The 288,358-nt window shown below is 45.6% G+C and overlaps 3 protein-coding genes and 1 long non-coding RNA gene across 10 annotated transcripts; all 4 read left to right on the forward strand.

Moving 5' to 3' along the window:
- The first annotated feature begins 372 nt into the window (after window positions 1-372).
- Window positions 373-50,755, forward strand: LOC115833310. The gene is made up of 9 exons (XR_004028762.1): window positions 373-653; window positions 2,052-2,094; window positions 3,123-3,227; window positions 7,130-7,283; window positions 10,050-10,094; window positions 10,729-10,797; window positions 13,945-14,024; window positions 14,667-14,735; window positions 50,025-50,755. It is a non-coding gene; the product is annotated as an uncharacterized LOC115833310 (long non-coding RNA).
- A 33,125-nt stretch (window positions 50,756-83,880) lies between these two features.
- CD99 (CD99 molecule (Xg blood group)) lies at window positions 83,881-137,420 on the forward strand. Of its 2 annotated transcripts, none has more exons than XM_030806714.1 (10): window positions 83,881-84,143; window positions 108,452-108,484; window positions 111,971-112,018; window positions 114,013-114,057; window positions 114,708-114,776; window positions 116,988-117,035; window positions 118,586-118,636; window positions 122,111-122,224; window positions 134,334-134,390; window positions 136,891-137,420. In XM_030806714.1, the coding sequence occupies exons 1-10, from the start codon at window positions 84,077-84,079 to the stop codon at window positions 136,914-136,916; spliced, it is 558 nt and encodes a 185-aa protein (XP_030662574.1). In that variant the 5' UTR covers window positions 83,881-84,076; the 3' UTR covers window positions 136,917-137,420. The 2 variants fall into 2 exon arrangements, with proteins under 2 accessions (XP_030662574.1, XP_030662575.1); XM_030806715.1 differs by having other exon boundaries at window positions 134,337-134,390.
- A 10,679-nt stretch (window positions 137,421-148,099) lies between these two features.
- Window positions 148,100-214,397, forward strand: XG (Xg glycoprotein (Xg blood group)). 2 transcript variants are annotated; one of them, XM_030806764.1, is made up of 11 exons: window positions 148,100-148,383; window positions 167,274-167,315; window positions 171,037-171,060; window positions 174,992-175,054; window positions 182,369-182,431; window positions 192,968-193,036; window positions 195,731-195,781; window positions 204,655-204,699; window positions 206,127-206,162; window positions 209,236-209,352; window positions 212,268-214,397. In XM_030806764.1, exons 1-11 carry the CDS (start codon window positions 148,323-148,325, stop codon window positions 212,282-212,284), a joined length of 588 nt encoding a protein of 195 aa, XP_030662624.1. In that variant the 5' UTR covers window positions 148,100-148,322; the 3' UTR covers window positions 212,285-214,397. The 2 variants fall into 2 exon arrangements, with proteins under 2 accessions (XP_030662624.1, XP_030662625.1); XM_030806765.1 differs by lacking the exon at window positions 204,655-204,699.
- Window positions 214,398-226,202: 11,805 nt separating this feature from the next.
- GYG2 (glycogenin 2) lies at window positions 226,203-279,391 on the forward strand. Of its 5 annotated transcripts, XM_030806476.1 has the most exons (12): window positions 226,518-226,573; window positions 227,658-227,792; window positions 240,719-240,860; window positions 250,631-250,805; window positions 251,641-251,803; window positions 253,424-253,550; window positions 256,729-256,951; window positions 258,378-258,411; window positions 258,478-258,578; window positions 272,326-272,430; window positions 273,717-273,821; window positions 277,569-279,391. In XM_030806476.1, exons 2-12 carry the CDS (start codon window positions 227,786-227,788, stop codon window positions 277,728-277,730), a joined length of 1,344 nt encoding a protein of 447 aa, XP_030662336.1. In that variant the 5' UTR covers window positions 226,518-226,573; window positions 227,658-227,785; the 3' UTR covers window positions 277,731-279,391. The 5 variants fall into 5 exon arrangements, with proteins under 5 accessions (XP_030662334.1, XP_030662336.1, XP_030662333.1 ...); XM_030806474.1 differs by lacking the exon at window positions 226,518-226,573 and adding an exon at window positions 226,203-226,280 and having other exon boundaries at window positions 258,378-258,578; XM_030806473.1 differs by having other exon boundaries at window positions 258,378-258,578.
- The last annotated feature ends 8,967 nt before the right edge of the window (window positions 279,392-288,358 follow it).

Raw genomic sequence — 288,358 nt, forward strand, 5'->3', positions numbered from 1 at the left:
CATTCCCTCCCCGTTGGGGCTGCCTGGGGGGGTGCCTGTTAGGAACAGAGAAGGGACAGCATGGGCGAGCGCGGAGAGGCCCACCTCTCCAAGAAGGGCAGCGGTTTCTCTTGGCTTCAGGTAGGGGCCGCCCTGGGGCGTGCATTTAAGGGGCTGTAGAGAGGAAAGGACCCGCACTTTCCCGAGAATGTTGGGGGTTGCACTTTGCTCTAGCTGGCCGCGTCCTGGCGACCAGCTTGTGGGCGGGGGGCACTCACAGTTTCCTGAGAAGGGAAGGGGGGCGTCCCGTGGTGCCCTCGGCGCCGCCCGAACCACCTCCGTCCGCCCCCTCCTCTGTGTCCTCCCCGGGCCCCTCCTCTGTCCCCTCCCCGGGCCCGGCGTTCCCTCCCCTTCCGTGCGCAAGTGGAGGCCGGGGTGGGGCGGGGCAGGCGCAGCGTGGGCCGAGTTTGCGGGGCTGCTCCCCTCACCCAACCCCTTCGAGTCCTCCGCGGGCTCCGCCTCACCCGGCCCGTGGGGGAGGTTCCGTCCCGCCGCCTTCGCCCGCGCGCTGCACTCGCGGACGGTCTCTGCTCGCCTTGGGCGCGCCATGGCGCGCGGGGCTGCGCTGGCGCTGCTGCTCCTCGGCCTGCTCCGCCCTCTGGTGGCCGCCCCGGGTGAGCGAGCGGCGGGATCCGAGTCGGGGGACGCGGCGGGTGGCGCGGGCTGGGCCCGGGGATCCAACTGGGGATGTAGGGTGCGGGGGCGGGGCACCCCGCGGGGATACCCGGCCCCTCTTCCGTACCCGGCGGGACGCGCTGTGCCCATGGGGGCCCAGGTCCGGGGGAGGCGCCCACTTTCTCCCCAACGCTCTTCCTGGGGCCAGGTGGGAGCCGTTTCAGAGGAAAAAGTCAGCGTTTCTTTTGTAAACCAAAAAGTATCTGGGGCAAGTCTCAATCCGTTTGAGTTGATTTGGCAAAGGTCAGCAAGGAGCCTGGGAGACGGGTCTATGCTTTTCTCCAAAGATGTGATTGAGAGCTTCGCTATTTAAAGGGGAGAAAGCACGCTGGAGGGGAAAGAAGGAGGAAGGCGCCTTTGACCGAATTCACCTGTTGCAAAAGAAAAGGCGCAGGTAGAATAGTCAATTATGTATTTGTCTTGGGCTCACTAAATTGGCACTTTACTAAGATAAGGTCAACAGAGAGTTGTTGCACTCTTCTCTGCATCTATCTGCTTGGGAACAGAAGGAAAGACAGCTTCTTGCCTGACTCAGCTTCCAGCTTTATTATTATTATTATTAATTATTTTGGCAGAGTGAACTGGGGTTCCAAGTTTTAATTTTCCTTCTATAGTTTTCAGAATCGCAAACTCTTAAATTTAGGGGAACCTGGGGAAGAGGTGGCATCCGATTCCCCCCAACCCTGGTGACATTCTTATGGATCTTATGGATACTGCATTCTCTCTTCTCTTTCTCTCTCTCCTCTCTTCTTTCCTTTCTCTCCTCCTCTTCTCTCTCTCTCTCCCCCACTTCTCTGTCTCCCCTCTCCTCTCTCCTTTCTGTCTTTTCTCTCTCTCCTCACTCTCCTCTCTCCCTCTCATCTGTTTCCTCTCTCTCTCGCCTATTTCTCCCCCCTCTTCTCTCTCTCCCCCCTTCTCTCTCTCCTTTTCTCTCTCGTCTCTCTCTCCTCTCCTCTCTTCTCTTCTCTTTCTCCCATCTCTCTCCTCTCTCCTTCTCCCTCCTGTCTCTCTCGCCTATCTCTCTCCTCTATCTCCTCACTCTCTCCTTCTCTCTCCTCTCTCTCTCCCCTCTCTCTTTCCTCTCTCTCCTCTTTCCTCTATCTCCTCTCCCCCTTTTCTCTCTTTCCTCTCTCTTCCTCTCTCTTACTCCCTCTTTTTCTGTCTCATGCTCATCTTTTACTGTTTTCACCTGAGGAGAGAGTGATGAGAAGATAGGAATTCACTTTTTCTGAAGTATTTAGAAACGTGGGGCCGTGGTGTTTTCTCCACCTGTTTTGGGTCATTCCTTCCTCATTTCTCAGAATGTTGGTATTAACAGCTCATTTCCCTCCTTTAAGGGCTGACTTTGACTTAGCGATGCCTTTCGTGATGGAGGAAACAGTGAGTAACTTTTTAAAGTCTCCTCTGTTGCTGACTTTGCTGATTGTCATTGAATTATTGTCATTTTCGAGACATCTCTTTTGCATGATAAATGGATTGAGTTTGGACCGTGGGAACATAGGAAGTATATGTGTTGTTTATTTTTGTTGTTGGATTTTTGATTTTTTTTTTTTTTTTTTTAAAGTGTAGGTTCACAGTCTCACTCTGTGGCCCAGGCTGGAGTGCAGTGGCGCGATCTCGGCTCACTGCAACCTCCGCCTCCTGGGCTTCAGCGATTCTCGTGCCTCAGCCTCCTGAGTATCTGGGATTACAGGCTCCCACTACCACGCCCGGCTAATTTTTGTCTTTTTAGTAGGGGCTGGGTTTTGCCATGTGGAGCAGGCTGGTCTCAAACTCCTAAACTCAAACTATGCACTCACCTTGGCCTCCTAAAGTGCTGGGATTATAGGTGCGAGCCATCACGCTCAGCCAGTATGCCCGCTTTTATTTTAAAACGGTTAGTCTTTGGAACGACGTAAGGCAAATGTGACTCCCTTGGCCAGGTCAGGCCTCATGGGCGTAGACCTGCGCAGTCACACAGGGACCTGTGCTCACAAGGGTGCCATGTTGCTTTATTGCTGTGTTGCTGCCATCTTCAAATTCTTCATACAGTCGGAACAATGGGTTGCGCATTTTCATTTTGCACAGGACCTCCCAAATTCTGGAGTTGGTCTGGACACCTGGTTTAGTTTTCTTTGAAAATACTTGAAGTTAAATCCTGTACCTGGAAGACGACAGAAGGGAATTGGCAGGAGGCTACATGTATGGGTATCCCCACCATGACAAAAACAAGGGCCAGTTTTTACCTGTTTAGTGAACAGTCTCTGTGCAAATTGATATTTCATTTTCTTTTCTCATCGCCATGGAAATTGATTTTTCATTTTCTGGTCGCTGTGGAAATTGATTTTTCATTTTCTGGTCGCTATCGAAATTGATTTTTCATTTTCTGGTCGCTACGGAAATTGAGTTTTCATTTTCTTGACTACTAGGTACTGATGATTGCAATGCTCATGTTTTACACAAAGGTGACCCAGCACCACCTAATCCCCCCAAACCGAAGCCAGATCCAAACCCCAACCGACCTGGTTTCACTGGTAAGACCCTCTAACCCTACGGGTGGTCTCTGTTGTTTATTGTAACTTTATTTTATACTTATTAATAAGAATATTCACATTTTCTCATGTTTTCTCATTTCTATCATATGACATTTACTGACAATTAAATATTATTCTATCTAAATATATAATAAAATAGATTAATTTATTTAATCCCTAATGTTGAAAACGTTGTGTCTTCTGACATTTTAGAATTATGAATTACAAAGCCAATTTGAGTCAACTTTGTCTATTCTTTTTCATTCCTTTGAAGAGATTTCTGGCATTCAGATTGTCTAGATTAATGCTCATGAGTACTTTTATGGCTTTTAACCTGGTTGTTTGTTTGCCCCAGAATTGCACCAATTTGATTTGATACCGGGGTGTCTGCAAATGTCCCTGTCTTCCAACCTTTTCCAGTAACAATTATCACCTACAAAACCTTTGTCAAATAGTGTAATTATTATATCAAACTGGTCTTAGTTTCACATCTCTTGTTCTGAAATGTAAAAAGGATAATGCATCCCAATGGGCCATGGAGACTTCTTCTTTTGTGCATTGGATGCTTTGGCCTTGATCCTTCAATTAATTCATGGTGCCCGCCACCAGGCCTGGCTCATTTTTGTATTGTTAATAGAGATGGGGTTTCACCATGTTGGCCAGGCTGGTCTCAAACTCCTGACCTCAGATGTTCCGCCTGCCTCGGCCTCCCTACCTACTGATGTATGAGCCTTCTTCAGTGATTTATCGATACTAAAGATTACCAGCCACTTATTATGAAAATGGTTTTGCACTTTATTTTTGCCTTTGAATATTTTTAACAGGAATGTTTTACAAGTGGTATGTTTATTTTTTTTATGGTGTCTTATGTTTGGGTGGATATCCTGCTTTTTGTAACTTTTTTTCCTTTTAAATTGAGAATCATTTTGCTATTGTCCCTTCTCTTCGGAGAAGTAAAACCTTCTTTTTAATTTCATTTGAATTGTTTATCACCGTAGGTTGATTCAAGGAATGGTAACGTGTTTTCAATGTTGAGTTTTTTCTTTTCTTTTCTTTTTGAGTCAGAGTCTCTCTCTGTTGCCCAGGCTGGAGTGCAGTGGCGTGATCTTGGCTCAGTGCAACCTCTACTTCCTGGGTTCAAGTGATTCTCGTGCCTCAGCCTCCCAATTAGCTAGGATTACAAACATGCACCACCATGCCGGGCAAATTCTTGTATTTTCAGTAGAGACGGGGTTTCGCCATGTTAGCCAGGCTAATCTTGAACCCCTGACCTCAGGTGATCCGCCCACCTCAGCCTCTCAAAGTGCTGGGATTACAGGTGTGAGCCACCATGCCGGCCTGAGCTTTTTCTTTGAGATTCGATTTGTCTCTTTCTCTTGTGGTTTCTAAAGTGGTTTTTTTTTTTTGTTTTGTTTTTTTTTGTTTTTTTTTTTGAGACGGAGTCTCGCTCTGTCGCCCAGGCTGGAGTGCAGTGGTGCGATCTCCGCTCACTGCTAGCTCCGCCTCCCGGGGTTCACGCCATTCTCCTGCCTCAGCCTCCTGAGTAGCTGGGACTACAGGCGCCCGCCACCACGCCCGGCTAATTTTTTGTATTTTTAGTAGAGACGGGGTTTCACTGTGTTAGCCAGGATGGTCTCGATCTCCTGACCTCGTGATCCACCCGTCTTCGCCTCCCAAAGTGCTGGGATTACAAGTATGAGCCACCGCGCCCGGCCTCTAAAGTGTTTTTTTCCTTGTTTTTGTTACTCTGAATCCATTTTCGTGTCCACTATTTTTCTGTTTATTTCTGTCATATAGAAGAGATTGTATATATATTTTTTTACTGTCCATGAAATGATGACCCTTTGTTAAATTTCAATTTTTTTCTCTTCATTTCTGACCTTTTCTAAGAAGTCGGTCATGTTATTTGGTAATGGATTTTTTAAATTTTCCCTGTTCCTAGATTTATATGTTCTCTTTACAGTTTATTTGTAATTTAGTTCTATGGCCTTTGCTAGAAAACTCAGGACAACTTTTAATATGTAGAGTTGTAAATACGGTAGACAGCCTTTTTCCAGACATTAGGACAAAAACCCAAAGAGATTCACCTTTAAATAAAATAAATCATTTCAATAAGTGTCTTTCTCTTCTAGTATACTTTTTTTCTGAACACAGGTTCTCATACCATGAGATTTCTTATTTCTTTCTATACAATATATGTGAAAAATCTGTGCTTTTTATTCATTACTTGTGTATTTTAATATGGTTTTGAAAAAAGATTCATTTTGATGTAGCCCCTTATGTTTCTTTCATTTGAGCCTCCTTGATCACTCCCAATATAAAATGTGCCTCGACCTTAATTGGGATTTGAAAAGCTTGGAACTAGAAGGCTGGGCCAGGTAAGGTGGCTCACACCTGTAATCCTAGCACCTTAGGAGGCCGAGGCGGCTGGATCACTTGAGGTCAGGAGTTCAAGACCAGCCTGACCAACATGGAGAAACCCTGCCTCTGCTAAAAATACAAAAATTATCCGGGCATGGTGGCGCATGCCTGTAATCCCAGCTACTCGGGAGGCTGAGGCAGGAGAATGGCTTGAACCTGGGAGGCGGAGGTTGCAGTGAGCCGAGATCACACCACTGCACTCCAGCCAGGCAAAAGGACAAAACTCCATATGAAAAAAAAAAAAAAAAAAGAACTAGAAGGCTGGCTTTGAAACTAGCATGAATGTCACATTAGTTTGTGGAGCCCAGCTGGGTGGGTAGAGCCACTTGTCAGACACAGATCAGAATCTGTCAGTCACAGATCAGATCACAGTCACCTTCCCTACCTCTTATGGTCTGCCTTGCTGAAGGTGTTGGGGACCTGGGAAGAGATAATGGGGAATCAATGGGACAGAGTTGTGTGCAGGCAGATTCGGAGTCCCAGTTGGGTCCAGGCAGCACAGTTGATTTACAAATGACATTATTTCTGTCTCCCTCTTTGTCTTGCTGTCATCTCTTACTCTTTTCACCTGGGGGAAGAATGATGTGAAAATGGTCAGGAATTTACTTTTTCAAATGAGATCCTGGTCAGTGTGATATTCAGAAAAGTCTTTAGTCATGTGGGTCTCTGGTGATTTCTCCATCTGTTTCCAAGGTCATTCCTTCCTCATTTCTTAGAGCTTTACTATTAACAGACTGTTTCCTTCCTTTAGGGGCTGACTTTGACTTAGCAGATGCCTTTGGTGATGGAGGAAACAGTAACTCGTTAAAGTCTCCTCTGTTGCTGATTTGTTATTGTCACCAAATTACTGTCATTTCCAAGAGACTTACCTCTTTTGCATAATCCATGGATTGGGTTTATACAGTGGAAATATTGGAAGTGTATGCCTTGTTGTGCTTTATTTTTGTTGTTGTTGGATTTTTGTTTTTCTTTCCCACCAATATGCTGGCTTTTATTTTAAAATTGTTACAGTCTTTGGAATGATATAAGGCAAATGTCACTTCCCTGGCCAGATCAGACTTCATGGGCATGTGAGCTGTGCCGTCACACAGGGACCTGTGCATACAAGGGCACCATATTGGTGTATTACTCTGTAGCTGCCATCTTGAAATTCTTCATAAAATTGGAAGAGAATCTTGCGTTTTCATTTTGTGCTGGACCTCTCAAATTCTGGAGGTGGTCTGGACACCTGGCTTAGTTTTCTTTGAAAATACTTGAAATTAAATCCTGTAGCTGGAAGATGATGGAAGGGAGTTGGCAGGAGGCTATGTGTATGGGCATCCGCAGCATGACAAAAACAAGGGTCATTTTTTTACCTGTTTAGTGGACGGTCTCCATGCAAATTGATTTTTCATTTGCTTTTCTGGTGGCTATGGAAATTGAGTTTTCATTTTCTTGACTGAAAGGCACTGATGATCGCAACTCTCATGTTTTACAAACAGGTGACCCAGCACCACCTAATCCCCCCAAACCAAAGCCAGATCCAAATCCCAACTGACCTGGTTTCACTGATAAGAGCCTCTAACCCTACGGGGTGGTCTCCGTGTTGTTTACCTGGCAGTGATGTCCGTGTCATCTGAGGAGAGGAGATTTCAGGTGAGCCTGTTCCTACTGTTGAATTACAAGGTAATTCCAGTGTTCAAGTAGTGGAAAACCTAGATTATGAAAATATGTTTTTGGTTTGGATTTTATTTTCCTTTTCTTGATTTTACTTCAAAGGTAAATGGAACTTCCAAATAATTGAATAAGAGCTTTTAGATGTAGACTTGATATGAGGAAAAGAATCTGTGTGTTTCCCATGGAGAAGCCAACTTTTTTTAAATAATTAGATTTTTACTGAGTGTTTTTCTTTACATGTTTGTTTAATTTTTAACACAGAAAACTATCAAGATGGTCTAAATCCTGTTGACATTTTTATGGTTTTTTGCTGGTAATGTTATTGGCATAAGAATGTTCCTTGAACATTTTCTCATGTCATTTAATCATTTGTATCATATGACTTTACATTATTATACTACATACTTAATTACATACTTTGGTTTCTTTAATCCCTAATTCTGAAGTTATGTTTCTTCTGATGTTTTGGAATTATAAATTACAAAGCAAATTTGACTGCCCTTCATGCACTTTCCTTTATGTTTGAAGGTATATTTCTAGAGTGCGAGTTGTTTAGATCGATGTGTGTGAGTACTTTTGTAGCTTCTGACATGGTTTTGAAATTGTCCCAGAATTGCGCCAATTTATTTTGATGGCGGCGGGGTGCGCAGATGACCCTTTCTTCACGCCGTCTCCGATATTGGTGTTCACCAAAACATCTTTGTCCCGTAGTGCAAAATGTCATGCTAACCTTGTCTTAGTTTCACGTCTTTAATTCTGAAACTTGAAACAAAAACAATGCATCAGTGGGCCGTGGAGACTTCTTCATCTGTGTATGGGATACTGTGTCTTTTATTCCTCTATCCTGGTATGTCCTCCCTGATTTCTAGTCATTTTTGAATTATTTATAGACAATAAACATTGCCCAGTATATTATGAAAATGTGTTTCCACTTTATTGTTGCCTCTGAAAACATTTTGAACAGAACCATTTACAAGCAAGGCTTGAATTTTTCTTTTTTATGTTGTCTTAGGTTTGTGTGAGTTTCCACCTTTGTGTAACAGGTTTTTCCTTTTAACTTCAGAACCATTTTATCGCTGTCTCTCTTCTCTCTTGGGAAAAAGAAAACCATCTTTTTCTTTTCATTTGAATTACTTACAGCTATGAATTGATTTATAGAGCGCTAAAATATGTGTAAAATCGAGCATTTTCGTTGGGACTCAGATTCTTCTGTGTGCCTTTTTCTCCCGGTGATTTATTTAAACGGATTTCTAAGGTGTTTTCCCGTCAGTATTGATTTGTTTTGGTGAGTACATTTTTATGTGCGCTATTTGTCTTTCTGTTTCTGAACTATAGCAACATTTTTGTGCATTCTCTCTTACTCTCCACTGAATGATGAACCCTTATGAACTTCCAATTGTTTTCTCTTCATTTCTTATGTTTCTAAGACCGACATATTATTTGTAAGTGATTTTTAAAATTTGTCTCCTTTTCTATGTTTTTTTGTTGTCTTCAGAGTGCATTTGTATTTTTGTTGAATTGGCTTTGCTAGAGAACACATGATGGCTTTAAGTATGAGTGAAGTGAGTAGACATTTTTTATTCCTGATTTCAAGGTAAAACCTAAAGAGGTTCACCTGTAAATAAAATAAATTGTCTTTACAAAACCAGATATTCATTCCAAGAAGATCTCTCTATTCTAGTATACTTTTTTTTCTAAACATACAATAGTATAGGTTCTCATACTGTGAGACTTCTTATTTCTTTATACACAATATATTTTAAAAATCATTGGTTTTTTAGGGATTACTAACATACTGTTACATGGTTTTGAAAAGTGTTGGATTCAAAGTTTCCTTCATTTAAACCTCTTTTTTCTCCCTTCCCCATATAAAAAGTTCATGATGGCCAGGAATAGAGGTTCACACATATAATCCCAGCACTTTGGGAGGCTGAGATGGGAGCATCTTTTGAGCCCAGGAGTTCAAGACCAGCCTGGGCAACATAGCAAGACCCCCTCTCTACGATGAAATGAAAAATTAGCCAGGCATGGTGGCACATACCTGCTGTCCCACCTGCTTGGAAGGCCGAGGCAGGAGGATTGCTTGAGGCCAGGAGGCGGAGCCTGCAGTGCGCTGTGGTCACACCACTGCACTCCAGCCTGGGTGACAGAGGAAGACCCTGTCTCAAAACAAAACAAAAATGGTTCCTCGACCTTAGTTAGGATTTGAAAATCTTAGAACTGGAAGGCAGACTCTGAAATGATCAAGAATGTCACAGCAGTTTGTGGAACACACCTGGGTGGGTAGACCCACTTTTTAGACACTCTCTAGCCCAAATCTGATCACAGTCATTCTTCCTCACCTCTTAGGGTCTCCCTCACAGAAGATGTTGGGGGCCTCGGATGAGATGTTGATGGGATGGGAATAAATAGGAGCAAATAGTATGCAGGCAAAGTTGGGGTTCCTGCTCAGTCCGGGAGCAGAATTGATTTATGAATTACTTTTTTTCTCTCTTTATATCTATCTCTTTTTTCTCTCTCTCTTTCTCTCTCCCCCCAGCCACCTTCTGGTCTCTAATCTGTTCATGTGAGAGAAGAGTGATGTGAAAATGGTCAGGAATTTGCTTTTTCTGATGAGATCCTGGTGAGAGTCATGTTCAATAAAGTATTTAGTCACGTGGGGCTCCGGTGATTTCTGTGTTTACGAGCTCATTCCTTCCTCATTTCTCAGAACTTTGGTGTTAACAGCCTGTTTCGTTGTTGTAGGGGCTGACTTTGACTTAGCAGATGCCTTTCGTGGTGGAGGAAACAGTGAGTAGCTCTTTAAAGTCTCGTCTGTTGCTGACTTGCTTATTATCACCCAGTTATTATCATTTGCAAGAGACTTACCTCTTGAGAGTGATCAATGGAACTTGTTTGCACAGTGGAAAGCTAGGGAGTAAGTGTGGTGTTGTCTGTTTTTGATGTTGTTGGACTTTTGTTTTTTTTAACCAGTCCACTTGCTTTTGTTTAGAAACTCCTACAGTCTTTGGAATGATGTAATGCAAATGTGACTCCCCTGGCCAGGTCAGGCTTCACGGGCATGCAGCTTGCAAAGTCACCCAAGGACCTGTGCTTAGAAAGGCACCAGATTGGCTTACTGCTCTGTAGTTACCATGTTGCTCTTCTTCATGCAGTTGAGACGAGGGGTCCCACATTTTTGTTTTGCATGGGACCTCGCCAACTCTGTCACTGGTCTAGACACCTGCTTTAGTTTAATTTGATATTAAGCAAGTAGCCAGAAGATGATGGAAGAAAGTTGGCAGGAGGCTGTGTGTACGGTTAGCCCTGCCATGACAAGCAACAAGCTCCAACTTTTACCTGATCCGTCAGCCATCTCTGTGCAAATTGATGTTTCATTTTCTTTACTCCAAGACACTCACGATTGCAACTCTCATTGTCACAGATGACCCAGCACCTCCTAATTCACCCAAGCCAAAGCCAAACGCGAACCCTGAGCAGCCTGGATTCATTGGTAAGTGCTTGTCACTCTATAGGTTGTCTGTGTATTGTCCACAGTAGAGTGCTATCCACATCAGCTGGACGAGAGGCTTTCAGATGACCATGTGCTTGCTATTGACTCTCTGTACAGTTACTCCAGTGGGCAGGGAGTGAAATGCACAGTTTTCTGAAATAGATATTTGACCTGCGTTTTATTTTTGGTTTGCTGATTTTACTTCCAAGACTTTATGGAACTTCTAAAACACCGAGCACAAGATTCTCATATGAACTTGGTATACAGAAAATGGCCTGTGCATTCCCTGTAGAGAAACTTGGATGTTTTCAATGTTTTTGCCCTTGAATATTTGTATCAGCTATTTTGACATGTGACAGCATTCTCGGGTAATCTGACCAGCAACTGTTTTTTGAACTGAATTGTTGTGAAACATTCAGGTTTTTAGTTCTTTGTTATTTTTGTTTTTTAATTTTTAACACAGAAACATAATGTTCATATCCTCTTGGCATTTTGATGGTTATTTGCGCTTATATTTTATATATCAGTTTAAATGAAGCAAACGTTAAGTAATAAAGCCAGTCTTTTGTTCATACTGCATTGTAACATTATTATTATTTTTATTATTATTATTATTTGAGATGGAATCTCGCTGTGTCACCCAGGCTGGAGTGCAGTAGCGCGATCTCGGCTCACAGCAACCTCTGCCTCCTGGGTTCAAGCAATTCTGCTGCCTCAGCTCCTGAGTAGCTGGGATTACAGGCATGCAACACCATGCCCGGCTAATTTTTTTGTGTGTATTTTTAGTAGAGACAGGGTTTCACTATGCTGGCCAAGCTGGTCTCGAACTCCTGACCTTAGGTGATCTGCCCACCTCGGCCTCCCAAAGTGCTGGGATTACAGGCATGAGCCACTGTGCCTGGCCTATTTTATACTTGTTAATGGTCACTGAACATTTGCTCATGTCATTTTATCATTTATATCATATGACATTTACTGTCAATTATATACTATTCTATATAAATATATAATACATTAATTTATTTAACTAATCCCTAATATCTAAAATATTGTGTCTTCTGACTTTTTAGAATTATGAATTACAAAGCAAATTTGAGTCAACTTCATCTACTTTTTTTTTTATTATTCCTCTGAAGAGATTTCTGGCATTCAAATTGTCTAGATGAACGTATATGAATCCTCTTATAGTTTTTGACCTGGTTCATCATTTGCCGCAGAATCATCCCAGTTTATTTTGATGATGGTGTGTGCAGATGTCTCTGTCTTCACACCATCTCTATACTAGTTATCACCTGCAAAACCTTTGTAGATAGTGTAAGGATTATATAAAACTTGTCTTAGTTTTGCATCTCTAATTCTGAAATTTAAAAAAAAAAATAGTGCATTCCAGTTGGCCACGGATACTTCTTTTGTGTATTAGATGTTAGGCCCTTTATTCTTAAATTCTCGTATGTACCTACTGATTTATAAGTCGTCTTCAGTTATTTATGGATATTAAAGATTATCAGCCACTTACTATGAAAATGTTTTTGGTATTTATTTTTGCCTTTTAATATTTTTAACAGGAATGTTTCACAAGCAAGACCTATCTTTTTATGGTGTCTTACGTTTGTGTTGGTTTTCTGGTTTTGTGACTTTTTTTTTAATGGAGAATAATTTTGCCATTGTGTCTCCCGCTTGGGAAAAGTAAAACTGTCTTTTAAATTTCATTTGAATTGTCTTCAAACATAAGTTGATCAAAGAAGTTGTGAAGCATTTTCAAAGTTGAGTTTTTTCCTTGAGATTTGATGCATCTGTTTCTCCTGATGATTTCTGTCAATGGATTTCTCAGTTGTTTTTTATTTTTTGTTTTTTGTTTCTCTGAATCTATTTCTATGTCCACTATTTTTCTGTTTATACTACAATATACAAAGGATTTTGTATATTTTTCTTTATGATCCACAAATTGTTGGCAAATTTTTTTTTAATTTCCCCTTTTTTATATTTGTACATTTTGTTTACAGTTTATTTGTAATTTGGTTGTACTGTCTTTGCTAGATAAACCCAGGACAGCTTTTCATATGTAGAATTGTAAATACAGTAAACAGCTTTTATTTCAGACTTTAGGGCAAAAACCCAAAGAGATTCACCTTTAAATAAAATAAATCACTTCAAAAAGCCTCTTTCTACTCCACTTTTTTTTCTTAAACATATAATAGTATAGTTTCTCATACCATGAAATTTCTTATTTATATACAATATATTTGACTAATTATTTTATTTTTATTGATTGCTCATGTACTCTTACATGGTTTTGTAAAAATGTTGGATTTGATGTAGCCCCTCATGTTTCTTTTATTTAAGTCTCCTTGTTATCCCCTTTCAGTATAAAAATTTCCCCAACCTGACTGGGCACAGTGGCTCACACCTGTAATCCCAGCACTTTGGGAGGCTGAGGTGGGTGGATCACAAGGTCAGGAGTTTGAGATCAGCTTGGCCAATATGGTGAAACCCCATTTCTACTAAAAATACAAAAATTAGCTGGGTGTGGTGGCGGACACCTGTAGTCCCAGCTACTCAGGAGGCTGAGGCAGGAGAATTGCTTGAACCTGGGAGGAGGAGGTTGTTGTAGTGAGCCGAGATTGCGCCACTGCCCTCCAGCCTGGGGAACAGAGCAAGACTCCGTCTCAAAAAAAAAAAAATTTCCCCAACTTTAGTTGGGATTTGAAAAGCTTAAAACTAGAAGGCAAACTCTCAAACCATGGTGAGTTTTCACGTCAGTTTGTCCAGCACAAATGGGTTGGTAGAGTCACTTTTTAGACACCCTCTAGCCCCTCTTAGGGCCTCCCTGGTGGAAGGTGTTGGTTACCTGGGGGGAGTTGATATTTGGACAGGAAATCAACAGGAGAGAACCATGTGCAGGTTAGAGTTGGAATTCCATCTCTGTCCAGGCAGCACAACTGATTTATAAATTATTTTATTTCTCTCTCTCTGGCTCTCATCTTTTGTTCTTTTCATCAGAAGGGAGAGTGATGTGAAAATGATCAGGAATTCACTTTTTCTATTGAGATTCTGGTTAGAGGGATATCCAGAAAAGTATTTAGGAACGTGGGGTTATGGTGTTTTCTGCATCTGTTTACGAGATCATTTCTTCCTCATTTCTCTCAGAACTTTGGTGTTAACAGCCCGTTTCTGTCCTCCAGGGGATGACTTTGACTTAGCAGATGCCTTACATGACAAAGGAAACTGTTGAGTAACTCCTTAAAGTCTCCTCTGTGGCTGACTTATTATCGCCAAATTATTATCGTTTCCAAAAAACGTATCTCTTGTGAATGATCAATGAAACCTGTTTGCACAGTGGAAAGTTAGGGAGTAGGTGTGTTGTTGTTTGTTTTGGATGTTGTTGGACTTTGTTTTTGTATTTACCAGTATGCATAGTTTTATTTTTAAACTCTTACAGTCTTTGGAATGATGTAAGGCAAATGTGACTCCCCTGGCCAAGTTAGGCTTCATGAGTGTGTGACTTGTTCGATCACCCAGGGACCCATGCTTACAAGGGTGCCATATTGGTTTATGAGTCTGTAGTTGTCATCTTGAAATTCTTAATACAGTTAGGCAAGGGTTTCTGCATTTTCATTTTACACAGTACCTTGCCAATTCTGTAGCTGATCTGAAAAGCTGCCGGATAGGTTTTATTGAAAATGCTTTATAAGTACTGTAGCTGGAAGATGTTGGAAGGATATTGGCAGGAGGCTGTGTGTATGGGTATCCCCACCATGACAAAGAGCAGGGTCCAATTTTTATCTGTTTAGTGAACGTCTGTATGCAAATTGTTTCATTTTCTTCACTGCAAGGCACTCACAATCGCAACTCTCATCTTTTACAAACAGATGAGCCAGCACCACCGAACCCACCCAAACCGAAGCCAAATCCAAACCCCAAGCAGCCTGATTCCACTGGTAAGAGCCTCTAACCCTATGGGTCATCTGTATGTTGTTTACAGGACAGTGATGTCCATGTCAGCTGGGAGGAGATTTCACACGAAACCTGTGCTCACTCTTCACTCCTTGTACAAGGAAATTACAAAACCTAGTTTTCAACTATATAATTTTGATTTGGATTATATTTTTAGTGTCCCGATTTTACTTCTAAGATTTTAAGATTGAAGTCGTAAATCTTAAATAGAATCTTAAATTCTGAGATTTTTTGGATTCCACCTCTAAAAAGTTGAATATGAGATTTTAAATGCAGACATGAAATGAAGGAAGGGATATTTGCATTCCCAGTGGAGAAGTGAGTGCTTTTCAAATAGTTAGATCGTTAGTGAATTTTTTGTTTACATGCTTGTTTAACTTGTAACACAGAAAAATATAAACAGTGTCCAAATCCTGTTGACATTTTGATAGTTCTGTGCTAGTAAAACGTTATTTTTGGCATATTCATATTTCTTGATGATTTTCTCATGTCATTTAAGTCTTTCTAACATGACTTTTACTGTCAAGTTTATATCCTTATTTATTTCACACATAATTATATACTTCAGTATTTAATTTTGAAAATGTTCTGTTTCTTCTAACATTTTAGAATTATGGATTTCAAAGCCAATTTGAATCAACTTTATGCACTTGTTTTTATTCCTTCGAATCAATTTCTAGAATGCAAATTGTTTAGATCAATGTGTATGAGTACTTCTATAGCTTTTGACCTGGTTCTGAAATTGGCCTAGAATTACATGAATTTATTTTGATGCCAGGGATATGTACAAATGTCCCTTTCTTCCCACCATCGTTACTGCTGATGATCACCTAGAAAACCTTTGTCATGTACTATCACATGTAACATTAATCTTTGCCTAGTTTCAGTTCTTTAGTTCTGCAATTTAAAAAAAATAGTAAATAGTACATCAATTTCCACATATACTTCTTTTTTTTTTTTTCTTTGAGATAGTGTCTCGCTGTGTCGCCAGGCTGGAGTGCAGGAGCACCATCTCAGCTCACTGCAACCTCTGCCTCCTGGGTTCAAGCAATTCTGCTGCCTCAGCTCCCAAGTAGCTGGGACTGCAGGTGCACACCACCATGCCCGGCTAATTTTTTTTTTTTTGTATTTTAGTAGAGATGGGGTTTCACCATGTTGCACAGGCTGGTCTCCAACTCCTGAGCTCAGGCAGTCCACTCGCCTCGGCCTCCCAAAGTGCTAGGATTACAGGCATGAGCCACTGTGCCCAGCCTACTTCTTCTATATGTATTGATTTCTTTGCCTTTATTCTTATCTTCCGATATGTCCGTATTGTTTTATAAGCGTTCCTCATTTTTTTATAGACATTAAATATTGCCAACCATTTACTATGAAAATGCTTTTTCATCTTATTTTTGCCATTGGATAGTTTAACAGTATTTTTTGACAGGCAAGTCTTCAAATTTTTATTCGTGGTGTCTTATTATTTGTCTGAGCTTTCTGATTTTGGTGACTTTTTTTTGTTTGAGACAGAGTCTTGCTCTGTCGCCCAGGCTGGACTGCAGTGGCACGATCTCGACTCACTGCAACCTCTCCCTCCTGGGTTCAAGAGATTCTCCTGCCTCAGCCTCCCCAGCAGCTGGGACTACAGGCACCCACCACCATGCCCAGCTAATTTTTGTATTTTTAGTAGACACGGGATTTCACCACATTGGCCAGGCTGGTCTTGAACTCCTGACCTCATGATCTACCTGCCTCAGCCTCCCAAAGTGCTGGGATTACAGGCGTGAGCCACCATGCCCAGCTGACATTTTTTTCCTTTGAACTTCAGAACCAACATGCCTGCAAAATTGAGATTTTTCTTGATATTCGATATACCTCTTTCCCTGATGATTTCTTTTAATGCATTTCTAATTTTTTCTTTTTTTTCATTTTTCTGGATATATTTTTATGCCCACTATCTTTCTGTTTATTTTTGTTACATAGAAAGAATTTAATATATTTTTCCTTACTATATCCTGAACTATGATCCCTTATTAAATTTCTATTTTTTTCTCATTTCTTACCTTTCTAAGAAGACAATCATATTATTTGCACATGATTTTTAAATATTTTTCAATTTTCTATCTTTATATGTTCTCTTTACATTTTATTTGTATTTTTGTTGTATTACCTTTGATAGTAAACCCAGGACAGGTTTAAATATGAGTGAAGAGAGCAGATATTTTAAATTCCTGACTTTAAAGCAAAAACGCAAAGATATTCACTTTTAAATAAAATAAATTGCCTTTTAAAAAATGTAGTCATTTCAGGAAGGGTCATTCTATTCTGGTATACTTTTTTCCCCAAATATATAATATTATTGGTTTTCATACCATGAGGTTTCTTAATTCTTTATATATATCTATATGTATATATTTGGATAATCATCTGGTTTTTATTGATTACTCATTAAAACCATGTAAGTTATTGATCACTCATTGAAACCATGTTCTTACATGGTTTTGGAAAAATATCGGATTTGCTGTAGCCCCTCATGTTTCTTTTATTTAAGCGTCCTTATTATCGCCTTTCAGTATAAAAATTTCTCCAGCCTTAGTCGGGATTTGAAAAGCTTAAAACTAGAAGGCAACCTCTGAAACCATGGTGAATTTTCACGTCAGTTTGTCCAGTACGTCTGGGTTGATAGAGCCGCTTTTTAGACACCCTCTAGCCCAAATCTGATCATAATCATGTGTCCCCACCTCTTAGGGCCTCTGTGGCGGAAGGTGTTGGTAACCGGAAGGGAGATGGTGATGGGATGGGAAATCAACAGGAGGGAATCGTGTCAGAGTTAGAGTTCCAACTTCGTCCAGCCAGCACAGTTCATTTATAAATTACTTTGTTTCTCTCTCTCTCTCTCCCCCTCTTTCCACCCCTGACTCTTGCTCTCATCTTTTGTTCTTTACATCTGAGAGAAGAGTGATGTGAAAATGATCAGGAATTCACTTTTTCTTATGAGGTCCTGGTCACAGTGATACTTAGAAAACACTTAGAAACTTAGGCCTGTGACGTTTTCTCCATCTGCTTCCAGGTCATTTGTTCCTCATTTCTCTCAGAACTTTGGTGTTAACAGCCTGTTTCCCTTCTTTAGGGGATGACTTTGATTTCACAGATGTTTCTTCATGGTGAATGAAACAGTGAGTAACTCTTTAAAGTCTCCTCTGTTGCCAAATTGCATATAGTTTGTTTGTGGTTTTGGAGTGCTGTAGGAAGAGCAGTGATGAAGGTTTGAGGCTTCTAGATGCTTCCATATTAGTTGCCTGGGGCTCAGGCAGGGGCACACATGTGGACCCCTGGAGGGACATGACAGTTGAGATGACAGCTGAGGAGTGAGGATGACTTATATCCCAAGGAGTGGGTCAAAGGGAGTTTTGTGTAGCAAGTGTGGCATGTGCAAAGGGCCTGTGGTCAATGGAACTGAGGGTGCCTGTGGGGCTCAGTGAGGGGGAAAAGAGGAAGTCAGGCATGGCATGGGATGGAGGGGAACAGAGTGAGGCTACAGTCAGTGCCCAGTCTTGAAAATGTCCCTTTGAGTGTCCCTAGGGGCCATCCTTGTTTTCAGTGCTTATTACCCCTGCTCCCCTCTGCTTGCTCCCAGAGCTCTCTCCTGCCTCCCAGCTCTGCGTCTCTCAGATCCTGGCTCTGATCCCACGCTGCTGTTGCTTACACTCATGTACCCATTGCTAATGTCATCATTCCCTTCAGCAGCTAAGTGCAAAGTTAATTTCCCATTAGAAAAGCAGTCTGTACTAATAACAATCAACTGGGAGACCCAAAAGAGTGCAGTTAAAGAAAAAAAAATTCAAACTTTCTCTCGAAAAGAAACCAGTGATACCATTTGGGTCCACCTCCCTGAGGTTTGAAAGCCTCTCCGTTAGTGTTAGTTGCTTTTAGGCCTGTTCTTGCTGCATTAGCAAGGTGTATCTTTCTCTTTATATGCAGACAGTGCCCTCTTCTGGTGGGAGGCTCTCAGTGTCTGTCTACAAATCCATGACCCAAGAGGTAGAGGGGTCCCCAACAGTCCCATTTAGTTCTGCCAAAGTGGTGCCCTTGGGAATCACCAACTTCCTGTGCCCACCTGTTCTAGCTACTTGGTTCACTTTGAGCCAGCTCTTCAGGGGTGACCCCCTCCCTCATCAGGCTCCCAGATCCCATCAGATGTTGAAACTCCATGTGATAGGTGAAATGTCCCCAGGGATTCCCACATCCTAACCCCTTGATCATGTAAGTGTGTGACCTTATGCAACACATGGACTTTGCAAATGGGATTACATTAAGGATCTTCACATGGGAAGATTATTTAGGATGAGCTGTGTAATTACGATGGAATCATAGGTTCGTTAGAGAGGCGTGCGTCAGAGGATGAAGGAGGTTTCACATGTGGAAAGAGACAGAAATAAAAGTGGAGAGGACCATTGAAAAAAAAGTCATTGAAAGACTTTGGCACCCAGGTTGCCATGGCTGCCCCCAGCCCTTCAAATTCTCCTAAAGCCCCAAATGATCTTTCCCTGGAAGATGCACCAGCCCACTGGATAGCTTAGATGCAGCTGTTGGAGGGTGGATCTAACCTGTGAGGACCCAGTAACCTGGATCCAATACATGACAACAAGGATTGAATGAGTGGTCGTTTACTGCTGAGTAATTGCTGGTTTTCCTGGCTACCTGGGCCCTGGGTCACAGGGATGAAAGGGCTGGAAAAAATGATTATCAGCACAGAGTCCCAGAATCTCTGTGACTTCTGGTCACAGAGATTTTGAGTGTATGTATAGAAAAAAGCAGTTGTTCCTACACATTCATTGTCAGAAGTGAAGGATGAGAGGGGTGTGCGTGTCAAAGGAAAAAACAGCTTTCCCCCCCTGTACGTCAGGTCACAGCAAATTTGCAAGATAAAGTGCATGGTGAGAGAAGCAGGCAGCCGCTGACATCCAGGGGCTTGCCTGGCTCCCACTACCTGGCTTGGGGTTTCCTGTTGGACCTAAGAAATGTCAGAGACAGGACATTTTTAAAGCCAATAAGAAACGTCAGACAAGAGCACTGTGACAAAGTCAAGAGACCATGGGTTGTGCTTTGGCTGGTTCTTGATTTATTTCTGCTCAAGGCAATCAGTATGCCAAGGTGTCATATTTCAGGGTGTCACATAATGATCTACATTCCTGTTCAGAGTGGGGTGTCCTGTACCCATCAACTGGAAGGTTGTAGCGCTTCCTGCTTTCTAGACATGGTAAATGAACTCCCTGGGTCACTGGGAAAGTTGTAGCACTTCCTGCTTCCTGGAGATGGTAAATAAACTTCCTGTGTCACACGGGAGGTTGTAGCACTTCCTGCTGCCCAGAGATGGTCAATGAACTTCCTGAGTCACTGGGAAGGTTGTAGTACTTCCTGCTTCCTGGAGATGGTAAATAAATGTCCTGGATCACTGAGGAGGTTGTAGCACTTCCTGCTTCCTAGATATGGTCAATGAACTTCCTAGGTCACTAGGAAAATTGTAGCACTTCCTGCTTCCTGGAGATGTTAAATAAACTTCCTGGGTCACTAGGGAAGTTTGTAGCACTTCCTGTTACCTGGGGATGGTAAGAGAACTTCCTGGGTCACTGGGGAGGTTGTAGCACTTTCTGCTTCCTAGACATGGTAAATGAACTTCCTGGGTCATTGGAAGGTTGCAGCACTTTCTAGTTTATAGGGACATTGTAACACTTCCTGGTTTATCTGGAGATTGTAATGCTTTCTGATTCATAGGGACATTGTAAAACTTTCTGGCTCACATTGTTACATTTCCTGGTTCAAATGGATAATAGTAGTACTTCCTGGTTCACAGGGACATTGTGACACTTCCTGGTTCTTATGGGTAATTGTAGCACTTCCTGGTTCACAGGGACATTGCAACACTTTTTGGTTCATACACATAATTGTTAGCACTTTCTGATTCCCAGGAACATTGCAACACTTCCTGGTTTGTAGGGATAATTGTAGCACTTCCTGTTTCATAGGGGCATTGTAATACTTTCTGGTTCATATGGATAACTGTAGTCCTGGTTCATATAGATAATAGTAGCAATTCCTGGTTCACACGGACATTGCAACACTTCCTGTTTCACAGGGACATTGCAACACTTCCTGGTTCATTCTGATAATTGTATAACTTCCTGGTTTGCAGGGACATTGTAACACTTTCTGGTTCATATGGATAATTGTAGCACTTCCTGGTTCATAGGGACATAGTAACATTTCCAGGTTCATACATACGGATAATTGTAGCACTTCCTGGTTCATATGGATAATTGTAGCACTTCCTGGTTTGCAGGGACGTTGCAATACTTCCTGGTTCATATGGATAATTGTAGCACTTCTTAGTTTTTAGGGTCATTGTGACACTTCCTGGTTCATAGTGACACTGCAACACTTTCTGGTTCATATGGATAATTGTAGAACTTCCACGTTCATAAAGACATTTGGAACCATCTGGTTCATAGGGATAATTGTAGCACTTCCTGGTTCTTAGGGACATTGCCACACTTCCTGGTTCATCCAGATAACTGTAGCACTTCCTGGTTCATAGGGAAATCGTGACACTTTCTGCTTCATAGTGACATTGCCACACTTCCTGGTCCGTGTGGATAATAGTAGCACTTCCTGGTTCATAAGGACATTGCCACACTTCCTGGTTCATCCAGATAATTGTAGCACTTCCTGGTTCATAGGGATATTGTAACACTTTCTGGTTCATATGGATAATTGTAGCACTTCCTGGTTCATATGGATAATAGCACTTCCTGGTTCACAGGGACATTACAACACTTCCTGGTTCATTCAGATAATTGTAGAACTTCCTAGTTTGCAGGGACATTGTAACACTTTCTGGTTCATGTGGATAATTGTAGCCCTTCCTGGTTCATAGGGAAATCGTGACACTTTCTGGTTATAGTGACATTGCCACACTTCCTGGTCCGTGTGGATAATAGTAGCACTTCCTGGTTCATAGGGACATTGCCACACTTCCTGGTTCATCCAGATAATTGTAGCACTTCCTGGTTCATAGGGATATTGTAACACTTTCTGGTTCATGTGGATAATTGTAGCACTTCCTGGTTCATATGGATAATAGCACTTCCTGGTTCACAGGGACATTACAACACTTCCTGGTTCATTCGGATAATTGTAGAACTTCCTAGTTTGCAGGGACATTGTAACACTTTCTGGTTCATGTGGATAATTGTAGCACTTCCTGGTTCGTAGGGAAATCGTGACACTTTCTGGTTCATAGTGACATTGCCACACTTCCTGGTCCGTGTGGATAATAGTAGCACTTCCTGGTTCATAGGGACATTGCCACACTTCCTGGTTCATACAGATAATTGTAGCACTTCCTGGTTCATAAGGATATTGTAACACTTTCTGGTTCATATGGATAATTGTAGCACTTCCTGGTTCATATGGATAATAGTAGCACTTCCTGGTTCACAGGGACATTACAACACTTCCTGGTTCATTCGGATAATTGTAGAACTTCCTAGTTTGCAGGGACATTTTAACACTTTCTGGTTCATAGGGACATTGCCACACTTCCTGGTTCATCCAGATAATTGTAGCACTTCCTGGTTCATAGGGATATTGCAACACTTTCTGGTTCATATGGATAATTGTAGCACTTCTGGTTCATAGGGAAATTGGGACACTTTCTGGTTCATAGTGACATTGCCACACTTCCTGGTCCGTGTGGATAATAGTAGCACTTCCTGGTTCATAGGGACATTGCCACACTTCCTGGTTCATCCAGATAATTGTAGCACTTCCTGGTTCATAGGGATATTGCAACACTTTCTGGTTCATATGGATAATTGTAGTACTTGCTGGTTCATAGGGAAATTATAACATTTCCAGGTTCATATGGATAATTGTAGCACTTCCTGGTTCATAGGGACATTGTAACACTTCCTGGTTCATATGGATAATTGTAGCACTTCAGGTTTATAGGGCCATTGCAATACTTCCTGGTTCATAGGGAAAATTGTAGCACTTCTTAGTTTTTAGGGATATTGTGGAAGTGCTACTATTATCCATATGAACCCGGAAGTGCTACAATTATCCATACGAACCAGAAAGTGTTGCAATATCCTTATGAACCAGGAAGTGCTACAGTTATCCCGATGAACCAAGAAGTGTGGCAATGTCCCTGTGAACCAGGAAGTGATACAATTATCCATATGAACCAGGAAGTGTGGCAATGTCACTATGAACCACAAAGTGTCACAATTTTCCTATGAACCAGGAAGTGCTGGTTCGTAGGGACATCGCCACACTTCCTGATCCATCTGGATAATTGTAGCACTTCCCGGTTTATAGGGAAATTGTGACACTTTCTGGTTAATAGTGACATTGCCACACTTCCCGATTCATATGGATAATAGTAGCACTTCCTGGTTCGTAGGGACATTGCCACACTTGCTGGTTCATCCAGATAATTGTAGCACTTCCTGGTTCATATGGATAATAGTTGCACTTCCTGGTTCACAGGGACATTGCAGCACTTCTGGTTCATTCGGATAATTGTAGAACTTTCTAGTTTCCAGGGACATTGTAATACTTTCTGGTTCATATGGATAATTGTAGCACTTGCTGGTTCATAAAGACATTTGGAACCTTCTGGTTCATAGGGATAATTGTAGCACTTCCTGGTTCGTAGGGACATTGCCATACTTCCTGGTTCATCTGGATAATTGTAGCACTTCCTGGTTCATAAGGATAGTTGCAACAGTCCCTGGGTCATCACCCCCATCCTGCCATCTGCTCCAGCCCTATGCAGCCACTCACCAATCTACTTCCTATCCCATGGATTTGCCTATCAGGGGCATTTCAAACAAATGGCCTCCCACGTGGTTTTGTGCCTGGCTTCTTTCACTCAGCATAATATTTTTGAGGTCCATCGATTTTGTACCATGCATCAGAATTTCATTCCTTTTGATGGCCGAATGACATTGTATGGGTAGACATTTTGTTTATCCACACACTTGTTGATGGGCATTGGGTTCTTTCCACTGTGTGACTACCATGAATAATGCTTAGCACTTAGCATACAGTTAGGACTTCTATGTACATACTCGTCTGAGTAACTGTTTTCAATTTTTTGCAAATACCCAGGAGGGGAATGGCTGGGTCATATGACAACTCTATGTTTAACCATTGAAGGATCCGCCAGGCTGCTTTTCAAAGCAACCGCACCATTGCACCATCCTACAAACAATATAAGAGTGCTCCAGTTTCTGTACATCTGAGCCAACACTTGTCACTGTCCATATTTGTCATTAGAGCCATCCTAGTGTGTATGATGGGCTATCTCATTGTGGTTTTGATTTGCATTTCCCTGATGACCAGATAGGTTGGCTTTCAAGTTTTCATGTGCTTTCTTCTTCTCTGTCAAGTAGATGAGTAATACTTAAATAAATATTTCTTATTCAGTGTTTTGATGTATTTATTCATAGCCTTATTAATGCTTGACCTTATTTGCTTATGTCTCAGATATGGGTCTCTAAATGTCAGTTTCAAGAAGGAACTGTGTTTTGTTCAACTCCAAAATCCCCAGATCTATCTAGGACACTGCCTGAAACACAGAAGGGGTTAAAAAAATATGGATGAAATAGAATAGCAAATGCATGTTCTATTTTAAAATATCAACAGTTATTCCATTTGCAGAACAATAAATTCAATGTGAAGACTAGGACACTGTTGATTATTTATGTGTGTATGCTGGTATGTGTATATATACATACATATATATGTGTGTATACCTCTACATGCATGTATAGGTATACACATATATATGTATATATACACAGATATATGTATAGGTATATACACATACAAGCATATATATATATACACACATATACAAGCATACCCACATTATGTACATATATGTAATATATATATATATATATACACACACACATATATTTACACATATCTTTATAAAACACAGATCTAGGATATTTTCCCTAGAATCAGGTCCAAGGCAGATAGTTGAACAATGTCTGATTTCCAATTTGTGGTTAAAATAAAACTAAGAACATTTCATTATTTTCATCGTGGTTTATTTTGCTGACTTGTTGTACATATGCAGGCTTGTTACCTGGGTGGACTGTGTGATGCTGAGGTTTGGGGTAGGACCGATCCCATCACCCAGGTAGTGAGCATGGCACCCAATAGGTAGTTCTTCAGTTCTTACCCTCTCCCTCCCTCCACCCTCTGGAAGCCCCCAGTGTCTGTTCCTATCTTTGTGTCCGTGAGTACCCAGTATGTAGATCCACTTATACATGAGAATGTGCAATATTTGGTTTTCTGTTTCTGGATTAGTTTGATTACAATAAGAACCTCCAGCTCCATCCATGTTACTGCAAAGGACGTGGTTTTGTTCTTTTCTGTGGCTGTGTAGTATCCCACAGCGTCTATGGACCACATGTTCTTTATCCAATCCACCGTTGATGGGCATTTAGGTTGATTCCATGTCTTTGGTATGGGGAATAGTGCTGTGATCAACATGCTTATGCAGGAGTCTTTTTGGTAGGATAACTTATTTTCCTTCATGTATGTATCCAGGAATGGGATTGCTGAACTAAATGATAGTTCTCTTTTTAGTTCTTTGAGAAATCTGGGAGATATGTTTTGGAATGAACTTCATATAGCTTTTTACTGCCTCCCTTTTAAAATGCTTCCAGAAGGCTGTCCCTTCTTTGGTGCACAGAAACTGGCTAAAAAATAAATGTGACCAGCTGGGAGTGGTGGCTCATGCCTGTAATCTCAGCACTTTGGGAGGCTGAGGCAGGTGGATCACCTTAGGTCAGGAGATCAAGACCATCCTGGCCAACATGGTGAAACCCTGTCTCTAGTAAAAATACAAAAAATTAACTGGGCGTGGTGGCAGGCGGCTATAATCCCAGCCACTCAGGAGGCCGAGGCAGGAGAATTGCTTGAGCTTGGGAGCCAGAGGTTGCAGTGAGCTGAGATGGCTCCACTGCACTCCAGCCTGGGCAACAGAACGAGACTCCGTCTCAAAAACAAACAAACAAAAATTAGCCAGGCATGGTGGCACACGCCTATAGTCCCAGCTACTCAGGAGGCTGAGGCAGGGGAATCACTTGAACCCGGGAGGTGGAGGTTGCAGTGAGCTGAGATCGCACCATTGCACTCCAGCCTGGGCGACAGAGCAAGACTCTGTCTCAAAAAAATAAATAAATAAAAATCAATATAAATACAATTAAAATAAAATAAATAATAAAAATAATAAAAAAAGTGACCTGCAGCCACCTCTCCAAGGGGCCTGGATACCAATGGAAGGAAGTGAAAAGGAGGAGATGAAAAATTTACACCTTGAAAGCTGGAAGTGTTGTAATATTACCAATGCTGTGTAGTCAGACACGTCGAAAGTGACTCTAATACCTCCTGACATCCTTATGCTGTGAATATGTAGACAGTAGCAAATTATTCTCCGCTTTTTTCCAGCTCATTGAAACATTTTAGGGAGGAACGTTTCTGCATTGACAACAGCTTTAAATATTTAATTAGTGCTTTGAAGAAACACAAGAATCTGTGACGCAGAAGGGAAATGAAAAGGAAAGCTTAGTCTCCATTTAGTTATGTTCCTCAGAAATATTTCCCAGGGGCAAAGATGTTCTCTTTCATATTAAAAATACAAATAAACACTTGACTTCTCATTAGCCCAAGAAAATATTGTAGAGATTTTCGTTATCCAAAGAAGGCACACTTTCAAGACACACAGAACAGAGATGGTGCATTGCCTTAGCTTGTTTCTGGCTAGCATGTCTGGCTATTGACCGGATTTTATTTTTAAATGACTAAAATAATATATTAACTAAATGGTAAAATACATATTCAGCATTGGCTTGAGGGCATCGGAGGGTTTTGGCTGGCCCAGTCATCTCTACCAGTGAAGAAAGCAAGGAAATAGATCATTTCACTCAGGGACAGCTTGAAAACAGAGATTTCATGGAGCTTCCTCATTCCGTCAGCCTAGAGTGGGATTTTGGCTGTCAGCCTTCAAGGATGAAAAGGTGCAGAGGACATTGGGCTACAGACAGGGCGCTCGTTTAAATGATTTAAAAGTTTTGGTCAGGCATGATGGCTCATGCCTGTAATCCCAGCACTTTGGGGGGCCGAGGCGGGCGGATCACCTGAGGCCGGGAGTTCGAGACCAGCCTGACCAACATGGAGAATCCCCATCTCTACTAAAAATACAAAATTAGTCGGGTGTGGTGGCACATGCCTGTAATCCCAACTACTCTGGAGGCTGAGGCAGGAGAATTGCTTGAGCCTGGGAGGTGGAGGTTGTGGTGAGCCGAGATCGTGCTATTGCACTCCAGCCTGGGCCACAAGAGCAAAACTCCATCTCAAAAAAAAAAAAAAAAAAAGTTTCCATCTGTTTCCATCTGGCTGGACACAGTGGCTCACGCCTGCAGTCCCAGCACTTTGGGAGGCTGAGGCAGGTCAATCACTTGAGGTCAGGAGTTCAAGACCAGCCTGGCCAACATGGAGAAACCCTCATCTCTACTAAAAATACAAAAATTAGCCAGGCGTGGTGGCAGGTACCTGTAATCCCAGCTACTCTGTAGGCTGAGGCAGGAAAATCACTTGCACCCTGGAGGCAGAGGTTGCAGTGAGCTGAGATTGCACCACTGCACTCCAGCCTGGGCAACAGAGCAAGACTCCATCTCAAAAAAAAAAAAAAAAAAGTTTCCATCTAAGCGAGCTCTGTTGGTTCTCCCACCTCTGACCTTACGAGCTTTCTTCTTTAACCTGCACCTTGTTCTCTGAGTCACTTTGCACTTTAAGGCACAGCTACAGCTTCCCCATCAGACTTGTTGGTCTTTTATCAAAGGATGAAAAAGTTCTTCCTCCTTTGGGTCTTTAACCCTGTTTCCTGGTGTAAGACAGCTTCTATCTTTGCTACCTGCTGGAATCAACTTGAAATTTTCTCCCAGGAAATTTGTGAATTTATCTTGTTCAAGTTACTTGTGGTCAATAAGTTAATAAAGATAGGTAGACAGACAAATACATTGATACAGATAGATAGATTCATGATAGATGATTGATAGATAGATATTACATAGATACATAGATAGATACATAGATTAGACCTGATATATACAGGGTGGGTGGATAGATAAATGAATAAATGTGCCGGGCGCGGTGGCTCACGCTTGTAATCCCAGCACTTTGGGAGGCCGAGGCGGGCGGATCATGAGGTCAGGAGATCGAGACCACGGTGAAACCCCGTCTCTACTAAAAATACAAAAAAATTAGCCGGGCGCGGTGGCGGGTGCCTGTAGTCCCAACTACTTGGAGAGGCTGAGGCAGGAGAATGGCGTGAACCCGGGAGGCGGAGCTTGCAGTGAGCCGAGATCGCGCCACTGCACTCCAGCCTGGGTGACAGAGCAAGACTCCGTCTCAAAAAAAATAATAATAAATAAATAAAAATAAAAAATAAATGAATAAATGTATGGATACATGATTGATTGATTGGTAGGTAAATGAATAAATGGCTAGATACATGATTGATTGATAGATGATAGAGATTAGATACATAGATACATAGACTAGACCTGATAGATATATAGCTATATATACAGAGTGGGTGGATAGATAAATGAATAAATGGCTGGATACATGATATAGATAGAGCCAATACATACATAGATACATAGACAGGGTAGGTGGATAGACAGATGAATACATGGATAGATGAATATACACAGAGATAGACAAATGATAGAAATGGATATATAGATATATGAATGATAGAAGATATTTTGAGAGAGAGATGATTAATAGCCAATTGATTGACATATTAGATGACAGATAAAAAGTGGGTAAAATGCAAGTAAACTGTAAGCCAAAAGTCCATGTGGAATAGCGTGGGAAGCATTGAGAAGACACTTTTTGGCGGTACCTGTTTAAAAATTGAAAAACTGAGCTAATACCCTCCACAGTAAGATAGAGGGGAGGGCACTGGGAATTTATACCTCCCAAGAAAAATAAATCATGGTAAACAGGCAAAGATCTTTCCAGATTCCGGTTCTTGGGGGTAAAAGGTCCCCGAGATGCCCGGTTTGTGACAACCTGTTCTGAACTATTCAGCTCAAGCTTTCCGTTTTTTCTCCCGGGGGAGTTGCCTCGACTCTGATGTGTTTGCTTCGGTGCTCTGTGTATTGTGTTCATCCCACTCTTCAATTCATAAACTCTGGAGATCGTTCAATTTGCTGGGCAAACCATATGCCTAAGTCTGTCCTCTGATGGAGGTTCGTACGTGCCAAATCCAGTAGCAACCTGGGAAGATTTCAATCAGGACCCAAGAGGAGGCTGGCGTCAGGCTTTCGGTCACCCATCTTCACGTTCAGGTTTCCTGATGCACTTTGCAACTCTTTGGGCAACCTCCGGACTCCTTGTTCCCAGGGTCCACATTTAGTTGTATCCTTACTGCATTGCTTTTATGAAAAAGAATAAAATTGGATGAAACAGATACAGCTACAGGGTATTGGTGTCAACAAAGAGATGGTTTGGATCTGGTTCCCCACCACATCTTAGGTTGAGTTGGAATCCCCCGGTTTGGAGGTGGGGCCTGGTGGGAGGTGACTGCATTATGGGGGTGGTTTCCATTGCATGGTTTACCACTGTTCCCCATGGTGCTGTTGTGGCCGAAGTGAGTTATCATCCGATCTGGTTGTTTAAAGGGTGCAACAACTTCCCGACCCCTGTCCTGCTCCTGCTGTGGCCATGTAAGACGGGCCTGTTTCCCCTTTGCCTTCCGCCACGACTGTAAATTTCCTGAGGCCTCCCCAGCCATGCTTCCTGTACTGCCTGTGGAACCGTGAGCCAATTAAACCTCTTTTTCTTTATAAATTACCCCGTCTCAGGTATTTCTTTATAGCAGTGTAAGGGCTGACTAATACACTCTGTAATAGAAAAGATGTTTATTTGGGAGTGTAGTAGTGCCATGAGAATAGATGTGCCATATTAAAGTATGTGCATATTCAGGGAGGTAAAGGGGAAAAAAGGATTTGAAAGGAAATAATGAACAGGATTCCATAATTCTTTTGAAATGATTGTCCTTGGCTAAAAAGATCAGTAACATGGTGACACCAGTCTGAGTTTGGACAGCCAGGTTTTGGGCAGATGTTTTTTTTTTTGCGAGGGTGAGATTTTTGCAGTCTGTTACGATACTTTTTGTTATCAGGCATGTAAGCATAAAAACCATTAATATACACTAGAGATGCATTGAAGAGCTTATAAATTTGTTAAATTTTTCTTCTAGTTTTTCTTCTTTGGTCAGTGTCTAAAATATGAGTCAGATATTTCCTTGGTTATTTTTGAGATTTATATGGTCCCAGGTTTCTCCTGGGTGGGTAGAAATTCCTGCAGCATGTACAAAACTGTCCTTCATGCCATACTTCTTCCTACCATTATACGATGAAAACTAACAAAAGAGAGTTTTATAAAATATTCTTCGTCTTTCTCTCTGGTACCAATAGGAAGCACAATTGTTTTCCCATGGTTATTCACAAAGGTTCTATTGCACTAAGTTTTAAACCCTTGTGTGTACACAATCACATTCACATATACCACACATACACGTGCATACACAGTTACACACATCCGTACAAATACATACATGCACATGTATACACAGATATACACACACACACATGCACAAATGTAGACACACATACACAGATACACATTCACATGCACATGTATGCAGACATACACACACAGATATACACATATACCTATGCACATAAACCACACACAGATATACACATACGTAACATACATACACAGGTATGCATACAAACGTAGACACAGCTATGTGCATACACATATACACACATAACACATGCACACATATCCACAAGCCTGCAGATATACACATGTACACACAGATCTGCATATTCATACATACCAAACATAACATTCATACTTAGACCTATACACACACATACACAAACACAGAGATATACACATGCACACAAATACATACATACACAGATACACCTGTACATACATACCAAACATACATGCATACTTACACCTACACATGTACACAAACACATATACACAAACACATACACAGGGATATGCACATGCACACAAATACCCCCATACACACGTACGTACTCGCATATAGTTATACACACACACATGCACACGCAATTTTGGCATAATGGAAATTTGATGATTGGTCGTTGGAGTCAACCATACAACCCCTGTCAGAAACAAAGGACCAAAATCGAAGGGGACATGGATGTCACAAACATCTCAACATCTACGGAACCATGCAACTTGGAGAAACATGCAACCAACTAAGGACAGAAGATTCGAGTGACTGCAACCCTTTTTTTTTTTGAGATGGAGTTTCGCTCTTGTCGCCCAGGCTGGAGTGCAATGGCGTGATCTCGGCTCACTGCAATCCCCACCTCCTGGGTTCAAGCGATTCTCCTGCTTCAGCCTTCTGAATAGCTGGGATTACAGGCATGCGCCACTACGCCTGGCTAATTTCGTATTTTTACTAGAGATGGGGTTTCTCCGTGTTGGTCAGGCTGGTCTCGAACTCCCAACCTCAGGTGATCCGCCTGCCTCGGCCTCCCAAAGTGCGGGGATTACATGCGTGAGCCACGGTGCCCATCCTAACTGCAGCTCTTACTTTGGAATGCAGGCAGCTACGGAGCCAGAATTCCTGGAGCCCACAGGCGTGTGGCTAATACATTTCCCTTCCTTTCCATAGAATTGGGTTGGTTTTGTTGCACTGGGTGTCTGGTAGCTCCAGAGAGAACAAATATAAATGTGAAAATGCATGCCTTGGTCATTAGTGTTTCTCAACAATTCTCCATCCCACCCCACTTAACAAAGCCTCTGCCAGAACTCTGGGGTCAGTTCCAAGAGAAAAAAACATCCCTGCCTAAAGGAAGCAAATGGAAGAATGCATTCTATGCTGTCATGTGTGTTCTTCTCAGGCATTATCTAAGTTTCTCACCAGGAGATGTTGAAAAATATTGCTTGATGTACAGAGGGTAACGTACTGCAGTTGTTTATTGAGAAATGCCGGCCGTCATCTCATGCTCATTAGCTGCTCTGAATGCTCTTAGAAGGCACCATTCATGCTGCTGTATTCGGGACTGCTGAATTGTGCCGCGTTCCTTGGTGTTACGCACGTGTCTTGTTGATGAAGTTCTAACCACAGTGCCATTGTGAGGCTGGAAACGTCCTTGGGTGAAAAAGCGGCCCTGGGTCACATGCCCCATGATTCAGGTGCATGTGAACCCCTCTAGTGCTTTACTGCCAGGGTCCAGGAGAGAGGGAAAGAATGTCACTGTCCCAGCATCCTCTAATTTACTTGACAACACAATTGTTCTAGTGTCAGAGTTTTGTTTTGTTTTGTTTTTGAGATAGAGTCTCGCTCTGTCCCTCAGGCTGGAGTGCAGTGGCACGATCTCAGCTCACTGCAAACTCTGCCGTCCGGGTTCAAGTGATTCTCCTGCCTCAGCCTCCTGAATAGCTGAGATTACAGGCACCTGCCATCATGCCTAATTTTTATATTTTTGTGGAGACGGGGCTTTACCACGTCGGCCAGGCTGCTCTTGAACCACTGACCTCAGGTGATCCGCCTGCCTCAGCCTCCGAAAGTGCTGGGATTACAGGCGTGAGCCACCATGCCCAGCCAGGTTTTTTTTTTTTTTTCCTCAGCTCAAGAAGGAACTTTTTCTTAGTATCCTGTGGCTAAAATGATGCTTCTCCAGTTTTATTTATTAAAAACCCCTAATGCTGGCCGGGCGCAGTAGCTCATGCCTGTAATCTTAGCACTTTGGGAGGCCGAGGCGGGTGGATCACAAAGTCAGGAGATCAAGACCATCCTGGCCAACATGGCAAAATTCCATCTCTACTAAAAAAATACAAAAAATTAGCCAGGTGTGGTGGCGGGTGCCTGTAGTCCCAGCTACTCAGGCGGCTGAGGTAGAAGAAGCGCTTGAACCTAGGGGGTGGAGGTTGCAGTGAGCGGAGATCGCACCACTGTACTCCAGCCTGGCAACAGAGCGAGACTGTTTCAGAAAAACAAACAAAACCAACTAATACTAATGATCACATTTTTGGGCTCAAACATCTTAATTATGGAAAGAGGAGATGCCGCAATGGATACCACACTAAAGAGATGCTCTGGAGAATTTTGCAAGGGAAGAAATTGTCATCTTAGGGAGGGCAAGCTAGGGAAGCTTTTCACACACTGGTCATTCACGGGTATGATTACAAGAAATGCCACACAGACCTCAGGATACCTTGACCCAGATGGGGTCACTCTGATGTCTTCTGAAGTGAGAATTGATCACATTACCACAGCTAGTCACCACTCACTGGGTGACTTCAGGAAAGGAAATTGACGTTGGAAATTGACAAAGGAAATTGACGTCACGGTTCCAAAGACCAGAAGTCTGAGATCTAGGCGTGAGCAGGGCTGCGCTACCCCGGAGGCTCTAGGGGAGGACCCTTCCTGCTTCTCCCAGCTCCTGGGGGTTCCAGGTGTCCCTGGGCTTGTGGCCACATCACTCCAGTCCCTGCCTCCATCTCCACGTGGCCGCCTCCTCTGTGTCTCCAAATCTCTATCTCCTTTTAAGGACACTAGTAATTGGATTTAGGGCCCACCCTAAATCTGGGATGATCTCATCTCAAGATCCTTCACTTAAGTATGTCTGCCGGGCGCTGTGGCCGGGCGCGGTGGCTCACGCTTGTAATCCCAGCACTTTGGGAGGCCGAGGCGGGCGGATCGCGAGGTCAGGAGATCGAGACCACGGTGAAACCCCGTCTCTACTAAAAATACAAAAAATTAGCCGGGCGTGGTGGTGGGCGCCTGTAGTCCCAGCTACTCGGAGAGGCTGAGGCAGGAGAATGGCGTGAACCCGGGAGGCGGAGCTTGCAGTGAGCCGAGATTGCGCCACTGCACTCCAGCCTGGGTGACAGAGCGAGACTCCGTCTCAAAAAAAAAAAAAAAAAAAAAGTATGTCTGCAAGGAACCTATTTCTAAATAAGATCCTATTTCTACATTTTGAGGGTGAGGACATGCACATCTTTTTTTTTTTTTTAGACAGACTCTCACTCTGTCGCCCAGGCTGGAGTGCAATGGCACGATTTCAGCTCACTGCAACCTCCACCTCCTGGGTTCAAGCTATTCTCTTGCCTCAGCCTCCTGAGTAGTTGGGATTACAGGCATCCACCACCACACCTGGCTAATTTTTGTATTTTTAGTAGAGACAGGGTTTTGCCATGTTGCTCAGGCTGGTCTCGAACTTCTGACCTCGTGATCTGCCCACCTCAGCCTCGCAAAGTGGTGGGATTACAGACGTGAGCCACTGTGCCCAGCTGCACGTATCTTTTTATGACTCACAATAATATGCAACTCTGGCATGCAATCATGCTAGTGGTTTACTTAGGCAGACCCTCCAGACCTGCGTGGCAAGGGAGTGGGGGTTCACACCACAGCAAAGGGGAGGAAGGAAAACCCCTGTGCTTCTCCAGCTTTTTCAGATCACAGGAAAGAGCAAACCCAGCAATTCAAGGGCAGCAGTCAAAGACTGCAGGTATAGAGCATGAGAAGCAGTGAGCACAGGGCTGGAGGGGGGCACAGAAGTGGTAACGGAGGTCGGGGCTATGAGGGGATAGCCTGAGGTGGGGCCGACCTTCATGGGAGGGATGGCAGAAGGCGACGGTGATTGAAAGGGAGGATGGGGCACCAGTAACATCAGCTCCAGGAGCTCAGGAAAGTGTAGAAGGGAGCTCCTTCTCCATCCAAGACTGACCCCATGTCTCTCACGCTTTGGTGCAAGGATGCATGGATGCTGAGACTCATAGGAAGGGTGTGTGAGGCATGAAGCGTGTGGGAGGTGGAAAAAGGGAAAAAGGAGGAGAAGGGCTGTGGGGAAATAAGTGAGTAGAATTGCAGAAACAGACCATTGACTTAATTCTCGAAAGGATTCAAAGGCCAGGTGCAGTGGCTGATGTCAGCAACCCCAGCTACTCAAGAGGCTGAGAGAGGAGGATCACCTGAGACCAGGAGTTTGAGATCAGCCTGGGCAACATGGTGAAACTCCGTCTTTACTAAAAATACAAAAATTGGCTGGGCAGGCTGGTGGGCACTTGTAATCCTAGCTACTTGGGAGGCTGAAGCAGGAAAATTGCTTGAACCAGGAGGCATCAGTTGCAGTGAGCTGAGATCGTGCCATTGCACTCCAGCCTGGGCGACAGAATGAGACTCTGTCTCAAAAACAAAAAAACAAACCCAAAAAGATATAGGTTGAGCACAGTTGCTCATCCCTGTAATCCTAGCACTTTGGGAGGTTAAGGCAGGAGGATTGCTTGAGACCAGGAATTCAAGTCCAGCCTGGGCAACATAGTGAGACCCCATCTCTAAAAAAACAAAAAGAAAAACACAAAAATCCACATCATGACACCTGTATTCACACTCCTCATACACTGCAGACAAAGGCCATTTTGAAGACAGGGAGCTTTATTCCTGAGTGGGTGGAGGAAGAAGGATGAATTGAGGAAGTGTGTGCATTACTTGTTGCTGTGGTAACGGGCTGCCAACACTGAAAACAACACGTTTATTTTCTTACATTTCTGTAGGTAAGGAGTCTGAAATGGATTTCACTATTTTAAAATCAAGGTGTTGGGAGGCTTGCAGTCTCTCCAGAATCTCTAGGAGAGAATTCATTGCTTGCTTTTTCTAGTTTTTACAAGCCACCTGCCATCCTTGGCTCATTAGCCGTTACCCCATCTTCAAAGCACATCACTCCAACATCTGCTTCCATCCTCACATCCCTTTTTTCTGCGGTTAAATATCTCCCTTCCTCTCTCTTATAAAAGCCCTGGAACCCCACTGTGATTACATAGCTCATTCAAAAAATGTCCCCATCTTAAGAACTTTACCTGAATCCTATCTGCAAATTCCTCTTTGTCCTAAAAGGTCACAAGTTCTAAGAATTAGGATGTGGGCATCTCTGGGGACCAGGATTGTACCTGCCACATAGGGTTTGAACACCTGATGGGATCTGGGAGCCTGATGAGGGAGGGTGTCACCCCTGAGGGGCTGGGTCAAAGTGAACAAAGTAGCTAGAGCAGGTGGGCACAGAAAGTTGGTGATTCCCAAGGGCACCAGCTTGAGAGAAGTAAGGGGGGCAGCCGGGGACCTCTCCACCTCTAGGGTCATGGATTTGGAGCCAGGCACTGAGAGCCTCCTACCAGGAGAGGGCACCGTCTACATATAAAGAGAAAGGCCAGGCACAGTGGCTCCTGCCTGTAATCCCAGCACTTTGGGAGGCTGAGGTGGGTGGATCACCTGAGGTCAGGAGTTCGAGACCAGCCTGGCCAACATGGTGAAACTCCGTCTCTACCAAAAATACAAAAATTAGCCAGGCGTGCTGGCGGGTGCCTGTAATCCCAGTTACTCGGGAGGCTGAGGCAGGAGAATTGCTTGAACCCAGAAGGCGGAGGTTGCAGTGAGCCAAGATCACGCCACTGCACTCCAGCCCGGGCAGTAAAGCGAGACTCAGGTCTTAAAACAACAACTAGCCGGGTGTGGTGGCACACACCTGTAATCCCAGCTACTTGGGAGGCTGAGGCACGAGAATCGCTTAAACTCGGGAGGCAGAAGTTGCAGTGAGCCGAGATCACACCACTGCACTCCAGCCTGGCTGACAGAGTGAAACTCCATCTCAAAAAAGAAAAAAAAAAGAGAGAAAGACACACATTGTATATGCAGCAGGACCAGGCCTAAAAGCAACCAACACTAACAGAGAAGTTTTCAAACTTCAGGAAGGTGGACCCAAGCCATATCACTGGCTTCTTTTCAAGGGAAAATTTGATTTTTTTTTTCCTTTAACTGAACTCTTTTGGGCGACCCTGTTGACTGTAATGAGCACAGAGTGCGTTTATAGTGGGAAATGAACTTTGCAATGAATTACTCCAAGAAATGATGCCATTAGCAATGGGTACATGAGTGGAAGCAACAGCAGCGTGGGATCAGAGCCAGAATCTGAGAGACACAGAGCTGGGAGGCAGGAGAAAGCTGTCTGGGAGCAAGCAGAGGGTGCCAGGCACAATGAACATGGCAAGCAAGGGTAGCCCCTGAGGACGGTCAAAGGGCCATTTTCAAGGTTGAGGACTGACTGTGGCCTCATTGTGTTCCCCTCCATGCCACGCCATACCTGAGCTCCTCTTTCCCTCCTCACTGAGCCCCACGGGATCCTCAGTTCCATTGACCACAGGCCCTTTGCACATACCACACTTGCTACACAAAACTCCTTTCTGCCTGTACCTTGTGCTGTCTTCATACTTCCATTGTCAGCTCCACTGTCAGCTCCATTGTCACTTCTCCTTAAAAGTTCACATCTGTGGCTGGGTGCGGTGGCTCACTCCTGTCATCCCATCACTTTGGGAGGCCGAGGTGGGTGGATCACGAGGTCAGGAGATCGAGACCATCCTGGCTAGCATGGTGAAACCCCGTCTCCGCTACAAATGCAAAAAAATTAGCCGAGTGTGGTGGTATGTGCCTGTGGTCCCAGCTACTCAGGAGGCTGAGGCAGGAGAATCACTTGAACCCGGGAGGCGGAGGTTGCAGTGAGCGGAGATCGCACTGCTGCACTCCAGCCTAGGCGACAGAGTGAGACTCTGTCTCAAAAACATAAAAAAAATAAAAAAATAGGCCGGGCGCAGTGGCTCACGCCTGTAATCCCAGCACTTTGGGAGGCCGAGGCGGGTGGATCACGAGGTCAGGAGATCGAGACCACAGTGAAACCCCGTCTCTACTAAAAAAATACAAAAAATTAGCCGGGCGCGGTGGCGGGCGCCTGTGGTCCCAGCTACTCCGGAGGCTGAGGCAGGAGAATGGCGTGAACTCGGGAGGCGGAGCTTGCAGTGAGCCGAGATCGCACCACTGCACTCCAGCCTGGGTGACAGAGCGAGACTCCATCTCAAAAAAAAAATAAAAAAAAAAATAAAAAAAAAAAATAAAAAAGTTCACATCTGCGTCCCTGTCTGACCCAAGTTGACCACATTATAAGCATCTAGAAGCCTCACCTCCTTACTGCTGCCCTGACCACAGCACTACTTTTATGTCCTGTGGGCAATTTTGTTTAAATGTCTGCTTTCCTCGTTAGACGCTAAGCAACATGAGAGTGAGTGTCTGGCCACGGTTTGCTCATCTGTGCATCTCCAGGACTGGCTGGGTTCCTGGGTGTGAAGAAGCAGAGGTCCACACACATGGGTGAACCTGTGCTGCTTCTCACCACCACACTGCTTGGCTTCCTTATTTCCTTCCTCTCACCTGGAATGCCTACCCTGTACTTCTCTTCAGCGCCAACACCATCATTTACCACCTCGTTCAGCTCCCAGGCATCCTAGAAGTCTTTCCTGACCCCAGGGATGCATCGTGGTGCACAATTCCTGCAGCTGCCACTATGGTGCAAGATGAGTCTAGAAGAACAGTTTTGCTGTGCGGTCACCCTTATGCGCTGTTGTGATTTTGCCTTTAAGATATTGAAAAAGACACAGAAAACACACACCATCCGATCATTTAGTTGCAGGCATATCGCCCGATGCTAAGAATATGCTGTGTTTTAGATTGACGTCTGTTGGCTCTTCAGCTTCTGCTCCGGGCTTCTTATGTCCCCCCTCAGTCCTGAATCCCATTCCCCCAATCTCGGTAACTTTGGTGGCTTTTGCACCAGCCAAAATCAGATCCTAGGTCTTGAGCAAAACCAAGAGCAAGGAACAAAATTCCCCATGGGAATCTGAGACATCACTCTAATGACTTCACTTGCTGTTGACTTGATTTCCTTCAACTGCTGCCGGGGGTTAGATAAGTTTTCTCTTGCTTCTAGGACAAAGGCTCACAGACTTTGCAGCTTAAAACAATAGACATTTCTTTGCTTACAGTTCTGGAGGTAAGAAGTCTGAAATGGGTTTCCTGGGGCTCCCATCAGGGTGTCAGCAGGGCTGGCTTCCTTCTGGAGGCTCTAGGAGAGAAAGGGTTTGCTTCACATTTCCAGCTTCTAGAAGCTGCCTACACACCTTGTTATGTGGCTGCTCCCTCCATCTTCAAAGCCAGCAGTGTAGCAACTTCCAATCTCTCTCTAACTCTGACCCTCTTGCTTCCCTCTTGCAGTGATAAAGACCCATGTGATAACATTGGTCCTACCTGGGTAATCCAGTAATGTCTTCTCATCTCAAGCTCAGCTGATCAGCAACCTTCATTCCATCTGCAACCTTCATTTCCCTTGCACAGGTTCTGGGAATCAGGACATGGATGTCTTTGGATCCTGCTATTGCTTCTGCCTACAACTGGTGTTACAAGACTTGGCCCACTTAATCTTGCAAATCCTTTCCGCCCCTCTTAATGAGATCTGTTCTCTATGAATGCTCAGGACCTCAGGAGTAGGGACTCCAAAGGCTGGGGGCAAAGTAGATGTGACGGGCGCCAAGCATAGGCTGTGTGACCAGATTTAGTCATGTGATTACATTGGGAGGTGACCCAGGCATTTTCGTTAGGAAGGAAAATGGTTGTAGGAGGAGGAAATTGAACACAACCCACACATGGGTGGTTGGAAAATCTGAGAGCTCTCATGGGCGTGCTCATCCATTTCACTCACCATGGTACAGGGGAAATTCTTAGACCTGTCAGTGCAACTATTTGAAATAAACATCCAAGAAAGTCAGCAAACTTCAGGTGGGATGAAGTCAGAGATCCACCCTGAAGCACAGTGAAAGCCACAAGACAGAAGTGACTGATCCCATCCCAGGGATCCTAAAGAAGATTATCATCAGACTTCCCATCGGAAACTTTGGAAGTCGGAAGGCAGTAGGCTGATCAATTCAAAATGCTAAAAAACAAAACCAATAAGAACATGCTAACCAAGAAAAAAAAAACTACATGGCTGAAGAAGTCATGCAGAAATCTTAGCAACATTTTAAATGATCCAACAAGGTCTGTTGTTTCTGTGCAGATATGGGCAAACATGAGCTTGTATAGCTTATTTTTATGGGTGCAAGGAGCATGCAGTTATCTCCCCTAGCATGTTTTTTGTTTGTTTGTGTGCTTTGAGATGTCGCCCAGGCTGGAGTGCAGTGGCACAATCTTGGCTCACTGCAACCTCCGTCTCCCGGGTTCAAGCAGTTCCCTGCCTCAGCCTCCCAAGTAGCTGGGATTACAGGTACCCGCCACCACGCCCAGCTAATTTTTGTATTTTTAGTAGAGATGGGGTTTCAGCATCTTGGCCAAGGCTGGTCTTGAACTCCTGACCTCGTGATCCACCCACGTCAGCCTCCCAAAGTGCTGGGATTACAGGTGTGAGCCACCGTGTCCAGCCTGTTTTTCTTTTTAACTCATGCATAAGTTCAGAATTTAGTTCCAGATACGTGAGAGCTCCTTGTAGATGTTTTTCATGGTGAGTCAGCTGGCTCACCAGACCTTGTCTGACTTCTTCCTTTATCTTCCCAACAGTTCAGCACCTTGGTGCAGTACAGGGTCCCATTAGCAGGTCTCATTTCCCACCACTGACTGAACATCAGCAGGCTCAATCCACAAGTCAGGGGCTGGGGATGGCTTGTCAAGAATTCCCTTTTTAGGGGCAGGAATGAAATTTATAACAACATCCATGCTGCTTGATGGAACCCTCTCTGCATGGCAGGTGCTTTGCAAGCACTTTCAGAAAATCTGCACCAAACTTAGAGTAAGAATGATCGCTGTCATTCTACAAGTCAGAAACTTGAAGATCAGATTGGTGACGTGTTCAGCTAATGCACTGCTAATAAACAGCAGAAGTGAAATTCAAATATCAAGACATTTGTCCTGAAAGTCTCTGCTTGCAACTAGATTATGGCCCTGATATCCTAGGGGTGAATCAGTCTCAGTTTCCCTTCCTGGACCCCCAGCAAGTAGTACATGGGAATTATTCTAGTCCGGTATAGCAGGGAGCAGTGTAAACAGATAAACAAGGTTTTCCGGGGCCCTGGTTTAGGCAAATAAATCTTACAACATTATCTGGCTCTTTCAAGTAGTCTTTCTAGACTGTTTTGCCCAATGGAAAATAGTGTTTGTATATTTAGAAAATGTAATACGTGTTTTTCCCCTCTCAATATTTTGCAGGGCAGAGATATTACTTTGATCTATTTTCACATTATAATTATTATTTGAGGTCTCAATTAAGACCAGCATCTTCATCTGTGTGGGGCTCTGAGTTAAGGGCTTTCCATAGACTCACTCCTGCCGTTTCTTCTAACTCCCTTGAGCAGAGGCCAGCAGTAGAGAAACTTGATAAATAACACAAGTGCTACAGTCCCTGAGCCCTCTAAGAAATAAGACACAAAGGAAAGATCCAGGGACATTTTCACAGATGTGCCCAATTCCGGTGGCCCCAGGTTTCCCACCCTGCTGTTGATATTCTGCCACCCATAGTCATGATCATTGGCTACAATACAGCAGGCAAGGCTGTGCAGGAATGATGTTACAGGTGGGCTCATGGCTACATGGATGTCTAGACCTGTCTAGGTGTCCATATGCAGGAACTGAGGGAAACTGAGAAGGAGGGAAGGATGGGTGAATGGATGGATAAATGGATGGAAAGGTGGACGAATGGATAGATGCATGAATGGATGGTGAATTGGTGGGTAAAATGGAGGGATAGATGGGTGTTTGGATGGCTATTTGGATGGATGGGTAGATGGGTGGATGGATGGATATAGGTGGGTGGATGGATGGATGGATTGATGAATGAATGGCTGAGTGGATGGGTAGAGAGATGGATAAGTGTTTGATGGATGAATAGACACATACATGGATGGACAGGTGTTTGGGTGGATGCGTAGGTGGAAAGGTGGATGGATAGATAGATTGATGGGTAGATGGATGAGTAGATGGATGGATGGATCAGTGAATAGATGTGTCAATGAATAGGGGGATGTATCATTGGTGGGATGGGTGAGTGGTTTGGTGGATGAGTAGATGGATGAGTGCGTGGATGGATGGATGGATGGATGGATGGTTAGGTAGGTGAGTGGATGAGTAGATGAGTGGATGGGTGGATGGATGGATGGATGGATGGATAGATGGATAGGTAGATAAGTAGATGATTGAATGGATGGATGGATGCATGAATAAACAGGTTCATGGATGGGTGGATGAGCAGATAGATGGATGGATGGATGTGGGTGGCTGGCTAGATATGTAGATAGATGCAAAGGTGAATGCAAAGAGAAGGATAGATTTGTGAGGATGAAAGTGAGAATTTTTCTCCTTAGGTCATCAGGGGAAAATTAAATCCTTACCCACGGAGACATCTTTCATTTGAGTCAGGCGGAGGCTCTCTTTTTCTCTCTCCTGGTGACCAGGACAAAGAGAAATGCAGGTGTAGAGATCTCTGATCAGGGAGCCTTGCCTGCCTCTTGTCCTGGGTGACCTTTACCAAATCCTCTCCTGTGTTGGGTCTCCCCAACCTTGATTTTCAAATGGTGGGTTCAGGCCTTTGCTTTTTCTGTGTCTGTGGTTCTCTGTCATCCACCAAATCTCCCAGGGAGCCCCTTCCTGCCTCCGCTCTGTCCCTTTGGCCCCCACTCCAGACCCCAGATTGGGTTCAGGATTCCTCTGTAGAAGTCATTGATGGGAGTCCACACCCTGAAAATGCCTTTAGTCTTCATTCCAGCCTCTCCTCTCTGCCAAGTGAGCTGCCCTTGCCAGCAGCAGTCACTTCCTCACACAGGGATGCTTGTTTCAGCACACTGAGTAGGCGCCGTCTCCTGAGTGGGAATTGGCTTGGCACAGGCGACCGTATGACATTGTTTCAAAAAGTCATTCAAATTCTTTGTCTTGTACATCCTGTCTGGAAGCACGTATATACATTCCCGCCTCCCCACTGGGCATGCTCTTACCCTCGCCCTGCCATTCTGGTGCTAGGAGCTGTCTGTGCTGTCCACTGGGTGGACAGAGACGTCTTCCCCATGAAAAGAGGAATCAGGGTCTTCATCTATCTCTTAGAAGCCAGGCATTTGGCACCGGGGCTCATGAACAGCTGATTTTTGAAGTGGTCCCAGGGGAAGCTGAGTTGGTGACTGATAAGAGGAAGGTCTGGGCTGGGTGCGGGGGCTCACGCCTGTAATCCCAGCACTTTTGGAGGCCGAGGCAGGTAGATCAGTCAGGAGATTGAGACCATCCTGGCCAACATGGTGAAACCCCGTCTCTACTAAAAATACAAAAATTAGCTGACCATGGTGGCGCACGCCTGTAATCGCAGGTACTCGGGAGGCTGAGGCAGGAGATTCACTTGAACCCAGGAGGTGGAGGTTGCAGTGAGCCGAGATCATGCCACTGCACTCCAGCCTGGGCGACAGAGTGAGACTGCATCTCCAACAACAACCAAAAAAAAAAGAAGAAGAAGATCTGAAGAATTGGGATACTGAGGCATCATCTTCCTTGCCCAGTGGATTTGCAGTTTCATACCCTGGATCTCCTGAAGCTTTGGGGTTTCTTTTTCTCATTTTTTTTTCTTTTGAGACGGAGTCTTTTTTCTTTATAAATTATCCAGTCTTAGTTGTTTCTTTATAGCAATGTGAGAACAAACTAATGATGCTGGTCTCCTCAAGGAAACTCCTGCCATACCCCCTCCCTCATCTTTCTGTCTCTCTTTTTGTTTTGAGATGGAGCCTAACTCTCTCACCCAGGCTGGAGTGCAGTGGTGCGATCTTGGCTCACTGCCACCTCCACCTCCCGGGTTCATGCCATTCTACTGCCTCAGCCTACCGAGTAGCTGGGATTACAGGCGCTTGCCACCACGCCCGGCTAATTTTTGTATTTTTAGTAGAGATGGGGTTTCACCATGTTGGCCAGGCTGGTCTTGAACTCCTGACTTCAAGCGATCTACCTGCCTCAGCCTCCCAAAGTGCTGGGGTGACAGGCATGAGCCACTGCACCTGGCTGGGGATCCTTTTTCATCTCTGGTGGATGACAAGGTGTATTTTCCTCCTGCTGGTCCAGGGGACAACAGAGGGAGAAAGAGACTCCAGTGTTTGGGGGTCCGTGTGTATGTTCTTTTCCCCCCGTAGTGCCCGCTGTGGGAGGTCACATAATGCAGATGGATAATGATGGCACAGACATATCCTGGCTGTTGGCCTCTCCTACTTTACTTCATTTGTGATGGATGCACCACGCATTGAGTTGATTATAAAAGGCTGATAAGGCTGGGTGCGGTGGCTCACATCTGTAATCCCAGCACTTTGGGAGGCCAAGGCAGGCGGATCACCTGAGGTCTGGAGTTTGAGACCAGCCTGACCAACATGGAGAAACCCCATCTCTACTAAAAATACAAAATTAGCTGGGCATGGTGGTGCATGCCTGTAATCCCAGCTACTTGGGAGGCTGAGATAGGAGAATCGCTTGAACCAGGGAGGCAGAGGTTGCGGTGAGCTGAGATCGCACCATTGCACTCCAGCCTGGGCAACAAGAGGGAAACTCCATCTCAAAAAATAAATAAATAAAATAAATGAATAAATAAATAAAAGGCTGATAATAAGCAAATTGCTAACTATGGGGTCTGTGACTATGGACCCTTTCTTGTGTTCAGAATAGCTTTTCTGCAGAGTTAACTGTGCAAACCCAGGACAGCAGATTCTGTATGTGCCCTTCAAGTGGTTTAGATTGCAGATTACCAAGATAGAAAAATATGTTTGACTACCTGTCCACAGTTCTGTATTTTCAGTTCTTAATATGGGACTACAAATAAGACAACCTGAGCCTTTGTTTCCCACACCCCTGAATGCACAGAACCAGAGTTCTGAACGATGTTTTTGTTCATTTATTTGCTTTTGAGATGGAGTTTCGCTCTTGTCGCCCAGGCTGGGTGCAATGGTGCGATCTTGGCTCATTGCAACCTCCACCTCCCAGGTTCAAGTGATTCTCCCACCACAGCCTCCTGAGTAGCTGGGATTACAGGCACGTGACACCACACTCGGGTAATTTTTTGTATTTTTAGTAGAGACAGGGTTTCACATGTTGGCCAGGGTGGTCTTGAACTCCTGACCTCAGGTGATCCACCCGTGCGGCCTCCCAAAGTTGTTGGGATTATAGGTGTGAGCCACCATGCCATGCCTGAGCATTGTTTAAATCCTCAAAGCATCACTAGAATTCTGATAATTGTTTTTACAAAGAAGAAAAGGAATCATTATTGGCAAGGATGTGGAGACATTAGAATTCTCCTACTTTGCTGGTGGGAAGTTAAAATGGTGTAGCCACTATGGAAGGCAGTTTTATGGCTCTTCAGAAAATTAAACACAGAATTACCAAGTGAGGTAGCAATCCTACTTCTACCTGATACCTAAAGATACTGAAAACAGATGTGCAAACAGAAATTTGTACACAAATGTATGTAGCAATATCCAAAATGCCAATAGGTGAAAACAATCCGATGTCCATCTAATACTAAATGGATAAACCCCATGTGTTCCATCCATACAATGGAATATTATTCAGCCATGAAAAGGAATGAAACAGTCACATGCTACAACATGAATGAACCTTGAAGACATTATGCTAAGTGCAGAAAGAGAGACGCAAAAGGTCACGTATTGTAGGAGTCACTTTATATAAAATGTCCAGAATAGTTAAAGCCATCAAGACAGAAATTGAATTCGTGGTTGCTTAGGGCTGGGGGGCGGAAATGAAGAGTGATTACTTGATAGATACGAAGTTTCCTTTTGCAGTGATGACAGATTCTGGAACTAGATAGCGGTGATGGCGGCATAACACTGTGAATGTACTAAATGCGCCTGAATTGTTCACTTAAAAATGGTAAAAACAGGCCGGGCGCGGTGCCTCACGCCTGTAATCCCAGCACTTTGGGAGGCCGAGGCAGGCGGATTATGAGGTCAGGAGTTCGAGACCAGTCTGGCCAACATGGTGAAACACCGTCTCTACTAAAAATACAAAAATTATTATTTTTTTTGTGGCACATGCCTGTATTTTTCTGGTGGCACACGCCTGTATTGCTAGCTACTCAGGAGGCTGAGGCAGAAGAATCGCTTGAACCCGGGAGGCGAAGGTTGCAGTGAGCCGAGATCGCGCCACTGCACTCCAGCCTGGGTGACAGAATGAGACTCCGTTTCGAAAAAAAAAAAAAAAAAAAAGTGAAAACAGCCTGGATGCAGTGACACCTGTAATCTCAACTCTTTGCAAGGCCAAGGTGGGAGGATTACTTGACCCTAGGAGTTCAAGACCAGAGTGGGCAACACAGTGAGATCCAGTCTCTGCCAAAAAATTTTTAAAAATAAGCTGGGCATGGTGGCATGTGCCTGTAGTCCCGTCTCCTCTGGAGGCTGAGGTGGGAGGATCACTTGAGCCCAGGAAGTCAAGACTGTAATGAGAGATGTTTCTGTCACTGCACTGCAGCCTGGGTGACAGAGGGAGACCCCCATCTCTAAAACAAATACATATAGACACAAATGAAAAGGTTAAATGATGAAGTTAATGTTATGGGTATTTTTCCACAACAACATGCTTCCCTACAGAAATCTCAGTGGAGAAGACAGGAGTGTGGCAGACCCACATGCTTCTGGAGCCCCACAAAGCTGCCCCTTTAATTGGTAGCACGCCTGGTAAAGGCTGTTTGCTTAGTGACGTTGACCTCTGACCTTGTCCTCCACCTGCTGGCCCAGCGACTCCTGCTATCTTCGTTTTGTCCAGTTCACCTCTCAGTCTCCAGAGCCGTAGAACCATCTATAGGTTCTTGCTTCTCCCTTTTCCTGTAGAAGCATCTCCTGGGAATCACCCCTGACCAAAAGCCCCAGGCACCTCTCCAAGACCCCCTCCGGAAGCCTAAACACCCCTTAACATTCATTGCCTTTGGTCCTACCCGAAGTCAACAAGTTCCAAACTCGTCAGAAACCCGGAGAGGTCTCAGCCCCGAATCAATAGCAGCCGTTGTCAGCTCCTCCCAGCTCAAAGTCCCCCAGAGATCGGTTCCCTGGTCTGAGTCAGGAATGAGAGACTGAAAAGCTCGGGGATCTGGTGCTTTTTCTTCTTAGGGATCTGGTGCTTTTTCTTCATAAGCTTACTCCCTCTCCCCGCCAAAAAACTTACCAACTGAAAGACCACTGATTGGATGGGTCAACCAACCTCAACCACCAGATGTCTTTGAGATGGGGAGCCAGCCCCCTAAAGCTGAGTCTCTGTGTGTGGCTTCCAAATACCTGGTCCCCTGGGTGCAGACAGAAGAGAGGACGCAGAGGCTGGACATCTCCCAGAAGAAGGGGAGACTGGCTGGGCACCAAATAATCTTGCTTCCATCTCTGATGTCATAAGAACATGAACAGACTTGGAGATGCTGATTGAAAGTAAATGTCACCTGAAGGAGACATTGGTTCCAGAGCCATTAGTTCCTAACCTCCTACCATACTCTCTGCATGGTGGAAGATGCCAGAACATTCTCAGAGCTTGAGAAAAAAGAGGAATTGAGAGAAGGGATGGGGGTCAAGAGATAGAGAAGGGGAGGAGGAATGTGAGAGAAGGGAGGGACAGAGGAGAAGTGAGGAAGGATAACTGAGAAGCTCAGGTCTAACTTCACCCCACTCCCCTTAGGACCCCCCCACTCTAACTGTTGTTTCTGAGAGTTCCTGGGGGCCACCGATAAACAATGAGGTTAAATGTAAATGGAAGGGCAGGACTCTGTTGAAGTCTGCAGAAGGTACCCTGTTGGCTGCATAGTCACCAGCTCTCATGACCCAAAGAGGAGAGTGAGCAGGTGACTGGATCATCAGTGAGGGTAAATCTGGAAGACAGAATTGGGGCCAGGTGCAGTGGCTCACAACTGTAACCCCAGCACCTTTGGAGGCCAAGGTAGAAGGAGCACTTGAACCTCAGGAGTTTGAGACCAGCCTGGGCAACATAGCCAGACCTGTCTCTACAAATAATTTTTAAAAATTAATTGAAGGATTTCTAAAGATGACTTGAGTGGTTCATGTCTCCTGGAGTCAGAACCCAGGGAGGATTTTTGCTGAAATACCAAAGCCACAGGGAGCATGAGTAGAGATGTTCAGACAGAAATTAAGTTTGAAGAAATAGATTTTGGCAGAGAGGCATGTGGCCACAGACAAGAACTCATCATGCATTCATTCTTTCACTCACTCAACAAAAATTAAATGGACTCCCTCTAATGGCATTTCCCTCTCTTGACAAGAGGGATACATCAGAGAGAGACAGGCTGAAGGAATGTAGTGTTGATACTGGACCTGGGAGCTTTCCAAAGGTACTGTGCTCTCCTGTGCTCTTCTTGGCATCCCAGTCTCTACGATGTTGACTGTGTTCGTGGGTGTCACATCGCTGTTGAGATACCAGAAACAATATGCATGAACCACAGTGACAAATGTCATTCATAATCCTTTTCAGCACAGAATAGCCTACAGAAATGTCTTCTGTGTACCTTCCCCTGGAATAGTTTGTGATTCTGATGCAACTGGAGACAAAACATCTCTTACCCATGGCCTCTCTTGAATCAATTTTATCTCCAATCTGCCTTTTCACGGGCACTCTAACAAGAAAGCAAACAAGGAAAGTTCAGCTGGTCTAGCAGTTCTGAGACAGCAAATTATCTCACTGTTGATGTGGACAAAGAGCCTCTTGCAGAAAGGCTATACTTAACTCTTGAGAGTCTGGGTCCCAGCTTTTTTTTTTTTTTTTTTTTTTTTTTACTCAGAGAGGTGTAAATCTGAAAGAATCTGGGTCCCAGCTGAGCTGGGAGAGGTGTAAAACCACAGAGGCATGCCTCCACTCAGAACGCATCATTATCGTGCTTTTATATGGAAGGCACAGCCGTTCACTCATTGTCTGATAGGCGTTTCCATTGAGCGTTGGATCTCTTCAAATCAAGTGCCTGCAAACATGATGGTTTTTGCACTGACGCAGAGGATGAATCCAATAGGAAAGATACAGAGAAACATCACATTGCACCCCAGAGACATATGCAATTATTACTGATTAAAAATATAATGAAAATTAGGAGGCAGTGGCAGGCGGATCATAAGGTCAGGAGTTTGAGACCAGCCTGGCCAATATGGTGAAACCCCATCTCTACTAAAAATACAAAAATTAGCCAGGTGTGGTGGCATGCACCTGTAGTCCCAGCTACTCGGGAGGCTGAGGCAGGAGAATAACTTGAACCTGGGAGGTGGAGGTTGCAGTGAGCCGAGATGGCGCCACGGCATTCCAGCCTGGGTGACAGAGCAACACTCCGTCTCAATAATAATAGTAATAATAATGAAAAATAAATAAAAGAGGAACAAGGGAAACCAAAAATAAGCATATAGAGGAGCAGTTTCACATGCAATTTCATTTTAATTATTTCTGCTTTAAGTTTGTTATTTAAATGGTATCTCACATGAACAAGGCTGGCCACTCGTTCCCTCTTCTGTTACCCTATCGTTGGAGGTTTTGTTCTTTGCCTTGGTATATGTTGAGAGAACCCAGAGGTCTGTGAGTAAAATTCCAGGGCTCCGTCAGCTCAGATGGGACAAAGTCTGCATCTCTGCGTTCACTCACTTGTAACTGCAATTCAGCATTGCCTGTAGATTTCTCACCAACCATTATCACAAATACTTTCCTGTCACTGTACACGAGTTGCAGATGAAATGTCCTTTATGCTCATGACCACTTCAGCGTTACTGTGCTCCTTGGACCTGCCTCAAAATATTTTAATCTTAGGAATATCTAATGCGTTACTGTGTTTCCATTACACTAAATAAAACAATGACTTAGCAGTTGCCCGGGTGAAGGGAACCACTTCCAGCAGGTGGGACTGATCATTCAGGGTTTTCAAAAGTTCTCTGTGTAGTTGGATTTTAAGCTCCAGAGTTAATCTGATCGAACTTGCTCATCTGGTTTTAAGAAGTGTGGTTACTGGGGATCTCTTGACTGTAGAATTCGTTTTCAAACAGCACATTTGCTTCTGACAGTGGGTAAATTTTACCTTGGGCAGAATTGTATGGTAGCTAGTGTAAATTAGTATAATTAACTTGGGCATATGTGAAAATTAGTATAGCAGAAATTAATGAAGGCATATGTGAAATTTTGCAATTGTTTTCTATATTCACCTAAAATGCAATTGCACTGGAAATACAGTATGCTGCTTTTGTGATTTCTACATATCTCTGTTTTTTTCTCATATCAGATTCTACTTTACCCCTCAGTGACAGTCATTTCACACTCCTCTCTGTCTCAATGTCTGAGGCACCCTGGGACCATCCTGGCTGGAAAGCATAGGGACATTGCTGGCCTGAGCTGAAGTGCTGATTCAAATAAATTGAAAGCTGAATTGCCTTAGGAAGAGCTACTTTACCCAGGAACAAATATGGAGAGGAACTCCTTGAAACTGTGTTCTCAAGTAGACCACTTTTGAGAAATTATACATTTATCATAACATCTCAAGTCCTGCTCTGCATAGAATGAGCCATTATTATCCAGAAAAGTTCTCCATTCCCTGCGATTCATAAGGAAATGCAGGCCTAACCAGAAAACAGGAACTGCGACAACCTTGCGTCAGACACATCCAGTCTCTCTATTCACAGTTGCATTCTCTCTCTCTCTTTTTTTTTTGTTTACAAAGCCCATCACCCATAACTCGGAAAAAAAAAACAAAAACAAAACAGATGAGCACATTGTTGAGCTCGCTTCTGAGAAAGCTTCTCATTGCGAGTGCCGGGATTCCACATTTCTCAAGCACCTTCGCTCCTCCAGAAAGCGTGTCTCTAGTTCCGTGGTGATACGAGAGAGAAATGACAATTGTCTATATTATCAGGATGGCCCATTGTTCTCTGTGGATCTCAATCAATGTGGACATCAGCCATGATCAAGCTCTTTCTTTTCTTTCTCTCTCCTTCCTTCCTTCCTCCTTCCCCTTCCACTCCCCTCCCCCTTTCCCTTGTTTCTTGCTTCATTTCTTTCTCCCTTCCCTTCCCTCCTCTCTTCTCCTCCCTTTCTCTCCTCCCCTCCCCTTCCCCTCCCTTTCCCCCTCCCCTTCCCCCTCCCTTTCCCCCTCCCTTTCCCCCTCCCCTTCCCCCTCTGTTTTCCCCCTCCCCTCCCCTCCCCCTCCTCCCCCCTCCTCCCCCTCTTCTCCCCCTCCTCCCCCCCTCCCTCCTCCTCCCCCCTCCTCTCCCCACTCCTCTCCCCCCTCCTCCCCCCTCCTCTCCTCCCCCCTCCTCTCCCCACTCCTCCCCCCTCCTCCCCCCTCCTCTCCTCCCTCCTCCCCCCCCCTCCCCCCCCTCCTCCCCCCTCCTCCCCCCTCCTCCCCCTCCTCCCCCCTCCTCCCCCCTCCCTCCTCCCCCCTCCTCTCCCCACTCCTCTCCCCCTCCTCCCCCCTCCTCTCCTCCCTCCTCCCCTCCCCCTCCCCTCCCTCTCCTTCCCCCTCCCCTTCCCTCCTATTCCTCTTCCCTTCCCCCTCCCCTCCCCCTCTCCTTCCCCTCCCCTTCCCCTTCCCCTTCCCCCTCCCCTTCCCTCCCATTCCTCTTCCCTTCCCCTCCCCTTCCCCTCCCCTTCCCCCTTCCCCCTCCTTCCCCTTCCCCCTTCCCCTCCCCCCTTCCCCCTTCCCCTCCCCTTCCCTCCCATTCCTCTTCCCTTCCCCTCCCCTTCCCCTTCCCCCTTCCCCCCTTCCCCTCCCCTGCCCCTCCCCTGCCCCTCCCCTTCCTCTCCCCTTCCTCTCCCCTTCCCTCCACTTCCCCCTCCACTCCCGTCCCCCTTCCCTTATCTTTTCTTTTCCCTTCTTTTCTTTTCTTGAGACAGGATCTCACTCTGTTGCCCAGCCTGGAGTACAGTGAAGTGATCATGGTTCACTGCAGCTTCGACCTCCTGGGCTCAAGCCATGCTCTCTCCTCAGCCTCCTGAGTAGCTGGGACTACACACACCCCCCCATGCCTGCCTAATGTTTTAAATTTTTATATTTTTTTGAGACAGGGTTTCCTGCAGGTTTTCATGCCCAAGCTGGAGTGCAGTGGTACAGTCTCTTGGCTCACTGCAACCTCTGCCTCCTGGGCTAAAGCGATATTCCTACCTTGGCCTCCTAAGTAGCTGCAGCCACAGGCACTAGCCACCACATTCGGCTATTTTTTTATTTTTTATTTTTTAAAGACACAAGGTTTCACCATGTTGTCCAGGTTGGTCTCGAACTCCTGAGCTCAAGCGATACACCCGCCTTAGCCTCCCAAAGTGCTGGGATCACAGGCATGAACCACCATGCCCAGCCTGGTTAATGTTTAAATGTTTCCTGGAGATGGGGCTTCACTATGTAGCACAGGCTGGTCTTGAACTCCTGGGCTCAAGTGATCCTCCCACCTCAGCCTCCTAAAGTGCTGGGATGACAGACATGCACCCCCACACTCAGAGATATTATTTTCTTTTCTTTCTTTTTTTTTTTTGCCTTTTTAAAATTTTTTTGAGAGGGGTCTTGCTTTTCTCCCCCAGGCTTGAGTGCAATGGCTCGATCTCAGCTCACTGCAACCTCCACCACCCGGGATCAGACAATTCTCCTGCCTCTGCCTCCCAAGTAGCTGGGATTACAGGCGTCCGCCACCACGCCCAGCTAATTTTTGTATTTTTTAGTAGAGACGGGGTTTCATTATGTTACCCAGGCTGGTCTCGAACTCCTGACCTCAGGTGATCCGCCCGCCTCGGCCTCCCAAAGTGCTGGGATTACAGGCGTGAGTCACCGCGCCTGGCTGACCATGCCTTTACACAAACGTCCCAGACCCTGGGGATGACAGCAGACCAGAGAGTGATTGAACTATGCAGAGTCCCAGCCTCCCCTCCCAAATCCCTTCTCCTCTCTCGTTTGCCCACCTATTACCCCTACCTTAAAAAAACACCCCGTAGAAATACCCACTGGGCCAGGCGCATTATGTGAGGCTCTTCGTTTTTTATTTATTTTTTTTTTTTGAGACGGAGTCTCACTCTGTTGCCCAGGCTGGAGTGCAGTGGCATGATCTTGGCTCACTGCAACCTCTGTCCCCCCGGATTCAAGCGATTCTCCTGCCTCAGTCTCCTGAGTAGGTGGGATTACAGGTGTGCACCACCATCCCTGGCTGATTTTTGTATTTCTAGTAGAGACGGGGTTTCGCCATATTGGCCAGGCTGGTCTCGAACTCCTGACCTCAGGTGATCCACCTGCCTCGGCCTCCCAAAGTGCTGGGATTAACATGTGTGAGCCACCACGCCTGGCTGACCATGTTTTCATACAAGCGTCCCAGACCCTGGATATGACAGCAGACCAGAGAGTGATTGAACTATGCAGAATTCCAGCCCCACCTCCCAAATCCCTTCTCTGTCTTTTGCCCACCTACTACCCCCACCTTAAACAAACACGCTGTATCAATACCCACTAGGGCCAGAGGCATTATTTGAGGCTCTTCATTATATTCTGAGACATCAATAGACTATATGTGTTGGCAGAATAATTGACTTTGCAATTTACATTGCTGATATAGGAGGGACAGATCCTGCTTCTCGGAAACCTTCATGATTTGCACATGTGCCTGCATCCTCCTTTGCAGGTGCGGTGTTTGGGAAGGAGCAGTGAGCCACAGGGGGATGGGAGCCCAAGGTGTGGCCCTGCAGGGAGGGTCCAATGGCCCATGAGTGTGGGTGATTCAAGAGTGTCAGAGCGGCTGGGCACGGTGGCTCACTCCTGTAATCTCAGCACTTTGGGAGGCCAAGGCGGGCAGATTACCTGAGGTCGGGAGTTGGAGACCAGCCTGGCCAAGGTGGTGAAACCCGTCTCAACTGAAAATACAAAAATTAGCTAAGTGTGGTGGCAGGTGCCTGTAATCCCAGCTACTTGGGAGGCTGAGGCAGGGAAGTGCTTGAACCTGGGAGGTGGAGGTTGCAGTGAGCCAAGATCATGCCACTGCACTCCAGCCTGGGCAACAGGGTGAGACTCCGTCTCAAAAAAAAAAAAAAAAAGAACATCTGTCATTTGCAACAATACGGGTGAATGTGAAGGATATTATGTTCAGTGAAATAAGCCAGGCACAGAAAGACAAGTACCACATGATCTCATTCCTATGTAAAAGTCTACAAACCTTGATCTCACAGAAGCAGAGAGCACAGTGGTGGTTACCAGGGGATGGGCATGGGTGGGGCATGGGAAGATGTTGGTCAGAGTATTACAGGCCACTAGACAGGCATGGGCGGGCAGGAGAGGGCTTTTCTCCCACCCACCAGCAATGCCAGGTGATGGTTCAGCGATGATCGCATTGCCTCTCTAAAAAATGATAAATTGGCGGCTGGGCACGGTGGCACACGCCTGTAATCCCAGCACTTTGGAAGGCCAAGGCAGGTGGAGCACGAGGTCAGGAGTTCAAGACCAGCCTGGCCAAGATGGTGAAACCCCATCTCTACTAAAAATACAAAATTAGCCAGGCGTGATGGTAGATGCCTGTAATCCCAGCTACTCGGGAGGCTGAGGCAGGAGAATTGCTTGAAACCGGGAGGCGGAGGTTGTTGCAGTGAGCTGAGATCGTGCCACTGCACTCCAGCCTGGGCAATAGAGTGAGACTCAGTGTCAAAAAAAAAAGATAACTTGGCAGCCCGTGGCAGGGAGAGACCATTTCCTGATGTTCCACACCTGTCACACTCAATTGTTCATTGAGTGCAAGTGCCGTGGAGACACAACTTCCTAAGCATGCACATTAGGAGAAAACATGGCGGAATATGACCTTCTGAGGTTACTCCACTGGAAACAGGAAGAGGGGCACGCTACAACTTTCTAAACCTCATGCTCACCTCCCAAGCATAAGGAGGGCCCTGTGCATGCGGGCAGCTCACCCTAGGGGAAGAATCATGGGAAAGGGATACAAGATGCTTGAAGTGGACCAGCCTATAAGGTCCTATAAAGTTAAGCACCACACTTGTTCTTCAGGGCGCCTGCTTGGGTCTCTTTCAAGTGTACTTCCATTCTTTTCTGTTCTAAAGCTTTTAAAATAAACTTCCACTCGGCTAGGCGCAGTGGCTCATGCCTGTAATCCCAGCACTTTGGGAGGCTGAGGTGGGTGGATCAGAAGGTCAGAAGTTCGAGACCAGCCTAGCCAATACGGTGAAACCCCGTCTCTACTAAAAATACAAAAATTAGCCGTGCATGGTGGTGCACACCTGTAATCCCAGCTACTTGGGAGATTGAGGCAGGAGAATCGCTTGAACCCGGGAGGTGGAGGTTGCAATGAGCCGAGATCACACTGCTGTACTCCAGCCTGGGCGGCAAGAGTGAGACTCTGTCTCAAAACAAAAACAAAAACCTTCCACACCTGCTCTGAAACTTGCCTGGGTCTCTCTCTCTGCCTTATGGCCCTCAGTCAAATTCTTTCGTCTGAGGAGGCAAGAATTCCAGTGGCTGCAGGCCTGTATGGATTCACCACTGGTAACTCAGATACCTTCCACCGCATTATAATAAAAGGACAGAACATTTCAGTTAGACCTAAGGAATAAATTCAAGAGATACATCGCACAATGTGGTGATTGTAGTTAATATCAATGTACTGCATACTTGAAAACCACTAAGTAGATTTTAACTGTTTTCGCCACGTTAAAAAAATAAGTATGGGCTGGGAATGGTGGCTCACGCCTGTAATCCCAGCACTTTGGGAGGGTGAGGGGGGTGGATCACGAGGACAGGAGATTGAGACCATCCTGGCTAACACAGTGGAACCCCATCTCTACTAAAAGTACAAAAATTTAGCCAGGCGTGGTGGCAGGCACCTATAGTCCCAGCTACTTGGGAGGCTGAGGCAGGAGAATTGCTTGAACCCAGGAGGCAGAGGTTGCAGTGAGCCGAGATTACACCACTGCACTCCAGCCTGGGTGACAGAGCCAGACTCCGTCTAAAAAAGAAAAAGTATGTATGGTAATATGTTAATTAGTTTTAGTTACCCATCCCATAATGGATACATATTTCAGTATATGAATGGAACATGGTGTTGTATATCAGAAGCATATCTAATTTTTATTTGTCAATGACGAAAATAGTCCTCATCATTGTGACTGGCTAGGCTAAACACACATACACTATTTTTATTTCTGCAGTTACTCTTCTATTTCTGTGCTATGTCTTAAAATTACCCATTGCAAATGGCATGTAGCTTTGAAAATATAAACTTGCCACCTGATCTAAAACTTTTCAGTTCTGTCATAGTTTTTTTTTTTTTTTTTTTTTTTGAGATGGAGTCTCGTTCTGTTGCCCAGGCTGGAGTGCAGTGATGCGATCTCAGCTCACTGCAACCTCTACCTCCTGGGTTGAAGCGATTCTCCTGCCTCAGCTGGGACTACAGGTGCATGCTGCCACGCCCGGCTAATTTTTTCTATTTTTGTAGAGACAGGGTTTCACCGTTGTTGCCCAGGCTGGTCTTGAACTCCGCCCACCTCAGCCTCCCAAAGTGCTAGGATTACAGGCGTGAGCCACCGCGCCCAGCCTCTGTCATAGTTTTTAAAACACCCACACCACAACAGTAATCCTTACTCAACTTCAGCTCCTCATCCTTTGTCTAAGCCAAGTTTAGCCGAAGAAAACATCTGCTGAGAAACTAAAAACAAAAACATCTGCCAAAGGCAAGAACCCAGTGGGAAGCCCCCTGAGCCCCGTGGCCTGCAGAGTCTGTTCTAGTGACAAAGCAGGCAGCTGGAAGAGAGCAGGGCTGCGAGACAGCGTGGGTGGGTTTTATCTGCTGCTTTTGTAAATTCATTGCATGATGCGTCTGTTTTTCAGAGGTCCCAAAACAAAGAAACAAAGCCCCACAGAGTTCACCCAGAGGGAAAGCCTTCATTGGATCAGGCTATAGGAGAAGGACTCTCCCCTGAGAAAGATAAATACTTACTTTGGCGCCGTGTTTAGAGAAAAAGGAAGAACGATGGCCTTCTCGTAGAAACATTTACTTATTTCATGATTTGAAAATTGACTTTTATGTTTTAGGAATTATGTGGACTGGATGTTTTCTTAGGTGATAGGAGTTGAAATTGCAGAGGGGAGCAGGTGCCATGTGCCGGCAATGGCCGGCCTTCCTTCCTTCCTTCCTTCCTTAATGGCCGGCCTTCCTTCCTTCCTTCCTTAATGGCCGGCCTTCCTTCCTCCCTCCCTCCCTCCCTCCCTCCCTTCCTTCCTTCCTTCCTTCCTTCCTTTGTTCCTCCCTTCCTCCCTCCATTCCTCCTTCACCCCCCTCTGTTTCTTCCTTCTTTCTGTGTTCATTCGTTTGTTCTTTTTCTCTTTCTTTCTTTCTTTCTCTTTCTTTCTCTCTCTTTCATTTTGTTTGTTTTAATGAGTGAGAGTAGAGAGAAAGAAAAGCACTGTTTTTATTTTTTGTCTACCTTTATTGTAAGGAGAGAGTGAGGGTACCATGCCACACATGCACGGTTCTGAGCAGAGGGCTGCACCCTGCTTAGTTCTAAAGACACCTAGATTTTATCCCGAAAGCCACTGCGAGGCCCACATTTTGAAACACTCAGCCTCTCAGAAGAGGATAGAATGGGTTGCCAGTGTAATAGGGAGAGAAATCGAACATAGCTGACTCCATCTTGCTTCTGACTCCTCAAGCTAACTGCTTTTAGGCACTTCTGCACACGGGCCAAGTTAATCATGGAAAGAACCTAGATTACAGTTTAACTGGAAAGCAAGGATGATAAGAGTTCCTTTCCAAAACTAACCTCTGAGGAGATAAGAAGGGCATGCACACAAGTAACAATGTTATGTTGAAGATTTGTAGGAGCACTGTGACCTGAGCAAGGACAAAGAAGTTTTGCAATCTCCTTGGGCCCCTGCTGATGCCCAAGTGTCTGTGGTCACCAGCCACCCCCCTCACCTCAGTCTCCTCCTTGTTCTCCTTCCCAATGTACAAAGAAGCCTGAGATTCATGCCTTTAAAGATGGTTCGTTAGGACATGGGTCCAGTATCTTCCTGACTTGCTGGCTCTCCAAATAAAGATGCTTTTCTTGCTGTAACTTTTTGTCTCTTGAATGATTGGCTGTTATGCAGTGAGCCTCAGGAACTTTGGACTCCACAGCACCAGGACAGCTCTCAGGACTCCCAGTCTCTATTGGGTGCAGGAATCACTGGGGAGTCTGGCTGAAATGCAGACTCTGATTGAGGAGGCCTGGGACATGAGGCCTGAGATTCTGCATCTCCAGTAAGCACCAAGGGGAGGTTGATGCTGCTGATCCAGGGACCACACCTTGGAGAGCGATGCTGAGAAGCTGCTGGAAGAGCCCAGGCTGATGAGGATCTGAACATGGTCCATAGCAGGGAGGTTGGGGAAAATGAGATAAAAATGTTAAAAATGGCAGTTACCTTCCTGGAGAAGAAATGGCTTTTCCATTCCTTATTAGGCCCATGTCTTTGGAACTAGCCCCCAGTGGTTGCCTTCCTGTTACATACCTGCAGTTACCATGTTCTTAAGGAAGAATTGCAAATGCAAAAAAAAAAAAAAAAAGGAAGTTGATCATGTTTGGTTGCTTTTGGTCATGTTTGGTCATCACAATAAGTAAATAAAATCTGAAATTTCCTCCTGACTTTGCAAAATGTTTTCTTCCAAGGAGAGCAATAGACATGTGTCAGGCTTATTGGATTCCTTTGGTTCCCGAACAGCTTGCCATGAGGTATGAAGGACACATGATCTTTTATGTAATTGGTGAGACCCAATGTCTTCCAGGTGTTGGGTGTCTCATCCCAGTGTGAGGATTTTTTTTAATTATTTTTTTGAGATGGAGTCTTGCTCTGTTGCCCTGGCTAGAGTGCAATGGTGCAATCTTGGCTCACTGCAACCTCAGTGGCTCACATCCACCTCTCAGGTTCAGGTGATTTTCCTGTCTCAGCCTCCTGAGTAGCTGGGATTACAGGTGCGTGCCACCACACCCAGCTAATTTTTTGTATTTTAGTAGAGACGGGATTTCACCATGTTGCCCAGGCTGGTCTTGAACTCCTGAGCTCAGGCAATCCACGCCCCTCGGCCTCCCAAAGTGCTGGGATTACAGGCGTGAGCCATCGCGCCTGGCCGAGGGTGGATATGTATTTAAAACTTAATTTCCCTTTAGAAAAGATAATTTAACCTAGATGTTGGTTCTTAATTTGTCTTGAGCAAAAGTTGTCTTTGCTAATATGAATTTTTAAAGTCATCAATTGGTTCAAACAGTTTTGTGTGATTCACCTTAAATGTTTTCAGCAGAGGGAGTAGCAAGAAAGAAAAGGTAAATTTTTTTTTTTTTTTTTGAGATGGAGTCTCACTCTGTCGCCCAGGCTGGAGTGCAGTGGTGCAACCTCGTCTCACTGCAACCTCTGCCTCCCAGGTTCAGGCGATTCCCCTGGCTCAGCCTCTCAAGTAGCTGGGACTATAGGCGCCCGCCACCACACCGGCTAATTTTTTGTATTTTTAGTAGTGATGGGGTTTCACTGTGTTAGCCAGGATGGTCTCGATCTCCTGACCTCGTGATCCACCCGCCTCAGCCTCCCAAAGTGCTGGGATTACAGGCGTGAGCCACCACGCCCAGCCCAGAAAAGGTAATTCTAAAGGCAAAGAAGCGAGATGACTTGAGTAACGGTATTCCCCATGCATGGTTATTAACCAATGTTTCCTGACTGCCTACCTGTCAAAAACATTGAACAGGTAGAATGTGTGGTCCCAGGAGGTGACAAACTTCCTATTTTAAATGAAATATTAAAAAACAGATTAGATGTCCAAGTCAAAGGGGTGATAAGGAATTTCATGGGAGTTCAATGATCTTTTAAAAAAAAAATGATTGTAAGCCTATTAGGAAGTAGCATATAAAGTTTGCTATGGTCTGAATGTTGATATCTCCCGAAAATTTCTATGTTAATATCCTCACCTCCAAGGTGATGGTGTTCGGACATGGGGCCTTTGGGAGGTGATGAGGTCGTGAAGGTGGGGCCTCATGGATGGGATCAGTGCCCTTATAAAAGGGGCCCCAGAGAGCCCCCTCGCCCCTTCCACCATGTGAGGACACAGCCAGAAGTTGCCATCTAGGAACCAGGAAGTGGGTCCCCACCAGACACTGAATCTGCCATGTCTTTGCCTTGGACCTGCAGCCTCCAGGACTGTGAGCAGTAAACTCTCCAGCGTTGTTAGAGGGCTTGCTCCTTGATCATCACGATAAACTGAATGCTTGTTTTACCCCTAAATTTCTGTGCCGCAAAGTGATGGTGCTAGGAGGTGGGGTCTTTAGAAGGTGATGTGATCATGAGGGTGGAGCCTCATGAAGGGGATCAGTGCCCTTATAAAAGAGACCCCAGGGGCTGGGCGTGGTGGATCACACCTGTAATCCCCAGCACTTTGGGAGGCCCAGGCAGGTGGTCACTAGAGATCAGGAGTTTGAGACCAGCCTGGCCAACATGGCAAAACCCATTCTCTACTAAAAATAGAAAAATTAGCCGGGCATGGTGGTGGGCACTTGTAGTCCCAGCTACTTGGGAGGCTAAGGCAGGAGAATTGCTTGAACCCGGGAGGCGGAGGTTGCAGTGAGCTGAGATCGCACCATTGCACTCCAGCCTGGGCGACAAGAGTGAGACTCCGTCTCAAAAAAAAAAAGTAAATAAATAAATAAAAAAGAATATCAACTCCGACTTGCTTTGCTGGAACGTATATTAGAATGTGTGTCATACCTCTTGTATCCATTTCCCAGGGCTGCTGTAGCAAGCCGTCATACATCAGGTGGCTTACAACTGGGATTCATTCTGTTGCAGTTTTGGAAGCAGAGGTCTGAAATCAAGGTCTGGGCAGGGTGGGTTCCTTCTGGAGGCTCTAGTGGTGGATCCGTTCCTTACTGCAGCCCCAAGCCTATTCCCATGGCCTCAGGGGCTTCCCATACAGTGCACAGGACGGCCTCGCCTCAGAGAGTGATCCAGACTCGGATGTCCACAGTGCTGAGGCTGAGAAATCCTGTCTTAGCTTCAAACGCACACATACACTCTTTCTCTGTTTCGCTCTCTCTCTCTTTCTCTCTGTCTCATATATTGATCTAGCTGTCTGTCTATTTCTCCGTAGGTATCTACCTATATCCGTCTGTCTATCTGTCATCTACTTCTTTTTCTTTTTTGTTAGAGACAAGGTCTTGCCCTTTTGCCCTGGCCAGACTGCCGTGGTGTGATCATAGCTCACTGCAGCATCAAATTCCTGGGCTCAAGCAATCCTCCTACCTCAGCCTCCCAAGTAGTTGTGACTATAGGTGTGCACCACCATTTCCTGCTACTTTTAAAATTTTTTGTAGAGATGGGTCTTGCCATGTTGTCCAGGCTAGTTTCAAATTCCTAGGCTCAAGCAATTCATTTGCCTTGGCCTGCCAATATGCTGGGATTACAGGTCTGAGCCATAGCACTTGGCCTCTCATGTATTTGTATCTCTATCTATCTATCTCTATCATCTATGTATCCATCCATCTATCCATATCTATCTATCTATCTACCCATCTCTATCTATATATCTATCTGCCTATGCATTTGTCTATCTATATCTATCATCTATATATCCATTCATCCATCTATATTATATATCCATATCTATCATCTATATACCTATATCCATATATCTAACTACCTATTCTTTCTATCGATGTATCTATCCATTCATCCATTTATCAATATCTACAATCTATGTATCTATCCATGTCTATGTATCTACCTATCTTTCCATTCATCTCTGTCTGTCTGTCTGTCTGTCTGTCTATCTATCTATCTATCTACCTACCTACCTACCTGTCTGCCTATTCATCCATGTAACTCCTCTATCCATCATTTATCCATGAATCTAATTCTTCCTATCAATATATCCATACATGTATCTATATCTATTTAGCAATCATCTATCCATGTATCTATTTGGATCTCTTTATCAATCCATGTATCAATATTTACCTATCTATGCATTCATGTATCTATATCCATTTATCCATGTATCTCTATGTATCTCTACATTTAATATACATTTGCACTTCTTATATATGCTGTCTCAAACATGTGCACGCTCACATATGCATGTGTGTCTGAATGTATGCACACACACAAACACATACACATTTTAGTGAAGGGGCAGCCTGACTTGATTTGTACATATCTCAGTGGTGACAGTCATCAGCAAGAAGCGGCCCCAGGACCTGGGCTGCTTGCACCCTTCTCAGGCCCCAGCCTGAGTCCCAAGCATCGCTGTGGAGGCTCACAGAAGAGCCCACCCAGCCACGGCCACCCCTGGGACCTCTCCTCACTGGAGGAGCCTCATGTCTTTGGCTTCCATGTCTCTTCAAACGGCATAATAAACACCCACACTCCTGGCGTGGCCTTGGGATATAAAATTAGAGCCAGATTAAGCATGCTTGCTGGCCCTGTGGTGACCACTAAAAATGAGGTGTTTTCCACTTCCCATCATTTCCATGCAGTGGTATTTAAAAAGGAAATGGTTTCCACTGCAAAACATTTTCTGTGACTTTTGGCTGCAATATTTTGCTTCTTATGCTTTTTTTCTCATATTTTCCTTCCCCTGCGTATATTTTCTTTACATTAAATTTTTCTTTACATTAAAAATATTCCTTTTTTTTTCTGAGACGCGGTCTCGCTCTGCCACCCAGGCTGGAATACAGTGGCGCAATCTCAGCTCACTGCAACCTCCGCCTCTGGGTTGAAGTGATTCTCTTGCCTCAGTCTCCCGAGCAGCTGGAATTACAGGCATGCACCACGATGCCCAGATAATTTTTGTATTTTAAGTAGAGACAGGGTTTCATCATGTTGGCCAGGCTTGTCTTGAACTCCTGACCTCAAGTGATCTGCCCGCCTCAGCCTCCCAAATTGCTGGGATTACAGGCGTGAGCCACCGTGCCCAGCCCTGCAGTGGCATCTAAAAAGGAAATGGTTTCCATCGCAAAACATTTTCTGTGACTTTTGGCTGCAATATTTTGCTTCTTATGCTCTTTTTTTTTCCCATACTTTTCCTCCCCTGACTACATTTTCTTTAAATTTTTTTCTGTACATTAAAAATATTCTTTATATGTTAAGTATAAAGAATATTTCAAACACTCTTCTGTAAATTAAACAAAAAAGAGGCTGAATTTTGCAACAGTGACATGCAGTACAACAGCATCTCCGCAGACAGACGAGAAGAAAAGTGATCTCTCCCAACAGAAAATGCTGACAGTAAGAAATTAAGCCCCATGTTTTTACGTGAAAACTCCCAGTTCAAAACCATACAGACATTGAAACGTCATGTGAAGAAAATTGTCTGCCAAATTTATTTCTATATTTTATTTACTCTTCTTGAGGATAATTTGGAATACAATCAGTCCTCTGCCAGAATAATGTTTTATTTCTGTATTTATCTATTCTTACTCCATTTATTCCAAAAAGCATATGAGAAGGCTTTCAGACAAAATGGCTTTAATTTGACTTTTAAAGCAGAACAGCAACATTCTAGGAATCAGAGCCAGAAGTCAATGCCTTTTATAGTTACCTATTTTCAAGAGTTGAATTTTCCTGGCACAGCAGTACTAGAAGATAGAACCCCAGTTGAAGAGGCTTTTCGTTCTTAGTCCTATGACTTTTTTTTTTTTTTTTTTTTTTGAGATGGAGTCTTGCTCTGTCGCCCAGGCTGGAATGCAGTGGCATGATCTCGGCTCACTGCAGCCTCCACCTCCCGGGTTCAAGCGGTTCTCATGCCTCAGCCTCCCGAGTAGCTGGGATTACAGGCCCATGCCACCACGCCTGGCTAATTTTTGTATTTTTAGTACAGACAGGGTTTCACCATATTGGCCAGGCTGGTCTCAAACTCTTGCCCTTGTGATCCACCCGCCTCGGCCTCCCAAAGTGCTGGGATTACAGGTGTAAGCCACTGCACCCAGCCCTGTCCTGTGACTTTCAAGGAGGGACGGCCCTTGACATGTAATTTTTGTGCTTAATCTATATCCCTGGACTGTAGTCCTCTTCACCCTTCGATGTCCACTTTCTCCCCTGGGAGTTGATTTTTAGAGACTATATGAGAGGGACTCAGCCCTGTGAGTTTGTAAATAGTGTTGGCCAATCTAGGGGACTGAAATTTGACAGTAAAACTTGTATCGGGGTGAACCGTGGCCCTTCCAAACTCCTGTCTCCCAGGGACTTCAGAATGAGACCTTATGTGGAAATAGGGTCTTTGCAGATGCATTTGTTAAGATGAATGAGAGTGAGCCCTAAATCCAATGACAGGCATCCTTCTAAGAGACGGAAGAAGAGACACAGACGGAGACACAGAGGAGAAGGTCATGTGGAGTTGGAGGCAGAGACTGACATAAGATGGCCACAAGGCCAGGGACTCCTGGAGCCACAAGGGGCTGGGAGAGGCAAAAAGGAGCCTCCGCTAGAGCCTCTGGAAGCAAGTGGATACAACTGCAGTGGGCTGTACAGTGGTCCTCCTAAAAGATACGTCCATGTCTTCATCCCCAGAATCTGCGAATGAGAACTTATTTGGAAAAGGGGTCTTTGCAGATGTAATTGAGTTAAGAATCTCAAGATGAAGGCCGGGCGTGGTGGCTCACGCCTGTAATCCCAGCACTTTGGGAGGCCGAGGTGGGCGGATCACCTGAGGTCAGGAGTTCGAGACCAGCCTAGCCAACATGGCAAATCCCCGTCTCTACTAAAAATACAAAAATCAGCTGGGCATGGTGGCAGGCGCCTCTAGTCCCGGCTGCTTGGAAGGCTGAGGAAGGAGAATCGCTTGAACCCGGGAGGGGGAGGTTGCTTTGAGCTGAGATCACATCACTGCTCTCCAGCCTCGGCAACAGAGCGAGACTCCATCTCAAAACAATAACAACTACAGCAACCAATCAAGATGAGATCATCATGGCATAGGGTGGACCCTCCACTCAATGACAGGTATCTTTGTAACAGACAGAAGAGGAGACACAGATGCAGACGAGAAGGCCACGTGGAGACAGAGGCAGAGACGAGTGATGCGGCCACACGCCCAGGGACGCCTGGAGCCCCCAGGAGCTAGGAGGGGCAGGAGGGATTTTCCTGGAGGGAGCTCATGTCTGTGTCCCAATATCTTCTTCTTATAAGGCCACTAATCATATCAGATTAGGACCTACCGTAATGATCTCATTTTATATTAATCACCTTTTTAAAGACCATATCTCCAAGCACAGTGACACCCTGCAGTCCTGGGAGTTAGGGCGTCAACTGATAAATTTAGAGGACAGAATTCAGCTCACAACAGTCTTTGCAGTTGAGGTCGCTAGGGTGGGCCCTGATTTAGTGACTGCTGTATTTATAACAAGAGGAGGTGAAGACAGACACAGAGGAGGCCAGTGGAGACGGAGGCAGAGACGAGTGATGCGCCCACAAGCCCAGGGACGCCTGGAGCCCCTAGGAGCTGGGAGGGGCAGGGAGGATCCTCCCCTAGGGCCTCCAGAGGAAGCACAGCCCTGCCCACCCCTTGATCTCAGACTGCTGCTCTCCAGAACTGGGAGAGAATAAATTCCTGTTGTTGTTTTGTTTTGTGTTTGAGACACAGTCTTGCTCTGTTTTTCAGGCTGCAGTACAGTGATGCTATCTCGGCTCACTGCAACCTCTGCCTCCCGGGTTCAAGTGATCCTCCTGCCTCAGCCTCCCAAGTAGCTGGGATTACAGATGCGCACTACCCACCCGGCTAATTTTTGTTTTTTTAGTAGAGACGGGTTTTGTCATGTTGGCCAGGCTGCTCTCAAACTCCTGACCTCAGGTGATCTGCCCACCTCGGTCTCCCAAAGGGCTGGGATAACAGGTGTGAGCCACCATGCCCGATCAGTTACTGTTGTTCTATACCACTGTTTGTGGTCATTTGTTATGCCACTCCCAGGAATCTCATTCATATCCTCTAGTCTCCTCGGAGCCCCTCAGGCGGCAGCACACCCCTCCCAGCAGCTGCACCACCTGATTACGAGCCCAGGCTCCGCATGTCACCCCAGCTCAGCTCTCTGTGGCCCCAAGGCCCAGCACAGAAGCTGCTGACCATGGCCTCCTCACCCCTGAATGGCCCGTCCCACCACTGCCTGCCTGGACACTGACTGATAGAATCCTGCCTTCCCTGTCATCTCGGTGATCCGTTCTCCTTCCCAGGGCTCTGTTCCTTCCTGCCTTTGCTCACACATCCCCTGGTGTGTGACAGATTTTTTTTTTTTTTTTTTATTTCGATTGTTTTGGGGGTAGAGGTGGTTTTTGGTTCCATGGATAAATTCTTTAGTGGTGATTTTTGAGATTTTAGTGCACCTGTCACCTGAACAATGTACACTGTATCCAATATGTAGTTGTTGTTTGTCTGTTTTTTGAAATGGAATCTCGCTCTGTCACCCAGGCTGGAGTGCCGTGACGTGATCTCAGCTTACTGCAACCTCCACCTCCCAGGTTCTAGCAATTCTCCTGGTTCAGCCTCCCAAGTAGCTGGGACTACAGGCGCATGCCACCACGCCCAGCTAATTTTTGTATTTTTAGTAGAGATGAGGTTGCACCGTGTTGGCCAGGATGGTCTCAAAAACTCCTGACCTCAGGTGATCTGCCTGTCTCGGCCTCCCAAAGTGCTGGGATTACAAGCATGAGCCACCACGCCCAGCCCGAATATGTAGTCTTTTATCTTCACCCACCTTCCACCCTTACCCCCAAGTCCCCAAGTTCCATAATATTATTCTTGTGCATTTGCATTCTCATAGCTTAGCTCCTCCTTACAGATGAGAACATACGATATTTGGTTTTCCATTCCTGAGTTACTTCACTTAGAATAATGGCCTACAGGGCCAAGCGCGGTGGCTCACACCTGTAATCCTTGCACTTTGGGAGGCCGAGGCGGGTGGATCACCTGAGGTCGGGAGTTTGAGACCAGCCTGACCAACATGGAGAAACCCCGTCTCTACTAGAAATACAAAAAAATTAACTGGGCGTCGTGGCGCATGCCTGTAATCCCAGCTACTCGGGAGGCTGAGGCAGGAGAATCGCTTGAACCTAGGAGGCAGAGGTTGCAGTGAGCCAAAATTGCACCATTGCACTCCAGCCTGGGCAACAAGAGCAAAACTCCATCTCAAAAAAAAAAAAAAAAAAAAGGATAATGGCCTGCAGCTTCATCCAAGTTGCTGCAAAAGACATTATTTCATTCCTTTTTATGTCTGAGTAGTATTCCATGGTGTATATATACCACATTTTGTTTATGCACGCATTGGTTGATGGGCACTTAGATTTGCTTCCCTAGCTTTGCAGTTGTGGATTGTGCTGCTATAAATGTGTGTGCAAGTGCCTTTTTCCTATAATGACTTTTTTCCCCCAGTGGGTAAATACCCAGTAGTGAGACAGCTCCCCCGAATGGTAGTTCTACTGTTAGTTCTGCAAGGAATCTCCACGCTGTTTTTCATAGTGGTTGTGCTAGTTTACATTCCTGCCAGCAGTGGAAAAGTGTTCCGTAGGATGGTTTTGATGGGGCCATTTTACATCTACCCTGGTTTGTTTCGCCCAATAAACAAACCAGAACTAATTCCTGAAAGTAACCCAAGGGAATCTAAATTCTTCTTCCTTCTCATGAATTCCTGGAACTATCACACAGCTTTTTTTTTTTTTTTTGAGATGGAGTCTTGCTCTGTCACCCAGGCTGGAGTGCAATGGTGCGATCTCGGCTCACTGCAACCTCCCAGGCACCCACCACCACATCTGGCAAATTTTTGTATTTTTAGTAGAGACAGGGTTTCACCATGTTGGCCAGTCTGGTCTCAAACTCATGACCTCAGGTGATCCACCCACCTTGGCCACCCAAAGTGCTGGGATTACAGGCGTGAGCCACCGCGCCCGGCCCCTAGCACAGCTTTTTATTACTGTGTGTGCATGGAGCAACAAGACCCTTCAGCATTGACCTGCAAGCACTCCTTCAGCCCTCAAGTTGGAAGACGTTGCAACATGACCCTATGAAACAATTGCTAGGTATTTCTCCCAGAATCCAGCACAGAGCTGACCATTCCATAAATAGTTCTGGATTGGCTGATAAATATTCCTCTGTAATGCTTTGTGTATATTGGAGTTAATGAAGATGTGTTGACTTAAAGCTATTAAACTTGTGACAACCGATCGATGTCTGTAGTCTTGTTATCAGAAGTGCACCAGTGTTGGTGACCTGGCTCTGATATTGCACCCCAATCCTAATAGAAAATGAAGCTGGGTTAAGGGCAAATGAAACTCTAGGTGGGGGTCTTGTGTACTTGCATCTTCCTTAGACTCTTTATTTACCTCAAAAGGAAATTTAAAGAAAAAATATAAAATTACAATTTATAAACATTATGCAGAAAACTAATTTGGAAAAGTGGTACATTTTACCATGTCTTGTTATATTTCAAAATCTAAATTTGCTTGGGCGTCATGAAATAAACCTGTCTGGAACCAAAAACTTTCCCATCTTTATTTTTTATTTATTTATTTTTGAGATGGAGTCTCACTCTGTCAGCTGGGCTGGAGTGCAGTGGCACGATCTCGGCTCACTGCAACCTCCGCCTCCCAGGTTCAAGCGATTCTCCTGCCTCAGCCTCCCAAGTAGCTGGGATTACAGGCATTCGCCAGCACGCCCAGCTAATTTTTGTATTTTTAGTAGAGATGGGGTTTCACCATGTTGGCCAGGCTGGTCTCGAACTCCCGACCTCAAATGACCCACCTGTCTTGTCCTCCCAAAGTGCTGGGATTATAGGTGTGAGCCACAGCCCCCAGCCCCATGTTTATCTTTGAAGTTGACTTAACATCATTCCCTGTTAAGGAGAAGTAGTTTTATTACGTTGAGTAACAAATCTATCTGCTTCTTTGAAATCAGGGTTAAGCATTAACTAGAACCCATGATGGGGTTAAAGTGATGGATGCATAAACACACACACACATACACAGACATGCATGCACACCTGCACACACATCAATTAAAATTCGGTTCGTTGATTTGCCGGTGACGAGAACCTGCCAACAGAATATGCAGGTGTCCTGATCTGACCCTGGAAGAGAGAGAAAGGTTCAAAGATGAGCTGTTTTAATTTCAAGATGTGAGTCAACTGCCTTGGATTCATTTCCTTGTTTTTTTTTTTTTGTTTTTTTTTTTAATATTATGGATGTCAATGACTCCTCATAAGATGATGAGGAGAGATAGATGGTATAAAGTGTATTATAAATGTGATGGTTCTTACTGCTCATTTAAGGTTCTCGTGCAATAGAATATTAGGGATGTCAATGACTTCCTCATAAGATGATGAGGAGAGATAGATAGCATAAAGTATATTATAAATGGTGGTTCTTACTGCCTGCTTAAGGTTCTAGTGCAATAAAATATGAGAAATACATGGCTTATAATTCAAGCAGCTATTAATGTGATCCTGTTGGATTTTTGTCTGCCCGTATATGGCCAACCAAGACCAAACAAAGGATATTCCTTAAATGTTGGAAGAATCTGCAAACCACAGACTAGCCAGTTTGGTGTTAATCGCCAGAAGATGATTAAGCATGGAAATCAAAGCCAGACAAACAGTTTATGATCATACACTGAACATGTGTGTGTGTACCTCCCCTTTCTCCAACCCCAAAAAGGATTGCAAAGCCTTTGAGGATGCTTTATCTTGTGTCGCTCAAGGTGCCTAGAAGAGCGTTGAAAACTTGGCAAATTCTCAATAATGTCTGTGTTGGAATGGGGAAGTGGGGACGATGGGAAGCTCATTAGGTACACAGCGATTAGCTTTTGCAGCATGACAAACCACCCCAAAACGCGGTGCTTTAAAACAATACCCATTTAGTTCATTCCCGGTTCTGTGGCTCAGCTATTTGGGTTTGGCTCAGTGAGGCAGCTCTGGGGTCAGCTGGATTCACTCATGAGTCAGTGCTCAGCTGCCGGGTGGCCAGAAGCAGGCTGGTTGGGACGACTCAGCTGGGGCAGCTTGGTTTAGTGCCAAGTGATCTCTCAGCCTTCGCTGAGGCAGCTCAGGCTCATGCATGTGGCAGCCAGGAAGGTCTCCAAGCCAGGGAGCTAAGGCGTGAACAGCCTCTAAAAGCTCAAGTGCAGAAATTGTTAAAAAATGCTTATTTATTTGTTTTCAGAGACAAGATCTCACTCTGTCACCAGGGCTGGAGTGCAGAGGCACAATCATATCTCACTGTAACTTTGAACTCCTGGGCTCAAGTGGTCATCCCACCTCAGCCTCCCAAGTAGCTGAGACTCTAGGTGTGCACCACTATGTCCTGCTAATTTTTTTTTTTTTTTTTTTTTTAGAGATAGGGTGTCATTGTGTTGCCCAGGTTGGTCTCAAACTTCTGGCCACAAGAGATCCTCCCCCTTAGACTCCTTAAGTGCTGGGTTTACAGGAATGAACCACTGAGAGCACAGTCATGTTGATCTGTTCTCACTGTATTCCACATGGGGATTACAATTCGAGATGAGATTTGAGTGGGAGCAGAGAGCTAAACCATATCAACTCGGTAAGGCATACAGGGTTCATCCCCACCTGATCCCAGACTACCTACCCACCCTCACCTCCCAGTTCTCTTCCTACTCATTAAGCTCCTAATTTTTTTCCCTCAATGTCTGTGTTTTTGCTTATGCGTGTGTGCTCTCTGGAATGGATGCCTGTACATTTTCTATCTGGAAGACTCCTACACGTTCTGCACAACCCAGCTTCAATGCAGTCTCCTTCGTGAAACACTTCACAACCAGCATGGCCTCCATTTTTCTCTTGTTTCCTGGCACAGCACTCTGTGTCCGTCATCTGTAGACTATATCATATTGTGTGACATACATTGTTATTTTTGGTGGTGGTGGTGGTGTGCTGTTTTGTTTTGTTTTTTGCTCTTCCTCAATGGAACAATTGGGCTATTTGATGAAAGAAAAAGGACTTACTCACCTTGGCATGCTTTGCATGTAGGAGACGATCTGTAACACTCTATTTGCTAAGTCAATGTTTATTGGATAAATAAACATAATTTTCATGTTATTACATTACAGTGCTTAAATGTGCTTGCATCAGCTCTATAGCTACAATGATGCGCATATTGTTGTTGGAAGAGATTATATTTTTCATAAATGGCCACAGCAATATTTCTGTCCCACACTCTCTTCCAGAACCTTGGCACTTCCCATCAAGAGTGGGAATCTAATTCCCCTTTCCTTGAAATTGGGTGGGTATTTGTGGCTGCTTTTGTGCAGAGGGGTTGCCACATGACTTCAGAAACCAGGTTGTAAATATGCTGTGACTGTCACCTCACTTTCCCTCTCTCCTTCTCTATGCTCACTTTTCGGATCCAGCCAATATGCTGTGAAGAAGCCCAAGCTGTGCAGAGAGACCGTGGGCGGGTGTTCTTGGTGATGGCGGGTGTTCTTGGTGATGGCGGGTGTTCCTGGTGATGGCAGGTGTTCCTGGTGATGGCGGATGTTCTTGGTGATGGCCGCACCAAATACCTAAGCCGAGGACAACTTCATGAGCCCACAATCTATGCAGTTGGACTTGTGCTCAGAAGGGGACCCCATGCTTGGACGAATACTCTGTTTGTGCCATCTTGAAATTCTTAATAAAGTTTGGGCAAGGGACCTCATGTTTTCATTCTGCGTTGGGCCCTATAAATCCTGTACCTGGTCCTAGTCTTTTTCAACAGCCAGCCTCAAGCATCAGAAACGTGGATGAGCAAAGCTTCCGTGATTTAGCCCCAGCCTTCTAATTCAGCCGAAGAGTCACCCATGCTGAGCTCTGTCTACATTGCAGATTCATGAAGAAAATACATGCAGCGGCTTTTTTTTTTTTTTTTTTTTTTTGTGATGGAGTCTCGCTATGTTGCCCAGGCTGGAGTACAGTGGCGGAATCTCGGCTCACCACAACCTCTGCCTCCCAGGTTCAAGCAATTCTCCTGCCTCAGCCTCCTGAGTAGCTGGGACCACCATGTCCAGCTAATTTTTGTATTTTTAGTAGAGATGGGTTTCACTATGTTGGCCAGGCTGGTCTCGAACTCCTGACCTCGTGATCTGCCTGCCTCGGCCTCCCAAAGTGCTGGGATTACAGGCGTGAGCCACCATGCCCGGGTGCAGTGGTCTTTTTAAACCAGTAAATTTTGGGATAGCTAGTTATACACAATAACTGAAACAATCAGGCATTTTAGAATTCATATGTAAGCTAACTTTTACCATGTAGCATTCTCACACATATATAATGTGTGTGTGTGTTTATGTGTGTGTGTTTGTGTGTGTGTGCGTAGGCAAAAGAAAAGAGATAAGGAGCTTTGTTATTGCATAGTGTTTTGTGGTCAGCTCGCTTTTGCCTTGCCTGCATTCCGTTGGGCGATTAAGCATCTGAAGTACCCAGTCTGTACATTGGGCTGTCTGCCAGGTACCATGTTAAAAACAAAGGTGAGCCTGCTCCTAGCTTGTTGGAAAACTCAGATAAACACAAATTAACAGACACAAATTCCAACAGCTCTCCTGTCACATTCTATGTTTTGGAACACCCTAGGATGGCCTTCTCAGATTCAGCACTGTGACCATCATAGTCAGCACTTGTCATGATCAAGACTCAACCTTAGGTCTTGGATACAGTCCCAACGGGCCACTCGTTCTAACCCACAAGGTTTACCCATCTAAGCAGACTTAGGGGTAAACAGGATTCCCGCTTCAAATACAGGATTCTGGGAAGTTGATTCTTTCTTGACTCTGAGCCAAACTAAATGCAAGCATAAGCTTCATCAACAAAGTAGTTGTTTGTATATTATGCAACTTCCCTAATGCCTTTTAATTTCTTCTGAAGACTCAACCAATATTACAGGTAAGAAAATTAAAAAGACACACAGACATAGGATCACACATCAAGTTTTTGCCAAATTAAATTACTGTTTTAAAAATAATTTGCAGCACTGATGGGCACAAACCATAACATTTCCAATGTATGAACTCTGGGCTACAAGACACTCTTTATCTTTGACCACTGTGAACACTCTGAGGAAAATTCCTGTGGTTTTGAGGCAGTCACAAGGCAATGTGCTGCAAATGGCCTGGACTCAGAAACAAAGGGCTCTTGATTTTAATCCCAGCCCACCACTGACAAGCTCAATGGTCCCAGGATGTTTCCTCATCAGCAGAGGTGGGCTAATGAATCCAGAGCCCCTGTTTCATAGTTGTTCCTCAATGAATGAACACCTAGAAAGTTATACAACAATACAAAAATATCAGGTAGAAATTTACTTGTTTGTAAGTCTGTCAATCCATCCATCCACTTACCCATCCATCTATTCATCCATCTATTTTTCTAGCCACCCATCCATCCATCTATCCATGCAACTATTTATCCATCCATCCAATTATCCATCCATCTATCCACATATCCATCCACGCACCCACCCATCCATCCATTCATGGATACAACCATTCATCTACACATCCACTTACCCATTCACCAAACTATTCATCTATCCATCCATCCATCCCTGCATACACCCACTCGTCGATCCATCCACTCATCCATTCACCCACCCATCTACCCATCTGTCTGTCCATCCATCCATCTACCCATCCATCCATCCATATACCCACCCACCCATCTTCCCATTCATCCATCCATCCATTTATTCATCCATCCATACATTCAGCCACCCATTCACCAAAACCTTATCTATCATCCATCCAGTCAGCCAGCCAGCCATTTATATACCCACCCGTTCATCTGTCCATTCACCCACCCACCCATGTGTTTATCCATCCATTCATTCATCCACCCACATATCCACCTACCCACTCATCCAGCCCTCCATCTATTCACCCATCCATCTATCCACCCACCCATCCATCTACTCACCCACTCATTTGTCCATGCATTCATTCATCCAACCATTTATTCATCTACCCATTTATCTCTCAATCAATCCATGCATCCACATATCTGTCCATTTATCCACACATCCACAAACCCCACCCATCCACCCATGTGTACATCCATCCTCCCACTGACTCAGGAAACTTCATTTGAGCGTCTGTACAGTAGACATTGCGTGTGGCTCAGACACCTCTTAACTGCCTTGGCGGCCCACAAGTACCTCACAGGAGGCCTCTGCTATAAATTGGGCTCAGCCCCTGGCAATGGAGACCAGAAATAAAAAGTGATTTAAATAACACTGAAACAAACCTGACTTTTTAAATGGTAAGATTAAAAACATACTCCTCTGTCCTGTAATGAGGTCAGGAGAGTTGGTCTGGGCCTGGCACAGCTGTCTTGCAGTGTCACCAGCCACCCTGACACCTTTGCTTCATATATTCTGCCATTCTTGGAATAGGACCTCTACCCTCTGGAGGACTTCCTGCTCTAAGCTAGCTGCTGGAACTCCAGACATCACGTCATTATTCCAGGCAGGCCCAGCATGATGCAGAGAAAGCGAAAAGTGGGCTTGTTGGCCACCAGTCCCCCTCTTAAGGGACTCCTCAGAAGTTTCACCCAATAACTTTGGTTTACATTGATTTTATTAAGCAGAACATAGATTTTTGGTTACACCTAACTGCAAAGGAGAATGAGGATATCATCTTTCAGCCGTCACATTGCCAAAATCAGTAAATTCAAGGTCTCTTAATATAAAAGAAGAAAGAAAGGATATAGGATAGGCAACTGTAGTCTGACACGTGCATGAGAAATGGATGGACGGACGGTGGACAGGAGCGTGTATGTAAATACTATATTAGTCTTCTCAGGCTGTCATAATAAAATAGCATAGACTGGGTACTTACTTAAACAAAAGGAATTTATTTTCTCACAGCTCTGGAGACTGGGAAGTCCAAGATCAAGGGGCTGGTTGGTTCAATTCCTGGTGAGGGCTCTCTTCTTGGTTTGCTGTGTTCTCACATGGAGGAGAGACAGAGCAAGCATGCCCTCTGGTATCTGTTCTTATAAAGGCACTAACTTTCCTGCATAGGGTCCTAACTTTACGATTTCATTTAACCTTACTTATTTCCTTGCTGCAAATACAGACACATGGGGAACAGAACTTCAACACGCAAATTTGGGGAGTAGATACAACTCTGCTCATGGCACATATAAGCATGCATACTAAATGTGTGTGTACATGTGTGTCAATGGAAAGATTGGAAGCCTCATTAATAGCACATATATGCATGCATACTATGTGTGTGTGCATGTGTGTCTGTATGGAAAGATAGGAAGCCTCATTATCTAAATGCCTAGCCTTTCGGGTGAGCTAATTTTTGTTGTGTATGCATTCAATTGAGTAATTAAGCTTCTCAAAGGCTGCCTCTCTTTGTTGGGCTCTCCGCAAGGTGCTGAGGTACAAACAAAGATGTGACTGCTCCACAGCTTATTGGGAGGCTCAGATAAACACGAATAAATCTAAATAAACACACATAAATTAAGGGCTCTTTAAATAAACACTTGCTGCTCTCAGAAGCAGAGCCACAGCTGTTTGATTTTACTGCTGTATCCCACAGAGCAGATACTCAAAAAGCTTTGTTGAGGCCGGGCATGGTGGCTCCTCTCTGTAATCTTAGGACTTGGGGAGGGCTGAGACTGGGGGATTGCTTGAGGCCAGGAGTTTGAGACCAGCCTGGGCAATATAGTGAGACTCCGTCTCTAAAATAAAATAACCTGGGCATGGTGGTACAGTCCTGTGGTCCCAGCTACTCAAGAGGCTGAGGTCAGAGGATCACCTGAGCCCAAGAGTTTGAGACCAGCCTGGGTGACACAGACCTCATCTCTAAAATGATAAAATTAGCCGGACATGGTGGCACATTCCTGTGGTCCCTGATACTCAGGAAGCTGAGATGGTAGGATCTCTTGAGTCCAGGAGTTTGAGACCAGCCTGGGCAACAAAGACCTCATCTCTACAAAAAATAAAAATAAGCAAAAATAAATACAATATTTTTAAAAACATGAAAAAGCTTTGTTGAATAACTGGGCATGCTGAGAAATCACCAAGAATAGAGCACTGTGGGAACGTGGGGAGAAAAAAACTGAGTCGATGGTGCAGGAGCCAAGCAGTTAGGGGTACATAAAAGAAAATCGCTAGTGGGCTGCACCCTGGCAAATGCAGCTGGATGAAAGATCTGATGCTACTCATTCCCGAAGGTCACATTCTTAAGCTCGAATGAGTGGCAGAGTTGACCTGACTCAGGGTAATGGTACAGGAATATACATGTGCATATATATCATACTGCAAATGTATTGGTTTTGAATCTGACTCTCTAAGAATAATCTAGAGGCCAGGTACGGCGGCTCCCGTCTGTAATCCCAGCAATCTGGGAGGCTGAGGAGAGCGGATCACCTGAGGTCGGGAGTTCGAGACCAGCCTGACCAACATGGAGAACCCCTGTCTCTACTAAAAATACAAAATTAGCTGGGCATGGTGGTGCATGCCTATAATCCCAGCTACTCAGGAGGCTGAGGTGGGACAATCACCTGAACCCGGGAGGTGGAGGCTGTGGTGAGTCAACATCACGCCATTGCACTCCAGCCTGGTCAACAAGAGCAAAACTCTGTCTCAAAAAAAAAAAAAAAAAAAAAAAAAAAAGCCGGGCACGGTGGCTCACACCTGTAACCCCAGCACTTTGGGAGGCCGAGGCAGGCAGATTATGAGGTCAGGAGATCAAGACCATCTTGGCTAACACACGGTGAAAACCCGTCTCTATTAAAAATACAAAAAAAATTAGCCAGGCATGGTGGCAGGCGCCTGTAGTCCCAGCTACTTGGGAGGCTGAGGCAGGAGAATGGCATGAACCCGGGAGGCGGAGCTTGCAGTGAGCCGAGATCGTGCCACTGCACTCCAGCCTGGGCGAGAGAGTGAGACTCCCTCAAAAAAAAAAAAAAAGAATAATCTAGACATCAGGAGAACATCTGCTGGTCACAATTTGGGAGAACAGGGAGATAAGAACATCCAGCAGCCACCCATCCATCTATTCATCCGTCTGTCTATCCATGCACCCACCCACCCATGTATTTATCCATCCATCCATCCCTCCATCCATCCATCCATCCATCTACCCACCCATTCATCCAACCCTCCATCTATCCACTCATTCATCCATCCATCCATTCATCCACCCACAATCCACCCCATCCACCCACCCACCCTCAATTCATCCACCCACACATCTACCCATCTATCCATCCATCCATCCACCTATCCATCCATCCACTCATCCTATCTGAATTGTGTCTGTGAGACTCCTCCATAGTGAAATTACTCTTTTCCTAATTTTTTTGTCACACACTTTGGAAGAAGTGGGGATCTGCGTCCACCTCCTTGATGGTGAGTGCAGCAGTCCCCAACCTTTTTGGCACCAGGGACTGGTTTCATGGAAGACAATTTTTCCATGGAACCAGGGGTGGAAGGGATGGTTTCAGGATGATTCAAGCACATTACGTTGTGCACTTCATTTTCATTATTATTATTATATTGTAATGTATAATGAAATAATTCCACAACTCACCATAATGTAGAATCAATGGGAGCCTGTATTAGCCCATTCTTGCACTGCTATGAAGAACTACCTAAGACTAGGTAATTTATGAAGGAAAGAGGTTTAATTGAGGGGGGTGGTGCAAAACCATTCATGAAAGATCTGACCCCATGATCCAGTCACCTTCCACCAGGCCCCCACCTCCAACACTGGGGATTTCAGTTTGACATGAGATTTGGGTGGGGACACAAAGCCAAACCATATCACCACCAGCACAGCACCAACCATCTTGCCACTCAGAAAGAATGCCAAAATTTCTCTCTAGACATATTTTATTTTTATTCTATCTATTTATCTATCTATCTATCTATCTATCTATCTATCTATCTATCTATCATCTTTTGAGACAGAGTCTCGCTCTGTCACCCAGGCCGGAGTGAAGAGGCACGATCTCGGCTCACTGCAACCTCTGCCTCTCAAGTTCAAGGGATTCTTGTGCCTCAGCTTCCAGAGTAGCTGAGATTACAGGCACTTGCCACCACGCTGGGCTAATTTTTTTTGTAATTTTAGTAGAGACGATGTTTCACCATGTTGGCCAGGCTGGTCTTGAACTTCTGACCTCAGGCGATCCACCCACCTAGGCTTCCCAAAGTGCTGTGATTACAGGTGTGAGCCACTGTGCCCAGTCTAGACATATTGACATATTTCTTTTTTTTTTTTTTTTTTGAGACAGTCTTTTTCTGTCACCCAGGCTGGAATGCAGTGGCATGATCTCGGCTCACTGCAACCTCTGCCTCCTGGGTTCAAGCGACTCTCCTGCCTCAACCTCCCAAGTAGCTGAGATTACAGGTGTGCATCCACACACCAGGTTAATTTTTGTATTTTTAATAAAGACGGGGTTTCACCATGTTGGCCAGGCTGGTCTCGAACTTTTTTTTTTTTTTTTGAGACGGAGTCTCGCTCTGTCGCCCAGGCTGGAGTGCAGTGGCGCAATCTCGGCTCACTGTAAGCTCCGCCTCCCGGGTTCACGCCATTCTCCTGCCTCAGCCTCTCCGAGTAGCTGGGACTACAGGCGCCCGCCACCACGCCCGACTAATTTTTTTCTGTATTTTTAGTAGAGACGGGGTTTCACCGTGGTCTCGATCTCCTGACCTTGTGATTCGCCCGCCTCGGCCTCCCAAAGTGCTGGGATTACAAGCGTGAGCCACCGCGCCCGGCCCGGTCTCGAACTTCTGACCTCAGGTGATCTGCCCGCCTCAGCCTCTCAAAGTGCTGGGATTACAGGCGTGAGCCACCATGCCCAGTCTGGACGTATTTTCTTCAAGGATGCGCTTATCATTGGAAGTGGTTCTTTCTGACAACTCCCCGCCCTGATGCTTTCCTTCCTGTTCCATGGAGTTCCGTGTTCTGTGCTGTGTAGTTTGATTTTCAGTCCTCCTTTGAATTCTGCAGCTGTGTATTTAGACCCATTTCCCAGGCCAGTAAACAAAGCCCTGTGGACAAGAAACCACAGATCGCCCCCTAGAAAGTGGGAGAAAAAGCCAGTCTGCAATAGTGTGTGCATGTATGTGTGTGTGTGCGTGCATGTGCATGTGTGTGCATGCAGATGGAATATAATTATAACCCGCGTGTGTGTACAGTATAAAATATATAAAACTGGTTTGGAGAGCAGGGTATGAAAAGTCCAAAGTCAGAAGAACTAATCCTTGGCCATGGGTGGTGGCTCATACCTGCACTTCGGGAGGCCGAGGCTGGCAGATCACTTGAGGTCAGGAGTTCGAGACCAGCCTGGCCAACATGGTGAAACTCCATCTCTACTAAAAATACAAAAATTAGCCAGGCGTGGCGATGGGTACCTGTAGCCGCAGCTACTCAGGAGACTGAGGTACAAGGATTGCTTGAACCCGGGAGGCAGTAAGCTGAGATCATGCCACTGCACTCCAGCCTGGACGACAGAGTGACACTCTATCTCAATAAATAAATAAATAGAAGAAGAACTAATTCTTAAAAATTAAAGACACATGGAAGGTTTCCGCAGGAGGCTGGGAGCTACCAAGGCTTAGGTTGAAATGTGCAGCGTGGCCACACGGGCCCCTCGGAAATGGTCACAACATGGTTATTTATTGAGGTTCCACTGGTGAAATAAACGGGAAACATGGAGGCTGCCCCAGCGGTGAGTTCCCCATCCCTTCTTCAGCCTAGTTTGTGGCCTTCAAAAGATGCTTCCCGTGGCACCTGGATACAATTCAGAAGGCTTTTTCAATTAATTTAATTTTCATTCTGGAGGTTACAGCCTCTTGGTGCCAGTTCCAGAGTGTCTGCAGAATATTATGGAAATTCGTATTTGGAGCCAAAGAATGGTAGCGTTAAAAAAAAATAAAGAAAAAAGGCAAAAGGCATCTAACTAAATGAATTAGAAACAGAAGTCTTCCAAATGCTTATCTGTGTGAACATAAATAAAAAGCCTCAAAGCCTAGCTTTCAGAAGCTGATGCTGCATCTTTATTATGGCTGGCGAGAGTGACCTGCGCCCTCCCTGAAAGGCAGCCAGAGTCTAGACTCTACTGGAACATAATGCACGGTCAGAGGAGGGAAGCTTCACCTGCAGTGCCGTCCAAATGTCAGAGGCTCGAGATTGTCCAGGGTAAGGCCTTTCTTTCGGAGGTAATGGGGGTGAAGCAGGAAGCTCATAGGGAGAGGGGTCTTTGGAGTCTGAGACAGCAGGAAGACCCTGCTTTCTTTTCATCTCTGCTTCATCCCAAGTCGGACTTGCCTCAGGATGCCAAAATGCCCCGGCAGCTCCAGCATCCTCTTGCTCCTCAAAATGAGCCCCCAGGGTCCTCCTACTTGCCCTGACCTAGGGTCCACACCCTCCCTTGACCCCAGCCCAAGACTGCGTCCAGGGAAAAAGAAAGTGCTAACTGATAGAGAGTCAATGCCACATGGGGAGGTCAGGGGAGAGGTGCAGGAGAAAATACCAGGGAAGGAGCTCTGGTTGGGTAGTTCATCCGGGTTCACTCCAAGAGATAACACTTTAAAGGTGGTGTTCCCATGAAGAATGATTACATTTTCCTCATGCTTCTAAAGTGCAATTATGTTGCTGGGGTTTTGCTGGCCGAAAATAAAACGAAAAAGAAAAGAAAAAATCTTCCGGTGTGCAAGCTCACACTGTTACTTTTTAAGATATGCATCACTCACACCACCAAGCTCACACTGCTGAGCAGGTCTCTGGGGCACAGGCCCAGCCTCTCTAGCCTTGCAGATTTCTGACCTAGGGGTGCAGGTGACCTAGGGAGGGGTGGGTATGGCCGCAGGCAGGGGATAGCTCAAGACCATTTGACCCAGCAATCTCATTACTAGGTATATACCCAAAGGATTATAAATCATTCTACTATAAAGACACATGCACACGTATGTTTTTGCAGCACTAGTCACAATAGCAAAGACTTGGAACCAACCCAAATGTTCATCAATAATAGACTGGATAAAGAAAATGTGGCACATATACACCATGGAATACTATGCAGCCATAAAAAAGGATCAGTTCATGTCCTTTGCAGGAACATAGATGAAACTAGAAACTAGCATTCTCAACAAACTATCACAAGAACAGAAAACCAAACACCACATGTTCTCACTTATAAGTGGGAGGTGAACAATGAGAACACATGGACACAGGGAGGGGAACATCACACACCAGGGCCTGTTCGGGGGTGGGGGGCAATGGGAGGGAGAGCATTAGGAGAAATACCTAATGTAGATGATGGGTTGATGGGTGCAGCAAACCACCATGGCATGTGTATACCTATGTAACAAAACTGCACGTTCTGCACACGTACCCCAGAACTTTTTTTTTTTTTGAGACGGAGTCTTGCTCTGTCACCCAGGCTGGAGTGCAGTGCCACGATCTCGGCTCACTGCAAGCTCTGCCTCCTGGGTTCACGCCATTCTTCTGCCTCAGCCTCCCGAGTAGCTGGGACTACAGGCGCCTGCCACAACGCCTGGCTAATTTTTTTTTGTATTTTTAGTAGAGACGGGGTTTCACCATGTTAGCCAGGATGGTCTCGATCTCCTGACCTCGTGATCCACCCGCCTCAGCCTTCCAAAGTGCTGGGATTACAGGCGTGAGCCACCGCGCCCAGCCTGTACCCCAGAACTTAAAGTATAATAATAACAATAATAAAAAGACAGGTGTTATCTCAGAGCCCCCGACTCAGTCGGCCGGGCAGCAAGTATGCCAGCCCGGGAATGGGCCAATAGATGAGGCAGGGCTTTGTAAACCAAAAATAAATTCTTTGGGAGGCTGGGGTGGGTGGATCACTTGAGGTCAGGCATTCCAGACTAGCCTGGCCAACATGGTGAAACCCCATCTCTACTAAAAATATAAAAATTAGCCAGGCGTGGTAGCAGGTGCCTGTAATCCCAGCTACTCAGGAGGCTGAGGCAGGAGAATCGCTTGAACCTGGGAGGTGGAGGTTGCGGTGAGTTGAGATGGCGCCACAGCACTCTGGCCTGGTCGAGAGAGTAAGACTCTGCCTCAAAAACTAAATAAATTAATAAAATAAAATAAAATTCTAAGCCCCCCCCCCCCCACCTTCAAAACATCTGAATGGACTTCCTCCTCAGCCAGAGCTCTTTAAAAATTTAACCTGAGAGACTGTTTCAGGCCGTGACAGGAAGCAGGGGTCGAACATGCCTCACGATGCCTCTCCGGCATTAACATCCACACAGCCTTTAAGTCTGAGAAGAAACATTTTACAACCTATTCTCTCTGATCCTAGCACCCGAAGGGTTCCTGTTCAAATAAGAACTTGAGTCTTCACAATTCTTTATCTTAACCCAGACATTCTTTTCTATTGATCCCAGGACTTTAAAGAAACTCAAGCAATTGCCAATCAGAAAATTCTAAAATCTACCTATAAGCTGGAAGCCTCCTGCTTTACGTTGTCCCGCCTGTCTGGACAAAACCAATGTGTCTCTTAAATTTCATTGCTGTCTCATGCCTCCCTAAAACGTATAAAAGCAAGCTGCACGCCGACCTCCTTGAGCACACGTTCTCAGGACCTCCTGAGGGCTGTGTCACGGGCCATGGTCACTCATATTTGGCTCAGAATAAATCTCTTCAAATATTTTAGAGTTGGACTCCTTTTTTTTTCTTTCTTTTTTTTTTTTTTTTTGAGACGGAGTCTCGCTCTGTCACCCAGGCTGGAATGCAGTGGCCTGATCTTGGCTCACTGCAACCTCCATCTCCCTGGTTCAGGCGATTCTCCTGCCTCGGCCTCCTGAGTAGCTGGGACTACAGGTGCACAGCACCACACACGTCTAATTTTGTATTTTAGAAGAGACAGGGTTTCACCTTGTTGGTCAGGCTGGTCTCCAACTCCTGACCTCAGGTGATCCACCCGCCTCGGTCGCGCTGGGATTACAGGCGTGAGCCACCGCGCCCGGCCTAGTTTGACTCTTTTCGTGGACAGTTTGAAGCGTGGAATGCAAGAATATTCAGGGTTGTCAGGCTGCGAAGTTGTTCCACTACCCTGCAGGAAAATGGGTACAATTTTAGGCTTAGGTGTTAACAGAAAACATATTGTTAAGTGTGGGAAGGGCGACACCTGCACTGCAGCTGTGGCCAGTGGCGCGGGAGGGTCTCTAAACTCCAAGCCCACTGGAAGGCGAGTCGCCCATGACCAGGACTAGGGCCCAGGCGCCCCAGATAGAAGGGACCTCGTTCCCTATTGCCCCCACTAACTCCCATGACCAGGAGTCCCCACTCCCAACCTTGTCCTGGGGATTCTGGGGAGAAACTGTCCCAGCGCAGAGGCTCCTCCAAAGGTTTTCCTTGGTCCCGCGCCAAGGGTTCGTCCACCAGCCTCCCGGCTGCGCACCCCCAGCTCGGACGCTCTAGAAAGGACTTGGGACGGGGGTTGCCTGTGGAGCGGGGGCCCGCGCTTCCTGAGCGGGGAGAGGATTGCACTTTGCTCCCCTTGGGGAACTCCCTGAGGAGAGCAGCGGGGAGGGGCCCCCATACTTTTCCCAGCAGGTGAGCCGGGAGTTTCCTTTGCTCCCACTGCAGAGCAGGGGAGGGTCCCTGTTAGGGGCGGAGAAGGGGCTGCAGGGGCGAGTGGGGAGGGGGGCTACACGTTTCCAAGAAGGGCGGCAGTTTCGTGTCGCTACAGTTATAGGCGTGCATTTAGGAGGCTGTAGACAGGGAGGGACCCGCACTTTCCCGAGCAGGGGAGCTGCTGGGAAAGTTTGTTTTTTTGCTCCCACTGGAGACCAGGGGGTGAGGGGGGTCCTCGTTGAAGGGGCGGAGAAGTCGCTGCAGGGGCGAGAAGGATAGGGGTCTCTGTTTCCAAGAAGGGCGGCAGTTTTGTGCCACTACAGCTAAGGGCCGCCCTGGGGCGTGCACTCAGAGGGCTGTAAACAGGGAGAGACCCGCACTTTCCCGAGAATTGTAGTTCACTTTGCTTCGGGTCGGCGCCGCCCTGGCTACGGCCTTGTGGGTGGGTGAAGGAGCGTGGGCAGTTTCCTGAGAAGGTGGCGGGTGTACCGTGCTCCCCTCGGCGCTGCCTGGGCCACCTCCGCCCGCCTACCCCCTCTGTCCCCTCCCCGGGCCCGGCGTTCCCGCCCCTTCTGTGAGCGCGTGGAGGACGGGGCGGGGCGGGGCGGGCGCAGCCGGGGCTGAGACTGCAGGGCCGCTCCCCTCACCCGCCCCCTTCGAGTCCTCCTCGGGCTTCGCCCCACCCGGCCCGTAGGGGAGTATCTGTCCTGCCGCCTTCGCCCACGCCCTGCACTCCGGGACGGTTCCTGCGCGGTCTGGGCGCACCATGGCCCGCGGGGCTGCGCTGGCGCTGCTGCTCTTCGGCCTGCTGGGTGCTCTGGTCGCCGCCCCGGGTGAGCGCGCGGATGGATCCGGGTTGGGGGACGCGGATGGCGCGGGCCGGTTCTGGCCTGGCCTGGCCTCGGGATCCGCTTGGGTTGTGGGGTTGGGGGGCGCCCCGCGGGGACACCCGGACCCTCCTCCCTGCCCGGCGGGACGCGCTGTGCCCACGGGGGCTCAGGCCCGGAGGAGGCGCCCACTTTCTCCCCAACGCTTTTCCTGGAGCCGTTCCACAGAGAAAAGTCAGCGTTTGTTGTCGGAGTTGCAAACTCTTAAATTTGGGGCGGCCTTGGCAGAGGTGGCATCAGATTCTTCCCAATCTAGGGGACTTTCTTACGGATCTCTGTCCGTTTGCATCAGCCCCTCACCCCCACCCCGTTATCTCCCCCCAGGGTTTGGGGACCTGCGTCTTTAGGCCGCGCGCGGAGGCCGCCCTGGAGTTGCCTGTCAGAGCCACGCCCTGCGTCCCGGGCCTAAATTTGGAATCGTTGGGAGCCTGAGACCCGGGTGGTGGGGGGAAGGGAAGGAAAAGTTAGAAAAAAACTTTGAGCCCTGAAAATGTTCAAAAATACTCTGTGGATGCAGGCTCCGGAATTTCAGCGCGTGCTGTGTGCCAAGCAACACGGGGCGCAGAAAGAAACGTGTGCTTACCAAATTGTCCATCTGTAGCGGTGGAGAATTCGGAAAACAGAAAAAGTATGCAGGGGAGAAAGAGCCACGGTCACCCTCCCACGCCCTAAACCGGGCCTCTTTCTGATTATTACTCTAATCATGTTTTTCTGTTTCCCTCCCTTTGAAAGGGAAATGGGGACCCTCCTGGATGTGGTATGTTATAAATTCTTTTTTCCAGTGGCCAGTGCATTTTTGCTCTTCATATGGGCAGGCTTTTAAGTAGACCGGCTTGCAGGCAGTGTAGACTTCAGGACAGGACTTATCAGGGCTGGACGTTTGTAGGAAGGAGAGGCGGGAACGCCCAGCCCTGGGGAGGACGGAGGAGGCCGGGTTTGTGTTGATAGGATCTAGCTCAGCCTAGAGCTGCGGTGGCTAGGCCGGGTCTCTATTTTTAGGAGTTGCTAATGGATTTACACCCTCTTTAAAGGGGTCCCGGGTACCCTAGAAATTGTGCTTTCACTTGGTAGAGATTAGAGATAATGAAGCCGGCTCCGTAGAGGAAAACTTGGAGGACTTTCCAGCCTGCAGGGGAGGTTCCAAGCAGAGCTTCCTGTTGCTCCCTTTTCTTCCTAAATGTCCTTCCTTCTTGCGGGCAAGCTGTCACCACGGACGGGATGGCTCTGTAGGGTTTTATCAGCTGCGTTTGTTCCCAAGGCACCTGCAGATGAAAGGGTTTTTCACTTGTCTCTGCGAATGCATTCCTTCATTCTTCATGCATTCCTTCCCTCCTTTGCATCTACCGTGTGCTTGGGGTCAGGGAAATATATCCAAGGGAGTTCTGGTGGCCTAAGAATTCAGTTTCCTGGAGAACAGAGGCAGCTGAACAGGCAGACGGACAGGTCCACAGGGACCTTTATAGTTCCATCACGAAGTAACTCGGGTTCCCAGTGGTAAATCTTGGTGAGGGGCCTGGCTGGATTTTGAAGCCCTGGGGACAGATTTGCCAGCTGGTCTAGCGTTCCAGGTCATTGGAGCAGAGTGGGTGGAGAGCCTTATATCCTCTGAGCCCCAAACAAGTCGTTGCACAGTTTTGGTGGTGGTGGTGGTGGTCGTGGTGGTTTTTTTTTTTTGGACGGAGTTTCACTCTGTCGCCAGGCTGGAGTGTGGTGGCGCGATGTCGGCTCATTGCGTTGCACAGTTTGTAAACCCACAGCAGTGTTCATCAGGAACTCCTGATTTTGGAAGCAGACTGGGCTTAGGAACTCCAAGGCTGCTGATGCTTTGAGTAAAGGGAAGAGTACCTGTCTATGGGGTGGGTGGGTAGGGAAGAGCAGTGGGATAGGGGGATAACAGGGGCCAATCTATCCTTCCAATTGCAGAGGAAGGCCTGGCCGTCAGCACTGATGGATCTCCGTGAGGGACGCTTCTCACCCCCTCTTTGCAGTCTGACCCTGCTAGAGATGGAGACAGAAACAGCCTGTCCCAATAATATTAATACATGTGTTGTTTCATCGGGAAAGTTGACTTTTGAGTTGGTGATGCTCAGAACACACTTTCCTATAGCAACATGCATCAGGCTGCAAAACCCCGTTGAGCCTGAAGTAGGTTCTCACACTGGTGCTGATAGCTCTGGCCTGATCTCAGAGTATTGGGGACCCTGTGTTCCTTCGTGCCTTCATAAATTCTCAGGGGTACAGGTGGGATGTGGTGAGGGTTGGATGGACAGAGGGAAGTGTATAGAGGAAAAGAGGAGGCTTCAGCTTTGTAGAGAGCAGGATGTCCCCGCAGGGCGACGTTGGCCCCGAGGAGACACTTTGTGATGGTTGCACACATTTTTGGTTGCCAGCCTGGCGTGGGACATCCCACCATCCAGCAGTGGGTGGGGCAGCTTAGGGAAGCTGCTCTGAATCTTTTAAGGGCCAGGACGGCCTCCAGCACAAAGAATTCATCTGGTCCCAAATGCCAATGGTGTTGACGGCGGAAAAGCCTGAGGAGGGCTTGGGAGTTGCATGTATGCTCTGATGCAGGGCTGCCCCTGCAGTTAGGAGCCTCCCGTCCCCGACCGTAGAGTAGCACACATCCAATGCATCACTGTTCAATGGCAAAGGCTGATTTGCCACCCCCTGCCCCCGGGCTACAGCACAGCGGCCTGTGCAGTTTGAAAAACTCCAAACACCTACGGAACCGACATCTCTTGAACAATACCAAGCCTCTTCAGGATTCCCTCGCCCCAGTAGAGCAAGCGTGGGCTTCGTTTTTTTTTTTACTCTCTCGGGAGCTCTTGTCTCCTGCCCCTGTGGGTGTGTGTGGAAGTTATTAGGAGAATGTTTCTGGGCAGAGGAAGTGGGTTTTATCATCCAGCAAGTTTGCCTTGATTTTCCACCAGCGCATTTGGCTCTGGTAAAAGTTGATTGCTTTGCATTTGATTCCCTACTTTAGGCTGAGCACGGTGACTCAGGCCTGTAAATCCCAGCACTTTGGGAGGCCGAGGCCAGTGGGTCACATGAGGCCAAGAGTTGGAGACCAGCCTGGCCAACATGACAAAACCCCGACTCTACTAAAAATACAAAAATTAGCCGGGCATGGTGGTGAGCGCCTATAATCCCAGCTACTCAGGAGGCTGAAGCAGGAAAATCACTTCAGCCCAGGAAGCAGAGGTTGCAGTGAGCTGAGATCATGTCGCCGCACTACAGCCTGGGTAACAGAGATAAACTCAGTCTCAAAGAAAAAAAAAAAAACTTCCTGCTTTAGCTCTTTCTCCTTTCTCTGTGTATGAGACAGAGTTTTCATTTAGAGACAAATACATATCTTTACACTTTGGAGATATTCAAGTAAATGATTGTTTGTCTGGAAATCACTTTTCTTCCTGAAGGTCTTATGGTGGGTACATGCTGTCATTTAGAAAGAAATGCAGCTCATACAATACTTTTCCCAATTCAGCATTTAGGAATCGTGGCGGGATTTCATGGATACTGTCTGGAATGTTTTCGGACTTAGATATCTTCCCCCAGGGAGATAGACTTCTCAGTAGCCACGTGGACCTTGTGCTGGTTTTCAGTCCTGCTGAAAATTTTTTGATCACTCTTGTTACTTGAGGGGAAAAGAATTACATGTCCTTTGTGATTTATAGACACAGTAAGAAATAAGACCCATGTGTCTTTAGGGGTGCAAAAGTGGAAAAGTCTTTTTTTTTTTTTTTTTTTTTTTTTTTGGAGATGGAATTTTCCTCTGTTGTGCAGGCTGGAGTGCAGTGGCACGATCTCAGCTCACGGCAACCTCTCCATCTCAGGTTCAAGCAGTTCTCCTGCCTCAGCCTCCCAATTAGCTGGGACTACAGGCATGTACCACATATATGGCTAATTTTTGTATATTTAGTAGAGATGGGGTTTCACTATGTTGACCAGGCTGAAAAATATTTTTTTGAGGTGGGGTCTCACTCTGTTGCTCAGACTGGAGTGCAGGGGTGCAATCAGGGCTCACTACAGCCTCCACCTCCTGGGCTCAAGCAATCCTCCCACCTCAGCCTCCGCAGTAGCTGGGGCTACAGGCACACACCACTGTGCCTGGCCACTTTTAAATTTTTTTGTAGAGACAGGGTCTTGCTATGTTGCCTAGACTGAAAAAAAAATATTTTTTTTTTTTTTTTGAGACAGAGTCTCACTGTGTCACCCAGGCTGGAGTGCAATGGCAGGATCTCGGTTCACTGCAACCTCTGCCTCCCGGGCTTAGGCAGTTCTCCTGCCTCAGACACCTGAATAGCTGGGAATACAGGCACATGTCACCACACCTGGCTATTTTTTGTATTTTTAGTAGAGACGGGGTTTCACCCTGTTGGCCAGGCTGGCCTCGAACTCCTGGCCTCAAGTGATCTGCCCACCTTGGCCTCCCAAAGTGCTGGGATCACAGATGTGAGCCACCTGAAAAATCATTTTAAAAATGAACTGTCCTATGTTCTTATTTGGAAGGGACTCCTGTAACCAAAGACAGGGAAAAACAAACCAAACTTTATTAACATGCGTTTTTCATTGATACATGGGAGATACCTAGAAATGGGTAGTTTTCTTTTTTTTTTTTTTTTTTTTGGGACGGAGTCTTGCTCTGTCCCCCAGGCTGGAGTGCAGTGGCGCGATCTCGGCTCACTGCAAGCTCCGCCTCCCGGGGTTCACGCCATTCTCCTGCCTCAGCCTCCCGAGTAGCTGGGACTACAGGCGCCCGCCAACACGCCCGGCTAATTTTTTTGTATTTTTAGTAGAGACGGGGTTTCACCCTGTTAGCCAGGATGGTCTCGATCTCCTGACCTCGTGATCCGCCCGCCTCGGCCTCCCAAAGTGCTGGGATTACAGGCTTGAGCCACCGCGCCCGGCCAGAAATGGGTAGTTTTCAAGGAAGTGGCTTGGATTCTAGCTGCTCTAGTATCCTCAAGCAAGAACAGTCCATTTTTAGAGAATTGGCAGAGGAAGACAAAGGACTTTGAGTCTTCAGGGGCAGCAACGAAATGGCAGAGAAAGGCTGGTTAGTGAAGCTTGTTCATTCTGAGTCCTGTGGTTCCGTGTCCAGGCCCATGTGGATTTTCTGCCATCTTCCGTGGTTCACCTCTGTTCTCCCAGTTGGGGAGGAGGGGTTCGGATTGCTTGTGAATGTGGTCTCATCGTTGCTGGTGTAGCGGCAGGCTGCAGGCTGTCCAGGGCTTGAGGATTTGCTGATACTCTTTCTTTCTTTTTTTTTTTTGAGATGAAGTCTCGCTCTTGTCCCCCAGGCTGGAGTGCGATGGCGTGATCTCGGCTCACTGCAACTTCCGCCTCCCAGGTTCAAGCGTTTCTCCTGCCTCAGCCTCCTGAGTAGCTGGGATTACAGGTGCCCGCCACCACGCCTGGCTGATTTTTGTATTTTTTTAGTAGAGACGGGGTTTCACCATCTTGGCCAGGCTGGTCTCGAACTCCTGACCTCAGGTGATCTGCCCGCCTCGGCCTCCCAAAGTGTATTCTTTTTTTATTTATCCCAGTCTCTTGGCTGAAACATGGTAGCTCACCAACATTTCTACTTCCATTTGTCCAACTGATAGTATCTTTTCACATCTCTAGAGACCAGAAGAACTTCCTCTTCTTGAATTTCCTGTTCAGTATTCTTTGTTGGCTTGGTTCCTTGGTGAGTTTTGAGGAGATGGTGCATGGGTGTGTTTTTCGGCTTTGTTTTAGTTTGACTCAGGGTTGCCACCATGCCTTGTACGGTCTCCTAGTCATGGTATTAAAGTTTCCGCTTAGCAGGAAACCAGAAACTTCCTTTCTTCTTCCCCAGAGTCAGATTCAAACCAGTGTTTCTCAAGTGGGCTGTGAAAGTAGCCTGCAGCCACCCGCCTTGCAAAGAAGAAAATTCAACAGAGGAGAGGAGAAATCGCCCACAGGGTACATGGAAAACCTGGCCAAAGAAGTGGCATGGGCGAAGCTTTTGTTCCGCTCCCTGTGTCCCGGTGGGCTGGGCTGAGATATAATACATGTTTGTCATTGTGGGCGGCAGCTGGATGAGTCTGAAAGCGGTTGCAAACCCCCTTAATTCACTTTGCTTTCTCAACTTTGAATGGTGTCGTGGGCTGGGATGGGTCCCCTGTTTTTGAGAATCACCTGAAAGAGTATGATTTTCTGCAGCTTTTCGGGGAATAAAGCTGTTGCTCCAAAGCGCTGTTTAAAAGCTGATAATAATGTATTTGGTTGAGCTAACAGCCCTTCTTGAGGAGGCAGCAGACTGGCCAGAGCTGTTACATTCCAGGGGTTCTGCAGGCATTACTCATCAGCGACACCTGAGCCCGCCCGGGTAGCCTGACTCTTGTTTGTTTCTGCTTTGCCTGACCCTGCAAAATTATTGTCCAAATGCACCCTGGCAAGCATTGATCTACGAGGGGATGCTGACCAGAAGGAGCTTTCGTTTCTGCAGGAACACGATGGACTGGAATGATGACAAGAATAAACACACTGCATTGTCTTTTAGGGCCAATGGACTTGGAGGCATAGAGATTTTATAACTACTGCCAGAACCCAAATATTGCCAGTTGGCCTCTTCTGCTGCTGTTGCTAGCTGTCTTCTTTTGGGGGAAATGGGTTGGGTTCTAAAATGAATTAACACAGGGCTGTCTTCGATGAATTCAGCACAAAATGTTCTCAGCAACTGAACACTCAGAAGTGTTAGGCATTTAATGCAGACTCACAGAATAGCAGGACAGGGAGGGATTTGGATCTGGGCAGGCAGGAGATGGATATGAACACCTGTCTTTTGAGACCGTGCCAAGGTGGCAATGAAGGTAGAGGCCCCCTGTGTCGAGGTCTTTACTCAAGAGGCTGTGGTCCTTTGTTTGGGACTAACAGAGCATCCAATAGACAAGATGGACAGCTACAGCCACCTATGGGAAGTGCTTTCTACTCTTAAACCACAAGCTCCTAGACACTCATCATATGATAAACATATCACCGGGCGGTGGCTTGCAATCTTTTTTTTTTTCTTTGTTTCTTTTTTTTTTTTTTAGACTTGCCCAGGCCAGAGTGCAGTGGCACGATTGTAGTTCACTGCAGTCTTGACCTCCTGGGTGCAGGTGAATCTCTCACCTCAGCCTTCCGAGGAGCTGGGACCACAGGCATGTGCCACCCTCAGCTAATTTTTTAAATCTTTTTGTACAATCGGAGTCTCACTACATTGCCCAGGCTGGTCTTGAACTCCTGGGCTCAAGCAAACCTCTCGCCTCAGCTTCCCAAAGTGCTCGGGTTACAGGCGTGAGCCGCCATGCTCAGCCTGCAGTCTTTTTTTTTGAGACAAGATCTCACTCTGTCGCCCAGGCTGAAGTGCAGTGGTGTGATCTCAGCTCACTGCAGCCTCGAACCCCCAGGCTCAGGTGATCTGCCCATCTTAGCCTTCTGTGTAGTTGGGACTACGGGCACATGCCACCACACTCAATTAATTTTTATCTTTTTTGTAGATACAGGGTTTCATTCTGTTGCCCAGGCTGGTGGACATATTTTAATCCTACAGAGTCCAGGCTAAAAATACACCAGTAACTGTGATGCCCATCCCTCCTGCATTCCTGATTTCTGAGTGACGGTTTCAGACACAAACCTGCTTGACCACCCTCCAGTAGCTCTTGCTGACCTAGATCCGAGATTCTCAGCTTTGGCCCCATTGCGGGAAGCTTGAAAATGTCACTCTTGCCCAGGGTTACCTGGGTAGTCTGGTTTATAGACGTGTTAGGCGTTTTAATTTTAATTTTTTTTTTTTGAGACAAGATTTTGCTCTGTCACCCAGGCTGGAGTGCAGTGGTGCAATCATAGCTCACTGCAGCCTCAACCTCCTGGGTCCAAGCAGCCCACCCACCTCAGCCTCGAAAGAAGCTGGGACCACAGGTGCGCCTCACCATACCCGGCTAATCTTTTCTTTCTTTTTCTTTCTTTTCTTTTCTTTCCTTTTCTCTTCTCTTCTCTTCTCTTTCTTCTTCTTTTTGTTTTTTTTTTTAGACAGAGTCTTGCTCTGTTGCCCAGGCTGGAGTGCATTGGTGCAATCTTGGCTCACTGCAACTTCCGCCTCCCTGGTTCAGGCGCTTCTGTTGCCTCAGCCTCCTGAGTAGCTGGAACTACAGGCATGCACCACCACGCCTGGCTAATTTTTGTATTTTTAGTAGAGATGGGGTTTCACTATGTTGGCCAGGATTGTCTTGAACTCCTGACCTCGTGATCTGCCCACCTCGGCTTCCCAAAGTGCTGGGGATTACAGGCGTGAGCCACTGCGCCCAGCCTTTTTTTTTTTTTTTTTTTAATTACAGAGTCTCGCTCTGTCACCAGGCTGGAGTGCAGTGATGCAATCTTGGCTCACTGCAACCTCCACCGCCCAGGTTCAAGTGATTCTTCGGCCTCAGCCTCCCTCAGGCGTGAGCTGGCACGCCCAGCCAAATTTTTCATTTTTTGTAGAGACAGGGTCTCCCTATGTTGCCCAGGCTAGTCCTGAACTCCCGAGTTCAAGCCATCCACCTGCCTTGGCCTGGCAAAGTGTTGGGTTTATAGGCAGGAGCCACTATATCCGCTATTAGGAATTTTTAAAAAGCCCCTCGGAGGGTCTTCATGTGTGGCTGAGTTGTCAAGAATCATTGTTATTTTACTGGATATTCTGTTTCTTCCCTCCTACGTGAGATTTCCCACGACTGCTTCTCGGATGTGAATCCATCCAGCCATGGATTACATATTTCAAAGAGCATTCAGTTTGTTATTTCATCTTCAGTGAGCCCTTAAGATATTTCTCATGGGCCTTTTGTAGATAAAGACACTGGGGTCAGAGAGTTCAGGAGCTTGCTGGTGATCACGTGGTCAGCATGGGGAAAAATGCATGTGGACATGAGTTCTGTTGGTGGCGAGACCTGGGCACAGGGGTTGCTGGGCTTGGGAGTTGGTGGCTGTATGTGTGGGCTGAACAGAGCTCCCCAGACATGGCCTTGTGGACCTTGAGGGATGCCTGCCTTCACCACTAGTGTGACTTGAAGGGGAGCAGAATGTTCTGAATCAGTGATGGGCATTTTGATATGGAAGAGAACTCCCTTGAATCCTGGTGGTGAACTTGTCTCAGACCAGTCACTGAGGCCTCTCCAGCTCCTCAGGGTCTCCGTGTTCTAGGTATCCGTGTGTCCTTCCATCCATTTACCCATCCATTTATGCATCCATGCATCCATCCAGCCATGCATCCTCCATGTATCCATCCATCCATCCATCAACCCATCCTGCCATTCATTTACCCATCCATCCATTCATCCATGTGTCCATCCATCCATGCATCCATCCATGCATCCATCCATCCATCCATCCATCATCCCATTCCTTTATCCATCCATTAATGCACCTTTCCATCCATCCATCCATTCTCCATTCATCTTTCCATCCATGCATACATCCATGCATCCATCCTTTTAGTTCATCCAGCCACTCATCAATTGATACATCCATCTGTCCACCATCCACTCATCTATCCATTCACCCATCCTTTCATCAATTTACTTATCTACCATCCATCCATTGATCCATTCACCCATTCATCTATCCATCCATCCATCCATCCACCTATCTGTTCATCCGTTCACCCATTCATCTATCCATCCATCCATCCATCCACCTATCTGTTCATCCATCCATCCATTCATCTATCCATCCATCCACTTACCCACCCACCCATCCATCCACCCACCCATCTACCCACCCAACCATCCATTCACCTATCCATCCATACCTCCATCCATCTACCCACCCACACCTCCATCCATCTACCCACCCACACCTCCATCCATCTACCCACCCACTCATCCACTTAACTACCCATCCATCCACTTATCCATGCATTCATCCATCCATCCACCCATCCCCCTACCTACTCACCCACCTAAATTCACCCATCCACTCAACCATCCATCCACCTATCCACCCGTACCTCCATCCATCCCCTTACTGCCCATCTTTCCACTTATCCACCCAACTATCCATCCATCCACCCAGCTATCCACCCGACCATCCACCCACTCATTAATTTATCCACTCACCCACCCATGCATGCATCCATCCATCCATCCATCCATCCATCCATCCATCCATCCATCCATTCACCCATTTACCCACCCACCCATCCATCCAATTACCTGCCTGTCCATCCACCCTCCCAGTCCATGGCTCTCTTATGTATTCCTTCAGCCAACATAGGTTGAAGTTAAATGTACTATTGGTGCTATTTGCTGTGGTCCCTGTTTTTTTGTTCTCTGCCTTGGAGGTAACAACCAGGCCATCAATTTGGGCATAAAAGCACCATTGTGGATGGAAGGCCTGGATGTCTGGAGGCACAGAGCAGGGACCACACTTGTTCAGGGGGTCAGAGAGAGTTCTCCCGGGAGGGGTCCCCCTTGGACACTGAGCTTCCAAGAATGAGCAGAGGAAGCCAGATGTAAGGAAGAAGAAGGGTGTCTCAGCCTGGTAGACAAGCAGTAAGAGTGATGATGGGACAGCTGCAGTTCATCTCAGCCTAGAGGAGCTGCAGGGGCCAGATGGTGGGCAGCCTCTGTTGCCATTGCTGAGGAGTGCAGATTTAAGCTCCCCTGAAGGGTTTGACGCAGACAGCTGTGGAGGGACGCTGAACCTGCCGAAGGCCGGTCTTTGGGTAACAGCATGGAGAACAGGTGGGAGGGGCTGGGGCTGTTTTTGGCAGAGCCTGGATAAGTCAGTGGAGATAGAAGAGAAGACACAAGCGATTTTAAGAGATATTAAGGAAGTTAAAATCTGTAACAGGTCCCTGCCTGCAGAGTTGACCACACGTTTGCATCACATGGGTAGGCTTTGAAATATAGATGCCAGCATCTCACATTGGAAAGTTTCTGATTTAATTAGCCTGGGCATCAGGACTTAGGAAAACCCCACAGATGTGTGTAATTTGCTGTTGGAGTTGAGAACTGGGGTCTGGAGCTGAGCTCCTTAAACTGAAATGTGCTTACAAATCGCCTCTGGTAATGCTTGTGAGAAAGCGCTTCAGGTTGGCTAGGGAGAGGATCAGGGAGGGCTTCCTGGAGAAGGTGACATTCTCCCAGGGCCTTGAGGGGTGAATATAAATTTTCCAGGTTCAGAAAGAAGGAATGGGCTTTCATGGCCAGGTAGAGGATCCAATGAGGCAGACGAGGGGCCCAAATTCTGTGACCCCCTCCCACTACCCCACCCCCAGGATGCCCCTGTATCAGTCCCATGGTGTAACAATCAAATTCACAAGATGCTGCAGAGGGGAAGAGATTTTAAATTTTCTGAGAAAGACAATGATATATTTTGGACACCATGAGAAATACTGTTATTCACTTGTTTTAACCTATGTACACGCAATCTTCATCATTCAGGGATTCTGTATTTGTGACCTGCCTACTTGCTAAAATGTATTTGTCATCCCTACATCAATATTCCTGGCATTTAATTTTTTTTTATTTTAAACTTTCATTTTAAGTTCGGGGATACATGTGAAAGTTTGTGACTTAGGTAAACATGTGTCATGAGGTTTTGTTGTACAGATTATTTCATCACTGTGGTATTAAACCCAGGACCCAATAGTTACCCTTAATGTTCTTCTCCTTACCCTCGGCTATTTTGTTCATGCACAGAACAGCAAAAAAATTGAACTTTTTATTTTTTATTTTTTTGGATGGAGTCTCCCTCTGTCACCAAGGCTGGAGTGCAGTGGCATGATCTTGGCTCACTGTAACCTCCGCCTCCTGTGTTCAAGTGATTCTCCTGCCTCAGCCTCCCGAGCAGCTGGGATTACAGGCATGGGATTACAGCCACCATGCCTGGCTAATTTTTGTATTTTTAGTAGAGACGGGGTTTCACCGTGTTGGCCAAGCTGGTCTCAAACTCTTGGCCTCAAGTGATTCACCCGCCTCGGCTTCCCCAAAGTGCTGGGATTACAGGCATGAGCCACTGCATCGGGCCAGAATTGAGCTTCTCAATAGCACATATTCTCAGCTGAGGTTCAACAAAGCCAGACCCTGCCTTCTCCGGCCAGCTCATACTGTCAACAGGGTTCTTTGCAAGGTCTATTTGGTGTCCTGTGTTTTGTGTTTTCGTGCTGCTTGTCAGTGATTTTGCTCTTTCAGATATCCCCAAGTCAGTGCTGACGTGCTACCTAGCGTCCCCAAGTACAGGAAAGCTGGCATGGTCTCATGGGGAAAATACACATTTGATGAGCGTCATTTAGGCACAAGTTATAGTGCTGTTGGCTTCGAGATCAATGTGAGTGACTCCACAATGTCTATTCACTACGGTGTCTTTAAACAGAAACCCACATAAAACGCGCCTAGGTAGTGATTGGTTGATGACCTCTGGGAACGTAACCTGTCTTTACGTGGGAGCAATAGTTCACTATTCGCTAGTTCAGTGTTCGCTGAGACTTTATAAAATGTAACTACTTTGAATAACAAAGCTGTAATTAACAAACCGAGCTGTTAAATGTGTGTGTGTGTGTGTGTGTGTGTGTGTGTGTGTGTGTGTGTGTGTGTGTCTTGGCCTCACATCATTTTACAGAGACACACAGAGCTAATAGCTGGGACCGGCGGAGGGGTTATTTCGAGCTAGCCCAAAACTGCAGGGCAGAGACCACTTTGAAAGGAGATCAGCAGTCGGGGAGTGGCTGGGATGAAGTTGGAAAAAGTGCTGAGGCCCCTAAGTCAGTTTCCGGTGTTTCCACATTAGCCTTGGGGGGTTATGACTCAGTTTCCTGTAGGGATGGGATCTGGGCTAGCATCTGCCTGTGGAAGGGGTGACAGGGATGGGGAGCACGGAACCCCGAGCAGCCCTGCCTTGCTGTCCTCTGAGCCTCAGAACTCCTGAAGGTGGGGTCCTTCAGCATCACCCTGGAGTTTGTTAAAAATGCAGGCTCATGAGCCTCACCCCAGACCACAGAGTGAAAATGTCTGGGGGTGAGACCCAGGATTCCACGTCTCCCCAGGTCCCTCGCAGGGCGATTCTGAGAACTGCCGGTGTGAGGTGTGCTCAGCCCAGCCCAAACATTCACACCATTCTTTGGCCTCTTGTAAAACTTGGCGTAGCTCAGGGGACATTCCCAGAGTTATGGCACAAGAACAAAAGAAAGTTTCCCACTTCTTACCAAACATATTGTAAAATTACAGGAAAGAGCTTGTTCTATCCCGTCTACACCCTTGTGCCATCGTCCCAGCTAGGATGAAGCCGAGATGTTACCTTGTACCTTAGGCCACCCCAGACAAGGAATTATATGCAGTTTAACCACTTGCATATGATTTTTTTCTTTTTTCTTTTCTTTCTTTTTTTTTGAGACAAAGTCTCGTTCTGTCACCCAGGCTAGAGTGCAGTGGCGCAATCTTGGCTCACTGCAACCTCCATCTGCCAAGTTCAAGAGATTCTTGTGCCTCAGCCTCCCAAGTGGCTGGAACTACAGGTACATGCCACCACACCCAGCTAATTTAGTAGAGATGGGGTTTTGCCATGTTGGCCAGGGTGGTCTCGAACCCCTGACCTCAATGATCTGCCTGCCTCAACCTCCCAAAGTGTTGGGATTACAGGAGTGAGCCACCACGCCCTGGCTATTTTTTTGAGGCAGGGTCTCTCTCTCTCTGTTGCCCAGGCTGGAGTGCCGTGGTGCAGTCTCAGCTCCCTGCCATCTCAACCTCCACAAGTGCAGGCCATCCTCCCGCCTCAGCCTCCCAAGTAGCTGGGACCACAGGTGTGCACCACCACACCTGTCTAATTTTTGCATTTTTTGTAGAGACGGGGTTTCATCATGTTGCCCAGGCTGCTGTTGAACTCCTGGGCTCAAGCGATCCTCGCACCTTGGCCTCCCAAAGTGTTGGTATTATAGTCGTGAGCCACTGCACCCGGCCACCTAAATATAATTTTCAAGCTAAGAAGACAGAAAAACGAGTTTAACTATTGCTAAAGACATGAAGCCCTTTCCTTTCCATAGCTCACCAGCAGAGAATGTTTCCAGGGCCCGGCGGCCACTATCACCCACTGCGTTCATAGCTTTCCATGGGGTGAACAGATTGTGCTGGACTCAGCGGTTAAATCTAAAGTGTAGGGTGTTTGGTGAACTTGGAGTTCCTTGCACTTGTCTGTAATCTGGCACATCGTGTTTTCTGTACTCAGATATTCAGTCACTGGCATACATCCTGTTATTGACGGGAAGCTGGACCCAGCACTGGAGTATTTCTGAGACTATGACACTCTGGTGTATTCCTGAAACTATTTATGACACTATTAAGCTCTTTTCTGTAATTTTACAATATGTTTGGTAAGATCTCAGAGCCAGGTTTTTTTAATGATGTGTTTATTTCTTTTAATTGACAAATACACATTGTATCTATTTATGCGGTTGCACATGGTGTCTTGATGTATGTATCCATGGTGAAATGGATTTAAATATGCATGACCTCACAGACTTCCCAGCACTTTTTTGTGTGTGGTGAGAACACTTATTCAGAATGGGCTCCTTTAGTCGTTTTCAAATATTGAAGCCATTGTTACTGATTGCAGTCGCCATGGTGTCTCTGAGCTTTCCTGAAGTTATTTCTCCTATCTCATGGAGACTTTGTATCCTGTGACCGATCGTCTGCCTGGTGTTAAATGACACGTCTTGAAAAAGAGGACAATACTTCCAGAGCGATTCGGTTTTTAGCAACAGAAAAATAAGGGTGTTTCGACCATTTGAATAAAACAGTAAAATGAACTGTATCAGCTGCCCTCCTGCTGTTCCCACACAGGAGGACTTTTGGTGCTTGCTCCGTTGTGGAGGCATTTTCTCTTGCAACATTCTGAGCTACAGTTATCTCCAGGTTGGGGACCCTTCCCGAGGCCCCCCAAACCTAGAATGAAAGTTTTTAGGGGCAGACCATGTGACTACTTCCACCCGACCTCCAAAAACAAAAACAAAAACAAAACAAAAAGAGCCGGGCACAGTGGCTTTTGCCTGTAATCCCAGCACTTTGGGAGGCCGAGGCAGGCGGATCACGAGGTCAGGAGATCGAGACCATCCTGGCTAACACAGTGAAACCCTGTCTCTACTAAAAATACAAAAAAATTAGCCGGGCGTGGTGGTGGGCGCCTGTAGTCCCAGCTACTTGGGAGGCTGAGGCAGGAGAATGGCGTGAACCCGGGAGGTGGAGCTTGCAGTGAGCCGAGATCGCGCCACTGCACTCCAGCCTGGGCGACAGAGAGACACTCCGTCTCAAAAAAAAAAAAAAAAAGAAAAAAAGAAAAAACAAGAACGCTTTGCCTTTGCTTGGCATCAAAGGACTCAGCAGCAAGTAAAGAGCACACATGTGCCCTCTGCACCTCCTCCTCCTCCTTTTCTACAGTGTCCTGAAAGTTTACGTGTTTAGTGGGCTTTGGAAAAGGGCGTGGAAAGCCAGCAGGAGCAGATGAGTACTGGAGTGGCCAGCAGCAGGTGTGAGCACCCCGGGGTGATGCTGGGGCTGAGTGAATCGGACATTTTCCAACAGGGATAGCCAGGCCAGTGGCGGGGTCTTCATCCTCCCGCCCTTAATGGAGATGAACGGCATTATTGAGAAAGCTGCAGGCACACACAGAGCACTGCTTAAATGATGTCCCTGGCTACTGCTGTTACTATGTAATGATTGTGTTATTCTTATGAAAATCTGAAAGTTATAGGAATCTTGGAACTGCCTAATTTTTATTTTTATTTAATTTATGTATTTATTTATTTATTTCGAGACAGAGTCTCACTCTGTGGCCCAGGCTGGAGTGCAGTGGTGCGATCTCGGTTCACTGCAACCTCCCAGGTTCAAGCGATTCTTCTGCCTCAGCCTCCCAAGTAACTGGGACTATAGGCGTGTGCCACCACACCTGGCTAATTTTTAATTTTATGTGAAACACCTGAATGGTGTGATGATGGGGTTTAAGATAACCCAAGTGTTATCCTACAGGCTCACACCTGTAATCCCTGCACTTTGGGAGGCCAAGGCAGGCAGATCACTTGAGGCCCGGAGTTTGAGACCAGCCTGGCCAACATGGCGAAACCCTATCTCTACTAAAAACACAAGAATTAGCTGGATGTGGTGGCACATGCCCATAGTCCCAGCTGGGGAGGCTGAGGAAGGAGAATCACTTGAACCCAGGAGGTGGAGGTTGCAGTGAGTTGAGATCGTGCTACTGTACTGTAGCCTGGGCAACAGAGCAAAACTCTGCTTCAAAAAAAAAAAAAAAAAAAAGAAAGAAAAGAAATAAAAACAGAAAAAAGAGAACCCAGGTACCGGCTCTCTTCCTGCATTTGCCACGGTTGAGGTCATTCCTACATTGTGCAAGCCTTAGTCACGTTTCGGAGGAACTCACATACCCCATATGGCCCCAGGAACTTCACTCTGGGTTCATCCTGTCTTTTGAGTTGCCTGGCTAATGAGAAAAAGTAAACATGGTTTGAATCAGTAGAAAGTGTCTTGTCAGACTGACTCATGCCATCTGTCTTCCGTTCTGCCTTGCCCTGATGAGCCATTACCCTGTCCCCGAAACATCTGGAGCTTTGAGAGGGCCGGGTGGAAACAGCAGTGGCAGTAGGGGGTTCTGCTGAGGGTCTGGTCTCTGCAAATTGCAGAGAAGCTGAGCACTGTCAACATTCAACATGGGCACCTCAGTTCTCCACCAGGCTCCTTCTCTGAGGGCGTGGTTGCAACTCCTGCTGGGTGGGTTTTGATGGTGTTTTCTTCACATTTTTAGCCTCGGAGGTCGTTTTCAGGAGCAAAAAGGAAAGTGGGGGTGTCTGCTGTGAGTCCACAATTTCTTGCCTACCACCTGAAAGCCCAGGGAATGTGATGAATTGGGAGATGAGTCCTAGGAAATAGAGTAGTGGATTGAGTTACGAGACGATGGCTTCATTTACACAGATTCCTCTACTGACTGATGATCATTGATTGCGTTTGCTTCCCCATGAGGCTTCAAGCCAATAGCACGTGCATTTGCATCCATTTATATACACCTGGGGGACTGCCTCCCTCACGCACCTGGAGGACTGCCTCCCTCACACACCTGGGGGACTGCCTCCCTCACACACCTGGAGGACTGCCTCCCTCACACACCTGGGGGACTGCCTCCCTCACACACCTGGGAGACTGCATCCCTTCACACACCTGGAGGACTGCCTCCCTCACACACCTGGAGGACTGTCTCCCTCACACACCTGGAGGACTGCCTCCCTCACACACACCTGGAAGACTGCCTCCCTCACACACCTGGAAGACTGCCTCCCTCACACACCTGGAAGACTGTCTCCCTCACACATCTGGGGGACTGCCTCCCTCACACACCTGGAGGACTGTCTCCCTTCACACACCTGGAGGACTGCCTCCCTCACACACCTGGGGGACTGCCTCCCTCACACACCTGGGGGACTGCATCCCTCACACACCTGGGAGACTGCATCCCTTCACACACCTGGAGGACTGCCTCCCTCACACACCTGGGGGACTGCATCCCTCACACACCTGGGGGACTGCCTCCCTCACACACGTGGAGGACTGCCTCCCTCACACACCTGGAGGACTGCCTCCCTCACACACCTAAGGGACTGCCTCCCTCACACACTTAGGGGACTGCCTCCCTCACACACCTGGGGGACTGCATCCCTCACACACACCTGGGGGACTGCCTCCCTCACACACCTGGAGGACTGCCTCCCTCACACACCTGGGGGACTGCCTCCCTCACACACCTGGAGGGCTGTCTCCCTCACACACACCTGGGAGACTGCCTCCTCACACACCTGGAGGACTGTCTCCCTCACACACACCTGGGGGACTGCCTCCTCACACACCTGGAGGACTGTCTCCCTCACACACACCTGGGGGACTGCATCCCTCACACACCTGGGGGACTGCCTCCCTCACACACACCTGGGAGACCACATCCCTTCACACACACCTACAGCCTCCCTCACACACCTGAGGGACTGCATCCCTTCACATACATAGGGAACTGCGTCCCTTACACACCTGGAAGATTAGCCTCAGAGGTGTCTGCAGTACCAGATTCCACCAGGGAGTGAACGTCTGATTATGGGTGATTCAGGGTGCCCCCATCTATATGAAATTGAGAGCTGGTCACCTCCCTTTCCTCCCTGTGGAGTGGTGTTTGGGGAGCTGTCTTAAGTGTTAGTCACCCGAAGAGAAAATGGTGAGGGTGGGACTCTGTATCTGGGAGAAAGGAGACCTTGGAGGCAGGGGACGGACCGGCAGAGCCTTGAGCGATGGAAGCTGACGTCGAGGGCCCAAGGTCGATGATAGAATGCTTGGGGTTGTCTCTCCTCTGGTGTCCTTGTCCTTCAGGCATCCTGGAGTGACACTGAAATTGTTTTAATTAAAAACTGTAGAAACAGCACAGAGATAAGAATGGAAGACAAGCTGCAAGTGCGGGGCTGAGGCGAGTTCTCCAAGAACTGGGGCCAAGGGCAGAGGGTGGGAGAAGGGGAGAAGGGCGTGAGGGGCACACTGTGTCCTTTGCCACCCACTCTCAGACTTGTTGTCTTGGACCCCCGTCGGCTGAGCTTGGGGTCCGGGGAGCGGTGGGTTTGGGCACTCAGTGGTGACGTCAGCCATAGTCCTGAAGCAGAGGGGAAGTTGGCAATCCAGGGTTGACTGGGGGTGACACTGGTGGCAGGAGGGCCTGTGCCCTTCCCTGTTACTGGGTTTGTGTGGGGTCCATGGGGGCATTGGGGTCAGTGGAAGGAACATGAAGTGAGCCAGGGCATCATCACTGTGGCCTCTGAGGGCAGGTGGAGCAAGAAAAGGAGGAAGCTTCTAAGCGACACCTGGTCCCAGCTCAGTGGCTATGACCAGGGAAGTCATGTGGAGGAAAAGGCTGGTGGACTCTGAGGGTGATGGAGGAGGATGGGAGGGGCAAGCTGGGCTGGGGAGGTGGCAGGCCGTGGACACACACCAGACAGACACACATGTGCATGCACACATACACAGACACGCACATGGATGCACACTCATGCCATGCATATATACATGCATGCACACGTGCACCCACACAGCAAGTCACATCACATGAGCACACATGAAAACACACAAGCACATGCACATACTCCTGCAATGCACATGCACACACATATATGCATGCACACAGGTGTGTGCTCAGATAGCACACTCACACATATGCACACAAGCACACAGGCAAACACACACATGAACAAATGCACATAGATAGTCATGCAGTGCACTCGTACACATATACACATGCAAACAGGTGTGCATTCAGCACACTCACATCAATGCACATGAAAACACGTGTGCACACACATGCAATGCAATACATATATGCATGCACGCGTGTGCCCACACCATACACCCACACATACGCACATGAGCACGAACATGCACACACAGAAACCACATGAATGCACGAGCATGCATATATGAAATACACATGCACACATGAGCACATCCACACGTGCATATGCATGTACATAGACATGCACACGTATACCCAGGCCCTGCATTGGAAAAAAATCCAAAATGTGGCTTGGTTGCAAAGAGCACATGAAGAGCTGTTGAACGCAGAGGCGCCCAGCAAGAAGCATGGACCTAAACCCGAAGGTGGTTGGGGGAAGGTTGGGGACACCTGGGTGGGCAAATGGCCCCCCTAAGGCCCAGGGACAGATGCAAAAACCCAGCAAGCCAGGAGGGTCTTTGAAAAAAAATGTGTACCACATGTGACATTTCCCATGTGAGGGAAGCATTGAGATCATACTGTGTTTTCCCTGTGCCCTGCGATTTTGCACCTGACATGCCCTTTCCGTGGAAATATATAGCAGTCCTCATGCTAGGATTGCGTGTTCTGTGTCAGGCAGCTGGGCATGGGAGCGCAGGGTGTGGGATGGAGCCTGGGAGGAGAGTTCCTACTTTTACCACTGTGTTCCGGCCATGGGGTGTCTTGGGGTTTGGAGGCCACCTCGTGACACCAGAGTTTCTTGGGTTCTGCTGTGAGCAAGGAGTGGGAGAAGACAAGACTCTGGTCTTAGAAACCTTCCGAGTGTCGTACGCCCTTGACAGCCGTTTCTGAGTATTTCCTGAAGCTTGGGAAGGATGAGTCACTTTAAGGGGATTGTCCTATTTTGCTTTGTTTGTTTCTTTAGTGACGGTGTCTATGGTCATCTTCTGTTTATGAGGGTGAAATTACAGAAATAAGAAGGGTTACACGTAAAATAATATCTGTATTTTACTTTCACATGTGTGGGGTTTTTTTTGTCATTGCTGCTGCATTTTTTTTTTCTTTAACATTCTGACAGTTCTCTCTGCTTATTACTAAGTCCTCCTACCTTTCTAAAGAGTATGTCTTTCTTGCTAAAGAATACATTATGGACTCTTGGAATCTCTTTGTTGGGGTGGAGGGGGTGGGGACTTGCCCTGACTTGCTGGGAATGCCCATAGCGTTTAGAAGTCATGTCTACCGCTGAGGCACTAACAAAGGTAAGCCTTCAAGGAAGCACTGTCATTTCCGGGAAGAGAGTTTTGAGGAAATTGAAACAGTTATGAATGGATCTAGCAGTCCCTCTACTAATGTATCTACATATAAAGATATGTAGAAATGACTTTTTTTTTTTTTTTGAGATGGAGTCTCCCTCTGTCACCCAGGCTGGAGTGCAGTGGCATGATCTCTGCTCACTGCAACCTCTACCTCCCGGATTCAAGCGATTTTCCTGCCTCAGCCTCCTGAGTAGCTGGGATTACAGGCGCGTGTCACCACGCCTGGCTAATTTTTTTTATTTATGGTAGAGAGGGGATTTCACCATGTTGGTTGGGCTGGTCTCGAACTCCTGACCTCGTGATCGTCCCACCTTGGCCTCCCAAAGTGCTGAGATGACAGGTGTGAGCCACCGCGCCCGGCCCCAGAGATGACTTCTAAACCTTCAGGGTATTCTCAGCAAGTCAGGGCAAGTCCATATACATATATATATATATATATAATTTGTATATATAAATAATTTGTATATATACATAGTATGTGTATATATAGTATGCATATAATGTGTATATATAGTATGTGTAATATAGTATGTGTGTATATATAGTGTGTATATATAGTATGTGTATATATAGTATGTGTGTATATATAGTGTGTGTATAGATATGTAGTATGTGTATATATAGTATGTATATATATATAGTGTGTGTGTATATATATATGTAGTATGTGTATATGTGTATATATATATATTTATTTATTTGGGATAAGGAAAGGAAATCAGTATGTCAAAGAGACACTCCCCTGCCATGTTTATTGCAGCACCATTCGGAGTAGCCAAGACATGCAGTCAACGGAAGAGCCCATCAAGGGATGAATGCAGAAAGAAAATGTGCTATATCAACTCTGTACATTCACTAAAAGTCATTCATTTGCACACTGAAAATGAGTGCCTTTCATGCTATGTAAACTATGCCTCAATAAAGCTATTAAATGAACAAAGAAAATAGGGTATATTCACAATGGAATGGTATTCAGCTTTAAAAAAGAAGGAGGTTGGCTGGGTGTGGTGGCTCATGCCTGTCATCCTAGCACTTTGGGAGGCCAAGGCAGGCGGATCACCTGAGGTCAGGAGTTCAAGACCAGCCTGGTCAACATGGTGAAACCCCATCTCTACTAAAAATACAAAAAATTAGCTGGGCATGGTGGCGGGCGCCTATTGTCCCAGCTACTCAGGAGGCTAAGGCAGGAGAATCTCTTGAACCCAGAAGGTGGAGGTTGCAGTGAGCCAAGATCATCGCACTCCAGCTTGGGCAACAGAGTGAGACTCTGTCTCGAAAAAAGAAGGAAGTCCTGCCGTTTGCAGCAACATGGATGGAACTGGAGGACATGATGTGAAGTGCAGTAAGCCGGGCACAGAAAGACAAATGCCATCTGACCCAGACACACTTATGTGGAGTCTAAAATCATTGAACTCATAGAAGCAGAGTGGAATGGCGGTGACCAAGGGGTTGGGAGTGAGGGAGTGGGGGAAATGTGGGAAAATGATGGGTAAAGGGTACAACATTTCCATCAGATAGCAAGAGATAAGTTCAGGGGTCTACTGTACTCAGCGTGACTGTGGTTAGTAAGAATGCATTGCATATCTGAAAATGCCTAAGACAGTAGTTTTGAACTGTTGCACCACAAATAAATAGGCGAGGTAAGATGTAAATAAAGAAAAAATAATATAACTTCAAAAAATACAATTACAGCTTTCTATGGAAACATGAACATGAATGCATATATATATATGCGTGTGTCTGTACATGCCTTATGGTTTATTCCGGGTCAGTAGGATCCTCCCTTGCTACCGTCTAAAGATCTGCCGCGTGCTGCAGGAGGAGCTGTAATTGCATTTATGATGTCTGGCAAATGTCCTGTTGTGGAAACAGCCGTTTCAGGGCTCTGAGGTTGTGGAAACGACTCCACCCTGGTTGCCGGCATGGGGCCCACAGAGCTGTTCTGAGGGTTTTGTCTACTTTCTACTTATTGTTGACACACACACAAACACACACACAGACATAGAAGCAGACATGGACACACCTACCTGTATGCACATACTCAAAACACACCTTCACACTATACTCACCTACCCATACACACACGTGCACACAACTACATGTGTGCACACAAACAACACATGCATACATGCACCTATGCATATGCACACATGGAAACACACCTGCATACTACACACACCTACACATACACAAACCCACAAATGCACACACCCACACATGCACACACAAATGCACACACCCACACATGCACACACAAACACACCTACACATATAAACACGTTGACACATGCACACATGCAGCTGCACACATGCACATGAAAAACACATACACACACTACACCCGCCTACACATACACACACAAACCCACATATACATGCACCTACACATATGCACACATAACACCTATACACATGCACACAGAACCCACACATACATGCATCTATCCATAGGCACACAGAAACACACCTACACACTATGCACACCTACATATGCACACACAAACCCACATGAACATGCACTGATACATATGCACACAAAAAACACACACACACAGAAACCCACAAAATACACCTCCACACTTACACAAAACACGCCTACACATATGCACATACACAAACCCACGCATACATGCACCTGCATATATGCACCCACAACACATACATACACATATACACACACAGAACCCACCTACACACCCCATACATGCACACAAAACCCACAAATACATACATGTGCACTGCAAATGCCCAAATATACATGCACACGCACACACACATACACACACACCCCTGTGACATATACATGCACACTTCATTTATTCACACAGAAGCATAGCGCGGTCGTTTGCACCTGCTGTGGAGCTGGACACACTTCCGGTGTTCACAGGGCTCCTGCGGGCTGTTCTTGGACCCCTCACCACCCACCGCCAGGTGCTTCCTGGCGGTTGAGAGATGTTGTACGCCTTTGGTGCTGAGGAGTGGGGATGCTGGATGTTGACGATTATCGTAACTCTTCCTCCAGTTGACCAAACAGTCCAAGTCGACTTTTCCAAATTTTCCTGTATTTGGCTTTTCTTCAATGCGCCAGAGACGGCCAGCCACGTTGAAGTAACATTGAAATTGTTGTAATTAAAGACTGTAGAAACAGGATAGCCTATCAATAATGCAGCATGACAGTTTCCTCATTCTATGGGATTCCATGAGATTTTTTTTTTTAATGCATAATGCATGTGTCTTTCTGGGTTGTCTAGTGTTTCTACTATATTTTGGTTTGTAATTGCAGGAAAGTTGCCAATAAAAAAGGGAGAATTTTGTCCCCCATGTTCTTTTCAGTATATGTTCAAAATTATTATTCATCTGTTTCAAAGGAACAGCCTTTTAAGAATAATACACAAAATGATCATGTTTTTCCACTGTTTTAATTTCTACTAAGCTTGAAGGTCATCATTTATTTAAAACCTAGGCTAACATATGCTTGCTTTTAGGCATGGAAGTGAATATTTAGAATGAGAAGAGAAATCACAGCACCTTGTAATTTTTTTAAGTTGCTGTTTTAAATATCACAAAAAGTCAGAAAAATCGCATATCATTTTTTATCTCTATAATCTTCAAATTTATTTTTATTTTTCTTGTTTCTAAGTTGACTCTTTTTTTCTCTCTTAGATAATGATTTCGATTTGTCTGATGCCCTTCCTGGTGAGTATCGACATCATTTTTTAAAATCCCGTCAATATTTTATGTTAACATAGTGTATATACAGGCATATCCCAGCCATTTCCAGCTAGATTCTAGACCACCGCAATAACGGGAGTCATAGCAATTTTTGGCTTCCCAGTACATATAAATGTTATGTTTACTCTCAACTGTAGTCTATTAAGTATGCAATAGCATTACTTCTAAAAACAGTATACTCTGGGCCGGGCGCAGTGGCTCAAGCCTGTAATCCCAGCACTTTGGGAGGCCGAGGTGGGCGGATCACAAGGTCAGGAGATCGAGACCATCCTGGCTAACATGGTGAAACCCCATCTCTACTAAAAATACAAAAAATTAGCCGGGCGTGTTGGCGGGCGCCTGTAGTACCAGCTACTTGGGAGGCTGAGGCAGGAGAATGGCGTGAACCCGGGAGGCAGAGCTTGCAGTGAGCCGAGATCACGCCACTGCACTCCAGCCTGGGCGACAGAGCAAGACTCCGTCTCAAAAAAAAAAAAAAAAAAAAAAAATTAAAAAAAGACAAAATAGTATACTCTAATTGAAAATACCTCATTGCTAAAAAATGCAGATACAGAGACAGGAAGTGGGGCACGTGCTTTTGGAAAAAAATGATGCTGGGAGTCTGGCTTGGCACAGGGTTGCTGCAGACCTTCCGTTTGTAAAACACAGTATTCGCAAAGCACCTTAAGACAAAGTGCAGTGAAGGAGGTCCGCCTGTATGTGTCCACCTGCCTTATAAAAACTAGACTCAGATGACGAGGAAAAGCAAGACGCCCTTGTTAAGATAAACGAACCACCTGGTGGAATAATTCACACTCCTGTGATGGTCAGAGGCCGAGCAAAAACTTGCCAGGCGCTTGGGGAAGGGGCTAGAGGAGGTGGTGAGCAAACGGAGGTCCCCAGGAGAGAGGGGTGCCCAGTCCTGGTGTCCGCCCTCTCGAAATCGGCACCCGCCCTCTCCATGGGGCCACTCCTTCCTTTTTCTGCAGCTCTTCCTGCCTCCCGCTCCTCACGCAGAGCCCTCGGTGAAGGGCATGGGAAAAGGAATTGAAGGAATTCCGTCTTATCACTCTGTCAGCTTCTGGGTCTTGTCATCCCTTTGTATTTGTTTTCTGGGGCTGCCATAAAAAGGTGCCACCAACTGGGGGCTTAAACCACAGGGATTTATCATCTTCCAGACTTGGATAACAGAAGTCTGAGATCAAGGTGTAGACAGACCCATGATCTCTCTAGGGGCTCTAGGGGAGGGTCCCTCCTGCCTCTCCTGGCTTCTGGGAGCTCCAGGTGTCCCTGGGCTTGTGGCCACATCACTCCAGTCTCTGCCTCCTTCTCCGTGGGGCCTCCTCCTCTGTGTCTGTGTCTCCTTTTCTTTCTCTTACAAGGACACTTGTCATTGGGTTTAGGGCCACTCTACTCCAGGATGATCTCATTTCAAGATCCTTCTCTTAAGCATATCTGCAAAGACCCTATTTCCAAATAAAGTCTCATTACCAGGTTCTAGGCTTTAGGATGTAGATACATCTTTTGGGGGGACCACTGCTCAATCCACTACAGTTATAGCCAGTTCTTTTTGGTGGCTCTAGGGGAGGATCCTTCCTGCCTCTCCCAGCTTTTGAGGGCTCCAGGCATCCCTGTGCTTGTGGCTGCATCACTCTAGGCTCTGCCTTTGTGAACACTGGTCTCTTCCCTGTGTCTCCGTGTATCCAAATTTCCTTCTTATAAGGGCACCAGTCATTAGGACCTATCCTAATCTATTATAACCTCATCTTAACTCATTACAACTGCAAAGACCCTGTTTCCAAATAAGATCACCTATTGAGGTTTGGGGTGGGTGTGGATTTTGGAGGAATGCTCTTCAACCCAGGACAGCCCTCTTCTTTTTTTTTTTTTTTTTTTTTTTTTGAGGTGGAGTCTCTCTCTGTCACCCAGGCTGGAGTGCAGTGGCACGATCTCGGCTCACTGCAACCTCCGCCTCCCGGGTTCAAGTGATTCTCCTGCCTCTGTCTCCCGAGTAACTGGGATTACAGATTACAGGCATGCACCACCATGCCTAGCTAGTTTTTGTATGTTCAGTAGAGACGGGGTTCACCATGTTGGTCAGGCTGGTTTCAAATTCCTGACCTCATGATCTGCCCGCCTTGGCCTCCCAAAGTGCTCGAATGACAGGCATGAGCCACTGAGCCCGGCTACCCTCTTCACTTTTTTATGTTTTACTTTTTTTTTTTTTTTTTTCTGAGACACTGTCTCGCTGTGTTGCTCGGGTTGGAGTGCAGTGTTGGGATCTTGGCTCACTGCAGCCTTGACCACCTGGGCTCGAGCAGTCCTCCCACCTCAGCCTCCTGAGTAGCTCGGACTACAGGCATGTGCCACCTCACCTGCTACAGTGAGCAACACGGAGTCTCGCTGTGTTGCTCGGGTTGGAGTGCAGTGTTGGGATCTTGGCTCACTGCAGCCTTGACCATCTGGGCTCGAGCAGTCCTCCCACCTCAGCGTCCCAAAGTGCTGAGGCGTGAGAGGATTGCAGACGCGAGCCACTGCACCTGGCCAGCTTTTAATTTTATGTCATGTGCAGTGCAGATGGTTTGAGCGGAAACAGTGCTGATGGGGATCGTCTCTTTCCTGACCACCTACCCCTTCTTGGCCCTTGGGAACAGCCGTTCCCTGCAGCGGGAGGTGCCCTTAGTCTTACAACCTCCACCTGATTTCCCTGGTTGGCTTCCATTCTCAGAGGGGGCAGCCTAAGCAGAGGCCTGACGGAGCCAAAAGTATGTTTCATATGAGAAACATGAACAGCCTTTCAGCCATCAGTCCGGTGTCTCTCCTTCTCATGCATAGATCTCGGGCTCTGAAAGGGCAGTTTTTCTCCTAACTTTGCCATTCTCCTGCCTTCCTGGCTTACATCTCAGTCACAGTCCCATTCAATGTCAAGAAGTGGAGAAGGGCTGGATATGGTGGCTCACGCCTGTCATCTCAGCACTTTGGGAGGCCGAGGTGGGTGGATCACCTGAGGTCAGGAGTTCGAGACCAACCTGGCCAACGTGGTGAAACCCCATCTCTGCTAAAAATACAAAAAATTAGCCGGGAGTGATGGCATGCGCCTGTAAGCCCAGCTACTCGGGAGGCTGAGGCAGGAGAATCGCCTGAACCCAGGAGGCAGAGGTTGTGGTGAACGGAGACCACACCATTGCACTCCAGCCTGGGTGACAGAGCAAGACTCGGTCTCAAAAAAATAAGTGGAGAAGGGGCTCCTGGTCTCTGTGGAAACCATGGCCGGTAGCAGCCTCTGTGCCTGCCTTCTGGGCTCAAGAGTCGTCCTATAAACCTCAGCTCAATGTGGGCTGGTGAGAAAAAACAATGCTAAAAACATTCTCCAACGGTTTCCAAGAAAATGAAACATCCTTAACCACAAAAGAGTTGACACTTGTTTTCCCAGCTGCAACTTTTACTGACTGAAATGTCTTATCTCTTTAGGCAATGAAGACAAGAAACCCACTGCAATCCCCAAGAAACCGAGTGCTGGTGAGAAGGGCTTGTTCCTAGTATGCAAAGAAAAAGAGCAAATCATTTTCTCTGACAGCAGGACGGGACTTAGGCAACTAGAAAGAAGAGAGAAGTGATTTGAGTGCTCCGGATGGAGTCTGGTTAATAGTTAATACTGGAATTGTTATGATGTTGCATTTCATGTAGTGATTCCGGTAAGAGAATGGTTGCTGATGTGAAATGTTTTGGGGCCATTTGGACAACATCTCCGTTGCTTTTAGTCTAAGGGTCTGAGTTACTCTGTCTTTAGATTTTCTTCCCTTTTTTTTTTTTTTTTTTTTTTTTTTTGAGATGGCGTCTCATTCTTGACTCCCAGGCTGGAGTGCAGTGGTGTGATCTCGGCTCACTGCAACCTCTGCCTCTGGGGTTCGGTGAGTCTCCTGCCTCAGCTGCCTCAGTAGCTGGGACTGCAGGCACCAGCCACCACACGCGGTTAATTGTTGTATTTTTAGTCGAGACGAGGTTTCACTGTGTTGGCCAGGCTGGTCTCGAACTCCTGACTTCAGGCAGTCTGCCTCCCAAAGTGCTGGGATTACAGGCATGAGCCACCATGCCCGGTCTGTGTCTTTAGATTTCAACTTCCTGGGAGAGAGAGCATTTGGTGCTGAGATCTCCCCCATAATGACCAACAAGTGAACTCATCTCTCAACCTGTGGGCACACACCTCATTTGTTCTCAATGCTGTTCTTTCTTTTTTTTCTTTTTTTGAAATGGAGTCTCACTCTGTCGCCCAGGCTGGAGTGCAGTGGCGCAATCTTGGCTCACTGCAAGCTCCGCCTCCTGGGTTCACACCATTCTGCTGCCTCAGCCTCCTAAGTAGCTGGGACTACAGGCGCCCGCCACCACGCCCGGCTAATTTTTTGTATTTTTAGTACAGACGGGGTTTCACCATGTTAGCCAGGATGGTCTCGATCTCCTGACCTCGTGATCCACCTGCCTTGGCCTCCCAAAGTGCTGGGATTACAGGCATGAGCCACTGCGCCCGGCCCTGAATGCTGTTCTTTCAAACAAAAGTCAGAAACAAGGGCCACGTGATGGAATTGCCCAAGGCTCAACCCCACTGGCGGATAAACAGAGTAAAAATGATGCCAAAACTTACGGCATCAGTGTCTTACAGCTGAGACACTGTCTTGTCTTAGCACTTGTGGGTTTTCTAATATAAAACATTAATAGCTCCACTTCATTATTGGGCTTCCTGTCCAGGGTGTCAGCTCATGAGCAAAGGGACCCCGTGTCCCCAGATCCTTGAACTAAGCAGTCGTGCAGATAGCACCAATGAGTAGGTGCTGAGCGTCTGAATTTATACTATCATAGTCTCCTTGAGGAAGGGACTGGAAATTCCCATACGTGACTCAGGATGGCTCAGTACATGCTGTTGGGTGGATACCAGCAACCATTCCTCCATCTTAGTTGGGTTTTCAAAATCATTCCTCATACTAGAAGACAAGTTCTGAGGCCATGGTGAACTGTCCCATCAGTTGCGGAGCACATATGGGTTGCTAGAGCCACGTTTTAGACACCCTGTAGCCTAAATCTGATCACAGTCGTCTGTCCCTTCTCTTAGGGTCTACCTTTCCAAAGTTGTTAGGACCTGGGAGGAGAGGATGAAGGGATGGGGAGTCAACAGGAGAAAATCATGTGAAGGCAGAATTGGAATTTCAACTTGGTCCAGGCAACACAACTCGTTTATAAATTATTTCTCTCTCTCTCTCCCTGCTGCCCCTCCTCTGAGAGCTTCTCTCCTAGCTTTTTCTCTGTCTCTGTCTCTCTGTTTTTTATTCTTTTTATCTGAGAGAATAGTGATGTAAAAATGGTCAGGAATTCACTTTTTCTAATGAGATCGTGGTCAAGCTGATATTCAGAAAAGTATTTAGGAATGTGGGGCTGTGGTGTGTTTTTGATCTGTTCACGAGGTCATTCCTTCCTTGTTTCTCTCTGGAATTTGGTATTAACTGCTTTTTCCCCTCTTTTAGGGGATGACTTTGACTTAGGAGATGCTGTCGTTGATGGAGGAAATGGTGAGTATTATCCTTTAATCTCTTCTGCTGCTGACCTGCTTATTATCACCCAATTATGATCATTTCAGTGAGAATTCTCCCATTTAAATTATAAAGGGAACCAGTTTTCACAGTGGAAACCTAAGGAATAGGTGTGTTGGTTTGTTCTTGCTGTTGTCGTTGGGTTTTTCTTTACAACCAGTACGTGTGCTTTTATTTTAAAACTCTTACAGTCTTTGGAAGGACATGAGACAAATGTGCCTACCCTGGCCAGGGCTGGCTTCACGAGCATGTGACCTGTGCAGTGGCACGGGACCCCATGGCATGTTGGTTTGGCATGGGCACCATACTGGTTTACTGCTCTGTTGCTGCCATCTTGGAATACTTAAGAAAATTTGAAAAATGGGTCCCACCTTTTTATTTTGGCCCCAGAAATTCTGTAGCTGGTGTGGACACCCGCTTTAATTTTTATTGAACATACTTGAAATTAAGAACTGTGGCTCAAAGTTGATGGGAGGAAACTGGCAGGAGACTGTGTGTGTACAGGTATCCCCACCAGGACAAAGGCCAAGGTCCAATTTCTGTTCAGGGAACCATCTGTATGTAAACTGATGTTTCATTTTCTTTACTGCAAGGCACTTATAATTGCAACTCTTATCTTTCACAAACAGACGACCCACCACAACCGAACCCACCCAAACCGAAGCCGAATCCAAACCCCAACCACCCTAGTTCGTCTGGTAAGAGTCTCTCACCCTGTGGGATGTCTTCATGTGGTTCAGAATTCAGTGATATTTGTGTCAGCTGAGAGGAGGTGACTTCAGATGAGTGTGTGCTTACTGTTGACTGCCTGTGCAGTGTAATGCCCATGTTCATGGAGTGGAAAATGTACATTTCAAAAATATATATTCAGCTTGGATTTTTGGATTTTATTTTTAGTTTGCTTTTTTTTTTTTGAGACAGAGTGTTGCTCTGTCACCCAGGCTGGAGTGCAGTGGTGCCATCTTGGCTCACTGCAACCTCCACCTACTGGGTTCAAGTGATTCTCCTGCATCAGCCTCCTGAGTAGCTGGAATTACAGGCACACACTGCCATGCCCGGCTAATTTTTGTATTTTTAGTAGAGACAGGGTTTTGCCATGTTGGCCAGGCTGGTCTCGAACTCCTGACCTCAAGTGATCCGCCCACCTTGGCCTCCAAGGCCCACCAAGGCCTCCCATCACCTGCTGGGATGACAGGTGTGAGCCACTGTGCCTGGACTAGTTTGCTACTTTTACTTCCAAGTTCCATCTTATGGAACTTCTAAAAAATTGCATACAAGAATTTAAATATAGACTTGATAAAGAGAAAAGTATTGGCATACACATTCCTTATGGAGAAACTAGTGTGTTTTAAATCTTTTTGCCCTTAAATATTTAAGTCAATTTTTCTGACATATCACAGCATTTTTAGCGTAATTTGAATAGCACCAGTCTTTTTTTTTAGCCAAATGGTTGTCGAAAGTTTATAGTTTAGGGTTTTTTTGTTTACGTATTTAATTTTTAACACAGAAAAATATTAATGATGTCCATATCTTGTTGACATTTTGATGGCTATTTGTGCTAGTATTTTATATGTCTTTTTTGAGACAGGGTCTCACTCTGTTGTCCAGGCTAGAGTACAGTGGTGTGACCATATTAAATATAAGAGCATACCACAGCCTCCCACTCCTGGGCTAGAGAGATCCCCCTGCCTCAGCCTTTCAAGTAGCTGGGGCTGCAGGCACACAGCACCGTGACCAGTTGGTTTTTTCATTTTTTGTAGAGATGGGGTCTCAGTATGTTGCCCAGGCTGGTCTGAAACTCCTGGCCTCAAGCAGTCCTCTTGCCTCAGCATCCCAAATCTCTGAGATTACAGGCACGAGCCACCTCACCCAGCCTATATATTAATCTAAATGAAATAAATTTTAAATAAAGTTCCAAGTCTTTTGTTTGTACTGCATTGTAACATTACTTTTTGCTTACTGATGTTCCATGAACATTTTTCCATGTCATATATCATTTCTATTGTATGAGTTTTACTGATAATCATGTACTATTACATACTGCGTATATAATTATATACTTCCTTTAACTAATCCCTAATTCTGAAAATGTTATGTTTCTTCTGGCATTTTAGAATTATGAATTAACAAAGCAAATCTGAGTCACCTCCATGCACTATTTTTATTCCTTCGAAGACATTTCTAGCATTGAAATTGTTTAGATCAATGTGTGTGAGTACTTTCACAGCTTTTGACCTGGTTGTTAATTTGCTGCAGAATTTTACCAGTTTATTTTGATGCCAGGGGTGTGTGCAAATGTTCCTGTCTTCACACCATCTCCAATATTAGTTATCACCTAGGAAACCTTTGCAAATAGTGTGAAATTTTCTATCAACTTTCTCCTGGTTTCATGACTTTACTTTTAAAATTAAAAAAAAAAAAAAAACAAACCTGCATCAATTGGCCGTGGATACTTCTTATTTTGTGTATTGTATGCTTTGCCTTTTATTCTTATATTCTGAGATGACGTTATTGATTTATAAGCCTTCTTCATTTATTTACAGACATAAATATTGCCAGCATGCAATATTATGCTCATGTTTTTCCACTTTATTTATGGTTTTTTGTTTTGTTTTGTCTTGAGACGGAGTTTAGCTCTTCATGCCCAGGCCGGAGTGCAGTGGTACCATCTTGGCTCACTGCAACCTCCACCTCCAGGGTTCAAGTGATTCTCCTGCCTCAGCCTCCCGAGTAGCTGGGATTACATGTGCCCGTCACCACACCTGGCTAATTTTTGTATTCTTAGTAGAGATGGGGTTTCACCACGTTGATGAACAGGCTGGTTTTCATGAGTTTTTCCTTTATTCTAAGACATGAAGACCCTTAGAGGAGTTCCAGGTTGACAGATAATGCTGTATTTTCTTTCCTAGATAGCTTTTCAGATGCTGACCTTGCGGATGGCGTTTCAGGTGGAGAAGGTACAGTTATCTTGCTTTCTGTCTCTTTTCTCTCTCCATCCCATGATGCTCACCTGCTCTGCAGAATCACCACAGGGTCTAAACTCTCAGTTCTCTGTGAACTCACAGTGAAGTGTTCAGCCATCTCTGTGAGAACTCTGCCTGTTTGCTGAGGCTTCAAGGATGTGGGAAGTAAAGGCTGCCCCGTAGAGGTTCGGTCCTGGGAGAACAGTTCAGGGCCCAGGCAGCTGCCCCACTTTTCTGAGGGACAGGGCCTGTTGATTGGGCCCTTCTCACCACCTCCTCACGCATCCATTCACCTGTGTGTTCTTGCAAATAGCTAATGTTGTTTCAGCTTCGTTTTATTAGGCTGTTTTCTGTAATTTAAGGAATGTGAATATTAAAGCCCTGAGAATAGTGATAATGCCTGGGAGCACGGGTTCTCAGAGCACCCCTAGAGTGTAATAGGCAGGACCCCAGCTCTGTAGCTGGGTAACATGCACCCTTAGAGTGTAATAGGCAGCACCCCAGCTCTGTAGCTGGGTAACATGCACCCTTAGAGTGTGATAGGCAGCACCCCAGCTCTGTAGCTGGGTAACATGCTCCCCTAGAGTGTAATAGGCAGCACCCCAGCTCTGTAGCTGGGTAACATGCACCCCTAGAGTGTAAAAGGCAGCACCCCAGCTCTGTAGCTGGGTAACATGCACCCCTAGAGTGTAATAGGCAGCACCCCAGCTCTGTAGCTGGGTAACATGCACCCTAGAGTAAAGCAGCCCCAGCTCTGTAGCTGGGTAACATGCACCCCTAGAGTGTAATAGGCAGCACCCCAGCTCTGTAGCTGGGTAACATGCACCCTAGAGTTAATAGGCAGCACCCCAGCTCTGTAGCTGGGTAACATGCACCCCTAGAGTGTAATAGGCAGCACCCCAGCTCTGTAGCTGGGTAACATGCACCCTTAGAGTGTAATAGGCAGCACCCCAGCTCTGTAGCTGGGTAACATGCACCCCTAGAGTGTAATAGGCAGCACCCCAGCTCTGTAGCTGGGTAACATGCACCCTTAGAGTGTAATAGGCAGGACCCCAGCTCTGTAGCTGGGTAACATGCACCCTTAGAGTGTAATAGGCAGCACCCCAGCTCTGTAGCTGGGTAACATGCACCCTAGAGTGTAATAGGCAGCACCCCAGCTCTGTAGCTGGGTAACATGCACCCCTAGAGTGTAATAGGCAGGACCCCAGCTGTGTAGCTGGGTAACATGCACCCCTAGAGTGTAATAGGCAGCACCCCAGCTCTGTAGCTGGGTAACATGTACCCCCATAGAGTATAACAGGCAGCATCCCAGCTATACAGCTGTGTAACATGCACCCCCATAGAGTATAACAGGCAGCACCCCAGCTATACAGCTGTGTAACGTGCACCCTTAGAGTGTAATAGTCAGGACCCCAGCTCTGTAGCTGGGTAACATGTACCCCCGTAGAGTGTAAGAAGCAGGACCCCAGCCTCTTCACAGTCCTGGCTGTGAATCTTTCCTTACCCCAAATCTTCCTGTTGCAGACATTGCTTTTGTCTTGCAGGAAAAGGAGGCAGTGATGGTGGAGGAAGCCACAGGAAAGAAGGGGAAGAGGGTAGGTGCACCTGGCTTCTGTCTTCTTGTCTGTCCCTCATGGTGTTGAGAAGGGGAAGCAGAATGTCTGAGAGTGGCGGACTGCACTGGCATCGGCCTCCTAAAGCTACTGGCAGGAGGCACGAGTGTTCTGTGCCAAGTGCTCCCAAGTGATGTAGCTGCAGAGGTCCCCCCAGCAAAGCAGCCCTGCCCCAGGTGCCCATGTGACCCGGATTTTATGTTTGGTCACCTGCCCACGATGCCCTGGCTGGCAATCTGACCGCTACATCACGCTTAGCCTTGTCCTTGTGTTTACGAAAGCTCCTACACTCACCCTAGTGATCAGAAGCTTGTGACGCAGTATCCTCAGTTGCGCTTGGCCCTTGAGAACGTCAGTAACCACGTGGCGGGTGGAAATGTGGATCACTCCCACCCTGGCTGTAACAGGCATTGCGTTCTCCATGGAAATGCCGGTGACGTATCTCCTGTCTCCTTTTTCATAACCTTTTCCCTTAGATGGGACAAGAAAATGATGACAGAAAGAATACCTTTTAAAACGTAAAGAAAACAAAATGAGGTAAGAGAGAAAGAGAGAAGTAGGGAGGAAGAAAAGAAGGAAGGAGAGAAGGAAAGAAGGAGGGATGGAGAGAGAGAAGGAAGGAGGGAAGAAGGGAAGGAAGGGAGGGAAGGAGAGAGGGAAGAAAGGAAAAGAGGGAGGGAAAAAAGGAAGGGAAGAAGGAAAGGAAGGAAAAGAAGGGAGGGAAAAGAGGGAGAAGGAAGGAAAGGAAAGAAGGAAGGAAGGGAGGAAGGAAGGAAGGGAGGAAGGAAGGAAGGACAAAGACAGGGAAAAGGAAGGGAGGAGGGAGGAAAGAAGGAAGGAAAGGAAGAGAGGAAGGAAGAAGAAGGAAGTGAAGGGAAAGAGGGAGGGAGAGAAGGAAGGGAGGAAGGAAGGAAGGAAGGGGAAGGGAGGAAAGGAGGGAAGGAAAGGAGAGAGGGAAACAGAAGAAAAGGAGGAAAGGAAGGAAAGAGGGAAGGAGAGAGGAGAGACAGGAGAGAGGGAGGGGCGAGGACAATAGCTTCGTATTTTAGTATCAAATTCTCAGGGACTTTGCTTCTAGCAAAATGCCTGGTTTTAAGCAACTTCTTTGGCAGAAGAGATACTAATTTGGCCAAAGATTTTAACACCTGTTTGCCATTTTTATCACTGATAAAATGTGGATTCTTAAAATATGCAACGAATGTTTGGTGGAAAAAGAAAAGTGGGTAGTCTACCCTTGTTTTAGGTATTTATTATTTTTATGGATACAGTTCTTGAATTCTAGGCTTTCTTTGAAGAGGTAGTAATCTGTAGCCCTCACCTAGGACTACAAGGTCATTTTGTAAAAAATAGCTAAGAAAACACATGTCTGGCATGTTTATCTCAGGCCATCGTTCTTGGCCTTCTAGAGAGTTAATGTCTAGTATGTCACTTCATCAGGGAGGGGTAGTTAAGCTTGAAAAATCTTTCCATGACATGACTGTGTCCTGCACATATTAAAGACTGGCCAAGTGAACACACCACCCACAGGCGATGTTTGGAGCCAGTGTTTTTGCTGAAAGTCAGACGATTCTCCTTCCCCGTCGTGGAGGGCGGAGAAGATTCTATCTGGAGAAGGGTCCTCTAAAGCTCACATCTGGCATTTGGAATTAAGAATCTCTTCAATGGCCAGTCGCGGTGGCTCACGCCTGTCATCCCAGAACTTTGGGAGGCTAAGGCGGGAGGATTGCTTGAGGCCAAGAGTTCAAAACCAGCCTGGCCAACATGGTGAAACCCCTTTTCTACAAAAAATACAAAAATTAGGCCAGGTGTGGTGGCTCACACCTGTAATCCTAGCACTTCAGGAGGCCAAGGCGGGTGGATCACTTGAGGTCAGGAGTTTGAGACCAGCCTGGCCAACATGGTGAAACCCCAGCTCTACAAAAAATACAAAAATTAGCCGGGCGTGTGGCATGCACCTGTAGTCCTAGCTACTCAGGAGGCACAAGAATTGCTTGAACCCAGGAAGCAGAGGCTGCAGTGAGCTGAAATAGTGCCACTGCACTCCAGCCTGGGTGACAAAGTAAGACTGCATTTCAAAAAAAAAAACAACTAGCCAGGGGTGGTGGCACACACCTGTAATCCCAGCTACTCGGGAGGCTGAGGCAGGAGAACAGCTTGAACCTGGGACGCAGAGGTTGCAGTGAGCTGAGATCGCACCACTGCACTCCAGCCTGGGCAACAGAGCAAGACTCTGTCTCCCAAAAACAAAAAAGAATTATTGCTGGAATAACATTAAAAAAAAAAAAAAAAAAAAAAGGCTGAGTGTGGTGGCTCATGCATGTAATCCCAGCATTTTGGGAGGCCTAGGCAGCAGGCAGGTTGCTTTAGGCTGCGAGTTCGAGATCAGACTGGGCAACATAGCAAGACCCCAATTCTATAAAACCACAGTAATTAACCAGGCATGGTGGTGCACACCTGTAGTCCCAGCTACTCGGAAGGCTGAAGTGGGAGGATCTTATGAGCCCAGGAGTTCGAGATTGCAGTGAGCTGTGATTACATCATTGCACTCCAGCCTGTTTGACAGAGCAAGAACCCATCTCAAAATAATACACAATAATAATAATTAATTAAATAGATAGAGATAGATTTAAAATGTTTGCATTGAAACCCAAAGCTGTCTTCAGGGGGTGAAAAAGGAGCATTCTAACGATACAAAATGCATTGGCAAATGCACCAAGCATTGCAGGTCTTTGTTTCTTTATCTTCTGCCCCTACCTGGGCTCTTTCCTCCAGGTTTGAAGTCCAGCTCTCTCTTTCTTTTTTGTTTTGTTTTGTTTTGTTTTGAGATGGTGAATTGCTGTGTCACCCAGGCTGGAGTGCAGTGGCACAATCTCAGCTCACTGCAACCTCTGCCTCCCGGGTTCAAGTGGTTCTCTGGACTCAGCCTCCTGAGTAGCTGGGATTAAAGGCACCCACCAGTACTCCCGGCTAATTTTTGTATTTTTCATAGAGACAGGTTTTACCATGTTGACCAGGCTGGTCTCAAACTCCTGACCTCAGGCGATCCACCTGCCTTGGCCTCCCAAAGTGCTGGGATTACAGGCGTGAGCCACCGCGCCCAGCCCCAGCTCTCTCTTTCCATCTGTCTTCGTCTTTTTTTTGTCTCTGCCTTGGTTCTGCTGAGCTTCTGCCCGTACCTCGCTGGCCTCTCTTCATGTCTCTTTTCTCCCACTCCACTCTCTCCATGGTCCGACCAAGTCTGCCCAGCACAACTGGTGATGGGAGACTGTGCCTTGCTTTGCCTTTCCTTGTACCATTCTTGGCATGCTTCCTTTGCACATCGGTCAGCTCAGGCGTCTGAGATGTTCTGAGGATCTTGGTGCTCTCAGACTGACTGTCTCTGCCAGCCACTGTCCCCTGGGATTTTCTCTGCACTGTGCGTGTCTCAATCATGATGCTGTGTGCTTCCTCCTGCAGCCGACGCCCCAGGTGTGATCCCCGGGATTGTGGGGGCTGTCGTCGTCGCGGTGGCTGGAGCCATCTCTAGCTTCATTGCTTACCAGAAAAAGAAGCTGTGCTTCAAAGAAAATGGTAAGTCTCGCTCCGCTGGTGCCTCTCCTTCATGCCTTGCTGATTGGAAAACTGTGCTTTCTTTAAAAGGCAGAAACCAAACTCGGGCTGGCACAAAACAGGTGCACGATGGCTGACGGTTCATGAAACTGCTAACACTCTGGAATCGAACCTTCTGGCTTTGATTCCAGGGCTCTTCTGCCTTGTGTTTGGTTGTGTGAAAGTTTACAAGTTGCTCACTGCTGCAGCGCTTGGGTTGTTTACGTCTACAAAGTGGGAAACGGTTGGTACATACGCTGCGGAATTGTTGCTGGGGTTAGAGACAGTCCTGCAGGAAAGCCTCTACAAGTTACCCTGCAGAGAGAGAGCAAAGGTGGAAGATACTTAGCTGTGATGATTTCTGCCCTGTTTTTCACAATCAATGTCATCATTAGGAGGACAGCCGTGACCAGGGGGCCGCCATGGTCCTTTCTCCACCCAGGAGAGTTAAGTTAAAACCCAGCACAAGGCTGGACATGGTGGCTCACACCTGTAATCCCAGCACTTTGGGAGGCCGAGACGGGCGGATCACGAGGTCAGGAGGAGATCGAGACCATCCTGGCTAACACAGTGAAACCCCGTCTCTACTAAAAATACAAAAAATTAGCCGGGCGTGGTGGCATGTGCCTGTAGTCCCAGCTACTCGGAAGGCTGAGGCAGGAGAATGGTGTGAACCTGGGAGGCAGAGCTTGCAGTGAACTGAGATCGTGCGACTGCACTCCAGCCTGGGCGACAGAGCGAGACTCCATCTCAAAAAACAAAACAAAACAAAACAAAAGCCAGCACAGCAGATTCCCTTTCTGTTAGTACCGAAAACCCACAGGCACCCAGGACCTGGGAAGTTTCTTGGATCGGGACTAAAATTTATAGGGGAATTAGGAGGAGGACGTACTCACCATTGCAGTCCTCCTAGGTCAGTCAGCAGGCTCTTTGGGACCTCGTATTCAAAAGTCCCTAAATCATTTAGGATCTGCTGTGAAGCTGGGAAGTAAGCCCTGCTATTTGGAACACAGCTAACGTGCATGCATCACTGGGCGGTTATATTTAGCTCTTGCTTTCCCTCTTGCATGACCAAGCATTGTGGTTTGCAGGGATCCCATCGACTGGGGACAGCTACTCTTATTTTTTATTTTTTATTTTCTTGAGACAGAGTTTCGCTCTGTTGCCCAGGCTGGAGTGCAATGACGCAATCTCGGCTCACTGCAACCTCCACCCCGCCAGGTTCAAGTGATTCTCCTGCCTCAGCCTCCTGAGTAGCTGAGATTATAGGCACCTGCCACCACGCCCGGCTAATTTTTGTATTTTTAGTAGAGACGGGGTCTCACCATGTTGGCCAGGCTGGTCTCCAACTCCTCACCTCAAGTGATCCACCCACCTCGGCCTCCCAGAGTCTTGGGATTATAGGCGTGAGGCACCACACCCGGCCAACAGCTACTGTTTTGTGGAGGAGCCCCTGGCGTCCCTCATGCCTCTGGGTGTCTGAACTTCTCACCCTGCTTAGATCTTAAGTCCTTATTCATTCTTGGTCACTGATGTCATTCACCCAAAGCACTGCTTCCTGACGATTTTAGAGGGATTCCTAGAACATTTGAATAGATGCTGGTGTGGACAAAGTTAGACTGTAGGGGTGGAGTTTCCCCGTCATCTCCCATCATTCCAGCATTTGACATCCACAAACATTATTTAGAGCGTGAATTGGAGAGTCCTAAACAGCTTTCGGATCTCAAGACTTTAAATGAGCTGCTCGTGTTTATTTCCCCGTTCTTGCTGTGGGGTTTTGGGCGGTGTGTGGAAGACAATTGCCTCCTACCTGGTGGACGGACTAGTGGAAAATGGTGTTTGGTTGATTGTTTTTTTTTTTTTTTTTTTTTTTTTGAGATGGAGTCTCACTCTGTCACCCAGGCTGGAATGCAATGGCTCCATCTTGGCTCACTGCAACCTCCACCTCCCGGGTTCTCCTGCCTCAGCCTCCCGAGTAGCTGGGATTACAGATGCGCACCACCACACACGGCTAATTTTTGTTTTTTTTTTAGTAGAGATGGAGTTTCATCATGTTGGTCAGGCTGGTCTCGAACTCCTGACCTTAGATGATCCACCCGCCTTGACCTCCCAAAGTGCTGGGATTGCAGGCGTGAGCCACGGTGCCCAGCTGGTGTTTGGTTGATTGAATGGCAGTGTTGAGCGGGACCCAAATGGACAGATGACCACATTCAAGGAGATGCCTATAAGAGACCTACGATTAGAACCACGTTGGAAAAAAGCAAACAGCAAAACATTCTTCTCCCCTCTTGCTTCTCCTCCAAGTAGCGGAGAGGTTAAAACAGTAGGGACTCAATGGAAGGGAATTTGTGTTTGCTTTTCAATGACATTTCTTTTTCTTTTCTGAAACTGGTCAACTCACAGCGTAATATTCAACCAAGAGGTCGGGAAGGCTTGTTTGCCAGGACAGAGTGTGTAATATTCTAGATGTTGTATTTCAAACTCTCTGGCTCCTTTTTTTTTTGAGACGGAGTCTCGCTCTGTTGCCCAGAATGGAGTGCAGTGGTGCAATCTTGGCTCACTGCAACCTCTGCCTCCTGGGTTCAAGCAATTCTCCTGCCTCAGCCTCCAAAGTAGCTGGAATTACAGGTGTGTATCACCACACCTGGCTAATTTTTGTATTTTCAGTAGAGATGGGGTTTCACCATGTTGGACACTCCTGACCTCAGGTGATCCCCCCACCTTGGCTTCCCAAAGTGCTGGGATTATAGGCGTGAGTCAAAGCACCCAGCCTCTTTTTTAGAATCCCAGACAATTGTTGAACACTTTTGCATTAAACTACGAAATCTCTGATTGATGATTCTCTGAAAATCTTTAGGTCAACCCAAATTGGATTCATGAGTTGCAAAGGATGTTTATTACCTTGTGCGTGCAGACGTAGGAACTTTTGGGATCTTGTAATGCTATTTCATATTCACATCCTGTATTAGTCTGTTTTCACACTGCTATGAAGAACTGCCTAAGACTGGATAATTCATGAAGGAAAGAGGTTTAATTGATTCATAGTTCAGCATGGCCGGGGAGGCCTCAGGAAACTTACAATCATGGCAGAAGGGGACATAAGGCACCATCCCGTTATCATGAGAACAGCATGGGGGAACCTTCGCTATGATTCAGCGACCCCCACCTGGTCTCTCCCTGGACATGTGGGGATTATGGGAATTACACTTCAAGATGAGATTTGGGTGGGGACACAGAGGCTCACCATATCACATCCGAAGACACACAAACTTGGGAAAGCACCCAGGAGGCTTAATAGACTTGATTTTGTCAAAAATTTGGAAATAGAATTGGGAAAAGGAAAACCAACTTTTCCTCTACCTTCTCTGCCCCCCGACCCCTGGGTCTTGGTCTTGGGTGGAGGCATTACCTTTTTTCATTGCAGGAGGTGGGGCAGGCATGAACAATGAAAGCTCTCACTGGGTAGAAACAATTTTCCTAGATTTTTCAAGAACAAAAGCAAATGTGTCCCGGCGTGGTGGCCCACACCTGTAATCCCAGCGCTTTGGGAGTCCGAGGAAAGAGGATTGCTTGAGCCCAGGAGTTCAAGATAAACCTGGGCAACATAGCAAAACCTCATCTCTACAAAAAATGTGAAAAATTAGTTGGGCGTGCTTGTGCCTGTCTGTGGTCCCAACTACTCTGGAGGCTGAGGTGTGAGGATTGCTTGAGCCCAGGAATTGGAGGCTGCAGTAAGCCATGATTGCAACACTGCACTCCAGCCTGGACGACAGACAGAGACCCTGTCTCTAGATAAAAAATAAAAATAACTTTTTGTTTGTTTGTTTGTTTGTTTTTGAGACAGAGTCTCGCTCTGTCACCCAGGCTGGAGTGCAATGGTGCGATCTCGGCTCACTGCAGCCTCCGCCTCCCGGGTTCAAGCGACTCTCCCGCCTCAGCCTCCCGAGCAGCTGGGACTACAGGCGCGTGCCACCACGCCCAGCTAATTTTTCATATTTTTAGTAGAGACGGGGTTTCACCGTGTTAGTCAGGATGGTCTTGATCTCCTGACCTTGTGATCCGCCCGCCTCGGCCTCCCAAAGTGCTGGAATTATAGGCATGAGCCACCGCGCCCGGCCCCCAAAATGATGTTTTTTAAAAAAGCATCCATTCTAAAGAATTGGCTTAGGGCAGTCCAAGATTCACTTTATACTACTGAGATGCTATAGGCTAATTTTCTTCTAATATTTTCAAAAGTCTTTTATTCTGATGCCAAATTAACAGAAGGTCCAACTTTCAATTCCTGGTTTGCTTTCTAGTTGTCTGGGGATTGATTTTCTTGGCCTTTTGTAAATGCACAAAACAAAGGGCCAAAAAGAAAATAAAGCATAACAAGAGAAGCAAGAGATGGTGAAACCCCGACACTACTAAAAATACAAAAATTAGGTGAGCATGGTGGCGGGCACCTGTAATCCCAGCTACTGGGGAGGCTGAAGCAGGGAATTGCTTGAACCTGGGAGGCAGAGGTTGCAGTGAGCCAAGATTGTGCCACTGCATTCCAGCCTGGACAACAGAGCGAGACTCTGTCTCAAAAAAAAAAAAAGAAAAAGAAAAAGAAAATGAAAACAAGGCACTATTCTATAAATACCAAGACCCTACCTCAGAAGAGGACCTTTCCAGCTGCATCCCACTCACAGCTTGGTTTTTATAACTGAATTATAAAATGAGTTTAATGTTCATCTCAGTGACATGGTTTTGTTAGTAGACATGGAATTGCAATGTAGGATCGAGTTATCCGGAAGACGAAAGATGTCAGAGCCCTCAGCCTCTGGCAGGATTTCGCTTTATGGGTTCAATTTCCGGGATGGTGATTTTGAGATCTGGCAACCCCATAGGTTCATGGGGAGCTTGGAGATTTCATAAGAAGGATGTGAGTATACCATGCCCTGGTCCTTCAAGAAACCATGGGCCAGGCGCAGTGGCTCATGCCTGTCATCCCAGCACTTTGGGAGGCCAAGGCGGGTGGATCACCTGAGGTCAGGAGTTTGAGACCGTCCTGGCCAACATGGTGAAACCCCGGCTCTACCAAAAATACAAAAATTAGCCAGGCGTGGTGGTGCACACATGTAATTCCAGGTACTCGGGAGGCTGAGGCAGGAGAATCACTTGAACCCAGGAGGCAGAGTTGCAGTGAGCCGAGATCGAGCCACTGCACTCCAGCCTGGGGACAAGAGCGAGACTTTGTCTCGAAAAGAAAAGAAAAAAGAAACCATGCCCAGTTTTGGGGATACTGTTATTCTACCAGACAGGCTTATTTTCTGGGACTGTGTCATTGCATTGAAATTTGTGGTGTTTGTTAAATTTGTATTAAAATTAGTCCCAGGCGAGTGGGTACATAGGTGAGTCTTCCGCATCTTTCCAACAAGGAGATGCCTTCATCAAATCCTGTGACTTGATATAGATTGACTGAGAAGCTTCGCAGTGTTATATTTTTGGGTTCACAGATTAGAAACTCCTTGTGGAATCAGACGGCTCTGTCTGTTGTAGGTTGGTGCAAAAGTAACTGCAGTTTATGCCATTAAAAGTAATAGCAACATAGCAAGACCTCGTGTCTACAAAAAATGTAAAAAAAAAAAAAAATAGCTGAGTGTGGTGGCTCCCAGCTAATTTTTTACCTTTTTTTGTAGAGACAGTCTTGCTATGTTGCCATTACTTTTAATGGCAAAAACCACAATTACTTTTGCACCAACCTCCCTTCCTCCCTTCCTACAGATTTGAATTTGTGGTGCTTGGGCTTCTCCTGGTTTTTGTCCACGTTGATATGAAGGGGCCTGTTTAAGCTGCTTCTCTCATGCACTCGGGATCTGTGACTTTGCATCTGGGTGTGTTGGCTTTGCGGAGGACCTGGCTCAGACCACTAACCGCACGGAGCCTGACCGCTTCCCACAGAGCCCAGATTCCGTGGCTGGCACGGGGTGTTCAGGACGCTGTCGTTTGGCTGTGGTGGCTGGTCCTGCCGCTCTGTTTACCAGGGTCCTGGGCTCACAGTGGGTTTCTTGAGGCTTTGGCAAGATGGGCGATTGGCTCTCCCTGTCTCCTTCTTTCTCTTTCTTCTTCTGGGCCTTTCTTCCTTCCCTCCTCCTTTCTTCCCCCCACCTTCTTTTCTCTCTTCCTTCCCTGCTTTTCTCTTTCTTCCTTTGCCCTCAGTTCTCCCTCTCTCTTTTTCATTCTTTCTTGAACTCTCCCTCTTTCTTGCTCCCTCCCTTCCATCCATTCTTCTTTTCCTCCTTTTTTCCTTTTTCTCTCTTCCTTTTCTCTATCTCTTCCTTTCTTCCTTCTCTTTTCTTCTTACGTGCCTCTTTTTTTTCTCTCTTCCTTCCTTCGTTTCCTTCCATCCCTCCCTCCTTCTTTCCTTTTTCCTCCCTCCATCCCTTCCTCCTTTCCTTCCTTCCTTTCTTTTTTTCTCTCTATTCTTTCTGTCTCTCTTCATCCATCTCTCCTTTTCTTACATGCCTCTTTCCTTCCTTCTTTCTTCTCTCCCTCCTTCCCTCCTTCCCTTCCTCCTTCCCTCTCTCCTTCTCTTCCTCCCTCCCTCCCTCATTTCCTTCCTCCCTGCTTCACTTCTTCCTCCCTCCCTTCCTCCATACCTCCCTGCTTCCTTTTTTCCAACCTCCTTCCCTCCTCGTTCCTTCCCTCTCTTTCTGCCTTCCTCCCTTCCTCCCTCTTTCACCCCATCCCTCCTTCCTTCTTCTCTCCTGCTCTCCCTGTTCCCTGCCTCCCTCCCTGCCTTCCTCTGTCTCTCCCTTCCTCCACTCCTTAATTTTGGTTTCCACTTCCCACTCTCACACTTTGAGCCTCTATCCCGTTACTTCCTTGCTCAGAGCAGCTGTCTCTAACACCTCCCTGCTGCTGGGATCCCCAGCGCACAGCAAAAGCAGACCCAGTACCAGTTTACTTTTTTTATTATTATTTTTTGTCTTTTTCAACCTTCCATTTCAGATGGCTGAAGACCTAGGGGTGAGCAGAGAACCCAGCCCAGGCCTGCGGAGCGTCCTGACCGTAATCGTTTTATCTGCTAAGACGCAGCCTTAAAGCAAACCCTTCCATCTACCGCTCCCCTCGCCCTGCTGGCAAATTCCCACCATGATGGGATTCTCAATCACATGGCAGATTCTCTGCCTTCAGTTCCATATGCTTTTGCCTTTCTTGATGCACAGAAGCTCATTATAGCAAATCATATTTCTGCATAAGAGCTTCAGAAAATGAAGAGAAATGCAGATATTTTCTTTTAAAAGTAAATCTAACAGAAATGGGGCAGTGACTTCCATGTTTTAATGAGTTTTGTCCCTAAGTCCATCCCTGCCAAGGGAACAAACTGGGGCCTGGGGTGGCCACCCTCTTCCCTGCAGTGTCCTAGGTTAAGCTCACTCACGTCCTAAGGATTTGACACCTTCCAGGTCATGCATGGATTTTTAAATCTTCAACCTTTTCAGCCCTTGACTTGCATTTCTCACTGCACTTCCTATGAAGCGGTTCTTAACTCTTTCTGTGATCAGTGTTCCAAACAGGTGCACATCTTAGTTCCTAGAAAAACAAAATTCATATGTTGAGGAATCACCTAAACATCTCCTGATCTTCACACTCTAAGGCCTGTTGGGAATTGGTGGGCGGTCAGGTCCCTATTCACACATTTGAGCACAGAGCCTCTGCGGGTGCCTTCCTTGGATTCTCTCATGTCCCTGAAACACACAAATTGTACCTGGATTTTCCTTCCGTTTCCAAAGTCCACCAACTTGTTCTTCAGTGTAATTGATTTTAACTTTTTTTCTTTCTTTTACTTTTCTTATTTCTTTTTTTCTTTCTTTTCATTTTTTCTTACTTCTTTTCCTTCTATTTATTTTACTTTTCGTATTTGTTATATGTTATTTCTTTTTCTTTTCTTACTTTTCTTCTTTTTTCATTTTTTGAATTGGAGTCTCACTCTGTCACCCAGGCTGGAGTGCAGTGGTGCAATCTTGGCTCACTGCAGCCTCCACCTCCTGGGTTCAAGCGATTCTCCTGCCTCAGCCTCCCGAGTAGCTGGGACTACAGGCGCACACCACCACACCCAGCTAATTTTTGTATTTTTAGTGGAGACGGGGTTTCTCCATGTTGGCCAGGCTGGTCTTGAACTTCTGACCTCAGGTGATCTGCCTGCCTCAGCCTTCCAAAGTGCTGGGATTACAGGTGTGAGCCACTGTGCCTGGCCCCTTTTCTTTTTTCTTATTTTTTTTTCTCTTATTTCTTTTTTCTTATTTGTTTTCCTTTTTGCTTTTTCTTTTTTTTTTTTGAGACAGTTTCACTCTTGTTGCCCAGGCTGGAGTGCAATGGCACGATCTCGGCTCACCGCAACCTCCGCCTCCCAGGTTCAAGCAATTCTCCTGCCTCAGCCTCCCTAGTAGCTGGGATTATAGGCATGTGCCACCACGCCCGGCTAATTTTGTATTTTTAGTAGAGACAGTGTTTCTCCATGTTGGTCAGGCTGGTCTCGAACTCCTGACCTCAGGTGATCTGCCCGCCTCAGCCTTCCAAAGTGCTGGGATTATAGGCGTGAGCCACTGCGCCCGGCCTGCTTTTTCTTTTTATCTTATTTCTTTTACTTATTTTTCTGTTTTTACTTTTATTTCTTCTCCGTTTTTCTTCATTCTTTTCCTCTTATTTCTTTGACTTTTCTGATTTTTTTTCTTATTTTCCTTTTTTTCATATTCCTTTTAATTTTTTCTTACTTCTTTTACTTTTCTTATTTGCCCTCTTGTGGAAATGAGGCACAGCCTCCCTTATGATTGAGCCGTAGTTCTAGCTGAGCACAGATGGTTTGATCCTCCTGTGTTGGGGCACTGTATGGTGTGAGGGCACAAAACCTTGACCCACATGGGTCTGGTCACCTTCTCACAGAGGTCACCTTTACAGCCCCCTACTCTTTGAAGGATGTGTCCCAAGGTGTCTCAAGTCTGATGCAATGAAAGCTGCCCCCCAGTGACCACAGGACTGAGTCCAGAATGTCCTGCATGTTTCCCAGAGTGTCTGTCCTAACACTGCTTAAAGATTAGCCACTGCTAGACCGTAATCCTCAGATATATGGTCTCAGGACTGGCCCCAAGTGCATGGTGTGTGTGTGTATAAATATATCTTCACAAAGCGTAGGGACCCATTAAAGCCGTATTGCTTTGCTTAATGGTTCTAATAGCTACAGATGATTTCTAGCCTGAAAGAAAAGCACCACGAATTGTTTGAAGTTGACTTGTCAGATGTGGCGTGCTTGGTCTAAGTTTTGACAGGAAGGGTACATGGGTGGGGGTGTACAGAGCATCTCATGAGACCAGTTCTCCTCCTGAGAGGTCCGTGATGTTGGAACTGTTGCCCCAGATGGACTTTGCCCTTGTGAGACTTTATACTTTTCAATGGACTTTTCCCCTCTTTAAAACTTGCCAGCTTTTATGTAGTGTTTTATAAAATTACAGGAATAAAAAGAATATCTTTTATGCTTTTTAACCAATGAAGGGAGAGGGAGAAATTATTTGTCCTCTGAAATGAATGCAGGTTTTCAATTTCTAGCCAGGACAGTTTGCTGCAAAATGCACCCGTGTTGACAACTTGCCACTGGCAGAACAAATGACGTTTGTGGTGAACATTTCCGGATCGTTTCGAATGTTTTTCTCTTTGGGGGGTTTTCATCTCTTTTTCTTAAATCAAAGAATTTGGCCTCTTCATGTGGGAGTCATTTAGTGGTTAGGGGAGAACAGTTGAAACTGTGGAGTTCACGTAGTATAAACTGGCGAGGCTGTCATTGCTGCTGTCATTAAAAGTTACGCTGCTGGCTCGGCACGGTGGCTCACGCCTGTAATCCCAGCATTTTGGGAGGCCGAGGCGGGCAGATCACGAGGTCAGGAGATCGAGACCATCCTGGCTAACACGGTGAAACCCCGTCTCTACTAAAAATACAAAAAATTAGCTGGGCATGGTGGCGGGCGCCTGTAGTCCCAACTACTTGGGAGGCTGAGGCAGGAGAATAACGTGAACCCTGGAGGCGGAGGTTGCAGTGAGCCAAGATCACGCCACTGCGTTCCAGCCTGGGCGACAGAGCAAGACTCTGTCTCAAAAAGAAAAAAAAAAAAAAGTTACGCTGCTGCACCATACAGACGTGTTCCTTTACGAAGGCATTTGAACCACAGATGGGGCCGTTTTACAAACAGCACGGTCTTTGTGAGTGGGAAACGCATGGCCACAGATTGGATGAGCTTCTGCTGCTTCCCTTTGTGTTGAAAATGTAGGTGTTCCTTCACAGCAACACTGGAAATAAATAAATACCTATTGATCTGTGCATCTCTTACGCGTTTCCAATTCTGTTGGCTTATGCTGTGGGTCAGAAAAGAAGCGACACCGACAACATTTGGGGAGTCGACCCTGTTTGCATTGCGGCATGTTTGAAACATTTTTTAATGGAAATTTGGGAATAGAGGGCCGGGCACGGTGGCTCAGTCCTGTAATCCCAGTACTTTGAGGGCCGAGGTGGGCAGATTACAGGGTCAGGAGATCAAGACCATCCTGGCTAACACGGTGGAACCCCATCTCTACTAAAAATACAAAAAATTAGCCAGGCGTGGTGGTGCATACCTGAAATCGCAGCTACTCTGGAGGCTGAGACAGGAGAATTGCTTGAACCTGGGAGGCGGAGGTTATAGTGAGCTGAGATCGCGCCACTGCACTCCAGCCTGGGCGACAGAGCGAGACTCTGTCTCAAAAAAATAATAATAATAAAAAATAAATAAAAAAAGAAACTTGGGAATAGAAACAAGACTGGGAAAAAATGCTGGAGGAGGAAGAAAACCGGGTACACAAGACCCCTTGGCTGTCTTGTCCTTTGACGGCTGGGGCAGCTCTTAGTGGTCTTGAGTCCTCACTCACCTCTCTGCATTCTGAGGGAGGTAGAAGGGGGGACAGGAGAGCCAATTCAACCTGAGAAGGATGATCGGTGGAGGTGGGTAAAGGAAGAAAGTCCCCTTTCCCCAGGTACTGAAAAAATGCTAATCTGCTGAGATTCTTTGCATTTATTTTTATTTATTTTAATTTTTATTTTGAGACAGTCTTGCTCTGTCACCCACGCTGGAGTGCAGTGCCACGATCTCAGCTCACTGCAACCTCCACTTCTAGGGTTCAAACGATTCTCCTGCCTCAGTCTCCCAAGTAGCTGGGACTACAGGTGCACGCCACCACGCCCAGCTAATTTTTGTATTTTTAATAGAGACGGAGTTTCATCATGTTGGCCAGGATGGGTTCGATCTCTTGACCTCGTGATCCGCCCTCCTGGGCCTCCCAAAGTGCTGGGATTATAGGTGTGAGCCACCGTGCCCAGCCTCTGCATTTATTTTTATTTATTTATTTTTATTTTTATTTTGAGATGGTCTTGCCGTGTCACCCAGGCTGGAGTGCAGTAGTGTGATCTCAGCTCACTGCAGCCTCCACCTCTTGGGTTCAAACGATCTTCCTGCCTCAGCCTCCTGAGTAGCTGGGAGTATAGGTGCACGCCACCACCCCCAGCTAAGTTTTGTATTTTTTAGTAGAGACGGGGTTTCACCATGCTGGCCAGGCTGGTCTCGAACTCCTGACCTCAAGTGATCCACCTGCATCAGCCTCCCAAAGTGCTGGGATTACAGGCATGAGCCCAGCCGTCTGCATTTGTTTGATGAGTTTGGGGCAGTTATAAATAAGAATCTTATTTTCATAGATGCACATACTTTTTTTTTTTTTTTATGGAAAGAGCTTCCATGTGCCTGTTCCTCAGTGTTTAGGGAGAAGAAAGCAACCTTTAAAATAGAGGAAAATGAAGCTGCTTGGATTACCCTGTTGAAGTTCATCTCTGCCTGTGCCATGCATGAAAAAATACTGGCAAAGTCTTCACTTAGATGAGTGTTAGATTCCATGTTCCCAGTGGGCCTTGGAGTTCAGAACTGAGTGCCCTCATCCAAGCAATGGGAGCGTCGACCTCGGGAAAGCCCAAGTGTTTTGTGTGTATTTTGAGGAGTGGGTTCTCTGTTGCACTGAGTCTCTCTGTGTGTTTTCTTCTTGTTTGCAGCAGAACAAGGGGAGGTGGACATGGAGAGCCACCGGAATGCCAATGCAGAGCCAGCTGGTAAGAAGGACAAGGAACGGCAGCTTGCACACGTGGCCAGTGTTCACATTCTGTCTTCTCCATCCTCTCCCATCTTGCTGTCCTGCTCACATTCTCAAATTTGGTTGCATGGCTTTGAATGTCTTCCTTTATGTCTTGTTGCTTTTGAGGGATACTTTCAAAAGACAATGAATGTGTAAACTTCCTAGGGCCTGGGCCTTCAGAGAAGACCTATATGTGCCTAAGTCTCTGTTTAACAAAATATTAAGGAAGTTTTCCCAGGAGTTCGAGACCAGCCTGGCCATCATGGTGAAACCCTGTCTCTACGAAAAATACAAAACTAGCTGAGTGTGGTGGTGGGCGCCTGTAATCCCAGCTACTTGGGAGGCTGAGGCAGGAGAATCGCTTGAACCTGGGAGGTAGAGGTTGCAGTGAGCCGAGATCGTGCCATTGCACTCTAGCCTGGGCGACACAGTGAGACTGTTTAAAAAAAAAAAAAAAGTTCCAAGTGGCACACGATTGGTGCATCGTCGGGAAGTCCACAGCTGGCTGGTGTGCACTGGGAATTAAAAGTCCATCTCCTGAAATATAACTTGTTAAGTTTTGCTGTCAACTTTTTTTTGTTGTTGTTAGAGATAGGGTCTCACTGTGTCGCCCAGGCTGGAGTGCAGTGGCACGATCATAACTTACTGCAGCCTCGACCTCCTGGGCTCAAGGGATCCTCCCACCTCAGCCTCCTGATTAGCTGGAACCACAGGCGTGCACCACCATGCCCGGCTGATTTGTTTTTTTTTATTTTGTAGAGACAAGCTCTCACTAGGTTGCCCAGACAGGGTCTCACTAGGTTGCCCATCCTGAGCTCAAGCAACCCTCCCACCTCAGCTTCCCAGAGTGCTGGGGTTCCAGGCGTGAACTACCACACCCAGCCTGCTATCACCTTCTAAAAATCCTCTCAGCCAGGTGGAAAATGTGGTTAAGAAGAGACTTTAATTCGTGAGAAGCTTCTTGGGGTAAAAGGCAGGCATTTTGCCGTCAGAACCACTTTTGAAAATGGCAAGAAAAAAATTTATGTGTGTATATATGTGCATGTATTTTTTTCTTTTATTTGCGCATACATTGGAACCTTCTCATTTGCCTGAGAGATGCAGCGTTTATTTTTAATAGCAGCTGTCAAATGAGAGGTATTTTTAATGAAATGATTTAAAGTATTTTAATTTTTTTTCTTTTTGAGATGGAGTCTTTCTCTGTCACCCAGGCTGGAGTGCAGTGGTGTGACCTGTGCTCCCTGCAACCCCTGCCTCCTGGTTTCAAGTGATTCTCCTTCCTCAGCCTACTGAGTAGCTGAGACCACAGGCACCCGCCATCATGCCCCACTAATTTTCTTTCTATTTTTAGTAGAGACGGGGCTTTTGCCATGTTGGCCAGACTGGTCTTGAACTCCTGACCTCAAGTGATCTGCCCACCTTGGCCTCCCAAAGTGCTAGGATTACAGGCATGAGCCACCGTGCCTGTCATTCAATTTTAAAGATAGAGACTTCTAGAAAGTTAGTGTCTCGCCAGACGCGGTGGCTAATGCCTGTAATCCCAGCACTTTGGGAGGCTGAGGCGGGTGGATCACCTGAGGTTGGGAGTTTGAGACCAGCCTGACCAACATGGAGAAACCCCATCTCTACTTAAAAAAAAAAAAAAAAATTAGCCAGGCATCGTGGCGCATGCCTGTAATTCCAGCTACTCGGAAGGCTGAGGCAGGACAATCGCTTGAACCCAGGAGGCGGAGGTTGTGGTGAGCCAAGATCGCGCCATTGCACTCCAGCCTGGGCAACAAGAGCAAAACTCTGTCTCAAAAATAATAATAAAAGAAAGTTAGTGTCTTGTTGACTGCTCTTTCGAGTCAGGGAAAGATGTTTAGAACAAGCTATATCTTAAACAGAAGATTTCTTCGGCCCACTGTAATGAAGTTGTCTGGCTTCATTAGCCAGTACATTGGTATATATGTGTGGGGCCCTCGTTACTTGAAGGGCTTGGCATTCCAGTGTTTTCTGCCACCATTGTTCTTAGTTCCTTCTTCCAAATCCCAGCTTCTCCCTCCAAAATAGTTTTAAGACTGACATGCAGAATAAAGTTTCCAAAACTTACATGAGTGGACCAGAAAATGTCAGCCCAGCATCGTTGCAAATCAATAAAAACTACACACTCTCATTTAGAAGATTTATTCTTCCATTTGGTAAGTTATAGGCATTTGTTAGTGTCTCTGTGACGTCGTTAGTGGAAATTGCCTTCTGCCGTTTTCCTTCTGCTTTTTCTGCAGTATCCTTTTTTTTTTTTTTTTTTATGAATGGCATCATTCAATGAAATTGATTGAATTGATTGAGATTTAGGGTTTTGCTTTTTCGTGATGAGTTTTGGGCCCATTTTTCTTATGCAGAAATAAAACCACTGGCTCCTGAAAGTTTTAGGAACTGTGTCCACGTGAGTGCTCAGGGAACTGGGAATGACTTTCTTTTGTCTCTGTCTCCCACAGTTCAGCGTACTCTTTTAGAGAAATAGAAGATCGTCGGCAGAAACAGCCCAGGTGTTGGCAGCAGGGTTAGAACAGCTGCCTGAGGCTCCTCCCCGAAGGACACCTGCGTGAGAGCAGAGATGGAGGCCTTCTGTTCACGGCGGATTGTTTGTTTTAATCTTGCGACGCGCTTTGCTTGTTGCTGGGCGGGTGGTGTTCACTAGCGATGAATTTTACATCCAAAGGGGGATAGGCACTTGGACCCCCATTCTCCAAGGCCCAGTGGGGGCGGTTTCCCGTGGGATGTGAAAGGCTGGCCGTTGTTAAGTCCCCGTAACTCAAATGTCCACCCCACCGAGGCACCCCCCCGTCCCCCAGAATCTCGGCTGTTTACAAATCACGTGTCCATTGAGCACGTCTGAAACTTCCCTGGTAGCCCTGACTTTTTTTTTATTAAAATAAGGTAAGCCCTTCAATTTGTTTCTTCAATATTTCTTTCATTTGTAGGGATATTTCTTTTTCATATCAGACTAATAAAAAGAAATTAGAAAGCAAGGACTTTTTTTTTTTTACTTAAATGTTTTGCCGTGGGTGGATGTGACAGAAGGCCGTGGTAAATTACAGGACGGGTGCCAAGTTGTCTTCTTCTAGGGCTTTAAGGCAGATTTCCAGCCGGAGTGCTAGCTCTTTATTTCCAAAATGTCCTTGTTGGGCTCTTTTCCTTTCCTGTGTCCTGCCACATCGGGATGGGTACTCTTCTGCACCCAGATACTCCCAGCCAGATACTCTCCTCCATCCAGATACTCTCTGTTTCCAGATACTCTCTGTTTCCAGATACTCTCCCTGCAGCTAGGTATCCCCTTGAGTCCAGATGCTCCCTGCTTCCAGATACTCCTCTGTATCCAGATACTCCTCTAAATCCAGGTAGACCCTACATCCAGATACTGTACTTCCTAAGATGTACAAGATGTACCGCATTTTCCGGACACTGAAGACTTGACCACAGCTTAAGTGGGTTGGTTAAATACATTATGGCCCAGATTGTAATGATCTTCTGCCTTGTTAAAAAGAATGAATGAGTCAAGGGTCTTTTTGTTTACCGACACTGCCTAGCATGTATTGAAGCTCAGTAAACCCTTGCAGAATAAATCACAGAAAAGCCTCTCTCCTTAAGAAGTTAGAGATTGGCTCTGATACCAGCAACTACCATACTATTCCAAATACTATTATTTCAAAAATTTATAAAGCATTTTATTCTATGTTCTATTAACCCTTAAGTAACTTTTTTTTTTTTTTTTTTTTTTTTTTTTTGAGACAGAGTCTTGCTCTGTCACCCAGGCTGGAGTGCAGCGGGGCGATCTTGGCTCACTGCAACCTCCGCCTCCTGGGTTCAAGTGATTCTCCTGCTTCAGCCTCCCAAGTATCTGGGACTACAGGCGTGTGCCACCACACCCGGCTGATTTTTCTATTTTTAGTAGAGCCTGGGTTTCACCATGTTGGCCAGGCTGGTCTCAAACTCGTGACCTCAAGTGATCAGCCTGCCAAGGCCTCCAAAAGTGCTGGGATTACAGGTGTGAGCCACCGTGCCTGGCCCAGCCCTTAAATAACTTTTTAATCATCATTCCCAAAATCATAGGACTTTCTTTACCTAGAAGTTCCAAAATAATGAAACAGAGTTGTTTTACCCAGGTATTTAATGATCCAACAAGCCATATAATTTAAACTCTATTTTTCAAATAACCCACTTTCAATAAAATCATGTTTATTTTTATGTCCATGAGAAATTAAAATGAATCATCTACAAAGACATCCACCCTCCACAAAAAAATAAGTCTTGTTGACAGATTTCTTGGAAGTATAGATTTATTTCTAAATAAGCCCTAATTTGACATATCTAAAAAATACCTTTTTTTTTTTTTTTACTACTTTTTACTATTCTGCTTCTTGCTTAATGAGCCATTTCTGTGGATAGTATGGTTATAATACTTACAAAAATGTCAGTGTTATTCATAGAATGAGAACAGATTTAATGTATTTTTTCTTTTTATTATTCTAAAGTTAGTCAGTGTGAAGAATCTCACCTCAAAGACACTTCTTGATGATTCACTGGGGAGGACTAGAAACACCACCCTGTAACTTGATAACGTGTCATTGGTCACTCAGCAAAGCCGCCAGGCTTGCTGGTTAATCCAGCTTTCGGCCCTTGAAGTTTCACCAGACTAAGGATTAAGTGAAAAAGACTATCTGCCACCTACTTCACTAAGGCGTCAACAGTCCCTATAGGTCAATAAGAAAAGGACCCAACACCCATATAAAAACAAAGGGCAATTCAAATGTTTTCCAGAAATGGAACGCAGATGATTTTACGAAGATAGCCCATTTGACATCATTTTTCAACTAAGAGATTGGCAATAATCAGAAAGTTTGTAGGGCTCTTAGGAAACAGATCTGAGACATCATTTAAGTCCTGGGCATTTGCGAAACTTCTATGGGGAATGGACTGGCAGTGTCCTTAAACAATTAAACATCCACGTTCGTGGTTGGCCCCCTCAAGGGTGGAGAGGATGAGGCATTTGTGATGTGTCAGTACATCCTGGACAATCTAGAAGGTCATCTCCACACATCTGCACCACAGGCGGCATCCTATAGGTATTGGCTCAAAGAAGCAATGAAAGGGTAAGAACCAAGGGGTTCCCGCCACTGTGTTCACCCGATATTGCACACTCCAAGTTATCACTAGTGTCAAAATCAGAAGAAATGACTCCAATGCCAGAAAAAGCCAGCTGGCTGTGCCCATCAATACCCTGAGAATGATGGGATGTGACAAGGTGTCGAACCCTCAACAGCAGGGGGACTGCTTGGATGACTCCCACCCAGAACTGACATTGAAGGCGGAGTTTCTGAGCTTAGAAATGAGAAAGACCCAGCATTTATGACTGACTCCTTCATCCAACCTCTTTCCCCAAATCAGACGATTTTTGACATGGGTATGGTAACACCATACTTTTGCATAGAGAGGTTCATGGGAAACCTAGCTTCTGTGACGTGCAGCAGTCAGTTTTTAACACCATCATCAGTGGCAAAATGAGACATTCCCTTGAAATTGCCTTTCTCTGGATGACTGTTTTAACAGCTTCACGTTAGCCTGCCTGTGCGACTGAGGACGTACTGATGATATCCTCATTTTCTGGTGGAGGAAAGTTTATGATGTCAATCCCATTCCGAATATCAGGACTTTAAATCTCTATGAGATTAGCACAGAATGCAAGTGGAGCCCTCTCCAAGCTCTCATAGAGACATGTATTTTGGAAGCCTTAATGGGGAAACAATTCTCAATGTGGAAAAGTTGCCATGTATTGCAGGGAAGAGAACAGGCCACCATGCCCAGCTAATTTTTGTATTTTTAGTAGAGACAGGGTTTCACCATTTTGGCCAGGATGGTCTCGATCTCTTGACCTCATGATCCGCTCACCTTGACCTGCCAAAATGCTGGGATTACAGGTGTGAGCCACCGCGCCCGGCCCGATACATCTGTTTTTTTAGTTGACTTCTTTTGTATCTCTTCATAGTGTTTTCATATTTTTATGTTGATTTGTATCTTTAATATTTTATATATTTAAACTACCTACTTATGTTAATTCTGTGCCATGTTAACTTCCTTAATTCATGATTCATATGGGCATACATACAGTCATGGATACAACAGGCTTTTGTATATAAAATTATGAAAAAATTTATTCTTTTAACATTTTGTGGAGATACAGCAGGTTTTCATATATAAATCATGAAAAAATGCATCTACTAACACCTCGTGGGGATACAACAGATTTTCATATATAAAATTATGAAAAAAATATTATTCTAACACTTTTGTGGGGATACAAAAGGTTTTCATATATAAAATCATGAAAAAGGCCGAGTGCGGTGGCTCACGCCTGTAATCCCAGCACTTTGGGAGGCCGAGGCAGCTGGATCAAGAGGTCAGGAGATCGAGACCATCCTGGCCAACATGGTGAAACCCCGTCTCTACTAAAAATACAAAAATTAGCTGGGCGTGGGAGGCTGAGGCAGGAGAATTGCTTGAACCCGGGAGGTGGAGGTTGCAGTGAGCCCAGATCGCACCACTGCACTCCAGCCTGGCGACAGAACAAGAGTCCACCTAAAAAAAAAAAACATGAAAAAAAGTATCTATTCTTCTAACACTTTTGTGAGGGTTACAACAGGTTTGCATCTATAAAATAATTAAAAATGTATTCCTTTCTTAAGAACATTTGTCAGGAATGGGTATTAAGTTCAATCAGTTGTTTTTTTGGGATACATCATGATGACTATGGTTTTCTACTTTGACCTATTAATATGGTGAATTAAATATAATGACATATAATCGATCATCCTTCAATCCAATCTTATTTGGTGTTACACTTTAGTTTTGTTATTTTCTTTGAGATTATTGTGTCAATATTCAAAAGTCAAATTCATGTGTGTTATATGTTTGCATGTAATATATTTCAATATTGTGCTTCATACATACATTTTGGTAGATTTTCTTCTATTGTGGAAAATCTGATTGGCTAAAGTTTTCTGGGCGTGGGCTGTGTGTGTATGTGTGTGTGTGTGTGTGTGTGTGTGTGTGTGTGTGTGTGTGTTTTAGAGGGGGCAAAGGGTTTTTGTTTCTCTCTGATGGAGAGATATTTATTTATTTATTTATTTAGAGGTGGAGTCTCACCCTGTCACCCAGGCTGGAGTCCAGTGGTGCAATCTTGGCTCACTGCAACCTCCACCTCCCAAGTTCAAGCAATTCTCCTGCCTCAGCCTCCTGAGTAGCTGGGATTACAGGCATATACAACCATGCCCGGCTAATTTTTGTATTTTTAGTAGAGATGGGGTTTCACCATGTTGGCCAGGCTGGCTCAAACTCCTGACTTCAAGTGATCTGCCTGCCTTGGCCTCCCAAGGTGCTGGGATGACAGGCATGAGTCACTGTACCCAGCCGGGAAATGAATTTTTTTAAAAAAAACTTTCTGTATTTCTACTTCTTCATTGGAAAGTCATTCATAATTAGTTAAGTTTTCAAATATCACAGTGCAGATTAGAACAAAGTAGTTGTTTATAATTCTTCCGCATCCTCCAAGTGTACGGAGAAGCTCGCATTCTTCTTCTTTTGTGCTGTCATTAGTTTGTTATCTTTGTCTACTGTAGTTTTCTCAAATAATGTTTAAATTATTTGGCAAATCATTTCTCAGTTTTCAGTGCATTAATTTCCTCCACCTGCTTTTCTGGGGTTTCATGTGATACTCTCCCCACATGATGACTTCTTGAGTTGAATGTTCATTCCATTTATCTTCATTCTTTCTTGCTTCATGTTGTCAACACGCGAGGTTCTAAGTTTTCATCTGTGTACTGCAAGCTCTCAGGTTCTTTCATGGGGAGTTTGTATCATGGTCATTTTCTAGTATTTAGTATTTTCAGCTTTTGTTTTCCCGTCAACTCAACATTAAAAGTTTTTTAAAACGTCCGGGTGATATTGCTGCTTTGTTTGCTTTCCTGGTTTCATTATCCATTTTCAATTTTACTGCTGTGAATTTGCACCATCTCCTTGGGGAGTGATTTGTCTGTATATTAGCGTTCTCTAGAGGGACAGAACTAATGGAATATATATATATACACACAAAGGGGAGTTTATTAAGTATTAACTCACAGGATCACAAGGTCCCACAATAGGCCATCTGCAGGCTGAGGAGCAAGGAGAGCCAGTCCCAGTCCCAAAACTGAAGAATTTGGAGTCCGATGTTTGAGGGCAGGAAGCATCCAGCACGGGACAGAGATGTAGGCTGGGAGGCGAGGCAGTGTCTCTTTTTGCATTTTTTTTGCCTGCTTTATATTCTAGCTTTGATGGCAGCTGCCCACCCAGATTAAGGGTGGGGGGCCTGCCTTTCCCAGCCCGCTGACTCAAATGGTAATCTCCTTTGGCAACACCCTCACAGACACACCCAGGATCAACACTTTGTGTTAATCAATCCAATCAGGTTGACAGTCAGTATGAACCATCACAGCCAGTGTCTACAAACAATGAAACATGAACGCACCTTTCTACCTAATTCCTGCCCATTCCTGACAAACGCTCCTAAGAAAGGAATAGGTTGATTTTTTTTCTTGATTTTATATCTAAAAACCTGTTGTATCCATGTCTGTATGTGTGCCAGGGGGAATCACAAAGTTAGGAAGTTAGTGTGACACAGAATAAGAATATCTTTATTCTTTTATTTTTTATTACTTTTTATTTTGTTTTTGAGACAGAGTCTCACTCTGTCCTCCAGGCTGGAATGCAGTGGCCTGATCTAAGCTCACTACAACCTCCACCTTTCCGGTTCGAGTGATTCTCCTGCCTCAGCCTCCCGAGTAGCTGGGATTACAGGCACACGCCACCACAACCCGGCTAATTTTTGTATTTGTAGTAGAAATGTGGTTTCACCATGTTGGCCAGGCTGGTCTCAAACTCCTGACCTCAGGTGATCCATCCACCTCGGCCTCCTAAAGTGCTGGGATCACAGGTGTGAGCCATCATGTGTGGCCTAGAATATTCTTAGTCTTATTTCCAATTTTACAGCAACAGAATCTCTTCTGTCTTGTTTCTACTTAAAAAAAACAGTTTGCTAAAGCTTTCTTTGTAGTGCAATTGTGAATTTTCAGGAGCATCCCATGAACATTGAAAAGGAGATGCATTCACGCTTTTTAAGGTATCGAGGGTGTGAAAGTTAAAATCAGCTTTGTGAATTCTGCCATGTCTGTGAGCTCCCAGCATTTGATCAGCTGAGGCTTCGAGCGGTGAAGTGGAGTGCTTTTCCCCTAACGTGCTCTGATCTGGAGCCTGCTTGTATTACCGCTGGGCACACGGCCTGCCCTGACCTGCAGACGAGCTACGTGGCCACGTGGTCCTTGTGGTTACTTCAGTGAAGCAGAGGCGATAAAGCTGTGTTCCACAGGACCCCCGCAACACACAGCTCTGATGTCGGCAAACTAGAACCCGGGAGCCAAATCTGCCCACGGTGAATTTTTGTACAGCTTTCCAGGTAAGAATTTTTTTGTATTATTGTCGTTATTGTTGTTTTGAGATGGAGTCTTACTCTGTCGCCCAGGCTGGCGTCCAGTGGCGTGATGTCGGCTCACTGCAACCTCCGCCCCCTGGGTTTGAGCGATTCTCCTGCCTCAGCCACCTGAGCAGCTGGGACTACTGGCATGCACCGCTGCGCCCAGCTACTTTTTGTATTCTCAGTAGAGATAGGGTTTCACCATGTTGGCCAGGCTGGTCTCGAACTCCTGGCCTCAAGTGATCCGCCTGCCTCTGGCTCTCAAAGTCCTGGGATTACAGACATGAGCCATGGTGCCCAGCCAAGAATGGTTTATACATGTCTGAATAATTTTTAAAACTCTAAAGAACAATAATATTTCGTGATGCATGAAAATTATGTGACACTCAAATTTTTATGTCCATAAAGTCCACTTGACACACAGACATTGGTTACATATTGCAGCAGAATCCATATGGTTTGCAAAGTTAAACGCCTTTACTATCTGACCTTCTGCGGAAAAGCTTATCTACTCCTGCCTTAAGAAGCATGTAAAATACTTACAACACTGCCACATGTTAGGCATGGGGGAAATCGTAGCAATTATTTTGCGCCTTCATTACATCTGAGAGGATTTCCTGAATTTAGCCATTTAACCTAATTCCTCACTACCTTTTGGGAAACATTTTTTTTATTAAGGTGAAATTCACAAATCATAGAATTTACCTTTTTTTTTGACACGGAGTCTCTGTTGCCCAGGCTGGCGTGATCTCGTCTCGCTGCAACCTCCGCTTCCCGGGTTCAGGCAATTCTCATGCCTCAGCCTGCCAAGTAGTTGGGATTACAGGCAGTCACCACCACATCTGGCTAATTTTTGTATTTTTAGTAGAGATGAGTTTCATCATGTTGGCCAGGCTGGTCTTGAACTCCTGACCTTAGGTGATCCACCCGCCTCAGCCTCCCAAAGTGCTGGGATGACAGGAGAATTCACCATTTTAAAGTGAACAATTCAGGCTGCTTGCTGCTTTCACAGTGTTGTGTGGCCACTACTTCTACCTAGCTCCAAGATATTTTCACTGCCCCCAAAAGAAATCCCATTAGCAGCTGTTTTTTATATTGGCTTCCTGGGGCTGTCATAAAAACATGCTTCAAACTGAGGAGGGGGCTTGAAAAACAGACAGTTAAGCTGTCACAGTTCTGGAGCATAGAGGTCTGAAATCAAGGAACAAACAGGGTGGATTCCTCCCTCCCTTCCTCCCTTCCTGCCTTCCCTCCTTCCTTTCTTTCTCTTTCTTCCTTTCCTTACCTTTCCCCTTCTCCTTCCTTCCTTCCTTCCTTCCTTCCTTCCTTCCTTCCTTCCTTCCTTCCCTTCTTCTTCTTCCTCTTCTTCTTTCTTCCTTTCTTTCTTCTTTCTCTTTCTTCTCTCTCTCTCTCGCTCTCTCTCTCTTTCTTTCTGACAGAGTCTCACTCTGTTTCTGTTGCCCAGTCTGGAGTGTGGTGGCACAATCTTGGCTCACTGCAACCTCCGCCTCCCAGGTTCAAGAGATTCTCCTGCCTTAGCTTCCCAAGTAGCTGGGATTACAGGCGCACGCCACCATGCCTAGCTAATTTTTGTATTTTTAGTAGAAATGGGGTTTCACCATGTTGGCCAGGCTGGTCTCGAACTTCTAATCTCCAGTGATCTGCTCACCTCAGCCTCCCAAAGTGCTGGGATTACAGACGTGAGCCACCAGGCCCAGCTAGCAGGGCTGATTTCTTCTGACACTGTGAGGTAGAATGGATTCCATGCCCCTCCTGTTGCGTCCAGTGGTTTGCTGCCAACATCCCTTGGCTTGTAGGTGCATCACCCCAATCTCCCACTTCATGTTCCCAAGGCCTTCTCCCTGTGTGCATGTCAGTGTCCAGATTTCTCTCGTCTTTTAAAATACCAATCATATTGCATTGGGGCCCATCCTGTTCCAGTATGACCTCATCTTAACTAATGATTAGGTTGGTGCAAAAGTAATTGTGGTTTTCACCTTTAAAAGTAATGGCGAGGGGCTGGGCACGCTAGCTCACGCCTGTAATCTCAGCACTTTGAGAGGCCGAGGTGGGCGGATCACAAGGTCAGGATTTCGAGACCAGCCTGGCCAACATGGTGAAACCCCGTCTCTACTAAAAATGCAAAAATTAACTGGGTATGGTGGTGCACGCCTGTAATTCCAGCTACTCAGGAGGCTGAGGCAGAAGAATCACTTGAACTCAGGAGGCAGAAGTTGCAGTGAGCTGGCATCGCGCCACTGCATTCCAGCCTGGGTGACAGAGTGAGCATGTGTCCCAAAAAAAAAAAAAGTAATGGTGAAAACTGCAATTACTTTTGCACCAAAGTAATACATCTGCAAAGATCTTATTTCCAAAGAAAGTCACATTCTGAAGTACTGAAGGTACGGTTTCAATATATGAAGTTTGCAGGGGACAAAATGCAACTCATAATATATCCATTCCCACATCTTTCCAGCCCCTGGCAACTGGCAATGTGCTTTCTGTCTCTGCAGATTTGCCTGTTCTGGACATTTCAGAGAAATGGAATCCTACACAATGCGTTCTTCTGTGTCTGTTTTCTCTAACTCAGCAGTTTTTGACGTCCATCCACTTTGTAGCAGATGTCACGGTGTGAGTCCTCTTTAGGGTCAGGGGACTTTGAAGGAAGTATCTTTCTAAATGCATCAACTGCTTCCTGGACTCTGCCACTCAGAGCTTAGGACTGCACAAGCTAACTGCCTTAGAGCATTTCCCCCATATGCACACACACACACACACACACACACATGCACACGCACACACGCACACGCACACACATGCACACACACAGACACACGTGCACACACACACCTGTGTGCACAGGAACTTAATCCATCCAAGTAACTTACCTTTATAAAGATGTTGCAGTCCAGGCGCGGTGGCTCACACCTGTAATCCCAGCACTTTGGGAAGCTGAGGCAGGTGGATCACTTGAGGTCAAGAGTTCAAGACCAGCCCGGCCAATGCAGTGAAACCCTGTATCTACTAAAAATACAGAAATTAGCCGGGCGTGGTGTCAGGTGCCTGTAATCCCAGCTACTCGGGTGGCTGAGGCAGGAGAATCGCTTGAACCTGAGAGGCAGAGGTTGTAGTGAGTTGAGATCACACCACTGCGCTCCAGCCTGGGCAACAGAGTGAGACTCTGTCTCGAAAAAAAAAAAAAAAAAAGAGGAAGATATTACATAGAAGGCAAATCCCAAACACCAGATCAGCGACATGAACAGACTTAACACTCCAGGTGCTCAAATTTGCAGACAGAAAAGTCCAAGGTTTATTTCTCCTTTTGGGTCTGTTTGACATGAATCCTGCTTCTCTGGGAATTTAGAAGCTGCCCTCATAACTAAGACTGATTTTCCCCTTTCTCCTGCAGTTAATCTATTTACCAGAGGACTTCAAAGCTGTTTGCAAATGCTAACTTTTTAAGTTCTCGCCTACTGCTTCATGGTGGGTAGAGTGTAAGGGTTAACCCACGAGTTGTATATGGATAAATTAGACACAGTTACAGATCTGCAGGGAAAAATATAATTATAACCATTGTGAAAGCAGGATTAATCATTGAACTGAGCTATCCAGTCATATTTCTTCTCCAAGGAGATTTCAAACAGAAGATGTAAATTTTGGTAGTTACATAAAATGTCTCAGATTTAAGTGAAAGACACAAAAAGCCACATGTCATCTGCTTTTCCTGAACAACCGTCTCTGCTGAAATATTAGTTCTGCCACCTACAGAGACAACTGAAGGCTGAGGATGAAAAATGCCTCTTGGAAGTCACCGAGTTTGTTAGGTATAAAAGCCAAGACTTCAACTGAGGTCTTTGCACTGATGTGAACATTAACCCCACCCTGGGTATCACTGTACTGTCACGTCCTGCAGGAGGAAGATTACAGGCGGCCAGTGTCTTCTCTGGTTTCTGGGTTGGTGACTTTGAACTTGCTACAGCTTCCACACCCGCAGCGAGCAGAGTTGCCAAACAAGTGTGCCGGCTTCCAGAAGCCTGAGGTGCCCATTGGCGCTTGGGAACCACCCGAGTTTCCCCATCCTCTGTGCGGCTGCGGATTGGTTGGGGCAGCCCTGGGAGGCTGGCTCCGACTCGTGACTGAGCGTGCCTACACTGGTCCCACAGGTTTTCAGCTGTGGAGTTTGGGATCTGAGCTTGGAGCCCATTTGTTTCTGGCAGTTCGGTTCATATTTTCCACTTGAAGACATCGCCTCCCTTCCTTCCAAGCTGGGAGACCAGAAGTCAACAACAGGAGGGTGGAGAGGCCGGATCTCACAGTCCGCTTGGGTGGGGAGTCCACTGAGGTTCTTGCATCCTGAAGCAAACCATGGAGAGCTGGTGGGGACTTCCCTGTCTTGCGTTCCTGTGTTTTCTAATGCACACCCGAGGTAAGAGGCGTTTTGCTTTGAGGGAGATCTGCCTGGGCGTGGATTTTTCTGTTCTTGCTTTAAGAAACTCTTTCCAAAGGAGTTGCTATGAAGTGAATGGGGATAATTTGCCCAGTGGGATTAGAAAGGAGACTAAGAGCGATGGGTGACTGAGAGGGGAGGGAGAAGACGGGCTGCTCCAATTTGGAATCTGGGAATTCGATCCAGAAAGGCAGGATGTTAGCTGATACCATCTGGATATTCACCATATTTTCCTGTTTTGATCCATGTGTCCCAAGCATTTAAAAAATGACCTATTTAACTCCATGATTCAAGCATGACTGGGCGTGTGGGGAATGTCAGTCATGTCTTTCTGATTTTAAAAATTAGTTCTGACCATTTCCATAGGGTAAAAATAGAGTTGAAACTACTTCATCCTGTGGGGCGGATTACTAGAGATTCGTTTGCCGGAAGGGTTGTATTTGTTCAGATTTTTAAACCTTTTCCTAAACACTGTCATTCATTCTTGCAAATTAAAACCACCTGAATTGTTCACATCAAAAACTTCAATATAAACTTGGAGGCTGGCTGTCCCAGATGCCAAGATTAGATTTTTTAGTTCCGTGCAAGGACTTCTTTAAGAAACTCCAATGAACTCATACTGTATAGGATTTGAACAACGGTTAAGTTTCTTTGGTCATTTTAATGTGGCGATTCCAGAGAAGGGAATACCTGGGCGCATCTTAAGAGAGAGAAGTATTTCTGTTAGGAGTTAAAACACATCATTCAGATGTTCCTGTGGCAGCACTTCCTGTTTATCCTGTTTAAAGACTTGGATGTCATTGAGATTGGAGTTGGTTGTTTATGGGCGGAGGCAGTGTCAGGATGGATAGATCCTGGTGGACATAGTCTAGGATCTGCAGTGAGAATTTTTTATTATTCTGTGCTGTCTTCAGATCTCACCTAGTAAGTGGACAATGCGGCCATGCATTCACTAGTTTCTGTTTACAGGGAGTTGTTCAACAGTAAACCCACCTCCCCAGAAAAATACTTCTAGGAGTTTATGTCATTCACAGTAAGAGCCAAAGGTTAACCATATCCCCTTGGGCAAATCAACTTCTACCAAGTGCGGATACAGACAGATCCCAACTTACCATGTTTTGACATGATGGTTCAATTTAAGATTTTTCAACTTTAGAATGGTGCAAAATTGGGATGCATTCAGTACAAACTAAAACTGTACTTTGAGTACCCACACAACTTTTCTTTTCTTTTCTTTTTTTTTTTTTTTGAGATGTCGTGTTGTTTCATTCTGTTGCCCAGGCTGGAGTGCAGTGGCACAATCTCAGCTCACTGCAACCTCCACCTCCTATGTTCAAGCAATTCTCCTGCCTCAGCATCTCAAGTAGCTGGGATTATATGCTCCCGCCACTACACCCAGCTAATTTTTGTATTTTTAGTAAAGACTGGGTTTCACCATGTTGGCCAGGCTGGTCTTGAACTCCTGACCTCTGGTGATCCACCTGCCTCGGCCTCCCAAAGTGCTGGGATTATAAGTGTGAGCCACCGTGCCCGGCCCCACCCAGCCATTCTGTTTTTCACTTTCAGTACAATATTCAATAAATGATGTGAGGTATGCAACACCTCATTTAAAGTCAACTGTGTGCTAGATGATTTGTCCATCCGTTGGCTGATGAAAGTGTTCTGAGCACTTTGAAGGCAGGTAAGGCTAAGCTATGGCGTTTGGTAGGGTAGTTGTATTAAATGCACTTATGACAGAAAATGTTTTCTTTTTTATAATGTGTTTTAATTTTTTTGAGGGAGGGACCCACTGTGTCACCTCGACTGGAGTGCAGTGGTTCCATCATAGCTCCCTGCAGCCTTCACCCCAGGGGTTCGAACAAACCTCCCACCTCAGCCTCCAGAGTAGCTGGGACTACAGGCATTTGCAGCTGTGCCTGACTACTTTTTAAAACTTTTTGTAGAGACAGGATCTCACTATGTTGTCCAGGCTGGACTTGAACGTCTCAGCTCAAACGATCCTCCTGCCTTGGCCTCCCCAAATCTTGAGATTACAGGCATCAGCCACCACACCCTGTCCTGTGCTAAATTCTTTGAATGACAGCAGCACTTCCTATGCACTAGGCATGGATTAACTTAGTTGATTGTCCCTCAGCCCTATGACGGGAGTGTCATGCCTGATGTCGTTTTACAGATGGTGTATTAGTCAGGGTTCTCTAGAGGGACAGAACTAATGCAATACAAATATATATAGAGAGAGGAGTTTATTAAGTATTAACTCACACGATCACGAGTTGACATTCAGTATTAACCATCACAGATATGGGTAAACTGAGGCACTGAGGATTTGAATGGGGGCAGCTGGCAGCAGAATCTGAGCTGTCTTGTAGCTCTCTCTGGGAAGACTCCAGTGAGCATCCTGCTCTATCCCAAGCCTTGTCTTCTGAAAATCAGAATCATCCCTTCTCCAAGTGTTACAGGAAAGGGGTCCGGATCCAGACCCCAAGACAGGATTCCACTGATTTAATTAGTATTTGCCGTCCAATCCAGGGGGGCATGAAGGAACACGAGACAAAATCAGGTCTTCTAACAGCTGAGAAGAAGCTGAGAACCAGAAGTGGAAACCCCAAAGGGCAGTGTATGAAATGTCATTTACTGAGGGAAAAAAATAAAATTATAGGGTTTGATAGAAGAAATAAGCACTAGTGTTTAGATAATCAGTAGGGTGACTTTAGTTTACAATAATCTATTGTAGATTTCAAAATAGAAGAGTTGGAATGGTTCTAATATGAAGGAAAGACAAATATTTAAGGTGGATGGATATCCCAAGTAGGCTGATTTGATCTTTACAAATTATATAAATGTATTGAATTATTACATGTACCCTGAAGCTATGTACATCTGTTATGCATCAATTAAAAATAAATTAAAAGAGAAGGATATATGTCCAGGATATACACCAGCTAATACAGTCTCTTCCAAGTCTATTGTACATTATTCCCTTATCAGATTTGAAACCTGAGAGTTCCCTGACCCCCCTCACAGGACGTGCGACAGGGGTGTGCTTCATCTGTTTGACCGCCACACACTGAAACCTCTTATGGGATGCAGAACTTGCAGACGGGCAGGTGCAGCAGCTAGTGTGAGTGTTTTTGAGCTCTGGGCCCCACGGTGCTCTTTTAGCTCTGCCGTCCGCACGTGGCTTAAGCGTTAGCCAGCTCAGTGCCATCTTGGTACCCGGGTTCTTGTCCAGCATCCAGGAAGAATCAGGTCACATGAACCAGCTGAAGGATGGTAAATGCAGAAGAGTTTGTTGCCAGATGGAGGTGACTCTCAGTGGGATGGTTGGGGAGCTGGAAAGGGGATGGAGTGGGGAGATGATCTTCCCCTGGAGTCTAGTTGTCCTGCAGCTAATCTCTTCTCCAGCCATCCCCAGCTGAACACCTCTCAGTGTTCAGATGTTCCTTCTCTTCTCTCCTCTGCTGTGCTGCTCTTTGGTTCCTCTGCATTTCTACTCATCTGTCTGTCTGCACATGGGGGCTGGGGTTTGGGGTTTATATGGGTACAGGACAGGGGGGCATGGTGGGTCAAAAGGCAACATTTGGGCACAAAAATAGGAATGCCTGTTTCCATTTAGGACTACAGGTTTCCAGGCTTGAGGGCGGGGCCTTTGCTTGGGAACTGCCCTCTTCTATCTAGTGTCTTCCTGCCTCCTGTCCATATCAACATGACTTAAATGTGTGTGCATTTGTATAGAGCTGTGTTTCTATGTAAAGACTAAAAAAAGACTTATGAAAAAGACCACTCAGAGCTCTGAACAGTAGCACATCATATTTCTGAGTAGTTCCTGTTGAGTAAAGGTAAGTGAGGATTGTTCCAAGTATTTTTCATTGCTTGCTGCATTAGGTTGTCACAGGCTGTTTAGTTTACTTCTAAAAGTTGGGATATGGGGAAGTTGTGGGTCGGGCACAGTGGCTCATGTTTGTAATCCCAGCAGTTTGGGAGGCCAAGTTGGGCAGATCACTTGAGGTCAGGAGTTTGAGACCAGCCTGGCCAACATGGCAGAACGCTGTTTCTACTAAAAATACAAAAATTAGCCAGGCATGGTGGGGGGTGTCTGTAATCCCAACTATTCAGGAGGCTGAGACAGGAGAAGTGCTTGAACCCGGGAGGCAGAGGTTGCAATGAGCTGAGATCATACCACTGCACTCCAGCCTGGGTGACAGAGTAAGACTCCATCTCAGAAAAAAAAAAAAAAAAAAAAAAAAGGAAAAAAAGTTACGATGATCGCCTAAGGTGAGAAGCCATACCATGCCAGCATACAGAACCCCAAACCACGCCAGCCTCATCCTACGTCTCAGTTACATTTTTCTTGACTTGCTTCCATTCTGGTGCCCCCTCTCTCCCTGCCCCCTCCTTCCCTGCAACTATCCTTTGATCTAGCAAATTTGTAGGTGTGGAAAGGGAACCACAAATGGGTCACTTCCCTGCCATTGTCACCTTGAGCATGCAGCCATTTAGTGCAGTGATTCTCTGTCTTTGATGTGCAGGTCATCACCTTGAAGGGAGGAGGTATTAAAAGCACTACCCCGTCCCTACCCACTGAGATCTTTATTCAGTAGGCATGGGTCAGGCATTTGGGAGCTGGGAGACCTGCATTTTAAGAAGTACCCCAGGTGATGCCCAAGTGGAGCTATGTGCTTCTTTTAAGAGAGGATGACTCTGTGTGCAACCATTTGGTTCCCTTTGTGTGGAGTCTCATGCATCACTGCCACAGTGGGGAGGCAGCTCTGTGGTCTCCAGTTCGGTGATGTGTCATTCAATCTATGCAGGCCCAAGGTGACACCCCCAGATACAGATGCTGCCATCCAGCCATTCTCAACCAGGGATCATGTTTATCCACAGGGACACTTGTCGATATCTTGAGGCTTTGAGTTGCCACACTGATAGCAGGGATGCTCCTGGCATCTAGTGGGTGGAGCCCAGGGATGCTGCTCAACACCCTGCAGTCCACAGGACGCCCCACAGAAAAGAGTGATCCAACCTCATGTGTCAGTAGGACTGAAGGTTGAGGAATCTTGCCTTAGCATGACAGATCCTGTCTGTCTGTCTGCCTATCTATAGATCTATCTATCGTCTATGATTATCCATCGACCTATCTGTCTCTATTATATACACCTATCATCTACCTAACCTGTCAATGATTTTCTGTCATCTATCATCTATCATCTATTTGCCTGTCTGTCTATCATCTATCTATCTATCTATCTATCTATCTATCTATCTATCTCTATCATCTATCATTCTACCTACTTCTCTATCCAACTCTCATCTCTATCTATCATCTATCTATCTATCTATCCGTCTGTCTGTCTATCTATCTATCTATCTATCTAATCTATCTATCTATCTATCTATCATCTATCTATCATCATTCTACCTACTTCTCTATCCAACTCTCATCTCTATCTATCTATCTATCTATCTATCTATCTATCTATCTATCTATCTATCTATCCGTCTGTCTATCTATCTATCCATCCATCCCTCTATCAATCTATCTATTTATCTAGCAGTCCATCATCTATCTATGACATTCTTCTGCTACCCAGGGATAATTGTGTTCCTCAAGTAACACTTCGCAATGTCTGGAAACAATTTTGGTAGTTGCACTGGGATGGGTGTTCTCGCATCCGGTGGGTGGAGACAAGGCATGTTGTTCAACACCTTACAGTGCACAGGACAGCACCCATGACAGAGAGTTATGCAGCCCCAAGTGTCATTAGTGCTGTAGTGGAGAACCTGCTGTTAGTCGTAACTTCTAAGCCTGGGAAAGGGGACAGGTTGGAAATGTCATGCTCCTGTACCCTGTAGGAGGTATAGTTGTCTGGAGGTATAGTTGTCTGGAGGTATAGTTGTCTGGGGGTGTAGTTGTCTGGAGGTATAGTTGTCTGGAGGTATAGTTGTCTGGGGGTATAGTTGTCTGGGGGTATAGTTGTCTGGAGGTATAGTTGTCTGGAGGTATAGTTGTCTGGGGGTATAGTTGTCTGGGGGTATAGTTGTCTGGAGGTATAGTTGTCTGGAGGTATAGTTGTCTGGGGGTATAGTTGTCTGGGGGTAGAGTTGTCTGGAGGTATAGTTGTCTGGGGGTATAGTTGTCTGGAGGTGTAGTTGTCTGGGGGTGTAGTTGTCTGGGGGTATACTTGTCTGGGGGTGTAGTTGTCTGGGGGTATAGTTGTCTGGAGGTATAGTTGTCTGGGGGTGTAGTTGTCTGGGGGTATAGTTGTCTGGAGGTAGAGTTGTCTGGGGGTATAGTTGTCTGGGGTATAGTTGTCTGGGGGTATAGTTGTCTGGAGGTGTAGTTGTCTGGGGGTGTAGTTGTCTGGGGGTATAGTTGTCTGGGGGTGTAGTTGTCTGGGGGTATAGTTGTCTGGAGGTATAGTTGTCTGGGGGTATAGTTGTCTGGGGGTATAGTTGTCTGGAGGTAGAGTTGTCTGGGGGTAGAGTTGTCTGGGGGTAGAGTTGTCTGGGGGTATAGTTGTCTGGGGTATAGTTGTCTGGAGGTATAGTTGTCTGGAGGTATAGTTGTCTGGGGATATAGTTGTCTGGGGGTGAGTGTCTGGGGGTAGAGTTGTCTGGGGGTAGAGTTGTCTGGGGGTATAGTTGTCTGGGGGTATAGTTGTCTGGAGGTATAGTTGTCTGGGGGTATAGTTGTCTGGGGTATGTTGTTTGGGTTAGTTGTCTGGAGGTATAGTTGTCTGGGGTTAGTTGTCTGGGGTATAGTTGTCTGGGGTATAGTTGTCTGGGGTATAGTTTTGGGGTGTAGTTGTCTGGGGTATAGTTGTCTGGGGTATAGTTGTCTGGGGTTAGTTGTTATAGTTGTCTGGGGGTATAGTTGTCTGGGGTATGTCTGGAGGTATAGTTGTCTGGGGGTATAGTTGTCTGGGGGTAAGTTGTCTGGGGGTATAGTTGTCTGGAGGTATAGTTGTCTGGGTTAGTTTTCTGGGGTTAGTTGTCTGGAGGTATAGTTGTCTGGGTATAGTTTCTGGGGTATAGTTGTCTGGAGGTATAGTTGTCTGGAGGTATAGTTGTCTGGGGGTATAGTTGTCTGGGGGTAGAGTTGTCTGGGGGTATAGTTGTCTGGGGTATAGTTGTCTGGAGGTATAGTTTTCTGCGGGTGTAGTTGTCTGGAGGTATAGTTGTCTGGGGTATAGTTGTCTGGGGTATAGTTGTCTGGGGGTATAGTTGTCTGGAGGTATAGTTGTCTGGGGTATAGTTGTCTGGGGTAGTTGTCTGGGGTATAGTTGTCTGGGGTGAGTTGTCTGGAGGTATAGTTGTCTGGAGGTATAGTTTTCTGCAGGTGTAGTTGTCTGGAGGTATAGTTGTCTGGAGGTATAGTTGTCTGGGGTATAGTTGTCTGGGGGTATAGTTGTCTGGAGGTATAGTTGTCTGGAGGTTAGTTGTCTGGGGGTATAGTTGTCTGGGGGTAGAGTTGTCTGGGGGTATAGTTGTCTGGAGGTATAGTTGTCTGGAGGTATAGTTTTCTGCGGGTGTAGTTGTCTGGAGGTATAGTTGTCTGGAGGTATAGTTGTCTGGGGGTATAGTTGTCTGGGGGTAGAGTTGTCTGGGGTATAGTTGTCTGGGGGTATAGTTGTCTGGAGGTATGTTTCTGCGGGTGTAGTTGTCTGGAGGTATAGTTGTCTGGAGGTATAGTTGTCTGGGGTATAGTTGTCTGGGGGTATAGTTGTCTGGAGGTATAGTTGTCTGGAGGTATAGTTGTCTGGGGGTATAGTTGTCTGGGGGTATAGTTGTCTGGGGGTGAGTCGTCTGGAGGTATAGTTGTCTGGAGGTATAGTTTCTGCAGGTGTAGTTGTCTGGAGGTATAGTTGTCTGGAGGTATAGTTGTCTGGGGGTATAGTTGTCTGGGGTATAGTTGTCTGGAGGTATAGTTGTCTGGAGGTATAGTTGTCTGGGGGTATAGTTGTCTGGGGGGGGGGGGGGTTAGTTGTCTGGGGTATGGTCGGGGGGGGGGGGGGGGGGGGGGGGTATAGTTGTCTGGGGTATAGTTGTCTGGAGGTATAGTTGTCTGGGGTATAGTTGTCTGGAGGTATAGTTGTCTGGAGGGGGGGGTATAGTTGGGGGTGTGTCTGGGGTATAGTGTCTGGGGGGTGGGGGTAGTTGTCTGGGGGAGGTCTGGGGTATAGTTGTCTGGAGGTATAGTTGTCTGGGGGTATAGTTGTCTGGGGGTATAGTTTAGTTTGTCTGGAGGTATAGTTTCTGGGGTTAGTTGTCTGGAGGTATAGTTGTCTGGAGGTATAGTTGTCTGGGGTATAGTTGTCTGGGGTATTTTCTGAGGTATTTTTTTTTTTCTGTTATTGTTGGAGGTTAGTTGTCTGGGGTATAGTTGTCTGTATGTTTTTTTTTTTTTTTTTTTTTTTTTTTTGTCTGGGTATAGTTGTCTGGGGTAGAGTTGTCTGGTGGTTTTTGAGTTGTCCTGTACAGTATGGGAGGTACGGTATAGTTGTCTGGGGCATTTCTGAACGGATCTTACTGTCAGAATGCACTTGTAGGATTTTTTCCCCACAGGGCATAGAGCCATGGCGCATATAACCCAGAAGCTCAGCATTCCATGGTTTCTTTCTTGGAGTAGGAAGGGGCTGTGCAGGAAAAGTCTGTGGCTATTTGGCACCTGAGTGTGAAGACATCTGGCAAATACTGGAGCCAATTACCAGACAAACGCAGAGTCCACGAAATGTCTCCCCTTTCTTGGATAACAACTGACCCTTCCTTTGAGGGCCCCCCCCCATTCCAGCCATTTTCATCTTTCTCATTGGCACACAAGGGGTAGAAAAGTGGGGTTCTGCCTGCAGGTGGGGCTCTGCCAGACACTGCTAAGCTCCTGGGGATTCCCCCGATGGATCAGGGGCCAGAGGCACTTAAACCTGTCAGCAATGTGTCCAGCCACAGTGCTGAGGCTGGGAAACTGCTGTAGTCTGTGAATCCCAACCTCTGGGAGTGGTTCAGAATCTGCATGTGGCCAGATTCTGGGCTGATCTGGAATCTGCATGTGGCTGGATTCTGGGCTGATCCAGGCATGGAGGCATGTGCCTGTAATCCCAGCTACTCGGGAGGCTGAGGTGAGAGAACTGCTTGAACCCGGGAGGCAGAGGTTGCAGTGAGCTGAGATTGCACCACTGCACTGCAGTGAGCCGAGATTGTACCACTGCACTCCAGCCTGGGCAACAGAGCAAGACTCTGTCTCAGAAAAAAAAAAAAAATTAAGGAAGAGTGTTATTGAGGGCATAGGCCAGGCACGTGATGTTGCTGAGATGAAACTGTCTCTCCAGATTCCCAAACCCTGGCTATCTCCACTGAACCAGGCTGTCCAGTGGCATCCCCATTTTAATTGACCATGTTCCATGGTTTAAATCTGTTGTGAGCCAAATTATACCTTCCTCAATTTTACAAATGGAAGTCCTAACCTGCAGGACCTCCAATTGTGACTGTGTTCGGAGATGGGGTCTTTAAAGAGGTGATTCAGGCCAGGTGCGGTGGCTCACGCCTGTAATCCCAGCACTTTGGGAGGCTGAGGCGGGCAGATCATGAGGTCAGGAGATGGAGATCATCCTGGCTAACACGGTGAAACCCCATCTCTACTAAAAATACAAAAAAAAAAAATTACCCGGGCGTGCCTGTAGTCCCAGCTACTTGGAAGGCTGAGGCAGGAGAATCGCTTGAACCTGGGAGGCAGAGGTTGCAGTGAGCCGAGATCGCACTACTGCACTCCAGCCTGAGTGACAGAGCGAGACGCTGTCTCAAAAAAAAAAAAAAAAAAAAAAAGAGGTGATTCAGGCAAAATGAGGTCACTAGGTTGGGCCCTGATCCAACAGGACTGCAGACCTTATGAAAAGAAGAGATGAAGACACAGACACACACAGAGGGATGACCCTGTGAGGACTCACAGAAAAGACGGCATCCACAAGCCCAGGAGAGAGGCCTCAGCAGGAACCAGCCCTGCCCACACCTTGATCTCAGACTTCCAGCCGCCAGGACTGTGGGAGAATAAAAGTCTGTTGTTTATAAGCCACCCAGCCTATGGTATTCTGTGATAGCAGCCTGCAATGGAGTAAGATATCTCATAAGAAGAGCAGATGAGGACACAGACACACACACAGAGGGACGACCACATGGGGACACAGGGAGAAGACGGCGTCTACAAGCCCAGGACAGAGGACTCAGGAGGAACCGGCCCTGCCCACACCCTGATCTCAGACTTCCAGCTTCCAGGACTGTGGGAGAATCAAGGTTGTTGTTGAAGCTGCCCAGTCTTTGGGATTTTATTGTAGCAAATCTGGGAAGCCATTACCAAGTGTCTGTCCTGCAGAGTGAGATCCATGGATCTGCAGCCTTGGCATCCCCCGGGAGCTGATGAGAAACATTGTGTCCTGGGCCCAGCCAGACCTGCTGAAGTATAGCGTGTGTGTCACCCGCGTCCTGAGGGATCCGTGTGCACGCCACTCTGGGAAGACTGGTTTACCACACACCATCCACCAGTGCCCCATTGCATGGTCTGCGGTATTTTCCTCGAGTTTTCCTTGCACCAAAGATGTCTTGCTTCTTGTGATGAATGATCATTCCTTCCTCTCTGACGACAGAATACTTCGACCTCTGGAGACACTGTCTGTTGTGTTACAGACATACACCGAGGCCTGAATTCTCATTACCAATGTTTGCTCTAATAGAGCTTCAATCTGCAACTGCATAATACGGTCACTGGGAAGTCAAGAACAAGGCCAATTGGTTGACCTTCTGGGGAGAGACTGGGCTGCTCGGATGCTGAGACCGTGGAGGGTTCATGGGTTCTGAGGAGCAGATCATGCACTAGGGCGGCCTGCTCAGCTCCGGCGTCTGCAGCCCCGGTGAGCTTGAGCATTAGGGAGTCCCTGGATATTCATGTTGGGGTGTGGAGGAGGAGACTCCAGCTGTGTTTGATCTCCTGTCCTGCTGGAAATGGAAACTTCATAACGAATTAGAGAATAGAATGGATTTCATCTTATCCATGGGGATAAACTGGAACCCAGCCCTCGCAAACAAGGCCCACCGGGAATAAGATTCCACATTGGGGCAGCAGCCTTCCTTGTCACTTTCTGTTGCAACCTACAGTCCTAACCTAGTCATATTATTTAATTTTTTTTACTCTGTGAATCATGCCGTCCTGGGAGAGAGTGAGATGGAGCAAGGACACCCCTCTTAGGGGCCTGCCAGGCACTCTCCCTAGCATGGAAATAAAGGAAAACCTTGAGTTCCTTCAAGGGAAATTCCAGGCACCTCGCTGGCCTTGAGAAGTACATGGAGCGGCTTGATAAGCAAGAAGGTGATTGTAGTGTAGAACAATAGCCAAGGAAGTTAGAGCCTCAAGATGTTTAGTTTCTTGTAAAGACTAAAGATAACATCCTTTTTTGAGATGGAGTCTTGCTCTGTCACCCAGGTTGCGGTGTAGTGGTGCAATCCTGGCTCACTGCAACCTCCAGCACCTCCTGGGTTCAAGCGATTCTCATGCATCAGCCTCCCAAGTAGCTGGGACTACAGGTGTGCACCACCACGCCCACATTTTTGTATTTTTAGTAGACACAGGGCTTCCCCATGTTGGCCAGTCTGGTCTGGAACTCCTGACCTCGGGTAATCTGCCTGCCCTGGCCTCCCAAAGTCCTGGGATTGCCGGTGTGAGCCACCATGCCCAGCCAAGATAACATCTTACTATATGGCCCTGAGTCGATTTTCAGGAACCCAGACCCCCACCAAATAAAAAATGCCATCTGCTGGCTCACAGACGTTGGGTAAGAGAAACTGAGGCCTGAATTCTCATTACAAATGTTTGTTCTAAATTCCTTCCCTGGGGTGTGTGGCGGTGGGAGGGGGGTAGAAGGGGGTGCAGGGAGGTGCTGGAGGAAGTCACACCGATGGCCAGAACTAACATTCATTTCCGCTGACCCCGAATGTTCAGACAAAGCTTCGCCTCCTTAACCAATGACAAATCAGAGAACCTCTGAATCCACATTAAGCCCCTGCTTCCAGGTATCCTGGCTTTTTAGGTCAAAGCAATGTATAGCCTGCATGTATTATGGCTTTGCCTGTAACCTCTGCCTCCTTGCCATTGAAAACCCTCACCTACTGGCCACCCAGGAGGTTGGGTCTTAAGGCATCAAGGAGGTTGCTTGATGCCCTCTAAATAGCTCAGAATAAACGCCTCACTTCCTTACACTGCAATCCCGATGGCAGTGTTTGGCTTTACTGCACCGGGCTGGTGGACCTAAGTTGAGTTTGTTGGAGGTGTTCGAACCAGGGCAACTCCAGCTTGAGTAGGGGTGTGGTAAAATGAGGCTGAATGCTGCTGGGCTGCATTCCCTGATGGTCAAGGCATTCTAAGGCACAAGATGAGATAGGAGGTTGACACAAGATACAAGTCATAAAGACCTTGCTGATGAAACAGCTTGCCATAAAGAAGTTGGCCAAATTTTACCAAATCCAAGATGGCGACGAGAGTGACCTCGAGTGGTCCTCACTGCTACCTTCCCACCAGCGCCATGACAGTTCACAAATGCCATGGCAATGTCAGGAAGTTACCCTATATGGTCTAAAAGGGGAGGCATGAATAATCCACCCCTTGTTTAGCATATCATCAAGAAATAACCATATAAATGGGCAACCAGTGGCCCTTGGGGCTGCTCCGTCTATGGAGGAGCCATTCTTTATTCCTCTACTTTTCTAATAAACTTGCTTTCACTTTATGGACTCGACGCAAATTCTTTCTTGTGCAAGATCCAAGAACCCTCTCCTGGGGTCTGATTCCAGACCTCTTTCCAGTAACAAGTTCAGTCACAAGAACCATTATCATATGCTTTCTATATATACACATATGTATTTTTTAATTGCTGAACTGGAGTCAGAGAGAAACCTTAGGATTTGCCTGAAGGAAGTCAAGATTTGTCCTTCTCGGGGTCCCTGTGCCAGCTTTGTAAAACCTCGGAGCTTTTCCCTCTGTGAGCTTCCTCAAGCTGAGAAGGGCTCTATGGGTCTAGGACCCACTAAGTGGCTTCAACTACAGCAGCTGCCCCCAGAAAGTTGATTTAAATGAACCCACACTTCAGAGGAAACCAGTACAATCCGAGTAAAGAAATAAAAAACAGGCCGGGGGTGGTGGCTCATGCCTGTAATTACAGCACTTTGGGAGGCCGAGGCGGGTGAATCACTTGATGCCAGGAGTTCAAGACCATCCTGGCCAACATGGTGAAACCCCGTCTCTACTAAAAATACAAAAATTACCTGGGCGTAGTGGCATGCACCTGTAGTCCCAGCTACTTGGGAGACTGAGGCACTAGAATCGCTTGAACCAGGGAGGCAGGGGTTGTAGTGAGCCGAGATTGTGCCATTGCACTGCAGCCTGGGCAACATAGTGAGATTCTGTATCAAAACAAAAACAAAAACAAAAAAAAAGGCTACGCACGGCGGCTCATGCCTGTAATCTCCGCACTTTGGGAGGCCAAGGTGGGTGAATCACGAGGTCAGGAGCTCGAGACCAGCCTGGACCACATGGTGAAACCCCATCTCTACTAAAAATAAAAAAAAATTAGTTGGGCATAGTGGGGGGGTGCCTGTAATCCCAGCTACTCAGGAGGCTGAGGCAGGCAGGAGAATCACTTGGACCTGGGAGGCGGAGGTTGCAGTGAACCGAGATTGCGCCTTGCACTGCGGCCTGGGCAACACAGTGAGGTTCTGTATGAAAGAAAGAAAGAGAGAAAGAGAGAAAGAGGGAGGTAGGGAGGGAAGGAAGGAAGGAAGGAAGGAAGGAAGGAAGAAAACAATTGCTTGAAAGGGCTTTGCTTCTCCAGGGCACGCAGATCAAAGGACATTGGGTTGAATAATGAAACAGAAGAGCCTGTCTGAATTTACTAATGTGGTTGCACGTCCCGTAATGATTGCAGTTGGCTCTCATTCAATTCCGCGGTGTATAAATTCTGCTGGCAATAGCTGTAATCGGGGTCAGGGATTTAGATAGTCTCTGTGTGTTCCTTTTTATCTTCTGCTCAGAGCCTGCTGGGAGCTGATTTTCTTCTTTAGAGCGAGGTAAATAATTCAGTGGGAAGCGGAGGTTTTGCTGTGGGTTGATTGCTCTCCTGTGCTGCGTGGCAGGGTTGATTGCTCTCCTGTGCTGCGTGGCAGCTGTGCTGGTGGCAGCTAATGTTCAGTGGGCAGTGGCTTTGATATTGCATTATTATTATTTGAGCAATGGTACTGTTCTTTGCTTTGCAAAATTGCTGTTTGTTATATTGACTTTCTGGCGTCATGGCCCCTGAAGCGTTACTGAAAATCATGGACATGAAGCAGATTTATTAATTGGAGAAAAGACATACAAATGTATTTAATGTGTATACACGGGAGCATTCAGAATGAAGACCCCAAGTTACAAGGGGAGATTGTCTATTTTTATGCTTTGGTTCAACCAAGTCTGGACAGCTGTGTAGAAATAGGGTTGTACAAAAAGGTCCTGATCCAATGCTAATGGTCTGCGTGGGGAAACCCAGCCAGGCCTGTGTGTCTAGATTCTTCTTGGCCTCTCTCTCTCTTTTTTTTTTTTTTTTTTTTTTTGAGACGGAGTCTCACTCTGTTGCCAGGCTAGAGTGCAGTGGCACAGTCTTGGCTCACTGCAATCTCCGCCTCCCAGGTTCAAGCAATTCTCCTGCCTCAGCCTCCTGAGTAGCTGGGATTACAGGCACGCACCACCACGCTCAGCTAATTTTTACATTTTTAGTAGAGACGGGGTTTCACCATGTTGGCCAGGATGGTCTCGATCTCTTGACCTTGTGATCTGCCCTCCTTGGCCTCCCAAAGTGCTGGGATGACAGGCGTGAGCCACCGCGCCCGGCCTCTTCTTGGCCTCTCTGAGCAGTGCTCCTTCCTTCCGGGTATGGGGCTGGGAGCTTCTCTGGGATGGGGGTCTTAGGACGCCCAAACAAGTCAGGTCAAGGAATTTCCTTATGGCCACTTTTTTTTTTTCGAGACAGATTCTCGCTCTGTCACCCAGGCTGGAGTGGAGTGGCGTGAACTCAGCTCACTGCAAGCTCCACCTCCCGGGTTCAAGCCATTCTCCCGCCTCAGCCTGTCGAGTAGCTGGGACTACAGGGGCCCACCACCACGCCCGGCTAATTTTTTTGTAGTTTTAGTATAGACGGGGTTTCACTGTGTTAGCCAGGATGGTGTCGATCTCCTGACTTCGTGATCTGCCTGCCTCGGCCTCCCAAAGTGCTGGGGTTACAGGCGTGAGCCACCGCGCCCGGCCTGTGCCACTCTCTGTACAGATAGGATAGAGGGAAAGTTAGAGTCCTATTTTTAGGTTTCATGGCTGGCTTTGGGGGAAAGGTGTTCTTGTTTCTGGGACCCGCCTTGGGGAAGAGGGATTCTAGTTCCTTCGGTGCCTTAGGGGAGAATGGGACTCAGAGACAGGGGGGCTGGAGAAGTTCCGAGAGAAACTTCTGCTTCTGAGGCTGCTGCTGAGGCCTGCACTTGGCGGTATTGTTTCCTAATCCTGAACCACGTGTAGGTCTGAATCAACATAAAGGATTTGGGTGGGAGGCAGGGGAACTCCAATAAGAAGCATCTTTGAATCCGGCAGGGGTGGAATTTGGGCCTCAGAGGGGTTTGGTGACTGCAGGCTACAGAAGAATATGCTTCAAAGTACCACGTGGCTGTATCACATGGCTTTGCTCCGAAGGGTCCCAAGCACAGCTTTACCGGGGGCTCATGTGTAACGCTCGGCCCTCCCATCCACCAACAGGAGCCACTTAATTGACATCTCCAGGATGCCAGCAACCGAGGACCGTTGTCATAGTCCCAGCACAAAATGAGGCTGCTTTCTTCTTGGGGGTTTAGGGATCCCAGAACACAAGGATTCGATTAAAAGCCGCCCCGTCTCATGTTCCCAGTGGAAAATAAACCCCGTGAAAGCAATAGCGTCATGTGCAACCCGGACCTTGGAGACAGAGACCCCAGAGTTAGCGTTGCCTACCTGGGACATCTCCCAGCCCAGGGGTCTTACTCCAGGCCCATGAGGACCCCAGCCGTGGCTTTGCTGCAACTTCCCTGGAGAGGAGAGAGGACAGGGGGCCCTGCCTGGGAGATAGATTTCCTGCCTGGCGTGCAGGACTGGAGACTGTCTCAGTGCCCAGGCTGCCTGATGCTGGCCGGAGTCCGCCTGGTTTATGTAACAAGGTCTGGGTGTGACCGACAACGGCCTCATGTGTGTGAGTCACGCATGCAGCAACTTCTGGCTGCAGTGCAACCCCTGAAACCAAGCAAAGCCTAAAACCCCCAGGCTCCACTTCCTCTGTGACACTCCCCACCCCCAATTCCTGTCATCCCTCAGGGTCATCCGGAGCATCTCAAAGCTGAAGGAGCCTCCGCTGCAACCTGGCCTCCTGCTGCAGGATGAGACGAGCTGTCTGCAGCCCTCCCGTGCCACCGCCTGTTTTATGCAACAGCATTTCAGAGAGGAAGGGCTGGGAGGGGAGAGATAACACCGAGGCCTTTGGTTATTTAGGGCAACAGCAGGGAGTGGCTGGGTGCACAGATTGGAGGAGATTAAGTGGTTGCTGAGGGGATGCCTGGAATTGCTGGGATGGGCAGAGATATAACACAGTGAAAGATAATGGTCAACGGTGAACACAGATTGGAATGTAAATTCTCAGCGTGTGTGCATAGCCGAGACACTTAACTTTGGGGTCCTGGACAGGTGTCTCGACTGGAACTGCTGGCAGCCTTGGAGGGGAGATGTTGCATGGATCCAAGAGGCTGACGCAGTTCCTGTCCCCCAGCCCAGTCTGAGCAGCTTGGACCATGATGACCAACAGAGCTGGAGGAGGCCAGGTGCGGTGGCTCACGCCTGTAATCCCAGCACTTTGGGAGGCCAAGGCAGGTGGATCACTTGAGGTCAGGAGTTCGAGACCAGCCTGGCCAACATGGTGAAACCCTGTCTCTACTAAAAATACAAAAGTTAGCTGGGTGTGATGCCATGCACGTGTAATCCCAGTTACTCAGGCATCTGAGGCATAAGAATCGTTTGAACCCAGGAAGTGGGGGTTGCAGTGGGCTGAGATTGTGCCACTGCACTCCAGCCTAGGCCACAGAGAGAGACTCCATCTAAAAACAAAACAAACAAAAAGAAAACAACAACAACAAAAAAATAGGGAGAGAGCTGGAGGGAGCAAAGATTGGCCAGGTTGTTCTTAAAGGCGAGCCTGTAGTGATCACTGGCAACAGAGAACATCATCTGAGAGGGACGTGGGGGCTCCCAGAGTTTGAGAGAAACAGCTGTGTGGGATTTGACCTGTGATGGCACCACCAGCTCCCAGCCTCCAGTCTGGGCCCAGGGGCAGGTGCTGTGCGCACCCTGGGCTCAGAGTCCCCCTTCCCTCCAAGGTTTGTGACTTTGTCCTGACTTAGGGACTCCTGTCTGGGGATGTGTCTTCTGCTCCGGAGAGGCCCCAGTTGCCTTCACAAGGAGCAGCAAAGCCTGCCTGGGTGCCATCTGCCTGGAGCCGGGCCACAGGCTGTACGAATCTATGTTGGAGCCCTTGAACCTTCCCCCAGAGCAAGCATCACCCAGGCAGACAGATTTTTGGGAGGGAGACAGACATCAGAGCGGGGGAGACCCAGCACCGAGGGCTCACCTGGTTCCCCCAGGCTTAGCCTCCTCCAGGGCTTAGTGTTTGAGTGAGAGGTTGTCCCCCTTGGACAATTCGGCAGATTCTGACTCTGCTCCTGCCTTGCCCTGAACTTCCCAGCACCTCAGGTTCTTCCTTTGGGAAATATGCATGCTGGTCATACCAACATCCTCGGGTGGGCAGATGAGATGCTTGGGTGCCTGGCATTACTGCAACAGAACTCAATGTATAGTAAGTGCTGATTCAATGTGCTCCTGGCTGCATCCTCTACTTCCTGATAAATTCTCTAGTGGTGTTTTCTCTACAAGGCTAGTACTGGCAGAGGGCAAGGGAGGAACAAGAGCAAGGTGTGCATATATGTCAGCAAGAGGGACCCTTCACCCTCACAAATTCTGCAGTGTGTTTTTAACGATGAGTCACAAAGATGTAGATGTTCTCTTCTCTCTGCTGCAGACACATTCATTAGGTTAACTGCTTTTGGATCAGGTAGGAACCTCGGCTTGTCCACACAGGTTGCTTCCTGACCCTGTATTTGTCAGTGTTGGCTAGCTGCTATAACAAACAGCCCCCAAAGAATTAAAAGTTTATCTCTTGTTTGTGTTGCAGCCAGGTGAGGTGGCAAAGGTGTCCTATGCTCCATATAGTCTCTCAGGGATCCAGGATCCTCACATTGTTATGCTTCACTTTCTTCTAGGGCAGCCCCTCTCAACCTAGACTGTGTGTGTGTGTGTGTGTGTGTGTGTGTGTGTGTGTGTGTGTATGGGGGAAATGCCAGTCCTAAGCTGTGAGTGGGACAGTCCAGGAGAGAAGTCTGTGTGCTTGGAGAGAGGCTTCCTTCAAAGTTTCCTGGCCATGAGCAGGAATGAAGCTCTGACACAGGTTGCAGGTGGTCCTCGCAACAGAAAGTGGAGATTAGTGGTTGTCAGGGGCTGGGGAGGCGGGAGGTGAAGTGACTGCTGAATGGGGACAGGGGTCTTCTTTTGGGTGATGAGTGTGTTCTGGGACTAGAGGGAGGTGGTGGTTGCGTCTCCCACGTAGCTCATGGTCAGGTTAGTTTTAGTGCTCTAGGTGACCCTAGGCTTGCAGGAGGAGGGGAGCAGCATGAGGTGAGGAACAAGGGAGATTCTGGCCTTTCTATCATGGGGTGACTTATGCCCTGTTTGCTCCCAATAGGTCAAAGAGACTTTGACTTGGCGGACGCCCTTGATGACCCTGGTAAGTGCCGATATTTCAAGGGGAGCCTTCTCTTTCCAGCTTGGATCTAACAGCATCAGCTGTATAGTTACTTTGGGGTTGGATTGGGCCAGTGTTGGGAATTTCTTGGTGTTGAGATCTCTGTTCTTCACAGGATATTGCAGACGCCTTGAGACAAAACTTTACACACGCCCTGAAAGTCTCAGACTCATTTCTTTGTAGGTCTGTGCTTCTAAACCTGTGGTTTAGGAATATGCTAGTATTTTATTATTTTATTTTACTTTATTTTGTTGAGATGGGAGTCTCGTTCTGTTGCCCCGGCTGGAGTGCAGTGGTGCAATCATAGCTTACCACACAGCCTCGACTTCCTGGCTCAAGTGATCCTCCCACCTCAGCCTCCCAAGTAGCTGGAACAACAGGTGTGTGCCCCCGTGCCAAGCTAATTTTTTTTCTTTTTTTTTTGTAGAAATGGATTCTCACTATGTTGCCCAGGCTGGTCTTGAACCCCTGGGCTCAAGCAATCCTTCTACCTTGGTCTGTCAAAACGCTGGGATTACAGATGTGCCTCAACATGCCTGGCCCAGTTTCTGCTTTTCTTACACGTCAGTTCATATCCCTCATTGTCCCATACCCTGATCCCAATCCATGGCCTCCAATCTCCCCTCCCAGAGCACACTTCATTCCGTTCTCCCCTCAACTTCTCTGGTTACCTTCACTCATGGGGCTGTGAGTTTTTCTTCTCCAGGGCACTGAGGACCTGGAATCTTCCCATTCTGTGTTTTCATCAGTCCAAGTTCAGCTGGAACCTTTCTGAGTGACCAGAATGCTGAAAATATGCGTCCTGGGCCCTGCAGAAAGTCCTGCTTGAGGCAGATGGTCTAATTGAGATTCAGGTGTATTCAGACTGCGGTGGGTGGGGGAAAGGGAAAGATTTGGTTTCTAATGCAGGCACAATGGAATCAAACATTTATTTTGAAAGAAAAATAAACTTTTATGTACACAGAGGAAGAATCCATTGGGCTTTAGCATTGGGAATAACTGGTTGACCAGTGCAGTTACATAATGGTGTTTGTTGGAGGAAGAGAGAATGATAACCAGACCTGATCCTAAAAAGCCAACAATAAGATGATAGGAACTCATCTCTCTCCCAGTTTTCTGCACACAGTGATGTTTTTACTAATAATTATCCTACAAAGCAGATACAAAATTGTTGTCAGTGCAACAGGAAAATGTAATGACTCACCCCAACATGGAGATGTCATTTCTCCCACGATGTTAGAAAAGGTGAAAGTTGAATCCTACCCTGTCAAGGCAGATTGAGGGCTGGGGGTTGGAGGCAGGTGTGTGGTTGCAACCACTTTGGAAGCATTGGGGGATTCTCTCCAAAATTCAGACCGAGCGTGTAGCACCAGCGTTTGGTTTGGATAGAGAATGGGGCATATCTGCAAGAGAACCCTGTGCAATAGTGAAGGAGGGGCTGGCTGGTAGGCTCAGATACAGAACAAGACATGTTATTGATTTGAAAGATCACTGACATGTGACCCAGGAGTTCCACTTCTAGACAGATACCCAAGAGAATTGGGAGCAGGGACTCAAACAGTCATTTGTGTACCCATGTTTGCAGCAGCAATATTCACAATAAGCCAAAGGTGGAAACAACCCAACTGTCCATCAGGGGATGAATGAATGAACAGAATGTGGTCCCTCCAGGCAACAGAATATTATTTGGCTGTAAAAAGGAAGAGGGTTCTGATGCATGCTACATGAGCCTTGAAAATGTGCTCAGTGAAAGAAGCCAGGCACGAAAGCCACAGGGTATAGGATCCCATTAATATGAAATGTCTGGAATAGGCAAATTCAGAGAGACAGAAAGTGGATTAGCAATTGTTGGGCTGGAAGAGGGGAGAAAAGGGAGGAACTGCTCATGGTTATGGGGTCTCCTTTTGGGGGGATGAAACTGTTCTGGAACTAGATACAGGTGGTGATTGTACAATATTGTGAATATATGAAACACCATTGAATTGTACTCCTTAAAATGTCAAATTTTATGATATGTGAGTTTCACATTAATTTTTAAAAATCACAGAAATAAGCTTCCTTTCCACTCACCTCCTACTACCTTTTCATTCCTCACCTAGAGGACTGCTAGTGCCTGCAAACACATCTGTGAATGCATCGTTTTGCTACCAAGAGCCGCCCATGAATGGGCAGACATGTGCCTGTTCATACACAGCCCTTCCTTATGGGAAGGAAACCCCAGTGCACAGGAAACACAGTCACCTGTATGGCGACTGTGGGGAACTCACTTTTCACTGTCTATACTGCCTGGGCTTTAAGAAACTCTGTGAGTGTATCACTATTTTAAAAAATCTTTATAATTTTACATTTTAAAAAGAAGACAGAGAAAGGAAGGATGGGAGAGAGGGAGGGAGCGTGGGAGGAGGAAGGAAGGGAAAAGGAAGAGAAGAAAGATAAGAAGGAAACAATGAAAGGACGGAGGAAAAGAGGGAGGGAGGGAGGAAAAAAGGATGGAGGCGAGGGAAGAAAAGGAAGAAGAGAGGGAACGATGGAGGGAAAAAGGAAGAAGAAAGGGGAAGAGATAAGAAAAGACTGAGGGGAAGGAAGAAGGGGAGGAATGAAGGAGGAAGGGAAGAAAGGAGGGGGGAAGGAAAGAAAGAAAAATGGGGGAAGAAAGGAGGAAGAAAGAAAAGAAAGAAAGAATAAGAGGACGGAGGGAAGGAAGGGGAGAGGGAGAGGAGAAAGGATGGAGGGGAGGAAGGAAGAAAGGAGGGTGGGGAAGAAGGAAAGAAGTAGGGGGAAAAGGAGAGAGGAAAGGAAGGAAGAAAGGAGAGAAGGAAGGAAGGAGAGGAGGAAGGAAGAAGGGAGGGCAGGAAGGGAGAGGGAGGTGGCAGGAAGGAGAAAAGGCGATGGGAAACCTTCAATTAAAATACAGGACAAGCGAAACCATGTGCCCCCTTTGGAGCTTCAAGCTCTCCTTTTTGCAGTCTCTGCACCCCCAGTGAATGCCCCCACCACACACTTACCCCTGTGTTCCAGCTGCCTCCTACCAAGGCAATGCTAGGCTGTTATGTAAACCATGCTTTCAAATACGGTGTTTCCTCTGTTTGGAAGAAGTCTGGCCATTGCACAGCCCTGAAGCTCCAATTTTCCCCGCCATGGCCGACTCCACCTCCTTTGAGCCATCTTCCTCAAACCTCCTCCCGCCCTCGTCTGCCCATCCACACTGCAAACCCAGCTTCACTGAGCAGGGCAGTCACAGGCTGCACCCTGAGCACTCCTGACCTGATATCCACATCCATGCAATACATGTTTGCTGAATGAATAAACGAGTGAATGAAAGAAAGTGAGATAAGCCATCATTCTGGAAGCTGCAAGTCTTTCTCCTTCTTTTCTTTTGCCTCCCCCTGCCTCACCCTCCACCGTCCAGCCCTGTGGTGGCTCTATGGGCAGGTGGCTCACTTACTTGTCTTGGATGTTCTCAGCTATTTTGGCCATCCTGTGGGCATCCTCACAGCCTCAAGGGTGGATTGTTTTTGAATGGATTTTAAGGGTGTTTTCTTGCCTTTTTTCTGAATTCAACATGGAATTTGTGTCCATATCATTTACTTTGTATGGCTTTGTCACTCCCTTTTCATCTTTCATCAGGGCATTCATGGCCTTTCTTCGTGCTTCCAATGAATCTTCAATGCATATTGCATTTATTTTCTCTCTTTGTTCACAGAACCCACCAAGAAGCCAAACTCAGGTGAGTGACTCTTTGGCTGGGAAAAACTGAGGCAGCATCCTTGAACTGATGCTTATGGAGGGATGGTTGAGGATGTTTTACAGAACCGTGGGGTGTATGAAGGAGATGCAACAACTGTACCAGATAGCAGATATTGAAAGCAAAATGTGGTCATTAGGGAAATGCAAATCACAACCACAGTGAAGCACCACTTCATACCCACTGAGATGGCTAAAATCTAAAATGGAAAATAACAAGTGTTGGCAAGGATGTGACAAAACTGGAATGTTTGTACATTGCTGGTGGGAGTCTAAAATGGTACAGCCACTGTGAACAAATGCTTTGGTGGATCCTCAAAAAGTTAAATACAGGATTACTCTATGAACCAGCAATTCCACTCCTAGGTACATACTCAAAATAATTGAAAACATGGGTTCCAAGAAAAATGTGTACACAAATGTTCAGAGCAGCACTATTCGTTATAGCTAAAAGGTAGAAATAACTCACATGTTAATCAGTGGAAGGAATTGATAAACAAAATGTGGTCCATTCACACAATGGAATATTATTTAGCCTTGAAGAGGAATGAAGCACTGAAAATTGATACAAAGTGGTTGAGCCTCAAAAACATTTTGCAAAGAGAAAGAAGCCAGACACAAATGATCGCATAGTGTATATTTTTATGAAGATGAAATTTCAAGAATAGACGAATCCCTAGAACCAGAAGCAATGTCGTGACTGGCAGGGGCTGAAGGGGAAAGGGAGAGTGACTGCTTGATAAATTCCAGGTTTCTTTTTGGGGGAACGAAAGTGTTCTGGAAGTACACAGAGGTGACAGCTGCACAACACTGTGAATGTTCTAAATGCCCCTGAATTATTCACTTTTAAATGGTTAATTATATGTAAAATTCGCTTCAATTTATTTACTTATTTATTTTCAATTAAAAAGGTAACCTTTGGCCAGGGGCAGTGGCTCACACCTGTAATCCTAGCGCTTTGAAAGGCCGAGGTGGGCAGATCATCTGAGGTCAGGGGTTCAAGACCAACCTGGCCAACATGGTGAAACCTGGCCTCTACTAAATATAAAAAATTTAGCTGGGCATGATGGCACATGTCTGTAATCCCAGCTACTCAGGAGGCTGAGGCAGGAGAATCACTTGAACCCGGGAGGTGGAGGTTGCAGTGAGCCGAGATCATGCCACTGCACTCCAACCTGGGTGACAGAGCGAGATTCCGTCTCAAAAAAAAGAAAAAGAAGAAGAAAAAGAAATAACTCCTGGGGCTGGGCGCGGTGGCTCACGCCTGTAATCCCAGCACTTTGGGAGGCCAAGGCGGGTGGATCACAAGGTCAGGAGATCGAGACCATCCTGGCTAACATGGTGTGTTGTACCCAAGTGAGTTAGAAAAACGCCACACTTTGAGACGAATTAAGAGTCATTTATTAGCCAGCGACCGAGAGACGTCTAACGCTCAAAATTCTCTCCGCCCCGAGGAAGGGGCTTGATTAACTTTTATATCTTGGTTTAGGAAGGGGAGGGGGGGTCTAGTTAAAACAATTTTACAGAAGTAAAGTAGGCAAAAAGTTAAAAGGATAAATGGCTACAGGAAAGTAAATAGTTCCAGGTGTAGGGGCTTTAAGACTATTACAAGGTGATAGACGCGGGGCTTTGGGCGTTACTAATCAGACGAATTCTTGGGGACTGCGGGTATAGCTCGCCGCAGTATCTTATCAGTTAATTGCATCCTTGGATGTGCTGGGATTCAGCTTGCACAAGTTAAGTCCTCGAGGAAGGGGCTGCCAGTGAAAGAGCCAAGATGGAGTCAGTCTGGCTCTCTTAGCTAAGGGAGAGTCCATTCAGGTGGGAACAAGGCTAGGTGAGTAAAGGAAAGGGAGAGTCTAAAAACAGGGTTAGTAAAAACCAGGTTGGGCATTACAGGTGAAACCCTGTCTCTACTAAAAAATACAAAAAAATTAGTTAGGCGTGGTGGTGGGCGCCTGTAGTCTCAGCTACTTGGGAGGCTGAGGCAGGAGAATGGCGTGAACCTGGGAGGCGGAGCTTGCAGTGAGCCGAGATCTTGCCATTGCAGTCCAGCCTGGGCAACAGAGCGAGACTCCGTCTCAACAACAACAACAACAACAAAAATAAATAAAAATAACTCCCAGACTTCCAGCAGACTCCTTGACTGCCATGAGAGATGTCAGGAAGTCAATGGACGGGTGTTTATAGGTTGTTCAGGAAATGTTCACTATCAAGCAAGAATTGAAAATTCTAAAAAAAATTGAAATTTCTAAAAAAAAATAAAAAATGAAAAAAAAGTCAATTAGGCCGGGCGAGGTGGCTCACGCCTGTAATCCCGGCACTTTGGGAGGCCGAGGTGGGTGGATCACAAGGTCAGGAATTTGTGACCAGCCTGGCCAATATGGTGAAACCCTGTTTCTACTAAAAATACAAAAGTTAGCTGGGCATGGTGGTGTGTGCCTGTAGTCCCAGCTGCTTGGGAGGCTGAGGCAGGAGAATCGCTTGAACCCAGGAGGTGGAGGTTGCAGGGAGTGGAGATCATGCCACCGCACTCCAGCTTGGGCGACAGAACAAGACTCAGTCTCAAAAAAAAAAAAAAAAAAAAAGAAGTATATTGGTTTGGTCTGGAAAGGTGGACCACTTGAAGCAAAGGCAGGAAGACCAGAAGCAGGGAGAGGGTTTCCAGGTCACAAACAGGTGAGACAAAACAGTTGCCTTCTTTTGAGTTTCTGATTAGCCTTTCCAAAGGAGGCGATTAGATACGCATCTGCCTCAGTAAGCAGAGGGGGGACTTTGAATAGAATGGGAGGCAGGTTGGCCCTAAGCAGTTCCCAGCTGGACTTTTCCCTTTAGCTTAGTGACTTGCGGGCCCCAAGATTTATGTTCCTTTCACAGTGTATGAGTGAGAGCACTTGGAAACTGAGTGGAAGTGTGGCAGGCCAGGTCTCACTAACAGGCCCCCACAACACCTGTTTCAGTATTGACTCAGTGGTTAAATATTAAAAGCCAGTGCCCTTATACAAAGGCTGGAATGTAACAAAAGCCCACCGAGAGTTTTTCCCAGGACTTTCCCGGGCCTTAAAGCATGACAAAATAATGAAGGAATTCTTAACAGGACCCATTTAGGATTAAACAAGTTTTACTGGGGGTCTGCAAAAACTCCCCAGGCCTCCACAAACAAGTTTATTGGGGCTTTGAAGGAACTCTGCAAACCTCCGTGATTTAGCAGGAGACAGCATAAGGGTAATCACCCCAGCACCTGGACCCATTAGATTAAGTCAATTTACTGACGCTCCTGAGGAAGGTCCTCAGGACTCAGACCTTAGTTATAGATTAAAAGAAGTTAATCACTTATGTCTTTAGGTAAACGCACACACATATATCCACATAGCTTGGAAGGTATATAAGCTCTGGAAAACTGTAATTTTGAGTTAGTCTGGTGATAATTTCCAGGCCTTCTCCCTGTAACAGGTTGCAGAAATAAAAACTCTCTTCCTCCCCAGTTCATCGGTGTTTCATTATTGGGCCGTGAGAAATAGCAGCCCAGTTGGGTCCAGGAACAGAAGGTTTGGTGTTATCTTCATCACAGGCACTGGACTGTCGGTAAATTTATTCCATGACAATTCTTCTTAGATTTCTTTTTTATATTACTTGCTTCCATCATGGCAGACAGCTACACTGGCTTCTTGCCATGAAAACGAACTTCTAGTAACAAAACGGAAACCTTTTTTTTAAGTTTCAGGTTTCAAGGTTTTACTTCTATCTGCAAAGTGATTTTGAACCAGACAATGGCAATCTATAAACACACCGTGGGCAGCAAATGAGAACAAGCTGCAAGGTCGATAGTCACGCTGATGTGCTTGTTTCTGCAGGGTGCTCCTAAGGGAAGGACAATTTTCTTTTCTAACAGTGCAATGTCGTTTTCTCCACAGATATCTACCCAAAGCCAAAACCGCCTTACTACCCACAGCCCGAGAATCCCAACAGCGGTGGAAGTAAGAATCCGCAGGCCTGAAACTCTTTCTCAATCTGGTTTGATGATGTTTGCCTTTTTATTTACTAGCAGGTTTAGCCTGGTTGCATTTGAAATATGTGTGTAATAGCTCCCTTACTGGGAATGTAGTTTCCTTCCTCACTGGGGGGAGCAAGAAAGTCCAATGGACAGAAACAATCTTACTTTCCCTTTGCTTTGACATCTAGAAACCACTGAGGTGTACTTGTAACCACCCAACTGGTTCACTTTGTTGGCTGCCTAGACAGAGCTGATTTATCAAGACAGGGGAATTGCAGTGGAGAAAGAGTAATTCACGCAGAGCTGGCTCTAAGGGAGGCTAGAGTTTTATTATTACTCATTCAGTCTCTGGAACATCTTGGGATCAGAGTTGTTAAGGATAAGTTGGCAGGTAGGGGCTTGAGAAGTGGGGAGTGCTGATTGGTCAGGTTGGAGAGGGAACCATAGGGGATTGAAGTGAGGTTTTCTTGCAGTTTTCTGTTCCTGGGTGGAGGGCAGACCTGGTTGAGCCAGATTACTGGGCTGGGTGGTGCCAGCTGATCCATCCAGTGCAGGGGCTGCAAAATATCTCAAGCACTGACCTTAGGTTTTACAATAGTGATGTTACCCCCAGGAGAAACTTGGGGGAGGTTCAGACTCTTGCAGCCAGAGGCTGCATGAGCCCTAAAGTGTAATTTCTAATCTTGTAGCTAATTTTTTGGTCCTGCAAAGGCAGACTGGTTCCCAAGCAAGAAGGGAGTCTTTTTGGGAAAGGGGCATTATTAATTTTGTTTCAGAGTTAAACCATGAACTAAATTCCTTCCCAAGGCTAGTTTGGCCCACACCCAGGAAAGAACAAGGGCAGCTTAAAGGTTAGAAGCAAGATGGAGTTGGTTAGGTCTGACCTCTTTCACTGTCATTTCCTCAGTCATAATTTTTGCAAAGGCGGTTTTATACTCAAAGGACACTTTGCATTGTCATCACAGAAAGCTAATCAGGCTGAGAGACAAGTCCTTTTTCTCACTTGTTTTCAGTGCTCCAAATACCTTTGGCTTAACCATTCCCAAAACCCCACGTGTGCTGTGCACTTTATGTGTTTTAGAGTTGGTTTCTTCATTTTTTCTAACATTTGGCAGACAGTTTTTTCCACAGATTTATTACACTCATCATTGAAAAATATGCAATTCAAAAAACGACAGAGAGTGAACGAGAGAGAGAAGAGTGGGTGTGGGGGGGCATGGAGAGAGAAAGAGAAAGATAAAAGAAAGGCGAAAGAAGAAAGGAAAAGATAGATTCTGGCCATTAAAGTTATCAGCAGTTCAACACCCTTAAAAACTTAAATGTTTGCCAGGCATAGCAGTGTGAAGCTGGCTAAATCAAGAGGGGTTCTGGAAGCTTCCTGGTAGTTTGTTCTGGCTTTAAACTTTCACAGCTTAACAGCGTGTCCATTCATTGCAGACACGCACATCCAGATGGACAGAAATTATCTCCTCCTACGAGGAATCATTAAAAATAGAGACCAAGACCCAAGGGAGGTGACATCCACTTGAAAAGCTACACCTCAGGCCGGGCGCGGGGGCTCACGCCGGGAATCCCAGCACTTCGGGAGGCCGAGGCGGGCGGATCACCTGAAGTCGGGAGCTCGAGACCAGCCTGGCCAACATGGCGAAACCCTGTCTCTACCAAAAATACAAAAATTAGCTGGGCGTGGGGGCACGCGCCTATAAGCCCAGCTACTTGGGAGGCTAAGGCACGAGAACTGCTTGAACCCAGGAGAGGGAGGTTACAGTGAGCCAAGATTGCACCACTGCACTCCAGCCTGGGCAACAGAATGAGACTCTGTCTCAAAAAACAAAGCAAAACAACACAAAACCCCAAAACACCACCTCACCCTTAACTGCATTAGTTAAGCCAGCTAGTCTTTCTTTTTCCCCCGCTTTCATGATGAAAATCCCAAATACCACCCACCTTTTTCTCCTACTGTTTCCTCCTAGTCTTTTAAAAACCATTGTCCCGTAGATCATGGCTATGTTGTAAGGCACTCATGGGAATTCCACAGGGAATGTGTTTCTTGCTGAAACGTACTTGGGAAACGCCCAGTTCAACAGACTGCCATGAGCTTCCCTCCCAGAGAATCCATCAGGACTTAAAATGCGTGGCTGGGCCTGATGGGTCACGTCTGTAATCCCAGTACTTTGGTAGACCGAGGCTGGTGGATCACCTGAGGTCAGGAGTTCAAGACCAGCCTGGCCAACATGGTGAAACCCCATCTCTACTAAAAATGCAAAAATTAGTCGTGGCCTGTAGTCCCAGCAACTCGAGAGGCTGAGGCATGAGAATCGCTTGAACCCGGGAGGCAGAGGTTGTAGCAAGCTGAGATGGCGCCACTGCACTCCAGGCTGGGCAACAGAGCGAGACTCTGTCTCAAAAAAAAAAAAAAAAAAGAAAGAAAAAGAAAAAAAAAACTTAAAATGTGAGATCCTTTAAGACGGGCCATCTTCAGAGTGTGAACACAGCCCCTCCCACAGCAAAGTGACTCATGAACCCCAATAGGAGGAGGAGTGGGGTAAGAGAGGCTCAGGCTGGGGAGGTGACCCCCATGACTCAAACCTCAATCTCCTGATGCTTGCCCCCACAAAGAGGAGGCTTCCTTTCTGACTTTGGTTTTTCATGTTGTGCTTAAACCCAGCCATGTTGATGCCTGTAACATGGCAGTCCTGAATTATTAATTAATACTGTGTAAATCCAAAATATCTGAGACAGGTCTCAATCAGTTCGCAAAGTTTATTTTCCCGAGGTTAAGGACGTGCCCGTGACACAGCCTCAGGAGGTCCTGATGACAAGTGCTCAAAGTCGTCAGGACACAGCTTGGTTTTACACATTTTAGGGAGACATGAGATATCAATCAATATGTATAAGAAGTACATTGGTTTGATCTGGAAATGCGGGACAACTGGAAGCAGGGGCTTCCAGGTCATAGGAAGATACGAGACAACTAGTTGCATTCTTCTAAGTCCTTGATTGGCCTTTCACTGAAAACTCAATTTACATGTGAGACAGGGCAAAGGAATAGTACTTATGCCTCAGTCTGGCCCAGTGAATCTGCATTTTTACATCAACAATAGGGCAGAGGAAGCAATCAGACATGCATTTGTCTCAGGGGAGCAGAGGGGATGACTTGCTGTCCCACACCCGTGAAGATGAGCTGTCAGTGTACATTGCCAGGGTGAAATTCCACAGAACTGTTTTAGGGTAAACAAAACAGTTTACGTTCCTCAGATTGTGAGGACAGTATGTAGCTTTTAAAAAACTTAAAAATTGTTTTGTAGCTATCTTGTTTAGAAAGAAAATGGGAGGCAGGTCTGACTAACTTTTTTTTCCAGCTTGATTTTTCCCTTGGCTTAATGATTTTGGGGTCCCAAGATTTATTTTCCTTTCACAATTGAACGTGAGAACATGGAGTATTTAACACAGGAAATGAGCAAATTTAACGTACACACCCAAGGAAAAGGAAAAATGAAGCTGGTTGGAAGTTAATTATGGATACTGTGGCACATGAGCAGAAATTCCCCTTAACCAGTGTTCTTGCCCAGGCTAGCCCAAACGAGCCCAGGCTAGCCTAGGTTCCCAAGTGTGTATCTTGAGAACGAGGAAGAGCCCTAGAAAACAGTGTGTAACGTCCCTCCAAGATGGGGTGTTCTGGAACAATCTCTCAGACAATGAAGGCAACTGTTGATGGGCAACATTGGGAAGACCCCAGAGATGGAATGTCCTAGGCCTTTCCACGTTCTCTTTCTCATTCTCCCTCCATTGACTTGATAGGTGGCTGGGGGATTTGTAAGTATTTATCACACACCAGCCAGCTTTCTCAGGATGGCTCCAGGCATGCTTGGAGCCCAGTGGTCTCTTTCCCTTAGAATTTGATCTGGAGGAACCCAGGATTCTCTCGGTGTCCTTTGAAATTCAGCACATCTTTCTTGGCTTCCATGAGCTCCTGTGGCATTTCTCAGGCCAACTGTTGACTCTGCTTCCTATGCCTGTGCTTGTCCCTTTGAGAGATGTCAGCGTTGCTCACCGATTCTTTTCTCTGACCCCAGCAGCTCCTATCCATGTTGTCTTTTTTTTTTTTTTTTTTTTTTTTTCCAGACAGAGTCTCACTTTATTGCTCAGGCTGGAGTGCGATGGCACGATCTCGGCTCACTGCAACCTCCGCCTCCTGGGTTCAAGCGATTCTCCTGCCTTAGCCTCTCGAGTAACTGGGAATACGGGCGTGCAACACCACACCCGGCTAATTTTTGTAGTTTTAGCAGAGACAGGGTTTCACCATGTTAGCCAGGCTGGTCTCAAACTCCTGACCTCAGGTGATCTGCCCGCCTTGGCCTCCCAAAGTGCTGGGATTACAGGCGTGAGCCACTGTGCCCGGCCCCATGATGTCTTGAAAGTAACAAGACAGGCACGGATTCTTTTTGATGCAAGCTGCTGTGGGATAAATTGTGTCTCCCCACAAATTCATAGGATGAAGTCCTAACCCCCAGTTTCCTCAGAATGTGACTGTCTTTGGAGATGGGGCCTTTAAGAAGGAGATTAAGGTAAAATGAGGTCACTAGGGTGGATCCTGATCCAATAGGACTAGTATCCTAATAAGAAGAGATGAGGGCTTAGACACACACAGACGGAAGATTATATGAAGACACAGGGAGAAGACGGCATCTCCAAGCCCAGGGGAAAGGCCTTAGGAGGAACCAACCCAGCCCATATCTTGATCTCACACTTCCAGCCTCCAGGACTGTGGGAGAATCAATGTCTGTTGTGTATAAGCCACCCAGTCTATGGTGTTCCCTGATAGCAGCCTGAAATGGACTAAGACACCTCATAAGAAGAGGAGATGAGGACACAGACACACACAGAGGGACGACCCTGTGAGGACACAGGGAGAAGACGGTGTCTACAAGCCAAGGAGAGAGGCCTCAGGAGTAAGCCCAGGAATCAATGCAGTTGGAGGTTGTGTGTGTGAATGGAGGAGGGAAGCTCACAGAGGAAGGCATTTTGAGGGAGGACTGACCTTAAGTGAGGCACCCGGAGACTTCCTGAACCAAGCCATGAATATGAACCAAGCCATGAATATGCAGCTCATGCTCCGGGCAGTGCCTTCTGGCCTGGAAACCAAAGCTCCCTTGTGTCCAGTCCCCTCTCCTCTGTTTGGCCCCCAAGTTTCCATAATCCCCCACAGTTGTATCATTTTAGAGACCTCAAAAGAGAGTCTAGGCCGGGCGTGGTGGCTCATGCCTGTAATCCCAGCCCTTTCAGAGGCCGACATGGGTGGATCACCTGAAGTCAGGATTTCAAGATCAGCCTGGCCAACATGGTGAAACGCTGTCTCTACTAAAAATACAAAAATTAGCTGGGCATGGTGGTGTATACCTGTAATCCCAGCTACTTGGGAGGCTGAGGCCAGATAATCGCTTGAACCCAGGAGGCGGAGGTTGCAGTGAGCTGAGATCGCGCCATTGCACTCCAGCCTGGGCAACAAAGCAAGACTCTGTCTCAAAAAAAAAAAAAAAAGAGAGCCTAGGCAGGGCATGGTGGTCCATGCCTGTAGTCCTAGCTATACTCAGGAGGCTGAGGCAGGAGGATCACTTGAGCCCAGGAGGTGGAGGCTGCAGTGAGCTATGATTCACCACTGCACTCCAGCCTGAGCAACAGAGCAACACCCTGTCTCAAGAGAGAGAGAAAGGGAAAGAGAGAGAGACTATTTTGAGAAGTGAAAAACTAGTCATTCTCAGCCCAGATTTCCAGTGTTCTGAGATGTCTGTCCTGAGGAAGGACTTTGAGAACAACATTCTTGCCTTTTTTGCGAATTAAAGTAATTATACTCTTGAGCCAATGTGGATAAGCACTTGCCAGGTACTGGCAGTGCCAGGTACTGGCAGTGCCAGGTACCAGGAATATAAAATGGGTACAGAAAATAAAGTTTCTAGTCCAGCGACAAAAAGGTGCTGAAGATACAGACTCATGTTGTGCAAAGAGCTTGCACTGATTATTTCATTTCGGCTGCTTGAATAGGGTCAAAGGACATTTAAGCTGAGACAGGAGGGATGAACTAATTAATGCTTTTCCAGATGACAAATGGATTCTTCAAATATTTAGGGAGTGTGTAAAGTGTTGGACAGGGAACAGGAGGGGTCATGACAGAAGGAATGTCACCTGCAAAAGTCCTGGGGCAGGGCTGGGCATGGTGGCTCATGCCTGTAATCCCAGCACTTTGGGAGGCCGAGGTGGGCAGATCACCTGAGGTCAGAAGTTCAGGACCAGGCTGGGCAACATAGTGAAATCCCATCTCTACTAAAAATACAAAAATTGGCCAGGTGTGGTGGCGCACACCTGTAATCTCAGCTACTCGGGAGGCTGAGGCAGGAGAATTGTTTGAACCCAGGAGGCAGAGGTTGCCGTGAGCTGAGATTGCGCCACTGCACTCCAGCCTGGGCAACACAAGCGAAACTCCATCTTAAAAAAAAAAAAAGTCCTAGGGCAGAAAGCTCATGGTAAACTTGAGGAACATGCAAAAGTCATTGCAGAAAGTTTTAAGAAATTCAAATGAAGCCCGGCTCAGTGTGGCTCATGGCTGTGATGATTCCAGCTCTTTGGGAAGGCAAGACAGGACGATTACTTGAGAACAGGAATTTGACACCAGCCTGGGCAACATAGCAAGACCTTGTCTCTATGCAAATTTTAAAAATTAGCCAACTATGGTGGTGTGCACCTGTAGTCTGAGCTACCTGGGTGGTTGAGGTGGGAGGATTGTTTGAGCCTATGAACTCGAGGCTGCAGGGAGCTATGATTGCACCACTGCACTCCAGCCTGGGCAACAGAGCAAGACCCTGTCTCAAAACAGCAACAACACAAATTCAAATGAAAGGGTGTAACTCAAGCAAGATGGAAATACAACACACTATCAAAAGGTCAGATGTTTCATCCTAACATTTATAGAAGTGACTGACTTCTGTAAATGGTGCTGGCATTTGTAGTAGCCCTAAACAGGGAAAGGTCAACAACACACTTTCTGCCCTGTTAATTTCAGAGAGCCCTGGATTTCTTGCGAAAGCACCAGTGGTGTAAGTTTAGGGTACAAAAATGAAAGTTTTCTTTTTTAATTGTAAGCTCTGAGGTGGTATTATGAATATTGTCTACATGATTAATAAGCTCCGTCAAAGCAATGGGCAGTTACACCTTTTCTATACTTTGGCATTCTTATTTATAGATGGCATCTACCTGAAATATGTCCTTATTTTTCTGAAATCATCCTGTTGTTTTCCAACAGATATCTACCCAAGGCCGAAGCCACGCCCTCAACCCCAGCCTGGCGATTCCGGCAACAGTGGAGGTAATGAGTATTTATTTATTTATTTTTATTTTATTTTATTTTACTATTTTATTTGATTCTATGTTATTTTACTATTTTATTTTATTATTTATTTTGGAGACAGGGTCTCGCTCTGTTGCCCTGGCCGGAGTGAAGTGATGTAATCGCAGCCTCGAACTCCTGGGCTCAAGCAATCTTCCTCCCTCAGCCTTTCAAGTAGTTAGGACTACAGATGTACACCACCTATGTCTCACCACCTATATCTCACCACCTACATCTCACCACCTAATCTCACCACCTAGATCTCACCACCTGTATCTCACCACCTGTATCTCACCACCTATATCTCACCACCTGTATCTCACCACCTATATCTCACCACCTTATCTCACCACCTGTATCTCACCACCTGATCCCCCTACCCCACCTGATCTCACCACCTTATCTCACCACCTGTATCTCACCACCTATATCTCACCACCTGTATCTCACCACCTATATCTCACCACCTGTATCTCACCACCTGTATCTCACCACCTAGATCTCACCACCTATATCTCACCACCTGTATCTCACCACCTATATCTCACCACCTGTATCTCACCACCTAATTCACCACCTTATCTCACCACCTTATCTCACCACCTGTATCTCCTCACCCCTTATCTCACCACCTATATCTCACCACCTATCTCTCCCCCTTTCCCACCCACCCTTATCTCACCACCTAATCTCACCACCTATTTCACCACCTCCACCACCTGATCTCACCACCTACCCCCCTATCTCACCACCTGTATCTCCCCCTATCTCACCCCTACCACCACCTGTATCTCACCACCTGTATCTCACCACCTGTATCCCACCTATCTCACCACCTATATCTCACCACCTATATCTCCCACCCACCACCTAGTCCCCATCTCACCACCTGTATCTCACCACCTGTATCTCACCACCTGTATCTCACCACCTCACCACTATATCTCACCACCTGTATCTCACCACCTATATCTCACCACCTGTATCTCACCACTGTACTCACCACCTGTACTCACCACCTATATCTCACCACCTATATCTCACCACCTATATCTCACCACCTATGTCTCACCACCTGATCTCACCACCTAGATCTCACCACCTGTATCTCACCACCTGTATCTCACCACCTGATCACCACCTTATCTCACCACCTGTATCTCACCACCTGTATCCATCCCGATCCCACCTGTATCTCACCACCTATATCTCACCACCCTGTATCTCACCACCTGATCTCACCACCTTTCTCACCACCTATCTCCCACCTATCTCACCACCTGTATCTCACCACCTTCTCCCACCTCCACCACCTATCTCACCACCTGTATCTCACCACCTGTATCTCACCACCTGTATCTCACCACCTGTATCTCACCACCTGTATCTCACCACCTATATCTCACCCTAACCACCACCTGTATCTCACCACCTATATATCTCACCACCTGTATCTCACCACCTATATCTCACCACCCTGTATCTCACCACCTATATCTCACCACCTATATATCTCACCACCTATATCTCACCACCTATCTCCACCCACCTAGATCTCACCCCACCTGTATCTCACCACCCTATTCTCACCACCTGTATCTCACCACCTTATCTCACCACCTGTATCTCACCACCTGTATCTCACCACCTATATCTCACCACCTATATCCTCCACCACCTATATCTCACCACCTGTATCTCACCACCTTATCTCACCACCTTATCTCACCACCTGTATCTCACCACCTATATCTCACCACCTGTATCCCCCTACTCACCACCTGTATCTCACCACCTAATATCTCACCACCTATATCTCACCACCTATGTCTCACCACCTATCTCACCACCTGTATCTCACCACCTGTATCTCACCACCTGTATCTCACCACCTATATCTCACCACCTATATCTCACCACCTACTATATCTCACCACCTGTATCTCACCACCTGTATCTCACCACCTGTATCTCACCACCTATATCTCACCACCTATCTCACCACCTTATCACCACCTATATCCCACCCACCTGTATCTCACCACCTATTCACCACCTTATCTCACCACCTGTATCTCACCACCTGTATCTCACCACCTGTATCTCACCACCTTATCTCACCACCTATCACCCCTCTCACCACCTTATCTCACCACCTAGATCTCACCACCTGTATCTCACCACCTTTTCACCACCTGTATCTCACCACCTGTATCTCACCACCTATATCTCACCACCTGTATCTCACCACCTATATCTCACCACCTGTATCTCACCACCTAATCTCACCACCTGTATCTCACCACCTATATCTCACCACCTATATCTCACCACCTAATCTCACCACCTATATTTCACCACCTATGTTTCACCATGACTCACACCTAGATCTCACCACCTGTATCTCACCACCTGTATCTCACCACCTGTATCTCACCACCTAATTTCACCACCTATATCTCACCACCTGTATCTCACCACCTATATCTCACCACCTGTATCTCACCACTATCTCACCCTGTATCTCACCACCTATATCTCACCACCTATATCTCACCACCTATATCTCACCACCTATCCACCACCTGTATCTCACCACCTATCTCACCCCTGTATCTCACCACCTGTATCTCACCTACCCACCTGTATCTCACCACCTGTATCTCACCACCTGTATCTCACACCTGTATCTCACCACCTATATCTCACCACCTATATCTCACCACCTAGTTCACCACCTGTATCTCACCACCTGTATCTCACCACCTGTATCTCACCACCTGTATCTCACCACCTGTATCTCACCACCTATCTCACCACCTTATCTCACCACCTATATCTCACCACTTTCAACCTTATCTCACCACCTGTATCTCACCACCTATCTCACCACCTTATCTCACCCCTATCTCACCACCTATATCTCACCACCTATCTCACCCACTCACCCTATCACCACTGTATCTCACCACCTGTATCTCACCACCTTATCTCACCACCTATATCTCACCACCTATATCTCACCACCTATATCTCACACCTTATCTCACCACCTGTATCCCCACCTGATTCACCACCTGTATCACCACCTATCTCACCACCTATATCTCACCACCTATTCACCACCTATTCACCCTGTTCACCACCTGTATCTCACCACCTGATTCACCCCTATACTCACCACCTGTATCTCACCACCTGTATCTCTCCACCTTTCACCACCTGTATCTCACCACCTGTATCTCACCACCTTATCTCATCACCTGTATCTCACCACCTACTACTATTCTCACCACCTGTATCTCACCACCTGATTTCACCACCTGTATCTCACCACCTGTATCTCACCACCTGTATCTCACCACCTATCCCCACCTATCTCACCACCTATTCCCCCCCCCCCCCCCCCTCCACCTCCCCCCCCCCCCTATCTCCCCCCCCACCTGTATCTCACCACCTATCTCACCACCTGTATCTCACCACCTAGATCTCACCACCTATATCTCACCACCTATATCTCACCACCTGTATCTCACCACCTATATCTCACCACCTGTATCTCACCACCTAGATCTCACCACCTGTATCTCACCACCTGTATCTCACCACCTATATCTCACCACCTATATCTCACCACCTATGTCTCACCACCTAGATCTCACCACCTGTATCTCACCACCTGTATCTCACCACCTGTATCTCACCACCTATATCTCACCACCTATATCTCACCACCAACCATCACCTGTATCTCACCACCTGTATTTTATCTCACCACCTATATCTCACCACCTATATCCCCCACCACCTAGTTCATGTCTCACCCACACACCTATATCTCACCACCTGTATCTCACCACCTGTTCTCCCCTGATCTCACCACCTATTTCCCACCTATCTCACCACCTGTATCTCACCACCTGATCCACCCCTGTATCTCACCACCTAATTCACCCCTGTATCTCACCACCTGATCTCACCACCTTATCTCACCCCTCCCCCTATATCTCACCACCTGTATCTCACCACCTAGATCTCACCACCTGTATTTCACCACCTATATCTCACCACCTATATCTCACCACCTATATCTCACCACCTATATTTCACCACCTATGTTTCACCACCTAGATCTCAACACCTAGATCTCACCACCTGTATCTCACCACCTGTATCTCACCACCTATATCTCACCACTGTATCTCACCACCTAGATTTCACCACCTATATCTCACCACCTGTATCTCACCACCTTATCTCACCACCTGTATCTCACCAGCTGTATCTCACCACCTGTATCTCACCACCTATATCTCACCACCTATATCTCACCACCTATATCTCACCACCTATATCTCCCACCTATATTTCACCACCATCCCACCTAGATCCAACAAATCTCACCACCTGTATCTCACCACCTGTATCTCACCACCTATATCTCACCACCTGTATCTCACCACCTAGATTCACCACCTGTATCTCACCACCTGTATCTCACCACCTAGATTCACCACCTGTATCTCACCACCTGTATCTCATCACCTATCTCACCACCTGATCTCACCACCTATATCTCACCACCTGTATCTCACCACCTGTATCTCCCACCTGTATCTCACCACCTTATCTCACCACCTTATCTCACCACCTGTATCTCACCACCTGTATCTCACCACCTTATCTCACCACCTTATCTCACCCCTGTACTCACCACCTAATCTCACCACCTGATCTCCCACCTGTATCTCACCACCTGTATCTCACCACCTGTATCTCACCACCTTTTCCCACCTGTACTCACCACCTGTATCTCACCACCTGTATCTCACCACCTGTATCTCACCACCTTATCTCACCACCTATATCTCACCACCTGTATCTCACCCACCTGTATCTCACCACCTGTATCTCACCACCTAGATCTCACCACCTATATCTCACCACCTGTATCTCACCACCTATATCTCACCCCACTCCCCCTGTATCTCACCACCTGTATCTCACCACCTATATCTCACCACCTATATCTCACCACCTATTCTCACCACCTGATCTCACCACCTGTATCTCACCACCTGTATCTCACCACCTATATCTATTTCACCACCTATATCTCACCACCTGTATCTCACCACCTGTATTTCACCACCTTATCTCACCACCTATATCTCACCACCTATATTTCACCACCTATGTCTCACCACCTAGATCTCACCACCTATATCTCACCACCTGTATCTCACCACCTGTATCTCACCACCTGTATCTCACCACCTATATTTCACCACCTATGTCTCACCACCTGTATCTCACCACCTAGATCTCACCACCTGTATCTCACCACCTAGATTTCACCACCTGTATCTCACCACCTGTATCTCACCACCTATATCTCACCACCTGTATCTCACCACCTATATCTCACCACCTGTATCTCACCACCTGTATCTCACCACCTGTATCTCACCACCTATATCTCACCACCTATATCTCACCACCTATATTTCACCACCTATGTCTCACCACCTAGATTCACCACCTGTATCTCACCACCTGTATCTCACCACCTGTATCTCACCACCTATATTCACCACCTATGTCTCACCACCTGTATCTCACCACCTAGATCTCACCACCTGTATCTCACCACCTAGATTTCACCACCTGTATCTCACCACCTGTATCTCACCACCTGTATGTCACCACCTGTATCTCACCACCTGTATGTCACCACCTGTATCTCACCACCTGTATCTCACCACCTGTATCTCACCACCTATATCTCACCACCTAATCTCACCACCTGATCTCACCACCTGTATCTCACCACCTATATCTCACCACCTGTATCTCACCACCTATATCTCACCACCTATATCTCACCACCTAGATTTCACCACCTATATCTCACCACCTGTATCTCACCACCTAGATCTCACCACCTATATCTCACCACCTGTAGCTCACCACCTATATCTCACCACCTATATTTCACCACCTGTATTGGCTATATTTCAAATTTTTTGCAGAGACAGGATCTTGCTGTGTTGTTCAGGCTATTCTTGAACTCCTGGCCTCAAGCAATCCTCTGCCTCAGCCTCCCAAAATGCTGGGATTACAGGCACCAGCTATTGTGGCCCAGCCTGGTAATCAGTATTAAAATCCATTTTAGAAGTGTTTGGGGCCAGGCACAGTGGCTCATGCCTGTAATCCCAGCACTTTGGGAAGCTGAGGTGGGCGGATCACTTGAGGTCAGGAGTCTGACACCAGCCTGAGCAATCTGATGAAACCCTGTCTGTACTAAAAATACAAAAATTTGCCGGGCGTGGTGGCACATGCCTGTAATCCAGCTACTCAGGAGGATGAAGCAGGAGAATCACTTGAACCCGGGAGGCAGAGGTTGCAGTGAGCTGAGATCATGCCGCAGCACTCCAGCCTGGGAGACAGAGCGAGACCCTGTCTCAAAAGGAAAAAAAAAAAAAAAAAAAAAGAAGTGCTTCACGCCTGTAATCCCAGCACTTTGGGAGGCCGAGGTCTCCTCAGGCAGATCACCTGAGGTCAGGAGTTTGAGACCAGCGGCCAACATGGTGAACCCCTGTTTCTACTAAAAATACAAAATTAGCTGGGCAGAGTGACGCGTGCCTGTAATCCCAGCTACTGGGAAGGCTGAAGCAGGAGAATCGCTTGAACCCAGGAGGCAGAGGTTGCCTTGAGCCAAGACTGTGCCAATGCACTCCAGCCTAGGTGATAGAGTGAGACTCTGTCTCAAAAAAAGAGGAGGGGGGTGGTTGGATACAAGTATTATTTAATGACTTTAAAATTCTCATCTCCATGGTGAAAGACCAGTTGCTTTTGAAATGCACAGACATTGTTTTGCGGAGTTCAGTTCTGCTATCCACCAGCACCTGGGGGTTACATTTAGTTGATAGTAAATAAATTTAAATGTTTTTGATGACATTGACTGAAAAATACCATGCACCCTAAGACATTTCAAGTTATGATGGAGGAAGGCAATTTTTTCTGTTTTTTTTTTTTGTTGTTGTTGGTCTGTGTTCTACTCACTTATTCTTCCCTCTGCAAGAGTTATCTGGGGCCACTTTGCCTGTGTTCCTACAGCACTTCCCATCTCCGCCTTGGCAACTGTGTCTCATGAACGTGAGACACTCAGGAAAGGGATGCTGGTCTATGAAGTTGGAAGAGTCTCAGCGATTCCATTGGTGGGGCAAATATGTGCAGATTGGGGAAGCTAAGATACACTGGGTGTCTTCCTCTCTCTGCCTGCTTTAACCATTGGGAGTTCCCCTGATTCTGATTGTTTCAGGACGTTGCTTGGATGTTGTCATATTCCTAGGGTTCAAGGCACTCTTCGTGAAATCCAAGGAAACAAGCTTTGGGTATGTCCCAGTGCCTTTTCCCTTGGGTCTTGCAACTGAAGAATTGTGTTTCTTCCCTAGAAAAACTAACACACTTTTGCCCACTCACCCACCTCCTGCAAGTCTCCAAAACCACAACGTTGTATCCTAGCCTGGGTTCCCCCAGGAGGTGGTTCCTTCCTCTGCATTCCTGTACTCCATACTACTTGATATGTTCTTACATGCAACGCCGTGCCATTGTGTTTAGTTGATTCCTTTGAATTAGAATGAGAACTCTACATGGGCATGGATTTTTGCCTTTCATTCACTGCTGCATTCCCTAGTCTGGAAAGCTGTGCCTGGCACACAATGAGTCCTGGGTGAAGGTCAGTGAAGTCATTAATGCTTGAGTCCCAACAGGCAAACAGCTGGATTCCTGAATGAAAAACTTACCTCTGCATGCCTTCATCAGGGTGTATAGCTTCAGCTCCATTTCCTGGAATGCTCTACAATAGTGCTTCCTCCTCAAAAGTCTCTGGTCTTGTGATTCATAGCGTTCGTCCACCAAGACATGAACAAGGGATCTTTATGTCAGAGGTTCCCTGTTCAAAGTTGTTTTAGAGGCCAGGCGTGGTGGCTCATTCAGGTAATCCCAGCACTTTGGGAGGCCGAAGTGGGAAGACCACTTGAGGTCAGGAGTTCGAGACCAGCCTGGCCAACATGGTGAAACCCCATCTCCATTAAAATACAAAAATTAGCCAGGCATGGTGGCGTGTACCTGTAATCACAACTACTTGAGAGGTTGAGGCAGGAGAATCACTTGAACCTGGGAGGCAGAGTTCAGTTGGAGTTGCAGTGAGCCGAGATCATGCCATTGCACTCCAGCCTGGGCGACAGAACGAGACTCCATCTCAAAAACAGTAAAAATAAAAAAGCTGTTTTAGGAAACATCTCTTTTTTATTATTATTATTTTTGAGACAGGGACTTGCTTTGTTGCCTATGCTGAAATGCAGTGGCGGGATCACAGCTCACTGCAGCCTCCACCTCCTGGGCTCAAGCAATCCTCCGACTTTAGCCTCCTGAATAGCTAGGACTACAGACACACAGCACTCTACCTGGCTAATTTTTTCTTTTTCTTTCTTTTTCTTTTTCTTTGTCTTTGTGTGTGTGTGTGTGTGTGTGTGTGTGTGTGTGTGTGTGTGTGTGTGTGTTGGGACAGGGTTTCCCTCTGTTGCCCAGGCTGGTCACAAACTCCTGGCCTTAAGTGACCCTCCTGCCTTGACCTCTCAAAGTGCTGGGATTACAGATGTGAGCCACTGAGCCTAGCCCTAGGAAACAGTCTCTTAAGCCAAGTGCAATGGCTCTTGAACTCCCCAGAGCCTCTGTGCATGCTACCTCGACTTCAGCTTCACAGATCTATGTGACTCTGGGATCAGATTAGGGGCACTCACTTACCGGCAGTCCCAAAGCTCTGGAGAGTCTGTGCTGAGGGAATGGTCCATGCTAAAGCAAAGCAGAACAACCACTCTGCCTTTTGTATTTTATACTTTTTTTTTTCTGAAACAGGGTCTCTCTGTGTCACTCAGGCTGGAACGCAGTGGTGTGATCATAGCTAACTGCAGCCTCCAGTTCCTGGGCTCAAGTGATCCTCCTGGCAGATGGGACTACAGGCGCACACCACCAAGCCCAGATAATTTTTTGTATTTTTTGTAGAGACGGGGAATCTCACTATGTTGCCCAGACTGGTCTCCAACTCCTGGCCTCAAGCAATCCTCCCGCCTCCACCTCCCAAAGTGCTGGGTTGCACCCAGCTTGCATTTCACATGTTTAATAAACCCAATCAGCATGTTTCCTACCCCCCAGAGTGACAATGGTGCACATTAGCATGGATTTCTTATAGATCAAGACCAAAGACCTAATTACTTATCTATAGACCAATCTTGGAGAGGAAAGGCAGACTCCAAGGCTTAATTCGGGGTCCAGGAACCATAGAAGGAAGGTCTCCTTGGATCTCATTTGAGCCTGAAGTAGCTCAGTCTATGACAGACACCGTCAGAGGGCAGAGGCACAGGTGAACGCGGCAGTCGGAACTTTGTCAGGGCAGCAAAGGACGTCTTAGGAAATGAGGCTTGCAAAGCAGCCTTGGGTTATTGAGAAAGCTCTCTCACGGTGGATTCTCAGGGCTCTGGGATCTTCTGTCTTGCAGGTGCCTCTTTGTTTTTTGGGAGGAAGCAGGTAGGTCTCATGTGTCAGGGCAGTAAGGAGCAGGAACGAATGGATGAAACATATCTATTGGGGTGGGTAGTGGCTGTGCTCTGGGGAGCCGAGAGAGAGACAGGGGGATGGTGCTCGTTTCAGACAAGATAGTTGAGCAGGAACTTGAAAGAGAAAAGGGGAGTAGATTGTGGGCACCTGAGGAGCTGGAATTCTCCCTGGGGAATCGGCCACTGCCAACGTGAGGGGTGGGGTTAGGAGCCTGCGTATGGTGATGGAGAAGCCTGGGGGAGGTGCCTGGTTGATGGGGCAAAAGGAGCCATAGGGAGAGAAGGAAAAGCCCGGAGTCTCCTTCGGGGCTTGCTTAATGACTAGGAGGGGCAGGATATGAGATGATGTTGGAGGATTCTGAGCAGGGGACGGGCCTAGGTGGGAGGTGGGGCAGAAGGAGAGCTGGACGAGGACATGGTGAGAGGTGATGCTGGCTCATCCAGGAAGGACGGCCAGGAAGGAAGCAGAGGGAAAGGGGCATGCAAAGGTCCAGAGGCAGGAGCAACGGGGAGCATCCAGGGAAGGAGGGAAAGGCAGGGAATTTGGAGACGGGACACCCTGAGAGAGGGATCCAGGCAGCAGGCAGACACCACAGCCTGAGCTTCACCCCAGCTCACGGTTGGCCCTGGGAGGGCTTTGAGCAGAAGAGGGGCAAACATCAGCAATATGAGGCCACACTGCAGACGTTCTGGGCCCTGCACACGCCTCCTTGCAGGCAAGGCGGCCAGCCCACAAGGTAATTTAATTCCTGGTGCCTGTGGGCGTCCTGCAAAGAGCCAGTTGGCATCGGAACGCTCTTCTCCAAAACCTGTCCCAGTGCCCCCAGCGCAGACCTGGTGTGAAGGGGACCTTTGGAGAGGTAGCATTAGCAATGCCGTGTGCTCTGCCCCACAGGTTACTTCAATGATGTGGACCGTGATGACGGACGCTACCCGCCCAGGCCCAGGCCGCGGCCGCCTGCAGGTAGGTGCCGAGCCTCCCCAGATGCGACACACTGAATTTGCACAGGGAGGGCGGGATGAGAGGCTTGAGGTTGGGGCAAAGTTGGTGACGAGTAGACGATAAGCTGGTGCAAGGCCAGGGGATGACAGAGAAGACCCCATGGCCGCATCAGTGGGGTCTGTGGTCTGGGCATCTGTCCGCCTCTCCAGGCTGGTGGACTGGATGGAAACAAAATGAACAGGTAGAACTGGAGGGTCCACTGAAACACTTGCGGTCATTTCTGTTTAGACTTGTATATGTGTAAGTGTGGGTGTGTATGTGCAGACACAACTTTATATATCTGCATGCTTATCAATCTTCATTTGTGTGTATATAAATGTTTATGTATCTTTTATGTGTGTGTGTATGTATGCTTTTAAATATATATAAATACATTTACATATGTAGGTATGCGGTTTTTTTCGTGTGTGTATATACATGCTTTTGTATATATACACTACGTGGATACCTTTCTATGTTTTTATATATGTATATTCCTGAATTTATATATATCCTTATATATATCTTTACATAGGTACATGTTTTATATGTGTATATATATCTTTATATTTACATGCAGATATATGCTTTTTATATATATTTATGTATTTATATGTATATCTTTTAATATATCTTTTAAAAAATATCTTCATGTATATCTTTAAATATATATACATTTTATATACATTTTTATATTTTATGTGTGTGTTATATAAATATATATCTTTACATATATAATTAAATATATGCCTTTATTTATATACATCTTTATATATGTACATATATACCTTTATGTGTATGTGCTTTTATCTATATATGTATATATTTATATATACACTTTTATATATACGTATGTATATATCTTTATATGTGTGTATAAATGCCTTTATATATGTACACATATACCTTTATGTGTATATACTTTTATATGTGTTATATATGTACACACAACTTTATATATACATGTGTATGTATCTTTATATAGGTATATAAATGTCTTTATATATGTATATACATATCTTTTTTTTTTTTTTTTTTGAGACGGAGTCTCGCTCTGTCGCCCAGGCTGGAGTGCAGTGGCATGATTTTGGCTCACTGCAGCCTCTGCTTCCCGGGTTCAAGTGATGCCCTGCCTCAGCCTCCTGAGTAGCTGGGATTACAGGCGCCTGCCAGCATGGCTGGCTAACTTTTGTATTTTTAGTAGAGACGGGGTTTCACCATTTTGGCCAGGCTGGTCCTGAACTCCTGACCTCATTATCCACCTGCCTCAGCCTCCCAAAGTGTTGGGATTACAGGCGTGAGCCACTGCACCTGGTCTATATGTGTATCTTTTAATGTATCTTTATATATATCTTTAATATATCTTTATATACATACACATTTTATATACATTTTTATATTTTATGTATATATTATATAAATATATATATTTATACATATATAATTATATACCTTTATTTATATATATCTTTATATGTACATATATACCTATATATGCTTTTATATATGTATGTGTACATTTATAGATACACTTTTATATATGCATATGTATATGTCTTTATGTGTATAAATATCTTCATAAATATATTTATCTATATATAACCTTTATATATGTATAAATATCTTATATAAGTATATATTTTATATGTATATATGCATTATTTGTATAAACACATATTTGTAGATGTCTTTCCATATGTATGCATATATAGCTTACATATGTTTCTATACTGTTATATATATGTGTATACCTTTACATATGTATGCATACTGTTTTATATATGTGTATATAGGTCCCTTCGTGTATATATGTATATACATTTAGGTATATGTGTGTGTGTGTTTGTGTGTGTGTGTGTATATATATACACCTTTATATATGTACATATATCTTTATACACACAGACATATATAAACACTTCTAATATAAAGTTTTCTCTATAATTGGAGGTGAATGTCTGCCAGGAATCTTTCATATAGAAATACAAGTACAGACAATAGGAGATAGAGACGCATGCAACATCGGGCTGAAGAGTGTGATGTTTGAGGCTTTATCTTCAAGCATGTGAGGTTCCTGGCCTGTTTGGTTCTGCGATTTTATTTTAGAAGACATAAAGGGCTTGTCCCAGATATTTTGCAAAGCTGGATCTGCATCTTTCGGACAACCGGATTGCATCCAGTCATCTTTTCTGCCGTGTTTACTTGCAATAAATAAAGAGCGCTGTCTTAGAATTTATTACAGTAACAATCAGGAATAAACTAAAAATTACTAGTTATTTTTGAAAGGAGAAACTGAGAACATTTACAATTGAGACCATCTGCTGGAAGGTCCTCCTAATCCGGTGTCGGGGTGGCTGATCTCATATCAGTGTCTCGGCAGGAAGCGGGTGCGCCTGCGTGAATTTGGAGTCCCCAGGGTAAATGTTAGTCCTGTGATGGCAAAGTGTTTTTATAGCTAGAGCTCAGTGTTGGCACGAGTTTTCCCACGGGGAAGAGGAAGCTTTGGTGGGGCCACCCTTGACTCTCCCCTGCTTGTCACTCTTTGGAGCTCTCTTGGCAGTGACACGTTCACACGACTTGTTGCCATTCCCAACGAGCTGGACAGACCAACACCTGCAGGAAACCCCACGCTCGGACACCTGAACATCCCTCAACTCTACCTTCTCTGTCTAACAGGAGGTGGCGGCGGTGGCTACTCCAGTTATGACAACTCCGACAACACGCACGGTACACCTACATCTGGGCACGCGGTGGTGGGTGGAGGGTGGGAGGGGTCGTCTTTCTAGGGCTCCCGGTTGCACTCTGCCCTGGGCCTTCTACCTGGAGTCTTCGGTGAGTGGGGTGCTGTGTGCTGGTGTCTGGTCTTCTGAGAACCTGTCTGTGCTGGGCCGTTCCGCTTCTGTTCCCCAGGAGGGTGGGTGCAGCCACACATACACACACGCATACACACACACACACCTTTGTTTAGGTAAAAGTAAACAGAGCAAAGAACTATACAACTAATTAGAGAGAGAGAGAGCATCCAACAAACTGGAAATTCTTTAGGGGCACAGCTCGCTTACTTCAAACAGTATAGAAAACACTTTCAATGGCTGGGCGCGGTGGCTCATGCCTGTAATCCCAGCACTTGGGGAGGCTGAGGTGGGAGGAGTGCTCGAGCCCAGGAGTTTGAGACCAGCCTGGACAACATGGAAAAACCCTGTCTCTACAAAAGATACATATATACAAAAATTAGCCAGGCGTGGTGGCACGTGCCTGTAGTTCCAGCTACTCAGGGGGCAGATGTAGGAGGATCACTTGAGCCCGGGAGGGTCGAGGCTTCAGTGAGCAGAGAGAGAGAAGATCGTGCCACTGCACTCCAGCTTGGGTGACAGACTGAGATCCTGTCTCAAAGAAAAAGAAAAGAAAAGAAAAAAAAAGGTTGATTTTAAACCATTATCTCCATTTTAACATTTTCCCTTTGTTAAGAGTTTTGCACACCTTCAATGAACTGAGTAACCATCTTTTCTTTTCTTTTTTTCGAGACAGAGTTTCACTTGTTGCCCAGGCTGGAGTGCAGTGGTGCGATCTCTGCTCACTGCAACCTTGGCCTCCCGGGTTCAAGTGATTCTCCTGCCTCAGCCTCCCAAGTAGCTGGGATTACAGGCATATGCCACTACACCAGGCTAATTTTTGTTTTTTTTGTTTTTTTTTTTTTTGAGACGGAGTCTCGCTCTGTCGCCCAGGCTGGAGCGCAGTGACGCAATCTCAGCTCACTGCAAGCTCCACCTCCCGGGTTCACGCCATTCTCCTGCCTCAGCCTCCCGAGTAGCTGGGACTACAGGTGCCCGCCACCACGCCCAGCTAATTTTTTGTATTTTCAGTAGAGATGGGGTTTCACCATGTTAGCCAGGATGGTCTTGATCTCCTGACCTCGTGATCCGCCCGCCTCGGCCTCCCAAAGTGCTGGGATTACAGGCTTGAGACACCACGCCCGGCCTATTTTTTGTTTTTTTAGTAGAGACAGGGTTTCACTATGTTGGTCAGATTGGTCTCGAACTCCTGACCTCAGGTGATCCATCTGCCTCAGCCTCCCAAAGTGCTGGGATTACAGGCATGAGCCACTACGCCTGGCTAATTTTTGTATTTTTAGTACAGACGGGGTTTCACCATGTTGGTCAGGCTGGTCTTGAACTCCTGACCTCAGGTGATCCGCCCTCTTCAGCCTCCCATATTGCTGGGATTACAGACGTGAGCCACCGCGCCCGGCCTTGAGTAACCATCTTTTTGGTTAAAACTAATATGTGCCAAGAGCTCTGGCAATGTGGGAAGTACCTTTTTTCTTTTTCTTTCTTTTTTTTTTTTTTAGATATGGTCTCATTAGGCTTTGTGAGAGCCAAGGCTTTTGGCCCCCTAAGTTTTCTCTGAATCACTGACATGAGGCAGCTTAATTAATAGGAGAAAAAGCGTATAAATGTATCGAGTGGATATACACGCGAACCTTCAGAACCAAGACTCAACCACCAATGGGATGCAAAAGCTTATAGACCATCTTTTTTAACTTTGATGTTAGGTTCAGGGGTCCTTGTGTAGGGGTGTTGTATAGGTAACTTGTTTGTCACAGGTGTACGCATTATGTCATCACCCAGGTAATAAGCATAGTACTTGATAGGTAGTTTTTCCATCCTCACTCTCCTCCCACCCTCTGCCCTCAAGCAGGCCCTGGTGCCTGGTGTTCCCTTCTTTGTGTCCATGTTGTCAATCGAGAAAAATGACGAGACGAGTGTAAAATACTTATTTGCCAAAGTTAAGGTTAAGGATGCGCACCCAGGAGACAGGTCTGTGCTCTTCTCCGAAGATGATTTTGAAGGCTCCAAATTTAAAGGGGAAAGGGTGGGGGAAATTGAAAAGTACATAATTTTCATGGAAGAGGGGGGTAGGGAAAAATAGTTATTCATGCTTTTGTCTGGCTCAGTGAATCTGTGTTTTTTTACATAAGATGGCATAGACAAATGGGGCAGAGGGAAAATGCAGGGAATCTGCATGTTGCATAAGATAATCTGGACAAAATGGGGCAGGGGAGCAAATCCCCACAATGATTTGTGTCTGCTGGGCGGGGGCGACGGCAAAGCTATTGATTTGCGTATTGTCATGGTGAAATCTTCACAGCTCACTGGGATTTTCCTTGTGGGCAAAATATGGGGGAGACGTGTAGCTTTTCATCTTGTAGCCATTTTATTTAGGAACCAAAAGGGGAGGCAGGTTTGTGTGACCCAGTTCCCAGCTCGATTTTTCCCTTTGACTAAATGAGTTCAGGATCACAAAATTTAATTTCCTTTCACAATGCGTACTCCGTGTTTAGCTCCCACTTGTAAATGAGAACACATGGTATTTGGTTTTCTGTTCCTGCATTAGTTTGCTTAGGAGAATGGCCACCAGCTCAATCCGTGTTGCTGCAAAGGACATGATCTTGTTCTTTTTTATGGCTGTGTAATATTCCACAATGTGTATGGGCCACATTTTCCTTATCCAGTCTACCATTGATGGGAACCTAGATTGATTCCATGTGTTTGCTGTTTGAGTTTGCTATTTGCTGTTCTTTGCAGGAAGAATGTGGGCTCAGAGCATGGCCCAAAATAGGTGATGTTGGTAAAGCAGGTTTAACAGGTGGCAAGCCAGGTAATAAGAGGGAGACAGGAAGAGGCTGCCTAGCAAGGGAGTCCTTGTTATGCAGATGAAGGTTCCCAGGCAGCAGCGCTCAGAGACCACCATGGTAAGTGTTTCTTTTCAGACCTGTAAAGGTGTCAGAGTCTCAGTTTCTCTCTCCTACATCCAAGAAAAGCTTAGAAAGGGAAGGCCTGGCTGCAACAGCAAAGATCCTCTACAGATGCCAATTTCCCCACCTCAGTCTGCTGGCTCTGGAGCGGCAATTTCAAAATAAGGCAAAGCAATATATTTTGGAGTAAAATATTTTGATGTCCCTCATCTTCGTTACCTCGGAAGCGAGTGTTGTCATCAGATCCATTTAACAAAATGAAAGCAATGCATGACGCTCGACTGTCCACTTCAAAGGAGCAATAGCTGTGGCCCTATAGGTAGCCCGTCCTCAGAACTCACTCCCTATGACACAGACAAGCTTCAGGATGGGAGGGGGCTCATGACAAGGTGCTCATTACCTGGGGTCAAGAACTGTCCACTTTTGGCCAGGCATGGTGGCCCACGCCTGTAATCCCAGCACTTTAGGAGGGCAAGGTGGGTGGATCGCTTGAGTTCAAGAGTTCAAGACCAGCCTGGGCAAAATAATGAAACCTTGTCTCTACAAAAAAATACAAAAATTAGCTGGGCATGGAAGTGTGCGCCTGTGGTCCCAGCTACTCGGGAGGTTGAAGTGACCCTAGAAGTTTGAGGCTGCAGTGAACCACGATAGCACTACTACCTTCCAGCCTGGGCCATGGAGTGAGACCCTGTCTCAAAAAAAAAAAAAAAAAAAAAAAAAAAGAACACCAAAAAAGAATTGACCACCTTCAACTCAACGTACTGTGAGTTCCTTCCACCATCTTTCTGTAACTACCTAAGGGGTTCCCCTTACCTACTACCTAGATAGACCTGATTTATTAAGACGGGAATTGCAATAGAGAAAGAGTTTAATTCACACAGAGCTGACTGAATGGGAGCCTGCGAAGCAGCTATGCTGTCTGGGGTACATACCTGGGGTTCGTTGTTGCATGCTGAGAAAGAATTCAGGACACAGACACATGTGGTTGGGTTAAGGAGTTGAAAGTTTAATAGACAGAAGAAAGGAGAGAGGAGAGCAGCTCCTTGCAAGAGAGAGAGGGAGAGACAGAAAGAGAGAGAGAGAGAGAAAGAGAAAGTCTGAAAAAGTCGGAAGGTTGTGGACCGCAGCAGCTTTTATAGGCAGGCTGGAGGAGGCGGTGTCTGATTTACATAGGGCTTACAGATTGGTTCGATCAGGTATGACTTCAACATAGCGTGTGGTGAAGGCTGGTGGCCCCACCCTAATCTTGTTATGTAAATGGGCTTTCCATTTGGTCAGTGCCATCTCGTCTGCTTCTTACTGTACATGGGGCTGACAAAGAGGAGGGAAGATGAAGCTGCCGTCTGGAACGTGTCGAGGCCCTAGTTCCTGCTGGTATTCACCCGTGCAAGCTCCTAGCTGGCTTGTCTGTGTCTGCAGCTCAACTTTACAGGCTGCTCTTTGTTAGAAAATGATTTGGGGCTGCTTTTCCTTAAAAAGAAAAGCCTTACCAAGGACTCCCATACCCTTGCTATATGCCTAAGTAATTAAGTAATTCCTTCTTACCTCCTATATCAACTGGAGTTTTTGCTTTTTTTTCTTTAAACAGGGTTTCATTTTGTTACCCAGGCTGAACTGCAGTGGTGAAATCATAGCTCACTACAGCCTCAACCTCTTGGGCTCAAGCGATCCTCCTGCCTCAGCCTCCTGTGTAGCTAGGACCACAGGTGTGTGCCACCACACCTGGCTACTTTTTTAACATTTTTTGTAGAGATGGGGTCTCACTATGTTGCCCAGGCTGGTCTTCAACTCCTGGCCTCAAGTGCTTCTCCCACCTCAGCCTCCCAAAGAGCTGGGATTATGGGCATGAGCCACTGCACCTAGCCAAGACTGGAGTTTTATGACTCAAATCAGCTTCCCCCAAAATTTGGACACTGGGCTTTTTAAGGTATAATTTGGCCGGTAGGAGACCCGGGCATGGGGAGTGCTGAGTGGTTGGTTGGCAGTGGAGTGACAGACGATGGACATGGGTTCTTCTTCTTGTTTTCTGTTCCTGTGTGGGATGGCAGAGCCGGCTGAGCCGCATCACCAGTCTGGGTGGCGCTGGCTGGTGCATCTCAATGAAGGGTTTAAAAAATAGCTCAACTTCAACCTTAGGTTTTACAACAGTGATGCCATCCCTAGGAGCAACTGAAGAGGTTTGGAATCTTGTGGCCTCCGGCTGCATGGCTCCTAACCTATTAATATAATTTCTAATCTTGTGACTAATTTGTTAGTCTTTCAAAGACAGTCTGATCCCCGGGGAAGAAGGGAGTTTGTTTCAGAAAAGGGCTGTTATCTTTGTCTGAATTAAGTTAAGCTGTAAATTCCTCCCATGGTTATCTGAGTCTGTGTTCAGGAATGAACAAGGGCAGTTTGAAGGCTACAGGCAGGATGCAGTTGGTTGGGTCAGATCTCTTTCACTGTCGTAATTTTCTCGCTGTTATAATTTTTGCAAAGGCGGTTTCAATGTAACTGAAAATGTGAGGCAAAGAGCAAATTTAGTATTTTTACAGAAAGCCACTGGGAGTAGTTTTTTATTATTTTATTATTTATTTATTTAGAGACAGAGTCTCACTCTGTTGCCCAGGCTGGAGTGCAGTGGTGCAGTCATAGCTCACTGCAGCCTCAAACTCCTGGGCTCAAGCGATCCTCCCACCTCGGCCTCCCGAGGAGCTGGGGCTACAGGCACACACCATCATACCCAGCTAAATTTTTAAAAAATGTTTTGTAGAGATAGGGTCTCACTGTTGTAACTGCCCAATGGGTTTACCTTGCCCCCTGCCTAGACAGGGTCGATTTATCAAGACAGAGGAATTGTAATGGAGAAAGAGTAATTCATGCAGAGCCAGCTGTGCCAGAGACCAGAGTTTTATTATTACTCAAATCAGTCTCCCCAGGCATTCAGGGTCCAGAGTTTTTAAAGATAATTTGGCGGGTAGGGGCTTGGGAAGTGGGGAGTGCTGATTGGTCAGGTTGCAGATGGAACCACAGGGGGTCGAAGTGAGGTTTTCTTGCTGTTTTCTGTTCCTGGGTGGAGGGCAGAACTGGTTGAGCCAGATTACTGGCCTAGGTGGTGTCAGCTGATCCATCCAGTTCAGGATCTGCAAAATATCTCAAACACTGGGCTTACGTTTTACAACAGTGATGTTACCCCCAGGAGTAATTTGCAGAGGTTCAGACTCTTGAGCCAGAGGCTGCACGACCCCTAAATCATAATTTTTCTTTTCTTTTTTTTTTTTTTTCCGAGACAGAGTGTCACTCTGTTGCCCAGGCTTGAGTGCAGTGGCGTGATCTCGGCTCACTGCATCCTCTGCCTCCCTGGTTCAAGCAATTCTCCTGCCTCAGCCTCCCCAGTAGCTGGGACTACAGGCACCTGCCACCACGCCCGGCTAATTTTTGTATTTTTACTGGAGACGGGGTTTCACCATATTGTTCAGGCTGGTCTCGAGCTCCTGACCTCAGGCGATCCACCCTCATCGGCCTCCCAAAGTGCTGGGATTATAGGCGTGAGCCACCGCGCCCAGCCCTAAACTATAATTTCTAATCTTGTAGCTAATTTGTTAGTCCCACTAAGTCCAACTTGTCCCCGGGCAAGAAGGAGGTGTTTTCAGGAAAAGGCTATGATCAGTTTTGTTTCAGAGTCAAACCATGAACTGAATTCCTTCCCCAAGTTAGTTTGGCCTATGCCCAGGAATGAACAAGGACAGCTTAAGGGTTAGAAGCAAGATGGAGTCAGTTAGGTCTGGCCTCTTTCACTGTCATCATTTCCTCAGTTACCATTTCTGCAAAGGTGGTTTCGCCACGTTGCCCAGGCTGGTCTTGAACTGGGCTCAAGCGATCCTCCTACCTTGGCCTCCATAAGTGCTGGGATTACAGGCCTGCACCACCACATCCGGCCCACCTTGGGGTGTGTTATATAAAGCGAGCCGTCCCCACACCCCTACAGCCTACGAATGAGCCTTTTCACCCCATGCACGATTCTCTGCACATTCTCTCTGTGAGGAGCTATTCAGGACATGTGCTTTTGTTCTCTGGCATAGTCGTCAGTTAGAAAGAAACGATTCAGCAAGTGGCTCCCCTGACAGCCCTGACCGTTTCCTGTTTTCCTGTGAAGTTAGTCTCGGGAGGTCTGCGCTGTGCCATTTTTGGGGAACCATTATCTGGCTCCGGAATGGATCAAAGCTTACTGGTCAGGGTGCTGCTCTATCCCTGGGGCAAAACTGCTGGAAAACAGTCTTTGGCAGGGCCAGGGCCCAGTGGAAGCAGCAGCTGGGCCAAGAACATCAGGCGTGCATGAGGCACAGCCCAGTTTTGGGAGCATGACGCTTGTTTTTGAGGATGCCTCCGCTCCCCTTCCTGCCTGGACCCGTGCTCTCCAGCCCCGGCAGAGCCAGGCTGTGAGTCAGCGCTCGGATTAGCATTAGCATGGAGGTGCCGGCTGGGATGCAAGCCGTCACCATGGGATGAGTCACGTGGCTTCTCCCTGAATCCCCAAAGGAGGCAGAGGGTGTTAGGCCTGTTCTGGCTTCATGCAGAGCACTGAGGGGTGAGGGCTGACCTTGGCTGGCCGCGGAGGGAAGCCCAAAGTCTGGCCTCTCTGCGGAGAGTGGGGAGAGAATGTTGCACTCGTCGTTTTTAAATACTAACGGACAAGTTTCTCTAACACCCAGTGTTTGAGTCTGCTAAGGCTGCCATAGTAAATTACTAGAGTCAGGAGGGCTGAAGCAAAAGGGATTTCTTCTCCCACAGTCCTGGAGGCTGGAAGTCTGAGATCAAGGTGTGGGCAGGGCTGGTTCCTCCTGAGGCCTCCCTCCTGGGCTTGGAGACACCATCTTCCCCCTGCGTCCTCACAGGGTCGTCCCTCTGTGTGTGTCTGTGTCCTCATCTCCTCTTCTTATAAGGTCTGTAGTCCTATTGGATTAGGGCCCACCCTATGACTTCCTTTTATTTTAATCACCTCTCTAAAGACGTTGTGTTCAAATACACTCACAGTCTGCGACCTGGGAATTTGGAGGGGGATATAGTTCAGCCCATAGAACCCACTGTCCACACAACTCATTCCACTTCAAAATCAGCACAAAGCATTAGTTTTAAAAATCTCAAATCTGTATTTTTAAAAATTGCTCTTAACACATTAGAAAAATATAGAAAAACTTTTTTTGTTGTTTTTCTGAGACAAAATCTCACTCTGTAGCCCAGCCTGGAGTGCAGGGACGTGATCATAGATCATTGCAGCCTCCACCTCCTGGGCTCAAGCAATCTTTTGCCTCAGTCTCCCAAGTAGTAGCTCAGACTACAGGTGCACATCACCACACCCAGCTATTTTTTTTTTTTAAGTAGAAACGGGGTCTCACTATGTTTCTCAGGCTGGGCTCCAACTGAGCTCAAGTGCTCTTACCGCCTTGGCCTCCCAAAGTGGTAGGATTACAGGTGTGAGCCACCACACCCAACCTGGAGGAACTCTTTTTTTTTTTTAATGGGTTATGATTACTATTTATGGCCTGCGTTTTCATCCTATTCTCTTTTTTTAAACCATCATTTGCTGGCATTTTCTTTTATGCCCAAGAAAACACATTTGCCCATCTATGTCAGGCCTCCAGACCCTCAGGGATGTACATCTAATACACCTTCAGCCACCAGTGTAAACCGTAAACAGGGGCCAGATGGCACCTGTGCACCTTCCCTGGCCTTGGGAGAGCCATTGGAATCTCTGCAGCTTTTAAGAGCATCTTGCTTCGGGTTTGCTGACCTGCTTGCTTCTGTAAGGTCATGTAGACTTCCTGAGCACTATCTAGCATTTCATGGTCTCTTTTCTATCCTGCAGGAAGAGGGGGCTATAGACCCAACTCTCGTTATGGAAATACTTATGGTAAAGGAATTACGTCTTACAGAATATGTGAGGCAAAACTGTCCATTTGCAAGTAACTAACACACTGTCTGCACTGATGGAAGCTGATGCTTTTATCCAACGCACAACAACTAACTGGCCATTCGGGTCTCTAATTTGCATTTTCCTGGGTCATCCATGCTGAGGGGAGATGTTGTGCATGCCCTGAGGACTTAATTTCTTGAAATGAACTATGGCCCACTTACAGGTGTTACTGGGTGCATGTGTGTGCACGTGTGTGTGTATGCATATGTGTTCACACACAGGTATACTTGTGTGTATTGTGTGCACATGCATGTGTACATGTGCATGTGGATTTTTGTAATCATGTGCATAAGTGCATGTGGATTTCATGTGCATGTGTGCAAGTGTCTGCACACATGTGGATTGAGCGCATGCATGTTTGTGTATGTGCACAGATGTGTTAGCATGTGCTTGTGGATTTTGCATGTGTGCATGTTTGTGCTTGGGTTGCATATGCATTGCATGTTTCCCATGTGTGTCCATTCACATGCATACATTTAGGAGTGTGCAAGCACATGTGTGCATGTGGATAGATGCAGGAGTGTGCATCTGGGTGTGTTCCTGTGGTGCATGTGCATACTGCACGAATATATCATGTGCATCTGTGCATGTGGATTGTGTGTATACATGCGTGTGTACAGGCACGCACATACACACATGAATGTGTTTATGTGTGTGTGCATATTTGTGTGTACATGCATGTATTTATGCATAGAGGTGTTAGCATGTGCACACACGTGTACATGTGTATGTTTAGGTGAATTGTGCTTTATATGTGCTTTTGTTGCCTGTGTGTGTGGTACGTGCATGTGTGTGTGTATGTGGGGATGTGTGGGATGTGCATGCGTGTGGATGTGCACATTGAGTGCATGTGTGTTTCTGTGTTGCATTTGTATTTACATGTTGCACATGTGTGTAAATGCATGTGTGTGCGCACATGTGTATGTGTGCTTGTCTGCCTGTGTGTTGCACGTTTGTTGCATGCTGCATGTGTGTATGCATGTGCACACACATTTGTGCATGTCATTGTGTTGCATGTGCGTGTGTATGAATGGTGTGTGTGTGCGTGTGTGTCCATGGGGTTGTCAGCCTGTGTGTGTTTTGCGTGCGCGTGTATGTAGACTCTCCAATCCTGAAATTAAAGCTGCATCTCCCTCTCCCTGGTATTATCCCCATTCCGCTAATGACCATTAGACATGGCATACACATTCACATTCCTCCTCGTTATGCTGCTTGACTGTCCCCCTCCGTGCACAAGAATGTAAATTCCCTGAAAACAGGGATCTGTGTGCTGTGTTCATAGTCACATCCTCAACAGTGCCCGGCAATAGATGGCACTCCATAAGCTCTGCTGAATAAACACGAGCGTCCTTTTCCGCTTACAGGTGGAGATCACCATTCAACGTATGGCAATCCAGAAGGTAACTGATTGACTCACCTGGTCCCAACCTTTAATAAGAGCACACTCTCCTAAATCAGTGCTGGGAGGAGCTGTGTGGGCTTCTGTTTCCCAACCTCATGACTTTCATGGAGCACTCATACTTTGTATGTATATAAAGTAGCTTCTGAATAAAAATATCTGACCTTCAGCACTGGACCAATCAGAGTTCAGAGAAAGGAGAGTCAAGCATTGGTTTTCACTGCAGAAGATGCCCCTTAGCTTTCAAAGCAAGGCTGTGAATGAGTGCTGAGACTATTACATTTCTCCCAGTACCACCATTACTCCCCTTTCTTTGACCAGCACTAACTTGAAACCCAAGAAGGACAGGAGAAAGGAAGTTATGAACACTGCCCAAAGAAGCCATCGGAGTGCACTGTCAATCCCATCTCAGGTCAAAGGAGAGAGAACTTGAAGCCCAGAAGGCTGACTTTGTGTCCTGTATTGCTGGGAGAACAGGTTCCCCGTTCCCTAAGAGTCATATTCTTAGAGATTTGGGCTGACACCTGCTTGAGTTTAAGTTGAGAGTAAACACACTCAACCCCAAGGCTCTTGTGAGTTTTCAGTGATGGGGGAGGAGAAAGTGATTGAAAGTGACCTCTACCTTTCAATGAACATGCAGAGTACTAGTATCAATATTTTTGGGGTATGTTGGCATCCTTAGAAAAATTTATGGATTCACCTTTTTCCCTCTGTGGTGTAAAGCGAGGTCCAGAGATGGAAAGGGCAAGGCAAATAAACAAGTAGTTGCAGTCAAAGCTGATGAATAATTTGCTGGAACGTATGGGATCCTGTAGCAAGGCAGAAGGGATACTCGTAGACTGGGTTAGGTGAGGGAGGTAGGGTTTCCTGGAGAGAACAATATCCAAGCCAATCCCCTAAAATATGGGTTGGAGGTGCCCAGGAGAAGAGTGAGGTGTCAGGGAAGATGGTGCGCTAGGTAGAGCTGGATACACATATGGGGACACCAGAGATTGTGTAGCCAAGGTGTGGAATGCAACGAGAACCAGGGAAGGATGCAATGGTGTCCAGGAAAGACTGCCAGGTTAGCAGAGGTGGAGTCTGCACTTCATAGAACCTTCATGGGAAAGAGCCTGCCCCTGTTGATATGTAGGTGAAGAATGGACCTGAGGGGGCTCACTAAGACCCAGGGAGACCCCCTTTCAGACCAATTCCGTACCCCCTGGAAATGATGACAGGCTGAATTAAAGCCTGGGCAAGGGAGGCAAAGAGAAGCAGTCAGCTTGGATGACCACTTGGTAATAGCAATTGATTGTACTTGATTGATTTGTAAGAGATGGGAGAGAGGAAAAGGTATGTATCAGTCAGCTATGCTGTGTCACAAAAGACCCCAAAACTTAGTGGCTGGAAATAACAACCATTTATTATGTTCATGATTACGTGAGTCAGCAATTTGGGCTGACACCATGCTAGTGGTCCTCCTGGTCTCTTCTGAACTCCCTCTCTTGTGTGCAGTCAGCTGTAGGTGTGGCCAGCGCTTTGACCATGTTTCCTGGGTCTTCTTATGTATCTGGGACCTTAGGTGGAATGGCTCATCTCAGCTTCATGTGGGCTCTCACATCCCTCCAGGAAGCCAGGCCAGGCTTCATCACATGGTGACCAGACAGGGTACCAAGAGCATGAAGAGAAGCGTGCCTGGGCTTAGAGCCACCACACCTTCACTTGTGTGGCATTCTGTTGGCTAAAGCCTGGATTCTCAGAATGAAAGATACAGCTCCACCTCTGGATGGGGAACACTGTGAAATCATGCTGTGGAGTGTGTGCATGTAGGGCAGGGTGCGGCGGGCAGCAGCATCAGCCGTAGAGCAGGTTCTTGCGTTCAGTGACAACACTCTTCCCCCCAGCATGGCAGCCTCATTCGTGGAGCAGTCTTGTGTCCCTCACCTATGCCATGTTATGTATTGGCCCAGGTGTTCAACCCTGTCTGAAGAAAGCCATGCATGGAAAGGGTGGCTATTGCAAATGGAAACAGTGATTTCTTCCTTTTTTCCCTTTGGAAGTGTTGATTTTTGTCACATCAAGCTCCTTCTTGTTGTTCTTTGTGCAGGATTAGCAAAGCTCTGGAGTAATTTCCCATCGAGGCATCGAAGATGCTTGCGTCTAGTGTGTGCTTGGGTCTAGAGTTCCAGCATGCCTATCTGGCAGTTTTTAGTTGAACAATATTTTTGCATGAGTGAGCATTCTACATCTAAAAAGGCACAAAATAGTTTTGACATGTGCCTGTCCTCCCAACTACTCAGGAGGCTGAGGCAGGAGGATCACTTGAGCCCAGGAGTTCAGGACCAGCTTAGGCGGCATAGTGAGACCCCATCTCTAAAAAAATAAATCAGGCCGGGTGCGGTGGCTCGCCTCTGTAATCCCAACACTTTGGGAGGCCGAGGCAAGTGGATCACCTGAGGTCAGGAGTTCGAGACCAGCCTGGCCAACATGGTGAAACCCTGTCTCTACTAAAAATACAAAAATTACCTGGGCATGATGGCATACACCTGTAGTCCCAGCTATTTGGGAGGCTGAGGCAGGAGAATCGCTTGAACCCGGGAGAAGGAGGTTGCAGTGAGCCGAGATCACGCCACTGTATTCCAGACTGGGCGACAGAGCAAGATTCCGTCTCAAAAAATAATAAGAAATAAATAAATAAATAAAATTAATGAAAAGGCATACATGAATTGACTTCAACAAACGAACAAAAATGCCAAGTGCCTCGTCTGTGCAAATCCTGGCCTTGGATGTCTTCAGTGGTAAAATGTGGTTGACAAGCTTGGCTCTTCGTGAAAACAGAACTACTTCCTAAGGTGTTTTTTTTTTCTTTTTCTTTTTCTTTTTTTAATTAAGTTTCTCTTTTTCTGTGAATACAAGGGTGGGAAGGGATGTGATGGAGAAGTTACTAGATAGGTGCAAAAGTTATTGAAGTTTTTGTCATTACTTTCAATGGCAAAAACCGCAATAACTTTTGGACCAACCTAGTATTTAAGCAGTTTTCCTGCAGCCATGTTTTTTTTTTCTCAGATGAGCTTGCTTTTTCTCCACTCCTGCAGGCAATATGGTAGCAAAAATCGTGTCTCCCATCGTATCCGTGGTGGTGGTGACACTGCTGGGAGCAGCAGCCAGTTATTTCAAACTAAACAATAGGAGAAATTGTTTCAGGACCCATGGTAAGTTTGGCTCTAAACATTGTTTTGCTTGTTACTAAGCCTGATTAAAAAAAAAAATACTTTCAGATGTTTGTCACTAGCAAGGTTATTTCTGGTTAAGTTCAATATACATAACTTGCCTAATAATGTGATTTTTAAAAATTTATTTTTATTCTTTTTGAGACAGAGTTACACTGTGTTGCCGAGGCTGGAGTGCAGTGGCACGATCTCAGCTCACTGCAACCTCCGCCTCCCGGGTTCAAGAGATTCTCTTGCCTCAGCCTCCCGAAGAGCTGGGACTACAGGCGTGCACCACCACGCCTGGCTAATTTTTGTATTTTTAGTAGAGATGGGGTTTCACCATGTTGGCCAGGCTGTTCTTGAACTCCTGATGACCTCAAGTGATCTGCCCGCCTTGGCCTCCCAAAGTTCTGGGATTACAGGCGTGAGCCACCGTGCCTGGCCAACAATTGGGTTTCCATGGTCAGCTGTGAGCTGTACCTTCCCCTAAACCTTGTTACAATGATGCTGGCACATTATCTGTCTAATGTAAAAGAGGAGGAGAAAAAAGGAAAGAAAAAGAAACAAACAAACAAAAATTACCAACCTACATTGCAAGACTATAAGCATGACGGTTGATTTAACTAGCCAAATATAGTTCTGTTCTGTTTTGTATTCAGTGAAATTTTCGTCACAGGTGAGGCAGGAAAAATATCTGGGTTGAATGTGAATGTTTTGCACAGAACCCCACCCGCAAAGAAAACTACCGAAACACTAAATTATAAGCCTCTCTATGGAATTCCGAAGCTGTGCTCAGACCATAGGGGAAAAGAAAGATCTGCTGTGGCTTCCTGGTTCAATGCCGGCTCCACACTCCTGGGTTTGAAGAATCACTCGGGATTTGAGAGCAGAGGATGCCCTAAAGAAATCTCTGAAACAACAGTCAGGGATTGTTTTATAGCCAAAAGAGTGACTCGGATCTTTAACTGGGGGTCTCTGGAGGTTTGGTTTAAACCTCAGGCCACCCACGTCAAAATCTGTCTGGAGTTTGCCCAGGGCCCTCTAACTCGTACCTTCTTTGTGTCCCTGAAGGAAACCAGAAAGGACTGCCCATTCCTACGGTGTTTGCCTTAGGTTTGCATTTGGCCTCAAAAATCCTAAAACCTTCCCATGCGCTCCCTCTGCTGGTGAATGGGCAGTATCAACCATTAGCTAATGAACCTCCGTTTGGGGTGAGCCTCCGTCTACGTTACGCCCCGTCCTGAAATTTTAGGAGGAAACTGAGTTTCTGAAAAACTGCCTTATTTTCCTGGCAACCTGAGAGCAGATTCTTGGGTTCAGTGACAACACTCTTTCACCCAACGTGGCAGCCATCATTAACGAACGCCACGTGTTGATTTCAGTAGCCTTCGTGGCAGTGATTTGTACGTCTTTGTTTAACCAAGGGCTGAAACTGAGTGAGCAGAGAGAGGCACCCGTCTCCATAAGCACAAAATGTAAGGGCAGGGGACAGGGGTCCCCCACAAACTCAATAATCAAGACAAATATATTTTAGTGCAGTATTTTAAAAGGAAAATCATTGGAATGGGAGCCAGTTGAGTTTCTGAAATAGGTGTAGTTTTAAAAATGTGGATGATGCCTGCCCCATTTATCTGAGGTGGAAGCATGTGTTTGCTAAAGAGGTGTAATGTCTTGAAGCTCTTTCATGCCTTTTGGCTGCCTGGTAAGTATTTTGTCTACTTTCTCCATTGTACTTCAATGATACCCTCACCAAGTATTCCCAAGCACCAAGTTTATCTTCCCCTCCCTTAAAGTTCCTGAGACCAGAAAGGAGGATGCAGACAGAGTGAGCTGATGTTAGGGAGATCTCTTCAAGGTGAGCAGTGACATTTATGTGGATCCTGGGCCTCTATCACCTCGCTGGCTGTAAAGCCTTTATACTGTCTAGGAAATATGTGTATGACAGCAAATATGTATGGGTTTGGTATCAAATGGGGCTCAGAGCTCTGTGAACTTGACTCTAAGGTTCCAGGCTGCTGCTAATGGTACCCGGCTGTCCACCTCTCCTTAGTTAGGTCATGAATTTTCTCTCTCTCCTAGAGGATGATGTGCATGGTATACTAACCATATCCATGGTGATGTGGTGCAGTGCACAACCTGTGGAACTGTGTACATGCTGAGGCCATACACTGAAACTTGCACACTTTGTAGAGAAAGAGTTGTAGTAACAGAGCTACATAGATAGAAGCAGATGTCTGTCACTCGATGTGAACTTTTAAGAATCATACTTTGCTTTTATTTTATAAAGTGGAGCAAATGACAACACCACTTCAGAAGTTCTAAAGACCAACAAGGCCATATTCTAAGAAAGAAGTTCCTACAAATATTAGTTTTAACCAGAAGAAAGTTACTCAATTCATTTAAGATCATCGAAATCCTTAACAAATGGCAAAATGTAAAAAACAATGTTTTGAAAACTAATATTTGTTTCCAGATATGATTTTAACAGTTTTTAAATTTTTTCTATTTTTAATTTTTCCTGCTTTATTGAGGTATAGTTGACAAATAAACATTGTATATATTTAAAATGTACAACTTCATTTCTGCATCACTTATTTGTTCTAATCTATTTCCTTCTGCTGAATGTAAAGCAAGTGGCATGTAGACAGCACATAGTCGGATCTTGGTTTTCTTTTTTTTAAATAGATTTTTCATTCTTCTAGCTTTATTAAAGTATGATAGACAAACATTGTATATATTTAAGATGTGCAACTTCATTTCTGCTTCGTTTTTTTCTGTTCTAATCTTCCTTCTGCTAAATCTAGAGCAAGAGTCTCTCGTCACAGCATAGAATTGGATCTTGGTTTTCTTTTTCTTTGTTTAATAGACTTTTTTTTTGCCCCCACAATGACATTTGTTTCCAATCTTCCTTTCAGAACCAGAAAATGTCTGAAGATGTTAAGATCCCCTGATTACTTTGAGAAAAACAACCAAAACAAGAACCCTGTTTATCACTGTTGTAGAAATTTCCTTTTATTCTTGACACAATTTGATGACCTAAACTGTGTTTTCTTCCGTGTAAAGTACATGAGCTGCCTCACTAAGCATTCCCAACTCATTGGATGTGATGTGGTTATAAAGATAAGTGAGGCAGCTAGACCCTGCATTCTAAAAAGGATTTCTTGCAATGTTGGTTTGGCTATTCATTTGCACGAAGAGACTGTGGCTCTCTGTTGTGAGATCTTCAGCTACCTCATGGTGCAATAACACACGCATGCTTAACCATGTTGATGGCACAAAGCAGTGAGCAGTAGGGAGGTAGAGTATCTTGTTGGGGAGGGGATGTTATCAGCTTCTGGGAGATGAAGAATATCGTTGAGGTTCCAAAGATGCTGGACCTGTGCTAAATTCTTCAGTGATATGAAAAATCATTGAGCATTCATTATTGCCAATGAAGTGGGGATGCATTATTTCTGACACCCACAAGCAGGGTCTGATCATCCTTTCAGCTTTGATATATCTGCACATAAAATTATTATTACCTGAAGAAAATAAGGCTGCATTTTGAAATGTTAAGTGCAAAACGACTGATGTTAAAACCATCTGGGGGAAATCTTGGGATACTTTTTCCTAGGAAATCATATGGTTGTGATATGTTTTGGCGCATAGGAGACAGAAATGGTGATTATCAGGTGTTGAGCCTTTTTGTAGTGTTTGTGGTCTTTGATAGTCTGTAAGTACTAGTTCCTAAGGCAACAACATTGCATTCCTTCATTTATACTTTTCCTATTCATCAGAGTAGGAAATCTTAAATCCTTAGGCATCCAAGAAGTATACTAGCTTTTTGCTTCTCTTTTAGAAACACTTGTGGGGAGAGAAAAAAGGATGGTTTGGGCATATTGGTATAATTTGAGTAAACTAAGGTTAATGTTCATATAACATTTAGACTTTGCCATAAATATCAGAACCAGAGATCAAGACATTCATGTACAGTCTGGAATGTATATATGGGGCCCATAAAAATTCCCAGTATGCATGTTTTATGCTCACCATTATGAATTGGGGTCTTCAAAGAGAGAAGGTTGAAAGTGGAAAGCACTTGAAAGAGCTCCCCAGTTTGTCAGTTTGTAAAATACCTTTAATCGTTCACATTAGGCATCTCGGAGTTGCGGGTCTCAAAGGTGGATTCATGCATCATTTGTGCAATTTGAAGACAGTCCATATTTCCTGTTTCAGTGTTAGGTCCTGCAACACTTTTCAATTCTTGTAGAAGGTTTTTCTTCAGGAGTGGTGATGTCTGATGCTCAATTACTATTTTCTTTATGAGAGTTTCAGCATGAGCTTAATTAAATTCTTGTGAAAAAGCCTCTGTGTTTTTAGTTACATACACACACACATACCTACTTAAATGGAATCTAAACATTTTTAGCCTTTAATCCATTCCATTTTCTAAAACTGTCATAAACCATTTTTAATCATTTTAAATAAATGTAAAAGAAAAATAACTGGATTCGATTATTGCATAGTTTTTTCTATATTTCACAAATAAATTTTATGAAATGGCTGTAGAAGTGGCCCCAAAATTATGAACCTTCATAGCTGTGAATAATATGCAATACATCTCTTTTAAAGCTCAAGATAGATTATGAACATATGAAATTCATAGAGTTACCTAATAATGAGATTAAATTCACCTGGGTGACAAGGATAATGTTCAACCTACTTAAAATGAAAATATTTGAATAATGATTGCTTGGGGGAACCTCTCTTTGAGGGGTCATGAGGACCACCTGTTGGGTATTCTGTTTTCATGCTGAGAAGGTGAGAATTGAACAAATGAGAAAAGCCTTGATAAAATGTCATTTCCATGTATTTTAGAGAAGGATAACCTTCACTATACAGTTGACCCTTGAACAACACAGGGCTGAACTGCATAGGTCCACCTATATGTGAATTTGCTTCTGGCTCTGCCATTACTGAGACAGCAGGACCAACCCTCCGTCTACTCAATGGGAGTAGACCTTTATGGTGATCCACTTCCACTTAATAAATAGTAAATTCATTAATTTTATCTTCCTTATGATTTTCTTCATAACATTTTCTTTTCTCTAGCTTACTTTATTGTAATAATATGGTATGTAATACATATACAAAATATGTGTTCAACTGTTATCAGTAAGGCTTTCAGTCAACCAGTATGCTATGAGTAGTTAAGTTTTTGGAGAGTCAATTCAGATAGCCCTTGATTTTTTTTTTTTCAATTAAGTTCATTTAGATGGTCAGAAATGTCAGTTAAGTGTCATTTGAAGGTAATAACTAACCTTGAAAAACTAGTGGCTTGGGTATAGTTTTCCAAAAAATTAGGCCGGGCGTAGTGGCTCACACCTGTAATCCCAGAACTTTGGGAGGCCTAGGTGAGAGGATTGCTTGAGCCTAGGAGTTCAAGACCAGCCTGGGCAACATGGTGAGACCCCATCTCTAGTAGAGATTAAAAAATTAGCTGGGCGTCGTAGTGCACACCTGTAGTCCCAGCTACGTGGGAGGATCACTTGAACACAGAAATTCAAGACCATAGTGAGCTGTGATAGCACCACTGCACTCCAGCTTGGGCAACAGAGTGAGACTGTCAAAAGAAAGAAGTCAGGAAGGAAGGAAGGAAGGAAGGAAGAGACAGAGAGGGAGGGAGGGAGAGAGGGAAGAAGGAAGGAAGGAAGGAAGGGAGAGAGGGAGGGAGGGAGAGAGGGAAGAAGGAAGGAAGGAAGGAAGGAAATAAATTTGATTCTTTTTGCCCATAAACTTGTGATGAAGCACCAGTTTTGGAAAGCTGCCCTGCTTTGGTAGAAATAGCAGATGGCAAGATTCTGATATCTTCTACTATGAAGTTCAAAACAGTCAGAAGTGGGCAGCTTGGTTTTTCTCAAATTTATCATTCTGACATCGGACTCAGACCTAGAGGAGATTTTTTAATGCAATCTGACAGATCTAAAACACATCTTCTAAGAGAACCCTGCAAAAGTGGCAGCTGTCCTGTGTGCTTGGCTTCATTGATCCAAACCACAGGGTTGACAATTTTCCTTCAAATGGATGAAGTGAGGGATTCTGCAGTTATATAAGGCATTTGAGTCAAGGTGATACTTGCTTCTTGACTCCACAGATGCCACTTTTTGCCTTTGAGGGCTTGCTAAAGGGTTCAGACTTTTCCTACTGTATGTTTTCTGTGCAGAAGTCATGTTTTGTGGTGAGGACCATGGATTTTATTTCATTTCATAACCTTTCTATGCAAATGAGAGCTTGAGGCTGCAGAGAAAAAAATTATTGGGATGCACAAATCCAAATGGAAATAGGTTCATTAGTTTAGCTAAGGAGGACACTTCTGTTATCTTGTGATTCTCATGACGTTCAAGCTTTAATCGCAAAATTTTCGTGCAAAAGGAAAAATACGTATATACGTGTGTGTGTGTATCTCCTGTAAAAATAAAAACAATATATTAAGGAGGCCTTACAGTTTCAGAAATTTTATTTTTTCAATATATTACTCTTAGGTCTATAGTATGAAAGTTCTTTTAAAATAAACTGTACAACAATTTCACAAAATATTCAAAATAAAAAAGAGGGAGTGTTTGGATATTAATTGTCACTAAATTTAATAATTAAAATACCAAAAATTTTACAAAGTTATTTAAAATAACTAAAATACTAACAAATTTACAAAATTTTTAATAATTAAAATAGTAAAAATTTTACAATTATTTTACAAAAATAATTAAAATACTAAAAATTTTACAAATTTTACACACAAGAATTCATATATACCCAAAGATCTCTTAAAAATTAGATTTTTCAGGCTGGGTGCAGTGGCTCATGTCTGTAATCCCAGCACTTTGGGAGGCCAAGATGGGAGGACCACTTGAGGCCAGAGGTTGGAGACCAGCCTGGGCAACAGAGCAAGACCCCATCTCTACAAAAATGTTGTAAAAATTATCTGGACGCAGTGGTGTGTGCCTGTAGTCCTAGCTACTTAGGAGGTTGAGGCAGGAAGATCGCTTGAGCCCAGGAGTTCAAGGCTGCAGTGAGCTATGATTGTGCCACTGCATTCCAGCCTGAGGAGCAGAATGAGATCTTGTCTCTAAAGAAGAAAAAAAATAGATATTTTGAACATTACAAAAGCCTACAATCTTTTAAAAATTGATTAGTTAAATTCTTCTCCATTTAATGTGATTTTAGAAGTAATCCTTTTACATCTGGAAAATGAAGAATAATTTATTATTTCACCCAGAGAATGATAAATCAATCTATCAAAATATAGCAATCTAGAAGGCTAATAAATAATGTTCTAATCAGGAAGACCTACTGCCAGTAGGAGTAATCGATAATAACAATACTATTTGCTTATTCATTTTATTTTAGTAGAAAAATAAGCTTTTAAAATAATTTATTTACTTGTTTATTTATTTTTGAGATGGAAGCTCACTCTGTCACCCAGGCTGGAGTGCAGTGGCACGACCTCGGCTCACTGCAACCTCTGCCTCCCGGGTTCAAGCGATTCTCCCTGCCTCAGCCTCCTGAGTAGCTGGGATTACAGGCACTCACCATCATGCCCAGCTAATTTTTGTATTTTTAGTAGAGACGGGGTTTCGCCATGTTGGCCAGGCTGGTCTTGAACTTCTGACCTCAGGTGATCTGCCCGCCTCAGCCTCCCAAAGTGCTGGGATTACAGGTGTGAGCCACTGCGCCCAGCCTTTTAAAATAATTTAAATACTTTACACATAAAAATGGATGTTGGTTGGGTGTGGTGGCTCATACCTGTAATCCCAGCACTTTGGGAGGTCGAGGTGGGTGGATCACTTGAGCACTTGAGCCTTGGAGTTTGAGACCAAGCTTGGCAACATATCGAGACTGTGTCTCTACAAAAAATTAAAAAATTAGCTGGGTATGGTAGTACATGCCTATGGTCCTAGCTACTTGGGAGGCTGAGACAGGGGAATTGCTTGAGCCTGGGAGTTTGAAGAAGCGGTGAGCTCTGATTGCACCATTGCACTGAAGCTCAGGTGACAGAGCAAGACCCTGTCAAAAAAAAAAAAAAGTGTATCAGTGATAATGAGTTGTTTATAAAGATAGAATTAGAGTTCCAGGGATGATGGGGAGGTATAGTGTATTATAACCCCTACCATGTGCCCGTCAGGGACTGGTACTTAAAAGTCAAAACAGTGACTGCAGACTTCGAGAGGTGTACAAAGAGAGTCTCTCAAATAGTGCTCAGTTACTAGTTCAGCGATGGTCAGTTTGTGCATAGCTATGAAACTAGCTTATCACGGTAAAAAGTGTGTACGCCTCACTATCTTGTAGCATTTAGTTTCCCAGCAGGGCCATGCGACACCCAGTGGACATTTCTGAATTGTACATTCAAAAAAATGTTACCACTGGCTGCAATGTTTTTTTCATTTAACATAAAAGTTAGTCTTGGGGGTGTCATTCAATGCCTTTTCTGCTTCCTTCAGAATTATAAAGGCTTCCACCACAACTTTGATCTGAGCCCAGTTATGAACTCCATACAAAGCTGCAGAGAGGAGCCTGTGTCTGTTGAAGAAAGGCTCACAAGATCCCACGGTAAGGGGAGAGGAGAAGGGGTCATGAGGAAGAAAGGCAGCTTTCCAGGGGCCGAGTCTGGAAGACCAGACTTGTCAGAGAATGGAACTAGCTTGCCCAATCTCAGCCCACGAGAGAGTTTCACAGCACGTGCTATTCTGGTTCCGAACATTGAAGCACTTGGGTGACTTGGAATGGCCTCCATCTAAGCTGCATCTTCCCCCACAGTTCCAAATATAAATGCAATGCGTTCCCTGGGTTCCTGCCAGCCATTGTCACATTTTGCTTCACAGCTGTCTCCTCCCTGCCCCCCGTCCTATTCATCTGCCCCTTGCTAAACAGGTATTCATGAAACATGACTGCTTGTTTATGAATAGCTGGGATGTAGACATGACATATGGAAAGATAAGCTGCCAATTTTTCCCCAACCAAAAGTGAAAACAGTGCTTGGACCTAACAAGCATAGAACATTTGATCCCATAGCAGAGCTGGTGGGAAGGCTGGGGGCAAAATCTGACACTGTCCACCATTGGCTGTAGACCAAAGGGAGGCTGCAGACCAAAGGGAGGCTGCAGGGAGGTGGGACCATTTCAGTCGCAGGTCCCCACCCACTACGAGCACTTCCTCACCCACATCCTCTGTTCTAATCTTTTCTCTCTATCTCTTGTCAACTTCCAACATATGACAAAGTATCACCTTTTATTGTTTCTCTCCCGGCTCCATCCCCACTAGAATGCAACTGCTACAAAGGCATGGATTTGTCCCCAGTTTCCAGAAACATGACTGGCATGTAGTAGATGCTCATTAAAGACTTATTTATTTATTTATTGAGACAATGTCTTGCTCTGTCGCCCAGGCTGGAGTGCTGCAGTGTGATCATGGTTTACTGCAGCCTCAAACTCCTGGGCTCCAACGATCTTGTCACCTCAGCTTCCTGAGTAGCTGGGACGACAGGCATGTCCTACCATGCCTGGCTAATTTATTTATTGTTTTTGTAGAGACGGGGTCTCACTGTGCTTCCCAGCTGGTCTCGAACTCATGGGCTCCAGGGATTTTCCCACCTTGGCCTCCCAAATTGCAGGGATTACAGACTTGAGCCACCACGCCTGGCCCTAAAGACTTATTAAACACGTGGGAAAATGAATGAATGAAGCCCTCGTTCAGGCCACAACTTTAATAATATTAAAGAGGAGATATTTTCTTTTGGTATTCTAGCTAAAGACTTTTGGGATGAGATGGATAGGGATATCAACAAATGTGTGTGTGTGTTTTTAAATATACATATTATGAAATAAAACATCTGGAAGACCTCCATAACTCAATGAACCAATATTCTACAAATGACTCATGTGTGAAGTGGCAGAATCATGAATGGATAAAAGGTTTGTCTGAAGCTTAAGATAAACCTGTGGGTTTTAAATTTATAGACTTAAAAAATTCAGTGATAGGATTTCAGATTCCACGCTACCTTATCTTTGAGAAGCTATTGATGATCAAGTTTTGTCATCAAAGGAGAACATTCACAGTTATTTGAAAAGATTACTAAAATACTTTTTCTAACTATACATCTTCGTGAGGCTAGATTTTCTTCATCTGCTTTAACCTGAACAACATAAGGAATGTTGATCTGAGAAACTGGTTGTCTCCTCATAAGTCAGATATTAACAAGATTTGTAAACATGTAAAACAGTACACTCTTCCCCTGTGAAAATTTTTCTGTTTGAAAACATATATCCCATTTTTCATAAAATTATGTTATTTATGTAAAATGTAGTGGATTTAACTTTAAAATTATTTGTCAAAAACTTCATTTTAATTTCAGAAAATATAGAAATATTAATTTTAATTTATTACAGCATTAAATTTAATGCAATGTAATTTAATTACAGAACATGTAGACATTTACAATGCACAAAAACAAAAGTTCCTCTAGGCCCTTAATCGTTGTTAAGAGGGCAAAAGAGGCAGGGTGTGACGGCTCACGCCTGTAATCCCAGCACTTTGGGAGGCCGAGGCGGGCAGATTACCCTGAGGTCAGGAGTTTGAGACCAGCCTGGCCAACATGGTGAAACCCCGTCTCTACTAAAAATACAAAAATTAGCCGTGTGTAGTGGCACATGCCTGTAGTCCCAGCTACTCAGGAGGCTGAGATAGGAAAATTGCTTGAACCCAGGAGGCGGAGGCTGAGATCGTGCCACTACACTCCAGCCTGGGCAAGACAGAGCGAGACTCTGTCTCAAAACAAAACAAAAAAAGAAGGCAAAGGAATCCTGTGACCAACATGTTTCACAATTTCTGCTTTATTTTATAAATGATGACACTTTTCCCCTGAAATCTCTGCAGTTTTCTCAATCTCCCTCCTTGTTTGACTGCCTCAATCCTTTTCTATCTCTGCCAACTCAAAATGGTTGAAGCAATAAAGACAGCATCTGTAACAAGATGTACTTAGATTCAGGACCTCTGGGCTGGGTCAATTTGAGGGCTTAACAATGTCCTCCAGTAGCCAGGTTCTCTGTGTCTTGCAGTCTTGTGTTTCATAAGTCATCGGCCCGTTTCACTCATGGCAGAAGATGGCTGCTGTACCTCCAGCCATCACAGCCTCATCCACTAATATCTGGAGGCCCAATTAAGATGATTTCCTCCCAGATTTTCTCTTTTAAGAGCAAAGACATTCTTTCAGGGATCACCCCCAATTCCTCATCCCTGATTTATACACGGCCCCTAACTAAAAGTAATCAGGTGTAGGCCAGGCATGGCAGCTCACACCTGTAATTCCAACACTTTGGGAGGCTGAGTCAGGAGGATCACCCAAGGTCAGGAGTTCAAGACCAACCTGGCCAACATGGTGAAACCTCGGCTCTACTAAAAATACAAAATTAGCCAGGCATGGTGGTGGGCGCCTGTAATCCCAGCTACTTGGGAGGCTGAGGCAGGAGAATCGCTTGAACCTGGGAGGTGGAGGTTGCAGTGAGCCAAGATCGTGCCATTTCACTCCAGCCTGGTCGACAGAGTGAGGCTCCTTCTCAAAAAAAAAAAAAAAAAGCATGAGAAAACATGAAGGAGCCCTGGGAAAAAATACAGGCTCCGCCAACAATAAGGAAAAATGATGGTTAACTGGGTAGCCAGTAGCACGTGCTGCAAATCATTTGCTTATTTTGTGTCAAGTTGTTTGCCAACGTAGTTCTTTATATATTATATATTATTATGTCACTCTTTACCAAAATATAAAATATTGAGATGTAATTGTAGTTGTGACCCACACTCATACATGTAAATGCATGTTCTGTGTATCGCAAATGTGTTCTCTCATTCTGTATTTGTCTTCAATTCTTAGAACCTTTGTCACAATCATGTGCAATCAAATAGCTTGGCACAAACATCTGTTTGGTGCCTTCTGAGTTTGATATTTTTTGTTGTTGTTTGAGACAGAGTCTTGCTCTGTCACCCAGGCTGGAGTGCTGATCATGGCTCACTGCAGCCTTGAACTCGCAGGCTCAAGCAATCCTCCCACCTTAGCCTCCTGAGTAGCTGGGACTACAGGCGTGTGCCAACACTCTCAGCTAATTTTTTCATTTTTATTTTTTGTAAAGATGAGGGGAATCTCACTATATTGGCCAGGCTGGTCTTGAATTCCTGAGCTCACGCGCTCCTCCTGCCTTTACCTCCCAAAGTGCTGGGATGGCAGGCATGAGCCCCCATGCCCAGCTGCCTGCTGGGTTTCAATCCTTCCTTTCCCAGCACACGTCACTTTAAAAAGGTCTTGTAACTAACTCTCCAATAAAGTTGTCCCAGGCGTATAAATGTCTTGACGTTTTCTTCAAATGCCTGCCTAGGAAAATTGGCACACACCTATTCCCGGCAACAGGGAGGAGAGAAAAGTTTACTCCAAATGCACCCATGACAAAGCTTACCTGCTGCCAAGCTCTCCATGGCTTCCTGGAGACCAACACACACAACAGAAGCCCGGCAACCCCCAGGGGAGATGCCTCCTCCGGGTTTAAAAACGGAGCTACCCTTTTGCCCAGGGATCATGAGCGTTGCCTTGTGACTTAGTGCCTTATACTCTGCTTTCAGAGCACCAATTCTCAGTGGAACGGGAGAAACAGGCAGGTGAGGAGGGGTGGGGTGATTTATGGGGCAGAGAATGGTGCAACACCTACCCTTGTTTGTGTTGGGAGACCAAGGCCTCCTGCATTCCCTAAACATGCTGTTTAAACATCCCTGCAATTTCGCCAACGTCTCTTTCTCTCTGGCTGCCTCAACCCTTTTCTATCTCTGCCAAATCCACGCTCCACCCTCTCCAGCCCTCCTGGCTCCAGCTACCCCTCCCCAACACCCTCAAATCTCAGAATTGCAAGCAGTGCCTCTCAAGCCTGGCTGTGCCTTAGGAACTCCTGGAGGCCTGGTTCACATAGCGGGGTCGGGGGAAGCCTCGAGAGGCAGGGTTCCGATTTCAGAGTTCAGATGCCTAAGAACGTGCATGACACAGTTTCTCAGGTGATGCTGATGCTGCCGGACCAGGACTGAGCCTGCACATCTCACCCCGAATTCAAAATCAAAAGATGGGGTGAGGGTTCTCAGCAAAACGCAGCCTGAGATTCTATTTTGGAGACCCCTGTTCCAGAGAGAAGAGCAGTGCTCCTGACACTTGGTGGGTGGGGCCCAGGGACGCTGCTCAACACCGTGCAGTGCACAGGACGCCCCCCACAGTCATTCAACTTAAATGTTATTAGTGATAAAGTTGAGAAAGACTCTATCTATTGTCTATCTATGTATCCATCTATCCACCCATTCATCCATCATCATTTATCTATTACCTATGTATCATTTATCTATTATGTCTATACATCTAGCCATCCATCATCCATCATCATTATTTATCTATTATCTATCATTTATCTAATATCTGTCTTCCTGTCTATCTTCTTCATCATCATCATCATCAATCTCTTATCTATTTATCATCTATCTCCAGCTATGTATCTATCTATGTATCTCTGTATCTATCATCTATTTATCACCTGTCTATCTCTCCATCCTATCTATCATCTATCTGTCCATCCATCCTATCTCATCTATCATCTACCTATGTATCATCTATCATGCATCTACTGATCTATTTATCTATCCATTACCTATCTATTTATTTATCATCTATCTAAACAGTGGCTCACAGCCTAAGAATGATTCTGCCCCTGCTCCTACCAGGGGACACTGTGCAATGTTTGAGGTCAGTTTTAATTGTCACTACTGGAAAGTGTGCCAATGGCACCTGGCAGATGGAGCCCAGGGACGCTGCTCAACACCCTACAGTGCACAGGACAGGCCCACCTCAGAGAATCCAGCCCTGAATGCCACAAACGCCTTGGGGAAAACTCCAGTAGTAACTTCCATCTAACCTTGGGAAAGGGATCAGGTTGACAATCACATCATTCTGAACAGTCCCGGAGGCAGGAGCTGTCTGAGTCATTTGTAAATGCACCTCTTGTTAGAACACTCATAAGACCCTTTCCCGTAGGAGGATCCTCCCTTACCCAGAGCAAGAGCACAGCACTCCACGGTTTCCCTGCCGGAGCAATGAGAAGCCAACACAGGCCCCATGGAACGAGTTGGCAGCACGAGGCTGTGCAGACATCTGGCGACTATTGGAGCCAACAAGGAGAAAGCATAGAAGCTGGGAGAGTCTCCCCTTCCTTGCACAAGAACTGAGACTTCCTTGGAGGGGCCAGCTTCATCCTGGCATTTCTCTTCTTTGGGGCTGGCATCCAGAGGATAGAAAACTGAGGTCGTACTGGCAAAGGGGGCTCTTAGGGGCACTTCTTGGCACCTAAGGATTTCCCCAATGCCTCAGAGGCTGGACGGATTTAAAAGTGGACCTCCTATGGGAAATGCTACAGAGATTTCTCAAAGAACTAAAATTTTATCTACCAGTTGATCTAACAATTCCACTACTGGGTATTCACCCAAAGGAAAACAAGTCATTATATCAAAAACACACCTGCACTCATATGTTTATTACAGCACCATTCACAGTAGCAAAGATATGGAGTCAACCCAGGTGCTCATCGACAGGTGATTGGATACAGAAAATGTGATTTATGTGTACAATGGAATCAGATTCAGCCATGCAAAAGAATGAAATTCTATCTTTTGCAGCAACATGGATGAAACTGGAGGCCATTATCTTAAGTCAAATAACTGAGAAAAAGAACGTCAATTACCACGTGTTCTCACTCATAAGTGGGAGCTAAATTATATGTCCACATGGACATAGAGAGTGGATTAATAGACATTGGAGATACAGAAGGGTGAGAGAGTGGGAGGATGGTGGAGAATGAGAAATTACTTAATAGGTACCATATACACTATTCAGGTGATGCTTACCCTGGAAACCCAGACTTCACCACAACTCAGTATATCTATGTAACAAAATTGCACTTTACCCCATAAATTTACACAAATAAAATAAATCAGTAAAATTGGAAATGTCAACCTGTTTAAAACAAATGAATGCAGAAAAAAACCATGTTGTAATAACATATAAAAAAATAAATAAAGATGCCTTCTTGATGCTTAATATGCCCTGCAGATATCTTACAAAGCCCCAGTAGTCATGAGTTAAATTCTTGCATGTAGCCTGCTGGAGGTCAGAGATAGCCTCCACTGTTTATTTACAGCTCTGGGCCCATCTATGAAGTAGAGCTAAAAACACCACCGATACCTGTCCCCAAGGCTGAGCTGATGCAGGAACAGCCCTCAGCACAGTGCCTGGTATCCACAGACCCTCGATCATCCTAGGTATTAATCTAGATCAGGAAGGCCTGACTGTAGCTTGCATTGATCGCCATTGACAGTTTCGGCAAGAATCTGGGTTCCTTTGCTGTCTCTTTCGGATGGACACGTGAAGGCTCTTCTCCAAGTGAGTTCACTCATTCGACTCGTACACTCATACATGCATGCACTCACACAATCATCACTCATTCAACTCATGCACTCATACGTGCTTGCATTCACACATTCATTGATTCATTCACTTAATTCACTCATGCATGCATGCATTCACACTTTCACTTATTCATTCATGCATCCATTAACTTGTGCATGCATTCAATTCATTCATTCACTCACACATAATACATTAATTCCTGAAGTGTATGCAGTCTTCACTCATTCACCTGTGTGTGTGCATTAACACACACGTTAGTTTATTCAGCTCATTCATGTACTTATACATATTTATTCACTCATTCATTCATCCACATATTCACTTGTCATGTATCCTCTTCATTCACTCACACACACATTCATTCCTGTATAAATGCATGCCTTCACATTCTCATTCAATCCTGCATGCATGAATTCACTCACTCCTGCAGGCATGAACTCACTTGTTCACTCACTCATTCATTCATGCACTCACTCATGCTTGTACGAATTCGCTTATTTACTCATTCATACACTCACTCATGCAGGCATGAACTCACTTGTTCACTCATTCATGCACTCATGCATACGTGAATTCACTTGTTTACTCACTCATACATGCACTTATACATGCACGAATTCACTTCTTAAGTCATTCATGCACTCAATCACATATCAATTCACTTGTTCACTCATTCATGCACTCACTCATGCAGGCATGAATCCGCTTGTTTATTCACTCATGCAGTCACTCATGCATGCATAAGTTCACTTGTTCACTTATTCATGCAGTCACTCACGTATGCATGAATTCACCTTTCACCCATACATGCACTATGCATGCATGAATTCACTTGTTCACTCAATCATTCATGCATTCAACTCATTAATTCACTCATTCATAGATTCATGCCTTCATGCATGCAGGCATGCATTCACCTATATTTTCCACACAGTCACACCTCCATTCATGCATCTATCTCTAAATTCATTCATACATGCATTGGCTCATTTATGCCTTCAACTCATGCATTCACGTGTGAATGCATTCATTCCCTCCTTGGCGCAAACACTGATTCACTGGTTCATTCATTTCCTGGCCCGCTCATTCATGAGTAGTTGTTTGTTCATTCACGCCTCACATGCATTCACGCATACATGCACTCACCGCGTGCGTACAGCCACTCGCTCGCTATGCATTCAACAGCTGAGGCCTGAAACACTCATTTATTCTCTCTTTCGTGCACTCATTCATTCATTCATTTATGGGTGCAAGTATGCGCACGTGCATTTTTCTTGCATTCAACAAGATCGCGTATAAGCCCTGCCTTCTCCCTCTGGGAGGCTTCCAGAGCGGCCTCCACTCGGGCTGCGCGCTGGCCTTGGGCCCAGGGCCTTAAGTCATCGCAAACATTTACTTTGGGGCCGGCTGATTAAAGGTTAAACGTCCAAACCTAGAAACCGCCGACTGCCGAAGGGGCCGCGGCGGGCGAGGGGCGGGGCGCGGGCGTGGATCGCAGCCCCCGGCGGTTCCCGGGTCTCTCTCCCCGGCAGCCGGGGCTGGGCACCAGGCGGCGCGCGGGCTTGCCGGCAGGGGCTGCAGGGCGGAGGAGGGGACCCGCGCCCGCGGGGGCTGGGCGGAGGCGGGGCCGGGCTTCCGGACAGAGGCCAATCGCTGCCCTCGGGGCCTCCAGCGCCGGCCCCGGGCCGAGGCAGCCAGAGCGCGGAAGAGGTGCGGGAGGCTGTAGGGGGCTGCGGGGGACCGTGGGCAGTGGAGGAGGCTTGGGCGCGGCGGGGGACCGGGGGGCGCAGAGGCTGCCCGAACGCCTAGGAGGTTTCGAGGGTGGGTGGAGTACAGCGGGGCGGGGGCGCAACCCAGAGGCCGAGGATGGGGGCTGGGGGAGGGGCGCCGGACTGGAGTGCAAAGGAGGGGCGAGGGGCGCGGGGGGCTGGAGGTCAGAGGTTGCCCAAGCGCGAAGGAGGGGAGGGGTGCGGGGCGCGGGGGTAGGCCAGGAGCGCTTAGGGGTGAGTGCGCCGAGCCAGGGCACCGAGTGCTGGGGAATACAGGCCGTCCAGGCGCGGCGGGGCGCGGGGAGACGGAGGCTGCCCCAGTACGGAGGACAGACGGGGGCGGGGGCGTAGGGCTGGGAGGCTTGGGGAGGAGGCCGCGGGCCCAAGGCAGAGGCTGCGGGAGCGCGGGGTAGAGGGAGGTGCAGAGCGTGGAGGGGGCTCGGGGCGCTTGGGGAGGATGGGCGGCAGGCCCGGTCGGGGAGGAGGGGCGGCGAGAGGTGCAGGGGTAGGCCGGGGGGCGGCACTGGGGTGACGGGGGAGGGGGCACCTGGCCGGGGGACGCGGGCAGAGGCAGCCCAAGCTCGGAGGAGGTGCAGATACTGGGGTCCGGGAGCGCAGGGGTGGTCCAGGGAGTGGAGAGGGGTGACCGGGGGGCGCCAGCTGGGGTGGAGGAAGAGGATGCCCAGAACTCCAGGCAGGTGCGCGGGGCGGCGGGGCAGCTGCTGACACCGCTGAGGTCGGGTGGTGTCCCGGGGGCGGTGTCGTTGCTGGGCGCATGGGTGTTAAGACGCAGCGGGGTCGCAGGTGACTGTGGGGAGGACAGGGGGTCAAGGGGCCCCTGGCCAGAGGGCACGAGGCTGACCTGGAGCGCCAAGGAGGAAGTGCGGGGCGTGGAGGTCGCAGGGGCATCGGGGGAGGCAGGGGCCCCGTGGGGCGCAGGTGACATGGAGTGGGTAGGAGGCCGGGGGTGACACCGGCGGGGCCTGCAGCCGAGGGTGTCGAGACTGCCACGCTGTCGCCCCCAGGCCTGGAAATCCACGCGGATTCCCGGAGACAGCGCCTCTGCTCTGCGGGTTCGTGGCGAGGAAGTCCACCCACTGCTCCCGGGCGCAGGTCTGCAGGTCCGCGCCCACTGCCCGCGGCGCCACTGACCATGTCGGGTGAGTAGCTCAAGCTCCTTCAGTTCAGCCTGCCTGTTCCTACTGGCTTGGGTGAGAGATTGGTCTGCACTGGGGAGAACCCCACTTTGACCGCAGGATTGCCCCAAACCCCGAGTCTCCCCCTCACTGCCTCGCCCAGGTCTCTCTGGGGCTGGAGGGAATGGAGATACCAGCCTCAGCTGCTGGGAGGGGGTGATTTACAGCAAGTGAAGGGGGCCTTGGGATTTCACCAGTTTCCTTTCGTAAAATATAGTCCTGAAACTTTCAATGGGCTTGTTTCTTGGGAATAGCATTGAACTGCCTGAGACTGTCACTGTCTGGAAGGCCGATGGGAAGAAGTCTGTTCTCCTGAAATGGTCCTAAAGCTCTGGGAAGAGGCTGCCTTGAGTTCTTAGAACTCAGACCACGGTTTTAATTTCTGTTTCCAGTTCAGATACAGGGATGGCCCGGCCGGGTGGCTCAGGCCTGTAATCCCAGCACTTTGGGAAGCTGAGGCGGGAGGATTGCTTGAGGCCGGGAGTTTGAGACCATCCTGGGCAACATAGGGAAACCACATCTCTAGGAAAAAAATTTAAAAATCAGCTGGGCATTGCGGCCCCTGCCTGTAGTCCCAGCTACTAGGGAAGCTGAGGTGGGAGGGTCCTGAGCCCAGGAGTTTGAGGCTGCAGTGAGCTATGATTGCACCACTGTACTCCAGCTTGGCTGACAGAGTGAGACCCTGTCCCTAAAAAACAACAACAACAAAATAAGAATCCAGGTTAATCCTCCTGCAGGCAGAGGGCTGGTTGGCAGGAATGGCAGGAGAGGCCTGCCCCCCAATGACCGGTGAGCCCCATCTCCCTGCCCTTGGGTTTTGTGGACATCAGATAGACCGGTTGACTTAAGAGGCCTAGATATGTGAACATAGAGTGTAACCTCGTCCCATAAGAAAGATGCTGTTTCTATTTTTTATCATTAAATCATTAAGACACCTCCTTCTTGTACCAGACCACACTGGATCATTCATGAGTGCATTTTATGTATTTATTTTTAAATGTATATTTTTAAAATTTTGTAGAGACAGGGTCTTGCTATGTTGCCCAGGCTGGGCTTGAACTTCTAGGCTCAAGCAGTCCTCCTCCTTTGGCCTCTCAAAGTGCTGGGATTACAGGCGCGAGCCACCACGCCTGGCCATGAGTGCAATTTAAAACACACAAACAGAACGGATGACTTTTTTATTCAGAGGAGAGATTTGGTAAATCACAGAGCTGCTTCTCTCTTGTTTTTTCCCACTCTGGACTTAGAGACGAAAATTGTCGGGGCAGGGATCTTAAGGGCTGTTTTCCTCTGGAAGAGTCTGTTCCAAGGAATGGCAGAAAAGATTCTCTGTTCTAGGGACACATTTGGAGCTCTCTAAAGTGAAAGCCACACGTTTCCCCAAGCCTGCTAGGGTCTGTATAATAGCAGCATTCAAGACGGACATTCGCATACATCTTGGTCAGCCTCGCGCCAGAAGAGAAGACTCAACTCTTTGCAGAAAATAAAAACCACCTTTGAGTAGAAAAGGGCTGAGAAGGAAGCTGCTAAGGTTATTTTGAGGGGTGATCAGAAGATTCCTTGAGTGCAGGGGGGCAGGCAAGGGGTAGAAAGAAACTGTTGTCACAGATTCATAAAATTCTCAGCCACTGTAATCTCCAGGCTGGACTTGATTTTGTGACAATGTCTCCTTTTTGTGGGCTGTAGTGCAGTGACAGGTTTTCTTGCTGTTTTTCCACTCCGTGCTGTTGCTGAAAGTGTCCGCCGCAGTGGCACGTGGAGTGGAAACTCCCTCTTTGAATGCAGTAGCATTGGATAATTGTGGATGTTCTCTGGCGCCGCACCAGGACTTGATCACCAGTTGTTTCTTCAAGGCAAGGCGATGTGGAAGCTAAGCCCTGTCAATCAACGTTTCATCTTCTGTTCTGTTTCAATCTGCTGGTCTGTCTTTGCGCTTTAGATGGGTTTTACAGTGTCCTGGATGGGAAGTGGCTAACCTTCAGGAGGTGCCCATTTTTTTTCCAAAGCAAAAGTCTGAGTCTCGGATCCCTTGTTGCTGGAGAGAGCTCTTGTGCCAACTGGTGTTGTCTTGTCATTGTGTGACTGTGGTCAGTATTCCCCCCACTCTAAACCAAAGAGAGAAACAGGGTATCCAGTAGTTCCATAAAACTCTCACCCTAAATGCAGCCCTGTCTGCATTCTCTTTTGGGTTTGAGATCAAGGTAGGTGTGGTCAGGGCTGGTTCCTCCTGAGGCCTCTCTCCTGGGCTTGGGCCTCACAGGGTCTTCCCTTTGTGTGTGTCTGTGTCCTAATCGCCTCTTTTTTTGTTTGTTTGTTTGTTTGTTTTTGAGAGGGAGTTTTGCTCCTGTCGCCCAGGCTGGAGTGCAATGGTGCCATCTCGGCTCACTGCAACTTTGGCCTCTTGGGTTCAAGCGATTCTCCTGCCTCAGCCTCCCGAGTAGCTGGGATTACAGGTGCCCACCACCATGCCCAGTTAATTTTTGTATTTTTAGTACAGATGGGGTTTCTCCATGTTGGTCAGGCTGGTTTCGAACTCCTGACCTCAGGTGATCCACCTGCCTTGGCCTCCCAAAGTGCTGGGATTATAGGCGTGAGCCACCGTGCTCGGCCTAATCCCCTTTCTTAGAAGGACACCAATCCTATTGGATCAGAGCCCACCCTAGTGACTTGATTTTATCTTAATCTCTTCTTTAAAGACCCCATCTCCAAATACAGTGACATTCTGAGGTCCTGGAGGTTATGATATTCATATATGAATTTCGGAGGTGCACAATTCAGCCCATAATAGGATAACTCATTTATTTGAATACTGCTGTGTTTTTCTGCTGGGGCTGCCATAACAAAGTCCCACAGACTGGGCGGCTTAAACAACAGACATTTACTCTCCCACAGTCCTGGAGGCTGGAAATCTGAGATCAGGGTGTGGGCAGGGCTGGTTCCTCCCGACGCCTCTCTCCTTGGCTTGTAGTTGTGGTCTTTCTCTGTATCCCCACAAGGTCATCCCTCTGTGTGTGTCTGTGTCTTCGTCTCCTCTTGTAATGAGGCCAGCAGTGCTACTGTATTAGGGCCCACCCTAGTGACCTCATTTTACCGTAATCACCTCTTTAAAGACCCCATCTTCAAATACAGACACATTCAGAGGATCTGTGGGTTAGGGTTTCATCCTAGGCATTTCAGGATGGGTTATCATCCGTCTATAACACCCATTAATCATAATGTTTTCCCTGAGGTCCCCATGAAGAGCCATAAAGCCAGCACACTTGGTTGTCAATCAGTGATCACTCTGCCAGTTCGCTTAGTTGTCACTCATGTCCTGATGAAGAGATAAAAAGGCTGTGCACATGGTTATCAATCATTGATCACTGTCATTTCTTTCAGTTGTCACTGAGATCTTCATGAAGGGGTAAAAAACCAGTGCGTGTGGTTATCAGTCACTGATCACTTTGCCATTTCTCTTAGTTGTCACTGATGCCCTCATGAAGAGCTATAAAACCAGCACAGGTGATGGTCAATCACTGATCACTTTGCCGTTCCTCCGTGTTGTCCTCTGCACCTTGCTTTGGGCCAATTCACTTGCATCATCCTTTTCTCTAGACAGCCAGAGGGCCCTCCCTGGCAATGGAGACGAGACCTTCTTACAGGTCTTGGAACCCTCAAATAGCTCCTCGTAAGCCTCAGGGTAATAGAAAAGGCTGCATATCACCTTCGTAATCCGGGCCCTCTGACCCCATCTCTTCCCGTGGGTCCTTGTTCTTCAGCTGCTGTTGCTACGCTGTGAGGGATGCAGGATGCAGCATGCAACCTATCATCTCCACCTCTGGCCTTGGCTGGTGGACTTTTTCTGCCTCTTCCTTCTTTGCCTTATTATTTTTAGTTCAGTTTCTTATTGGAGGCAGGAGACAGTAGCTATTTTGAGGGCTTTTGTTGGTGTTGGAGTCAGAGGTGACCTCAGACATTTAATTAATCATTGAAGCCCCGGTTTATTTGTTTTCGAAGCACATCTCTGTGTTGGAAAGGGAATTAATGGTAGCGCATAGGTAAGCCCCATCTAGACACTCCTGGATGGATGGGAGCCATATTCATTCTTGTTTATTGATCCACTGATTTCTTGATGGGTAAGTTCTTCCTGGCCATTTATCCCTGAGCTTGGATGGTGCCCTTTCAAAAACTGCTGCCAGCCATAGGACTTGCTTTGCGGTATTGAAACACCCATTTCTTAGGGCTGATGTTTCTCATGGAGCTGTGGGTGTCTGAGGACAGAGCTTGTACCTTGTCAGCTGCAGGGCCCAGCACCTAGCAGATTCTCGTGCCTGGGAATTGCCTGGGACGTGAACCCACAGTGAACATGTAATGCACTGAAAGCACGTCATTAGGCCCACATAGACATCTTCTGCCCCTTCACCTTGTCTTCTGCCTCCAGCTTCAATCCTTCACTCTTTCTCTAAGCAGATGCCCTTGTGTGGGCAGCTTATGGCACAGCACTGTGGACTGGGGTAAGCAGTGTCCCCCATAAAACTCATGTCCCCCCAGAAGCTGTGAATGGGACCTGAGAACCCAAAAGTATCTGAGACAGGTCTCAGTCAATTTAGAAAGTTTATTTTGCCAAGGTTAAGGACATGCCCGTGACACAGCCTCAGGAGGTCCTGACAACATGGGCCAAAGGTGGTCGGGGTACAGCTTGCTTTTCCACATTTCAGAGAGACATGAGACATCAATCAATACATGTAAGATACACATTGCTTTGATCTGAAAGGGTGGGACTACTTGAAGCAAGGGGGTTGCGGGGGGCGATGCCAGGTCATAGGTAGAGTTTTAAATGCTCTGATTAGTCGAAAGAGTTATTATCAATAGAAGAGAACGTCTGGGTTATGATAAGAGGTTGTAGAGACCAAGGTTTTATCACGCAGATGAAGCATCCAGGTAGCAGGCTTCAGAGAGAATAGATTGTAAATGTTTCTCATCAGACTTGAGGTCTGTGTGGATGTTTATGGTGGTCAGCTTTTCCTGAATTCCAAAATGGAGGAGGGTATGATGAGGCATGTCTGACCCTCTCCTCATTATGGCCTGAACTCGTTTTTCAGGTTAACTTTGGAATGCCCTTGGCCAATTAGGTAGTTGCGAGGCCTAGAATTTTAGTTTAGATTTACAGACCTTATTGGGAAATAGGGTCTTTGCAGATGTAATTAGTTAAGCATCTCAAGATAAGATTATCCTGGAATATTTGGGTGGGCCCTAAATCCAATGACAGGTGTCCTTCTAAGAGATAGAAGAAGAGACACAGACACGGAGGAGGCCGTGTGGAGATGGAGGCAGAGATTGGAGTGATGTGGCCACAAGCCCAGGGACATCTGGAGCCACCAGGAGCTGGAAGAGGCAGGAAGGACCCTTCTCTAGAGTTTGGTTTTGGAATCCTGGCCTTCAGACCTGTAAGAGAGTAAATGTGTGTTGTTTAAGTCTCCCAGCATGTGGCACTTTCTCACAGCAGCCCCAGGAAGCTCATTCATGGGTTTGCTAGGGGAAAGGAGTCAGTGGTGAGCCCACCAGTAAGCAAAGTGACCACGGCAGGTAAGATGGCACAAGAGATGAAGGGTCCTGTGTCATAGGAGGTGAGGGACTGTGATGAGAAGGGTCGTCTTGGGGAGCAGGGTTTGCAGGAAGATCTCTGAGGGATGGGTGGTCTTTCCCATGGCCACCATATGCTGGGAGGAGAGCGGGTTCCAGATGAGTTAAGGGAATGGTAGTAGCCCCATGGTAGTAGCACACATCATAGGATGTGCTTGAAGACCCAGAGGGGTTGAGCTGGACGTGGGGACTGAGTGTGGGGGATGAGATGACCAGCAGTCTGGACCCAGCTTACATTTGCAGACAATGAGAAAACCACTGGTGTTGGGTTGGCTTTCAGGGAAGCTGATGGCTTTCACTGTGTGTTGGGGGAGAAAATGTGGTTTTTAAGGACCGAGGAGACAGATAACAGGGACCAGAATCTACAGGGTGGAGCAAAGAATGCAAAGGAGGGAAGTTGTGGCTCAGGGTGGTTGATGCAGAGACCCATTTTAAATGTTTTCTAGTCTGGTGCGGTGGCTGGCTCACACCTGTAATCCTAGCACTTTGGGAGGCCAGGATGGGAGGATTGCTTGAGGCCAGGAGTTTGAGACCAGCCTGGGTGACAGAGCAAGAGACCCCATCTCTACAGAAAAATTAAAAATAAATTAGCCAGGTGTGGTGGTGAGCATCTGTAGTCCCAGCTACTCAGGAGGCCAAGGCAGGAGGATAGCTTGAGCCCAGGAGTTCCAGGCTTCAGTGAGCTGTGATGCTGCCGCTGCACTCCAGCCTTGGTGGCAGACAGAGCAAGACCCTGTCAAAAAAAAAAAGGGCCAGGCACAGAAGCACACCTGTAGTCCCAGCACTTTGGGAGGCTGAGGCGGGTAGATCGCCTGAGCCCAGGAGTTCGAGACCAGCTTGGGCAACATAACCTGTCTCTACCAAAAATATAACAAATAGCTGGATGTAGTGGTGTGCACTTGTGGTCCCAGCTACTCAGGAGGCTGAGGTGGGAGGATTGCCTGCTCTCAGGAGGTCGAGGCTGCAGTGAGCTGAAATCATACTACTGCACTCCAGCCTGGGCAACAGAGGGAGACCTTGTCTCAAAAACCACCACCACAACAACATAACCAACATAACCCAACATTTTCTGTTGTGCCTCTTGGTTAAGATCTGAGGTTAGTTATGCAAGAGTAGAATGTGGGATTGGAGGCAAGTGGACTTTTCCTTACCCCAGAATTCATGTCATAAACGCTCTGCACAGACAAGGCTTCTGGGACTCTTGGGGAGACCTAGGAGGTGGGTAACAGGGATCTGAATCTACCCGGTGGAGCTCATGACCCAGGTCAGATGATGCCAAGTTTCATTTTATACATTCTCTGTTCTTCCTCTCCGTTCCTTAAGAGCGCAGGTCAGTACGTGGGATTGGAAACAGTGGACTCTTCCTTACTGGGGTATAGGAGTTGGCACGGCAAATATTCTGCAAAGCTTGCTCTTGCAGGACCAAGCATCGAAATAGCAAGGTCTAACCTCAGTCGTCTGTTTCTGGAGGAAAATCCCAAAGCATGGCCTTTGGAGTGTGATTTAGCCCTCATGCTCGGATTCAATGGTGAGGTTCAGAGGGGAACCAATCCCTCTGAGCATCTCGAAGGTGGACAGAACAGTCAGCTCAGGAGGAAATCCCGAAACAATGCCCCCCGTCTCGGGACTTCTCTTCCCTTTGTCATTGTAGTTCCCAAAGGATGCACTCCTTTTCCTTTCTGTTCTTTAATTCACAGGGTCCTTAAACATGGTTCCTCAGATTTCAATAATCTATACATTGGAGATTACAAAGAAATCTTAATATTGCCAATGAAAGGCTAAAAATTGTAAATGGCACTTTGTTTTCAGTTTGACATTACTTTGCTGATGATTCTTTTCATAATATATATGATTTGATTTATCTTATTTTTTACTTTGCCATCCACTTTGAAATTACACACACACACACAAACACACACACACACACACACACACACACAATTTTCTTCTTAAAGACAGGGCTCTGCTCTGTAACCCAAGCTGGAGTGCAGTGGCACAATTATATCTCACTGCAGCCTCCAACTTCTGGGTCAAAGAATCCTGCTGTCTCAGCTTCCCAAGTAGCTGGGACTACAGGCATGTGCAAAAAAAAAAAAAAAAAATTTAAAATTAAATGAATACAAGTCCATTCTTAGTATGAAACACATGCTGAAATAACTGCCTGCGAAATGGTACGTGGTAGACAAATGTGCAGCAGATGTGCTAATTGGCCTGGGTATAGAAAATTAGCTTTTGGTCTGGGTATACAATTTTAGGTTGAGGACCATTGCACTCAGAGTTTAGATATGGTGGTTTGTTTTAGTGTCTACTATTCGTGATAAGAAGTCTCAGTCTCATCCTTAATAGGATTGACCTGTATTTTTATTTTACTTTCATTTTCTTGGCATTTTCACGATGTTCTCCTTAGCCTTGGTGTTTTTAAATTCCAGGAACATATTGTCAGGAAAAGGACTGTTGATTTTCTTTCTTTCTTTCTCTCTCTCCCCTCCTCTCCTCTCCTCTCTCCTCCCCTCCCCCCCCCCCCTCGCTTCCTTCCTCTCTCTCTTTCTTTCTTCTTTTTCTTTCTCTTTTGCTGCATACTCTCTGGGCTTTTTAAATCTAAAGACTGACTTTCTGCTGTTGAGAACATTTCCTGTTTAATTTCTTTGGAAACTTTTCTTCTCTCTATTTTTTTTTCTATTCTCTTATTCTGAAACTCATGTTGGTGAACCTTCTGAATCACTCCTGTAGGCTTCTAGCTTTCTGAAATTTTCCACTTGTCCTTTATTCTACTTTCTGAGAGATGTCCTCAGTGATGTTTTCCAAACCTTCCGTTATTTCATTTTCATTTCAGCAAATCATATTTTTAACTTCTAATAACTGTGTCTTATCCTTGGAGTGATCTTTTCTATAGCATTTGATTCTTGGTTTATAGATGTATCCCTCTCCCCCTAATCTTTTGAAAGAATAGTAATTGGTGCAGTCAGAATGTTTATGTCTGCCTGTCTGTTCCTTGAATTTCTATTCCATGAACTGTCTGGTATTTCTGGGGTTCTTCCCATTCCACCCCATAACTTTTCAGTTTTCTCTTTTGTGGTGAAGGTGTTTTTCAAATACCTGGTAATGGTTTATATCTACATGTATAAAAATGAGGAATGTCCGTTGAGCTGTGCCCACTTGCAAGGGTTGCCGACTTGTCTGAATTTGTCAAGGTTATGTTATAGGTTGGGAATTCCACTTCTGTGTGATGGTAATTATTTTTTTCTTGGGCTTTTTGTTTCCTTTAGAGTAGATCCTATTATCTGATTTTGCCCCTGGTGATGGATATATTTGGCCTCTGAGAATTCTGCAGAATTTCAGTGACTTCTCCAGTTTCTCTTATTGGCTGACGGTTTTCTCCTTCCTGTTTGTTGGCTTGGGGTTCACACTTGCCTTCCTTAGCACACTTTTTTAGTTTGTTCTCCTTTTATCTCAGGAGGAAGGAAAGAGAAACTAGGAGCTCCGCATCCACCATCTTTGCGTGAAAGATTCCCGGTTTACACTTTTAATTACGTGATTGAATTGACGAAAATGGATTGACCTTGAAAACATCATGCTGATGGAAAGAAGTCAGACACAAAAGGCCATATGACGCTTGATTCCGTTTACATGAAATATGCAGAACAGGCAAATCCACAGAGATAAAAAGTGATTGGTGGTTGTCACAAGCTAGGGAAGGGAGAAAGGGGGGATACTCCTTAATGAGTGCAGGGTCTCTTTTTGGAGTGATGAAATGTCCCAGGATTAGATAGAGGTGGCGGGTGTACAATATTGTGATGAATTGTGTTCTTTACAACGGCGAATTTTATGTCATATGAAATTTACTGTGATAAATAAAAAGGAAATATAAAATTATTCCATTTTCAAAAGGCTGCATAGTGTTCGATTCCATTTATAGGAAATATCCAAAATAGGAATGTAGAGATAGAAAGTGGACTCATGGTTGCCAGAATGGGGAGTGACTGCGTAACGGGTACAGGGCCTCCTTTTGGAGTGATGAGAATGTCCTCGGATTGCCTGGAGGTAGTGGTTGCACAACATTGCGCATGGACTAAATGCGAGTCCCTTGTGCACTTTAAAATGGTTTGTTTTATGTTGTTAATTTCCCACTAATTTTTTGAGAGTTTGCATGGAAAGGTGAAGCTCTAAGCAGGTCGTATGTTTAGGTGTGGGGATACCCATTATGCTGCTTAGAAATATGTTCACACTTAGGGCTCAACACTGGGGGTTCTACTTGGTAATTCTTTCTGCCTCCACACTCTTTCAAGATATGGGTCAGAGAAACCCTGGTGAGGATGGGGTAGGGGATTGGATCTCTGGCTCTGTTTTGGGCATTGTGTGATTTTTGAGGTCTGTGGGTGAAGCTCACACAGTACCTTTACCTTGGCCAGCTCTGGGCTTTGCAGATATCAGTCCCGAATGCCTGCTTCCTCTCCCAACTCTGTCCTCTGCTTAGAGACAAAAGAGCCTTACAGACAGCTGAATGGGTCCATGACAGCTACGCCTGTTCTTGGGAAGTAATTTTGATCAGAGCTCAGGCCTTTGGAAATGTCTAAAGAAGTAGTAATCACCATTATTATCATTTTAAAGCTAGTAACTAAGAAAACTATAGATAGATTATAGATAATGGTGCTAGAGATAATTTCTAATCTATAGACTGTAGGTAGACAGATAGATGATTGAAAGATTGATAGATATAAATAAGTAGATACATAGAGGACACATATATGATAGGTAGATGATAGGTAGAGAGATGATGGAGTTAGATAGATGGATGATAGATGATATATAGATGATAGATAAATAGATATAGATGATATATCATAAATAGATGATAGAGATAAATGGATTAGATAGCTGGATAGATAATAGAGATACATGATAGTAAGATAGATAATAAATAATAGATGTGAAGCGGATTGGTAGATGATATGGATGGGTGGATAGATAGATGATAGATGGATAGATAGATGATAGATGGATGGATGGATAGATAGATATATGATAGATAGATAGATAGATGAATAGATGATAGAGATAGATAGATAGATAGATAGATGGAAGGATGGAGAGATAGATGATAAAGATAGATTATAGTAAGATAGATAATAAATAGATGTACAGAGAATTGGTAGATGATGGATGGAGGGATGGATGAATAGATGGATAGATAGATAGATGATGGATGGATGTATAGATGATAGATAGATAGGGATAGATAGATAGACAATGGATGGATGGATATATGACAGATGGATAGATGGATGGATGCATAGGTAGATACAGATGATAGTAAGATAGATAATAAATAGATATGCAGAGAATTGGTAGATCATAGGTGGATGGATGAATGGATGGATAGATAGATGATAGATAGGTAGATGGATAATATAGATATTATCCAATGATAGATGATAGGTGGATGGATGGATAGACAGATGATAGATAAATAGATGAATGGATGGATGGACGGATGGATGGATGGATGGATGATGGATAGATGGATAGATATGGACTGATGACAGGTATCTTTTGTTCTACAGAATTAAGTTGTAACGTTTGCTGTCTGTAATTCTCACTCCCAATGGAGATGTCAGGAATTCTCATTCTTTCTTTGTTCAAGGGTGGGGAGGAGGAGTCTACAGGAGCAGCTGTAACAGGCACATTTTGGAATTTACCCCATTGGAATGTAAAGGTCAGGGAGGCAGCCCTGTGCCACACGTCTGGGACACCTGTGTTTGTTACATTTAGTGCGAATTGTGGGTTGGCTTTGCTTGGAGTGCTACTTCCGGGAAAGGCACTGTGGTTGCCTACATGCTGAGCATTTTAATTTCCATAGACGGTACAGTGGGCTGCACACTGTATGGGACTTCTCGGCGTTGCTGGCTGCCCTCCTGACTGTTGTCTTTCTCCTGGCAACAGGGGCTTGGGTGCCCAAGAATCAAGTGGTTTAAAAGTCATTACCAAAGTTCACATCAGTCTTGTGCACAGAGACTTAAAACTGCCGTAAATTATATCTGCTGTGAGAGTTCCTTCCTCTCATATTGAGGCATTAGGAAACTGAGTACATCCTGCCTAATGAAACAATATACTTTTCCTTATGTTGTCTCTACCGCCTCATACATCCCTGAGTTGAACTTGAAGTCTTTGTAAGAAATGGTCTGTCCAGAATTTAAATAACATGTTTGGCTGCTTCTGTATGGAGCACGATTCTTTTCTTTTCTTTCTTTCTTTTTTCTTTTTTTTGGAGACAGGGACTCACTCTGTTGCCCAGGCTGGAGTTCAGTGGTGTGATCATGGCTCTTTGCAGCCTTGACCTCCTGTGCTCAAGCGATCCTCCTGCCTCAGCCTCCCAAGTAGCTAGGACTACGGGCGTGCACCACCTCACCTTGCTAATTTTTTTTTTTTCCAGTACAGATGAGGTCTTGCTGTGTTTCCCAGGCTGGTTTCAAACTCCTGGGCTCAAATGATCCCCCTTCTTCGACCCTAGCACTGGGATTACAGGCATGAGCCACTGCACCTAGCCCAGAGCACAATTCTTTTGAGTGAGTTGGGTTACATCTTTGCTGTAACTCAGGTCATCAAGTCATCACTTCCATTTTTTGCCTTTTGTTTTCACCTAAGATCTAAATACTTTGGGTGAGTTTTCAAGAGTCAAACACAACATAAAATAAAGGATAGTAGCTATGAGTTTCCATGGCATTGCAGCGTCAGGAAATGGGCACAGCAGTTGGGTTGACTTTGTCCCTTGTTTAAGGTTCCTTCATACTCCTCCTGTGTTTTGTTTTGTTTAGAATGAAAGGAAGCATGTATGCGAATTAGAATACTGAATATTCACTGCAAGTCGTGATTTTTTTTTTTTTTTTTTTTTTTGAGACAAGGTCTCATTCTGTCTCCCAGGCTGGAGTACAGTGGTGCAATCATGGCTCACTGCAGCCTCAAACTCCCAGGCTCAAGTATCCTCCCACCTCAGCCTCCTGAGTAGCTGTAACTGTAGCCCTGCCACCACACCCAGCTAATTTTTGTATTTTTCGTAGAGACAGTTTCACCACGTTGCCCAGGCTGGTCTTAAACTCCTGAGGTCAAGCAATTCACCCACCTCAGCCTCCCAAAGTGCTGGGATGACAGGTGTGAACCATCATGTCTGGCCCAAGCCATGAATCTTGGGAGAGGAGGGGAGGTGACTATGGCCCCGTCACCCCTGCTATTCCTCAGGAGTGTAACTCTGGTGTTTCTGTTGATTTTCACAGTGACTGATCAGGCTTTTGTCACACTGGCCACCAGTGACATCTACTGCCAGGGCGCCCTGGTCCTGGGGCAGTCACTGAGGAGACACAGGCTGACGAGGAAGCTGGTGGTGTTGATCACTCCTCAGGTGTCCAGCCTGCTCAGGTAAGGCTCAGAGATGCGGCTTGTGCCCAGCTGGGTCCTATAGAAGGAGGGTCACCTCTCCCCCAAGAGGTCCTAGGAGTTATTCTGACAACTGACTGTCCTTCTTCACAGGCCTGGATGGCCAGCAATCATGATGGGCATCTGACATTTGTAACGAACCTTCGAATCATGTGAAGATATAGGTGTGTGATCGGCTTCACAGTACTTTAAAAAACAATGCTGGGTTTGGTTGCAGTTCATTCTCCCAACCATGGAAACTGAAAACTCAATTCTTTTTTGTTTGTTTGTTTTTGAGACAGGGTCTCGCTCTGTCGCCCAGGCTGGAGTGCAGTGGTACCATCTCGGCCCACCGCAACCTCTCCCTCCCGGGCTCAAGCGATCTTCCCTCCTCAGCCTTCTAAGTAGCTGGGACCACAAGTGTGTGCCCCCATGCTCGGCTATTTTTATTCTTATTTTTATTTTTTGTATTTTTGGTAGAGACAGGGTTTCGCCACGTTGCCTAGGCTGATCTTGAACTCCTGGACTCACTCAGTCCACTTGGCTTGGCTTCCCAAAGTGCTGGGATTACAGGCATGAACCACGGCGCCCAGCCAAGGAGTCTTTTTTTTATAATTTCCTTTTATAGTTCCCTTTGTCTTTAATTCTCAAATAAAGCAAATACATAAATAAATGCATCTAATGAATAAAGCATAAGGCTTCTCTTAAATGTCATACATTATGTAAGCAACAATCTTTTTCTTTCATCAACCATGGACCACTTAGGAAAATTGATTTTGTACGAATGGGATGAGGAGGCATTTAATATGGTAGATGTAGCAGGAATTGAATGTCATATTCTTTGACAATGAAATAATAAATCCAGGCATTAATAGCTAAACTAAAAAGAGAACAAACAAAGAAAAAACCAACCAGTGTGTCCTCAGACGTTTTAAACTGGAAATTTTAAACTAAATAACTCAATCCGGGTACAAATGAAAGCTTGAATTAGGTACTATTTCAGAAAATCACTGCAATGTGAGTGCTACCTATACAAAGCAAAGACAGCAACTACAGTGGTACGAGAAAGAAAATTTAAATCAGTGAAGAAAGTATCCAGTTCAAATATATATATATATACATATGTGTGTATATGTGTATATATACATATGTGTGTATATGTGTATATATACATATGTGTGTATATGTGTATATATACATATGTGTGTATATGTGTATATATACATATGTGTGTATGTGTGTATATATACCTATATATGTGTATATATGTATATATTTATATATGCATGTATGCATGTGTATACATGTATGTGTCTATATTTATATATACATGTATGTGTCTATATTTATATATACATGCATGTGTCTATATATACATGTATGTGTCTGTATTTATATATACGTGTGTGTACATGCATGTGTCTATATTATATATACATGTATGTGTACATGTACGTGTCTATATTTATATATACATGTATGTATATATGTTCAACTATATATTTTACATACATATATGTATATATACATGTATATATTTATATATACATGTATTATAGATGTTCAAATATATATGTATATGTATGTTCAAATATATACGTATATACATATAAAATATATATATTTGAACTGGATAATTTCTTCACTGATTTAAATTTAAAATATATATATACACATATATTTGAACTGGATAATTTCAAATATATATATTATATATATATAATATTTCATATATATATTTGACCTGGATAATTTCTTCACTGATTTAAATTTAAAAAAATATATACAAATATGTATATGTATACATATATATACACACACACACACATATATATATACACATATATATATATATATTTTTTTTTTGAGACAGAGTCTCACTCTGTTGTCCAAGCTGGAGTGCAATGGCGCGATCTTGGCTCAGTGCAACCTCCATCTCCTGGGTTCCAGTGATTCTCCTGCCTCAGCCTTCTGAGTAGCTGGGATTACAGGCATACAACATCACGCCTGGCTAATTTTTGTATTTTTAGTAAAGACAAGGTTTCACCACGTTGCCCAGGCTGGTCTCGAATGTCTGACCTCAAGTGATCTGCCCTCCTCGGCCTCCCAAAGTGCTGGGATTACAGGTGTGACTCACCGTGCCCAGCCCCAAATATTTTTAAAATAATAATATTAAAAAAGCAAACAGCAGTAAAAAACTCATAAAGATAAAATGAGAAAACTAATAATTGGGAACAAGAAACAAATTCAAGGATTAGATTAACAAATCTTCAGGGAGGCCAAGGTGGGAGGATTGCATGAGGCCAGGAGTTTGACAAGACAGCCTGGGTGACATAGCAAGACCCTATCTCTACAAAAAATAAAAAGAGTTAGCCAGATGTGGTGGTGTGCACCTGTAGTCCCAGCTACTCAGGAGGCTGAGGTGGGAGGATCGTTTGAGCCCAGAGGTTCGAGGCTGTAGTGAGCCATGATCACACCACTGCACTCCAGACTGGGCAACAGAGTGAGCTCCTCTCTCTAAAAAGAAAAATAACAAATAAAAATGAATCTTTTATTTGAGAAAACATAAATGTACAAAATTGAAATTAGAAAGAAGTCATTTGGAGGCAGTTTTAAAAGCGAATACTATATAGAACCCTTTATAGTAATAACACTGGGAGTATTGAAGAAGTGCTTGATCCTTCTAGGGAAATCGGTGAGATGTTGGTTGTTGTGATCAGAAGAAATAGAAACCTTTTGTTTGACAATAACTATGAGAAAAACTGAAAATGTTACCAAAGGCTTATCTTATGGAAAGGCCCTGGTCTGGGCAATTTTAAGGGAAGTTCTGTTAAATTGCTCATGATGAATTAATTTCCCTGCTGCATAAACTGTCACAGAGCCTAGCAAAAGATGAATATGTTCACTTATTTTAAGAAACTGCTATAATCTTGACACCCAAACTTGATTTACAGGTTTGATTGTGTTTACATTTGGATTGAGAAAGCCCTCAAATACAGGATGTTAATAAGGCAACTCTAGCCCTGTAGTAAAGAAATAAATAGTGCTTACCCTAAGAAAGCAAAGATAGGTTATTATTTTAAAACCTATTAGTGTCATTCATCACATTAATATGTTAGAGAAAGTCAATGATAAGATCCTTTTAAAATAAAAACTAAACATATAACAAAAAGAATTCCAGGCTGGCCACGGTGGCTCATGCCTGTAATCCCAACACTTTGGGAGGCTGAAGCAGGTGGATCACTTGAGGTCAGGAGTTTGAGACCAGCCTGGCCAACATGGTGAAACCCCGTCTCTACTAAAAATACAAAAAAAAAAAAAAAAAAAAAAATTAGCTCGGTGTGGTGACAGGCACCTGTAATCCCAGCTACTCGGCGAGGCCGAGGCAGGAGAATCACTTGAGTCCAGGACATTAAGGTTGCAATGAGCTGAGATGGTGCCACCGTGCTCCAGCCTGGGTGACAGAGCAAGACTTTGTCAAAATAAATAAATAAAAATCTACATAGATTATAAATATAGAGGTAAACATTTAGAACATAGAGAAATCTTAGAAGAAAATCGATGAAAGTTTCTCAGCACTGCTGCTATCCGGGACTGGAGGATTCCGTGTGGTGGGGCATCCTGTGCACTGTAGGGTGTTGAGCAGTGTCCCTGGGCTCCGCCCACCAGATGCCGGCAGGAGTTGGCAATTGTGACAACTAAAAATATCTCCACATATTGATGCAGGTGGATGTTTTGTTCATCTGAAAGCTGGAAATGTGTTGTAAATTAAACAAGATGGAAGAGGACACCAGAACTGCTGCGTGCCAGAGATACTAGGTGTTAAAGATAAAACAAACGGAGGGCCACACTGACAATATTATAACGGAGAGGTTCTTACTGTCCATCACATACAAAGAACTCTGAAAACACTTGAGGGGTTTGCACGGGCTCGTCTCTAGCACGCCAGAAGCAAAGATAGACAAATACAAAAATAGGTATTGGACACGAGCAACTGGCTGGGTGCGGTGCCTCATGCCTGTAATCCCAGCACTTTGGGAGACTGAGGTAGGTGGATCACTTGAGGTCAGGAGTTTGAGACCAGCCTGACCAACATGGTGAAACCCCGTCTTTACTAAAAATACAAAAAACATTAGCCGGCGTGGTGGCGCCTGTAATTCCAGCTACTCGGGAGGCTGAGGCAGGAGAATTGCTTGAACCTGGGAGGCAGAGGTTGCAGTGAACCCAGATCGCGCCACTGCACTCCAGCCTGGTGACAGAGCGAGACTCTGTCAAAAAAGAAGGAAAAAAAAAAGCCTGACTATATTAAGGTCCAAAAATGCACCAGTGAGTAGAAAGGTGCACATAGCACATCCAGCAGGTTCCCTGTTTTATTTTAAAAGCCGGCGGGGACGGGGGTGTAGAAAAATGCTGTTGAAGAGTATAATTGAGTTGCTTGCAACACAAAGGATAAATGCTTGAGGCGATGGATACTGCATTTTCCATCATGTAATTATTACTTATTGCCTGCCTGTATCAAAGTAGACTTAAGCTTTACTCAAGAGGAACTTTAAAATATTCAGAAACAACATGGCAGAAATCGTGGGAAGGTTCAGTGTTGCAGGTTGGGTTGAGGTTTTGTAGGACCTTTTATTATATGTTTCGCAGTCATAGGGAGAATTGAGGGATGGCGCTCTGCGGTGGTCAGGGCAGTGGAAGACGAGCAGTGAGCAATGACTGTGAATGACCAGGGGTGTGGGTGGTGGGAGATCTCCCCTCCCCCAGGCTGTGTGGTACAAGCGTGTTATGGAGTGATCTTGTAGGGAAACCACGCCAGGAGCCTGTGTTTATAGCTTTAAACTAATCGTATTCATGAAACATACTTCTGCTTCCAGGAGTTTATTTTAGGGAAATGAGCAGAGCTGAACAAAAAGATGTAAGGACATAAATGGCAGTGCCATTTGTAGTGAGGTGGAGTGCTGTTTCTCTTGCCCTCCCCCCAGCCCAGATCTTTACGCAACTGTGGTGAAGATGCCATAAATTCCATAAATAACTGGGCCAAAAGCAGAGGGAGATTTGCTGAAGGAAGGGTGCTTTTTCAGAGAAATAGTTACCTTAAATACAGAGCAGTGAAATCTTACAAATAAATGTCGAGTCCAAGAGAAATGCTAAGAGAGAGAAAAGGTCCGAGAGCTTCAATATCTGTCAAATAGGAGAGAAAGAAAAAGAAAGAAAGAAAAGAAAAGACAGAAAGAAAGAAGTGACTCCTATTATATTTCAGCTCTGGGAAAAAGTTTAGATTGAAAGTGTTCCAGATATTGAGCAGAGTGGATGAAGAAAGCTCAAATGTAGACACAAAGTGGTAAAATTTCAGAGCAGTGAAAATGAAGAAAAATCCTAAATGCCTTTCTGTATCAATCTGGTTGAGACAATTGATGTCTCAAAATTCTGGTGCAAGATAACTTTGAAATGAAAGTTCTGTATTCAGCTTTAGTACCGTAATTTGAAAGCAAAACAAAGACTTCAAATTTGCAAACGTTAAAAATTTTATCCCTCAAAGACCTTTGAGGAAAAAGTTAGTTGATTGACTCCAGCAAAATGGAATGTGAATCCAAGAAAGGCTAGAGTAGCCAAGCACAGTGGCTCATGCCTGTAACCACAGCATTTTGGGAGGCTGAAGTGGGAGGATCGCTTGAGTACAGGAGTTCAAGACCAGCCTGGACAACATAGTGGGGTCTCATCTCTACTAAAAAATTTTTAAAAATTGCTGAGTACAGTGGCACATGCCTGTAGTCCCAGCTACTCAGGAGGCTGAGGCGGGAGGATCACCTGAGCCTAGGAGATTGAAGCTGCAGTAAGCTATGATTACACCACTGCACTCCCCCCTGGGTGACAGAGCAAGACCCTGTCTCGAAATAATAATAATAATAATGATAATGATAATAAATAGAAGAGGGCACACAGGAAGCAGTGCTGAAGAAATAAATGTATAAAACAGAGTTAAGTCTGAATGTGTTAGTGCATAGTTACGAAAATAATCTGGAATTAACATTTCACATGGGAGGTAATTGAAAGAGCAGAGAAGAAAGAGAGTATGAGCATATGTTCATGTTTTTGTTTCGTCTGGGAAGAAGACATAGATAATGACTATCTTTACATTTGATAGAAAATATAAGCTTAAATACGTGTGCTGATAGTTGAAAGGTGGTTACCACCAGAAAACTAGAAAAGATTTGTACAAGTTTCAGAGCCTTAATGGGAAATGCGTGGATTGAAGAAAACCTGATTCATGCCATCAGAGGTCGGTGGGAAAGAATTACACTGATGTCAGGCCTCTGAGCCCAAGCTAAGCCATCATATACCCTGTTACCTGCATGTACACATCCAGATGGCCAGTTCCTGCCTTAACTGATGACATTCCACCACAAAAGAAGTGAAAATGGCCTATTCCTGCCATTAACTAATGACATTATCTTGTGAAATTCCTTCTCCTGGCTCAAAAGCTCCCCTACTGAGCACCTTGTGACCCCCACCCCTGCCAGCCAGAAACAACCCCCCTTTGACTGTAATTTTCCTTGACCTACCCAAATCTTATAAAACAACCCCACCCCTATCTCCCTTCGCTGACTCTCTTTTCGGACTCAGCGCGCCTGCGCCCGGGTGAAATAAACAGCCATGTGGCTCACACAAAGCCTGTTTGGTGGTCTCTTCACACGGACTCGAGTGAAAACTGAAGAAATAGAAAATCTGATATATGTAAAAAAGGGAAAATAATATAAAATGAAACTGCAGGACTCAATCTAAATATAACCATGATCATAATAAACATGAATGGATTAAAATTCCTTTTAAAAAAGATAGGCTTTCTGAATGGGAAAATAAACATAAAATCCAGACATACAGTAGTGTAGGAGGCAGCTTAATTAAAAACAAACAAACAAAATGTTGAAAATAAATGGATGCATGTGATATGATTCTGTTCCACTATCCAATCTAAGTAATGGTCAATTGTTTTACAGATTGCTTTTCAGTTTTTTTTTTGTTTTTGTTGTTGTTGTTGTTTTTTTTTTGAGACAGAGTCTTGCTCTGTCGCCCAGGCTGGAGTGCAGTGGCATGATCTCAGTTCACTGCAAACTCTGCCTCCCAGGTTCAAGCAATTCTCGTGCCTCAGCCTCCAGAGGAGTTGGGATTAGGTGCCCGCCACCGCACCTGGCTAGTTTTTGTATTTTTAGTGGAGACGGAGGTTTCACTTTGTTGGCCAGGCTGGTCTTGAACTCCTGACATCAGGTGATCCATCTGCCTAGGCCTCCCAAAGTGCTGGGATTACAGGCATGAGCCACTGTGCCCAGCTTTCAGTTTGGTTTTGTCCAGTGTTTTCTCATGATTAGACTGAGGTTATGCATTTTTGGCAAAAAAATCATCAGAATTGATGGAAGTTTTCAGTGTGTCATGTTACAGAGTACATGATGTCTTTATGTCCTGTCCTGGTGATGTTAAATTTGATCACCTGGATTAAGTGGTGTCTGTTGGAATTCTCCACTGTAAAATTATTATTTTTTTCTTTTAGTAGTGGAAAATATCTTGGGATAGACATTATACAAACGGCCTGTTTCTTCTCTAAAAATCAGTGAGTCTTGTCTGCAACAGTTGTTACTATAGTGTTTGCCTAATTGTGATTTTCTACTTCCCTCATTCCTTCTATTTCAATTACTTGGAATTATCTTCTAAATTAAACCTGCCCCTTCTTTCTCACATATTTGTTTATTCAATAGTTATATTAGGTCAGGCATGGTGGCTCATGCCTGTAATCCCAGCACTTTGTGAGACTGAGGCAGGCAGATTGCTTGAGCCTGGAAGTTTGAGACAAGCTTCGTAAACATCGTGAAACCCCATTTCTACCAAAAAATACAAAAAATTAGCCGGGCACGGTGGCGTGCACTTGTAGTTCCAGTTACTTGGGAGGCTGAGGCAGGAGGACCACTTGAGCCCAGGAGTTCAAGGCTGCAATGAGCTATGATTGCACCACTGAACTCTAGCCTGGGTGACAGAGTGAGGCCCTGTATCAAAAAGAAAACTTACATTAGTGTAGACTCATGAATATTTATTTCGTATTTTGGGCTTGTTGTCTTTTGTTATTGATTACATTATTTCAGCTTTGGCAATTGGGTGCTTCCCCTAGCTGGCCCCCTGTATTCTTTCAATATGCCCCCATCCTTTTTCTAGCACTTGCTTAATTTTTCTGTCATCCCAATATGTTCCAGACTATGATGAAGTGAGATTTAAGCAAAAATAAATAAATAAATAGAACAGAGCAAATTTCACTTTGATAAAATGGACAGTCTTTCAAGCTTCGAGTCTCAAACTTGTATGCAACTAACAATGTAAGTTTTGAATACAGAAAGTAAAAATTGATAGAGATTGTTATGGACATCTGTTAGTTTCTACCAGCTCAGCATTTACATTTCTCTGCCTCTGCAGCTTACAGAGGGAAACTGTCTTCCTAAGAGATGGCCCAAGTGCATGCATCTTAAGACAGTTCTGTTCAATTTGTCACATTTGTCAAGTATGCATGCATTTCTTTTTCATAATATTAATATTTATTGCTATATATGAATACTGGATTGAAAGCCCAAGCATTCAGTTTACACACAGAAATTATGCAATTATATATCGCTTCACAAATGCAGTGAACACATTACATTCTACAAAATCTACTTCACAGAAATTTAAAAATTCTAAATATCAAAAGGTACAGCTGAAGAAACAGGTATAAATTTGGCAGCCAGGAATTTTGACAGGGAAGTTGCAGCTTGCATGACTTTATTTTTTTGTTTGTTTTTTGAGACAGAGTCCCACTCTGTCGCCCAGGCTGGAGTGCAGTGGTGCCATCTCGGTTCACTGCAACCTCTGCCTCCTGGGTTCAAGCGATTCTCCTGCCTCAGCCTCCTGAGTAGCAGGAATTACAGGTGCCCACCACCACGCCTGGCTAATTTAAGTTTTTTGTTTGTTTGTTTTTGTTTTTGTTTGTTTGTTTGTTTGTTTTGAGATAGAGTCTCGCTCTGTCGCCCAGGCTGGAGTGCAGTGGTGTGATCTCAGCTCACTGCAACCTGTGCCTCCTGGGTTCAAGCGATTCTCCTGCTTCAGTCTCCTCAGTAGCTGGGACTACAGGTGCCACCACACCTGGCTAATTTTTGTATTTTTAGTAGAGAAGGCGTTTCACCATGCTGGCCAGCCTGATCTTGAACTCCTGACCTCAAGTGATCCGGTTGCCTCGGCCTCCCAAAGTGCTGGGATTACAGGCGTAAGCCACTGCGCCAGGCCTTGCATGACTTTAAATATATGAATATGAAAATATTGAGCTTAGAGTAATCATTGTGCTTTGTGTTGATTGAAAAATATAACAATGGCTATTGAAGAAGCATGTTCAAAGATACTTAATTCACTTCAAAATGTCATACAAATTGTGGTGGTTTCTACGTACCTCTGAAGCTTCAGTCATTTAGCTCAGGTACATTACTAAAGTAATATATTAATTCTACTGGTCCAGTGGGGTTTCACACCACTGACATTTGCATTCAAGCATGCATGGGCTTTTGGGCACAAGTGGACGGTGTGCACAGCTCTAAGCCATCCGTGGAAATGTGCTCTGAACATGGAGACCGCAGTGAGGGCTGTGGGGATTCTCTTTGCATTCCATGTTTGTGAGCAGCAAAACAGCACCCTCTTGAAGGAGGAGGTAGTTCGACGCTAAATATTCACCTGCTGTCCTACTATTTGGCACATGTCTGTTCCAGGGTCATCCTCTCGAAGGTGTTCGATGAAGTCATTGAAGTGAATCTAATCGATAGTGCAGACTACATCCACCTGGCCTTTCTGAAGAGACCTGAGCTCGGGCCCACCCTCACCAAGCTTCACTGTTGGACTCTCACTCACTACAGCAAGTGTGTCTTCCTGGATGCAGACACTCTGGTGAGTGAAGACTCTCTGCTTGATAGGAAACCCTCCAAGACCACATCTCTATCCTTAAGCAGGCTGTCGACTTTTCTTTTTTTGCGACACAGTCGCTCTGTCACCCAAGCTGGAGTGCAATGGCACGATCTCGGCTCACTGCAACCTCCGCCTCCTGGGTTCCAGTGATTCTCCCACCTCAACCTCCCGAGTGGCTGCGATTATAGGCACCCGCCATCATGCCCGGTTAATTTTCGTATTTCTGTACAGACTGGGTTTCGCCATGCTGGCCGGGCTGTCACCTCTTACTGGTAGATTCCTGTGAGGTCATGTGCATTTCCATTTCTAACACCGATGTTCAGTCTATTATAATCAGACATAGCATACCCCCGAGCACTGTGCTAGACCCTGCTGAAGAGAACGGGGATCGGAAGACATGTTCCTACCCCAGGAATGAATTATCACCACAGTATTTTACACACACAAAATAGAATCATTAGGGAAAAAACTTGTGGCTGGGCACAGTGGCTCACGCCTGTAATCTCAGCACTTTGGGAGGTTGAGATGGGCGGATCGCTTGAGGCCAGGAGTTCGAGACCAGCCTGGCCAACATGGTGAAACCCCGTTTTTACTAAAAATGCACAAATTAGCCAGGCATGGTAACAGGTGCCTGTAATCCCAGCTACTCAAGAGGCTGAGGTGGGGGGATCGCTTGAACCCGGGAGGTGGAGGCTGCAGTGAGCCGAGACTGCACCACTGCACTCCAGCCCGGGCGACAGAGCAAGACTCTGTCTCAAAAACAGAAGCATTGGTGAAGGAAGCATTGCGGCAGGTTCTGCGTGTCTTGCTTCACCAGGTGCTGTCCAATGTTGATGAGCTGTTCGACAGGGGAGAGTTTTCTGCGGCCCCAGACCCTGGATGGCCGGATTGCTTCAATAGCGGGGTGTTTGTCTTCCAGCCTTCTCTCCACACGCATAAACTCCTGCTGCAGCACGCCATGGAACACGGCAGCTTTGACGGTAAGTCAGGGCAGCCCAGACGCTTAGGGAAGAGAACGGGACTGCTTCCTGGACCCGCATCACAGCCTCACCCCGTTTCCCCACATCTGGGAACGGCCACTTGAAGACCGAGGTGGGAATTGAAGAATATGGCCAGTCAGGGGGGTAGGAAGAGATCAGGACGCTCATAAGGAAATATGCAGTTGAGAGAAGCATTGGAAATATCCTTGCTGGGTAGAAAGAACAGTTCCACAACCCAGTCATATAAAATAGGTGAACAAATCCTTCTCTAAAGGGCTGGTTAGTAACTGTTTTCAGAGTTGCACGCCTTGTGGTCTCTGTTGCACACACTGAACTCTGCAGATGAAACACGAAGTCAGCCGTTGACCATACAGTCACGCCTCGCTTAACGACAGGGACGCGGTCTGAGAAATGTGTTGTTAAGTGATTTTGTCACTGTATGAACATCCTAGAGTGTGTCTACACACATCTGGATGATATCGCCTACTGTATACCTAGGCTGGAGGGTAGAGCCTATTCCTCCTAGGCTACAGACCCATATAGCACGTGACTGCACTGAATGTTGTAGGCAGTTGTAACATAATGGGAGGTATCTGTGGTTCTAAACATCACAACGGTCCAGTGAAAATACAGTAGAAAATCTTATGGGACCACTGTCACATGTATGGTCTGTCTTTGACTGAAGCACTTTTATGTGTTACATGACTGTACTTGGCATTGAACATGGGCTGGCCGTGGTGGCTCATGCCTGTAATCCCAGCACTTTGGGAGGCCAGGGCGGACAGATTGCTTGAGGCCAGGAGTTCAAGACCAGGGTGGGCAGATGGCTTGGGACCAGGAGTTCAAGACCAGCCTAGGCAACATGGCAAGACCCCATCTCTACAAAAAATACAAAAGTAAGCTGGATGTGATGCTGGCACCTGTAGTCACCAAGCCCTGGGAGGCTGAGTTGGGGGCAGCAGCTGAGCTCAGGAGTTCAAGGCTACAGTGAGCTATGATTGCACCACTGCACTCCAGTCAGGGCGACAGAGTGAGACCCTGTCTCAGAGAAAAAGAAAAGAGCGTGGCTGTGTTCCAGTAAAACTTTATTTATAAAAACGTGCACAGTGTGTAGTTGGCTGACCCCTGGTAGAATATAGGGAGAATTAAAATGAGGCAACCTGAAGCCGGGTATTTGTTGAAACGGGCATCAGTAGAGAGGAAATGTGCTGGAATTTTTGTACAGTAAAAGAAAATACTGGAGCAGTGAAGAATTGCCTCTAGGTAAAGGGGAAGAGTTAATAAAACCGGCAAAAATGATGGGAAAAGCATTGTCACTGCCCGGGAGAATTCATTAGGGGACCAGTGGAGTGCTTTGGACTCCATATGCAATTTTAGCATTCATTCTGGGGGCTCCTGGTGGAGAATTTTGGAGGGAATGTGCACTTATTTTTATCAATGGCTTGGGTTATCAGTCCTTTCTGAGAACCAAGAGAATGTGTGCAGCTGGCAGACAGAAGACATGGAATTAGTAACCCTGAAGGCAAGTGTTTACGTTGAGAGCTTCAGGCACATCTCGCGTTCTTGGAGTGGACCAAGCCATGCTTTACTAACCTGCTTTTGTGTTTGCTCCTTGTGTAGGGGCGGACCAAGGCTTACTGAATAGTTTCTTCAGGAACTGGTCGACCGCAGACATCCACAAGCACCTGCCGTTCATCTATAACTTGAGTAGTAACACGATGTACACTTACAGCCCTGCCTTCAAACAGTAAGTTCTCCACCCTGGCGAATCCTGCCAGATCTGCCATTACCGATCCGCCTACCCTCCTGGAAGACATACCAGCTGTCGGCATATTTAAAAATATCTATCTATCTATCTATCTATCTATCTATCTATCTACCTATCTATCTATCATCTATCTATCTACCTATCTATCTATCTATCTATCTATCTCTAGGTAGATCTAATTATCTATTTATCTGTATAGATAGATACCTATGTCTATGTGTCTATCTAGATCTCTATATCTATCTATATAGATATGTATCTGTCTATATAGTTATCTATCTATATAGGCCTAGACATCTATCGATCTATCTATCTATCTATCGATCTATCTATCTATCTATCCATATCTGCCTATTTAGATCTGGATATCTATCTGTATACATAGATCTATATATCTATATATATGTATCTAGATCTAGATCTAGATATCTATATACATTGATCTAGCTAATCTATATATCTATGTAGATATTTATCTATCTATCTAGACCTAGATATCTATCTATCTATCTATCTATCTATCTATCTATCTATCTATCTATCTAATATATCATCTATCATATGTATCCAGATAGATCTGGATATCTATCTATAAATATCTATCTATCTATCTATCTATCTATCTATCTATCTATCTATCTAGATCTAGATATCTATCTAGATCTACATCACTATATAGATACCTATATCTATCTATCTAGAACTAGATATCTATGTATCTAGATATCTATCTAGATTTAGATCTTCATGCATATAGATATCTATCTATACCTATCTATCTAGATCCAGGTATCTATCTATATACATAGATCTATATATCTATATCTGTATATCTGTCTAGATCTATCTAGATATCTATGTATATACGTGGATCTATATATCTCTCTATGTGTCTAGATCTAGATCTCTATATAGGCATCGATCCATCTATCTAGATCTAGACATCTATCTATATATTAATACATAGATCTATTTATCTATATACATCTTTATATATGTATATACACACACAGAAACACACGCACATATCTCGTTTCCTGCTTGCTTGTTGCTGTAAATGACAGCAGGTCAAGGCTCTACAACAATGATTCCCAAAGTGTGGCCCAAGGAACCCTGACCCCACAACTCTTTCAAGTGTCTTCAAAGTCATAACTACTTTAAAAAAAGAATTTGAAGATGCGATTTTTTTCCCTTTTTGCTGCCATTTTCTCATGCGTCTATGCTGAGATTTTACAGACACTACATGGCATGTGATAAGGTAATACCCTGAACACAGATGGAGCTAGGAGGAACCAGCTGTCGCCTCTTGGGAAAATGGATGGCACTCTTCTCACAATGATTTTTTTTAATATAGAAATTTTTTAAATGAAAAATTATAAAATTTATGTTACTGCATAATGGTTTGATTTTTTTTAAAGTGATTGATAAAAACGCTTTCCAATTTCTCAGTTTTAGTATCGATTATTGTAAACATGGAGAGAGAGAATCCACAGGGACATGGCCGGGCACAGTGGCTCACGCCTGTCATTCCAGCCCTTTGGGAGGCCGAGGCGGGCGGATCACTTGAGCTCAGGAGTTTGAGACCAGCCTGGGCAACATGACAAAACCCTGTCTCTACGAAAAAATAAAACAAAACATTAGCCAAATGTGGTGTCGCACACCGCTAGTCTCAGCTACTTGGGAGGCTGCGGAGGGAGGCTCACTTGAACCTGGGAGGTGGAGTTTGCAGTGAGCCGAGATCGTGCCACTGCACTCCAGCCTGGGTGACGGAGCAACCCTCAGCTCAGGAGAAAAAAAAAAGAAAGAATCCATACGGACAAAGCTCTTTGGGTTCCTAAAAGGGTCAGGGGTGAGGGGACCAGAAGCTGTGAAATTTACTGCTCCAGAAGGTATGGCTATAAATGAAAATAGAGAATCTGAGAATCACCTTGGGAATGAATAATCTAGAGTCTGCATTCTCTACAGAGGACACGGTGTCCCTAAGGAAGAGATTGATTCTTGGGAATGAAATCTTGTTATTTTTTAATGTATAATCACAGATGTAATGTACAGAACATAGGTATGTCATGTGACTTTTGTATTCATGTTTCATGAGGAGGTGATCCAAGAAAAGAAAAGTTTAAAAAGCCTCCTGGAGGATGGTGATGATGAACAACAAAAAAGTTGGCAAGGGGAAAATTTAGAATCCTGCAAAACAGAAAACAAGCCAGTTGCCTTGCCGCTTGCATTATCCACTGTCAAAGCTATTTTTTTTTGCCTCTGTCATCTTAAGGATGTGATGATTTGGGCTGCTGTACTTCACGTTTTTACCAAACCGATTTATTTTTCCCATTTTGGGAAAAAATGTCAATGGATTACGATTATGTTTTTTGATATATAGAAAATAAAATAACTGCAAAAACACTGATTTTAAAAATATATCTTTATGCAAAATAACTGCAAATGAAACTGCTACTACTATGCTGATAGCAGTGGAGTAGTATTATTGATGATGTATTGATTACTATCTTGATAGTAGTGGTATGCTATTATTGCTCATATATTGATTACTACATTGATAGTACTAGTATATTATTATTGATTATATATTGATTACTATAGTGATAGTATTTTATTATTGATCACATATTGATTACTGAATTGATAGTAGTAGTATGTTACTATTGGTTATATATTGATTACTATGCTAGTAGTAGTATATTGTCGATTATATATTGATTACTACATTGCTAGTGGTAGATTATTATTGATTATATATTGAGTACTATGTTGATAATAGTAGCATATTATTGATTACATAATGATTACTACATTGATAGTAAGAATATATTGTCATTGATCATATATTGATTACATGCATTGATAGTAGTAGTGTATTATTATTGATTATATATTGATGACTATGTTGATGGTAGTAGTCTATTATTATTGATCATGTATTGATTACTGCATTGGAAGTCGTAGTGTATTATTGATTATATATTGGTTACTATGCTGATAGTAGTAGTATCATCAATAATAATAATCAGTAATGGAAACCCATTGGGACAAGTCCTTCAGAGGCTGTCTTTGAGGAGCCCCATGGTAGTTGGATGCTTTCTGGGTGTCTTTTATCACATCTGAGTGGAAATCAGAATCCCTTCTGTTTCCTTCTCAGATTCGGTTCCAGTGCAAAGGTCGTCCACTTTTTGGGGTCCATGAAACCTTGGAACTATCAGTACAATCCACAGAGTGGCTCGGTGTTGGAGCAGGGCTCAGCGCCCAGCAGCCAGCACCAGGCGGCATTCCTTCATCTCTGGTGGACGATCTACCAGAACAGCGTGTTGCCCCTGTATAAAAGCGTCCAAGCGGGGGAAGCACGCGCGCCTCCTGGTCACACAGTAAGTGGGGGATTCCCTTAAAACCCATAGCTGAGGACGAGGAGAACATCCTTGTCACCAAGGTCTGGCGTGGTTTTTTTTGAAATGCCCCTTTTTTGTCTAAATACTGTATTTCATGGAAAAGAATACTGAGAAGCAAGCACCTTTTAAAAACATTTTTATGTTTTAGCTCAAAATAGAGAATGCCTAATGAGTGGAGATCCTGTTTTGATTTATAGGCTTGGTGCAGAAATAGGTTATTGAAATTAGCCATCCTCATCAGAGTAAGAGACACTCATGGACAAGTGGTTCACAATGACTGATTACGATGTCATTTGGGCCAAAATTTTCCACTTGAAACCATCATTTGAGATAGCAATTGGAGGAAGTGTATGAAGAGGATTTTGTAAATTTTTGATTGACACCAATTTGATTGCAAAAAATATAATGATAGCCCCTAGATGTGCTAAATCGTGGAGTATCTGCAGTGTGTTGAATGTGGACTGCATCTGCCTTGCAGAAGACCTTTTGCAGTTAGGACTCAGGAATCTTCTTATTCCTAATGGCTTTTTTCACTAAAGTAAAAAAAAACTTGAGCTTTTTTTTTTTTTTTTTTTTAACTAGAGCATTTGTACTAGAGTACCAGAGTATTTTTTTTACTAGAGTAAAGAAAACTAGAGTTTTGTTTGTTCGTTTGTTTTTTGAGACAGAGTCTCGCTCTGTTACCCAGGCTGGAGTGCAGTGACGTGATCTCGGCTCACTGCAACCTCTGCCTTCCAGGTTCAAGCAATTCTCCTGCCTCAGCCTCCCGAGGAGCTAGGATTACAGGTGCCCACCACCGCACCCAGCTAATTTTTGTACTTTTAGTGGAGACGGGGTTTTGCCACGTTGGCCAGGCTGGTCTGGAAGCTCTGACCTCAAGTGATCCACCCGCCTCAGCCTCCCAAAATGCTGAGATTACAGGCGTGAGCCACCGCGCCCGCCTTTTTTTTTTTTTAACTAGAGCATTTGCTAGTACAACAGAGTCTGCCATCAGCACATGCATTGCCTGGGAAATTGAAAAGAATCCCTATTTTAATTTTTAGTATGGTTTTTTATTTGGGTGGATCTAGGCTACTTTTTAAGGACTGCTGAAAATATCTGTCACCGAGTGACACTAGCAAGTGGACGTTTATTTGTATTCACTTCACAAACATTGACTTGCCACATATTTCCTGCTGGGTGTTTTGCTGAGTACTGGATTACTAAGTACTGGATTGCACAGGAGGGAATTTTAAGGCTTAGTGTTAAACGGTTCTGAGAAAGAAAACATTTAGGACAATTATTCGATGATTGGCAGATGGGAGCTGGGAATCCTGGCTACACAGGGCCCCACTCGCCCCCCAGGACAGCAGGTGAATTGAGGAGACATAGGGAAGACTCACTCCATGTGTCTGTTTTTGTGCAGCTTTGCCTCAGTGATGTGGGGGTGCCGTGTGCAGATTCAGCGTCTGGTGTCGGAGAGCTGTGTGAAAATGCAACACCCAGTGCCGGTGTGCCGTGTGCAGATTCACCACTGGGTTCTAAGCAGCCTGCTCAGGGCCTTCCGGAGCCGACCCAGATAGTGGATGAGACCCTGTCCCTACCTGAAGGACGCCATTCAGAAGATGTAAGTACCTGCACTCTTCACAGGTGTGATGGAGAGTCAGACGCTGGCTCGCAGTGAGAGAGCAGAGAGAGCCGGCTTCCCTGGCTCTCTGGGGAGGGGAGATGGAGGGGAAGGGCTGGTCTTTAGTTTGCTGTGGCATTCAAGGCTCCTGCATTTATTTGCATTATGGCACACCGAATCAAGCTCACCTGCGGAAAGATGTCTAGGCCCCAATCCCCAGGACCTGTGAATGTCACCTTGTGTGGCAAAAGGGAGTTTGCAGTTGTGATTAAATGAGGGACCTTGAGCTGGGGAGGTATGCTCTTGGATTATGGGAGTGGGCTCTTAGTCATCACAAACCTCCCTTCAAAGAAGAAGGCAGAAGTGTGAAGGTCAGAGAAGGAGTGTGAAGCTGGAAGCAGAGGCCAGAGAGAGAGGGGATTGGAAGACGCTGGGCTGCTGGCTTTGAAGATGGAAGAGGAGGCCACGAGCCAGGGAATATGAGGCCTCCAGAAGCCAGAGAAGGCAGGACATGGATTCTCCCCCAGGTCCCCAGGAAGGAACCAACCCTGCCGACACCTTGATTTTAATCCGCTGGACTTCTGGCCCCCAGAGCTATCAGATGGCCAGTCTGCCTTGGTGTAAACCACCCAGTTTGTGGCCGTTTCTTATATAGCAGCCTCAAAAAACTGATGCCACATGGAGACAGATGCTCAGTCTCACGCAGTTTACAGATTCCGGGGCAGCCAGAGCTCTTTCAGGTTGGAAAAGTGAGGCTTCCGTCAGGGCCCCTTCGACCCAGCTGCCTGGCTGTGCATCCTGAGAGGTTTCAACCGAACCCCTGACTTGAGCAGCAGTTGAAGTGAAGATGAATTCCCGCTGGGGTTTAATGTTCAAATGAATGTTGACCTGCACAGTGGTGTCTATTGAGGCTGAGTCTGCAGAACTTTGTCCCCGTTGAAGAAAAATGAAAATACACCTTACTTGCAAAACAAATAACGGAGGCCGTCATTTCTCCAGCTCCAATTTCTAGGCGAATACTTTGGAATAATATCGTGTTTAAAGATTTCTTGGGGCCAGGCACGGTGACTCAACACCTGTGATCCTAACACTTTGGAAGGCTGAGGTGGGAGGATTGCTTGAGCCCAGGTGTACGAGACCAGCTGGCAACACACTGAGACCTCATCTCTACGAAAAAAGTCAAAAAATTAGCCAGGCATGGATGTGTGCACCCGCAGTCCCAGCTACTTGGGAGGCTGAGGCAGGAGGAATGCTTGAGCCTTGGAGGTTGAGGCTGTAGTGAGCTATAATCTCATCACTGAACTCCAGCCTGGGTGACAGAGCGAGACACTGTCTCAAAGAAAAAAAAAAAGAAGTCTTTTTTTTTTGAGACAGAGTCTGGCTCTGTCGCCCAGGCTGGAATGCAGTGGCCCAATCTTGGCTCACTGCAAGCTCTGCCTCCCGGGTTCACGCCATTCTCCTGCCTCAGCCTCCTGAGTAGCTGGGACTACAGGCGCCCGCCACCACACCTGGCTAATTTTTTGTATTTTTAGTAGAGATGGGGTTTCACTGTGTTAGCCAGGATGGTCTCGAACTCCTGACCTTGTGATCCGCCTGCTTCGGCCTCCCAAAGTGCTGGGATTACAGGCGTGAGCCACTGCGCCCGGCAAGATTTCTTGTTTTAAATCTTCACCACTCATCCTAACAAGTTTCTCAACAGAATTATTTTGAGATCATACTTAGGGAAGGATCTGGGGACTGGGCTGAAGGAAAGTGATTCTTTTCTGTATATTTCAGATCGCTCCGGGAGGGCCGTTTCTTGTTGCTTATAAGCAAGTGACCTTTAGATTTTGCACACATTGCTCTGGAAGACACCACACGCTTCACTGTACTATGGCATAAATTATGCTCTGGCAACTTTATGCATTAATAGTGTTGGAGTGGTGACTTCACATTGACCCAAACGCGTTGAAAAGATGTTTAGGTTCAGATGGTGAAGACTGAGGAGTTGTAAAATTCGCTTTTCTGGTTTTTCATTCCTCATGGTATGCCCTGAGCATGCGATAGCCTGGGTCTGGCCCCAGGACGTGCCTCATGTGAGTAAAGTCAAGGGCCTCTGCTTGTTCCTGCTGGAATGTGAAGAATTCCATCGGTGGAGCTCTTACATGATGTGCAAAACGGCTGCAATTGTGCAGAGCCATGCTCGTATCAGGATGTCTAAGGAAAAATCGCATTTACATTAAATGTTTAGTAGGCAACCAAGTTTAGACTGTAAACCAAAGGGTATCCAAGAATGCTGTGGCATTCGAGGCTCATGCTTTTATGTGCATTACAGCACCTTAATGCCAATAAAGGGGAACTCTGATCCCCTGTTGATGTGTATTGAAAATAATTGAATGCTCGAACTCCTCGCCTAGAAAAGAAATATTATTGAATGCTTCGAAAAAATAAATTTAGGAAGTGTATTTTGCCAAGGTTAAGGACGCGCCCGTGACACAGCCCCAGGAGGTCCTGACAACATGTGCCCACGGTGGTTGGGGCACAGCTTGCTTTTATACATTTTAGAGAGACATGAGGTATCAATATGTGTAAGAAGTACATTGGTTCAGTCCGGCAAGGCGGGACAACTCAAAGTGGGGCGGGGGCTTCCAGGTCATAAGTAGATAGAGGCAAATGGTTGCATTTTTTTTGAGTTTCTGATTGGCCTTTCCAAAGGAGGCAATCAGATATGCATTTATCTCAGTGAGCAGAGGGGGGACTCACTCAGTGAATAGAATGGGGGGCAGAGGCCCCAAGCAGCTCAGCTCCCAGCTGGACTTTTCCCTGCTTGGTGATATTGGGGTTCCAAGATTTATTTTCTTCATAAGACTCTATTGAGTCCTCAGAAAATGGTTTTCAAACCGTCTTTCTGATTTCTGGTTGTGTAATTTTAATCTTATTCTGTAACTGAATCTTGTATATTAGTGGTTTTGCAAACTGTGGCCTGAGGTTTCTCTGAATAAGGATCATTTGAAAGGATTGTGTTTTTGCAGATGATCTTAAAAGCATTCTTCTTTTTTTTTTTTTGTATTGAGATGGAGTCTCACTCAGTCGCCCAGGCTGAAGTGCAATGGCGCGATCTCAGCAGCTCACTGCAACCTCCATCGCCCGAGTCCAAGCAATTCTCCTGCCTCGGCCTCCTGAGTAGGTGGACAGGCATGAGCCACCACACCCGGCTAATTTTTGTATTTTTAGTAAAGACCGGGTTTCACCATGTTGGCCAGGCTGTTCTTGAACTCCTGGCTTCAAGTGATCCACCTGCCTCAGCCCCCCAAAGTTCTGGGATTACAAGTGTGAGCCACCACGCCTGGCTATTTTAAAAGCATTCTTAAAAGTTTATTCTGAACCACAGTGAGCACTCCCTCATTCGTAAGGGCGGCCACCCTCTTTCAGAAGCAAGTGTGTATTCTCCACCCTTCAGCCCCTGGAGGAATTTCCATGGATTGTCACAGCCCCTGAAAACCAGCTTCCCAGGGCAAACAGTGGCTTTTCAGAGACTCCAAAAGGGAAAACAGTCAGGATGCTCCAGTCCCAGCTCCAGCTCAAGTTGTAGCCACGCCAGTCTCTGCAAAAACAGAACCATTTCCAGAGTGAGAGCACTCAGCACTCTGGTTTTTCTAAAACAGCGCCCATCATGTTCAATTCGTATTAATCTCCACGGAATTGTTGCCATGGATTTTTCTTGACATAAGTCCCTTCTACTTTTGCTTTGGATTCATAATTGTTGATGAGGTGGCAACTTAAAGAATAGATATGTAGCTTCGTGTTTGTCCGTCCGTGAGCCACCTTTCAATCAGACCCAGTCAAGCCAAACCTAGGAGAGACTTTCCCGTGGAGGGATTGGGGCTTCTGAGGAAAGCTCATGGAGAGAATCGTGATGACAGAATTGAGGATCATCCTGCCTTAATGCCTAAGGAGATGAGCAAGGACACAAAAGCACGTTCATTTCACCCCAGTTAGGTGGTGTCTATTATCAAAAAGACAAAAAATAACCAGTGCTGGTTAAAAATTTAATCTCACAGAAGTAAAAAGTAAGGCCAGGCAGAGTGACTCACTCCTGTAATCCCTGCACTTCGGGAGGCTGAGGCAGGATGATTGCTTGAGATCAGGAGTTTGAGACCAGCCTCAGCAACATAGCAAAACCCTGTCTCTGCAAAAAAATACAAAAATTAGCTGGGTGTGTGGTACTTGCCGGCAGTTCCAGCTACTCACAAGGCTGAGGTGGGAGGATCGCTTGAACCTGGGAAGTCGAGGCTGCGGTGAGCCGAGATCACGCTGCTGCACTCCAGCCTGGGCAGCAGAACAAGACTCTGTCTCAAAAAAAAAAAAAAAAAAAAAAAGAAGTAAAAAGTAGAAGAGAGTGTACTAGAGACTAGGAAAGGTGGGGGAAGGAGCAGATAGGGAGAGATTTGTTAAAGGATACAAAATTTCAGCTAGACAAGAGGAATATGTTGTCATGTTCTATAGCCCTGTAGGATGACTATAGCCAACAGTAACCTATAGTTTCAAATAGCTGGAAGGAGGATATTGTATGTTCCCAAAAGAAAGAAATGATACATATTTGACTGATGGATATGCTAATTACCCTGACCGGATCACTGCATATTGTAGGTATTGAGCCATCCCTGTGTACCCCATGAATATGTACAATTATTATGTATCAATTTTTAAAAAGTAAATTTTGTTTTTTTAAAAAAAGTATGTTCAACAGCCAGCAGCCACGAGAAGACCATCAGCTGGTTTCATCCACAGCAAGAGATTGCAGTGCCCTTTGGATATTTTTGGCGTGGCTCCAAATCCCCACCCCATCCTCAAAGGGCAATATTGCAGAAAGGAGGAGGGTGGGAAAAAAATCTCAAGAATTGGAGAATCGCCGGTTTCCCGGGCCCAGAACAAGACCCAGGAGGAGATGAAGATCACCCTTGCAGGTAGAAGCTGTCCCTGTCTGGGTAGTGCTGGGGACAGTAGGTGGCCCTTCTGCTGTCTGTTTGAGCATGAGCTCAAGGCCAAGGGTAAGGTGAGGGGAAATGACCCCCAGCTGGGCTGAGCGTACTTTGTTTAGGGTATTTAAGCAGTTCTCAAAAGTGATTGCAGAACCTGTATCTCCCATCTCAGGGACTATGCCCAGCCTCACCCCTCCCTCCACCCCACTGTCATGCCCACCCTTGGGCTGTGAAAACGTCAATGGAAGATGATAGGGCAGTGCCCAACTGCAGGCCCTTAAATGAATAAACTGCATATGCACATCACAGAGGGGGCAGCAAGGGAGATGAAAACAGACAGATCCAGCTCAGATGGAATTTGATCTGTAGGAAAGTGATGAAGTGAAAAAGGGATCTGTCAGCCCTGCAAGCGGCCCCAGGCACGGCGTGAAGGGGAGGCGGGGAGAGGTCACGCTGGCCTCAGACTTGGATGCTGAAATGTTTAGTTACAGCAAGAGGGGGGACGCCTGCGTAGGTCCTAGGGAAAGGAGGGGACACCCAGGCATTGGAGACCCAGTGTGTAGAAGACCGTGAGACCCGCTTAAATATTTAGCAGAAAGGAAGAGAAATTCAAATAGAGAGATTCAGGAATGGGAGAAAGGGATGGAGGTGAAATCAAAGCTGTTTAAATACAGATGCTCTTCGATTTACAATTGGTTTACATCCCAACAAACCCATCGTAAACTGAAAATATCTTAAGTCAAAAATGCATTTAGACCAGGTGCAGTGGCTCACGTCTGTAATCCCAACACTTTGGGAGGCCAAGGCAGGCAGATCACTTGAGCTCAGGAGTTCAAGACCAGCCTGGCCAACACGGTGAAACCCTGTCTCTACTAAAAATACAAAAGTTAGCCAGGCTTGGTGATGTGCGCCTGTAATCCCAGCTACTCGGGAGGCCAAAGCAGGAAAATGGCTTGAACCTGGGAGGCGGAGGTTGCAGTGAGCTGAGATCACACCACTGCACTCCAGCCTGGGTGATAGAGCAAAACTCAGTCTCAAAAAAAGAAAAAGAAATATAAGCATAACCTTAAATAACTGGAGAGCGTTATGTTGGCTGACTGCAACACAGATACAAAAAACCCTGACAGAATAAAAAGAATACTAACGGAAAAGCTATTTTGGGCCGGGCACGGTGGCTCACACCTGTAATCGTAGCATGTTGGTAGGCTGAGGCAGGCAGTTCACTTGAGCTCAGGAGTTTGACACCAGCCTGGCCAACATGGTGAAACCCTGTCTCTGCTAAAAATACGAAAATTAGCCGGAAATCGCTTGAACCTGGGAGGTGGAGGTTTCAGTGAGCTGAGATCATGCCACTGCACTCCAGCCTGGGCAACAGAGTGAGACTCCATCTCAAAAAAAAAAAAAAAAAAAAAAAAGGTATTTTGGAGTTCCTGTGTCCACATAATTTCATCCCTCGATCTCACCCCCTATTCTCCCCACCTCTCCATCCTAACGTAGGTGAATAGTGGGTCGGGGAAATTGACCTAAAAAAATTTGTTATGGTCTATATATTTTCTGATGAGGGTATTTTTCTAAAAACAATGAAGTCTTCTGGCTTTTAAAGGGAAGGGATTGGGGGGCGAGGGGAGGGAGAGCATCAGGACAAATAGCTAATGCATGCGGGGCTTAAAAGCTAGGTGATGACGGGTTGATAGGTTCAGCAAACCACCATGGCACACGTACACCTGTGTAACAAACCTGCACGTCCTGCACATGTATCCCGGAACTTAAAGTAAAAACAAAACAAAACAAAACTCTATTTAACAAAAGGTATGTTGATTGATTGGAGATTATTATATTACTGTCACATTTTCCAAGATAATATTTAATAACACTGAACAAGGAGTTGAACATTTGAGCTGTTTTGTATACTAGTTATGTGACTTTGGATAAATCAATAAATATTTCTGAACATCTTAAAAAAAAAAAAAGAGAGGGATGCTGTCCATACGGTATCTGATATATAGCTCACCCTCCGCATCTATGGGTTCTGTATCTGTGGATTCAACCAACCTTGGATCGAAAATATTGGGGAAGCAAAATTGCATCTGCACTGAACATGCACAGACTTTTTTCTCTTGTTATTATTCCCTAAACAATACGACATAGCAAGTATCAACATAGCATGTGCATTGTAATAGGTATGGTAATTAACCTAGAGATGATTTAAAGTCTATGGGAGGATGTGCATTGGTTGTATGCAAACACAATTCCGTCTTGTATCAGAGACTCGAGCATCCGTGGATTTTGGTATAACCGGGAGGTCCTGGAACCAATCCTCCATGGATAGCAGGAGAAATTCCATTTCATTAATTCATACTCCTGGTGGGCTTTGAAATAAGTCGTGCAACATCACTGTCATCTGCTGTCCATTTACTGAGTTACTCTGGGATTTTTATTTAGGGGAGCTGAAACACAGATTTAAAAAAAAAGGTTATTTTCATAAATTGCAATAATGTCATAAAAGCTGAGTGTGCGTCTGGGGCTCTTTAGTCCAGTAGCTACTTTGGTATATGTAATGATGGCAAGGTTGATGTGTTTTGGTTTTGTTGTTGTTGTTGTTGTTTTTGAGACGGGGTCTCGCTCTGTTGCCCAGGCTGGAGTGCAGTGGCACGATCTCGGCTCACTGCAGCCTTGACCTCCTGGACTCAAGTGATCCTCCCACCACCTCCCAGGTAGCTGGGACTACAGGAGGTGCCACCACGCCTGGCTGATATTTTGTATTTTTTGTAGAGATGGGTTTCACCGTCTTGCCCAGGCTAGTCTTGAACTCCTGGGCTCTAGCGATCTGCTCATCTTGGCCTCCCAACGTGTTGAAATTACAGGCGTGAGCCCCCGTGCCTGCCCCAGATCTGTGTTTTTAAAAGTAAAGCTGAATATTAACTTTTCCCACCTATATTAATGTATTAAGGAAAAAGTTGCAATCAGTATCTTCTCCAGTGTTTTGTCTTCTAGTATTTGGGTGGGGAAATGTAGTTAATTAAAAGATTACAGATGTCCTTCAGTTTTTTTTTAAGCTATCAAGTTTTTTTACTCTTTTTGTAGTGCATCTTATTTTATTTATAATATAGTTTTTTGTTGAAGTATGTCTTACTTTTTTATTTATTTTATTTTTTTTTTTGAGACAGAGACTTGCTCTGTCGTCCAGACTAGAGTGCACTGGTGAGATCTCGGCTCACTGAAGTCTCCGCCTCCTGGATTCAAACGATTCTCCTGCCTCAGCCTCCCAACTAGCTGGGACTACAGGCACCCGCCACTACACCTGGCTAATTTTTTGTATTTATAGTAGAGCCGGGTTTTCAGCATGTTGGCCAGGCTGGTCTCGAACTCCTGACCTCAGGTGATCCACCTGCCTCAGCCTCCCAAAGTGCTGGGATTACAGGCATGAGCCACCACGCCCGGCCTCTACTAACATTAATAGAACCGTTGACTGTGTCCCATATATCTATGACACAGTTATCTGCATTTTCTGTCAATCTTTCTCCCCATACTTCAGTCTACTGACCTATTTTCTAGTTAACTGATCTCTTTGGCTATGTCTAATCTGTTGTTAAACCCACATTCTAGTTTCAGTTGTTATGTTTTTAGTTCAAATTAACATGAGATTTTTAGTTCAAATTAACATGAGATTTTCAGTTCAAATTAACATCAATGTAGTTTCAATACTACCTTGAACATTTTTATCTTTTTCCCCATTTTATTTAAAATATTTCTCACATTTAACTATAGTCCATGTCTGATAAATTACGTATCTGGGTTTCAGGTGGGTTTGGTTTTGTTGTTTAATTTTGTTTGCTCTTGATTTTCACTCATTTGGTCTTTTCTTGTTGTATGATAGTTAATTTTTTAATTGACAGCCAGACATGGTAAATGAAAAAAAATTGCAAAGACAATTTGTAGCTCTGAATCATATTATCATAACCCAAAGAGGATTTTTTTTTAATTCATGTGATTTGATGTGATTTGCCCATACCCTGAGGTAGTTTGCCCAGACCCTATCTGGGGCTGAGCTGGAGGGAAATTGGGCTTCAGTGTTTGTGATGACCAGTCTATTTCTGGTTCTCCTCTCAGTGAGGTCACGAGAGAAAGCTTGTGGTGTGTACCAGGGTCCCTCATTGGTCCTGATTATTAATATTTATGGGCCCCTGAGCCTCCTAGCACTGCTGGCAACTCTACTCAGTTTCTCAGCTTCCCAGCCTCTTATTTGCCCTGAGTGGAAGTAAGGTGCCAAATTTAATGTTTACCTCTTCTGTTTGTCTCTGATATCTTCACTCTTAATTTTGTGCTGCCTTAGTAGCTCTCTGATGGACTTGAAAAAAAAAAAAAATTCTAGGCCAGGTGTGGTGGCTCACACCTGTAATGCCAGCACTTTGTGAGGCCAAGGCAGGCAGATCACCTGAGGTCAGGAGTTTGAGACCAGCCTGGCCAACATGGTGAGACCCCATCTCTACTAAAAATACAAAAACTAGCCAGGCGTGGTGGCACGTGCCTGTAATCCCAGCTACTCGGGAGGATGAGACAAGAGAATCGCTTGAACCTGGGAGAGAGATGTTGCAGTGAGGCGAGATGGCACCGCTGCACTCCAGCCTGGGCAACAGAGCGAGACTCCGTCTCAAATAAATAAATAAAATTCTATATACATTATTTGTGCAGCCTTTTTAGGTATTTTTGGCAGAAGACTTAGTGTGAAACAACAGCTTCACCATTTGCGGAAAGTGGGAAAAATCTCATTTCAGTTCCTGAGCTGATACATATATATTTGTATTTTTAACATTTACCACCTCCAGCAGTAATAACTTTCACAAATTTACAGCCCATAATGCAAAGGAGTGCTTCCTTTTTTGCTGTAAATGTTATCTCCTTGGATTGTGTACTGGAACATTCTGTGTCTGCTGTCTATCTGTTCCCTGCCTCGTCTGCCTTTACGATGTCCTCTCTCAGTTTTTTTCATCTTCCCACACAGAGCATTTTGTTTTAAGCATCTCTGCATATCTCAGCCTGTCTCTCCAATGAGCTGAGAATTCTTCTCTTGCCTGCCTCCAGTTTCAGAGTCTCTTCTTTCAAGGTGACCCCATCTTCAGTCAGGCTTTTAGGGGATACATCAGTAGAATAGTTATTACCTAAGGATAAAAAGAAATGCAGTTTGTAAAAGTCACATTTTATATTCATGCATTCGCAAGCTTGCCAAAAATGTTCTTAAGAGCGGACTTTGAGATTGCTGCATTCTCATCTTAAAATTTCTCTCTGCATGATATGCAAGGGGGAAGTTTCTCCTTTTTGCTAGTAAAAATAATGGCCGTATTTATTCATAAAAGTTGGTTTATGTTTCGGTTGTTAATATTACTTGTTAAGTAAGCCTGTAGGTCTTGATTAGAAACATTAGCAAGGGCTGACTGAACTTCTCTTCCTCGTTTAAATGCATAAGATTAACACATCTGCCGAAGGCAAGCTGAAAACTTGCATCATTATTTCATCCTTTGTAATCAAACATATAACCCCGAGTTAAATCCCTTCCAAGGAAGGATTATACTTCATGATCGGCCCCATGGAACTTATTTATGTGCTTATGGTTGGGAGAAATTAGATGACAGAAACAGATTGACATTTTCCCTAATCCAATTCCTGGAATCGTTTTTTGAGCACTTATTCTTTGCCTGTCTGGCTGCTTCATTTATCCATCACAGTAAGTGTCTGTGCGACATCTCACTGAAAGCCCCACGACTCAGAGAGTCATTTCTCCAGGTCCTTTTCCTTGATGTGTCAGTATTCAAATCCAGGACATCCCTCTACCAGCCCTGGTTGAAGAAGGAAATTATTCATTTTTATGGGATTCATATGGTTTATGATAATGCAGTTATTGCATTCATCATTTTTTCCCAAGACTCATTTTATTGTTTTGCAGACCCTGGAAAATCATGTATATTGCATACAGCCCAGGGGCAAGGCTTGGCAGACACAGAGGCGCATACCCAAATCCCACTCTTTCACTTGCTAGCTCTCGTATGTTGGACAGTATCTCTGTCTGCAGATTAAACTTTGCAGCAGTAAGAGGGAAGGCTCAACCTGTCTGCCTCATAGGGCTGTGGGGATTAAAAGGCATCATGGCTGAGAAGTTTATGAGTGTCGTTCAGCAGCCAGCCATGAGCATCTACTAAAAAAGGAGTACTATTATCATGGTTGTCTGATGTCTTTGACCACTTACAATTTTGTGTTACACCATAATTCTTAGAACTTAATTTTATGTTTGGATTTTACATACATAGCTGAGATCTGAAAGAAGCAGCCCGTATTTTCTTTAATGTTAATTTTTTAAAATTTCTCTCCAGCTGTATTGAGGTACCACTGACAAATAAAAATTGGTATGTATTTAAGGAGTACAATTTGATGCTTTGCTGTATGTATACATTGTGAAACAATCATTGTATCAAGCTAATTAACATTTTCATCACCTCACATCAATGCTGTTTTCTCCTCCTCCTCCTCTTCCTCCTCTTTCTCCTCTTCCTCCTCTTTCTCCTCCTCCTCCTCCTGCTGCTGTTCTTGGTACTGAGAACACATAAGATCTACTCTCACAGCAAATTTGAAGTCTACAATCCTATATTGTTAACTGTGGTCACCATGCTGTATGTTAGATCCCCAGCACTTATTTATCTTGTATAACTAAAACTTCATATTCATTCCTTCACCAACATGCCTTCATTCTAAGCACCCCGCCCCCAGTGCCTGGCAACTACTGTTCCACTCTATTCTTCTGTGAGTTATTTAAAGTGTCTATTTAAATAACTTATTTAATAAGTTATTTAAAGCCTATTTCATAGGCTGGGCATGGTGACTGTCACCTGTAATCCCAGTACTTTGGGAGGCTGAGGCGGGCAGATCACTTGAGGTCAGGAGTTCAAGACCAGCCTGACCAAGATGGTGAAACCCCGTCTCTATGAAAAACACACAAAAAAATTAGCTGGGTTTGGTGATGCGTGCCTGTAATCCCAGCTACTCGAGAGGCTGAGATGGGAGAATCACTTGAACCCGGGAGGCAGAGGGTGCAGTGAGCCAAGATCATGCCACTGCACTCCAGCCTGGGTGACTCTGTCTCAAAAATAAAATAAAATAAATAAATAAATAAAATAAATTGCACTTTCGTGATTATGAGTTAGAATAGTCAAATTAAAAAAAAGTTTCATGATTACAGTGTTCTCTTTTACATCTTAAAGTTTCAGTAAATCTCACTAATAATGACTTTTGGGAGTGTTCAGTTTTTATAGATACCTTTTTTCTGTTTCTTTCTGTGCTCCTGTTCCTCTGCCTTAGCGCATTGCACATGCTGATCTGCTTTCATGTGCATTTTTCAGCATGTTCTTCTTCTTACTTCATTTCCAGTCATTCTACATCATTGGCTTCTACTCATCCTTCAGGCTTCATTTTAGATATTACTTCCCTAGGAGTGTCTCCCCCTTTAGACCAGGTGAGGTCTCTTGATAACATTTTCTTTCCTAGAATTTCTCATGGCTTGCCATTTTGTATTTGTTATTTGTTGATTTTCTGTCGTCTTTGACAGTAAGCTTCATGAAGGTGCAGATCATATCTGTGTAGGCCACTGTTTAGTCTTCGCTACCTACCTCCCCATAAACACCTGTGAAATGCATACATTCATGCCTCAATTAGGAGAATGAACTGGACATTCTCCTAAAAGGGAATGCTAGGATCAGAAATTTGGGAGCTGAGTATCCAAGTGACTGATCTCCACCCCAGCTGACATCACTCCAAATCTCTGGGATCATGGCCTGCGAGTCTGCATTTGAAGGATTACAATTCTCTTAAGTTGGCCTGGTGCAGGCAAGAGGGGCTCATGTTGAGGCTCAACCTCATCCACCCCCAAGAATTCCACAGTGTGTTTTCAGTGAGGATGTCAGTGTTCCCTTATCTCTGTTGCTCACACTCATTAAGCTAACTGCTTTGTGACCTGGCCTGATGGGGGCCCCAGTGTTTGGACACAGGTTTGCTTCTTGACCCTGTATTTGTCAAGGTGGGCTAGCTGCTATAACAAACAGCCCCCAAATAAGTAAAAGTTTATTTCTCACTTGTATCACAGCCAGCTGGGGTGGCCAAGGTATCCTCTACCCCATGCGGCCTTTCAGGGATCCAGGATGCTGCTATTGTTGTGCACCACCTTCTAGGGCAGCTGTTCTCAAGCGAGACTCCTTGGGAGGATTAGGCGCTGTTGCTGGTGGCAGCCACTGTACGTAATGCATTAAGTTACCTCCTCCCCATCTAGAATGGTGTTAGATACGGACCATCCTTGGGAGGCTTGAGAAAAGAGTCACCTGATTTGTTCTCTGTTTGGTTTTATTTTCTTATGGAGGCCCAGTTCAGAGAGGGTGGAGGGATCTTGTTTTTCACCTGGCTGGTGGAAGAAGAGAGGATAGGAATATCTTATTCCTCTCGTTGCCCAGCCCAGAGGTGACTCACATCACCTCCTCTCATTCACTCAATCTGCTTGTGGGAATCACTTCCATGGTCCTGTCCAGGTGCAAGGAGGTCACAAAATGCACTTAGATATTAGCCCGAGAAGAAGAAGAAGAAACAAAGACAGGTATTGGTGAGCGTATCACCTTGCCCCAGTCCTATCCCATATCAAGTTGTATTTGCACCATAGAGGCAGAAAAAAATAGAGTGGGTATTTTCAATTAAGTTGCATTTATTTGCGTGAAGGTTTGACTTAACTTGCCTTTGCTCTTTCTTTATAACAGATGATAGCTTGTCCTGAAATTGAGACTCCTGCCGTGATAACGTGTGACCCACTGTCCCAGCCTTCCCCTCAGCTTGCAGACTTCACAGAGACTGAAACCACCTTGGTATTCCTCATCTATATGACGTACACATGGCCAGCTCTCTTATTGCTTGTTATTTTCTCACAGTGTCTATCCCCATTACATACCAGTGGGGGCACCATATGCTTTTAAAAATTCTTCCCATTTTTTTTTTTTTTTTGAGTGGTTTCCTCCACCTGGAATAAGTTGTGTTATAATTAGTCTATTTCTTTATTATCCAGGTGGATAAGGAATCTGGCTGCCTGTTCGAACTTATTGTGGGGTTTTCTTTTTGGTCATTTTGTTATTCTCTTCCACTTTGCTTAAAAAAATTAATAAGAAAAAGATACAGCGTCTGTATAGCATCTATGTCTCCATTAATTTTTTTAAACTTTTGATAGGACTTGCACCATGTCTAAAATCAATATTCCATGACTATGGATTTTATTTTAATTCTTTTTTTTCTCTAAATTTACCCTTATGAATCTGGGCTTTTATTGCCACATATCATCAGAAAACTGGCTTTATGGACAACCCCTTTTTTTTTAAGCTCTCAGAGAGACTATCTTGGTAAAATGCTTCTGTAGGCATTTGGTATAAACAAGTCAAATCTCTCTCTGAAAATGTAACTTTCATGAATTGCATAAGAACTTGTAGCATCTCCTCTTGTCTGAGACATGGTGGATGGCTCAGAAAAAGTGAGGGGAGAGAAGCTGAGCTATTTGTAGCATTCCCAGAAAAGAAGATCGAGCACAGTCCATCAATTTTTTTAAAAAAGTTAATTATAGTGCCAGACGCAGTGGCTCACGCCTGTAATTCCAGCACTTTGGGAGGCCGAGGCAGGAGGATCATGAGGTCAGGAGATCGAGACCATCCTGGCTAACATGGTGAAACCCCGTCTCTACTAAAAATACAAAAAATTAGCCGGGCGTGGTGGCGGGCACCTGTAATCCCAGCTACTCTGGAGGCTGAGGCAGGAGAATGGCGTGAACCCGGGAGGTGGAGCTTGCAGTGAGCTGAGATCACATCACTGCACTCCAGCCTGGGCAACAGAGTGAGACTCCGTCTCAAAAAAAAAAAAAAAAAGTTATAATAAAGATAAGGTCTTGCTATTTTGCTGAGGCTGGTCTCGAACTCCTGGGCTCAGGCAATCCTCCTGCTTTGGCCTCCTAAAATGCTGGGATTACAGGCATGAGCCACCACACCTGGCCTCAACCCAATCATTTGATTTTATTTTACCCCAAGATAAACAGTTCTCCGTCATTTAGATTATGGCTACAGTTCCCTGCAGCCCACTGCAGACTAATGATGGAATGGTTATGTTTTAGCAGCCAGCAAATAAAGTCGAAAGTGTCTCATCCGAGGAAACCTTCGAACCAAGCCAGGAACTCCCTGCTGAGGCTGTCAGGGACCCCAGTCTGCAGGATGCACTGGAGGTGGTATCCAAATTCTTCCCCTTGCCCAAGGCTCCCGGTGGGGGCCATCCACCGTCACTGAGGTCAACTGCATGCACACAACAGCTGTTCATTTTTCAGCCTGTTTAACAAAAAATAAGAATCGGCTTCCCTCTTCCCCTGCCTCTGACTCTTCTGTCTTCTCTCTGGCGTTTTCCTGGGGTGATCGGCCGACTCTTTTGCCATCTTCAAGTCTGATCATCACGCTTTTTCTCTCTTTAAAAGCTGTTCTGCAGAAGTGGTCAGGAGGGAAGTGGAGGGACTATGGAGATTGATGCATAGCAATCCATTTGCTGAAAGGAAGAGATTAAAAGCTGAAAATTGGAGGGAATGGGGCATGCTAATGTTCGAATCCAGATGGGGCATGCAAATCATTTCTTCTTTCAGGATGAAATGAGAGATGCATGCTTTCCGTTCCTTCCTCCTAGAGATGTTTTCATCTTCAACTACATTCTCTCCATTGATGCATTTAATGAAAGCAATTGCTAACGTTTTCTCTTTCTCTTTAAGCATGATCTAATAACGCCATTTGGTCTTTGAGTAATAATCAGTACAGCTTAGAGCTAGGTTTAGGTCTAGACTGAACGTCGGTATTGAACGCATACTTTAGAATGTGGCCTACTGTATCATAAATGTTTTCGTTGGCTACATGCCTTCCCTAGACAGTCACCCTTGCAGGAAATGTGAACTTGTTTTTCTCATTCTTACTTGGTTAATGTTCAAATGCAGCATTTTGAACTTAATTTCTAGAGCTGTTGGTTGAGGCCAAGGTTTCTTATAAACATGTGAATGTATCCCTTTGGCATGTTCCACCCCTGTGGTCATCATTTGAGGCTCTGTGTATTGAATCTGTAGTTATTAGTGAGTGACAGGGCATCAGTGTGAGGTTGGGTAGACCTACGTTGGACAGCTCAGCCATGTGGTAGGTTTGGGATCCTGGGTGAGTTCATTACTTTTTCTTTTTAAAAATTATTTATTATTATTTAGAGACAGGGTCTTGCTGTGTAGCCCAGGCTGGAGTGCAGTGGCATGATCATAGCTAAGCAATCCTCCTGCCTCAGCCTTCCAAGGAAATGGGACTACAGGCATGGGCCACTGCAACCAGCTAATTTTTTTTTTTTTTATTTTTTGTAGGGTTGGGGTTTCACTATGCTGTCCAGGCTGGTCTCGAACACCTGGCCTCAAGTCATCCTCCTTTTTTGGCCTCTCGAAATGCTGGGATTACAGGCATGAGCCACCGCGCCCAGCCTGAGTTCATTACTTTGCTTCAGTGTTCATGAGGTGGAGACTGGGTTGCCCACCTCACAGAATTGGAAGGAGGGGTATGAAAAAGGAGAGTGGTATAGGGAAAGCCCTAGTTAGTGCTTGGCTCATAAAGATGAGGAAGATTTCGGTCATTGATTTGCCAAACCGGGGCACTTTGACCTTCTTCTCCTGTGTGTCCACACTGTCCTCTAGGGGCACTTTGTTTGGTATCTTGTATAATACCCTAATTCATCACATTGGAGCAGCTTGTTGTTTTCTTGGATACTCATCTCTTGTTAGCAGAAATGTCACAATCACTGTGCTGTTTTGTCTTGAAAACTAGTATGGGGTTGGGTGCCGTAGGTCCTGTTAATTCCAGAAACACTTCATTCTCAGGAACTGAATGGATCTAAATGCAAGTGCTCTTAGAGGGGAGAAATGCTGCAGTATCCTGAAGTGGACTTTTTAATTTATTTGTTAACTCTTGCTGTCACCTTAATCAGTAGAATGGCTGTCTTTAAATAAAATATAATATGTGGGAATGAGTGTAGAAGGCAGAATCTTATATGTAAAAACCTTCTAAAAACACTGTAGCAAGTAATTGCAGAAGAAAGTAGTATATGCCCATGGCGCAAAAACTCAAATTTATCCTTCTATGTATCTATCTCTATACATATCATGTATCTATCTCCCTCTTATCTATTTCCTTTTTTTTTTTTTTGACGGAGTCTCACTCTGTCACCCAGTCTGGAGTGCAGTGGCGTGATCTCGGCTCACTGCAACCTCCACCTCCCGGGTTCAAGTGATTCTCCTGACTCAGCCTCCTGAGTAGCTGGGATTACAGTCGCCCACCACCAAGCCCGGCTAATTTTTGTATTTTTAGTAGAGATGGGGTTTCACCATGTTGGCCGGGCTGATCTCGAACTCCTGACCTCAAGCGATCCGCCTGCCTCGGCCTCCCAAAGTGGGATTACAGGCATGAACCACCACACCCGGCTATCTATCTATTTTCTATCATCTATCTCATCTATATATCCATTCATCCTCACATCTAGATAATAGATACATAGCTATAGAAGAGATAAAATATAGGTAGTAGATAGATAGAGATGATAGATAAATGAATGATAGAGTGATAGATGATAGGTAGATAGGTAGAGATATTTTAGATAAATAGATAAATGATAGGGTGATAGAATGGATAGATGGATGGATGGATGGATAAATGGATAGATAGATTGATAGAAAGTAGATAGGTAGATAGAGATCATAGATGGACAGATGATGGAGTGATAGATGACAGATGATTTATGGATAAATAGAATGGATGGACATGGACGGATGGATGGATGGATGGATGGATGGGTGAGTGGATAGATAGAACATAGGTAGATAGATGAGATAGATGATAGATAATAGATGGTTGGTAGATGAGATAGATGATAAATACATGATAGATAGATAGATAGATAGATAGATAGATAGATAGATAGATAGATAGATGTGTGTGTGTCTATTATTGTTACCATCTTTAAATTTTTAAAAGTCTTTTTCTAGTTCTTGGTAAGAAGTGTTTAAAGCAAATGTATTTATTCTTTTTGTTGACTCATCTGAATGCCAAACAAAAGTGTGTGTGTGTGTGTGTGTTGTTACACACCTGCATATTCATCTATTTTTTCATATGTCCCTTAAGAAGGCAGAAACTCTGCCATTGAAAGAACTATCTGAATTATTATTTAAATTCCTTTGCCGAGCAGCCTAAATTCTTCCAGGCTTTCCTTACATGAGGTGAGGGGTTTTCATTTAACATAGTTTGCTTATTCAGTGTCATACAAAACAGAAGTTTTGGTGGGTGAGAGTATTAAATTAGTAGTGTGTGTGTGTGTGTGTGTGTGTGTGTTTAAAATGGTTTAGTGGCTAGAAATGAAAACAATTCTTCAGAAAAAGAGAACATATACAATTACATTTTATAAAATTTCAAAAAACTTAAGCAAAAAAAATTATCTTCTAAGCATATTATACTAAATCTAGTGTGTATTTAGCTCAAAAGAAAAGTGCTGCTGGGTGTGGAGGCTCACACCTGCAATCCCAGCTCACTGGGAGGCCCAGGCGAGAGGATTGCTCGAGCCTGGGAATTCAAGACCACCCTGGGCAACATAATGAGACCCCATCTGTGCAAAAAATACAAAAATTAGCTGGGCATGGTGGTGTGCACTGTAGTCCCAGCTACCGAGGAGGCAGAGGTGGGAGGAGCTCTTGAGCCCAGGAGGTCAAGGCTGCAGTGAGCTATGACTGCACCACTGCACTCCAGCCTGGACGACAGAGACTCTGTTTCATTAAAAGCAAAGTGCTAGTGATTCGCAATCTCTTTTTGAGAACTGAGATGCATCTTTCTGCAGGACCCTACACTAGATGGGTTTTAGCAGTCTTTCCCTCGATAATGGACAGCTGCAAAAACCATCTCCCACTGACTGTCTTCCCTAGGTCGACCTGGCCGTCTCTGTTTCCCAGATCTCCATCGAAGAGAAGGTGAAGGAATTGAGCCCCGAGGAAGAGAGGAGGAAGTGGGAGGAAGGCCGTATCGACTACATGGGGAAGGACGCGTTTGCTCGCATCCAGGAGAAGCTAGACCGGTTCCTGCAGTAATCCGGCAGCTGGTGGGCGTTGTGTGTAGTTAGACAATGTCCTGTTGCGTGGTCCTGTTGTGTAGAGATCTCCTCTGGTCCTTTCAAAGGGAAACGCTGTTGAACCTTGTGCCTCTATTTATGCTTAATCCATTTGAGTGCCTCACGCAAAAAAACGTAGAGTATAGAAATCCACCTTAAAGCCCCTCGCCCCAACCCCTCCACCAATGCCTTCTGGGCTTTCTTCAGAGGTCAATTCTACCCTTGAACCTGTCGGCAAAAGTGAGCAGTAATAACATTCTAGTAGACCCTTGATGGTGGTCTCTGCTCTTGCCCGAAGGACCTCCGAAGTACGCTGGAGCTGTGTTGTACAGGTGCTATGAGACCTACCCCATTTAGAATTAAACCTCACTGCAAATTTCCTCCCATCACTAAGCTAACAACACTAATATAGGTATTTAGCACCTCTGAGGCTTTGCCGTGGAGACCCATTTCTGTAGGGCTAAGGAAACATTTAGACGTGGTGAGTGACTTTCGTTTGGACTTGGCGAAGGGTATCTGAGAAACACCTCGGCTGTGGTCTCTCTGCTTTAAATCCTAGCAGGACTTCCTGGAGCGTTGACAGAAATTCTACTTGTGGACATTGGGAAGAAAGATTGTAGGTGGCTTGGGGGATGTAGGTGGCTTAGAGGATCTAAACTGATTCACTTCCTGGTTGAGAAGAATCAAGGGCTTGCCCCTACATGATTTAGAGCAACAACTTGCTCAGGGTAACAGGATCTAGAGATGCTCTCTGCTTGACGACAAAAATCAGGGTGCAGTCGGCCCATCCTTGACTGCTCTTGGCTTGTTCTCTGCCCTCACTACCTCAGTTCTCAATAACTTGGTGAATCACTGCATCCCTCAACGCCATTTCCACTCAGCTCTTTCCAGAGAATTCTCAGTTTTATGAGACGGGAAACTATTTCACGAGAAAGCCTCATTGTCAGAAGTATCTTCATTCAATGGGCACAATATGCTGTGTATCTCACCGGGTGGCTGTCAGGGGCCACCGAGAGTGTCGTTAAAAATGGGCATCGTTGTAATAAAGGAGGAAAGTGCGACTTTTGAAATGTTTGGAAAGTTTATTTATCATGCACATTCCAGGGAAAAGCAGAGAGTAAATTAGAGATGGGATAGGAAGGCCGTGGGAGAACGCGATCCTAGCCTGTGTCAGCTGGATGCGTTTACATGGAGAGGAGTGGCCACTTTTTAGGTCACCTGAAGCAGTTTTAACCTTTGGATAGAGGAACCTGCCTGAATTTATGGCATTAGTGGTGGCATTTTTTTGTGTGCAGATGTGGATGATGGAGGGGCTGTTTCATTTTCCGTGTGGGTGGTTAATAATCTTCAGTCTTAGAGGGCGATGCTCATAGGATATTTCAGGGGTTAATTTAAAATAGCCATATGGATACAGTCTCAGGTGAGTCAGGGTTGGATGGTCGTCGGCTTTCAGAGGGAGACCACGGGAATGTTCAGGGAAAAAATGTCAGCTTCTCTGAGGACCAGAATTCATGTTCACGGGCAGTGATGAGTTGGCTCATGGAGTGAGTCCAGTCTGGAATTCCGCTGTGCATTCTAGCCTGTATCATCTCATTTGGACAAATGCTGACACGTTTAAATTAAAATGTTAAAAAACAGCCATGTGGTCTCCTTCCAGTGTGTGTTTGCCTATTTCCTACGATATCAGAGTTATATTTTATATTAAACCAAGGGTAGGGCCTTTCTATTTTATTTTCGGCCTTTTCTATTGTATTTTGTTTTTAAAATAGTAAGCATCGGGCTGGGCGTGGTGGCTCACTCCTGTAATGCCAGCACTTTGGGAGGCTGAAACGGGGATCACTTGAGGCCAGGAGTTCAAGACCAGCCTGGGCAACATGGTGAGACCCCGTCTCTATCAAAAACACAAAAATATCAGCCGAGCATGGTGGCACACATCTGTAATCCCAGCTACTGGGGAGGCTGAGGCACAAGAGTTGCTTGAGCCGGGGAGGCAGAGGTTGCAGAGAGCTGAGATCACACCACCATACTCCAGCCAGGGCGACAGAATGAGACTCTTGTCTCAAAAAAATAAATAAAATATAATAATAATAAGCATTATGTGAGCTGGAATTGCAAGGTAAAATTTTAAAAGTGAACAATAAACATACTTTTTAATTTTTGATTTAAAATGTTTTTTAATTGTCATATAATAATTGTACATATTTATGGGGCACATAGTACAGTTGCAATACATGTAATGTATACTGATCAGCTCATGGGAATTAGCATATCCATCATCTCCAACCTGTACCATTTTTTGTGTTGGGAACATTCAGTATTCTCCTTCTATATATATATATATATATATTTGAAACTATATAATACATGATTTTGAGCTGTAGTCATCCTACAGTGCTATATACCAGCGGTCCCCAACCTTTTTGGCACCAGGGACCAGTTTCATGGAAGACAATTTTTCCAGAAACCAGGCTGGGGGGACGGTTTGGGGGTGATTCAGGTGCATGACACTTATTGTGCACTTTATTTCTGTTATGATTACATTGCAACATGCAATGAAATAATTATACAACTCAGCATCATGTAGAATCAGTGGGAGCCCTGAGCTTGTTTTCCTGCAACTGGACAGTCCCATCCAGGGGTGATAGGAGACAGATCATCAGGCATTAGATTCTCATAAGGAGCACGCAACCTAGATCCCTCACATGCGCAGTTCACGGTAAGGTTTGCACTGCTATGAGAATCTAATGCCGCCGCCGATCTGCCAGGAGGCAGAGCTCAGGTGGTAATGGGAGCGATGGGGAGCGGCTATCAATACAGATGAAGCTTTGCTCACTCACCTGCTACTCACCTCCTGCTGTGCGGCCCAGTTCCTAACAGGCCATAGACCAGCACTGGTCTTGCAGCCCAGGGGTTAGGGATCCCTGCTATAGAACACTAGAACTAGCTTAAAAAAAACCCCAAAAACTGGATCTCAAAAAAGTAAGAATTAGAACAGAGGATACCAGAGGTCAGGAAGGGTAGGGAGAAGGGGTGACAGGGAGAGATTTGTTAAAGGTACAAAATTACAGCTAGATAGGAGGAGTCAGTTCCAACAATAAATTTAAATTATCAGATGGATTTTTCAGAATTGCTGGTCACAGTAAAATGCATAGAACTGTTTATTTCTAACCCTTTGCAATCTTGCAGGGTCTCTTTAGGAAACGTACCCATTTTCTGAGCTTTGCTTTGTCAATTTCATGCATTCATTCATTCATTCATTTGTCATATGCTTATTGAGTGCTCTCTTTATACCCAGCTCTGTGACATGGGATAAATCAATACACCATAAGTTTGGGAATATACATTTTATTCCACGAGAAAGCCTCATTGTCAGAAGTATCTTCATTCAATGGGCACAATATGCTGTGTATCTCACCGGGTGGCTGTCGGGGGCCACCAAGAGTGTCGTTAAAAATGGGCATGTTGATTGATGTCTCATGTCTCCCTAGAATATATAAAACCAAACTGTGCTCTGGCCACCTTGGGCACATGTCACCAGGACCTCCCGAGGCCATGTCATGGGTGTGTGTCCTGAACCTTGGCAAAAGAAACTGTCTAAACTAACTGAGACCTGTCTCAGATTTTCAGGGTTCACAGGTACAGTGCTCAGCATGTGGGTGGTGGGTTCATGCATACCCCATACCTCACTACCACAGAATGTACCCTGGTAACAAACCGGCACGCGCGCCCCTTAGACCTAGAATAAAAGTTGAAATTATGTAAAAAATAAGTAAATAAATATTATGAGATTATTATTTGGTGGCAGGTGGAAATGCTGTGGGAAGGAAAGGATTTCTAGATCTATTGAACTGGCAGGGTGGACTGATGCCTATAGATGCACAGGAAGAAGTTATAGTATTTTTGTTCCTCAAAGCCACTTGGTCAAATCCTGCCAAAACCTTTGGCTGATACTTGGAAGCACGAAACAGGTCCTAGTGTTAAAGCGTTTTGGGGTGGAACTGTAGTTTGAAGCAGAAAGGGCTTTCTTTCTGACCACCACCCTTGAATTAGGAAAAGCAGAGCAATTCTTTCTGGTTTCATAGGCCTCTGTTCTTTAGGGTACAGTACCATTTTTAAAATTATTTATTTATGTGTCTTCGGCCGATTACAGTGACTCACACCTGTACCCGGTACTTTGGGAGGCCAAGGCGGGCAGATCACCTGAGGTCAGGAGTTCAAGACCAGCCTGGCCAACATGGTGAAACCCCGTCTCTACCAAGAATACAAAAATTAGTCAGGCATGGTAGTGCATGCCTGTAATCCCAGCTACTCAGGAGGCTGAGGCAGGAGAATCACTTGAACCCAGGAGGTGGAGGTTGCAGTGAGCTGAGATCACACCACTGTACTCCAGCCTAGACAACAGAGTGAGACTCTGTTTCCAAAAAAAAAAAAAGAAAGAAAAATAAAATAATTAAATAATTAAATAATCTATTTTAATTATTTTATTTTATTTTTACTTTTTTTGACACAGAGTCTCACTCTGTTGTCCAAGCTGGAGTGCAGTGGCCCGATCACTGCTTCCTGCAGCCTCCAACTCCAGGGCTCAAGTGATCCTCCCACCTCAGCCTCTCAAGTAGCTGGGATTACAGGCATGTGCCACCACACCCAGCTAATTTTTTCAAACTTTGTAGAGGCAGGGTCTCATAGGAGTCTCGCTATGTGGCCCAGGCTGGTCTCCGACTCCTGGCCTCAAGCAATCCTCCTGCTTTGGCCTCCCAAAGTACTGAGGATTACAGGCATGAACCACTGTGCCTGGCCCCCAGTTTTTTAATAGATCAAAGGAGTTGCATAGGTTTACAAACCCGATGTCTTCTATCCCTGCTCTATCCATCATCCTAGGAAACAAAATGAAGTTTTTATTGGCACAGACAATATCTGTTGGAAGCACATTCGTGCAAATCCAGCTATACCTAGTATGTGACATATACTGTGCAAGAATATACTTTACACGGGATTGTAGCATGCCTTGAGGATGCTTGTCTGGATTCCATTGCATAGTTGCTAAATGCTGATGCTCTGTGAGTCTGTCATTATTGCAGCATTCATGGCCCAACACTCAGCTGCACAGAAGAGCTTTTCTGTTCCTCTTTCCCTCCCTAGCACACTCCTCTTGACTATCATTACTGTGTTTTGATTGTTCAATATGTAAAACAGTCCAATTTATCAATTTATTTTTTTTTTAATGTTTAAACGGTTCCTTTTTTTTTTTTTTTTAAACGACACAGGGTCTTACTCTGTTGCCCAGGCTGGAGTGCAGTGGCACGATCTCAGCTCACTGCAACCTCCACCTCCCAGGTTCAAGTGATTCTCCTGCCTCAGCCTCCCGAGTAGCTGGGATTATAGGCACGTGCCACCACGCCTGGCTAATTTTTGTATTTTTAGTAGAGATGGGGTTTCACCATGTTGGTCAGGCTGGTCTCAAACTCCTGGTCTCAAGTGATCTGCCTGCCTTGGCCTCCCAGAGTGCTGGGATTCCAGGCGTGAGCCACCGCACCCGGCCCTCATTAGTCTTTGATCACTTCCTTGCTTCCTGGCAAAATGAGATTCTCCAGAACCATCATAGATTTTCTCCCCTCACACCTGGGGCCAGACATTTCTCCAAGGTCTTATTTTTAAGAACAAGCCAATTTTGATGTTCTAAATTGACTTCGCACCTCCTCAGGGAAACGCAGCCCGTAGTTTAAAAACATCTTTGTAGCAAATGAGCGCTAAAGCCCCACATCTTCTCTCCTTATCTATAAAATAGGGATTACAATACCACATGCTCATCGGAATTTTCTAAGGATAAAACGAGACAATGAACGTAAAGCTCTTAGCACAGTCTGTGGGAACAATTAAGCACGAAAGCATGAGCTGCTGCTCTCATTGTCAACATCTGATTGAAATCTTGTTTTTGAGACAGGGGCTTAGCGTGTTGCTTAGGCTGGAGTGCAGCGGCACCATCAGGGCTCACAGCAGTCTTGACCTCCCAGGCTCAAGTCATCCTCTTGCCTCAGCCCTCGTAATACCCGGGATGACAGACTTGCACCAGCATGCGCAGCTAATTTTTTTTTTTTTTTTCAGTAGAGACAGATTTCGCCGTGTTGCCCAGGCTGGTCTCGAAGTCCTGGACTCAAGCGCTCTGCCCACCTCTGCCTCCCAAAGTGCTGGGATTACGGGTGTGAGCCACAGTCCCCGGCCTTATTGAGATCTTTAGAGATACTGCCAATAACTTGGGTTTTAAAAATTATATTGCTTGAGCCCGGGAGGTGGAGGCTGCAGTGAGCCAAGATCACGCCACTGCACTCCAGCTTGGGTGATACAGTGAGACTATGTCTCAAAAAAAAAAAAAAAAAAATTACCATTAAGATAAAAAATGTTTATGACTGTGTATGATAATGTTTACAAATTTAGCCAGCCTGTGCAACATAGCAAGACCCTGTCTCTACAACAACAAAAATAATTAGCCGGGTGTGGTGGTATGTGCCTGTAGTCCCAGCTATTCGGGTAGCTGAGGTGGGAGGATCACTTGTGCCCAGGAGTTTGAGAACACCCTGGGCAACATAGCAAGACCCCAGCTGTATAAAAATACACAAATATAGCCAGGCATGGTGGTGCATGCCTGTAGTCCCAGCTGCCTGGGAGGCTGAGGTGGGGGGATCGCTTGAGCCCGTGAAGTCAAGGCTGCAGCGAGCCGTGATCACACCACATACTGTCCAGCCTGGGCAACAGAGCAAGACCCTGTCCCCAAAAGAAAAAACTTAGAAATATTAGTAAACATGGTAGGCACCTGTTCATTAATTCTGCTTGAACAGGACGTCAAGGAAAAGAAGTGACTTGAATAGAGCTAAGGGCTTTTATTTAGCAGATCCTCACCAGACAGCCCCTGTGCACAGATAATTGATTCACTGTGGCACAGCAGGATCTGAGTTTTGTAAGATGAGGAGAAGAGAGGGGTACATGTTTTTTTGAGGACTGGCCCAAATTCCACTTTTCTGGCCAGGCGCAGTGGTTCTCACTGGTAATCCCAGCACTTTGAAAGGCCGAGGCGGGTGGATCACTTCAGGTCAGGAGTTTGAGACCAACCTGACAACATGGCAAAGCCCCATCTCTACTAAAAATATGAAACCTAGCCAGGCGTGGTGGTGCGCTCCCTTAATCCCAGCTACTTAGGAGGCTGAGGCAGGAGAATCGCTTGAACCTTGGAGGCGGGGGTTGCAGTGAGCCAAGATCGTGCCACTGCACTCCAGCCTGCACGACAGAGCAAGAAACAAATTACACTTTTCTTCATCTTCAGCTGTTGCAAAACCTGGCGTCGTGTCCATTGGAGACTGTCGCTGCTGCGGTTTAAATACCTCTCTCTTGGTATTATGGCTGCAATCCCTTTTCAGCAACTCTCAGGACAGTTTATTTTGCAAGGCTTTGCAATATGTCAAGGTTCAGGGGAAAGTGGGGGTAACAAAAAGGGAGGACAGGAGAAAACAGAAGAGAAAAATATAGGGAAAGGAGGCAAGAGTTGAAGCAACATAAACTGTGGTCTCTCTCTGTTTTATTGTAGTGCAAACACACAACATTAAATTTGTTATCTTAACCATTTTCAAGAGTACAGTTCAGGCCAGCCGTGGTGGCTCATGCCTGTAATCTCAGCACTTTGGGAGGCCACGGCGCGTGGATCTCTTGAGCTCAGGAGCTGGAGATGAGCCTGTGCAACATGACGAAACCTCGTCTCTACAAAAAAATACAAAAATTAAAAAAAGAAAAGGAGGGGGAGTAAAGAGTTCAGTAGAGTTAAGTCTAATCACATTGCTGTGCATGGGTCTCCAAAACTTTTTCATCTTGCAAAACTGAAACTCTGTGCCTGATAGTAGTGGGGAGATCTGAGTTACTCTGAGTTACCAGTGGCGAATCTGGGGGGGTCTGCAGCAATTTCAATACTTGCCTCCTCGGAAGAAAGATTTGACTGAAGGCGTAAGGCAGAAAAAGAGACGGAGGCAAGTTTCCGAGCGGGAGTGGAAGTTTATTTGAAAAAGCCTTAGAACAGGAAGAAAGGAAGGTACTCCTGGAAGAGACGCAAGTGCATGCCTGAAGGTCAAAGAGAGCAGAGCGAGGGAGTTTAACCTTGATCCTGGGAGTTCACATGCTGGCCTCTTTCTTACCCATGAGTCTTCCCTTGGGGTGGGCTGCCCACATAAGCAGTGCCCTCCTTACCCTTGGAAAGTGAGCATGTGCAGTGCGTTTAGGGACTGTACGAATGCCGGTCTGAGGCTTTCTTCCGTTTCTGGTGGCGGCTCCCGGAAGGTCATACTTCATACTTCGCCATTTCATCTCTTTTCCCTGGCGTTTGCAGTCAATTAACACTTTAACGTTAATAGCTGTCTTACTGGAAAGGAGTCCAGATCCAGATCCCAAGAGAGGGTTCTTGGAGCTCGTGCAAGAAGGAATTCTGAGCGAGTTCATAAAGTGAAAGCAAGTTTATTAAGAAAGTGAAGGAATACACGAATGGCTCCTCTATAGACAGAGCAGCCCCGAGGGCTCCTGGTTTCCCATTTTTATGGTTATTTCTTGATGATATGCTAAGCAAGGGGTGGATTATTCATTCTTTCCCTTTTTAGACCATATAGGGAAACTTCCTGACGTTCCCACGGCATTTGTAAACTGTCACAGCGCTGGTGGGAGTGTAGCAGTGAAGACCACCAGAGGTCACTCTTGTCACCATCTTGGTTTGGGTGGGATCTGGCCGGTTTCTGTACTGCAACCTGTTTTATCACCGAGGGCTTTGTGCCGACCTCCTGTCTCATCGTGTGACTATGAATGCCTCACACACCTCCTGGGAATGCAGCCCAGCAGGTCTCAGCCTCGTGTTACCCAGCCCCTATTCAAGATGGACTGGCTCTGCTTCCAGTATGCCTCTGATAGTGTCACAGGCCATGCTCACTCATATTTGGCTCAGAATAAATCTCTTCAAATATTTTAGAGTTTTACTCTTTATCGGCAGCATCTTGTCCAATTCCAATGAGGAGCTCTTGAAAGCTAAAACCAAGAAGTCTTCCCCATGGGAGAAGCACCCCCAAATCTTGTTCTCACCAATCAGGCGCATTGGCGGACCTTTCCTCCCTGTCCTCCCCTTCTCCTCCTGCACCACTTGGTGTTTCCCTTCTCCCACGAGTGCTCTCCAGGGCCTGCTGCACTTCTCACAGTGCCCTAACTCTTGGCTCTGCAGGAAAATGACTTTACGGGAATTTCTCCTTGTAAGGATTTTATAACCCAATGGATGGACCCTGATGGGACAAAACCCAGGGTGAAAAATTAAAATGGCAATGTTACTGGCAACAGGTCCCTATCTAGATCCCAAGAGAGGGTTCTTGTGTTGTACCCGAGCGAGTTAGAAAAACGCCACACTTTGAGACGAATTAAGAGTCCTTTATTAGCCGGCGACCGAGAGACGGCTAACGCTCAAAGTTCTCTCGGCCCCCAGGAAGGGGCTTGATTAACTTTTATACGTTGGTTTAGGAAGGAGGGGGTCTAGTTAAAACAATTTTACTGAAGTAAAGTAGGCAAAAAGTTAAAAGGATACATGGTTACAGGAACGTAAACAGTCCCAGGTGCAGGGGCTTTAAGACTATTACAAGGTGATAGACGCGGGGCTTTGGGCGTTACTAATCAGACGAATTCCTGGGAACTGCGGGTATAGCTCGCCGCAGTATCTTATCAGTTAATTGCATCCTTGGATGTGCTGGGATTCAGCTTGCACAAGGTAAGTCCTTGAGGAAGGGGCTGCCACTGAAAGAGCCAAGATGGAGTCAGTCTGGCTCTCTTAGCTAAGGGAGAGTCCATTCAGGTGGAAACAAGGCTAGGTGATTAAAGGAAAGGGAGAGTCTAAGAACAGGGTTAGGAAAAACCAGGTTGGGCATTACATTCCCCACTTGTGTTTTTGGGGAATCAAATCGCTGATTCCTCAGTTATAACAAGGGGATTATATTGAGTCTTTAGATAAGTTTGACAGAAGCTATGCATTGTTTTATAAAATTAAGAAACCAATTTAATATATAAGGCCCCAGAATTAAACTTAATAGTATGGTGAGGAGAGGTCCAGCTAACCCAGTGATTAGAGTAGTTAGCCAGGGGTGCCAGCTGAACGTGTTTTGATACCAGGGGATGTTATTTTCTCGTTCTTCTTGGTGCCAATCTCGATTTTCTCGAACTTTTGGAGTGTATCTTTTATGACTAAGAATGCTGGAGGAACAGTTAAATCAACTTCGTCAGGGGGTTTCTGGAACATAGGGTCGTCAAAGGCCCCACTGGCTTGGGTGGGCTCCGTGAGACCAGGGTCTTTTTTGGATGGTGAACATAGTCCCCACATCAAATCCTGGGATATAAGATCTTAATCTCCATGACATGCGATAATATTATTCAGTTGAATTAGGGTCATGGACAGTTATAGTAAGAGGATTACAATTTTTTCTAGTACATAATTTAGGATGAGAAGCACGAGTTATGGAATGAAGATCCGGTTGATCCCCCAGAGTAGGTGGCTAAAGTTACACGTGTCCAATCAGGGCAGAAAAACTGATAAGTATCTCGACAGCTGGC

Source organism: Nomascus leucogenys, chromosome X, assembly GCF_006542625.1.
Source record: "Nomascus leucogenys isolate Asia chromosome X, Asia_NLE_v1, whole genome shotgun sequence".
NCBI classification, from domain to species: Eukaryota; Metazoa; Chordata; class Mammalia; order Primates; family Hylobatidae; genus Nomascus; species Nomascus leucogenys.

Bases quoted from the DNA above. Each gene is read 5' to 3' on its own strand.
- GYG2 (XM_030806474.1), top strand. The intron at 251,804-253,423 runs GTAAGTCAGGGC...CTCCTTGTGTAG, and splicing joins GGAACACGGCAGCTTTGACG to GGGCGGACCAAGGCTTACTG. The intron at 273,822-277,568 runs GTGGTATCCAAA...TGTCTTCCCTAG, and splicing joins GTCTGCAGGATGCACTGGAG to GTCGACCTGGCCGTCTCTGT.
- XG (XM_030806764.1), top strand. From the start codon at position 148,323: ATGGAGAGCTGGTGGGGACTTCCCTGTCTTGCGTTCCTGTGTTTTCTA. The intron at 148,384-167,273 runs GTAAGAGGCGTT...TGCTCCCAATAG, and splicing joins TTTTCTAATGCACACCCGAG to GTCAAAGAGACTTTGACTTG. The intron at 167,316-171,036 runs GTAAGTGCCGAT...CTTTGTTCACAG, and splicing joins GGACGCCCTTGATGACCCTG to AACCCACCAAGAAGCCAAAC.
- CD99 (XM_030806714.1), top strand. From the start codon at position 84,077: ATGGCCCGCGGGGCTGCGCTGGCGCTGCTGCTCTTCGGCCTGCTGGGT. The intron at 114,058-114,707 runs GTGAGTATTATC...TTTCACAAACAG, and splicing joins TGTCGTTGATGGAGGAAATG to ACGACCCACCACAACCGAAC. The intron at 118,637-122,110 runs GTAGGTGCACCT...TTCCTCCTGCAG, and splicing joins CAGGAAAGAAGGGGAAGAGG to CCGACGCCCCAGGTGTGATC.